Raw genomic sequence first — 288358 nt, forward strand, 5'->3', positions numbered from 1 at the left:
GTCTTTAAGGTGCTACTGGAAGAAAATTTTTTTATTTTAATTCTAGGAGAGTTGTGTCGTTTATATCCATTGTTCTTAATCAGTTATATAAACTGAAATATGCTGAATTTACTTAAACTTGTGCTTTGAAGGTAGCTTGTAAATATATATAGTTTGTTTGTTATTGTTAATTTTCTGTATTTTTACATTGTGATTTTATGTTGTGAACCACCCTGAAATCTAGTGGTATACAGCAGTATACAAATAATAAGAAACAACAACAACGTTTATTCCATAGACCTTACAGCCACTTACCAACATTCATTCATGTTTTTATTATTACTCATAACCCTGCAATCCTTTTTTTAAAAAAAAATATTTATTTCCAAAACTGAAAAAAGAAAAATTACAAACATCAAATTCAACATCCATATTCATTTTCTAACTTAAATCTATTACATAATTACCTAAATTAAAATATACCTGTCAGGGGTTCAGGAGCAGAGGCAAGAGCAAGGGAGGAAACAGAGAGCGAGGGGGAGGAGGCAGAAGAAAAGATGAGTGATGACGACGACCCGAGATCTCCGAGTCTTTCCAGTGAATCAGAAGATTCACAGAAAGGAGCACCAGTGGCCAGGGCAAGGGGGGAGTCTAGGGGGGCACCCCAGGAAGATAGAGCCAGAGGGGACTCAGAGGAGAGCAGTGGGAAATCGGGACCAGCGTCACCGCCAGAGAGCAGGGAAGAGGAAGGGAGCCAGGGATCAAGCACTGGCAGCTCACAACAGGGGGGAGGGCATGAGTCAGGAGTGGCCACACCTCCATCGGGGAGCGAAGAAACGGTCAGACGGAAAGTGGAAGGTTGGGCGCGCGCGCCAAGTTCAAATGCACAGGAAAGTGACGCAGTAGGCAGCCCTGAAAGAGAGCCAGGTCCTAAAGCCCGGCGCAAGGAGACAGGAGGGTCCGGGGGGTCGGCGTCAGAAGAATCCAGGAAGGAAGAGACCCCGGGGGGCAGAGGGACCCAGAGGAGAACAGTCAGGCGGAAAAGGTGGAGCAGGGCTAGGATATTAAGTTGGTGCACAAGGGGTGGAGACTCAGACGGAGCTTCGCCGATCTAGCCATTAGACGTAGAGTTGCACGCAGCAGCTTGAGAATGGAAACTGTAACTCAATAAAGACTTTTACTTAATGATCGCTGGCTAGCGTGATCCTCTGTGAGCTAGGATCTGGAAGCAGCTCTGACAATACCTAATTACTCTAAACTTCTCTTTGCTGTATACAAATACCACACAGCTAGAAAATTTATATTAAAGCTTTTATATTATAAATAATATTTCAAATTCCCCTATACCCCCTGTTCCCCTTCACCCATGTGTTATTTTATTTTATTTTTACTACTTCCATCTTGTTGTGTTGTTATAATTTAATCATTGTTCAGTTGATTCTTTTATTATTTCCTTGCTTATCCCTGCACGTTTTACACGTTATCTATTAATATTCCAGAACTGGAATAATCCTGCAATCCTGTGGTCCCTGGGAGGGCATCCCGTTAGCCAAAGGAATCTTCTGTTGCTCTGCCCAGTTGATCGTAGATAACAGAATCAGAGATTTGGCAGAGGTCGTGAGGTTCCAAGCCCCTGGATGAGCTGCAACATGGGTAGGGACCAAAAGTGGGTAAATTGGAGGTATGTTAGGGGCAACGGTGGCCAATGTGGAGCACAGCACTTATGACACTGGGGTCAGCATCCTAGCCATTATTCTACACTGGCGCTTGTCTTCCTTCACATCTGCCTGCGACACTGAGAAGTCCCTACAAGGACTGCATAGTAATATGGTCTGAACTTGGGAAGTGAAAAGTATGAATGGACCATGATGGATGAAGAAAGGGGAGAAACAGAAGGGAAGAAATTTTGCTGTCAGTGATATATGTTCCACAACATGGGCGTAGCTGTGGGCCAGCCCAGTAAGTAAAAATACTTAATTAACTGACCAACTGCATTGCAGACAACTCAGTTCTGCTCCCCCAACACAAAACCTGCTGCCCTAAAATAAATCCTGGCTACACCCATGTCCCACAACCCACTTTTTTCCATGGGGACGTGGTCCCTGACTCCAAAAAGGCTGCCCACCACTGAGTTATGCTATAAAGTTTTATTGGTTTCGAAGAAAAGGGCTGCAGCTTAAATTGGATGCAAGAGTGAAAGCAGCGCTAGATTTAGTTCGGTGGTGCGGGCGGTTGGGGGTGCATAACGACAGCAACCTATATTTGTTTGGGTGTCTACTGAGAAGAGCCTTAATAAAGCTACTGTACCGAAAGGAATTATTGTGAAAATAAGAAATATTTGTGGTGGGTGGCACCAAGTGCTGTCCTCACTCACGATGTTATATTTTGAAATTCTGCCCCTGGTGGAAGAGCAACCACAGGAGACGCAAGAAATCCCTCATTTTTTGCTGAGTGAAAATGTATTTATTTGAATGAGCCCTGACACGCAGAAAATAGCTTCCACTCCAGAGGCACTGTCTGCGAGCGATAATTTTTTAAACACGATCTGAGACTTTAGAAACACTTTGAGGCACTCATAAATTATGAATATATAAATATGCAGAAAGTGAGGAGGATGTATTTCTCAAATTAGATTGCCAGCTCAGTTTTATGGCATCCTATTTTTGCCTTGCTAGCAGCCAAATCTGAGACCCCAGCGGCATAAATAGTGCGAAGGAATCTGCAACCTACTTTTTCCTCTTGTCTCCCCGTGCCTCTGAGATTCCCAAACTGGTTCATGGGCCCACAAGTGGTCCATGAGCTTCATGCTGGTGGTCTGCGGTGTGTCTTTGAAGAAGATGCTTTGCACTGTCTGCTGCTTCTCCCACGGCTAGCAAAGCAACCAGCATTTCCCTTATCTCTTTCAAAGTCTTCTGCCAAGTCCTAGCCACAGAAGGGAGGGAGCTGGCATCCTCCTGGTGGCCCTTCCCACTCTTGTGCATATGTGGCAAGGCCCAGAGCAAGTCAGACAAGCGAGAGCTTGGCAAACAAAATTCAACAACACTATGATACCACCTCAAACAGTCATGGCTCCCTCCCAAAGAATTATGGTAGTTTGTAGAGGGTGCTGAGAGTTGTTAGGCAACCCCTATTCCCTTCACAGAGCTGCAATTCTCAGGGTGTTTTAACAAACAATCCCTCTACCCAGGGAACTGTAGCTCTGTGGAGGGAATAGGGGTCTCATAACAACTCTCAGCACCCTTCAGTGGCGTAGCGTGGGTTGTCAGCACCCGGGGCAAGGCAAGTAATTTGCGCCCCCTAACCCATGGATTTGCGCCCCCTAACCCATGGATTTGCGCCCCCTAACCCCCAGATGTTGCGCCCGGTGCGCCCGGCCCCCACTGCACCCCCCACGCTACGCCACTGGCAACCTTAACAAGTCCACTGTCCCTCAGACCTTGTAGGGGGCCCAACTATATTTTGGGGGGAAATATGAACGAATTCCCATGCCCCACAAATAACCCAGAGACGCATTTTAAATAAAAGGACACATTCTACTCATGTAAAAACACGCTGATTCCCAGACCATCCTCGGGCCGGATTTAGGTGGTGATTAGGTTGGATCCGGCCCCTGGGCCTTAGTTTGCCTATCCATGGTTTAAAGTGATATCATAGTGCAGGATTCCTCAAACTTGGCCAGATGTTTTGAGACTACAATTCCCATCATCCCTGACAGCTGGTCCTGCTAGCTAGGGATCATGGGAGTTGTAGGCCAAAAACATATGGAGGGCCAAGTCTGAGGAAGCCTGTCATAGTGCTTTAAATGTATGTTGTGAGTGTTGACATCCCCTGCTTACACCCTCCTTCCCCCAGTTTTTAATTCCCTTTGAAGCAGAAGTCTCCTTTCTTCTTCGACAGCCTTGGGCAGTGTCAATATTTGTGGTATTGCTGAGAGACACCAGGTTGTTGTTGTTGTTTAGTCGTTTAGTCGTGTCCGACTCTTTGTGACCCCATGGACCAGAGCACGCCAGGCACTTCTGTCCTCCACTGCCTCCCGCAGTTTGATCAAACTCATGCTGGTAGCTTCAAGAACACCATCCAACCATCTCATTCTCTGTCGTCCCCTTCTCCTTGTGCCCTCCATCTTTCCCAACATCAGGGTCTTTTCCAGGGAGTCTTCTCTTCTCATGAGGTGGCCAAAGTATTGGAGCCTCAGCTTCACGATCTGTCCTTCCAGTGAGCGCTCAGGGCTGATTTCCTTCAGAATGGAGAGGTTTGATCTTCTTGCAGTCCATGGGACTCTCAAGAGTCTCCTCCAGCACCATAATTCAAAAGCATCAATTCTTCGGCGATCAGCCTTCTTTATGGTCCAGCTCTCACTTCCATACATCACTACTGGGAAAACCATGGCTTTTACTATACGGACCTTTGTTGGCAAGGTGATGTCTCTGCTTTTTAAGATGTTGTCTAGGTTTGCCATCGCCTTTCTCCCAAGGAGCAGGCGTCTTTTAATTTCGTGACTGCTGTCACCATCTGCACTGATCATGGAGCCCAAGAAAGTAAAATCTCTCACTGCCTCCATTTCTTCCCCTTCTATTTGCCAGGAGGTGATGGGCCCAGTGGCCATGATCTTCGTTTTTTTGATGTTGAGCTTCAGACCATATTTTGCGCTCTCCTCTTTCACCCTCATTAAAAGGTTCTTTAATTCCTCTTCACTTTCTGCCATCAAGGTTGTGTCATCTGCATATCTGAGGTTGTTGATATTTCTTCCGGCAATCTTAATTCCGGCTTGGGATTCATCCAGCCCAGCCTTTCGCATGATGAATTCTGCATATAAGTTAAATAAGCAGGGAGACAATATACAGCCTTGCCGTACTCCTTTCCCAATTTGGAACCAATCAGTTGTTCCATATCCAGTTCTAACTGTAGCTTCTTGTCCCACATAGAGATTTCTCAGGAGACAGATGAGGTGATCAGGCACTCCCATTTCTTTAAGAACTTGCCATAGTTTGCTGTGGTCAACACAGTCAAAGGCTTTTGCATAGTCAATGAAGCAGAAGTAGATGTCTTTCTGGAACTCTCTAGCTTTCTCCATTATCCAGCGCATGTTTGCAATTTGGTCTCTGGTTCCTCTGCCTCTTCTAAATCCAGCTTGCACTTCTGGGAGTTCTCGGTCCACATACTGCTTGAGCCTTCCTTGTAGAATTTTAAGCATAACCTTGCTAGCGTGTGAAATGAGTGCAATTGTGCGGTAGTTGGAGCATTCTTTGGCACTGCCAAAGACACCAGGTAGCGAGGGATAAAACAGCATCTAGCCCAGCGCATTACAACTGCCACAACAGGCGGGGGGGGGGGGGAATCATTAAGTGGTCTGCCAAGACCCTCAGGGCTTTTCAAGTGGTTTTCCATGGTGGTGGGGCAGGGACAGAGTTTGGGAACCCCTGACCTAGAGATCCATGCACACAGATGCATTTTTGACAGGTGGCATTTCATTGAACAGAAGCAGCATATTCATAGCACGGCTGAACAGTCTGGGGTCGCTGCTGCTTTGGATTCCACTCCCTGGCTGTTTTCAGGCCCACAAGATGCCATGAATAGAAGGTCTTCAAGACTTTACACCAGGCAGAGTGGTCTTTCTTTGGAGCAGTTCAGAACTCGCCTTTTATCTCCCCTTTCAGACATTTTTGCTGGTGCTCATTTGCATTGTTGGCTGCTCCCAAAATTACTCTGAGAATGTGACCGGCGGCGGCCCTGGCCGCAGCAATTATTAAACACCAAGGTCAGACAGGAATACATGGGGCAGCTGTCTCAATGCTGCAGCAGCAGCATGCTGGTCTCGGGTTGCAGTCTGGGAATTCTGTTACACTGAATCTCTGGTTTCCTATGTGTTTATAGGAATGTGAGGCATCTTGTTTTGGGAAGAAGAATTCACCTTCCATTCTATAGCTAGGCTGGAGGACCTCAGGCTCAAGGGACAAATGCTGCTCCTCCAGGCCTTTCTATCCAGCCTTCATGAGTCTCCCTGGGGTCAGACTCCCTCCTTAGCCACACCTACCTCCCCAGGCCATGCCACTCACTTGCCTTGATTTGCATCCTTCCTGAGTGTTTATGCCCGACTGGAATGGGCCTTCAAACACTGATAAGGCTTCTTGCTTGGCTGGATGGAAGGAAGAGAGAAGAGAGTGTGTTAGTGTGCGCAGAACTAGTCTAATATTTACATTTGTTGCTCTACCCACCTCTGCCTCTGACCTTGTCTGTGGGGTCCCTGGAAGGCTGCCCAGAAGGAAATGCAACTCCCGGGTTTAGAAAAGGTCTGTGTTTTTGAGAGCTGCTGCTTTGCAGTGACTAAAGTGTTGGTTTTCGGATCCAGGAAATCCACGTGAACTCTCTGCTTTGTAAAAATACAAAGATCAATAAATTATATAATTTTTTATATATTTTATATATATTTAATATTACACACACACACACACATTTACACACCACTTTTCCTTGTAAAAGGGGGAAAAAACCCTCAAAGTGGTTTACAAAAGATAGACTGTAAAATCAAGAAAAATATCGCAACCGTACTTTAAGAATACAGTTACTAATCTTTGCATCTATATATCTGGCTAGCTGTAAATGTTTTGCACTACATCTATATATTGTATATTCAGTAAGCCTTGGGGAGTCTGTCTCTGTATTGGATTCATTGCTTTATATGCAGTTGTTTTACACACACACACACACACACACACACACCATTATTTATTATTTACACTCACACAATTGCTTCTTTTTTATTCTACTATGAAAACATGGTAAGCAGTTCATAAATGAAATACATTACTATTATATATAAATATAGATCTTGGTTTTAACAGTAAACTATAGTGGCATAACATTTCTGTCCTATAACTTGCACCATTAGCAAATGCATATTGCATGACTTGTGTTCAAAGCATAACATCACCATCTGATGCATTTTTTTCATCAAGGTGCTAATGGCTGAGCATTTCCGGGCATTGCTTCCAGCAGTCACAGTAATCGAAAATACAAAGTAAGAGGGAAAGTGTCTTCAGGAAGGAGGTACTAACTAGGGCTAGGATATGGAACTATTATTGGTGATTTCTGTCTCATTCATTGCTGATCATCTGGACCGCTAACCAACAGCATGAGGATCCACTGGTGGCGTCAGGTAGCAGGCCAAATGTATTGTTCTCCAATGCATGTAAATACAGACACAAATACTGCACAATACAGTCAGCCAGCCACTTTTATTGCACATAGCCAAAGGCTGCCGCAATGTACAACAGAATCATTCAACAGTTAAAAGAAAATATACTGGATTGATACAAAAAACTTAAAACGTTTATACAGTGGTGCCCCGCAAGACGAATGCCTCGCAAGACGGAAAACCCGCTAGACGAAAGGGTTTTCTGTTTTGGAGGCGCTTCGCAAAACGAATTTGCCTATGGGCTTCCTTCGCAAGACGAAAGCCCATAGGGAAATCTCCGGGGCAGCGGGGAAGCGCAGCGCTTCTTCCCCACTGTCCTCGGACCTCCTCCGAAGGCTGGCGGTGGGGCGGAAAGCCCTTCTCCCCGCGCCAGCCTTTGGAAGGCTCTTCCGAAGGCTGGCGGTGGGGCGGAAAGCCCTTCTCCCCGCGCCAGCCTTTGGAAGGCTCCTCCTGCGGTGGGGCGGAAAGCCCTTCTCCCTGCGCCAGTCTTCGGAAGGCTCCTCCGAAGGCTGGCGGTGGGGCGGAAAGCCCTTCTCCCCGCGCCAGCCTTTGGAAGGCTCCTCCGAAGGCTGGCGGTGGGGCGGAAAGCCCTTCTCCCCGCGCCAGCCTTTGGAAGGCTCCTCCGAAGGCTGGCGGTGGGGCGGAAAGCCCTTCTCCCCGCGCCAGCCTTTGGAAGGCTCCTCCTGCGGTGGGGCGGAAAGCCCTTCTCCCCGCGCCAGCCTTCGGATGGCTGTCCTGAAGACTTGCGGTGGGAGGAAGGTTTTCCTTCCCACCGCCAACATTCAGAATGCTGTTCTGAATGTTGGCGGTGGGGAGGAAAAACCCTCCTCCCACCGCAAGCCCCGGGAACAGAGGAGAAGCGCTGCGCCCCTTCCCCTCTGTTCCCGTACCTGTCCTGAAGGCTTGCGGTGGGGAGAAAAGCCCTTCTCCACACCGCCAGCCTGGCAAGCGTTTTCCATAGGAACGCATTAATTGATTTTCAATGCATTCCTATGGGAAACCGTGCTTCGCAAGACGAAAAACTCGCAAGAAGAAAAAACTTGCGGAACGAATTAATTTCGTCTTGCGAGGCACCACTGTATTATCAAGACATTACCTACTCTAAACAGAGCTATAAAAGTACCTTAATATACAAGTTAAGACATTAAACAATAAAATTTATAAGCTAAAATTATCACATGGCCACTAATATATTAAAAAAATAATGTTAATAATTACTGTACAATACATATGAATGTAAACAGCCCGGGACTGGAAAAGCTCCCTCCTGAATCCTGGGAGAGCAGCTGTCAATCACAGCAAATATGGGAACCCATAGTTTTAACATAAGGCTTCCTCTGTCGTCCCCCCCCCCCTTCCTCAAGTATAGCTAAGTGCTGGGCCTAAATATTGAATGAAATCTATTATACTGAGGGTCAAAGGGAGCCAACAAACAGCCTTTATAAGGACTGGTTTGCATAACAAGGAGTGATGGATTAAATTGTGCAGAGTTGCCTCTAATCTAAGCACCAGGGAAAGCTCCCTAATCACAAGACACATTAGCCTCCTAAATGGCTCCCCAAGATAATGAGGCAAAAATCCATCACTTCTGTTACTGGATGTTAATGGATCACAAGGCTCAGCAGACACTGAGCTGCAAGAGCATGCTTTTCACTGGCATCCTTGTGAGCAAGATAACCTAGAAGTGAAAGTCTTCATGGGCTCCCGCATACAGGCATGCAAAGTGCCACATAAATAGGCAGGGCCCCTCGTTGCCCAGGATGGAGAGACCGAGGGAGCAGAAGTGAAAAGAGCAGCTAAAGTGGCAAAGCGATCCAGTCGCTTGACCCAGAAATATATATATTTCTTCATTCATCCCGTTGCTCAGAGTGGTTGCCTGGCAACAGCAGCAGCACCGCTATCCATGTGTGCACAGCTTATTTTGAGCATCTGCAGGCTGGCCTGCCCTGTAGAGAGGGCAGAGAGATCCATCTCCTCAAAATCAAATACAAAGTATGTGATCGGCCTCACATATGACAATCCCCCTGCCCGTGCCCAAATGTGTTGGTGAGAGGAGATGGATGTAATTATACGAAAAGGCCAAGGTAAATAGACTGAGCTATTTATTCCCTAACTCTTTGATCTGAGGTTACCGTATTTTTCGCACTATAGGACGCACTTTTTCCCCTCCAAAAATGAAGGGGAAATGTGTGTGCGTCCTATGGGGCGAATGCAGGCTTTTGCTGAAGCCTGGAGAGCGAGAGGGGTCCGTGCGCACCGACCCCTCTCGCTCTCCAGGCTTCAGGAAGCTATCCCAAGTCTTGCAAGCCCGGCGGGATGTCCCGCGGGCTCGCAAGGCTTGCGGGCAGCAGCCTGCACCCAAAAGCTGGGGACAGCGGGGAGGTGCAGAGCCGCCACCCCGCTATTCCCCGACCTGATCTGGAGGCTGGCGGGGGGAGAAGCAAGCCTGCTTCTCCCCCCCCAGCCCCACAAGCTCGGGGGATAGGGGGATGGCGAAGCGCCGCCATCCCGCTATTCCCCGACCTGATCTGGAGGCTGGGGGTGGGAGAAGCAAGCCTGCTTCTCCCCCCCCCCACCATCCCCACAACCTCCAGATCAGGTCGGGGAATAGCGGGATGGCGAAGCGCCGCCATCCCGCTATTCCACGACCTGATCTGGAGGCTGGGGGTGGGAGAAGCAAGCCTGCTTCTCCCCCCCACCATCCCCACAACCTCCAGATCAGGTCGGGGAATCGCGGGATGGCAGCGCTCCGCCATCCCGCGATTCCGCGACCTGATCTGGAGGCTGGGGGTGGGAGAAGCAAGCCTGCTTCTCCCCCCCCACCATCCCCACAACCTCCAGATCAGGTCGGGGAATCGCGGGATGGCAGCGCTCCGCCATCCCGCTATTCCACGACCTGATCTGGAGGCTGGGGGTGGGAGAAGCAAGCCTGCTTCTCCCCCCCACCATCCCCACAACCTCCAGATCAGGTCGGGGAATCGCGGGATGGCAGCGCTCCGCCATCCCGCTATTCCACGACCTGATCTGGAGGCTGGGGGTGGGAGAAGCAAGCCTGCTTCTCCCCCCCACCATCCCCACAACCTCCAGATCAGGTCGGGGAATCACGGGATGGCAGCGCTCCGCCATCCCGCTATTCCACGACCTGATCTGGAGGCTGGGGGTGGGAGAAGCAAGCCTGCTTCTCCCCCCCACCATCCCCACAACCTCCAGATCAGGTCGGGGAATCGCGGGATGGCAGCGCTCTGCCATCCCGCTATTCCACGACCTGATCTGGAGGCTGGGGGTGGGAGAAGCAAGCCTGCCTCTCCCCCCCACCATCCCCACAACCTCCAGATCAGGTCGGGGAATCGCGGGATGGCAGCGCTCCGCCATCCCGCGACCTGATCTGGAGGCTGGGGGTGGGAGAAGCAAGCCTGCTTCTCCCCCCCACCAGCCCCACAACCTCCAGGCTTCAGGAGAGCCCCACCGCCAGCCCCACAAGCTCGGGGGACAGCGGGAGAGGCGCAGCGCGCCCTTCCCGCTGTCCCCCAACTTGGTTAGAAGGCTGGCGGGGGGAGAAGCCTGCTCCTCCCCGTCGCCAGCCCCGCAAACTCGGGGGACAGCGGGAGAGGCGCAGCGCGCCATTCCCGCTGTCCCCCGACTTGGTTTGGAGGCTGGCGGAAGGCTTCCTCCTCCCCCAGCCCCGCAAGCTCCCAGAGCGATGCCAAAGCTGCGCGCAGCTTCGGCATGGCTCTGAGTCCCGTTCTGGGGGAGGGGGAAGCTCGGGCTTCCCCGCCCCAGCCCCGCGCCTGGCGGGGGGGGGATAATTTTTTTCCCCTTTATTTCCCCCCCCCCAAATCTAGGTGCGTCCTATGGACCGGTGCGTCCAATAGTCCGAAAAATACGGTACATTTTGTTTTATTTATTAAATTTGTATAATGCCCTCTACCCATACATTTAATGGGAAGCAGGTGGCGCTGTGGTCTAAACCACAGAGCCTAGGGCTTGCCGATCGGAAGGTCGGCGGTTCAAATCCCCGCGACAGGGTGAGCTCCTGTTGTTCGGTCCCAGCTCCCGCCTAGCAGTTTGAAAGCACGTCAAAGTGCAAGTAGATAAATAGGTACCACTCTGGCGGAAAGGTAAACGGCATTTCCATGCACTGCTCTGGTTCGCCAGAAGAGGCTTAGTCATGCTGGCCGCATGATCTGGAAGCTGTCTGCGGACAAATGCCAGCTCCCTTGGCCAGTACAGCGAGATGAGCACTGCAACCACAGAGTTGTATGTGACTAGACCTAACGGTCAGGGGTACCTTTATATTTACCCATAGATTTCAGGGCGGTCCAGACACCTTTTTTTCAAGTTTATATTCTTTTGCACATCATGGGAAATCTTATACGATGCTTCATATATGATTTGTGCCCTGAGAATTTGACGCAACGTTTATTTTGTTAGATTTCTCACCATCCTCATTTCACCATAAGGTCTCAGAGTGGGTTGCCACAATAAAATATCCGATGATACAACAAATGCATGATTCCTGCACTGCAGGGGGTGGACTAGAAGATCCTTAGGGTCCCTTCCAACTCTAAAATGATTCTATAGAAAAGAGTAAAACCAAAAAAACAGTTCCTTATATAAAACAATTACATGCATACACAGCACAGACATTTAAAAATGATTACAATTAATAGAATAGGTCCAATACAGATGCAGACTGGGATAATGATCTCCATTTAAGAGACCTGTTGAAAGGAGGTGGTTTTCAATAGGTTCTGAAAAGACAAGAGAGACAATGTCCTGCCTCATGTGGAATGGAGGCAAATTCTTCTATCAACCTGCCCATAGGATGAGATCAAGTTAGACTCTCCTTCAGATAGCTCTGTCACCCTGGGAGGGTTGTAAGCTGAGGTGGGGGCAGAACCAATCCAGCTTAGGGTGCTGGGCATGTGTAGAATCACACTCGCCCACAGGAACATTCCTCCCTTGACCCAGAGCCATGGCGCATGTACTGCCCAGTTGCATTGCAGTGCAGGTTGCATTGAATAAAATATTGGGGGGCCTGCATGATTGAACACATTATGCAGTGCACACACGCCATTTGAAAGTTAATTCTCATCAACTTTTGGGGGGGACAGCATCCACAAACATTTTATTGGGGAGCTGGCTCCTATGTTGCAATGGTTCCAGTCGTATTTACTGGCTCACTAAAACAGTATTGGCAGGCTGCTGTTTGGACCTACCTGTTGGGTCCTACAAGGTTCCGTCTTGCTCCCCAAGGCATTCAACATCTATGTGAAACCACTGGGAGGCATCACCCTGGGATTAGGAGTGCAGTCCCACCAACAGGCAGGTGATACCCAGCTCTTGTTTCCCCATTCCATCTGAATCAGTGGAGGCTATACAAGTGCTGGAAAAGCATCTGGAATGAGCAATGGGCTGGATGAGAACCAATAAATGGACGCCGACTCCTTACAAAATGGAGGTGCTATGGCTCAGCAGTTCCCCAAGTCTAGAAACTGTGGAAATTCCCAATCCTTATGGGGTAGCACTCATCCTGAAAGAGAAGGTCCATATCTTGAAGGTGTTCCTTGATGCCGCTGGAGGGCCCATGTGGCTTCAGTGGTGAAGAATGCCTATGCACAGCTTTGGCTGGCTACAGCTGAAATAGTTTGGCCTCTGTTACCCATGCACAGTTAGCCTCTAGTACAGACTACTGCAATGCACTCTACATGGGGCTACCCTTGAGAATGGTTCAGAAACTGCTGCCGATACAGAATGCCATTGCTCTGTTGTTGTGCCAAAGCAGGGATCATGGCACCTCAATCCTCAAAACACTGTACTAGCCGTCAGTGAGCTACTGGGGCCACTTCTGGGAAACTCTGTTTAGTTTAAACCAGGAGTGGGAAACTTGTGGGCCACGAGACATTGCTGAATTACAAGTCCTATAATCCCTGTTGGCCTTCTTGAGAGATGCAGGCCAGTTAGTGTGGCCTGTGGTCAAGGATTATGGGAGTTGTAGTCCAACAATATTTGAAGGGCCACACGTTTCCCTCGCTTGATTTAAACCATGGTTTGTGATCCTAGCATATCAATAAACTCAAATTTACAGCAACCTAATCCACACAGCAGATTATTCATGGTCCAGCTTTCCTCCTCTTCACTCACAAACAGCTTTTAAAGCGTTCATAATTGTGTTCCTATCTTTTTCGTGTTTCAAAAAAACCCTCACCAGATTTCATTTATATTCCACATTTATACAACATTCCACATGAGGAGATGGAAGGGCGAAATTTGCATCCCATTACTGCCACAGCAGAAGACGTTACGATGAACAGGAGTGTGCATGAGTTTAAAAATAGATCGAAGCTTTAGTATGGTCTACCCATCGCTTAAGGAAGCAGATGATTAGCATCCTCTGCTGGATGGTGGAGGACAGTGCAGAATACTGAAGTGGAAATGTGCTTAACAAAGGGACATTGTGGTGTAAAATGTCAGAAACGCCAGTACTTCCATACCAACAAAATATGAACCTGGTGAATTTCTGCCTGTCACACAATGGTTAGATGTGATCAAGCACAATTCAGTTTCAAGATACAGGTTTTGCTGCCTTAAACTGAATTTAGCTTCACTTACTTAAGGCTTTCACACAAATGTCACAGAATTTAAAGGCATTTTAGACGTTTCGGCACAACAAGTACAAAGATAAATGTGCAGAACACAAATTACGGCAAGAAAACTCACCTTAGAAACATATTGCAATTGAACTTTTAATAATCCAATTTGCATTTAAGAAAAAAAAATAATAAAATCCCAGGCCATGTGGAACGAGTTCAGTAGTAGAGCCTGTGTTTTGCACGCAGCAGCTCCCAGGTTCAAGGCCTTGTAGCTCCAGGCAGGGCTGGGAGAGAGACCTGCCTTAAAAACTGAAGAGCTGCTGCCAGACCGTGTGGACACTACTGGGCTAGATGAACCAATGCGCCTGGCTCTGTATAAGCAGCTTCCTGTGTTGCTTTCTGTTGCAGAGCTTCAACATGCTAGTGATTAGTGAGGAATGGATGAGGGAGCTGGGTATGTTTAGCCTGGACAAAAGAGGAGACCGAGAGGAGATAGGATAGCCATCTTCAAATATCCCAAGGGTTGTCACACGGAAGATGGAGCAAGCATGTGTTTTCCTGCTCCAGAGGCTAGGACCCAAACCAATGGATTGAAATTCCAAAAAAGGAGATTCCAACTAAACATCAGGAAGTACTTTCTGATGGCAACAGCTCTTTTTGACAGTGGGATGGACTCCCTCAGAAGGTGCTGGACCCTCCTTCTCCGGAGGTTTTAAAGCTATCTGTCATGGATGCTTTAGCTGAGATTCCTGCATTGCAGGGGGTTGGATTAGATGACCCTCAGGGTCCCCTTCCAACTCAACAATTCTGTGATTCTATGATTACACTCTTCCTGGAAACTGGGATCATATGTGCGGTTGGGGGGGGGGGACAGGGAGAACAACACCATGTGTTTCTTCCATAAGCCCCCAGGTCTCCTGCCATTCTCTTTATAATGGAGGAAGACAGAGATTTGGGAAGCTGCCTTATATCATCAGACACATAGGGAAAGAATGCCACACCAAAAGAGAGATAAGCTGGGGGCGAGGGGACTTGGGGGGGCAGGGGGCAGGGAGAGGAAAAATAATGATCAAATATTGAAAAAGCAACGTTTTTAAGATTCAAAATGCCCACATGCTTTGGTGCAATGACATATTCAGGAGGACTAAAAGAGATAAACGATACGTTCAAGATATTCACTATTAAAATAAAAATACTCATTATACTGACTGATCTTAATAAACATGCAACATTAAGAACAGTCAAGTTTCTTTGCTTCCCCTGCAGAGGAGTCAGGATTGTAAAGGGCATATGACATTCTATTTCGCCCCCGGCCAAAGGAATATTGATTGTTGCCTGCTGCCTAATTGTTAATGTTCTTAATGAATTGGTTATAATGGCTGGCCGCTTTATTGCACTGGAACCGCTGACATTAAGAGGGCAAGACAGATTCTAGTCTATGTGGTTCCTGCTAGCCTGCTAAAGGAGTCGCCACACGTTCACCGGCTGATTATGTAGTACAGACATGGGAAACCTGCAGCCCCACAGATGAGGGATTTTAGTTTAGAGAAAAGGTGGCTAAGGGGGAGACATGGGAAGGGTTGTGTAAAACTATTCATGGCCTCTAGGAAGCAAGCAGAGAGAGAGAGAGAGAAAAATGGAAGCTGAATGTTGGAAGATTTGGGACAGACAAAAGAATATACTTCATACAGTACAGTAGCGAAGCTGTGAAATTCATTTCCATATGATGCAGCGATGGCCAACGACTTGGGCAGCTATAAAACAGCCACGGACCACTTCATGGAGAATAAGTCTCTCAATGGCTCCTAGCTAGGATGGCTATGTTCTGCCTCCACTGTCAAGAGTCAGTACGTATCTGAATCCTGTTTTTTGGAAACCACAAGTTGTGAGTGTGCTCTTGCACTCAGGTTACCCTTACAGGCTTCTCGTGGTCATCTGCCTGGGCTTTGTGAGAAGATGATGCTGGACTTGATAGGCTTTTGGTTTGATCTTATCTTCCCCAGGTAATATTGGCTACCACTTTACTGCCAGGGTCAAGCAAATGGAAGGTCAGTGAAAGGACTTTTTGCGTGTTTCAATTTGTTTTCCGATTGAAAGATGGGAAAAGCCTGAGCCTTATCACCCATGATCAGAGTTCAGAAGAGACAGCCTCCACCCACATATCCCTAATATTACTTGTATTAATTTTGGGTGCTTTGGGAGGTCAATTTTGACTATAAAAGGGAGAGGGGATAGAATAAACTAAATATTAAAATTGAGAATCTCAGTGGATAAAGACAGACAGAATACATAGAAATCATTTATCATTCCTAACCAATCAATCATAACTGACTAGGACACCGAACAAAATAGGAAATGAGAAAACAAGGTATCACATATCAATTACAACTTCTCTACGATCTCCAACATTTTCTGATTCTCAGAAAAGGCAGCCATTCTATTGGGCAGGACAGATATTAAAAATTGTACCTAACACAGGCTCAAGCTTCATCACATGCTGTTTCCAAGACTTTTAGAGGAAACTAAAAGCAAGCCTAAGGCTGCAATCCTGTTCTCACTTACCTGGCTGTTAGTCCCATTAAACTCAATAAAACTTACTCAGATACATATAGGATAGCGATCCCACCCATGCCAGTTAAAAGACTAGCAGACGATGCAGTGACTTAAAACAGTTTAATGTAATTCCAAGACAAAGTGTGATTACATTTCTACACATATACAATATGCATATGTGAGTTTACAAATTCTGATTAATAACTCGTTTCACCTCAGAGACCGAAAAAATGATCAAAAAGAAACTGTGAATAACAAGCTATAACATAGTTCACCACAACGGGGGGCCCTTTCTCACCCTACAGTTAGTAATATTACAATTAAAATAACTATATTCTTCTATAATGCTTTTTTCTGTTAAAATCATCTCATAAATTTACAATGCTATTATTAGTTTTCAAGTCTAATATAAATTCACTCCATTTTTCTACAACGAAAATGATTATTAATTAGAAGCACACAACGTCATGATGAGAAACACAAGCATTTTTTTTCTTTTTTTTAGTAGCAAGAACTTGATTGGTTAAGAATTAGTTTTCTTGTAAAACATTCTAAAGCCAAGTAAAATATCCATTCTTATAACATACCTATAATATGAGACTAAGGAATAGGTTACATATAGTTCTACAACACGTCAGTTTCTTTTCTGGTGTTTTTTTCCCCCAAAGACATTACCAGAAGAAAACAAAACAGAAAAATAACAAAAGTGGGAGGAAAGAAAGGAAACAAAGGGGACAATTCACAGAAAAGAAAAAGAAAAGAAACAATACACAAGAAAATACGGTTGCACACAATAATTTTCACAAAGTTTTAACATGGATCAACACTCAATACAGAACCGTACAGTGAAAGAATACAACCAACCAGGGCTTTCATGGGTTTTTTGAACTGAGATGATACTGTATCTAGAAAAAAAGCAAAGGCCTTACAAATATAAATCAGGTGAAAGGGTGGGGAGGTGTCTTTCTGCGTTGGAATATATTTCAATAATTTTGCCCCCCCCAATTTTTTTTTTCATGTAGTATGTGTTTTTCATTCAATTCAAAGCATACTTGGTTTATGGGAAATTAAGAGGCATAAAACATCCCTTCAACTATGGGTTAAAAGAGTCCATATATTCACAAATACCTTCCCCAATTTTTATTTTAACTACCACAAAAAGACTCTAACGGCCAATATATCCCCTTTCTTCCTCCCCTTTCTAATAAAGCTATTATTTCCCCCTCTTTTGAAAGAAAAAAAAAAATACTGATTTTGGTATAGAATTTTCAGATTATACATTCCAATTCTGTCTGTGTAAAAATTTGGCACTGGGAAATGCCTAGCTTTATATTTTTAACTTCGCTGGTAAAGCACAAGGGATAGGGAGGTGTTTTCTGCACCTCAGATAGCCGTGCTGTGGAATAGCCGAGGGAAATACCACCTCAGAAAGGGGGGGAAATTCCCAAAATGTATAGAGGAAAAGAGAGATGCGCTGCTTGCTACCAGATGGCTGCATTTCCCTTTCTGAGGAGACGGCTATGTTAAAAACTCCTTTGTGCTTTACAGACTCCAAGCCCAGGGTTTGGAAAGACAATCTATAGCCCTTTCAGTGGGGTTATGGTGATATTTCCACGACTAGTGTTGATATAAAAGGGGAAATGAGTGGTTGCTAAGGGCGGTAAAAGAGTTATTTTTTGTTAACCGTGCCCAAGGGCTAGGGAATCCCAACCTCTTCCAGTTTTCTTGAGGCCTAAAATCCTAACAGGCTTCCCATTAGGCTTTCAAAATGGTGGCACAGCCACATGCCAAGTTCACTTTGGTAATGTGAGCTATACTGTGGAAACCATGGCTTTAAATTGGCTGAAGGGGCCGGGGGGCTCCCCCCTGAATCCAGTGGGAGCAGAGATTTTAACAAGGACCTAAAAACAATCTGTTCCTCGCCTTTTCCTTGCAACTCCTTAATCTGCCAGTGCTGAACAAATGTTAGGAACTTTGCTGAGATTGTCAGCTCCACAATGAAGCCCAGCTGTTTGGATAAAGTCGTTTTTGTGCCAGTTCCTGTATATTTATTGTCTAAAAACACCTCTCTGCCCAGCAGAACGTTTCCATTCATTGGTTACTTGGACAGTAAGAAAAAGAAACCCTCACACGTCAAACAAACATAAGTAGGACTCGACGAGAAAAACGAAAGCAAAAGACCATTTGCGTCCAAACACATAATTTGCGACAGCTGGTAAACAGCATCCGATAAACTGTCATTGGCTAATAGGCAAATTAAATTTACAAGGTACTGGTCAAGTTCTTCATATTTAGCTTAGGGGGTTCCAAGTGACAAATGAGATAGACTGCATGATTACAGAATTATACAGCACTGCCTGTCATTGTTTCTCAAAACAATCCAACGATTTGTTGTCTCAGTACTTGAGGACTTAATCACAGGTTTCCCAGCCGTGAGACATCTGCATGGGTTGCTGGTAGCTAGTCCTGCATTATAAGATTTCCATGGATACAGCTGCCAATTGATCAACCCTGGGGGCGTTGGGAGAGGCATACCTAGTGCGGGGCTTCCAAAAATTTCCTGGGACAGGTAAATGCATAATGCACCTGTGATCCACGATTGCCATTTCTAAGCAGACAGTTCTGCTTCCCATGATTATAAAGCTGGCAAGCTCGCAGCATTACCCATCGGTGTATTCACGAGCTCCAAGCCACTCGCTATACAATACGCCGCTTGCTTTGAATACTTGGTTCTCACAATAGCTATGTCTGTTCAGGTTAAGATTTCAGCGGTTATAATCCCATGCTTTACTCAGAAGCAAGTCACAATGTGTTTGTTGGGGCTTACTCCTTGGTAAGTGTGTTTAGGATGGGAGCCTAAAGGAAAGAGCTAGCTGGGAATTATTGTGCTTCCTGATTCGTCCCCAAGAGCTTCAATTATTATTATTTTCTTCCTTCTTAATTAAAAAATAAATAGGTCATTTGTTGGGCTTTAGTTGTTAATATGTACGGAGTGATTTGCTCCTCTTAACTTTGGAATTATCTGGTCTGACCTTCTACCTACTATGTTATATCTCAGAACAGAATGTACACATTGAAGACACAGTTCTACTTAAAAGAGAGAGAGAGAGCGCAAAAAATTAAAATGTTAAAGGGACAGCAGTGTTGAGATTCTGAAGGTATAATTAAAACAGAACATTTAGTTAGAAAGTACCAGTTTCAATGTAAACTATAAAACATTGTAACTATAAAATGCAACCAGAAAATGTTTAGTAGCCACAGTCGGTTGTTCAGTTCATATTGGTTTAAAATGTGATTCATTACATATCTTCGAGAAGGTCGAAGCACTTTACAGTAGCAATGAACATATATAATTACATGTGCATTTCAATATCACAATTAATTAAAATACATAAAAGAGTAATTTAATCCTTGGTTTCATTGTTTTATTTTTAAAGAATCACTCAAAGCAACAATGACCAGGGTGGGCATTTTAATATATATCTATATTTAATCCCAAATTCAAGCTGGCTACATGTTTGTTGGTTTTTATTTTTAAAGGCTAAAACCAAGATGAATGCCCACGTTTGAGGTAATTATTGCCATTAGGTCACAGTTTTTTTTGTAAGAGAAATATTTTAATCCTTCTTTATTTATAAAACAAAGTGTTGATCAAAATTCTGGAATCCTTGTTGAACCAACTGGGATCCAGAATCCTGATCAGGTGGGTTTGCTTCCAATGGAGTCAGTGAGCTCTAGAAAGTTAGAAACATCTAGAACACAGAGAGTCTACTCTAGAACCATAGCAAAGAAGCAAAAAGGAAAAATACAAAAAGTAGTGTTAAAAAAAATAATAAAGATGGATGGCAAATGCATATATTTTCTAATAGAAATTCCAGACCAAAGTATTTCAAATTTCCTCAAAATGTACTGGCTTTTTAAAAAGTTCTGTTATTATTAGCTCCACCCCAGTACCTTTAGTTCTTAGCTTTGTCCTGAAAGTAAGACATTTCATTTGCTTTCAGCAGTGTTGCCCCACCTCTTTCATGACAGACAGAAGGAAGGAAGGAAGGAAGGAAGGAAGGAAGGAAGGAAGGAAGGAAGGAAGGAAGGAGAGAGAGAGGCCTATGGGTACCATTCACACACAGATATTTGTGCGAACTGGCATGGAACTTCCCCTACAGATGAAGAGTTAGACTAGAGATGCCACAATTTCTATCAGTGCAGTAAAAACATCACATTTGGGGGGGGGGGAATGCTTTTAGTATTGCCTTTCTTAGTTTAACTACATTAAGCAAAAGATTAATATACATCTTTTCTTTTCTTAATATGCACACAAAAGTCTGGTATAGCAGCACTGCTAAAACTGGAAGGACAATACTAACCCGTACATAAGAAACGAGTTTCACTCTTATTTGCTATAGTCAGAAAAAATAGGCTATCGGCGGCTCCTGACAACTTCTGCTAATTGCCCACTCAAAATGACACACTTGCTACATATATGTTTCCTTCTCCTATAAGAGCTTTCCCCCCGTTTTGTTTGTTTACATTCAGTGGTATTATTATTCTTCCGCTGGCCCAGCTTGTCAAATCCTGCAAAATTCACAGGCGCCTAACGCCCTGCAAACACATAAATATCCCTGTGTGGTTATTCCCCCACACCACCGAGTAAGAACGGGGGGGAAGTATCTGCAGACGCAAGCTAAATTCTTCAGCCGACTGATACGAATCCAACCCTTACGACGACAATGATTTAAAGAAAAGCTACAACACGATCCAGCCACCGAGTGTGATGGTAGAACAGAGCAGCATACCCAGAAGGGCCAATTCCCAATGATCTCTCACCATGGCCCGGTACTAGAGCAGCAGAAATCAGCTTTGCCTGACGGGAAATATTGCATAAGTGACCTGGAACTCAACAACGCATTATATAATGTCACTATTGTACAGAGTTGGAGGCGGGGTACCTTGCTCTATCTGATTGACACTTCTGGGTCCAGAAAGTCTTAGCTTATGAACCAGGTGTTTTATACAGTAAGATAAGACAACAGTAAGACAATGAGAACTGGAAGTGTGGCTCAAGAGTGCCTAGTCCTCCCTTTCTCCCACTGCAGGCGCAAAGACCAATAGTGTGTAGGAACCGAACAAAAACCAGACACAGGAAGGGGCAGAGAATGCCACCTGCCCCATACCAGCATTTATGAACCTGGTGCCTTGGTGATGACCCACAGCTCCTATCAGCCCCCAAATAGGGGGCATCTCTAGAGATGGATTATCTTTACCAGCACTGGCACAAAACTTCACCTAGTCACAGTAAGGTTTGCACAGCAGCAGCAAATAGGACCGAATTCTCCCAAGCAAACTTCTTCAGACGCAGTATGTTAAATAAAAATGTTAAAAGTGTGGCAAACATGGAAGAACAGAAAGAAAAAATGGTACTCTGTAGCGTGTCTTGTCCAAAAAGTCACAACATGTGCCTGGGGAACTTTGAATGGGCAGAGACATACTCTAAGGTACATATTTATTAATTTTTTTCTTTGGTTAAAGAAAGGCATGGGTTTAAATTTTCCTTCAAGTTTGGTAAACCATAATTTATTTCAAGCCAAATTCTGAGGTATAGTCCCTTAAGAATACAGAAAACAATGGATGGGAGACAGAAGCATTCCTTCATTGGCCTGTGAGCTCATATGAAGGGGAGGGTGGGAAGATGAAACTATTAGTCATCATGTTAAGTACAGGGCCAAATTCACTGAAACTGGAAGAAGTTCAAAACAATGGCGTTTAGGTTGCAGTCCTATACCCACTTACTTGGGAATACGTCCTATTGAACGTAAATGAATTTACCTCTTTTGAGTAGACATGTATAGGATTGTGCTGTCAGCTGATAAAAGATTTAGGGGAGAAATTACCCAGGTCTCCAATGACATTGCTTCCATTCATTAAGCAAGCAGTTCCTTCATTGCATACTGTCATTTGGAACAGTACAAACTGTTAAGTTTTGCAAAATAAAAATAATCTCTGCCTCCTTCCTACGTGAGGAAACTGCTACGGGTAAAGGCTTATTATATCACTGTGTTAACATGAAAATGTACACTTTTAGCGGGCAGCAACCTACTCCACTTTACAGGCTGCTTCCTTCCAAAGTTCACACTACATTAAACCATTTCTTCTTTGAGGCGCTGCAATTTTACTATGCACTCCTATATACCCCTACACGGAAGAAAGCCCCATGGAGTTCAATGGGACTTTCTTCCACAGAACTATACCTAGGATTTCAGCCATGATTTCACCTAGATGCCAGTACTGTTACACCATTGTTATTAAACAGTCACTTCCTCTCATGGGTTTTAACCAGACGTCTTCATGGATCCGCAAAAAGCCTCCAAAGGACATGCCCCAAACAGCAATATTTCCTTCTCACTCCCTTCTTTCCAGTTGACTCCAGCAAACTAAAAATAAAATAAAAATAAAAACACCAGCACCTTACTATGATTGTTGTTTTTTTAAAAAAAAGGTTCAGAAAAGCACTGTTTGCATCTCTGCCTGTAGAAGAAACTCACAGTTCTCCTTTAGTACTGCAAACGTCAATTTCATCTATGGATGCTTGATTTAGCTACTTCCTCATTCACTCTGGCCTCTAAACTAATCCACCCTCTGACCAGGCTGGGATTTACAGTCAGTCCTTTTTCCAACCTAGCTTGAGAAAAACACACAACTGCACAGTCTATGAATTTGTTGCCGCTACATCCGAAGCCCTTCAGTCTCCTGTTGTATAAAATCAGAACCATTTTATAGTGAAAAAGAGAGCTGCGTGCACAAATATCAAAAACAAAGCAAAATACACAACTAAAACATTTCAGTCTATGTAATTAAAACCAATCCTTTCTTGCCACAAACCAGTCAATCACTTGCATTCCTGATAAACCAATGGAGATGAATTAATCAAGTATGGCGTAATGGTGCTCTTGAAGAAGATGCTCTGCAAAAAAAAACCCCATGTTGTAGAAGGGAATCAACATTCTCAGTTGAGTGTTAAAAAAGAGAATAGGATGGAGGTTCTTAAAAATATAAATACCATCTTTGTGTACAACTAGCAAAACTTTAAAACATCACAAGTATCAATAAGAATTAATTACGATCAGAAAGCATTAGGTCCTTAGGGAAGGAGGATATGCAAACTATTTTTGCCACACAATCAAGCTTTTAATTTTGAGCAATGATCAAGGACAGAACAGACAACCATACCTTAGACTCAGTTTCTGAATTTTTCAGTTTCCAACAGCTCTGGTCACTGAACCATGCACTTTCTTTAACTGGCACCATAAATATCATCACACCTGGGTGAAACTGCAGAACCGCCTCACCGAATTTCTTAAAGTGGAAAACTTAACTACAAATACTCACACCTTCAGCTGATTACAGGACTGTAAAGCATTCTCTGAGTGGTGCAGCCAGAACAGGATTTTGGGGCAGAAGTCTAGGATCCCACTCACAGAATGAGCAGGAAGGCCCCCAAATGCAGCAAGCCGTATCACATTACAATCATACATTGGAAGTCGAACGTAATCTGTTCCGGAAGTCCGTTTGACTTCCAAAACGTTCGGAAACCAAAGGGTGGCTTCTGATTGGCTGCAGGAAGCTCCTACAGCCAATCGGAAGCCGCGCCGGATGTTCGGCTTCTGAAAATCGTTCAAAAAACGGAACACTCACTTCTGGGTTTCGATCATTCAGGAGCCGATTTGTTTGGGAGCCAAGGCGTTTGAGATCCAAGGTGCGACTGTATAAAATAAGTGACCTTAACACATGCTACCATCTCAAGACGAGGCCCCACAAGACCATTCAAAGCCAGCACGTCTCACCACTTGAGGCAAAACTGGAACCGCTTGTGCTGCAGCTGTGCTGCCTGCCCTGCCTCTGGCAGAAGTAGTGGGCAGGCAGAGTGCCCACAGGAATGCCGCCTCAGGGGATTTTGACGCCTGAGGCAGCTGCTTCACTCCACCTCATGGGTGGGTCGGGCCTGAGACCATGAAATCCAGAGTCTTAACATCCCCACCGCTTTCAACCTGGTAATAAAGCCTTGCTTATTAAGTTCTTTGATATCAGAGCAAAGCATCAGACATCAATTCCTATCATGCAAGGTCAGTCTACATGATTCCAGTATCCTTCTTAAATCCAGTTCTGAAGCCAGAAGTAGTTGTTTGGCTTGTGTCTAAAATAACACACTTCTGAAATGTGAGGATATAACATAAAGGTATCAGAAACTGCAATGGTATGCCATTGTTTAGCAGTTACAATATGGCATCGTTCAGACCTAACAGGGGAAAAAATTATTTCCTGCTATGTGAGTGAGGTGCAGCAAGCCTTGGGGTTACACTCTATCTCTCATTCTCTTCTCCTCTTTCATGCACCAGAAAAGGAGATTTAGATGCCCATGTTTCAGATTTTAACCTACCCACAGTTCCTTGCTGTGTTCAAACTCAGGGAATTAAGCTTGTTTAAACTACAGTTAGCGAGAACAGGCCAAAATCAAACCATGGTTTCAGATCCTGGCTTGTTCTCCCTAACCAGAGTTTCAACAAACCACAGCTTCCAGAGTTCAGACATGAGAGAGAATTGTAGTTAGTTTAAAACAGGAATGCTTCTAAGCAACACCTTGCTTGTGTGGAAAAAACAGTGAGAAGGGGGAAACTTGAGAGCCCAGCACTTGCCATAGCTAATTCACTTAGCAGGAAACCATGGTTTCCTGTTACAACTGAACTGGGTCTATAATCCTGGTTCTTCCTTCATGTGATCTAGACTAGTTTCTCAACCAGTTTCCCTGTTCCTCCCTTTCCCTGCGAATCCTACATGTGTAACAAGCATTCTGATGCCACTGACACAGGGGGGGAAACCCTACTTAAATAACAACCAATCCCCTATTAAGAGAGAATAATAATAATAATAATAATAATAATAATAATAATAATAATAATACGAAGATGCAGGAATGCATGTGCAAGAGTAAAACAAGAGTAAAACATAATTATAACACATTAAAATTAATAACAATCATACAACAACATAATATTCCTCTCAATGACACAAGCAGCATGAAGCTTCCACTCTAGATGTGATAGGCTAGGGAAGGAATGAAACATGTTACACTGAGAAATTGGGGGAAATTACGGTATTTAATGGGATAGGAACTGGAAAGAGTTTTCTCCAGAATGTGAAAATGTAAGGTGCATGAACCAATGAAAGATCAGACTAGGATTTACATTATTACATTTAGGGGGAGAAGGAAGAAAACAAGAAAACCAAATGGTGCTTAGTTTTAAATGAGAAAAAAAGAGGGTTTATTTGAGGGTTTTGCCGTAGGAAAACAACTGTGTCCAACCAAGTATTCATGGTGAGAGCTCTCCCTCACTCCCTCCAGGCAAAACACGAGTGCCCGCTTCAAGATATTACAACTGTGCTTGTCTTTCTTGCCAACTTACCTCTTGAGAAACTTTTTCGCCTTTACCACTCCTGGGATCCCTCCCTCTTCTCTCAGCTAACTGACCTGCCATATCCCAACATCTTACCATATTGCCTAAACACTCCTTTGTCTGAAGTCACAAATACAGCTGTAGCGGTACTGAGCGGCTATGCAGGCAGACAGGCCTCAGACCACCGATACAAGTACATCTCCACAGGGAACAAACGACAACGACAACAACAATAACAATACTAAGCACTGACACAGCAGAAGCACCCACTTGCATTGGTGTAGCGTTTTACGGTTTCCCTCTAACCTTCAAAACTCTGCTTCATGGTACGAAAGCTTCTCTTTGGAAATCTGTTTTGTTTGTTTGTTTTTAAAAAAAGAGCGTTCAGATTATTCGGAGCTGAGGATACAGAGCCCAGATAGCAAACCTGAACAGTGATTAAAACAAAATATCCACTATATGAATGAGATGGTGGTGGGGAATGAAGAAAGCACCATGTGAGCCACGACACGTTTCATCACTGTGTCTCCAAGTCAGGCTTAGCGCCAGCATTTTGTAAGCAAAGGACCTTCAGAACACACTGCCTAGAAGTGATCAACCCCCTACCGCCGGGCATTGGGCTCAGGCCTCCTGCTAAGGTTGCGTAACCCAGTTCAAAGTAGCGCCATTGGCTTTGCCCAGCTGCCCAAGTGCCAGTGCAAGCACTTCTCCAGAAAAAAAGCAACTTCTGGAGCAAACCTGAGTCTGATGCTCTAGAAACAAGTCCTCCCAATTCTCTTATTTCTTTTTTCCCCACTGAAAGCATTCAAGTGAAAATATATATACAGTCTGTCCCAGCTAATCATCTCCCCCCACCTCCCCAGTCCAGACATAGGGATTTAACATGAGGTACTATGTGTTTCTGATCCAAAGCAAGCCTGCCCTCACTCACCCACCCTCTTCTTCTTCTGTTTATGCTTTAGTAAGAATACTAAGCTGCAAAGAATTGGCCGGGTAGCAGAACTAAGCATCCTGACAGAAAGCTAAATCTGTAACTCCACCAACAAAACGGAACTACCTGGAAAGCTGCTTTCGGGCCTGAGAGCCCGTCTGGGTCCTTTCAAATTCCCATTTCCACCTCGCTCCAGTCAAATTCCACACCACCCCTCTCCTTCGACCTTTGCAACTTACCCAATAAAGATGAAAATAATAAGAAGAACCAAAAAAAGTCTAGAAGAAGGAAAGCAACAATAAAGAACAGTCAAAAGAAGAAAAAAGAATTGAGATTAATTTCCAACCAGCCTCAGTCAGTTTCTAGGCATACCAGTGGAAGTAAACCCTTAAAACTGCAACTGTAGTTTGGTAAGGCACTACAAGGGAATGATGTAAAACTAAGACTGTGACAGTTTGCAATGGCTGTGCTGAGGACCACACCACAAGAGAAGGCAGCATCAGTGCGCCCATGCGCACATTCACACACACACTCTCTCTCACACACATATATACCTGGACAATCACATTTGTTACATGCCTATGTTATATCACTTTTTTGTGCAATCACATTGAGGAATAGTCTATTGGTATCATTGGAATTTAACACAAAGTAGAAAAAAGGGTGTTATGTGTCATATAGTGCTACATTCTACCAAGGTCAAGCTAGAACTACTCCTACACTAACAGCCCAATCCTGAACATTTGGGTTTGTGTTATCTGCTCACAATACGGGACGGCAATGTCACGGCAACATTAGCGTAGCACCATGCTATGTGGCGCTGTGATGGGTTAGCTACCAAGCACAGTCCCAAGGTATGCATTTATGTGCTGGAGCAGGGAACGTTAGGATTGGACTGCAAACGGTGAAGGGTTACCCAAAAGGAAAGAAAGAAAGAAAATATTCCAAAGTAAAGAAGATGAGATTCTATTGTACATTATTAAATACGCTTTTCTTTTAAGAACAACAATTCTCAGGGATTTATCCAGGGTGCTTAGAGTAAGAACAAATATCTCTGTTGCCCCTGATTTCACCCAATAGTGTTTTCTGCTGTGTGTGTGTGTGTGTGTGTGTGTGTGTGTGTGTGTGTGTGTTTCTCTAACCTGCCCCTGCTGCCAAGCCTGAGAATGAGGGAGCTGGAACAGTCCAAGCACCTCTCATCCTATGCTCGCCCCCTCCCAACAGAAAACACATCACACTTTTCATTGTTCCTTTATTTTGGGTTACAGCAACCAGTGCAAATGACAAAAGCGATAACCCTTTTGAAATTCTGGATAAATCCCTAATTTGTATGCTTCTTGGTTTTAATTTAAAAAATATATATACCCAAACACCTATGAAACCTTGTATTAGGAGGTTTTGAACAGCAAATTCCTAAACGTAGTCAGATGAAAATAATCTGTAAAAGTTCTACTGGGGAAGTTATCCAAAAACAGGACCAGACAACAATGGCCCCTTCCACTTCTCCCACTACGTAGTTTGGTGCAGAATGTTTTATTATTTGTTTTTGTTTTTCATTTTATCTTTTTTCTGTTCTTTTTCCTTTTTTAAATAAAAAGCGCAGGACTGGCATCGACTCGACTCTCCTTCCGCCTCCTCAAAGTCTCCTCTGTTCAAGTTCCGTTTGAGCCTCCCGTTGCATTGTTTGCTCGCCTGTGGTGTCCTTCAGAACAAAAGCAGCCACGTTTCCCTCTCAGTGTGTGCCGCCGCTGTTTCCCCATCTGCCGCCCTCTCCTTCCAGCGTTTTAGATGTAAGGGTACTGGTTGACCTTGGTTGGGCTCAAGGGGTATCCAGTGTAGACAGAGGCTGGAGACGCACTGATATAGGTCTGGTGGGCAAACTGAGCCTGATACTGGCTTGGGTGGATGGTGGGCGATGGAAGGACGCGAGGGCCCATGCTGACGGGAACCTGGTGGACGATGCTGGCTGGGTATGTGGTGTGCTGGACAGTGTGGCGGGCTGACCCCTGGGAAGCCACCAAGTGGGCCACCGTCCCTGTCGAGCCCAGAGCCGCCGGCGCAGTGTATGTGTAGAGATGAGGCTGCGTGGGGAGGTGAGCAGCTGCAGCCGCGGCCAGGTGGGGGTGGACCGTACCGTGGCTGGGGCTGTTGTGTGGGAAGGAATAGGGTGCCTGAGCAATTGTCGGAGTGATGTAGGCTTGCTGCCGCCGGTGACTCCCTGTGCGATCCGTCGTGATGTGCTGCTGGGCCTGTTCAGAGAGGAGCGCCAACAAAACGAGGGTGAAGTTTTAATCGCCACAGTTCTCAAGCACAACAGCATGCTCTCGGGAGGCTTAAATCTCAACCTATTTTCTATCCCTTTCCATCATGCACAGTTTCTGGATTTCTGGCTTCCCTGGCAGTTGCAATCTCTCTCCTCTGCCTGGCAAACTGCATTTCCTGTAATGCTGCAACCATCCACTGGTTCCATTCCTGCAAGGAATATCTGAAAGACCTGTATGAGTGCTCAGTTCCTAGCTGGGATGAACAAGCACCCTGAAATTGTCAAAAGAGAGGCTCCAGCATTCAAGATGGCAAGATGCTCTTCTTGGGAGGTGGACTGGCCACTGTCACTCTTGTCATTCTACCTGTGCCCCATCCCAACCCCCTTGCCAGCAGCTGGTTAAGATTTCTGGGCCTCACCAATGGTTGCAGGAGCCTGAACTTGGCACTCACTTTCATGAACATCCTTTGAAAAGATATATTAGCTCTGTTCCCAACCTTACTTCCTAACTCTTGGGTAATCCAAAAAGCAGCAGCTTCAGGCTGAAGAACAAGAGAGGGGGAGAAGGAACACAAGGCTTCCCCACCTCGTCTGCTGAGAAACTCTCAAGTAGCAGCAGCAATTCTGTCAAGCTACCTGAACTGTTTCCCTCCCACCCAGTTGTTGTAATAATCACTTTAATTACTAGTGGCTGGTTTCTTTCTTCCTTCACCCTCACCACCCTTTTTCCCCTTGCATGCCATGCCATGCCATGCCTTTTCAGAATGTAAGCCTGAGAGCAAGAAATGTCTTCCTCCTGCTTTGTTGTGTTTTTTTTATGCCACTCTAGGAACACATTCTTAGCTAAAGAGCATGGTGAAGATGCTTCAAATTAATAAAGAATCCCTGCACTTGAAGCCAGATTAGCACAAAGAAATCTGCGAAAGCTGGCCTGAATGAAAATAGCCAGTCTCCTGTGGGTCGTGCCACTTCTTGGGCAGTCTTGGAAAGATTTTGCAGGAACCTCCTGCCTGCCTGTCCTCTCTCCACTCTCCCTTTGCTTACCTGGCTGAGATTAAGAGGCTGCTGCTGCTGGAAGTGTGGTCCTGGCCGCTGCTGCCTATAGGCAATGGCTCCAGACGAGCTCCCTGAAGAGTGACCGCTGGTGGAGGTCACGATGCTGGAGGACTTCGACTTGTAGGAGGACGAGTGGTGACTGGTGGTGACTGCAGAAGGGAAAAGAGCATGCATTTATGGTGTCATGCATGCCTAACAGTCATCAGAAGCCTTTAGCTTAAGGCCATTCAAGACCTGAGAGGCAACTCTGTCCCAAGGCCATGCGTGGCACCTGACACACTGAGCTGGTTCACACAACACACTAACCACGAGAGCACGCAAACTCCCGGAAAGGAGCCTGTAGTCCCTCTGCTCCTCTCCAGGACTTTTTGCTGCTGCATGGTGGCAAGCTAAACTAAGGTTTGACTTACCACGCCGTGCCATCAGGAACTCATGGCTGAGATCTCTCCTCACTAAACATGAGCTGTAGCCAAGAACAAACGTTGGGTACAGCTTGTGGATTATACGGAGAGAACTTAAAACACTATGCATTGCTAAGCCAAACCACAGTTTAGCCTCTCACATCTGCAAATAGGAGCAGGGAGAAGCAAAGCGTTTGCGAGCTCCCTTCTGGAATGTCTGCAGTGGAGTCTGCTAGGCATGAAATAACTGCTAGGGACTCACTCCCCCTCCACCCCACCCCCCAAAGTCCCTTGGTCTGTATAAAATGAAATATTTTTGTACCACAAAGATAGGAATGGCCCCCCAGATGTTGTTGGACTCAAAGCCCAATCACCAATGACCATGGACCATGCCTGGGGCTAATGAAAGATGGAGTCCGTGCAAGACTGTTGGACATTGTTCTTGTTGGTTTTACAGATGGATTTAATGTATTGTTATTGCATCTTATTTTTACTTGTTTAGTATACCTCTGCGATATGTCTGAACCGAGAGTGATATATAAATTCTTTAAATTCTAAATAGTATTAGGAACAACAACATCTGAAGGATCACAGGTTCCCCATCCCTGCTGTATGACATGAATGAAATGCAGCAAACCTGCTAATAAAGGCCAAGTAGGGATTTGAAAGCATGGAAGACAGATCCTGAAGCAGAAGGGATTCTTCTCTAGGGTAGTGGTTCACAACCGTTTTCCCCCCACTTGAAAACTGCTGAGGATCTTGGTGGAGCAATTAATGTTATTTCTGCCTGTTGCAACACTCGTAGTGTGCTGTGCTACATGCTGTATGATTTTAAATTGTATCATTCTTGCTTCTTTCATTGCAATGGAATTGAAATTGCAATGCAATAAAATATGACAGAAGGAATAAAAGCAGCAATAAAAGGACAATTAAAAAGCAGCATGAATATTTAATCCAGTGGATTTACCATCTCCCGTCTTCAACCGCAAATCCACAGACTCGCTGTGGAACTGCTGAATGAAGTGGGAACTCCTATTCTAAGGCCTTTGCTTAACACTGAGAGATGTCGCCAACCTACCTGGTACCAAGTTATCACATTCTACTAACACCTCGCTGGCCTGCGTTTTCAGTGGCGGCACGATGATCGTCCGAGGATTGCCGTTGCAATGTGTTTCCGGCGCTCCCTTTGTGTCGTAGCTGTTTCCGTTGTTGTTCCCTCCTCGGTGCTGCACTGCATAGGGGCTGTTGTTGCCGGAGGAATCAGAGTAGGGGGAGTCATGCACAGTTACACAGCTGATGACATTTTTCCTTTGCTTAGACAGGGGGCTGCAAAACAAAACCAGGCCCTTCCCGCGTTAGGCTTCCGCTTGCGCCAGTGCATAGATGCAAACTCAGGGTGTCCTTTCAATGGCGGCACTTAACATTTATTACATTCTCTTTATTTTGAAGGCTCGTGAGACACACACACAACCAGCTTTTAACCTAATGACTCTCAAAATGTGAATACATCTCAGAGCTGAGGTAATCAATGTGGTGCCCTCCAGATGCTGTTGGACTACAACTCCCATGATCCCACGCTGACTGGGGCTGATGGGAGTTGGAGGCCTCTGGAGGGCAGGACATTGGCTACCCCGAACTTAGACCAAATGTTGATTACAGGCAGGTAGCCGTGTTGGTCTGCCGTAGTCGAAACAAAATAAAAAAAATCCTTCCAGTAGCACCTTAGAGACCAACTAAGTTTGTTATTGGTATGAGCTTTCGTGTGCATGCACACTTCTTCAGATACACTGAAATGCACACGAAAGCTCATACCAATAGCAAACTTGGTTGGTCTCTAAGGTGCTACTGGACAAATGTTGATTGTTTAGTTGATTTAAATTCAGTGTGTCTGGATATGATGCATTATCCCTCATTTTCTGCTTCTACATTCACTGTGTTGCCCCTCTCCCTAGGTTAGTGTGAACTCAGAAAGGCTAAGCAATTTTTCAAGCTAATCTGCCTGCAACAATGTGAAAGAAATTATGAGAAACTAGCATCAACCTCCCTTGTGTCGTGCTAGAAGTTTGTGACACAAAATACCCCGGCCTTTTTGGATTCACACTACTCTTCGTGCCAAATGACACTGAGAATTTCCCACAGAACACCTTCCACATTTCTACCTACTTTAGAGAGTAGGTGACTGCAGGAATTTGCTCAAATGGCTCATCTTCTGAAAGACACACACACACACACACACAAGCCCGACTACGGAAAACAGCAGCGATGTTTTGCCAATTGCATTACGTTGTTATAGCAACTGCAATTTTTGTAAAATGACGACAAGAAACAGATCGTGTATATAAAGAACTTGGCAATTAGGTATGTTGGCGGAAGCCATCTCACTGGGAGGCAAACACTGTAAAGAATCCAAATGGGGGTTTCCCAAAGCTTTTCAGTGCTAAATTTTCATATTCCCTCCATGCCTTTTGCTGCTGCTACTAAAAGGCTTAGTGTGATTTAAAAAAAAAAGCTACTTCAAGGGAAGCGGCATTTTTTGTTGAACTTCTAGTTAGTTGCTTGTTGCATTTATATTCTGCCTCTTTTTTTGCCAAGGCAGTTCACAATTAAAAATGTTAATGAGTAGCGCTAAATAACTTCAGGCTGACTTCAGGAGCTGATGGCAGCAATTCCGTAGCCTGGGCTTCCTGGCTTCTGCGTTCCCTCAGGGAACACAGGCCTTAAGTAGCCTCGGGGAAGGAGGGGGAGGTTTCTGCCTCCCTCACAGCACATAGGGCTTTCTTTATTAGCCCTAGGTAGCCCCAATAATTACCTCAGACCTTTGATGGTCCCTTCATGGGCTCCCCGGCCTGGGTTCCCTGGCATCTGCGTTTCCTCAGGACGCAGGGCTTGAGGAACCCCAAGGAAGATGGGGCTCACAGGGCAAACTGTTATTTTAAGTTGTTTAAAACTGTTTTTAACCATTGTGTTTTTATTGTTGTAACCTTTAGTACTGGGACCTTAGGGTAGGGTAGGGTAGGGTAGGGTAGGGTAGTAGTAGCAGCAGCAGTAGTAGTAGTAGTAGTAGTAATAGTAACTGCAGTTCCCACATGGGTTGGGAGAACCGAGTACAGAACCACTGTAAATCTAGAAATGTCACTACATTAAAGATGGCACTCTCAGCGCTCCTGGGGTAACAAGAGAAAAAGGTTGCAATTGTCCACAGTAGAGGAACAGTAGTTAAAAATCAAAACATTGTCAACACACCGGACACGTCCATCATCCCTAGCTACCAGAACCAATGTTCAGAGATGATGGGAGTTGTAGTTCAAAAACAGTTCGAGACCCAAGTTGGGGAAAGCCTGTTCTAGAGGGAGCTGTTAGCTATTTGCAGCTGTCAGAAGTAACCCAAAGGCCCAAACCAACAGTCCACCCTGACAGAATAGATTTGCTTTCCCATGCCAGCCCCTTTCCTGAATTTGCAGAGATAAAACAACAGGACCTTTCTTGTGTTCCTTGTCTCTCATCCAACGTTGGGGAAGGAACCCTTGCAACCCTGCAAGGAAGCTATTGAAGCTCTGTATATAAACGCCAAATTTATTAAAAGAGGTTTGGGCTCTGCGTTAGCGAGGCTATAGTCTTGGGTGCTGTTGTTTTATAGGCTGTGTATATTGGTTAAAACTCTTAATTGAATTCCGTGGAATTCTAGATGGAATTCTATTTTTGCTTTCGTGTAATTTGATGCTTGTGTTCACTGCTTGGGGGGGGGGTCCTGGTTCGGGTTAATAAGCAGGGTAGAGATTTGTTACGTAAATAAACAAAAGTCAAGAATTGCCCTTCCACACATCTCCTGAAAGGGCAGGGAAGGCTCTATCCTTAACTGTGCTCACTCATCCATTCTAAGAGATCGTGAGAAAATTATCGTTGAAGACCTTGCTGTCCTTTTTATAAGACTGCTGTAATCCTCCTCTTAACTTTTATATTTCGCTTTCTAAATTAGGCTAAGCTAAGTTTTCAAGCACAGCATACTGGTGAAAACCTCTGAACTGAAAGCCTAGTCACACATTAGTGATGCGGCGCTATGATAATATCACTTGAACAGCCAGCGCCTGTTGATTCCCAGGTCATTTATTTGGGCAAGAAATTGAACTATGCACTTGGCTAATTTTTAAAATTCATCTAATATAAATTCCACAGTATATATGACCTTCAGTTTTACACACTTATCCATTGTCTCCACGAGGTGGCACTCTTTCATTACGTTACACTCAAAGGCCCCTGGGTTTCTTATTGCATTCCTTGCTGCTGCTCATAATCATGAGAATTGACAGCAAGTGTAAAACGCCTATTGATTTAAAAACCGTTATGCAAAATGCATGCATAAAAATAGCGGATCGAAATGCAACCTCTTCAGCACAATCCTATATGTTTAGTTTGGAGCAAGTTCCAATGTGTTCAATGGACCTATTCACAAGTAAGTGTACATATAATCTGGTGCACACTTAGCTGGGAATAAACTGTACTGACTATAATGGGATTTACTTCAAATAAATATGATTGGGTTGCACTGTTAGCAAAGAAGTCATTTTTCTTAACCTTATAAAAATGCTCCATGTATCTCATTCTTATGTCACAGTAAACCATGGTTTACCATGCACGTGCAGATAACTCTTGTTTTGCTCCTCCCTGAGTGCAGGTGGGAGCAACAAACCACCACCCCTCACTTAGCATTTCATGCAAACTGGGGGTCATGGGTTAATTCACTTCAACAAAACCAAGGCCCGAAGCCACGGTTTGTTCTTGGCTTAACAACCATGGTTTGCCTGAGTGAAACAAACAATGAACTCCACTTCAGACATAAGACTAAGCTAGGGATCACACTGGGGAGCAGCAAAGCAGGATCAATCTTCACGTTTACAGTAAAGCATTAATTATGCTTTACCATAACTTGTGAACTGGGCCATTTTCATTTACAGCTTGATTCTGTGCCTGCTTAGATGGAAGTGTGTCCCACTAAATTCAATGGGGCTTACTTCCTAATAAAACCCTACACTTTAGGGTTGCCATCCAAGAAAAGACTCTGCATTCAGAAAATCTTGGAAAAGGACTAGATATTGTGCATTCACGTTGTTATTTCAATGTGAGAAATTCTTCCCATATTGCGTGGCATTTGTCTGCATCCTTATTTATAATAGATTGTTTTTGATATGGAACAAACATAGCCATATGAGCATCGGCATTATGAAACCCAAAATTAAGATTTTCCTGTCCCTGTAGCGATGTTTGGCATGCTTGACATTGTTGCAAGCCAGGGCCTAAAGGCCTGATCTGGATCCCATCTGGAGACTGAATTAATTTTCCAGGCACTCAAAGTATGTCCAGGATATTAATACAGTGACTTTGGGTTATTTCTGGAGCAAATTGGGGAGGGGGGTGTGGGGAGAGAAAGAGCTAATCCCCAATTATCTCTGAATAGGTTTCACAGCCACCAAGCAGCACTGTGCATTGCCTCTATGCATACACAGCCTAACCTAAACTGTGGAGCCTTCAGAATGCTGACATAGCTAAATGTTTACTGAACATAAATAATTAGGGTTTCAGAGTGTTAGTTTTTTTCAGAATAATGGAACTTTCAGACTAATGGAACTTTCCATAACATGGCTGGTTGTTCATACATCATGATTCTGAGGCACCCCAAATGCATGAAACAGAGGACTATCTGTAACCAATTAGAGACACACACAGAAACCACTGCCTTATAAAATGCAATGCATCATTGCACTAATCCAGTGACTTGTGTTGTGTTGTTATGAATATGAATTGGACGCATGAGAATTTCATCGAATCCAATTCCGCATTTGTTGTTTATTAGTATTTCACATTTTATTTCATCCTTCCTCCATGAATCCCCCACCATGCTAACTCTCACAACGACCCTGTGAGGCAGGTTAGACTGAGAGACAGTCAGTTTTGAACTCAGGTCTTCTTGCTCCAAGTCCAAACTACTTTAGCCACTACCCAACATTGACCAGAACACATAGAAAGAATAGATACTCAAGGTTGGCATGTTCCATTGAAATGAATGGGGAGGCAGTGTTGGATAGGGGAGCACCTGTGTGTAGGGGAGCCCCAATGCATGGAACAAGATCAAGACATTTAATCTCAACTCATTCTTTACAGAATTAATCTTGGCCACCAATTTCTATTGCATTTAGTGCCTTTTCCCATTTTGCTATGAAAATGTGAATTTCTTCTCCCAGGAAGAACATCACGACAAGAGGGAAATTACCCTGGCCCCATCCAGCAGCCGGAGAAACTGCAGGGAGCTATCTTCCCACCTCATAGGGAAGTTATAAAGTCCTTGTAAACATGGGCACAGCCAAGGTGGGGCAGGGTGGGGCAGTTGACCCCCTCAAAATCAATAAAAATCCATAGCTAACTGAGGTTCTGCCCCCTAACAAAAATCCTGGCTAGGCCCATGCTTGTAAATGCCTGAGTTGGCTAAGAACTAGTGTCTGACTTTCATTCCCCCTGTCTTCCCTCCTAATCCCTTTTCCTTTTGTGTCATGTTTTTTAGATGGTTAATCTGAGCATAGAGCCCATTTTATTGCTAATAACTGTAAGCAGATCTGGGAGCCTTTTTGGCTGAACAGTGGAGTGAAAAACCCTACACATTAAATTTAAAAAGTAAAAAAAAATAGTTCTAGCATTTGACATGTTTCACTAGATGTATGGTTAACCTATGAAATGTGTTTTGTAAGGTATAGTAAAGAGCAGGAAAATCATGGGCCTTTCACACCTAGCACACACCAGTGAATTTGCTCTGGGTCCAGCAGGAGCCCTGTCTAACTGTGAAAATTTCCACCTTTAAAACAATATTAAGAGCTACAATTCTTAAAGAGTTCCCTGTGCAGAGTGACTGCTTGTTAAACAACTCTGGGAATTGTAGCTCTGGGGCTGCCTAAGAGCTCTCGGGATGCTCAAAGAACTACAGCTCCCAGAATTTTCTGGGAGAAGCCATGACTGTTGAAAGCACTTTAAAAGTAAAGGTAAAGGGACCCCTGACCATTAGGTCCAGTCGTGACCGACTCTGGGGTTGTGGCGCTCATCTCGCTTTATTGGCAAAGGGAGCCGGCGTACAGCTTCCGGGTCATGTGGCCAGCATGACTAAGCCGCTTCAGGTGAACCAGGGCAGCACACGGAAATGCCGTTTACTTTCCTGCTGGAGCGGTACCTATTTATCTACTTGCACTTTGAAGTGCTTTCAAACTGCTAGGTTGGCAGGAGCAGGGACCGAGCAACGGGAGCTCATCCCGTCGCCGGGATTCAAACCGCCAACATTCCGATCGGCAAGCCCTAGGCTCTGTGGTTTAACCCACAGCGCCACCCATGTCCCAAAAGCACTTTAAATGGCCGTTTAAATTGATTCCAGTGAGTGATGTTAATGTAGCCATGGTCTGACGGACCAGAGTTCTAAACCTCTCACTTCCTCTCTCTTGCACATGCCTGCACATTCAGGTGTCCCCATGTGTGAGGACAATGTACCCATGCTCCAGCAAACAGGCCCTACACCTCCTCACCTGGTGGGTGCATGTTTCTGCTCCTCCTCCTCGTCTGTGTCACTGCTGATCGTGATAACGCTGACGGCAGGGCTGGGTGTGTCGGGGATGACAATCGTCTGCCGTTGCCGCTCCCGTGTGGTACTGGAAGCCCCATCACCCCACCCACAGGTGACAGAGGTGCTGCAGGCAGGGCTGTTGTGAACCATGGCGCAGCGAGGGGGGGTGTTCTCCTTTACTCGCTTAGACCGCTGTGGGGAGCTGATCGTCTGAGACGAGGACACCTCGAAGTTGGATATATTTCTGAAGAGAGACAAAGAGACATTTACATGCACACAGTTCCACCGCTGCAACATCTTTTCTCCACTCCTAGGTTATGTACATTTCCTCACAGCACAGTTCCGTGCATAGGAAACACAGAAATCTCTATATACAGAGTTAGGCCACTGACCCACCCAGCTCATGTTGCATCTGCAGGCGAGGCAGTGGATGTGCTGGACTGTCATCTTGCCTGGGTAATGGACTGGATGAGAGACAGCAAACTGAAATTCAGTCCAGATAAGACATAGGCACTGTTTGTGGGTGGATCGGAAGGATGGCAGATTGCCTGCTCTTGGTGGTATTACACTCTCTCTGAAGGAGTGGGCATGTAGCTTTAGGGTTCTTCTGGATCCTTTGCTGTCACCTGAGGCTCAGGTGGCCTCAGTGGCATGGAGTGCTTTTCATCCACTTCAGCTGGTGGCCCAGCTGTGCGCTTATCTGGACAGGGATAACTTAACTCTGTTCTGGTAACCTCTAGGTTAGATTACTGCAATGCATTATATACATAGGGCTGCCTCTGAAGTTCGGAAGCTTCAGGTGGTGTAGAATTCAGCAGCCTGGCTGCTCACCAGGGCATGAGAGTTTGAGCATATTACGTCAACTCAAAGTGGTGGTTTTGACCTAAAAATCCTAAAAGGGCTAAGGGCTGCAATACCTCGAGGACCTCCTCTCTCCATATGAACCTACAGGGACCCCAAGATCATCCTCTGAGGCCCTTCTTCACGTGCCTCCTCCATAGGAGGTCTGGAGAATGGCAACAGGAGAACGGGCCTCTTCTGCAGTGAGTCCCCGCTTGTGGGATGCTCTCCCCAGGAAGTTTCGTCTGGCGCATTCCTTATACTTCTTTAGGCGCCAGGGGAAACAGTTCTCTTAAACCAAGCATTTGGCTGATTAACATTCTACGGCTTTTTAAATGTGTTTGTGGGAGGGAAGTTACAGTGGTACCTCGGGTTACATACGCTTCAGGTTGCAGACTCCGCTAACCCAGAAACAGTACCTCGGGTTAAGAACTCTGCTTCAGGATGAGAACAGAAATTGCGTGGCAGCGGCACAGCAGCAGCGGGAGGCCCCATTAGCTAAAGTGGTGCTTCAGGTTAAGAACAGTTTCAGGTTAAGAATGGACCTCCGGAACGAATTAAGTACGTAACCAGAGGTACCACTGTATTGTTTTGTGTTTGTTTTATTATTTATTTTGTGTTCTCTTCTTGTATTTCTATGTTGCGAACCACTCTGTGATTTTCGGATGAAGGGGGGGGGTATATAAATTTAAGAAATGATGATGATGATACTGGCAATTGCTCACAGTTGCATAGGGCAGAGATCCCAGGCATTACTGTTATTATTGTTGTTACTGGTCCCTCTAACAGCAAAACATTACAAGTGTTCAAAGCAAGTCAAGTTTTGGTTCTAGAGGAAACACTCTGCAGCCAGGCTTTGTTTGAATTTTCAGTTCGGTCTGAGAGTGAACAAAGGGAGTAGCTGGAATGTATCAAAGGGAGGGAATTATGGACATATCACACTGCACCGAGTCCTTTGCATAACAAATGACTGCACAGTAGCATTCATGGTGCTTGTTGAATACCAATGAGAAATATAGAGCATTCTTCTCTCAAAAGAAGCATATCACTCATTGGGTTACAATAATGCAAAGTGGAGGCCGCGGGAATCGCACAGTCTGCAGGGGCCTGGTCTCCTCTCCCACTTCCCTGTGTAAACACTACAGATATGTAGGAAGGGGGGTGTTTTGGTAGCCTGAAATGTGCTAGAGAGCATGTTCCCCTTTTCATTAACTAACCAGGCCTTTGCAGCCTCTGCTCTCCATTTCACGTGGGCACAGAAGGCTGGAATGCACCCAAAGTAAACGAAACAAGGGCAGCAGAGAAAGGAGAAGGATTTAAAGCAGCCGATTTGTACGGAGACAGGGACTGGCTGTAAATTCATTACAGGTCCTCTGGCCTTGGCCAGGGCAGAGCAGAAACGCACACTTCTGTGTTCTGCAAAGTGCAGATCCATTTCAACTCCTCTCTTTCCCATGCTATTAAGAGGGATTTTAGTGTTCATTAAAAGCAATGTTTTGACAGATACGTCGATTAAATTCCACCCACAAAAGAGGCACAGTGTAGTCATGCAAATGGCTCAAACATCTGCCATGACAATGTGCCTCAACACCCACTTGGGAGGAGTTTGATTCAGTCTTGGGAGTGGTTTTAATACGTGCCCAGACATTTCGCCCATGCAGTTATATCTGCTGTGTCACAGGGCAGAACCTGGCTTATGTTTTGCAGTGCAGAGAGCCAAACTAAGGGAACTGGCCAACTCTCTCATAATTTCTCCTTTTACAGATTTTGCATTGTGGGAAATAACAACAGCCACTCTTCCAGTCTAAGGTATTATCCTTGCACCCAGCAGTCACCTGTTGCAAGCACAACTTAATGCATTAATTTAATGTTAAGTGTTTATAATCCACATTCCAACAAGGAGTTCCCAAAGCAATAAAATCATAAGCACTGTAAACAAGTATGTTAAAAGCACACAATCTATATAATAATCCAATAAATGCAACAGCAGAAATAAGATACAGGCTGCATTTGCACATAGCATAGACTATTAATAGTAGAAAACAATCACATCTCTGATGGTAACGAAACCTGAAGCAAGGTTCATTACTGGACCTCAGGGAATGGGCAGACATATTTATTGATTGATTAAATATCCATTCCTACCCTTCCTCCCAAAGAAGCTATAGAAGCCATAGAACAGGGATGAGGAACCTGTGACTCTTCAACTGTCGTTGGACAGCAACTCCCACCTTTCCCCTGGTCATTGGCCACTCTTGCTAGGAATGATGGGAATTACAGTTACGCAACATCTGGAGGGCCAAAGGGTCCTCACACCTGGACTACAACCTCTATCATCCTTGGCCACTGGCTGTGCTGGCTGGGGATACTAGAGGTTCACTATCCCTGTTATAGACTGGGACCGAGGAAAAACTGAGACATTTCTCACTCATTCAGTCAAAAAACATAGGCCAAACATATAAAGACAGAGACAGAGTATTCACTGGCAATCGTGGTATTTCATCTATAATAGAAGGGGGCACAATTTTGAAATTGAGGCAAGCCAGTCTTGATGCAGTGAGACTGCAGTGTTTTCATATACTCACATTTTATTTTATCTTTCTTTTTTTAAAATTAGAGGAGAGGGGAAGTGCACAGCAAAATGGTGTCATGCCACAAAGCAATCAGAATAGGAATGGACGTGTTAACTGGGTGAATGATCTCCTTTCCCCACATATAAGACTGAAGGTATCCAGGGGGTATTTCATAGTGTGGGTAATGGCTTCTGTTTGTTGCAATGTCACTAAAATCCCATCTTCTCAGAAGCCTATTCATAGTAGCAAGGTAAGGTAAAGGTAAAGGACCCCTGGATGGTTAAGGCCAGTCAAAGACGACTACGGGGTGCAGCGCTCGTCTCGCTTTCAGGCCAAGGGAGCCGGCATTTGTCCACAGACAGCTTTCTGGGTCACGTGGCCAGCATGACTAAACCGCTTCTGGCACAAAGGGCCATTTACCTTCCTGCCGCAGCAGCACCTATTTATCTACTTGCACTGGCGTGCTTTCAAACTGCTAGGTTGGCAGAAGCTGGGACAGAGCAACAGGAGCTCATTCCATAGTGCGGATTCAAACTGCCAACCTTCCGACCAGCAAGCCCAAGAGGCTCAGTGGTTTAGACCACAGAGCCACCTGTGCCCCTAGTAGCTTTATATCCCCAGTTTAAACAAGGAGAGAAAGGAAAAGAAATAATTAGAGATCATTAGCAGAATACCCTTGAAATTGCAAGATACTGGTAACTTCCAAGAGTCATTAATCTGCGGTAGTTTGTATAATCCAGTGACTTGTCTGCTTCTTATGAATGATATGATCATCTCAAACATAAGGCATAAGGCATCCTCTGCCATCACACTGTCTATATTTATTTAACTTGATCTGCTCTCTGTGTGTCCATGTCTGTGCATATGTGTATACACACGCGCGTGCACACTCATTCGCTGAAGCAGAAATAACAGGCCTTTAAAAGTGGTTCAATATTCTCCTATTTTGCCAAGACATCACTTTAATGGGTTTAAACAGGTCCAATTGCATAGGCTTCTGTTGGAGTGGCTTTCAAACTTCCTCATGGGAAACAGAGCAGAACCTTCTGCAGTGCGTGTGGAGTATGCTAATACTTAATACTCAAGTCCCATCAGAGAAATTCTAAGCCAGAGGGAAGGAACTGCTGATGCACCATTTGCACTCTTGTCAGTCCCCTCTCCCTCTGCGGCCATTCCAAAAAAGGTGGCACATCAGAAAATGTAACTGAAGCAAGTGGGATCTGAAACAAAATACCTAGGGGCAGGCTGCTCCTCTTCAGTGTTCTTCCCAGACACCACACCATCTTCCTTTGCACTCCATTCTCTTCTGCCTTGCCCCCATGTCCCTCCCCCCAACAACAGAGTCTAAGCATTCTGGGGCTACTGACCATGCCTAGTCCATTGGGCTCCTTGGGTTTTGTTTTTTACACCCTGTTCACCCCCCCACCAATATTTTCCCTACATCTGCAAACCTTGAGGTCCTACTGAGCAAGCTGGTTTTTAAAATTAAAAATAAATAAATTATTTTTTGCAAATCCACGAATTTACTTTGCAGCCTTTGACAATTCCCTCTCAGACCTATTGCTTCGTCCATAAATAAGAATTACAGCAGCCTAAAGGGTCGTTCCAGGGCAGCGCCACCTCTTAATTTTATTTGTATACTGCCCTCCATCCATAGATTCCAGGTGCACAACACAAAAATGCAAGGTGAAAAACACACACACACACACACACACACAAACACATAATGAAAACAAGAGCAAATTAATAACGCCCACTCATCCACGTTCCCACATCACATTAATTTCCATGTTTTGGTAAAGGCAGCCTGATGTGCAGCAGGGTGGTATGCGGGGTGCCTTTACTGAGGTAAGAGGAAGCAGATGGATTTAGGAGGGTCAGAAGCCCCATTCCTGATCTAGTCCAGGGAAAGGGAATCTGTGTCCCTCCAGATGTTGCCGGACTACAACCTCAACCAATCCTGACCATTGATCATCCTGGCTGGAACTGATGGGAGTTAGGAGTCGCAGCAACATCTGGAGGACCCCAGGTCTCCCACCCTGACCTAGTCTCTCACCTTAACCACAAGGCAGTGCGGCGGACAGAAAATCTCCCTACTTTATATCATCCCCCCCCCTTTCCGGTGCCTACCTTGCTGATGACTGGTGTTGTTTATTCTTCCGAGAGGAGGTGGTGCTGGTTGGCTGTTGCCTCATGACGTGAGCGACACCCACGTTTAAGGGCTGGGCTGCTGGAAGGGTGACGTGACTTGCTAAAAGTGCTGGCTGTTGCATGATGGGATTGTAGTGGCTTCCGTGAGCGTGTGTGCTCCTGCGAGAAAAACGGAGAGAAAGGCGTTTTGTACATTTCGAGAAGAATGCTCATGAATGAATGGCAAACACAACAGCATCCCAGAAAGCTCAATGTAGGGTATTTCAGCGCTGGCATCAGGCTTTTTTAGAAATACAGTCGTACCTTGGAAGTCGAACGGAATCCGTTCTGGAAGTCCATTTGACTTCCAAAAAGTTAGGAATTGGTGATTGGCTGCAGGAAGCTCTTGTAGCCAATCAGAAGATGCGGAAGCCCCGTCAGACATTCGGCTTCCAAAAATAGTTTGCAAACCGGAAGAGTCACTTCCGGGTTTGCGGCGTTCATGAGCCAAAATGCTCGACTTGCAAGGTGTTCAGGATCCAAGGTACAACTGTACTGACTTGACCAATGGCTCACATGAGGTTTAGCCACAGGCTAGTATTCTTTTCAGTAAGACGCACTGCTCAGTGCTGCAGGTAGGTAAGTTTAGATTCTAATCAGCCTTATGGGGAGCGAATTACGGGCTCTTTAGGCAGCAACACGCTTTCTTTCACTTACTGCAACATGTGGCATGGCAGCCCTGCTGCATATGGGGCCCATCCTGCTCATTCTGCTGCGTGGGTCCCTGGACATCTCCCCCAAAGTTCTGCCCCGATGGCTCAACTGACACAGCCTCTTGCACTGCCATAGTTCCTTTGATGCGCACTCGCATTACAAGGGCAAGGACTATTTCTGACAATGGATAGAGCAGAGGGAAGACAGCAACGTGGGAGGGATACCAGGGGAGGGGCGGAACTCCACCAGAATTCCATCTGCCTGCTGCAAGTTGCAAGCTTCCATTATTCGCCTCGGCACAAAGGCTTCAAAGAGGGCAATAAATAAGTATCAACTTCCCTCCGCGATTCCATGGAAGCAGTTAGCGACCCAAGAACAAAACTGCAGAGAGCTTCTGCGGCGTGTGCCGACGTACAGAGGAGAGTCGTCCCTATACAGCTTTTAAGAAGCATTTAATGGGGGAAGCAAGCAAGAGGAAGCTCAAAGATCATAAAAGGGCTGCTGCCGGTTGCTCTTTCTGAGAAGTCATTTTGCTACAAGCACAGAGGCTCAGGAAGCACTCCTGGAGAAACGGTGGCTTTTATTAATGCCTTATTCTTAGCCGCTTGCAAAGATCAGTTGGGTGCCAGGTAGGAGAGGCAGTGCCAGGAATCTGAATGTTTTGTCTGCAAAACTATATTAAACGGTTTGTTTAATATAGTAATGCATCCCACAATGTGTGACTTGTGAGAAATAACCTTTTCATTTCATTTCTTCTTCTTTTTTTAAGAGTTTATGTGCATGTTGACCCTAGCCCATGAGAGCTGATCATTTGCATCTATTCCCATATTCAAGACTTGGCTTACAGCATGTTAAGGTAGCAGCAGGTTGAAGGTTGTTATGCACAAGCTTTCTAAGTAAGCACCACGTACATTAGGTTGCTTACCTTTAGTGCTGCTGAAGCACTGCTTTTCTGCAGTTAGCTGAAAGCGTAATTAAAATGGAAGTTCTGCTCAAGCTCTTAATATAGTACTATTATTATCCAGTAGCTTCCTTGCCCATTACAGTACTAATATTCTCCTATTATGACTATTCACAAGTTAAGTTCCACTCAGAAAAGACCCCCAGCAACATTAATTAAAAGCTTCCTCTTTGCAGGTCCTGCCTAACTTATGGCAACTTGCTGACTGCAGCTGGAGGATTTGTGATGAAGAACGTCTTGAATAGCCTATCTTAACTGCCCCAGTGTCAGTTTCTGTACCCACATGAAGGATTACCAATTTCTTCTAATTGCTTTTTCTTTTTCTTAAACAATAAAATACACTCATTCTCTTCACATTCCACCACGCCAATACTGTACTCTCCAATGAATTATGCCCAACATCTCAGCATTATTCCCAAAATATGGCAACACGCTGGACATATGACTCTAGTGGTGGCATAGTCAATGTTGAGCAGAGGTGGGCAAGCAAAGTACTACTAAAGCTTTTAAGGGCTCATGTGCCTTTAATTAAACATTTTCTGTTTGCAGGTCTTGCCCAGGCAGATTGGCGCCACACCTGTGTTATTGTTGCAAAAATATCTGCCAAAACTCTGGCCTGAAGAGATACAAGACACTCCTGAAAACATTGCAATAAAACAAAACCGACAAGTTTGTCACTCGGTCGCTACATAAAAAGAGAGCAAACAAATTTCGGGAGAAAGGGCTAGTGTAGAATTAACTTTCATTCGGTTCCCTGGGACAAAAAGTAGGGAAGTAATCAGAAGAGTTCAAGGTAGTCATTCTTTTTGACCAGGGATGACTTTTTCACACAAGATAAATAAACACGGCTACCTATCTACTACTTTTTCACACAAGGTTATAGTCTTTGGCCTAGAAGACCCTGGAGTGAATCTTGCAATTTTCAAAGCAGTTTTCTTTATGGGAAACAGCTTCTGCTGTTTGTATTAAAAATGTTATACATACACAGTAGCAAAAGGTGGGGTGGTGGCACTTAGCCGACCTTCCTGCAGTGGAGTCACTGTTGGTTAAGAGGAGGGAGAGTGGTAGGGAAAAGTGGCAGGGAGGTTGACACTGTGCAAACACGCCAGCAAGAACAACATACTAGCTCCTGCTGGTGTGTTTGCACAGTGCCAACGTCCTCACTGCATCCCTCTCCCTCTCTGTAAGCAGCAGCGACTCCACTGTCAGGAGGTTGGATAAACAGCACCACATCCTGCCATTCACTACCATGCATACGAAACAAGCACCCGCGAGTTATGTGCTTAGCTCATGCAGCCATTATGCAATAAAGATGGGATCACAGATACTGAGGCTCTCACGAAGTTGGTACCTTACAGACAGATACAAGTTTTCCTTCCTGTTTACCTCCAGTCTGCCAGGGGCTGGGTCCCTGCCATGGTCTCCGGAATTACAGTTGCATGCTGGACTGAGGTGTGGGCGGCTACCCCAGTCAGCTGTTGCCAAGCTGGGGGGAGCAGGATCTGCTGAGTACCGCTAGGCCAGGCTTGCTGTAGAACAGAACGATCACAAAATTCAGTGCCAACCCGTACTTTTTAAAGAAGCATGTTACAAACTATACCACACAGAACAGATTCAATATAAGTCGGCAGGGGAAAAAATCCCATGGAACTAATTCAAAGGCAACAAGCGTAGCTCAGCCAGTTTTGGACAAGGCAAAGAGCAGCATGCTATAAAGTCGAGAGGACGTCAACCCAACTTTAAACCAAGGTCTTTTCAAAGAAGCTGTGAAGACAAAATTGCTGGTATTAAAAGCTTAAGTACAAATGCACGTTTCTTATCTGTTGCAGTGGAAGGAGCGTAATCCTAGGCAACAGGACTTACTCTCTTGTAGGGGCTGCAACGCTAAGCAGACTTACTTTGGAGTAAGTAAGCTCTATTGAACTCAGTTAGCTTCTGAGTAAATATGCACAGAATCAGGCTGCAAGGGTGTTTAGGGCTGCACTCCGACCTCAAAAGTCTGTGTTCAATGGGGCTTACGTTTGGGAAAGTATATACGGCACTGGATTTCACATGCACACCTACTAGGGAATATGCTTCACTGAACCCAATAGGACTTACTCCCAGGTAAGTGTGCACAAAACTGCAGCTATTCACCCTAGCAGGCTTGCACAGGCAGCCATACACTTTTACTCAGAAGCCCAAATGAGTTCAAAGGGAGCTGGATCAGGCCAATGGCCCATCTAGCCCAACACCCTGTTCACACAGTGGCACCAAGATGCCCGTGAGAAGCCCTCAAGCACAATGGCACCTTCCCCTCCTGTGGTTTCCAGCAACTGGTATTCAGAAGTGTTTCTGCCTCTGACAGTGGATCACTCCTGAGTGGATCACTTCATAGGATCAGACTCCTCCCCCCCCCACATCCTTTATTATTTTATTCACATTATATACATTCTTTACAACAAACAACTCCAAAATAAACAGACAACTCCAAAATAAAATCATATGTAACAAAACCATAAGTCTCATGTTTTCATTTACACTCTCCGATACCTTTACTTGATATTTCTTGCTGCTTTCTGCTTTCCTTATAGAATCTTTATGAAAATTTAAATCTCTTAGATCCTATACCAATCTTTAACAGTTTCAATTAATCCCTTCACCTCCCTCCCCCACAGCCCAGTACGTCCCTCCACTATTCACTTTATTTGTTATTCCATCCTTAATATATTATTGCCCTATCTCCTTGCGCCTTTTAAACTTTTGCATATTAATTTTGAAGCTCCAGCACCAACTTTTTGCATGTATTCCTTAACGCATTCCCACTCTTTATTAATTTTTTGATTAGAGTAGCCTCTAATTGATGCTGTTAATTTTGCCATCTCCGCGAATTCAAGAAATTTGATTCTCCATTCTAATAATTCTGGTATTTTATCAGTTTTCTAATTTTTTGCCACAACGATTCTGGCTGCCGCGGTTGGGAAAAGGAATACATTCCTTTTACATAGGATCAGACTCTTGAGTGGGATATTTGAGATGTTACAGTTTGACTTCGCCCCCAGAAGGCACACACTTCCATTTTCTCCCAAGCCGGATGAATGCCAACCAAAACCCATGTGCCATTTGACATCAGTGACTTAAAAAATGTCATGGGGACTTTTGAAGTAACATATTATTATCAAGAAAGTGTTCGGATTGTGAAATGTTAGGTTCCATCAAACGGGCGCGAAGTCCTCTTTTCTTTTGGTATCTTCTAAAGTGGTGCTAGGAGGTGCCAAGGCCTGTTCCGTGTGAGCAGCCTCACTGCCATGTAAGCATAATTCTGCACAGACTGTCACCTAAGACATGCGCAAGTGTCATCTTGCTCAAATGACTCAATTTTGGAGTCATATTATATTTTACAAGTAGGTCACATTCAGATTCCCCCTGCATGACACGGCAGGGCAACTTAATCCCTTCTGAGAACAGATTTAAGAAATGCATGTGCTAAAAGATTTGCTTGCTCCTGGAAACCAAGGGTGGCAGCTTAATACCCACAGCTGCGAGCACTCAACACTCCGAAGGCCGAAATTCTCCACAAAAGCACTTTGGATTTTACGCTCAAAAATAATGAATAATTTGTTTCAGGCGTTCAAGAATTGGGAGCAGGCTTTTTCCCTAGCCGTTTGCATGGAAAAGGTTAACTGGGAGAATTCAGACCACTGGTTTGACTGGGGCACCATCCATTTCCATGGCTAAGCACTCATTTTGTCCTCAGATAGCCACATAAAGACTTGATCCTATGCATGCTTACTGAGGAATTAGCCCCACTGGGTTCGGCCTGATCCTACACACACTGACCTGGGAGTCAGCTTCCCTTAAAGTCAGCAGGACTTGCTTCTGAGTTAATATGTAGAGCAGAGATGGGGAACCTATGGCCCTTTGGATGTTATTAGACTACAACTCCCATCAGCCCTGGCCCTTGAGTTTGCTGGCTTAGGCTGATGGGAGTGGGAGTTCAACAACATTTAGAGGGCCACACGGTCCTCACCCCTGGCTGCCTATGGGTTTCTATCCAATGGTCAGCCCGAACATTAGGCAAAGTTTGGTGACCACCTCAGGTAGCTGACTCCGGGCATCATGAAAGGGTAGCACACTGTTATTCATTTGTTTTTATTATTATGCTTTTACTGCCAGTGACTTTCTCTCTCAGGTACCAAAATAACGTGGCTGGTCTTGGGTACTAAGCACCCTCACAGGGAGCGTTGCTTGCTTTGCCTCGGGCAGCACAATGCCATTGTGGGCAGCATGGTAGGGTGCAGGTGTTCACCTGACCTCCTGGCAGGTGAGCTGCTGCTGCTACTTACCAGGAGGAGTGAAGCAGCAGTGAGGTCCACAACATTCAAACACACTGCTGCTGGTGTGTTTGCATTACGCTGCCCTCCCTACTACCTCATTCCTCCCCTCTTGTTAAGTTGCCATGATTCACCTGTTGTGAGGTTATAGAAGTGTTTCTGCCTTACCATACCACCTGTGACTGGCAAAATGTATTGAGCTGGCATTAGTCTACATCCTCATGAAAAACCCTGATCTTGTGATCTGTGTGTGTGTGCGCGCACGCGCGCGCACACATACACATTTCTTTTCCAATTTTTAAGGAAGAAATTCAGGTTCTCTAATGCAAAATCTGATTCCCCTCCCCACCAAAAGGACAAGCCCCGACCAGGAATCATGGCGGTCCTACCTTAACAGGTCATATCTCTTTAAGAAGCTGCAGCTATGCTTACAAAGAGTGCAACCAGAGCTGTCTCTCACCTGTACAGTCAGGCAAACTGATATAGTTGCCTCGTGTGGGTAAAAACAAATCCTAAAAGGTTGGATGTGATGACTGATTTTTCACCACCTGCTCCAGGAGTTGCATGCAGCACACTTCATCTGACTTGCATATCACATTTCCTGCAATCAACATCTCTGAAGATAATATACCAGCTTCAGCCCATCAGTCTTACCCTTCCAGTGATGTTGGGCGTAAATATTTCACAGTATCAGGACGTTAAAGCAGGGTTGCTATTTCCCCCCTCCTGTCAGAGGGGGAAAGCCACATGCCAAAAACTCAACAGGCACAGCTTTCTACCTGGTGGCATTTTTACACTGGGGACAGCTGCACCTTTTGAATTATTGTTTGTCATGTAGCTCTTAAATGCACAGCATCTCAAGCTAGGAAAGAAGGTGGCAACTTAGAAATGTTCTTCAAAGAGGTCAGTTTCTAAATTGAGAGCTGTCAGGGCTTAAGCATCCATAGATGTCACAGCCTGTGGGCCAGAAGGCCTTTTCCCAACTTGGTGTCCCTTTAAATATTTTGGCCCAAAATTCCCATCATCCCTGAACATTGGCCCATGCTGGCCAGGGCTGATGGAAGTTGAAGTCCAAAACACCTGGAAGGCACCAGGTTGAGGCTGGCTGTTACCTGTTTCATGTGTTACGTGGAATTTATTCCTTTGACCCTCTATATTAATTGTTTATTGCGGTGATGTTTTGAAACTCTAGATCCTTGCTTGGGACTACCTGTTTCGTTCGAAAAGTTCAGGGAGGGGAACCTATGGCTCATTGGACGTTGCCGTACAACTACCCTTCTGTCACCTGTCACAATTAATCATGGGAGTGGCCCTTTATGAAAGTGCAGGAATAGTTTTTTATTTTTTTTGGGCTCCTGCAGAATGTAAAAATCCCAGGCTGTGCTCACACTTCAATCTTTAGCCACTGTTTAAGTGGTACAATGATTCTACGGACAGCCTCCACTTCTGCCTTAGCGTTCAGCTTAGCCCCATGTTTTGAGCCTGTCTACTGGGATTGCCGGGACGCGGGTGGCACTGTGGGTAAAACCTCAGCGCCTAGGACTTGCCGATCGTCAGGTTGGCGGTTCGAATCCCCACGGCGGGGTGCGCTCCCGTTGCTCGGTCCCAGCGCCTGCCAACCTAGCAGCTCGAAAGCATCCCCGGGTGCAAGTAAATAAATAGGGACTGCTTACTAGCGGGAAGGTAAACGGTGTTTCCGCGCGCTGCGCTGGCTCGCCAGATGCAGCTTGTCACGCTGGCCACGTGACCCGGAAGTGTCTCCGGACAGCGCTGGCTCCCGGCCTCTTAAGTGAGATGGGCGCACAACCCTAGAGTTGGACACGACTGGCCCGTATGGGCAGGGGTACCTTTACCTTTACTGGGATTGCCAGTTGTATTAAGGCCAACTGAGAAGTCTGGAATATGTTTGGGGGTCTGATTTTTGAAACTGTACACGCTCACAGCCAGATCATTTCACACGGTGCTTCTGTCCAAATATTTTACATATTTACGTTTGCAAAATTCACTTACTTTCTTTTAGCTTTGGAAGGAAACAGACCCTCCTCCTTTCTCGTTCGCCCTTTTGAATTGCTCCCATTTATTTTATTTTTAAATGAGACGGGTAGGTCTGTCTTTCCACCCTGCCGCTGCCGCCCCCCTTCCCCTTGAGTGTACCACTTGGAAAAGGATGGCGTGCTTTTCATGGAGGTGGACTTCATTCATGTCAAAGAGGCAGCTGCTTAACAAAGACTCTTCATGGGAACAGGAGGCACCACTTAGTTAATGAAAAGGAAATCAGGCAAGCTTCAAGTTCTTTTCCATACTGCCTTTCCCAGATAAGCTGGGCTGGCAGCAGGCAAAAGGAAAAGGACTGAACTAACACTCGCCGGAATGCTATCCAGGCAAGGCAACGCTTTGGCAGGATTTTGGAGTCTGCTGATGCCTGAGAACGCTGGAATGCTCTGGCATAGAGAACGACATTCGCTCTGACGCACTGATTCAAATTGAATTAGTCTGGGATACAAGGGGGCTCATATAATGGGATGGTCAGAGTCCCCAAGGCTGCATACGCACGACTACGTTTAAAGAACACGGCTTTCCCCAAAGAATCCTGGGAGCTAAAGTTTGCTATGGGTGCTGGGAACTGTAGCTCTGTGAAAGGTAAACTATAATCCCTGTGATTCTTTGGGATGCTTTAAATGTAAGGTGCGTATGCAGCCTAAGTGTCTGGCAGCTGTGGTCGAATGCCCCACACCCTGCCTTATAAAGAGGCAGACCTTTGCTGCACCTGACCTAAAATGACCTCTGCTATATTCCTAGTACCCCATGTTCAGTGATGTCATTATTAATATTTAGACTTTATTTCCCTAACACAATGAAGAGAAGATGTAGAACAGATCGTTCATCCTCAATGTCTTTTTTTTCTGTCTTTGGGACAAGTGGATTTAAAAAAATGGAGAGATAGCAAATTCTGTGAAACTGCATGGTGTTCTCAGGCGCCATTAGACTGAGTTCATAGACCACTTAAAGAATATACAAATTTGTCATTGACACCAGCGCAAATTCATAGGAATCTAAATGAAACAAGGTCAAGAAATATTAATATATAATTAACAATTTTAATTCGGCAATCACAATGAGTAGGAATCATTAAATGTGAAAAAAGGAATACCGTTGTGTTGAGGAATCATCTTATTAAATGCACATGTTCCTCACTGTATTTTCCTATGCCTTTTATTTTATGTCTCACACTCATAAGTTTTTAATTAAAGTATACACACTATACCTCGTAAACTTCTTCCCCACCCCTAGCCCTTTTTGACCCTTTTCTAACCCCTGGGTTTTTATTCACCCTGATCCCAGGGGGTCAATAGTGACAGCTTTGGGGGATCTGCATTAGTGAGAGTTTCTAGGGAATTAAAAGCTGGTGGGTAAAAAAACTGCAGCATCATGAACCCTTTAATAGTCAAAATCCAAATTAGCATCCACACACAAGTGGCACTCTCCTAATTAAGAAACTGAAAAAATAGTTGCTCTCTGCATCCAGTTCTTCGCATTACGACTGACAGCTTACAGTAAGAGCTGTTCAACAGTGGAACGGACTTCCTCGTAAAATGGTGGACTCTCCTTCCTCGGAGGTTTATAAGCAGAGGTTGGGTGGCCATCTATCATGTACGATCTAGTTGAGATTCCTGCATTGCAGGAGGTCGGACCAGATGACTCTCAGGGTCCCTTAACAACTCTACAATTCTACGGTTCTATTCAAATTTACCTGTGCTAAAAGTCCTGGCTGGATCTGAAGGGGCTGAGCCCCAGGAGCCTGAGTGACGATTGGAACAGCGTTCTCCATCCGGACTGAATACCCAGCATGCTTTGAAGGGGACGTCTGTAACCCTGTGAAAAGAAAAGATAAAAAGTGTTAGCCATCATCAGTTGCTTTTCTAGGAACAAGCACCTTAAATTCTCCTGGGCAACTCTTCTCTCTGGCCAGAAGGACTTTCTGGTTGTCAATCATGCCATTTTATCACATCGAAACCTGCCATTTGAACATGTCTCTTCTCACATTCCATGCGCTGGCCGAAGCGGATTATTCCTGGTTTTCTTAGGCGAATAAATTGTTATCACTCAGAACCATAGGCCAGAACGATTCAATACAAATAGAAATAAAAAGCACATACAGAAGCACAGGTCAACGTAACGTGTTTCACTAAACACGCATACAATAAAAGAATTGAACTGTAAGGCTTCCCCACCTGAACACAGGGCCCACAGACCCTCCACATAGATTAATATATGGGTGCTACAAATACAAGGGAGAAAAAGAATACCTCACTCACCCCACTAGGACTTTTTTTGAAGGCTGGCTCTGCTATTTCCAGCAGTACCTCAGGCAAATAATCATTAGAAAGGAAATTACTAGCTTTAGATTTCATAAAGCTCAAAACTGTAATTCTAGCATCATCACCACCACAGCTCAGATCTATCAATTTATTTCAGGAGAAATTTGATTTTCCACTAGCTAGCTTTTTCTTAGGCAGGAAGGAGTTTCTCCTTTGTATTATTCCACCTTATTGCTCTCCACAGAGTTCTCTGCAGTGTCTATACACGGTTATAATAATATGCCAACCTAGACTGGGCATTCAATTCCAGTTGTGGCCTAGCCAATGATAAGCAAAGCTAGACCCACTAAGCCAGTTTCTAGCATCTCTGAAAATCAGGCTCTACAATCCTGTGAATGTAGACTATACCTCAAGCCAATAAAGGAGGCTCTTCAACCCAGATCCTTTTTGGCTTCCCTCACCATTTGAGGCGGGACAGACGGTTCCTGCTTGGTGGTGGCACCCTTACTGTGGAATGCTCTCCCCAGGGAAACTTGCCTTGCGCCTGCCTTGACATCTTTTGGGAGCCAAGGAAACACGTTCTTCTTTTCCTGGACTGCTTAAAATCCACTGTGAATTAATTTTATGCAGACTCCTTTTATGCTACTTCTGCTGATTGTTTTAATGTTGCTGTTTTAATCTGCCTTGTTGTAATTTAATATACGCAATAACACATTTCATACACCATACGCTCATAAAAAAAAGAGTCATACCCAACCTTACAAAGGCTTAGTGGTTTTAACTTTTTGTAAGTCACCTCACCCTGGGAAGCTGTTGGAGAGTGAGGTATAAATCCCTGTGATAAATTAAATTAAATAAACAGAAATGAGGACCTGCCAACTCAGAGCAAATATGCTGCATTCGGAAGGCTGAAAAAAGAATAGTGATAAGAATATAAGTGAGTCAAATGATATTGAAACACTCTGTGAGCGTTCAAACTTTCTTAGTTGATCTTGCACTGTGATATAGGAACCACCGGCGGTCACTTTGCCCTTTCAAGTCAACCCTGAAACCGCAATGACAGCAACAGAGGAAAGCCAGATGGTTGTGACGGTAACAGAGGAAAAGCCAAGTGATTCACTGAGCTTTCCATCACATACTGAAGAGGCCAGCTAGCTTCAGTGTAAATGTTAACACACAACCAGGCAGAGCTACATGTTTTTTGGGTGGGGTGGAGAAGTGTGGTACCTAGTTGAACACCAGGGGCTGGGAACCTGTGGGCCAAGACTGACCCACAAAGGGGTCCAATTTGGCCTGCAAGGTCAGTTTACCCAAACCACGACCACCCGCAGACACCACCGTGTGCAGTTACTAAAAAGAGTGCTGCTGGAATCAGCAAGTCCACCTTTTTGTCTCCTCCCCAAAATCACCAAACACCCTTCTCCCTGCCCCAGTCTGGGACATATAACCCACACAGGGTTTTGCCTCTTTGGAATGGACCACTGGGAAGTGGGCATGGTGGCTTGCCTTCAACAGAAACAAATTTAAACAATTAAAACTTTAAAAAATCCAAAAACTGACAGGAAGAGAGTTTTAACGCCAAAAAGCAACACCGGGACATTCAAGACACAGGGCCTGGATAAGAAAAACAACAACAGCAAAACAAGGCAGAAGGAACAACAAAAAAGGAGGCGTGTTTCCATTCCCTTCTGAAAAAGAGAAGAAATTCTGTGCCTGCGGTTTTTTTAATCTGTTTATGTTTTGTGTTGCTTTGAATGGTTGCTACTGTCCTTGAGCCGTTGGGATGGGGTGGAGTAGAAATTAAGCGGAGTCAATGCATCTATTTTTGTGCCACTTCCCAATAGCTTCCCAATACAGGCTGGCTGAATGCCACAGCTGAAAAAGAGACATCTCCGTCTCCGGAGGAAGCGCCGCCTGTTGCTACACACAAGGGGAGAAATTAAGACTCCAGCAGCCTGTCATCCTTTCTGCCGTCCTGCCTTTTGAGCTGAAGAAATAATTGAGGATAAAAATTTGCCCAAAATAGTCAAAATGCCCTTTGTAGCTTTTGTAAATAAGACTCAGGGGACTTTTCAGGATTTCACCCTCGAGCTCTTTTATGTTATTTTAACCCCGCATAAAAAGGATAAAACGTCTGCTGCACAGCAGTGCGCCGAGACATCAATATCTGCAAAGAACTTTAATATCTTTGGATAAAAATGAGGCAGAGAGAGAGAGAGAGAGAGAGAAGGAGCCAGGTGGCAGCAGCGCAGGCTGCCAGACGGCAGCAGAATCCAGATGTGTGCGAAGGCAGGGACAGCTCCTGGTAGAAGAAATGGGTCTTTTCTTCAGTTTCCCTGTCCCAAATCCCACCAAGTAAACCCCCTCCCCAAAAACTGACCATGGCTGTAGTGCATTGCAACCCAGCCCATGCACATCAACCTGTACCCTTGTTCTGCCACAGGTTAGGATCACATCACACAGCTGTGCATTTGGTGCAGCTATACTGATGGGTCAGGGGAATTTTCCATCTTAGGCAAAGCTTTGATTTACTGAGCCATGCTTTTCTAACCTGATGGCTTAGTCCTGGAACTTGCAGGGTTTCAACCCTGCCCAGATCTCATTCCTCAGGTGAGGAGCAAGAGGAGCAGAGCCCTCCAGAAGATCTCCACCCTGCCCATGATCCGGAGGAGCCATCGAATCTGGACATCCCTTTTCCCAGACTAGAGGTCCCCACACCAACTACCTAGGTCCCTGGCCATTTCTCATCCGCATACCCACCCACCCTTTCTCCCAGGAACACAGGAGCAGAAGGTTCAGTGAGACAGGCACGGGCTTCAGAAGTGGCCAGTTAGCTGCCCGAGAGGCTACTCAACAGAGGAGGAAGCAAATGAAAATACCTATTGGAATCAGGGCCTGACTGAAAGCCAGGAACGGTAGGGCTTCCAGCTCTTATGTAGGCCTCCAGTCTAAGCTCTCACCCAAGCTCCATCCTTCCTGACCTGAGGAAACAGGCCGTTATTCTGCTCCTTTATGGGTCTGCCCAAAACGCATGTGGTTTCCCCTAATGGGGACAAAGAATAGCTTAGCAGCAGCAGCACTATAAGCTTTTCTGAACCAATGCCCAGGCTGAATCTATGAAATTATCTTCAGGAGGATTATTTCTCAGTCAGCCAGGAAAACGGAGTTAGTTAACATTCCAAGAGAGACTCATTTCAGACACCATGCCCGTAAGGGCACCGAGCGGACCAGGTTGGCAATCAACCAAGCATTACTTTAACCCAAGCCTCATAGCACTCCAGCTACTAAACTACTGCAACATGCTCTGCGTGACTTTCACCGACGACATTTCGGAAGCTGCAAAGGGCCAAGGAAGTCTTGTTTTCTCGTGCAGCTGCGTCACCAGGAGCATATTTGTGCTACCGCTTCAGGAGATACATTTTGTCTCCCACAGACTTCTTGAGTATTATGAAAATACAGTAGTACACTAGTCCTGAACGGCTTAGTTGTCGCAAACCCGGAAATGTTCTGGTTTGAGAACGTTTCTCGGAAGCCGAACGTCCGCCACAGCTTCCACTTGAGTGCAGGAAGGTCCTGCAGCCAATCGGAAGCCAAGCCTTGGTTTTCGAATGGTTTCGGGAGTCGAATGGACTCCCAGGATCGATCAAGTTCGAGAACCAAGGTACCACTGTACTCAAATACTCCGCCATGATGCTCCAGTTCAGACTACACCAGGTCAGACTGGCTAATCTGTCTAGCCCAAGATCAACTGCCTTGCTTGCCTGTGGCTCCTCAAGGTCTCAGGAAGAGGCCTTTCCATCTTTTTACTGAGGCTCCTAAGGACTCAGCCTGAGTGGCCCTGAATGCAACACAGGTCCTCTTCTTCTGACTGGTGGCCTCTCCCTGGTTGATGCTGCCTTCACAGTCAGAGGCAGGGATGCTTCTGAACGCCACAGAAGAGTGCTCTTGTCCTAGGGTCCTGCTTGTGGATTTCCCACGGGCATATGGGTGGCTGGACTAGATGGGTCTTTGGCCTTGGCTAGCAGGTTCTTCTTAAGTTCTACCTGGGTTTCGTTTCTCGTTTCTGCCTGCCAAGCATATCTCCTTTGTCAACGCGAGGAGCATCCCAGAGAAATGCACTGGCCCAATAAGCAGAAACGCTTCGAATGAGACAAGGGAATGGCAGGTTTGTAGCAGATAAGCAGCGTCTCTTACCTTGGAAGCCTGGAGGACACACGATGAGGGCTTGCTGGAAGGGGTCGGGGCGAGCACATATCTGCGCCGTCCCCGTCTGCAGGGGGACGCTTCTCTGGGCCACCGCGGCCATGGAGGCTGCCGAGGGCTGGTAGAGTGCAGATTGGTAGTTTAGTATGGAGACTTCAGGGTTGGCTAAGGAAATAGTGGCACTGGTGGTGGAGGTGGGAGCCAGGGTGGTGGCCTAAAGGAGTGGTGGGATTTAAAATGGAATAAAAACATAATATGAAGGAGATGGCAATGTTGGAAAAAAGCTAATAATAATAATAATAATAATAATAATAATAATAATAATGGAAGGTAATATAAATAAGGCAAGACAACAAGTTGCAAAAAGGAAAGGCAAGCGACATAAAGAAGGGCAGCAGAAAAAGGGGAGGAGGGTACAAGTAAAAAGGTGGAAGCTAAGGATGTGTAAGGATGTGTAAGGATGAAGACTTTTCTTTAGCCATTGCATGCACCACTGTTCTGCTCGTGATTGAGAAATGACCAGAATACAACAACAATGGCAACAACTGGGGAGCACTGAGCCCGCAGCCCCCCAAAAGCAGCTGGTATCATCAAGGTAAGGAACATGCCACAGCCAACATCCCCTGCAGAGTATGTGTTTGTTTTGTGGGGGAAAGGAAGCATCTACCAGTCCAATTCAATACAGGTGTACTCTGAAGAAAGTACCACTACGTTCATTAAGACTTCATCTCGCGTAATCGGGCCAAAGAATGCAGCCTGCATTTCTTGTGAGAAAGAAGGCAGGAAGGGTAAGTGCACTGTTGTCATGCAGGTACAGAATGGTGCATATATGTTTCTGCCTACGAAAAGGAAGACTGGAAAATTGCTAAATATTTTTATTCCTTAATCCTATAATGTGTGTGAATGACTTGATCCGCAGTTGGTGGCTTGGCTGACTTTGATGAGTTACCTGTTCGGCACACCGGCTGTTTTCCACTTTCTGAATGAGGCTTGTGGATTACATGACCCTGTAAGGGCCTTATATAAGGCGTGGGTGACAGCAGGATATTTGCAGGCATATGCAGTTACTAGATACTGGGAGAATTTTTGGTGTTTCTGCCCTCTGACACGTATGGCGCTGCCTGCATACCGGATTTTAAAAAAAGATTTTAAAAATTATTTTTTCAAGAAACACGTATTCTGTTCAAGAATTTGGATTCTTTAAAACCAAGAACATCTGCTGAGGCTGAGTGGGAAGAAAAATATATATGCAAACCTATCCTGTCCCTCGAAAGGAGATTTCCTTCTCCTCTACCTGTAGAGGTGGAATGACAAAGAAGGAAGTCTATCAGATTCTACTCATGAAATTATGGACTGTTGAGGGCAGCTATGGAAGCTATGAAAGACTGAAATGATGGCCTTATAGTGAGTCAATTGATTGGTCTGTTACTCTGACTGAGAGAAGCTCTCTTGGGCAGAAAGGGCTTTCTTTTAGGTAGAGCAGCCAGGAATTTATTGTGGGTCCCTTCGCTGACCTATAGCCCTTCCTGTAAACTGCAAGTGCCTTTATTCTGCACCAAATGCCAAAATCTTGTGATCACACAGAGTGGGGAATATACAGAATCCTTTCCACTAATAAGAGTTAATCAAGAATCTGGTGAAGTCTTTGTGTGTGGAAAAGTTTCAAAGAGAGTTGGCCAAGCCTGCATACACACACGCAAACACACACAGAGAGACTGCATTGTGATGGTTCCCCTCACCTGGTTATGAACTGTATTGAGCTGGTTGTTGAAGGTCATGGTGAGGTTGGTTGATGTGCTTGGGGCCACGTGGGTGATGAATGGGGTCTTGCTCTGATTCACTGTGTCGTACATGTTCACCCGCCGCTTGCAAATCTCCATGTTCTGGAAACAGGACTTGACACTGTTTATGAGAAAGAGGGCATGAAGAAGCAGGAAAGCCAAAGGGATACTGCCCATTTCACCAATGATGTACATACACCACAAACTTAAATTGTTTGGTAGACATGACTTCTTTCTAGGAAATAAAAGAACTGCCATTCTGGCACAGGAGTGGCAAGAGGCAGCTAGTATTCCCAGCCCTATCAAACTCGCCACGCTACAGTTCCCGGGATTGTTTGAGGGCAGCTATGGAAGCCACTGTTACAAAACAGAAACAAGGATGTAACGTTGGTGTGTTCCAAGGCTCAAAAGCATCACAATGATCTGTACTATCTATGAAGCAAACATCGCGATCAGTTGCAAATCATAGCCTATTTTCTGTGCAGTTTACATTGTTGCTTGTTGTCCTCAATCCTTAAAACCACTCCAGCTCTGAAACCAAACCTCAGCAAGTTTAAATATTCTAGGAATGCCAGGAACAGGAGAAGCCCCTGCTCTACAGAGAGCAGTTCCAAAGCTGAGTCCCTGCTACTGACGTGATCCCTGTAGCAAGCAGACCCAATGGACACTCCTTACCATTTTCTGCCCCTTCATTTGTAAGGATCAAATAAAATAAAAAGGAATGCAACTTTACGACAGTTTGGATGTCATGTATGAGCACATTCCCTTGGTCGTGCAAAGAAGCTCTACTGCAAGAAATGTATTCTCTGGGGTCAATAAGTCCAGCTTCCCACTTTGTGGTAAGATTCCAGAGAGATCAATAGCTCCTGACAAATGCTCGTTCAGACACCTCTTAGTGTGTAACTACAGGTTACTTGAAAACACCCAGCTGCTGCTGAAAGTAAGAGTCCCGTGTCCTGCCGCCCTCCTGACCTCTGTCATGTTTAATACAGCTTATCTTGTCTTGTGGTATAAAAATGGAACTCATAGCCAAATGATGTGGGGCAAGGGCAAGCAAATGCAAAACGCCATGACATCATAGCAGCAGGCAAGTTGCGCTTCACATTACGGAAGTGTGTTAATGAGGCTTGTGGCTGCCATTTTCAGAAGTGGTTTCCACCCTCAGGAAAGAAAGTGTTTCCATGACTTCTCTCAGCAACTTTGGCCACATTCACACCCTACATTTAGAGTGCTATAAAACTACTTCAAACAGTCACGGCTTCCCTGCAAAATATTCTGGGAACTGCAGTTTGGTAAGGGTGCTGAGAGTTGTTAGGAGATCCCTATATTTCCCTCACAGAGGGACAATTCCCAGAGTTCCCCGTGAAGAGGGACTAATTGTTCAATAACTCTGAGAGCTGTAGCTCTTGGCAGGGAATAGGTGCCTCCTAACAACTATAAGCAGTTATAATGAACTACAACATGGCGGAAGCCATGACTGTTAAAAAGGTTCGCCTGGCACATTAATTATACAACTTTAGGCACCAAGTGAAAATGTCCCTCTTCAACCAGGCCTTGGACTGATTAATATTGTACAGCCTTTTAAATGTGTCTGTAGGAAGGGGAGGGATTTTTGTGTGTGTGCTAACTATTAATTTGTGGTTTTATCCTGTATTTTCATCTTGTGAACCTTCCTGAGATCTTTGAATGAATTTATTAAGCTTATAAATTTAATATAAAATAATAATAAATAGATAAAATAGAAGTGTTTTTAAAATGTATGGAGTGAATGTGGCCTTTCCTTTAATTTTTTATTATTATTAAAGGTTTTCTTGAATTACAAAAGTACATAGTGTGTCTCTGTTTTCCGTTCATAGAATCTTTTCTCTCACCCTGCTAGGATGACAGACAGATCCTGGCAGTGAAACTTCTGATTCTGGAGTCCACTCACCTACCTTATCCTCCCACAGAGTTATTGCATGAAAATTAATCCTACCACCTGCAGAAGGTAGGGAACAGGTGAACAAGCCACCGTAACAAATTGCTCATTCCTGAATAATGTCTCACTGGCCCAGAGCTGTTAAAGCAACTCGGTTTAGGCCCTGTCAGGATCAGGAGATGGCAGCCACACTTATCAAAACATTCTTGCCATGATATTGGTTTTCCTGGCATCCAGGTTCTGTTGGTATTCACTCTGCTTGGCTGCGACTCAAATTCAAAGCACATTTGAGCAGACACTGCTCTGAGACCTGCAACCCAAAGCAGAGAGAAAGGAGCTTACTGGGTGCTATGGGGGAAGTCCAGCAAGTGCGTCATGGTGACAAATGGGTGGTTGAGGGTTTCGATCGGTGTTATCCTCTTATCCGCGTCTATCGTCAACATCTTCTTTAACAGATCTATGAACTCCCGCCGGTCTGCCTTTTCAACCAACATATCGCTGCCTTCCAAGTCTGTTGTCATATTCACCTGAAAGGAAAAACAGTAGCAAAACTACATTTCTGCAAGTCCTGGGCCTAGAGAAATCACACCCAGCCAGATGCCTACACGTGTTTGGCAGGATCAGGGGAACAGCCTACGAACGATCAAAGATTCACAGAGTCCTCAACCGTGCAGGCAAAGCTAGCATGAAGACAGTCTCCCTTTGTGCAAGTTGCTTCACAGCAGGCACAGGCAAACCTGGCCCTCCAGATGTTTTGGGACTACGACTCCCATCATCCCTGACCACTGGTCCTGTTAGCTAGGGATGGTGGGAGTTGTAGTCCCAAAACACCTGGAGGGTCGAGTTTGCCTAGGCCTGCTCCACAGGTTATGACAAATGCATGGAGGGCCCTTACGTGTACTGCGATGTATACACATAAGGCCCCTTCACATGGCACCAAAGGCATGGCTGAGGAATATGACCAGTGAGTGTAGCAGCAATAAATTGAGCAGTCCCACAGGGGTGTTTAAGCATATAACACCAAAATTCTCTAACGGAGTTTGCACAAGAATGGAGAATACATTGTTATCCTGCAGTGGGTTATTTGGCTGGATATTACCCTGAATATTTCACCAATGTTCTTACCTGTGCCATATCATCCAAACAATTGAAAATATACTTTCTTGCTTCTTTTGACTTGATCCCCGTCTCTGCCTCATGATCATCCGGTGTCTGTTCAGAATCAAGAAAAAGTCAGTTACCTGCATCTGCTCTGAACTCTATTTAACCTTCATTGCTACTCCAGGTAGGCACCACAAAACCTTCCACCCCTTTCGGCCAAGCTCCCAAGTAGCTTTATTGGTTGTTTTACATATTGTCCATCTCACATGAAATTGCACAGAAATTGAAGTAAATCCATAGTTTCGAGACCGCTGCTAAATTTTCATCAGATGTGAGCTGCAGACTCGGTAACGCACAGTTGTAGAGGGAAATGGTGGCATCTTTCCCCTATTCAATGCCTGTGTAAAGCTTTTTTTACATTTGTGGGGGGCAGGGAACAGGGTCATGCTACTAACAGAATGGATGCAAGGAATAGATGTTTGGTCACCCTAGACTTGGAGCCCCACATGGCTTTGGGTTTTTTGGGGGTGCTACCATACTCAACAGACATGGGTGGTGCTGTGGGTTAAACCACAGAGCCTAGGACTTGCCGATCAGAAGGTCAGCGGTTCGAATCCCTGTGACGGGGTGAGCTCCCATTGCTCAGTCCTGCTCCTGCCAACCTAGCAGTTCAAAAGCACGCCAGTGCAAGTAGATAAATAGGTACCGCTCCAGCAGGAAGGTAAACGCCGTTTCCGTGTGCTGCTCTGGTTCGCCAGAAGCGGCTTAGTCATGCTGGCCACATGACCCAGAAGCTGTACACCAGCTCCCTCGGCCAATAAAGCGAGAAGAGCACCACAAGCCCAGAGTCGGTCACAACTGGACCTAATGGTCAGGGGTCCCTTTACCTTTACCATACTCAACAAATGGCAACCACAGCCTTTCCCCCCACTATATTTATATTTATTGTAAAAGCAACGTGGTGGTGTATAGAATTAGTTTCTGGATGTTTGGCCTGTGTTTGAAACAGAATGATGTATTAAAGGGGCTTTTGGTATTATCCGACATGCCTCTTCTGATGTTCTTATGCAAAGAGACAACATCCTCTCCCAAAACAATCCCAGCAGGGAGGTGAGGAGGAGTCCAGCCTACTTCACTGAGCCCTCTCTATGAATCTGCAAACGTTTTGAAGACCCGAGGCATTAATTTGCCAAGCCACACAAAAGCCACATCACGTTGTTGCAGCAACTGCCTATCAGCCCGCCTTAAAGCCCACAGGCCTCAATCATGTTTCGGCATTATGAGATGCAGGCCCTAATGAAGGAAGCTGAGAAGCAACATCTTCACCTTTAGCCTCCACAGCGGATACGGCGAATCTGTATCTCTGTTGAAAAATCTCGTAGTCTTCGTCCCTGCACTCAGTAAATACTCAGCTGGCAGGCCCTGCGTCTGCGAAATATATCGGATCTGTAAGAGAAGGATAAGAAAGAAGCCCAGATTTATCTTGCCGGGATCTGTAGTAGGTTGGGGGCTGGAATAGAGGAGGGGGGTCTTTAGGTATCTAAAGCAGCAGAAGAAATAATGGGAGGAAATGGGAGAGAGGGCATGGAAAGTTTGGCTCAAACCAAGGACTGAAAAGGAAGGCAAGGGCCCACAAACTTTAACCATTAGTAATATTTATGATGTATTAAGAGGCTAAATAACTAGGTGCTATAAAATTATCTTTCCTTCTGCAGTTAAACTCCACCGCACTCCTCCTCTAGCCTTTGAAGCCTGCGGACATACGTTGCTTTATCCATAAACTGCAAAGATAAAGGGAGAGCAGTGAAGGTATAAGAGTGTATGTATGCCTTGCGGGCATGCTTTATTTGCCAAAGAGCCTTTTACAACTTTGGCTTTGATCCTCAAATGCTAATTTCGGGAGGACTTGTTTGAGCAAGATGCCATGAAGGCCAGGTTAAAGCCCTATACGGCCTAGGACCCTCGTACCTACGGGACCACCTCTCCTGGTATGTCCCACAGAGAAATTTACGGTCTGCAAATAAAAACACCCTAAAGATCCCAGGCCTCAGAGAGGTTAGGCTGGCCTCAACTAGAGCCAGGGCCTTCTCGGCCGCGGCTCCAATCTGGTGGAACGCTCTGTCACAAGAGACTAGGGCCCTGCAGGACTTGACATCCTTCCGCAGGGCCTGCAAGACAGAGCTGTTCCACCAGGCCTTTTGTCAGGGCGCAGCCTGACCCCCTCCTCTGGCAATCTGCACAAAACTTTGCTTGATGGTTGCCATTAATTTGATTTTAATTTGATTTAATTAATTTTATAATGAATGTTTTAGAATGTTGAACTATTCGATTGTTGTTAGCCGCCCTGAGCCCAGCTTCGGCTGGGGAGGGCGGGATATAAATAAAATTTATTATTATTATTATTATTATTATTATTATTATTATTATTATTATTATTAGGTTGCGTCCGCTCCGCCATCTTTTTCCGAATGAAAGAAGTTTAGGTCTGTATGTTCTGTCCCACCAAACAGCTCTCACCATGGACAACTGGTACCTCCCCCCCCCCCCGGGCACATCCTACATGAAGATGCACCCAACCACTTCAGTGGGGTTCAGATGAGCATCACAATGTGGATAGGAAGGCATAAGAATAATCGTCTATACCCCTAGACAAAGAAGCTGAGGTCAAGTGCATCCTTTGGGTGCAGCGGGTCCCAGGAATAAATCCCTGGAGTCCCTGGTTTTAAAAAGAAGCACACTGAGATTCTGGAGAGCTGCTGCCTGTCAAAATGGACAGTACTGTGCTGGACCGATAATCCAACCTGGTACAAAGCACCTTCCTAAGTACCTATTAGCTTTATGAGTAGTAATCTGTTTCCATGGAAGGCTCTTTTTTGCCAGATTGGAGCATATTTGCTGAATTTGTGGCATGGCCATTAAAACACTTCTGTCTGCTTGCCTCATAATGGTTTTAAAACATGAACCTATTTTATACTGTGAATGTGTTCTATTTTCTTTTGACTGTTATTTGATTGGTTCTAATATTTTTAGAGCTGGTGCCAATTATCATAATACGTACTGTCTACTGGTTTAAGCTGCCATTTTTATTTATTATATTATTATTTCATTATTGCCAAACGAACAAACAAACTAATTTCTTGAACAGAAGCAAGGTGGCGAACTGAGGCTTTGCACCAACCATCTTCCAAATGTCGCCTCTAGAGAAAGTCTCAAAGACTGCGGCAGTGAAACTGAGGAACTGGGAAAGGCAGCTCCAAATTTTGAAAAACTAGATTTTGGCTGCATAGACTTTTGTGCTGATTATAGTTGCAGGTATCTGGCATTCAATGGATGGTTGAGCAAAAGGTAGGGTTGCCACCATTTTTTCTGGCCTTGCTCCTGTTTCTTTAAGCAGCAGCCCGATAAACAGAAAATGAAGCAGGCAAAATGTTCTGCAGCATGGAGAGAAGCGATGGGCAAGGCTTTATCTGCTTAATTGCCTTTGTGTCGTACCACTGCTAAAGGCACTGGAACAAAACAGGCGATAATGCCAGTAACAGGCTCACCAACTTTTTTTTTCTGAGAAGCTCAACAGCTGCTTGACAATAAGCAAAGTTTTTGCAGGCAACGTTTTTCCCATCACTGTGCTACCTTCAGTGTTAAACCGAACGGTGGGCTCCTAGAAAACAGCCTAGCCCAAGGATCTCCGTGCCCTTTGACTTAATCCTCTGCTGCTGCCCCTCCTACGGCGATGATGAAAGAGGAGTGTTAACGTGAATGAGCGCTCACTTGCTTCTCAATCCTTAGAATGGGAATGGGGAACTTACAGCCCTTCTGAGGTTCTTGGACTACAATTCCCATCATCCCTGACCATACAGGCTAGGGCTGATGGAAGATGGAAGATGGAGTCTAGCCATGCCTGGAGGGCCACAGGTCCTCCACCTCTGCCTCAGAACATGTTCTCAGTGGCAACAAGAGGCAACTGATACTGCAATGTAGATAACAAATAAACCTGCATTGATACTTGCTGTTACAGTGGAGTAAGGATGCCTGCTTTGTTCACTGTTTGACCAGGCACCCATCTACAGAGCTTCCTAGCCACCTGGAAGTTAGACTCCTGCTTGACAGATCACCTAGGCGGTCAGCCCTTAAAGGCACAGTACTACCAAAACACTACAGACGAACAATTAAAAAGTGGTCTCAGGAGTTAAAAGTACAGGTAAGGTCATTTCAAGATAGTAAGGAAGAGCGAAGAGGAAGGGAGGGACATAAAGACACATGAAGATAGAAAAAGGACTAGAGTCATACACAATCTTTGTCTTTATGGGCACTCCTGGTTCAAAACCGAGCTGGCTTTCCACTCTTAACTCCCAATGCAATAGATACAGAGGTCTCACCACAGAGTTAAAAAGGTACAGAGTGGCACTACTTGTTAAATTGGGGCCACCTTGGTGTTGCAGTGGGAGATAAGAGAACATAGTCTGAAGTTACATGAAACCCCCACCTTGATGAAGGCAAGCTGGGCTGGGGCTGGTCAGTGACTGGGTGACCAGTAGGAAACCATATCTGGGCTGCCTTGGGTCCCATGATGGTGGAAAAGTGAGATAAAAATACCATAAAATACTGTAAACAGATCAAGCAATCCACCCACCTTGTTAAACACACTCTGGCCAATGAATAATCATGACCAATGGCAGCTCAGTTTCCCCCCTGAAACTCCAGATTGCATGTCACTCTTGCCTTCCCCCCCATTCCCTCCTCCCCTCAATCTCTATGGGAGGAAGGTACGCACCACTCTTGCCCAAGTAAATAAAAGAGGCAGCAATACCAACCTGGTCGTACTCTGAAGCTCCTGGATATAGCGGCCAGCCCAAGAAAAGCTCTGCAATTACACACCCCAGAGACCACATGTCAATTGCTTCACAGAAGGGTAAACCGAGGATGATTTCAGGGGCTCTGTGGAAGAACAACAGGAGAGAGAGCCTTAGCTATTGCAAAACAGAGCTGTTTCATTATGAGATGGACAGGGGTGAGGGACCTGTAACCTTCCAGACGTCGCTGGACTACAACTCCCATGATCCCTGACCATTGGCCATGCTGGTTGGGTCTGATGGGAGTTAAAGTCCAACCACATCGGACATCAAATAGACCGTTTGTGTTCTACAGGCATCCTGCAATAGAAAAATAAGGCTTATATTGCAATCTTACTAGTTACGCTTACTCAGAAGTAATCCCAACAGGTCTGACTGACAAGTGCATGCAAAATTAAAGCCTTAAAGCATTTATTGTGCAGATGACTATGGGTGTAACTAAAAGAAAAAAAGGACTAAGAGTTCTCCAAAGGCCACCCTCCTCCCAAAAAAGTTTATTAGAATTGTTAATGCCTAGCAAGTTTTGTTGCAACACTACACACAAAAAAGATACAACTGAGACTTCTTCATTGGCGAAAAGGCACAGAGAACCTGTCCATAAAAAGGTGTTAACTTCTGTTGCTAGAAACAGGACTATTATTATTATTATCTATTTCATTTCCATGCCGCTTTATACTTTTAAGGTAAAAAATCTCAATGTGGTTTACAACCTACATTAAAACATCCAATAATACAACAATCCTGAATAAAACATTACTGGAAAAAAGTTAAATATAAAGTATACATTCAAAGCAACATAATTAACGGGAAATAAAAATAGTATCTTAAAGGTTTCAAAAGGAAACATTACAAAGGAGGTCAAGTACAGAATGCACATTTAACGCAGCAAAGTTCTAAAAAAAAAACCACCTTAAAACATTTCAAAAGAAAACATTCCTAAAGGAAGTAAAAAATAAAATGTACATTTGAAGCAGCATAATAAGCAAGAGCCGAAGGAACAACCCCTTTTAGAAACTGATAAATTACTGCACTTTTTGCCTTTGTCTGGCCTTTAAGATTTTCTCATAGAGGTTTTTTTTTAAGTTTTGTTTTAGGGGCTGATATACAACTATTTATAATATTTGTTTCTGATTTGTATTATTGGAGATTAAATGTTTTTTTCTCTCTCTCTCTGCTGCCTTTATTATTATTATTTTTGGGGGAGGCTGTTCTTCCTTTCCACTATATATGCAGCACTCAGGTTCGTTATTGTAAGCTGCTTTGAATACATTTTGGAAAAGCAGTGTAACCTTAGATTAATGACTACAGGCCAGTTCAGATATTTTCTTCCATTGTAAGAGCAGTCCCATTTTGTTTAACAGTGTATGGTGAGATCTCCCAGATCTCAGCTGCAGCAGGATCCACAATCTGTAAATACTGGGGAGAGGTATGGTTTGCTCAATTTTCACTGCAGTATCCATAGTTAAATTCATTATCTTTCAAACCCAGGAAGTCAGATTTCTTAAAACACACACACACACACAACCCTGCAATCAGTAAGTTGACAAGAAGCTAGACCTTAGGAAAATCCCATGGGGGGAAAAGGTCAGCTCAGCCAGTCTCCAAGCCCATTCAAGCCTTTGACGGACAGCCAAGTGTTTCTATCTCCCCCCAACCCCATCCTGTCTAGAGTCCTTTTTACATTTCTTTGCAATGAATATTTAACGCATTTTCACCAAAAAGGGAAAGTCTTGCTTGAAATTATTGAGACCCAGGTTCACACACATGGCAGCTTAACTGCTCCTCAGATTGTAACCATGTGCATGCAAAAGATTTCAGAGATTCTGTATCTTCAATATTTGTGCAATAGACGGCATTTTGGCCGAAGCATGCAGGAGTGAGGAAAGCTGCACCTACCAAAATTATATTGCTAATATGTAAGCCCTGTCCTCCTTTATATCTGGTTACTCTTAGCAAAAGCAATATGAATGCTTGGGATAGCTCAGTTGGTGGAGCATAAGACCTTTAATCTCAGGGTTGTGAGTTTGAGCCCTATGTTGGGTAAAAGATTCCTGCATTGCAGAAGTCGGACTGGATGAGCCTCAGGGGTCCCTTCCAATGTTACAATTCTATGATTTCATGACCTGCCACAGAGACAGCTACTGAGCCTAGGAACTATGGCTGTACTCAGGTGATCCTCCAAATTACTCTTTGAAAGATCTTGAAAAAGCACTGCTCATATTCTCCTCTCCTCCTCCTCTTTGGCACAGGGCTTAATGCATTGCATTCAGTTTTAATCAAACCACAGTTTGCTATCATCATGCCCCCAACAGGAAACTGTGGTTTGCCTGATTTTTCCGTACCAGGATTGCAAACCACAATTTGATCTCGGTTTGCAATCTTGGTCTGGAGCAATCACTTGAACCACAGTTTGTTGGTTTGGTTGTAGAGCAAACTATGGTTTGAATTAAACAGGATGCAATGAATTCAACCCTAGGCATGAGAGAAGAAGGGAAGGAGAAATGTGCAAACTAATCCAAGTTTGGAGGATTTGCTGAAAGCAGTTCAATGGATTTTCTTTTTAGGCACTAGTTAAGAGGAATAAAAGAGAGCAGCTTTCCCTCACACCCGTGTAGGGAAACTTCATCATAGAAAGGGTTGCTGTCTGCAGCCATGGGGCTGAGGGTGAAAGCAAAAGCACAAGAGCAATTGGGTATATACAGGGTGAGTCTTTTAAAAGAGGCCCCGTGGAACATGTGTACAGTGGTACCTCAGGTTACATATGCTTCAGGTTACAGACGCTTCAGGTTACAGACTCCGCTAACCCAGAAATAGTACCTCAGGTTAAGAACTTTGCTTCAGGATGAGAACAGAAATCGTGCTCCGGCAGCACGGCAGCAGTGGGAGGCCCCATTAGCTAAAGTGGTACCTCAGGTTAAGAACAGTTTCAGGTTAAGAATGGACCTCTGGAACGAATTAAGTACTTAACCCGAGGTACCACTGTATATGATCCATAGGGCTCCTTCCAGATGGGTTAATAAGGGCTTGGGTTGAGTTCCTCTTCTCTCTCCTCATCGTCACCAAAAAAATCTGGTGTTGGACCTGCCTAAAGGCACCATTACTCTAGATCTTATACTGTATGTTTCCACCTGGAAGAACAGTTTTTCAGCTTTCCACTTTGGGTGGTTTGATGTATATACACAACCCCAACGGATAGGAGCGAGACCCTCTGTGAACTGCCTGGAAAACACATCCTTCTGATGTAAAATAATCAATACGAACATCCTGTAACTATCCACTTGATCACTGTTTGTATCTCAGAAGGGAATAGAGCAGCTTTCATGAACACAGCGCAGCGTTCGCTTCAAAAGGATTCGCTCGCAATTTTCCCCAGCCCCTTTTCTGTGTGTGTGTGAAATTGCAGCTTGACGCGCTTCTCAGCGCAAAGGAGGAGACTTTTCCCCACCCACTTACTGCTGAGTTATCAAGCTCATCTGACAGCTTATTTGACCGCACATGCTCAAGCGGTCTAAGCTAGTAACCATGTCTCTGCAACCAGCCTCTGGGAACACAGCCTGAGAGAAACTTGTTCTCCGGTCATATCAATGCAATTATGCAAAGCAAATTCCACAGTCTGGTATTCTACTGCATTTGGGAAAATACACAGGCTCCCTATAAGCCTGGTCCTCTGGGTTGGAGCACTCCAAATCTGCACCATTTTTTAATGTTAGGATCAGTGTATTAGGCTTACACCAAGGGAAATGAGGCTTTGCTGCGATACCTATCTATGCTGTGCATGCCTTCTTCCACCCTGTTCTAAACTTCTTGTCCTGAAAGGTGGGAGATTTTGTGCATTGTCAACTCCTCCTTCACTTTCTCCCCTACACACACACACTACAGCAGGCAATAATTTTAGATCAGAATGTGTGAAAGCCAAGCTGTACAATCAGCAAACTTGTATGATCATCCTTGATGTGCTAGTTTTATACATGCAGGGAAGCCGTTCCCAGCATGTATAAAATACAGTGGTACCTCAGCTTACATACGCTTCAGGTTACAGACTCCGCTAACCCAGAAATAGTGCTTCAGGTTAAGAACTTTGCTTCAGGATAAGAACAGAAATCGTGCTCCAGCAGCGCAGCGGCAGCAGGAGGCCCCATTAGCTAAAGTGGTGCTTCAGGTTAAGAACAGACCTCCAGAACGAATTAAGTACTTAACCCGAGGTACCACTGTATAGGGAGCCATTCAAACATTTGACCCACCAACTGAGGGCTGAAGTTCTGCAATCTGCCAACAGATACATCTTATGTCTCTGCTGATCATGCAACTCAGATCAAGCACGCAGATAGCGGGGATGCAAAAAGCTTCATTGCCAGAAGAAGGCTATTAGAAAAGAACAGCTGATTATTTCTGGAACTCTCCTGTAATGTTGACCATTACTTACCACATTCCATGGCAATAAGTTCCAAACAGCAGTGTTGTGGTGTATGGGAAATAAATGTTTCCTTTTGTTCATTATTGCCTCGCTGTATGCTGATTGCATTGCATGCTTTGTTCAGATCAAGTTATTATGTAACTCTTGACACTAAAAGTGCTTTTTTGTATTTTGCAGATCTGTAATGTGAATATTAAAACCTACACAGCTAGAATGTAGAATCAATTTCAAGTGGTCCTCTTCCTCTCTATATCCCACGTTATCAACATGCATATAAATAGCAGAGGAGAGGGTCAAAGGTGCTTTTAGTGTCATCTGTGAAAATGCTCTGCACAATATATGTGTAACATTTATGTATTTAAAAATGTTAAAGATATTACATACTTGCCCCCCACCAAAGTATGCTGACAGTTTAAAATGTCTTGTTTATCCATTTGCAAGTTAGTCTGCTTTCTTCGCACTTCCTAGCAGTGCAGGTCAGCTCTGCAATTTGCAGCAACCAGGAATGAGAAAGCAGGCTTTTATTTTCTTACCAAGGGACAAAATTATACCAAATTTTGGGTAGTGCAGGGACAGAGAGCACTGCTGAAGAGTAAAGTTTTCTGAGAGCACAAAAGAGTAAAAAGTTTGAACACCATGCTTTGCGCTGGAATTTTATTTAAACAGCTTCATCTAGGCCTGCAATAAATACACAGAATAGATACAGTCATACCTCAGGTTGAAGTAGCTTCAAGTTAAATATTTTCGGGTTGCGCTCTGCGGCGACCCAGAAGTAACGGAGTGCGTTACTTCCGAGTTTCGCTGCTCACGCATGCGCAGACGCTCAAAATGACGTCACGCGCATGCGCGGAAGCAGCAAAATGCGGCCCGCGCAGACGCGTGTTATGTTTACTTTAGGATGCGAACGGGGCTCCGGAACAGATCCCGTTCGTATCCAGAGGTACCACTGTACCTGCATATTCATTTTGGTCAAGTGCTCTGAAAACTATGTTCTGAAACTAGCTTTTACCCCCTTAAGTGTCATCTCATCGTCTCAATGTATTATTTTTTATTTATGGGACACAAAGGATGGCATGAGTAAAATGGGAGAGGGGGAGGAAGCTAAAGCTATCTTTAGATGCCTTAAAAGGTAAAGGGACCCCTGACCATTAGGTCCAGTCGTGACCGACTCTGGGGTTGCGGCGCTCATCTTGCTTTATTGGCCGAGGGAGCCGGCGTACAGCTTCCGGGTCATGTGGCCAGCATGACTAAGCCGCTTCTGGCGAACCAGAGCAGCGCACGGAAACGCCGTTTACCTTCCCGCTGGAGCAGTACCTATTTATCTACTTGCACTTTGACGTGCTTTTGAACTGCTAGGTTGGCAGGAGCAGGGACCGAGCAATGGGAGCTCACCCCATCGCGCGGATTCAAACTGCTGACCTTCTGGTCGACAAGCCCTAGGCTCTGTGGTTTAACCCACAGCGCAGTTATAACCTACGGGCAGCTAAAATCAGCTGCCCACTTCCTCAGTTCCCACCCCTTCTACCCTGTATTCAAATCTAATTCCTGCACCAAGCAATCGGGGAAGATTTGGATCAAAGTGCCTGTCACGCTGCTGGGGTTTGGCCCCCCGCTCCTTCCATCCCTGTCTTCCCCTTGGAACTGAATAACAGCAGGACTTGCATCTTTGCAACAGCTGTTTCGTTTTGGTTTGGGACCTGCCATCCTCAACCTCTCAAGCTGCGAAACCAGCACACCGGGGCTCCTGAGCTCTCCTCCTTGCTCTGCTCACAATTCCCTGGCGGAAGAAGCCTCGCCTCGCCATTGGTCGGCCCTCTCCATGTGATTCTCTGCCAACGTTCCACCTGCCTCCAGCAGAATATTTACTTTAGTGACCCTGCTCTGTGGCAGGGTAATTTCATTGTCTGGTGTTTCTGTCAGAGAAATTAATTACTGCTCCTACTCACCAGCTCCCTTGCCCGCACGTCACAGAAACATTAAAAGCAACTGCCAGGGACTTTCAGCTTCCACAGCTTGGGCTGTTTGGGAGCTAAATCCTCTCTGAATGCCAAACCTGCCTCAGAATACCATATAACACCTGCAGGAACCTAGCCAGCAAAGGAATGGATTTTATTGCCTGTTCCTAGCTGGACAAGCACACACATATTGAAAAATGGGGAGGGGAGGAATAAAGCCGCACACAACCCCCCACTATCTTGGCCATTCACTTAGAGAACACTTGGTTCTCAAACTTAATCCGTTCCAGAAGGCCATTCCAAAATCAAAGTGTTCCAAAACCAAGGTGCACTTTCCCATAGAAAGTAATGCAAAACGGATTAATCCATTCCGGACTTTTAAAAACAACCCCTAAAACAGCAATTGAACATGAATTTTACTATCTAACATTGATCCATAAAATGAAAGCAATAAACAATGTACTGCAGTCACACAATCAATCAATCAATCAGTAGTTGAACTGGGTTCCACACAGTCACAAAACAAAACAAAAAAAGCCGCAAAAACAAAAACGCAAAATAAATAGCAAAAACAGACAGACCTCAGCGTAACACTCAAAATGGAAGTGTGGCACTCAGATCGTCAGTGTTAACACTCAAATTGTCAGCATAACACTCAAATCGGAAGCGTAACACTCAAAATGGAGCACGTTCAGCTTTCGAAAAAAGTTCGCAAACGGGAACAATTGCTTCTGGGTTTGCAGTGTTTGGGTTCCAAGTTGTCTGAGGACCAAGGCATTTGAGAACCAAGGTACCACTGTATTACAAATAGATATCAAGCATCCAGGGCCTCTTTACAAGTGCAATAAATGCCTGACACAGAAAAGCATTTCTGTGTAAGGAATGGCGCACAACCTAAGTGCAGATCACCTGCAGTAAAAGACCAAACTGAAGGGGGACGAAGTTCAGATGTGATCATCAGGAGAATGAGTTCATCAGGAGAATGAGCCTGCATGAGACGCACACTCCCTCTGCCTCTCTGTTTTGTGCACGCGAGGCGACTTCCGCATTTTCTTTTGAACTAACCACGCAGTTCTACATTTCAACTGAACTTTGGGGTTTAACCTAAGCACAACTAGCAGCCACCCACTGAAGAAAGAGCTCTCAAGTCCGATGGTGGAGTTGCATCCTGTGTTGTTGATCTTGCGTTGGGACGACATGGCCTCCAACATCCCTTCCAACATGAGGATTCCATAATAGGCTGAAGTACAGTACAGATTCCAGTAATGTCTTTTGGTACATTGATGTCATTCCTGGGAAAGAACTTTGAGCCACTCTGTTGAGCAGACATGGCCCCTTGCAAGCTCCAGCACACTTGAATATGGCCCAAGACTTCTTATTGGAAACCCATAAACACCAACTTTTTCCTTGTACCCTTGCCCACCCCTAGGAAGCTCTTAGCTCAGCTTTCACCAACCTGATGCCCTCTAGATGTTTTGGACTACAACTCCCATTAGCCCCAGTTGGCACAAGCTCTCTGGGGCTGGTGGGAGATGTAGTCTAAAACCGTTGGAAGGTACCAAGTTGGTGAAGGCTCTTCTGGCTTATACTGTATGTATCTGAAAACATAACAGCTAAAAATGTTTAATAAAAATGATAAGCAAAGAAATAAATAAAAAGCTTAAATTTAGTATGCTTTGCAACACTCCATATTACTTGCAGAAGTCTGGATCAATTATTTTTTTCATGTCTGAGGGTAACCAGGTTCGAAATCTTGCACTGCAAATGCAACATGCTCATCAATTGAAAATTTAACATCTGGCATCTTTAGGAAAGTGATATACCAATCATGCTAATTGCATGCAATGAAAATATGCAAATTAGCTGAGGACCTCTGGTTCAAGACATGTTCCTGATGGGACCTTATGTGCTATGCAAGTTTCTCATCTCTGCCCTGTAATCCATTCACAGGCTGCATGCCGTGGCATCTTGGTTTTTTATCTCTCCTTTGAAAATGGTATTTGTTTTGACACCTTCCCAGCCTTCCAGCTCAGCTTTTTAACCTGTTTTCCAGAGACTTGGGATTTCATAGGTCACACAGAGTTGAATTGCAGCTGCTGAGCCTGAAGAGTGAAATATTTAAGAAGAAGAAACACTCTCCCGCTTCTGCTTTTGTACTCTCATACTGTCCATGAAACAGTGTGACTCCACTTTGCAGAGCTGGCGCAGTTGCTGTGAAAAGCAGTGTACTGTTGCGCCTAGAGCAGCCTTCCTGGCAAGCTAGTTTTCTCCAGACATTGTTGGACTACAACTCTCATCAGACTGGCCAATGGTCAGGGACGATGGGAGTTGCAGTTCAGCAACATCTGGAGGGCAAGTTGAGAAAGGATGGGCTAGAGGAGGGTTTCCCAAACTTGGGTCTCCAGCTGTTTTTTGACGACAACTCCCATCATCCCTAGTGGTCAGGGATGATGGGAATTGTATTCCAAATACAGCCAGGGACCCAAGTTTGGAAAATCCTGGGCTGGAGCATTGGATTTGGGGACAGGTAAACTCATGGGTGGCCAGCTTATGAAGCCTGACTGTGCCTTTGAGAGCACATTGATCAGTAGGAATGAGGACATGATCCTGATTCACTGAGCTGTGAAAAGCTTCACCTGCCTATTTCTGCATATCAAACTCCTGCTAACGGAACAGGGTCAGGCCAAGCTGTTAAGACTGGTTGGCTGCCTTCGGCTCAAGGCTATTCTCAACGGTAAAGGTCAAACAGCACCTCAGCTCTGAGCCCAATGTTTTTCAAAGTGCATTCTAGGGAACTCAAGGGTTCCTGCAAAACTTAACATGGGTGCTTCAAAAAAAGACCACTAATGGTGCACAAATACTCCTGGAATGCAGATAGACCACTGCTAGCTGCTGCAATCACACCTTGCAATGCACACTGTACCGGAATGGGTTTCCAGGGCACACAGGGTTCTCGATTCCCCTTCTATGCATATTCCAACACACTGAGGGGGAAGTGGGACTGTGTCCCCTCCCCAATCTGCACATTTGTAGCAATATCTGAAAAAGGCGCCACATCCATACAGATGTACACACATAGGTTTCACAGGTTCAGCAGCAATCAAAGGGTCTGATCACATGGAGAGCCTTACACATATGGATGTAGACTCCCCTATTCACAAGCGGATAGCTCAGTTGGTTAGAACATGGTGCTGATAACACCATGGTCACAGGTTTGATCCCCCGCATGGGACAGCGGCATATTCCTGCATTGCAGGGGCTTGGACTACGATTCCAAGTTGAACTGAACACTCAGACACTGGAGAGCACGTTCAGGAGCCACACAGACATCAGGGATAGAAGCAGCCCATATATCCAGTCCTCCCCACAGTAGATATATGGAGGGAGATGTAAACATCCCCTTTCAGAGTTCCAGTGAGGCCTGCCCCCTTTGAAGTGAGGCTATAACTCATACTCTTTAAGCAAAAAAAGGAGAAGTCTGTCTCAAAAATACTGGGAAGGATGAGTGTTGATCATATTAAATTAGCCCAATGCGTTTTGGTTCAAGTGTCTTATTCAGGGGTTTATTTGTTTCTTTTCAGACTACTAAAAAACCCCATCAACTTCAAAAGCCTTGCGGGGCAAAAGCTTGGGAGAATTTAGTAATAAATATTCATCCTTTCCAGCATCTTTTTTTAAAAAAATATTTCTATTGAAACTTTTCAGCATCAAATACAATAAAAACAGGTCAATCTAAATAAAAATGAAAACAGGAAATAACACAAAAGAAAAGAAAAAGGGAAAGAAGAAAAAGAAGAAAATACAAAGCCCTCTATCCGAGGTAGATCTTAAACTGTGTCTCACACAAAAGTGTGTAGACCCTCCCAGCTCTCACCTGGGAGCTTCCCTTTCTTCTGCCAGCATCTTTGAGATACATTTCTCCTTTCTGTTTATATCATTGGATGCTTCCCGGTTTTTGTGTATATACTCCTTTGTAAAGCAGACTCGCAGCAGTTCTTTAGCAGACAAGGGTCCTCAGGTGGCGAAATTCCTTGAATGTGTAAAAAGGGCTTGTATGACATAAAGCTTTTTAGGGGATAGGACCACTGGTCCATTTAGCTTGCTAATGTCAACAATGGCAGCATCTCTCCAGGACTTCAGCCAGGAGTCCTTTCAACCCTACCTGGAGATGCCAAAGAATGAATCTGGGACCTTTTGCACACAAAGCATACATTCTGCCGTTAAACTACAGACGTTATCCCATGATGGGCTTTTGAAAACTACTGCCTTAACCTCCTCGACAACAGAGCTGCTGTGGGTGATGGGATGCACATATAATAAATAAGTTATTCATCTCATATCCACCTCGAGAGCAGGAAGCCATAGACTTAACAGTTCCACACTAAGCACACTTATTTGGAGAGAAATTTTCCAAAATAGAACCACAGAGTTGGAAGGACTGTACACGTGATGAGTGGCAGCTGAATATGTGAACTGACTCCACTGGAAAAAGAAAACGGCGTGTGAGTTGATACATGTGGTTCCTTTGCAGCGTTATGCAGTTGTGTCGGACCATTTATTGACAGAAGCAAGACGCTGCATGCGTGTGTGAACCAGGCCTTGTTTTTAAGCAGACAAACCATATCCAGGATTGCAGGCCCAATGCATAATTACAGACACCCTGATAAGCATTCCAGGCTTCCTCAAACAGCAGTGCTGGGTCAGGAATTACAGCTAAAGCCTAACCACAGGTCAATTTACTGTTCTCTCCTTTTTCTTTCATTCAGAGGCTATGGGTTAAGACCTCAGAGGACTTCAATAAGCTGGAAGGAATGAAGTCAGACAATATTCAGGGCTAGGTTTGGGTTACATAGCCTAAGTATAATGTGCAGCAACTATATATTCATCACTGACATGGTAACTGCTAGCCCTTGGTTTCCATAACTAAATGTTAGGTAATTGAGGGTGTCATAGAGAGGTGAGGGGCAGATTCAACCATGCCTTCCCCCCACTCCTCAAGTATGTGGACTGTTATTTCTGTCTTCTTAAAACAGAGGGCAGGTTACAGAGCAGTTACTTTTGGCCTTGATAAGTATAATTTTACCAAGTGGTTTCTGGAGCCTGTAATTACCACCGAGTATTTAATAGCAAATAGGCTATAGAGCCTATGATTGAAAATTCCACCTTGGCCCATTTTGCTTCTGACACCTGCTATTAAGACTTTAGTAGTAGCCAGAGTCAAAAAAAGACTTCCCATCATACAGTGCTGCTTCTTAATATTTGTTTGTTTGTTTACAATGTTTTAACTGACCTTCATCAAAAAAAAGATCCCAGGGGAGTTTACACATCTCTCCAGTTAAAATAACAAAACACACAATAAAACAGTAAAATAGAAAATCAAGCGAGAAGTCCTGCTATTAAAGAATCCAAATCATGAAACAAAACTGAAGCAGGGATCCTAATAAAACAAACGAACAACATTGCTCTGCCTTAAAGAGGTGTGTTTTCAGACCATGCCTAAAACTCGGTAAGGAAGGAGCCAATTGCACCCCTAGGGGGCAACAGTTCCTTGGAAGGGGTAAGGTCTTATTCTGGGGAGCCGAATCTGGACTTCTCTCTGTCCAGGTCCTACATAACATCGACTCTCATTGACACCTGCCATTTGTCTGTGATATGGCCCAGAGGGTACCACAAGATGCAGCTTCTAACCTAACTGACCACATGTTTCCACTTGTGCGAAACCACCCTTATTAATTTTGGCACGCTCTCTGAGAGAAGTACAGCAGTATAAACTCCCATTTCATTCAGTGCGGCATGTCCAAATAAATAGGCATGTTTCCATTAGCAGGCTGTAAGCAGTATGATGGCATCAGCGTAGACACACAAACAGATATACCTTATAAAGTAGGCAAGAGTCTGGAAGGGAAACACCTGTTCAATTTAAGAGCAGCTAGAGGGAAGCACACAAACACAGCTCACAAAAGACTGAAGCCTTGAGCTGGAGGACACAGCACAGCTGTTCTCAGAAACAAGACAAAAGCTTTAGTTATGGTTGTTCCCGTCTGACACACCCTTTCCCCTCTTCATGTTGTTTACTGAAAGGAAGGGTTGAAATTTCACAGACGGAACTACTGATAGTAGCTTGTGCATCTCGGGGGATGCAATACACAGCAAAATACTTTTTAAAAAAACAACAACACCAACAACCCTAGGAAATATAGATCACAACTGCCCTGCTTAATCTATCAATAAACCTATCAGAAAAGTACGTGGTATGCAACCATTTGCAGCCATCATTCAGCAGCTGCTCCCCTTTCTTTCCAAACCCGACGGAGAAACAATTCAAATGGTCCCCGATTCAGCAATATTCTTAAATCAGATTTCCATTTCAAAGAGGAGCTAAGCTCAGCCAAACCAGCACCAGTAAGTGAGCCCAAAGGGTACAGTGGTTAGACTGTTGAACTAGAATGAGGGAAGCCCAGGTAGCAATTCCCACTCAGGGTACTGAGAATTGTTAAGAGACCCCTATTCCCCACACAGAACTACAATTCTGAGAGTGGATTAACAATCAATCCTCCATAGGAACCTCTGGGAAGGGGATGGGGGGGGGTCTCCTAAAAACTCTCAGCATCCTTAACAATCTACAGTACCCAGGATTATTTGGGGAAAGCCAGGATACTGCCTTAAATGTATGGTGCACATGGGGCCTCTGTTGCTCTCAGGATAAGCTACTGTACCTCCCAGAGTTGTTTTGAGGACAAGGATGAGTAAGGAGAACAATGTCCATCATCTGAAGATCCTTGGAGGAAGGGTGGAATCAAAATAAATAATGTGTCTCAGGATTTACAGCACACAGAGAGAAGTGTGATCATGTAAGAGAAAGGAAGAAAAGAACAGAGCTGTTGATTGGCTTGAATAGCATACCTACGAATTCTAACTAAATAACAGTGGGTTTATGTGCCTGTTGGGTGTTGATTCCCAGGATCTTTTGAGTTTAGAGATAAAGGCCTTAACCACTTGGCTAGCTTTCAAGGCCTTGCAAGTACCAAACTTGATACACTCTCTGTCGTTTTTCAAGTCACCCCGATTTCCCAAGGTCTGATTGGCTTCCAGTCCTGTCTTCTGATAGCAAGAAAACAGGGAAGTTCTGAAAACCCAAACAAGCTGAGATATTTGTTCATCTCTGAACCAATGCACATGCATAGAATTATACTGGTCTGACAATGGGCTAATATTCTTCCATCAATGTAGCATGATGTGGTGCTGCTGAGGCAATGGGAATAAGAGGGGAGGGTGATGTGGTGGACAAAAGAGGCTATTCAAAGAGCCTCTTCTTCCTGCCCCTGAAGTGTGGGGAACTGCATAATGTGGAAGAGAGGGAGGGGGGTGAAATAATGCTGTGCAAACAAAAGCCCTTCCTATGCAAAATCCTGAAAAGATGACTCACAATAGATTGGGTGCTGCATACTCCATCTTTCCGAGGAGGCATCTGACCACCAGGGGAAGAATGACTATTATGGGGTTCCATTCATGCCAATGCAATGAAAGCTAATTCTCCCCAGTTCATGCAAACTGATCTTCCTAGCCCCCAAGAAAAATATCCAACAGTGCTAAACTTTTGTCTCAAAACATTTTTGTTGTTGTATATGTTCCAGTTAATGTTCAAAATGTAAACAGTTGCAAGGGAGTGATCTAATGAACGAGCAAAGAGCGCGGTGAATGAGGGTGAATTCGTTATCAACGGAAAACACCATAATTTCAAGTGCAATTTGGGATTGGCAGTATACAGCTTTTGGCAGTATACATTCAGTGACTATATATATATATATATATATATATATATATATATATATATATCACAGTTACAATAATCAGTTCAAACACAGGACTCTGCTGTTCCCACATCTTCTCTTATCTGTCCTCCAGTGTCTGCCTGACACACTTTCACCTCTATCTTTGGCTTATGGGTAATATGCAGAACACAGCTGACAATTCAAGTACAGAAAGCTGGCTTAGGATGTTTTAACGGAAGCAGGCTTGTCTGGTGAAATATCTGGAGAACTGCAATTTCCTTAGTGTCCCTTTGTTTTTCTCCCTGAACTGAGGGAAAACAAAAACAGCTGCTGAAACAGTCAAGATTTCCAGGCCCAAGACAGGCAAAAAAGAAAACTGAACAGAATTCTGTGGGTGACAAACTTATTTTCTTATTCTGTGAACCATCCTGAGAACCTGTGATGAAGGGCAGTATAATAATAATAATAATAATAATAATAATAATAATAATAATAATAATAATAGGTACTCAAAAGGATTTATCAAGACCTACATTCAATAAGTGCAGGGGGGGGGACTACCATTCAGCTACCCTATCCTTGAGTATTAAGTCATAGTTAAAATACATTAAGATGACGAGTAACTAAGTTAAGTGAACTTGAGTATGTGTCCTTAGGCTATGTTTAAATATCTCTCTAAGCAGCGAAGGGTAGAATTTGGAAGGATTCCAGTTTGATTTGTTTCAAATTTGTCTTCTTTTTTCCCTGCAGTAAATGCCATTTCTTAATGTGACTGCTTAACAAATGGCTGTTGCATTCCACAAAAATGGTCAAGAAACTGCTTTTTAATAGGAATTCTTCTGGCTGAAGGGAATTCAATTGTCACTCCACAGAAATGCAAACGACCCAGTCCAAAGTCACAAGCACAAAGAGCTATGCTTTTCATTCAGCAGGCACCCGGTTTTGTATGCATTTTTACTAACATGCGCAGTGAACACAACTGCGTGTTATAAAAGGTTGTTGGCACCAGTTTCTAACACAGTGCCTCCCCGATCATTTTGTTTAGCAAAACTCCTCCATGGCAATAAACAGAATCAAACTCATCCTCCGCCTCTCCCTGTATGTGCGTTTTGTAAAAAGTGCCAGCTGGGGAGGAACAAGGAATGCATGTGACTGCTACAGAGTTCTTAAACCTCATCTGCAGGCATCACAAGAAATGTTGCTTGGGAGAAGCAATTCAAAACTGTTGAAGCACACACAGAGAATGTGACAATCCAAATTCAAAAGGTCAAGCCGAGTCAAGTTCAAACAGCAGGTGATTCGACTGGAGAGTTATTTCTCCATGGCGACCTTTTTGTATTTGGGGACCACATCATATATTCTGGAAAAAAACTCCTTTTGTTTCTTAATGTGTAGAATGCCTACTTTTCCCAAGCCCCTTTTGGCATTTAGTATTTCCACTGTCAAAAGAACTGACCAGTTTGATTCAGAATCCCCACCCACTTCTCTGATCAAAATACAGAATATTGTGTATTAATCAGACCAAGGGCTCATCTTCACTTCCCCTTGTCCTGTGCCTAGAAAGTACAGGTCCTAAAGGTTTTTCGCTTGTCTCAAGCTTCCTAGGCACAGGTCAGGTCAGATTTTTGGTCCCACTGCTTTCCCCAAGGAAACCCACAGCTTACTGCTGCATCAGAACGAATGTCCATCTGCAGAAAAACCAATTGACATCGTGGGTTTTCCCAGGGAAAAGTAGCAGGACAAAGCAAAAGTCTAATAGGTGCATCCGGGTTTCTCCTGTTTTTCAGCACAGAAGTTTCTGCATCCTGTCTACCCCATCCAATCCCGTAAGAAGCTGCTTTCAAGTTTGGGCGGGGGGGGGGAGGGATAGGACTGGAAGCGCTAATCACGAATGCCGCCCTAACCAAGATTTTTTTCTCCCAGAAGACGAAGGGACAGACAGCTTAAATTGCTACTGAAAGATAAATGCTATTGAAAGATAACTGCAGCAACAAATTAATTAACAAGAAAGTTAATACGAAAGTGCAATCTCGCAGAATCATAACACTGCACAATGTCTACTGGAAAACACAGTGTGGAAACACAATAATTATTGATAAACTTGAAAGGGGCCGCGTTCAGATATGAGGTTTATTGTGCAAGTTTTACTGGTGCTACTGCTTCTGACCTAGTTTTTAACATTCCTTTTACACTGCAGTACCTGTTGCCTTGTGGAATTGTGGCTTTTTGATTGATATATTGCCATGCTGTCCTATATTTTAAATGGTGGAAGAGAACCCTATTCTTTCCTGCATGTGTGGCAGTGGCATAATCATGAAAACCATGGGGAAATTAGTGAAAATCTCCCAAAATTTTCTGTGTAATGCTGGTTGCAAATAGGTTTTTCCTTAAAACAATTCACATGCAAATGAATGCTAAACTTTCCCCTGATTTTCCATAATTTACATCATGTGAAAGATCACATAAAACATGAAAATGAACAAGTAAGAAAGTATTAGGAAGATGGAATAGGCACCATCTGAACACAGTCTTATTTTTTCCTGTGCCATCATCTCTGGTCAAACAAACCAAAAATGTTTTCTTCTATATCACTTAATTGTTGGCGAGGTTGCAACAAACTTGGTACATGTTATCATTTATGTTGGGCTGTTGGTTCAAGATTGTTTTGGAATTAATTTTGACAGAAATGATAAATATTGCTAAGGAAACTTGTTTGTTGTCCAAAATTAATGTTACTGAATATTTGTTATGACACCAATGTAAATATATTGTCAAAAGAATTGGTATTGTATTTGATCTTGGTAACAGACATAGTAATAACAACTCAATGGAAAACAGCCCCGAATCTTACACTGGACTGGATGTTTGGTAACTCTGGAATATAGCTGTAATGGAGAAAAGCACACCTAGAGATTTCAGCAAGAACTAGAAACTCCAGACACTTCTTATATGTTTTGACATTCCTTTGAGACATTTGCAGCAGAACCACCATTTTGAAGATGACCCTCAGAGCAAGCCTAGCCAATCTGGAATTATACCTGATGATCTGATAAAGTTGATAGTCCTTACTCAGGCTTTGTTATAGTTTTGTTTTTCATCTTTTAATTTTTGTCAGTTGTTATCATTGTTCTCTCCGTTTTATATACATTATAAAATGAAAAAAATGAAAAAGCTTTGAGGAGTTCAGAAGCACAGAAGAAGAAACATGTTTGTAAGAATGGGGTGAATGTATTTGTGCCAACAATATTGCACCACCTCCAGCTCTCTCAAAAAGATATCCTCTGCCTCCGGTTTGATATTACTGTTATGAAGTTAACGGTCACTAACGGCAATGCATGGATGAATAAGCAATCTGGAACTGCTTCCATAACTCGGGAGTATGCAAGGAATGGGACTTTTCTTTAAAGAATGCCAAAAGAAACTCTATATCACTTGTACATAACAGACCAGTTTTCATATTCCACCAGGCCAGGCCAGCAAATGCAGAAATAAGAACATTCTCTGAAACACAAGAGTTTCTCCACCTTAGTCTGAGAAAAGGGGAAACTGAAAGGCCCATTTTGCACGGTTACTCTGGATTAAATGAGACAGTGATCCTTGGCCTCTCCAGGGTACAGCAGGATGAGATTCCCTCCCTGAAATCCTGGAGATCTACTGTCAGTTGGTGCAGAAAATACAGAGCTGATCTGATTCAATGTTAAGACAGCTTCTTATGCTTACTCCACAAACAAATGCCACACAATTTTTAACAAAATGTCATTCAGTGAGAAATGAATATAATCAGGATTTTCCAACTTTTTAAAAAGGCAGCTAAAATGTAAGAAGCTCCCACCTAAACCCATTACCGGAAACAACACGCTGGTAAGGAATAATTATATTTCCTTTATCGTTCTAAGGGGAGGCTTATGATAAGGTCAAAGTGAAAATGATGCAGGCTATTGATCACAAGTCATCTATCCCAGAAAGGTTACTATGCTCAGATGTCATTTTTAGAGCTGTAACGACCTCGCTGTCTCCACCCTGCATCAGAGCTGTATCTCTTTACTCACAGCTGAATATAAACTACCACAAACTTGCTAATTAAGCCGGGCTGGGATTTCTTAACCACTTGCAGCACCCCATACTGACAAAGCAGCGGGTAGATTTTGCACCGTAGCTCTTGTTAATCTGGAAGGGTGGAAAAAATAATGAAAATGGATCTGGTGGATGGGTTACTACTTTTGGCACACATTTCAGGCTGAAACCAAAACCAGGTGCTTCTTATGTCGCATAAGACTTATACACGCAGACATATTTCGACAGAAACTATCCAGTACTGGCGATTTCAATATTCGAACCTTTTTAGCCCTTGCTAAAGTATATCTGAAGGAGCGTCTCCACCCCCATCGTTCAACCCGGACACCGAAGTCCAGCTCCAAGGGCCTTCTGGCGGTTCCCCTCACTGTGAGAAGCGAAGTTACAGGGAACCAGGCAGAGGACCTTCTCGGTAGTGGCACCCGCCCTGTGGAACACCCTCCTATCAGATGTCAAGGAAATAAACAACTATCTGACGTTTAGAAGACATCTGTTTAGGGAAGTTTTTAATGACTGATGTTTTAATGTATTTTTAATCTCTGGTTGGAAGCCGCCCAGAGTGGCTGGGGAAACCCAGCCAGATGGGCGGGGTATAAATTTATTATTATTATTATTATTATTATTATTATTATTATTATTATTATTACTACTACTACTACTACTACTACTACATATATAGTTATTTATTCCTTCCCCTTTCTCCATTCGACAATCCTGCTGCTGCTGCTGCTACTACTACTACTACTACTACTACTACTACTACTACTACATATATACTTAGTTATTCCTTCCCCTTTCTCCATTCGACAATCCTGCAAGGAAGATTAGGCTGTGAGATAGACTAAGATCTAAGGCACCCTCTGCCAACCTGGAACCCTTTAGATATTTCAGATTTATAACTGCCTTAAACCTTAGCTAGCAAGTTGGCAAAAGCCGGTCAGTCACCCAGTGGACAAAATAAACTCCCATCCCCACTGACATTGCATGTCAGTCTTATCCTATTATGCATGTGTACAGCATTGTCAGGGCTTCCACAGACATGGATCAAAGGGAATGGGTGACTGACTACAAAAGCTCACAATGTTATAAAAGTGCTAAGTGTTGAAAGTGAAACAACACTCACTGTTTCTGACAGAGATGAACCACATCCAACTCTGTTACGATTACAGTGGGACCTCGGGTTAAGTACTTAATTCTTTCCGGAGGTCTGTTCTTAACCTGAAACTGTTCTTAACCTGAAGCACCACTTTAGCTAATGGGGCCTCCTGCTGCTGCCATGCCGCCAAAGCATGATTTCTGTTCTTTTCCTGAAGCAAAGTTCTCAACCTGAAGCACTATTTCTAGGTTAGCGGAGTGTTTAAACTGAAGCGTATGTAACCTGAAGCGTATGTAACCCGAGGTACCACTGTATTATTATTATCTTATGTATTTGTAGCAGTGCTTGGAATGAACCAGCTCAGCTCAATGAAGTTCACCGAACTGGTTCAAAAATCTTTGAACTACGCCTGAAAGTAGTTCTTGATATTAAGTTCATTATGAGGTAGAACCTTGAACAATTTCTAGTTTATCTTCATAATCATCCCCCCACCTTACTCCCCAAAGCAGAGGGCCCAGGATCCTAGCTTAAATAAATAAAAAGTCAATTACGGAAGTTAGAAGGCAAAGAGTGGAGGCAACCGTTCTAAGGTTTGTTAAACAAATATGGAGGCTCTGCTATTGCTAAAGTTGCTTAGTCACTTAATCACTTAATCACTTAATCAATCAGAAGGGAGGGATAGGAGGGATTTTCTGCACCTTCCCTGCTGAAGAGGTGTCCTCTCTTCCAACAGGAGTAACTTACAGTGAAAAGTATAGGTACAGGAACAAAGCAAACGATGCCTCTGTGGCAGGCAGAAATTAAACAGGGTAAGCCTGTTCTAGTATGGAAATGCAATTATGGGGAAAGCTTCATCTGTTAAAATTCTGTCTGTCAAACATCTTATTCATTGCATGTGACCCCTAATTTGCTTTTGGAAGCTATAACAGCCTATAACATTCTTAGCCTGCTGCCAAATATTTTGTAGTCAGTTCCAGACATGTCTTCTTGGGGAGGACATTCCAGAGTCAGGGAACTACAGTGTACCAGAGCTCAGCTGAGGAGTATGGCTTTAATGCAGGGCTGAACCCTGTATTGCAGGGGGTTGGACTAGATGACCCTCAGGGACCCTTCCAACTTTACAATTCCATGATTCTAACCCAGAGACCCAAGTCCTTTATTCTGAACCAAGAAGACATCAGTTAGAAGTATCCTCTGAACACAGGAACAATGGACATACAATAAGTTTCATGATGCAGCCGTATTTTTAATGTAGATAGGTAAAGGTAAAGTGACCCCTGACCATTAGGTCCAGTCGTGACCGACTCTGGGGTTGCGGCACTCATCTCGCTTTACAGGCCGAGGGAGCCGGCGTACAGCTTCCGGGTCATGTGGCCAGCATGACTAAGCCGCTTCTGGCAAACCAGAGCAGTGCACAGAAATACCGTTTATCTTCCCGCCGGAGCGGTACCTATTTATCTACTTGCACTTTGACGTGCTTTCGAACTGCTAGGTTGGCAGAAGCAGGGACCGAGCAACGGGAGCTCACCCTGTCACGGGGATTCGAACCGCCAACCTTCCGATTGGCAAGTCCTAGGCTCTGTGGTTTAACCCACAGCGCCACCTGCATCCCTTAATGTAGATACATCCGTGTAAAAAAGGACAAATTGTCAGGTTTGCTTCCACCTTCTTGCTTAGCTAGCCCTGATGTAAAGAAATCTGCAGCGCTAGTTACCACCTTTGCCCAAAGAAGCACACTAAAAGCAACGGCTTGAACAACCCTGAAGCTGACAAATCCATGGTAACAACATATTCTCAGAAGCCAGGAGAAATATGACAGGCAACATCAGAAACAAAAAGCAGCCTTTGGTTCTCTCTTCCCTTCTGTGTTTGCCTTGTGTTGATTTAAGCTGGGCAAGACGAGATATCAAGAGCAATGGCAAATGAAGGCCCCCTGAACTTCCTTGTCTTCCCAGATGGACAGTGAATGCAGCGGAAGTTTGGAGAAGTTTTGTTTCCCCCCTCAACTTCTCTGAACAAAATAGACAGAACTACAGTGAAAGAAGAATGAATCAAATTAATTTTTTACCATTTCTAATTTCCTCTCTTACGATTTATGTGTAGGTTGTTTTTTGTTTCGTTTTTTGTTTATACAAAAGAATAAAAGACCCAAACAAAAATGAGCAAAAGATACTGTCTGAATGCATGAAAAGAAAAATTGATTTTAAAACTATCTCTTTCCCCCCTGTTCTTTCTTGAAGCGGGGAACTGGATGAGAGGATTCATTATTAAATGCTTGGAAGTACTTCTGAGGATTAAAGAGCTGAGTTTTATCTTCATTTTCAAGCCCCTCCCCCCCTTTTTCCAAAGAAATGAAGACCCAAGTGCCTTCTAAACATAGCTGACAAAGTCTCTTCAATAGACATATAGCTTTATATTTATATGAAGGGGTTGCTTATTCTGCTGATAAAGTGCAGAACAGATGTTATTTCACCTGACAACTGCCATTTTATATTGACATTATCCAGCTTTTATTTACAGTGCCTCTTTTTGTCTCCTACGCGATGAAATGCTGAAGGTGTGTGACTCACTGACGGAGCGCACAGAACCATAGAATTGTTTGCATACAAAAGGTTCCAGATTCAAGCTCTGGCATCTCCAAGGCTCTCAGATAGCAAGACTGGGAAAGACCCCGCAGTGATGCTGGCGTTCAGAGTAGGCAATACTGGCCTAGAAGGACCAAGGTGTGTCCCAAAATAGCCAGATCTAGATAAGAATTCCATCACAAGACAACTGCCTGGTCCAGATCCCATGGCTAAGGTGTGGTTCGCCGCTTTAGGAATGTGCTAAAGGTGTCTGCCCTACCAGTTCCCTCCACTGGTTTACAATAACCAGGTTGCCATGGCATCTGAACTGGACCTATATCCTGCTCCCAGGAACAAGAGAATATATTCCACTAGCGTGCTCATATCTTAAGACCTTCTACAGAAGCTCTTTCCCAAGTACCTTGTTTAACAGAGGTACCCGGTATAATTAGAAGATCAAACCTATCCATTCTAAAGGAAATCAGCCCTGAGTGCTCACTGGAAGGACAGATTGTGAAGCTGAGGCTCCAATACTTTGGCCACCTCATGAGAAGAGAAGACTCCCTGGAAAAGACCCTGATGTTGGGAAAGATGGAGGGCACAAGGAGAAGGGAACAACAGAGGACGAGATGGTTGGACAGTGTTCTCGAAGCTACCAGCATGAGTTTGACCAAACTGCTGGAGGCAGTGGAAGACAGGAGTGCCTGGAGTGCTCTGGTCCATGGGGTCACGAAGAGTCGGGCACGACTAAACAACAACAACAACAACCCTGTATAATTGGACAGGAGAGGACCCTTTCAGTGATTTTTCCATGACTTTTAATGCCTTCCCCAATAAGACTTCTCTGGTACTGACTACAAAACACTTGGCACCAGGTTAAGACCTTCCTATTTGCTCAAGCATTTTAGGTATTTTACTTAGAATTGCCATCTCTGTTCCTTAGTTTCATGTTTTCGGCATTTATTATTTATTTAAATAAGGGGGGTGGGTGCTTGCAAGCTCTCCATTTCCTGTAAAGTGTGGTTCGACGCATCTATGCAAAGGTGTGCAATAACTGCAGGGAGCATTCATTTACACAGCTCTGAGGGGGGGGGGTGTTTTCAATTGGTGGTTTTATTATCTAGTCAGGTGGAAATGAAAACAAAGAAGTGAACCTATTAAAGCTGAGGGCCAGACTTGATGCCATGCCAGAAAATGCACGATCAATCTCCTAATGGCTTATTCTTTTCACTGACATGCAGCCGCAGGGGTCTGCATGTGAGAGAGAATCTCATCAATATATGTGGATCTCATCAAGTAATAGCAGAAAAAGTGAGTGGCTGCTTAACCCATTTCCCTTGTAACTTTTGTCCTGGAAAGGAAATCAACTGGGGAGAGTTTGATTTAATCCGTGGGGTATGGGAAAAAGACCTGAGGGGAAAGGGTGAAGCATCTCCTCTCTCAGAACTGCTCCAATCACATTCCTATCTTACTTCCCCATCTCAGTTTTTAAAGAAGGCATTAGAAGACAGACACGGGTGGCGCTGTGGGTTAAACCACAGAGCCTAGGGCTTGCCGATCAGAAGGTCGGCGGTTCGAATCCCCGTGACGGGGTGAGCTCCCGTCGTTCAATCCCTGCTCCTGCCAACCTAGCAGTTCAAAAGCACGTCAAAGTGCAAGTAGATAAATAGGTACCACTCCGGTGGGAAGGTAAATGGTGTTTTCGTGTGCTGCTCTGGTTCGCCAGCAGCGGCTTAGTCATGCTGGCCACATGACCCGGCAGCTGTCTGAGGATGAACGCTGGCTCCCTCGAGATGAGCGCGCAACCCCAGAGTCGGTCACGACTGGACCTAATGGTCAGGGGTCCCTTTACCTTTACCTTTAAAGACCTCTTTCAGCAAGCCTTTTAAGTACAGGTCTTTATCCCAGTCTGTAACTCCTTGGAACTGAAATCTGCTTTTACACGTGAAACGGCTTTTAATTGCTTTTACATATGGACTTGTTTTTATTGCTGATGTTTTTACTGTGAAATATTTGAGATAGATTATGGGAAACGATGCATAAATGGAATCAAATAATAATAAACAAAATTATGCACCCCTGACATCTTGTTATTTTGTCTCTGGGAGAAAGAGATGGCCTTCTTTGCAACTTGATTTATTAAATGTCCATTTTTGCACTCCTCAGTAAACAGAGTCATTATAAGCTGAATTTAATGAAGTAACCTGTTGTCCTTTCATCGGGTTTAATGGGATATCAAGCAGCCGTGGTAGCAAAGCGCTCGTGTCCGCCAGGTAGCCCACACTTGACAGCACTTTGCAACTGCACGTAGAGATCGACATTACATTTCTCGGGCCGAATGCAGGTTTTATCTTTAAGAGCAAAAGCAATCTTTTTTTCCAGAGGTCATGATAATAAGCTCCCTCTGCAGTAGCCATTTACCATTCCAGCTCCTGGGGTCTTGTAATCAGATTACTGTCACTAATGGCTAACTACATGCAAGATGGCGAGCCTCTCGCGGCAAGGTTCCCTGGCCTCTCCTCTCTCTCCCTCCAACACCATCATTTCTGCCTGCCTACTTCATGCTGTTCTGTTAATACATGTGTCCAGGGATCTATCTATCATCCCTCCCAATCTCAACCTGCCCTCGTGTCTGAAATATATTAGATAAGCCCCCAGATAGCTGACTACAAAGTAATATGAAAATAACATTAGCTTGATTAGCATATGCCACTACCCAGTTCTGCCTGTAACACCAAACAGATGTACAGGCTGGGACAATACAAGGATATGAGGAAGGATCTGAATTTTGATTGCTTCCCAGGCTGGCACACCTTAGGGAGGCGATTTCTCACTTGGCATTTTGGGTATGCAAGTCTTCTTCCAGGCAAAAGTAGTCCACGCTGACACGTTGCATGCGCATAAAGCTTCACTAGTTGTCATTGGGCTTCCTCCCTACACCCTTTTCCCCCGTATAGTAGTGGTTCCCACCCCACGATTCTTCTACTTCAATTAATTAAATTTATTCCTTTAAAAGAAATCAAACCTAATAATGATAATTGTTACAGATAATGGGGCTTCACCCAATGCCAGTCATACTCAAGAGTTTAGCAGAATTAAACACAATACAGTCATACCTCAGGTTACAGACACTTCAGGTTGCGTGTTTTTGGGTTGCGCACTGCGCCGAACCCGGAAGTACCGGAAAGGGTTACTTCCACGTTTTGGCGCTCACGCATGCGCTGAAGCATCAAATCGCGACCCATGCATGTGCAGGCGCGGCACTGTGGGTTGCGAACGTGCCTCCCTTACGGATCACATTCACAACCCGAGAGTCCACTGTGCACCATTTGCAACAATTTCTCTTTGGAAATGTTTGTTTCTTTTTTCTTTCTTTTTGTCACTGCACTTAAACCTAGAATTGGTTTTCTCTACTGTCTGTCTGACTGTATCTGCATTTACTTCTCTCCGATTCCTTCTTAGTTTCTCCATTTCCCCCTTTGTCCTCCTAAAGTCCTTTCTCTCTCAGTTTGTTTGTTTTCTTCCCAATGCTGTGACAGCGATCTGGGCCCTCTCTTCAAGGTGGCCACAGCCTGTCCATTATGTAGCTGTGGTGTGCATCCAGAGTAACCCCCCCCCACATGTCATTTCACTTCCGGTCTTCCCAGTTCCCTATCCAGTCAGACTGAGAGATGAGAAACACCGAGACCTGCATCTAACTAAAATGTTTGACTGGCTGGATCAATACAATAACAACAAAATTTAACAGCAAGAAGTCATTTTTATTTTTAGCTGCTGGAAATTACCTTAAAAATGACTTCCATCTTCCCTACCCCAACTCTCATCTCCTCTTAAAAGTAGTTGTACTTAAACGTTTTGTTTCTACATACCACTTGAAAAGTGATGGGCGTGTCAGCCGAGCACTTAATAAAATTTTCACCGTTGTACTCCAAAGCAAAACACATACATAACTTATATTTCAATATCCACGGTCCTGCCTTTCCAATGTGATGGGTATGCTTGTGTTTGTGAGCAGAGTCCTGCAAAGTCAGGTGTTATGTTTTTCAGCTTTAGCCGCAGGTCAGGTCCAGCAGAGTGGCAAGTGATGGAAATCGTGCCTTGCATATACGCATGTGGCCCTGGTCAAAATGGCATCCATCTCAATCGTCAGGAAAAATAAAAATAGAAGTGAAGTGCAGGGTGAGCTGCAAATATTCTCAGTTGTTACACAGTCTTTCTGAGAATCACCAGAAGGGAGCTTGTGGGCCACCAGTGGCCTACAGATCAGGTTGAGACCCTCCACTGGAGGGCAGTCCTACATGGGCACCTATTGTACTTTCAATGCTGCTCACGTATGCCAGTTTTGTGCAGTGTCCGTACAATGTCACCCTGTATGCTTCTGAATACCACTTGTTGGAAGCTACTGGAAGAGCGGCAGCTCTTGCTCTCAGGTCCTACATAAGGGTTTCCCATAGGCCACTGTAAGGATGCTGGACTAGACGGGCCGTTTGGCTGATCCAGCAGTGCCCTTTGTATGTTCTGTATGTGTAAGAAGGCAGGATATATCCCAGAATTAACAGCAGGGGAAATATAAGATGCTGTCCAGTATTATTTTTCCATTTAATCCAGATTCGGTTTCCAGCAAAGCGGAAATGGCACAATTGGGAAAATGAAATGGGTCAAAGTATGGGTTGGCATATTTTGATGAGAATGGCATCAAGAAAAAATTTCATGCATGAGGATGCTGTGAAAAACTTGCATGCATGAGCAGCACCAAGTCTACAATAAACTGTTGTGTGGAAGTGCCCCAGAGAGGAGACTGTTTGGCTCAATGAGCTCAGTTTTATATTCGGTTGAGTAGTTCCATGTACTGTATTATGAAATGCATTTGGATACTGCTTTTCTTACATTGCCGGTTAGCTTGCTGATTGACGGCATCTAATCTTTACATAGGCAGAGACTTTTTTATTTTTTTGGCATGTTCTTAATCCAATAATAGGCCCTTGTTTTCCCGGAACAATTACAAGCTAAACATGTACTATATCTCTTTCGTGTCTAGTTTCCAAACTCACACACACTCAATAGTTGGTCTGAGCTTCCCATGACAGGCTCTTAGCTTAACTTCCTCATTCCCTAAATACAATTGTATAATCCTACCAAACTGTAAATTAGTCCTGACATTTAGGCTTCAGTCCTAAACTCATTTACCGAGAAGAAAATCCCACTGAATAATTGGAATTTGCTTCCAAGTTAACACATTTATGACTACCTAGTTTCAAAAATACCATCAGTGGTGTCATCAGTCATCAAAACTTCCCGAGCAGAACATCTAGGACCACACTGAGCATAAATAAGGAGGAGGAGGGGATCCAAAGGCAGCAGACTTCCCACATTTTGAAGTGACTTGTGACATTCTGAAGTGAAGAACTACACATGATCATCTAAAGCGGTTATAGGTTGTAAGACCATTAAGCTCAGGGTCTAAAATTACCTAACTGTACCAATGAGTCCATTACAATTAGTCCATTAGTTCATAGAAAAGTAATGCAGTGATGTATTTTCTTCTTGCATCACAGCAATGATTTTTTTTTCTTTACTGTGGCAGCCATGCACATTCTTGGGGAGCCTCAGACCCAGAGGATGCATTTGGCCCTCCTGGCCTCTCTACCAGGCCCTCAAGACTCTCCCCAGCCACAGCCTTCATTAGCCCAGCTCTGCATCCTCCTAAAGTGTTTTTGCCTGGCTAGAATGTGCCTCATACTTTCCTGGCTTGGAGATACGGGGGGGGGGGGGCATGGGCTTATCCACACTTACCTTTTGCCATGTGCTTTCCAGACACTTTAACTCTCCATTTCTGAGCACTCTTTTTTTTTCCACCACAAAAACCCTCTCTTGAAAGCTAAAGTGCAACGAACAGCAAATTGGATTTCCCACAAATTTGTGTGCGCTGGGTTCTCCCAGGAATCCTCCCCCACCCTGCCTTCTCACAGCATCTAGATGCGTTTACTTTGGGGTTTCTTGATTGCAGGAAAGTGGCCCAGATAAGAACACAGGAAGCTGCCTCATTCTGAGGTCCATTTAACTCAGTACTGTCTGCACTGACAGCGGCTCTCCAGGGTTGAACCGGAGACCTTCTGCCTGCAAGACAGATGCTTCACCACTGAGCTACAGCCCTTTCCCGGAAGGTTTGCTAGAGCCAATAAATATGCCAGAGCACCTGCTAGAGCCAATAAATACGCTGCTGCAGGCGACTGTCTTTTGGACCAAAGAGCCAGATAGGAATGTGGGGGGGAAATAATGGCACATGTGGTGATCATACTGAACTTATTTCCCCAGCATTCAGGATTTGTTTCTCATAGCCATTCACTCTGCACGATATTAATCATGCAAGAGAGCTACCGGTGTTTCCGCTTTTCAAAACATTTTCTGATGCCTCTGCTCTGCCTCGCTCAACAGTCACAGATGAGACTGGCATAAAAAGGCCTCTTTTTAAGTAACGGCAGATCTCCTCAGGCTTTCAGTGGGAGGCAATTCCAGACTTTTCAACATTTGACGGAGAGGGGCGAAAAGCAAACAGGTTTATATACTACGAAGAAAGGAACTTAAGAGCAGGGTCAATGGACAGACCAGATGACCGAGCCCCAGGTCAGGTGGCCTGGCACGTTTTGAAACATAAACCTCAAATTTTACTGTTTCACATACTGTAACCAGGAGGTCACAAATGTCAAATTCTGTGTCACCAGCGCTTCGCTTCCAAAATGCAACCATTTCAGACTTTGTGAGAGAATGACCCAGTTCTCAGGTCACTGTAAACCACACCTGCAGTCTTCCCCAACCTCGTGCCCTCCAGACGTTTTAGGGTACAGCTTCAGACAGCAGAGCCATACTGGAGGGCACCATGTTGTGAGGAGGCTGGTTTACCTCAGAGAGGCCTGAGAGTCTCCTCCCTTCCTCCCTCATCCTGGAAGGAAACGTGTCTTAGCTTAGCATTATGTCCATGCCAGAGGTTGCACTTTGCTTTGCTTATTGTGATGTGTGAACAGAACCAGTGTGGGGGAGGATTTGTAGACCCGCCACGGAGAACATCCTTTGCTTCCACAAGGTCCCCAGGTTAAAGCCTTGGCCAGTGAAAGGATCTCAAGCAGGAGAGCAATGGAAGACATCTACCTAAGACAGGTGTAGGTAACTTTTCGCCCTCCAGATGTGGCTGAACTACACCTTTCCATCGTGACTGGCCATTGGCCACACTTTGCTGCCTGAAGTGCGGCAGAAAATGGCATTCCCTGCTTCCAAGGCTAAGGTGCATAGAACTCAAGGAAAGTCGTGCTATTTTGGAAATTGAGACAGAAGAACTTTCCATCTTCATCCTCCACACCACTAAAATTTGATAACAATATGCTGCCCTTTCACCATGACACTCAGTATCAGCTGCCTGAGGCAGCTGCCTCTTTCGTCCTAATGTTAGAACCGGCCTTGACAATAAACAAATGTACCCATCTGGCTTTTTACCAATGTTAACTACTCTTAGAAGGTTTTTATCTGTTTTCATAATAGCATTTCACTTGTTTTGATGTTGTTTCTATGTTTTTATGACACTGTTTTATATGTTGTGTTTTTGCTTACAGCTTAGATATTTTAGAATATTAGGCAGTTTAGAAAAGAAAAGGAAATTATCAGAAAACTTTGTTTTTTGATGAAACAAGCATTAATTTCATCTTGAACGCTAGATATTTGCACTACATGCAACAAGTGATATATATATATATATATATATATAGAGAGAGAGAGAGAGAGAGAGAGAGAGAGAGAGAATAGTGTAAGTGACATGGTGAGCAGGTAGATGACATTATGGAAAAAGGAAATGTAGAAATTATTAGCCTCACTGGGATCGTAAACATGGGAGGGAAGGACGCTAAAATAATTAAAAGCATATTTAGAGCTGAGGTCCTTTCCAGTTAGTGGTTTGCTGGGTAGGGGGGCTGTTACATGAAGAAATAATTAATAACTCAGGCTTGTCAAATCAATTTGCTTTTCTGCACAGAAGTATTTCTCAAAACCTATTTTGGAGCTAAAACTTCTTCTAATGTGACTAAATGATCAACATGGTTATCTTAACATCCCTGGGAAGAAAAGTAGCACCCAACATTAGCCCCAAACGTAATGTTTTCTTTAGCCAATACTCATTGGAACCACCGCCACTTTCTTACAGGAATGATTATTGTTATTTTTGCTACCAGATGCCACATGTTGTTATATTTATAGTATTGGAATGTGGCATTATATTTGCTTTTGTAGCGTTTGTTTGAAATGCAACTTTGTTTGTTGATTGTAAGCCACTTGGAGCATAATTTCATTTTTGGAAAAGTGGCATGCAAATAAAAAGAAAGAAAGAATGATTATAATGTGCGCGCGCACACATATAGGGTAAGAAATGACATTATCACTTTTAGAGTGTTGGAGGCAAGTTACACTGCTCGGTAAACAGACCTGCTCTGAGGTATTCTTTTATCAATAACTAGTAAAGCAGAGACATCACCTTGCCAACAAAGGTCCGTATAGTTAAAGCTATGGTTTTCCCAGTAGTATGGAAGTGAGAGCTGGACCATAAAGAAGGCTGACCGCTGAAGAATTGATGCTTTTGAATTATGCTGCTGGAGGAGACTCTTGAGAGTCCCATGGACTGCAAGAAGATCAAACCTATCCATTCTTAAGGAAATCAGCCCTGAGTGCTCACTGGAAGGACAGGTCCTGAAGCTGAGGCTCCAATACTTTGGCCACCTCATGAGAAGAGAAGACTCCCTGGAAAAGACCCTGATGTTGGGAAAGATGGAAGGCACAAGGAGAAGGGGACAACAGAGGACGAGATGGTTGGACAGTGTTCTCGAAGTTACCAGCATGAGTTTAACCAAACTGCTGGAGGCAGTGGAAGACAGGAGTGCCTGGTGTGCTCTGGTCCATGGGGTCACAAAGAGTCGGACATGACTAAACGACTAAACAACAACAACAGTGAAGCAGATTTTGTACACAGTGGTACTTGACTGGGATCAATCTGTTTGTAAGCTGTGCCAATTGGCTGGAGCTTGTGCATCAAAAACTCATATTACCACCCCAGCCATTAGAGCTGTTTTCAGTTTTTATGTAGGTCAATGTGTATCAATGAATCATTTTTTTATAAGAAGGGGAAAATTACAAAAAGGGTGGAACCCACCTTGAACATGAAAGGTGGGGCAGCTTTATTATCTGAAGCAAAACATAGGAATATTGTAATATTGTTGGTATTTACAACTGTCATTCAAGTTCTGAAGCCAGGAAGACACAATCCTCACACTACATGTGATGAGGATGCTAATTTCTTCCATGGAACTCCAAGTGGGAAATATGATCCTCTCTCTCTTGTTTTATTTTTACTTACTCACAGCTCCAATTTCAGCTATGATAGATTATCATCTTTCCTTCACAGCACCACCTCTGAAGGAACAGGCTTGACAGAAGCAAAGGGTGATGGATGTGGTGCTGATTATCAGGGGGTGCACATCCTTTCCCTACTTTCCCATCGCTCCCGTCTCCTACCTCAACCACTCTCCTGTCTTTCTCCCTCTTTCTGCCTTCCCCTCCCCAGTTCAAAGTCACTTGAGACCTTGGTTCTTATCATGAAGTGTTCTGCCAAATCAAATGTAAACAAATGACATGCACGGTTGACATGGCAACACAGCAGCACCGCACGCAAGGGTGGCAGCGGCAGAAGCTGTTAAGGCTCCAGAGCCGGGCAGGGCTTTCCTTCAAAAAGCCAGAAATAATCAGTGAACTGAGAGTGAATCAAACAGGAGCACTTTTACTTAAGGACTGGGTGATGGAAAGAAATAGGGCAATCCAGTGCCCTGCTATTTTGTTGGTTCCACAAAACGAGAGGGCACTGAATAATTTTTTTAACAGCCAGATGCTTTCTCCAACTATTTAATTGGTAGCAGTTTTCTAACAACGTGTTTATATACCAGGTACTGCTGGGGACAACAGTTCTGTGAAATGGTATATAAACGGCCCTGGACACATGCACCTTAAGGGAATACAGTGGTACCTCATGCTACATACGCTTCAGGTTACATACGCTTCAGGTTACAGACTCTGCTAACCCAGAAATATTACCCCGGGTTAAGAACTTTGCTTCAGGATGAGAACAGAAATTGTGCAGGGGTGGCACAGCGGCAGCAGGAGGCCCCATTAGCTAAAGTGGTGCTTCAGGTTAAGAACAGTTTCAGGTTAAGAACAGACCTGCGGAACGAATTAAGTACTTAACCCGAGGTACCACTGTAAATCAGTACAGGTAGCTACCATGATAAAATTTAGCTCTGATTCATTATTATAATTCTATGTTTTAGAATTCTGAGACACTGAAAAACACACAGCTTTGTAGTATCTGAAAATAGAAAAAAAATGCTTTCTGGGAGACTGGGAAAATGTACATTTCAAAGTTAGAATTTACTCTTTTCTTTCTAGTTAGCCCACTCTGCTTGTTTTCCCCCCCAGATACATGTGCGCATACCAGCAAAGCTGATCAACCTGTTGGAAATTCGAAACTCTTTTTGCTCCAATCAACATAACATACTTTCAGTTAAATCGAATTACTTTTATGGACCAACAGAACACCTTTAACCAATCTCTAAATTATTTCATAGATGGCAGAAGTAAAGCATTCAATATACTACGATCCCCTGCCATCCCCCAAACCAATAAACCACTGTAAAACAAACAATTTTATTGATGCCACGCTTGTGAACATCTCGTATGTTTAGAACAAAGCGTGTCACAGAGGCATTTTGCTGTTATTTTCCACAGTTTGAATCACCAACTTGGCAACTTGGCTGTTCAGCTATCATGAAGGGTTGTGAGTAAATGTGTCAGTTGGCCCTATCTGAAAGATTATTTTTCCATCAGGAAAAGTCACAGAAGCTGTACTGCACACACGCAAAATCTGGTCCTGTTCTTGTTTAAACATAAATTTGACATAGTAGACATCCATTCTGATGGTTCGTTTAAGTAACCTGTGGTTGCATTATGAAACAGCACTGTTTCTCTCCTACAGCAGCATGCACCTGAAAGTAATTTGTGAATAAAGTTGTCTGATGGATATCAGTTTATGAGGCATTGCTACGTGAATGTCTCCTGATTCATTACAAAGGGCAACCAAGAAAAATGAAGCAAAATGTAACAAAAAGCAATTCCTGTACAGCAGGCATCCCCAACCTTTGGCCCTCCAGGTGTTTTGGCCTACAACTCCCATGATCCCTAGCTAACAGGACCAGGGGTCAGGGATGATGGGAATTGTAGTCCAAAACATCTGGAGGGCCAAAGGTTGGGGATGCCTGCTGTACAGTACATGGATGCATATTATTTACTTTTATTATTTTATTTTTAAAATTTGGATAGTGCACTTGGTATCAGGGTGGTTCACAGAATAAAAATACAAGATAAAAACAAAAAATACATAATGAAAGCAAAAACAAAAGGAACCAATAACCTTCACTTTCTGACACTTCCTCCCCCAAACACATTTTAAAGGAGAGCAGAAGGTAAATTATGCTCTATACTAATTTGCTTAAAGCTGAGGACCTGTTACTAAACTGCACTAAACTTCTTAAAAAATTATTTTGTTATTTTTTGAAGTAACTGTATAACATAGCTGTAAACTAATCTACCCAGGATGGTAAACCATTTGATAGTTAACAATACTCACTGAAAGAATGAAAATCTGAGCAGTTTCTTGCCTGCTCTTGTGACCAATCAACACTTCTTATTGTTCCAGTCACCAATTATTAAAAGTTTAAAATGATTCAAAATACCCTATAGCAACATGGGTAATGAGTTTCATCTCCAAACAACAAATGCACAATAATTTTGAAGTGCAAATAGTTTTCAAAAAAACAACACAACTGAACTTATTTTTTTACATCTCTAAATGGCTGGGGCAAATGTCTTGCTTTCTTTCTAAAAATCATATCTCAGTCAATAGGCCAAAAACAAAACAGTTTCTGACCTACGGAGTCCATTAAAATATTATCTCGATAATTCACTTCTTTTTCTTTACCAGTGTGCTTGTTTTAAGAGGCGATCAATGAAATCAACAAAGCAGAAACCTGTGGCCTTCACTAGAAAAGACCATAACTCAGCAAAAAAGTTTATCTCTGCAACAGAGTTGACACATGCTGCAGTATTTATGAAAATATTGCACACAGCCTTTTCAACATAGAGTACACATGAAAAGTTTAAAGCACAAACACCCTGAGAATTCTTGGAACTGTGGATTGTCTAGGGTGCTGGGAATTCTAGCCCTGTGGAGGGTATACTACAGTTCCCAAGATTCTTTGAGGAAAGTCACAGGTGCTAAATGTAAGGTGTGTGAATACTATACAGCCTAGGTGCTTTTTTTGACCTAGCTACTACTGGCTTTTCCTGGAGCTTCTGGGTCAAACCTGCCCTCAGTCCAGCCACCCCATCAACACCTTCTGAGCTGGTCACCGGGGATACTGCCTCCTCTGTGATGGTGCCACGTGTGCTGAAACTCCCAAACCACATCTGTTCAAAGGCGCTTACTTGCATAGATTTCAGGGACGAGCTGCAGCCTCAGCAGCCTGAACCTTGCCATCCCACTATGAGGCAGCAATGCCAACGTTGGAAGCTTGTGATTGCATAGATAAAGGTAAAGGGACCCCTGACCATTAGGTCCAGTCGCAGACGACTCTGGGGTTGCGGCACTCATCTCGCTTTATTGGCGAAGGGAGCTGGCATACAGCTTCTGGGCCATGTGGCCAGCATGACTAAGCCACTTCTGGCAAACCAGAGCAGCGCACGGAAACACCGTTTACCTTCCTATTTATCTACTTGCACTTTGAGGTGCTTTCGAACTGCTAGGTTGGCAGGAGCAAGGACCGAGCAACGGGAGCTCACCCCGTCGGGGGGATTTGAACCGCCGACCTTCTGATCGGCAAGTCCTAGGCTCTGTGGTTTAACCCACAGCGCCACCCAAGTGATTGCATGGGTAACTGAAATTGCCAGGTGCACTTCCCCTCTTTGCCCCTTCCTCCGTTTCCCTGTATAAAAATCCCAAATGCAGTTTCCACAGGTTGAGGGTGTTTCCTTTATGCTCAGTAAAGGGATGTGCACCCAAACTATTACAAAACGTTGCCTACATTTCTGTATGGTAGGGATAGGGCTACAACCTGTGCCATTGCAGATCACAGAACACCCGCACGATCCCCCAGCAGCCAAGAGCAAGTGCAGTTTTGTAAGGCTGACTGACGTATAGAATAATGGAGAAGTTCATTAAGGAGGCAAATGAATGCAGCCTATATCCCTTATATACACAGATCTGAGGAAGCCTGTACCTACTGATTTGAGCAAAGAGAAGACTGAAGCTGGCATTGCAATTATAAAAGGTAATGGAGTCTGATTTACATTTCAGAATTTATTAGCTCCTTTTTAATTGGGAAGTCATTTGAATTGCAAGTGAAATGATTAGATTAGAAAGCCACTCAGCAGCTTAGTACAGTGGACTGCAAAAAAAAAAAAAAAAGGCTTCACTTAGTAGGTTGCATATTTTGCAAACTGATTTCTCCCGCTCGGGTGTTCCCCTCCCCTCCATTTCCCACTTTCCCCATGCCCTATTTCGCTAATGAGTTGTCGCTGGAGGTAAAGCTGCATCATTGTTAATGAATGCGTCTTGGCAAATTCTTTGGGGGGAGATCTTTCGCAAGGAGCTTTCTGACGATTCATAAGAAAGAAAGCCTGCCTGCATGTGAGTGCCTGTGAAAGCAGTAACTCTTCTCCCATGCAAAATTTCTGCCAAGCTGCAGCAATACTCAGAAAGCAGCATCCTATGTGAGGTTCTTTCACTCTGTGGAACAACTCCCCCCCCCCCAAATACTCAGCTTTCTTTATGTTCTGATCCTATTCACAATTAAATTTGCTTGCAAGTAAATCCTCTTGCTTTCACTGGAACTTAAAGTTATTATAAGTATGCTTAGAGTCACAGAGTACAGAAATGACAAAGAGTTTTGTCACCCCTTTACTAAGAAAATTAATTTTGCCGTAAGCCCATTTCATCAGATGCATTGAGTTGTTATCCTGTGTTGGAGTACAAAAGAAAAGAAAAAGAAGGTTATTTATACAAAGCACTGAATGCTTTAGATTCTGCTGAAGCAGCCACCCTGTTTGTGCCCCAACTGCCCTGCTCCAGTCCAGACACCAGCTCAGCTGATAAAACTGCTACAGCCATAGTGAAACAGATTCATCTTAGCACATCAAGTGTAATGCCTTAGATCAATTTGCGTCACGGCCGAAACATTACAGATTATTGACACTGTGCTGGAATAGTTATTGCACCCAGGCATCCTAAAAGTGGGTTTATTGGTGCATCAGGTTAACAGCTGCATGTCAGTTTTAAATGTTTATGTCCATGTATGCAGTTCTGGATTTGGAAGGGAGATTTCAAGAGTGAAAGTAAAGTAATTAAAATGGTTCCCATTGTCCTCAGATGAGCAGAACTTGCAACAAGAACCAACCCAGCATGACACTTCAAAAACTGCTTTGAACCTCTACCGAATTTCAAACACCATTCATGGAGCACCCAGTAGGGGGTGTCTAAAGAAGCCCAGAATCATGTTGGGGGTACAATCCAGTGTGCAGATCTCTGAACTGTGGTCATGGAGTATCCTCAAGAGTAGCTAGGGGTAGAACATACTGCTGGGGGAATGCAAAGACTACACCTAAGTCACCATCTGACTGTTCTTTGGAGGGGAGTATCAACACAAGGTATTCTTTACTATTCACCCGAAAAGGGATAAGTTGTCCATTGACACTGCCTCTAACCTTTTCCCTCCATGGAAGTGAATATGGACCACTGTTCATGTGCAGACATCAAGCTCAGGGCTCTGGACCAGCATCTTGTAAGGATCTGGACTTGCATACAGCCATTCATTTTTATCTCCTTAACCCACACAGTTTGCACAAATAAGGATATCCAAGTGTGCATGATCAGAGTCAATCTGTCAAATTAATTACAAGTCTACCTTTAATATTTATCATGTATATGATTTATATTCATTTCATGCATTTTAATTATGTACACATGCCTCAAGGTCTGTGAGTACTGTGCACATTTTTTAAAAAAACAAAACTCCTAATGATGATAATTTTGTCAGTCATGCCAGCATTGAATACAGCCTTCTTTGAAAAATAATTCCTTAAAGTCCTTCTGATTTATTAACCACTAAGGAAGGTTTTATGAATGTAGTTATAGCTAAGTATTTACTGGTTTCAGAAACTATATATGTATAACCCATTACATATTACAAAGATCTTATTAGGGAATTCATCTAGAAAGCAATCTGTTACTGATTTGATTACTTGCATCTTCCTTATTGAGCTAATTACTGTTGATTACTTACTTCAGCACTGACACAAAGGAACTGAACTGTAAGCCTGAGACCATTTTCAGCATCATAATCTCCTTGCCTTTGCTAAGTGGCAGAGATACCGAAAAGAGGAACTGAAGGTCAAACCTCCCAGCTAGAGCCCAGATGGCACTATGAAAAATAGTAATTTTGGTAATCCATTCAACCCATTCTTGCCTGTATCTCAGAAGACAACAGAGTAGACTTATATCAGGTGAACAAGTTCAGATAAAGCAATTGATTTATCTCCACTTGAACGAGTAGATGTACGAACTGACTCTACGAAAGCATTGCATATGGGATGGTATCTTCAAGGGCCTATTCACACATGGAAATGGCCACTTGGTGTTGCAGTTCTCGTGTGGTGAAAATCATGCACAAACTTGCAATCCTAAACACTACCTTGGCAACCTAGTTCTATCCCTATTTATTTTGAATTAAACCCCACAGATTTCAAGGCACACATACGACTGCGGCCTTGGTGTTACTTTAGAATGTGATTTACAATCTACCCAGTTCTCCATAGGTAAAAGGTAAAGGTAAAAGGATCCCTGACCATTAGGTCCAGTCGCGGATGACTCTGGGGTTGCGGCGCTCATCTCGCTTTACTGGCCGAGGGAGCCGGCGTACAGCTTCCGGGGCATGTGGCCAGCATGACTAAGCCACTTCTGGCGAAACCAGAGCAGCGCACGGAAACAGTGTTTACCTTCCCACCTATTTATCTACTTGCACTTTGATGTGCTTTTGAACTGCTAGGTTGGCAGGAGCAGGGACCAAGCAATGGAAGCTCACCCCGTCGCGGGGATTCGAACCACCGACCTTCTGATCGGCAAGTCCTAGGCTCTGTGGTTTAGACCACAGCGCCACCCGCGTCCCCATAGTTATCTGTCCACATTCCTGAGCAATGTTTTGATCCCATATATATGCTCACTTGCATCTATATGCTCACAAAGGTGAATCATGGGCATTGTTTGTTGGTGTGCTAGCTAATCAGCAAGTAGTCTTAACATTTGCAAGGCATGTGTTAGTGACACATTAATGTATTTGATGTCTGGGCATGGGGCACCTGCATAAAAACATTAAGAATTGTGAAGAGAAGCATATCCTGTGGGAGAAGCAGATGGAACCATAGACTGGTCCACAAATGAATTGCACACACACATGCACACAGCAGAATCTTGATTTTGCTGGATATGCAAAGGTATAGGTACCTTTTCTTCAATATAGAAGTTATGCAAAATATACGCAAGGTTGCTTAATGTGCGTAGTGCAAATAAAATGGAAATCATTTTTTCTCGGTGGAGAATCTTTAGTACAGAATATATATAGCTACATATATTAACTTCTGATTAACAGCAGCTGTACATTAGGGCCCAGAATCAAAGAACTGAAGAATTGGAAGAGACCCGAAGGCTCATCTAGTCCAATTCCTGGCAATGCAGGAATCTCAACTAAAGCATCCATGACAAATGAACATCCAATTTCTGCTTAAAAACCTCCTAGGAAGGAAAGTACACAACCTCTGAGGAAGTCAGTTCCACTGCTGAACAGCTCTTATGGTCATAAGGTTATTTCTGACGCTTAGTTGGAATTTCCTTTCTTGTAACGTGAATCCATTGGCTTCGGTTCTGCCCTCCTGAGCAGGAGAAAACAAGCTGGCTCCATCTTCCCTGTGACAGCCCTTTGGATATTTGAAGATGGCTATCACATCATCTATCTCTCAGTCAGCTCTTTCCCAGGGTAAAAATATACCTAACTCCCTCAACCATTCCTCATAAGGCTTGGCTTCCAGAACCTTTATCATATTGGTCACCTTTCTCTGTGCACGTCCCAGCTTGTCAATATCCTTCCTAAACTGTGGCACCCAGTATTCCAGGTATGGTCTGACCAAGGCAGATGCACTAAATCTGCTGACTTGCTGAAGGACACTTAAGTGGGCCATTACTGAACGGGTGCCCATAGGACATTATGGAGCCCAGTTTCCCCACCCGTTTTATTAGGTGTGCACATAGACATTGTGCTAAGCTGTTACAGTACAGTCCATCTTACTATGGAGTGGACACTCTAAACTCATGTTCCTTAACAGAGGGAAGGCTAGGCAGAAATACGGGAGTGCCCAGAAACCTCCCATTCCTCAGACAGGCATGATGAGTTGGGTGCCTATATTCATCAGCAGCAAGGAAGTACAGTGGTACCTCGGGTTAAGAACTTAATTCGTTCTGGAGGTCTGTTCTTAACCTGAAACTGTTCTTAACCTGAAGCACCACTTTAGCTAATGGGGCCTCCTGCTGCCGCTGCGCCACCGCTGCACGATTTCTGTTCTCATCCTGAAGCAAAGTTCTTAACCCGAGGTAATATTTCTGGGTTAGCGGAGTCTCTAACCTGAAGCGTATGTAACCTGAGGTACTACTGTAGTGGAAACTTTGCCCTATGGGTGCTGCACTTGGGGTGGACTGAATTCAGCCCTATAGGTATACACAAGCCACTCATCGCATCGCGCATCCAGCTTACAGAATGCAGGATGCGAACGTGCTGGGGAAATACTGAGCAGTGAGAGTTATTCTTCAAGTCTTTCCAGAGCGCAGATCACTCTACTCTGCTCCCCCCCTCCTTCCCCCCCCCCCGAAGCGCTCCTTCTGCTCGAGTGGCTGCTGGGTAGCTCAATTTCCTGGAAAGCGCCACGTTTTTTGCTTAATAGGAAATCTTCTTGGGGAAGTTTAGTTCGTGTTTGCCCTTCTCCTTCCCACAACCTGACCTCCACCTCAGTTCAGGAAATTCACCTTCCTGTGGCACGTCTCCTCGCACAGCTGCCGGTGTCTAGTCTCAGAATTAGGTTCCTGTTTTCCTTCTCTTGCTTAAAAAAACAAAAAAAACCAAAAATCACTCATTCTCTGAATCATTGTCATTTTACGGTGTGTTAAGGCAGGAACAGAAAAGTCCCCTCAGAATACCAGAAAGTTCACAAGCACATACAAAAAAACAACCAGCACCACATACATACGCACACACTTGGCAGGTTTGTGTACACATTCAACTGATGAATCTGTGTGCAGTGGTTGGAAGCACACGTCATTTATGCAAGCCTATTGAAGGAGAGTCTGATAAGGCTCTCTCTGCCTGCCTGCCTGTCTGTCAGCCTCCCTCTCTTCTCCACCGAGTTGCTGTCAGGCCATGTTTGTTTCATTCAATAAGCACTGCCTTCCCGGAGCCACTTGAAGGAAGTTATTAGGCCTGCTTTGGTAAGGGGGAAATCTCATTACCGTCATAAAAGGAGAATTCTGAGGTGCTCCTGCCTAATTTCCTTATAATTCTCTCTTTTACAGTAAACAATACACAGTGCTGCCTTTCAGGTTTCATGGCATCACCAGTTTTGTAAAAAGCCATTATCCCATTAGCCTGGCAAATTATGGACAGTCCAACCATTCTGGGTATCAAGGCACTTATTATCCCACCAGTGGAATCATGGATCTCTGCTCACTGCTTTTAAGGCAGTGTAATGATTAACCATGGAGCTGAAAAACAGATCAGTACGTCTGGTCATTGTAATCTCTTCCTAGTTTACTTGGCAACTTTGTTTTTCTGTCAATGTCAAAATAACATGATTCATTATAGCTCTACAAAAAAAGGCATGTTTTTAAATTTTCTGGCTATTTCTAGAAAACAAGTAGTGTTGTTTTCTTTTCTTCTTTTTTGAAAGATTATTTACTGTAACTTTGTGTTCGTTCTGGGAACTTGCCCTCTTTCCAAAATTATGCTTTTTTGAAACCGAAGACAGCTCATTTTAATGTTTGCATATTCTGCCTTCACACAAACAAAGCTCTTTTAATGGACAGAGTTCTTGAACTAGTCAGAGGCCTATAAAAATTATGAACGGACGGCAACCCTACCCTTGATGAACCCTAGCTCTTAGGAAACCCAGTCAGATTATGTGCTTCTCCCAAAACAAACAGATTTCAGCCATTTCTCATCATTGCCTTGCACCATGGGGAATCCCTGCTTACTTCAACCTTTTCTGTTTTATTTTGTTACTGCTCCTGTCACAGTAATAATGAGCTGGTATTTCCCACATCCTGCTCTTGCTATGCATTCTGCCTCTCTTACGGTAATCACAGCTTGCAATCTTTTTATTTAACAAGTCTGCTTTCCAGTACGTACTTTAGAAGCACGTCAGGCCCTGTGTTTCCATATAATGGTACATAGCACTTGATTTTGCCCTTTTCCTTTTTCTTTCAAAGGTTACAAGCTTGTCCGTTTTCCTTGCCCTGCACTGGCAAGTTGAGAAATCATCACGCTTGTATCCCAGGCATCTCCTGTGTCATGTTTAGATTATAAAAAGGGAGTGCTTAGAAGCAATTGGCTCTAGGGACTGCTAATGGAACACAGAACCATCCCCCCCACATCACTGGTCAGCAGCAAACAAAGCACCATTGTCATCTGATGCCTGCCTGCCTGCCTGCCAGCTACAGGGCTCCTAACTAGCCTGGTTTTGCTTAGTCTCATGATACGAGTTGGTGGTTTTGCCTCCCTCTTGAAGTTCCAGCTCCCAGAATCTTGTGACTATAATATGAATCTGAAGTTTAAAAATAAAGTTTCCACCCGCAAAAGTGGGGCCGGGGGGGGGGGGAGAGCTGTGTTTGTGTGTAAAGCTCGCAGGGGGGAAATAAAGAATGATGCCCCAAAACATCAGTTGTCACCACCCACAGCTGCCTTGTTGACATTCTGGCTTTCATCACACAAAACTCAGCACTTATGAATCTTCAAATGATGGAAATCTTATTGGTCAGCTGCAAAGAAGAAGGGCCTCATGAGGAGAAATCATTCAAGAGTAGTCTGGACCTAAACTCTTGTGCCACATGCCTCCAAAGCTTGCAGACGCCTGAACTAAGTAGGCTGTCCTCACACTAACAACATCTAAAAACATTCTAACAAGGCATCCCCAAAGAGCAAAAATAGGGGTTTTTCCAGGGACAGCTACATGCCAGGAAATGGGATCTGTCTCTTATAGAGACTGCATGCATGTGGGGGCACACACACAATCTGAATCCTAAACTTGCTCAAGTCAGAGGTTCAGAATCAGCTTGGACTTGACTCCTGACAAGTGCTGAAAAAGTGAGAGCATCCTTTTGTGTTGCTCTCCATACTTCTTCTACTCCGTCAAACCATTTCGTTGTTCTAGAACACCTTCCTCCACATGCCATCAAGCCATTTTGTTCTCCTCCTTGGAATTCTCAAATTGGCAACTTCATTTCTGGATGATAACAAAAGTTACCTGCTGCTACTAATTAACTCCCCCCCCCCAAACCCACCTTTAGCTTTGCTGCTGGGTAGAAAGCATGTCCATTTGGTGTTCAGAACAGCTAACAGACTGCTTTCCTGCACCAAACTGAAATGCATTGCTGTTTTTTTCTGGGACTTTATCCAATGTCCTCAATATTATAGTGGTCATCTGGGGCTGCCCATGAAGCCTAGGGACATAGTGGAGAATTGACCCACATCTCTGATGTACGCGTAATTTGCAAATGCTACTCATCCAGCACAAAAACCTGCTCCCCTCTCTTGAGTGTGTATCCTAAGTGAATGACCATTTCATTGCACATGAAATAAAATCTGCTCCCTCCCCTTCCTACCAACATATACACACAGCTGATTGCTAGAGCACGCTCAAAGAACGATTCTTGCAATATAAGTTCCCATGACGGCTCTGCAGCGGTAAGCTTCCTCCTCTGCATAAGAACAGCACAGGTAGGTAAGTTCATCAGCTTGATGGTTTGCATACAACCTTCAAGTTTTAGGAGTGCCAAAACCCCTTGCTACTGCTTTGCACCACTATAGATCTTGACAAGAGAGTATCCAGCAATGGCTTCTAAAGCTTGGGGAAGAGCCTTTGTCATGCACAGAATGCAGTCATATGGCAATGCATTCGTAAGTTGAACCCTGATTCTTCAAGGTTGCTGATTGCACAAACAAATCCTTACGTGAGCAAAACTGGGCAAACATAAATTCTGTCCTGACCTTCAGTTGAACACATAGATGTCATGAATGTGGGTCAAGACATGCAATCTGTGACTCCCATCGTCCTATATGTTCACTCAATGCTGCATTTCATCTGAAAAAGGCTACTGTGAAGCACACTTATGATCCACAAACTGCTCCACCCCTGTGCATTTGGACTGGAATAGCAAGCATACTTAAGGTATACACAACTCATCATAGCTACTGAACATAATAACTGCCTTGCTGAACCCTAACTTTAAAGGTCAATCAAGTTTCTCCAACAATGGCTACCCAAATGCAAAGGAAGGGGATAACTGTTCTCTGTTGTTTGCCCCAAGAATCTACTGCATATTGTTCTTGAACATGGACTGTCTTTTTAGCTCTGGGGGCTAATAGCCATCAAAAGCTCCCATGAATTCAACCAACTCTTGATTTTGGATTTCCCTGCATTAGCTCCCTGCACCTAATCACTTGAAGGTGCTGTAGACATCAGTTCCCAGACTGTGGCCTGCTGGTTGTGTAAAACTCATGCCACACCTAGGATTAATCCTTCTGCACATCACTGTAAACTTTCAATCGTTCGGGAGCAAAGGTGTTCGAGATTCAAGGTACAACGGTACTGTACAAGTTTGCAGTGGTGTGTAGAAGGATTAATCCTAGTGGGTGTTTCGGTTTTCAAACGTTCTTTTGGAAGCTGAACGTCCAACAGGGCTTCTGTTGTTTCCAATTGGCTGCAGGAGCTTCCTGCAGCCAGTCACAAATGACGCTTTGGTTTCCAAATGTTTTGGAAGCCGAACAGACTTCCGGAGCGGATTCTGTTTGACTTCCAAAGTACGACTGTATACAGAATTTTTTTATAACCTATCTAGTGAAGCTCTGTAGACCTTATATAAAAAAGCAAAATGTTTGTGCGTCAGACAATGAAATCAAGCAACACATGCAATCGTACTAATAAGATTTATGACCCTTCCTCTTCTCCCAAGACAACAAACCCTGCTGGCTTTGTACAGTTCTTATAGCTGTATGGATTCCTGATAAAACTATTCTGCTTGCAGAGACAAAGAATAGCAGAGCAAAATAACAGAGCGAAGAATAACAGAGCAAAATAATTTGTTTATTGCAATAGTACTTGAACTTCACACACACACACACACACACGGGGGGTATCATAAACTGAAAGCATCATATGGTTGTACACTGCCTTGATATTTGTTATTGCAAAATATTAAAACATAGCCTATTTTCCCAAATAACTATCTGGCTGATTAACCTGTATTCTCTTATAGTACATTAATTTAATCATTACCAGTAGGGACCATGTTTTTTCAATCCACTAAATAGAAGATGGTACAGTTCTTTTTCCCCAATTTACAGCTACAGTTATTTTTGAAGCTGTTAATAAAGAAATTGCTACCTTCAAATTTCTGAAAGTATGTCTTTAAATGTCTAAGCAAAGCAATCTTAGGTCCTTGAGATATATAATAACATAACATTTCTGTAAGGGCATTACACACCGTATTCCAAAAAGAGACAGTACCAAATTATATGAATAAAAGCTACTCTGCTTTCCCCCCCCCCATCAACACTTATCTTGTCCTATTTTATATTTCAGATTCAGCTTATATGGTGTAAGATACAACTGACATTAAAAAGTAAAAATTTCCTTTAGGTCAGCTGAAGTCAGCCAGGATGCAATGTGGTTCCCTAGCCAAATCCAATAATCATTATTAGTTTCTTGCCCAATGCCTCTCCCAATTTCTTACAAAAGAACTAGCCCTTTGTTCTGTCTTTGAAATTATATGTTCTAATTTGCATATAATTCCTTTATCTTTATTAAATGTAAATACCATTTGCATTCATTTTATTTTTAAAAATATTTTATTCTTCCTTATCAGAGAAGCAATTGTGTCCCTAATTTGACAAAGAAAGCACTGAAACAAAAGAGGCCTTGTTCCCCCATAAACCCTCTAGCTTTCAAAGGTATAATTGATTTTTTATATTGTCTAATCATGCATTTTTCCATTCTATGAATGCCCAACCCATTATTTAAACATTCAGTAGAAAACAGTGAAGTTAAAGGTGACAAATCTGGACATACTTTATTAATAGAAACTCATTTTGATAACTAGCATTCCCCCTATCTATGATATATAAACAACCATCTTTCCAAATCCAATTTCCTTATATAGTTTCTCATTATTAATTGTTACTATTTCAGTTAAATTATTCATTATCCAGACCCCTAAGTATCTCACAGTGTTTTTGTTTTGTTTGTGGAATCTTTGTTATGTATACAAGTTATTTCATTACATCATCATCATCATCATCATCATTATTATTATTATTATTATTATTATTATTATTATTATTATTAGAATTTATATACCACTCTATACCTGGGGGTCTCAGGGAGGTTCACAGAACATCAAGGCAGTTCACAGAATATATCACTTGTGAAGTTGTTCCCTATCCATTCAGATTTATTTATATCCCGAAATATGCCCATATTCAGTCATTTTATTTATATATATATTTATAATTTATTTATTTATTTATTTATTTATTTATTTATTTATACCCCACCCATCTGGCTGGGCTTCCCCAGCCACTCTGGGCGGCTTCCAAAAAAATATTAAAATACTGTAATACATCAAACATTAAAAGCTTCCCTAAACAGGAATATATAGGAACTTCATGGATGAGAGATCAATACTATATCATTATTATACAATAGCATTTTCGTATGCAATATCCATACCGTGTTCTTTGAATATTAACCTTTCCTTTCCTCTGATAGGTCTAGCTAAAGATTCTATCGTATGGCCAACAAAAGAAGTGCTAAGAGGGCCATCCCTGTCTAGTCCTGCTAGTGAAACAGAACCTATCTTCTAACTGTCTGCTTGCCAAAATGTGCACTGTAGGCAATGAATATAGAAGCTTGATCCAGCTTTTAAATTTGCCCTCCACATTAAAATATTCTGTTTTAAATAGATGGACCTATTCAACCCAGTCAAATGCTTTTGGGATATGTCAGTCAATAAGAGCACAAGACTCTTATTCCCAGGGTTGTGGGTTTGAGCCCCACATTGGGCAAAAAAGATTCCTAAATTTCAGGGGGTTGAACTAGTGGTCCTTTCCAACTCTACAATTCTATGATGCTACGATCCAGAAATAATAATGCACGTGGTTGCTTACTTTCACTGATTCCATGTTTTATATCAATTAATCTCTTTGTATTTTCAGACATTTTTCTCTCCTTTATAAATCTCATTTAATCTATATCCACATATTCCCCAGTGATGCTGTTTATAGTCTTTTAGCGATTATCTAAGTCATTGGGATAATTTCTTTAAAGAGATAGCATCATGAACAGTACAAAATAGCAGTTGTTCTTTTTCATTAAGAAATACCTTATAAAATTATCCAAGAAGTCAATCTGTTCCTGGTGGTTTCCCATCTTTTGAATTCCTAATTGTTATTCTTAACTCATCAAGCATTATTGGTACTTTTAATTTCCCCAAATCTGATTTACTAAATTTGGGAATATTCAAGTTATTTAGAAATCCATTTATCAGAGTCAGAGCAATTTTTAAAAAGTCAAAACGATTTCTTAAATATAAATCTGTTATACTGGATGTTTTGAAAGAGTGCATGATCCTGTATTTTCCAGACTTCTAAAGAAAGAAAAAGTGACTGACATGCAGCTGATTTGCTTGAAAATGTGTCGTTAGCTTCTTTTCTAAATGCAACATTAAAATTGTTAAGTCAATGCCAGATGTTTCCGATTTATTTATTTCAATTTTGCTTCCCTGGGACTGTATTTTGTACTAAGGGCATGGGATATAAATAATATAATGAAAGAAATAATCATCCATTGTCATATGGAAATCAGAGCTTTGTTGCCCAGATACCCCACAGCTTTCTCCAGTGCTTTCAGTTACCCTTTACCTACTGTTGAAAGAATGATTTGTCTAAATTCAGCCAGAGTCAGGGGGTGACATAATTTGAGTAGCAATGTCACTGCAATTCTAGGCACTTCCATGGAATCCAAACTTTGCCCCAGATCCGCAGTGATTTGTATTTCCCAGAAATGTTTGTCTCTCAATCCTAGCCAAGGTATGTAGATCAGAGATGCAGAACTGAATATACCCACCCTACTCAAGCATTTAACTCTCATTCAATGTAAACACGCATACAAATGTGTGCGCACACAGAAACACAGTGTGACACGGACATAATACAGGAAGAAAAAGAGGCTTGTGAACAGAAGCCCTATCTGTTTTGCCATTCTGCAAACTAAACAAATATATAGACAATATATAAGCGGTCAGGGACTTTCCTTCTGCTATTGCGAAGGCAGCTGCATAACAAATGATATAAAAGTAAGAGTACTATTACTCTTTGGTGACTTCTCTTTTGGACATATTGTATTGATCTATAGGCAGAAGGTTTTGAAAAGTGATGTGGAGGGGAGCTACCTGAATTTCTGGTTTGACACAAGGCTGCTAACAAATAAGAAGCATGCAGTGTGTACCCTGAAGCAGGAAGTGAGGGGAAGCCAAGTGATTTTTGGTGGGCAAAGTCTTGCAGCACAGCTTATGCCAGTTCCATAATCGTTGCCACCCATTATGTGTAAAGCAAAGAAGCCCAAGCAAATATTCACAACAACAAATATTTATAACAAGCAAATATTTATTGTTCCGTGAATCGCCCTGAGACCTCTGGGTATAGGGTGGTATATAAATTCAGTTCAGTTCAATTCAGTTCAATAAATAATAACCCAGCCAGTGAAACTTTGCAATATATATCTCAAAATGTCTGTTAGAAAAGTGAAATCAGAAAACAAAATGCAGTCATACTAGTAAGATTTATGACCCTTCCCTTTCTCCTGAGATAACAAACCCTGCTGATATGTGTGGACTGCGGGAGTAGCGATATGCATCCTCCTAGGCTGAGAATGTCATGTTAGACGTAATGTGTGAATGGTGATGCAAGTATCTATTTTGGGGCACAGCACAAACCTCATAAAGCCAATGTGTGCAGTCTTCTCTATCAGTGCATTAGAGGAAAACACAACAAACAACAGCAACAGTTCCATACCCTTAATAAGCACCAGGCGAGGCCATGATGTGTTAACACATGAATGTTCATCGATTTGATGTTTGCAGCGTCAAGTGATGATTTGTATATGTGAATAGATCAAATACTACAGACCGAGCTTTCGTACCACCGTGTCACCTCAAGCACCGTGAGATGGACCGGATGACACTGCTCTTCAATCAGATTCATACACATGGAAGGGAGTGAGTACAGGCTTTTTCTCTCTGCCCACCTGCTGCTGCTTCTGCCCCATTCCTGATGTCTTTGCAGAGCTGCGATGCTTGTAAAACCCAAGGTATGTAGGCTGGGATCATGGAGTTAATTACTGGATGTTATCTGGGAAATCAACTGTGTAAAATTGGCCTGTGCACATTCAATTCTTTGTAAAAAGGTAAAGGGACCCCTGACCATGAGGTCCAGTCGCCGCCGACTCTGGGGTCGCTTTATTGGCTGAGGGAGCCAGCGTACAGCTTCCAGGTCATGTCGCCAGCATTCTGGCGAACCAGAGCAGTACACGGAAACGCCGTTTACCTTCCCGCCAGAGTGGTACCTATTTATCTACTTGCACTTTGACGTGCTTTTGAACTGCTAGGTTGGCAGGAGCAGGGACCGAGCAACGGGAGCTCACCCCGTCGTGGGGATTCGAGCCGCCAACCTTCTGATTGGCAAGTCCTAGGCTCTGTGGTTTAACCCACAGCGCCACCCGTGTCCCTCCATTTTATGTACGTAGGCCTTATTTGAAGATTACAGTCCATGAGGACATCTGGGGAAATGGGAAAGAGGTTAGGTTGTAACGAGTTTATTCATCTTCCACTTTTCCAACATGGATCGTGCCCAAATGGTTCCCAATATGCATCAAGTAAATATCAAAATACAGGTAAAGGTAAAGGGCCCCTGGATGGTTAAGTCCAGTCAAAGGTGACTATGGGGTGCGGTGCTCACCTCGTTTCGGACCGAGGGTACCAGCTTTTGTCCACAGACAGCTTTCCGGGTCAGGTGGCCAGCATGACTAAACCGCTTCTGGCACAATGGGACACCATGATGGAAGCCAGAGCGCACGGAAACGCCATTTACCTTCCTGCCGCAGTGGTACCTATTTATCTGCTTGCACTGGTGTGCTTTTGAATTGCTAGATTGGCAGAAGCTGGGACAGAGCAACAGGAGTGGACCCCGTCGCGCGGATTTTAAGCACCGAACTTCCGATTGGCAAGCCCAAGAGGCTCAGTGGTTTAGACCACAGCGCCACCCTGTTCCCTTCGCATCAAAATACAACAATATATTTGAGCATAGTTACAAAAATGTCAACAAATTAAAACGAAACAAAATCAGCAATTCAAGAAGTACATTGTAACACAAATCCAATATTACAATGAAATCTAATCCACTAACCAAATCACACTTAATTAATATCTAACAATCTAATACAAAAAGATTTATCGTTAGTAAAAATGCTAATTCTGATAATGAATCAGGGGAAGTTCTGAGGAGAAAAAGAAAAAGAAAAGGTGGGGGAAAGGTCAGGAAAAGAAAATTAAGATTAGAAAAAGGGCAAAGAAACTGAAAACACATGCTAGGTGGCTAGTGAGTGGAGGCATACTTTTATTCTGGCTCAGCACTTTTAATCTGAAGCCATCAGGAAGTGAGCAATCTAGTGATAAAATATACTTTTGGGATTGCTGAGAAATCATCATGCACCTATACCCTTTTAAAATGTTTCTACCTCTTTTTATTTCCATAGTGCTTTCCTATGACCAAAAAACAAATCAATTCTGCGCAGGTTAACACAACAGATCCAGCTGGGAGCCAGATGTCATGACTTTTAAAAAAAAAAGTCTGTTCTGTGCAAAGTGCTATGAGTATGGATACACTACATAAATAGCCAATGATGATAATTCTAAATAATGCCACATTAATGTTACTAATGAAAGAGAAAAATTCTGGCCTCATTTGTATAAGAGTAAAATCTAGGACTAGCAGTAAATTTCTCCCCTGCCCACCCCAATTGGACATTATTTATTCCTAAGCGAGATGGTTAAATAAATATTCAGGAACACTTTGCTAGGTGGTAACATCATTCTGAATAGTGTACATTTAGCCTGACAGAAAAGATAACCAGTGTTCTGTTGGAAATAATAAACTGTACATTTTAGTGACTAGGAGAAAGCATCTCTTAGGATTAAAAGTAAATAAATATAGAGGCTCAGTGTCATCAACATGTTCCTTTGTTGAAATAATGCTGTGCTTCATCACTCACTTCTGAGTTTTGTATAATGTGGGACTGTGTCAGTTTACCTTTCCATTTTTATTTGTCTCTGTTAATTTCACAGGGAAACACAGTGGAACAAGACATTTTCTTCTTGGCTCAATCTTCTTAATCCCCCAGAAGCAATGAGCTAACAGAACGGGGCGATCAAGAGGAATGGTGGGAGAGAGGGCTGTGTTGTGTTTGTGTGTGTGTTTGCTTAAAGACCCATTTTCCCTCAAAAAACAAACAAAAAAACCAAACAAGATACAAATGCATAGGTGAGCAGTGAGACTTAAAAGTCTGGGGTATTGATGACTACTGACTACTGTATATCTGAACATATTTACCCACTGTATATATGTTTTATTATCTACTATTTACACTATTCTCACATCTGCACCTCCAACCGTGTCAGGTCCTCCCCACCCAGCTGGGCACCCTAATTAGCTTCACCCCCAAATTCACAGTTGATCTGCAATTTCCTGTCATCTTACAATTTTCGGCTTTTCTTGGTTTCTCACTTTTCCAATCTTAAGTACATTTTGTACCAATTTGCTTTTTTAAAAAAGCCCTCATGAAAATTCATCAGCATTTTGTGCGAATTTCTCCTAACATATGTATGTTTGTATGCATTTTTGCCTAATATACACATTTCTGCAAAGCACTGTTCCCTAACAGAGTGTTAGAAACCGAGATATGAAAGCTAGAAACTATATTGCATCTTAAGCCTAGGTTATGGGCGCACTTTTTTATAACAAGAATACAAAGCTGAAAATGAATGAACTGCAGTCAAAATATTATGTTCGTTTTTCACTTGGTCTAGTCCTTCCCCTGCATACACCCTCTTCTCCAGTCTTCAGAGAGTAGATGGAAGTGGGGAGGCAGAAAAAGGTCCGCCTTTCCTTCCATTCTGCAGTCTTAATCTGAAATCTTAGGCACAGTACTGTGCAGAGCTCAGAAACTGCTCGTGCTAATGAAATTCCCTGTTGCAAAATGCGCCTAGAACAATGGGAGTTTTGAACGCTGATAACAGAATGCATCTTTATATGTTGTTTTCAATAACATATGCATTTTCTGAACATTTTACGCTAGCATTTGCATTTTGGTACATATGACTTGGACCAGGTGAGCTCCCATTGCTCAATCCCTGCTCCTGCCAACCTAGCAGTTCAAAAGCACGTCAAAGTGCAAGTAGATAAATAGGTACCGCTCCAGTGGAAAGGTAAACAGCATTTCCGTACGCTGCTCTGGTTCGCCAGAAGTGGCTTAGTCATGCTGGACACATGACCCGGAAGCTGTCTGCGGACAAACGCGGGCTCCCTCGGCCTACAGAGCGAGATGAGCACCGCAACCCCAGAATTGTCCATGACTGGACCTAATGGTCAGGGGTTCCTTCACCTTTACCTTTACATATGACTTGACTGGAAACCTGCATTGCAAAATTTAGAGAAGTGCAGGTTTCAAAGAACTGCTGTGGTTTGGTTCGTTTATTGTTTCAGAAAGTGTGAATTAGGTAGGCTTGCCTTTAACCGTGAACTGAGTGGATTTTCTCCCCCCCCCCCCAGTTCCTAGGTGCACTGAAATGTTTATGGCTCACAGCACATTTCTATATATGTCTGCTCAGACACAAATCCCACTTAGCTAAGTGGGTATACAACTGCTGCCTTAATTAATGTCATCACCTCAGTATAGGCCTACAATAGCAACATGCAATTCAGTACATACTATATAGTTTCAGAGATTAGTTATCCTTAAACTCTGTGGTGGAGACGTTCTTTTTGAGTATTTTACTTGCTGAAGATTTAGCCGCCGATCTCTTTCCTGACGGGGAAAGAAAAGATAAAAAGCGCAGGGGCACCTTAGAAACTAATTGGTTCACAGAGCCAGGCACTCTAAGAGGCACAGCCTGCTTCTCCTGAAGCTCTTGTAACGTTTCATTTCATACAGCAGGTCATACACAATCATGTGTTTCTTTTCCCTTCACACTCTCAGCTTGTCATGTCAAGGCTCTTATTGATAGCTCCAGGAGAAGGCAGGCTGAGAGCGATTGGAAAGATTCTCCACATATCTGTATGTTATCTGGCTTTGTGAAAAAGGGCAGGTCAAGTGAGTAAGCTAAAAATGTAATAAAGCAAGGGAAGAACGCAAAGAAAAACTACTGGGTTGCCTTCAATAATTTATGTTCCGCTTGCTTCTCTACAAACTGTTCAAACCACACGCCTCACCACCAAAGAAAACAGGTTTCTAAGTGGCTGGCACGCCTAGCTAGATTAGAATTATCACAAGAGTTAAAGGGAAATGTGTTCTAAGCCACACTGCTCTGGTACGTTAAAATTGGAAACCCAAAAGAAAATGTGTGTAAAGAAAAAGATGGTTAAAATGTTTGATTGAGCCTTTTGACATTTACAGTCGCACCTTGGTTTTCAAACAGCTTAGTTCTCGAATGTTTTGGCTCCTGAACGCTTCAAACTTGGAAGTGACTGTTCTGGTTTGCGAACTATTTTTGGAAGCCGAACGTCCATCGGGGCTTCCACAGCTTCCGATTGGCTGCAGGAGCTCCCTGCAGCCAATCAAAAGCCACGGTTTAGTTTCTGAACGTTTTGAAAGTCGAATGGACTGTTACGACTATATTAGGGTGTGTGTTTTTTGTTTGGGCTATGTTTTTTTTTCAGTTGAAGACTGAGACCTGTTCTCACAGCCCCTAACACTGCCATGCCCTGAGGTTGACTCTTCCAATGGATTTGCATCTTAAAGAGTAAACAGAAACAGTGGGTCCAAATCCCTACACATCAACTAATTTCTTATTTGCTGCACCAACATCACAGGTGGCTGGTGAAAGGAACTGCAAATCCTATAATACAGCCAAAAGCCACATCTAGCAACTGAGCTCTGCTCTAAAAATCCCTCAGCCCCTTGGCGTTTGACAAAACTGCTAATTTCTCCTCCTAGACAAGTGGGGAGCATGTAAAGGCGAGCATGTAAAGACAAGTGGATAGAGTCTGGATTCATCAAACACCACTGCAGAGCTGACACAGGAGGCAATGTAATCTGCATTTTTAAAAGCATCTAGAACTGAAGCAGTGGAAAGGGATGGTACTCGAGTGTACTTCCTTGCTAAAAACTAATTATGAGCTGACACACTTTTCAAAAAGTCCTCAAGCATTCTTGCAGTAAGCTTCCTAAATTAAGAATTAAACCTTTCCCAGTGAAAGGTTGCTTATCTTCTGTAATACAATTCATGCAGAGTCCAGAATTTGGACTGCTAAAAATAGCCTCTTTGAAAACAAGTTTCCAGGTATCATTGGTGTGAACATATGTTTAAACACATGCAGACAAAAGGCATTTATTTGCCTGAACACGTAAATGTATATCCATTTGGAGGGGGGGGAGCACGTGCGCGCACAGACAAGGTCTGCTCCCACCATCCCAGTGCATATCACCCTGCCCACTATACAGACGAGTCTGAGGTCTCCAATTTTTGTGGCTATGTAGGGTTTTAAAGCTGAGTATCCACGCTCTAAGTCCAACGCCCTAACCACGACACCACGCTGCCCCCTGGGCAATCTCCTATCATGGCAGCACTTAAGCTGAGCACCCTCCATTCATTTCTAGCGGACTTTGAGCTGCGCCCCACTGCAGTGAATGGCGATGGTTGAGTCTGAAACCCCAGGGTCTTCTGGGTGGCACTCGGTACCTGTCAGCTTCTCCTTGCCAGCTGGCTGCCATTAAGCCTCTGCCAGTCCGTCTGTGGTTAATTTGGAACATCGCAGGTGCAGTGAGAGCAGGAAATGTGGCAGAAACTTACAGGTGCTGAATCATGGGCTGAATAGTTCCCGAAACCTGAACCTTTCTATTTTTTTAAGTATTAATGAAGCTCTTGTTCAGGCCATTTACCTGCACTTGTTCAGACTCCTCCATTTACAACCCAGCTCCACTCATTTGGCAAGGTGCAGTGCCATGGAGTTCCAAGCCCACAAATTCACTACAGGTATTCTACCACAGCAGAATACTCTGTAGCCTCTTGGCCTCCAAATATAGAGAAAATGCCTATTTACATACAGCAAAGGGTGTTGTTAGGGAGTGGCCCAGAGGCTCCAAGCCCCTAGTATCCCACCCCACCCCCCTTTAAAATACAGTGGTACCTCGGGTTAAGAACTTAATTCATTCTGGAGGTCTGTTCTTAACCTGAAACTGTTCTTAACCTGAGGTACCACTTGAGCTAATGGGGCCTCCCGCTGCCGCTGCCGTGCAATTTCTGTTCTGATCCTGAAGCAAAGTTCTTAACCCGAGGTACTATTTCTGGGTTAGCGGAGTCTGTAGCCTGAAGCATCTGTAAACTGAAGCATCTGTAACCCGAAGCGTCTGTAATCCGAGGTACCACTGTAATAATGTGTTTTTACTTTACTTATTGGGTGACCTAGAACACTACACAGTTTGAGACTCCACCTTCGAGCTCTAGTCCCCCCTAAGAATTAAACACAGGTCTTAAAAGAGAATTGAAAGTACAGATTGGCAGTATACTAGCTATGTAGGCTATGCACTACAGTGGAAAGGAGAAAGGAAGCATCACCTCCTTCCCACAATCAGAGATGGCTTTCCTCTGTAGCATCTTGAAATAGTCACTGCAGGAAGCTGATTGCAGAACACATACATTTTTGTTTTTCTCTTTTTTGGCTCCAGACCCCCTTTTTTAAAACAGCAACAAGTGAACTTTTTAATGCTTTAAGTGAGAGGAGGAAAAATGTCTAAGGCCAGCTCTGCTCCCATTTTACATACTGAGGCTAAAATAAATTAAGGTGTGTGCTTTGAGGATCACATGGCAAGAGAGATGAATGGATTGAAGTGGGAAAGGAAGGAGCCAGAGTCCCAGTTTCAGCAGGAACATTCTTGAATATGCATTTGCTCTGAAGCTTGAAAGGTACCGCACCTGCTTCACTGGAAAATCACCAAGAAACATAAAGAGCTGATGATGCTTTCAGGAAGACAGTGATGCCTAGAGAAAAAAAGTGCATGCATCCTGCTTGCTTTCTTCCATTTTCATTTGTTAAGGCATAAGAAAGAAAGAAAGAAAGAAAGAAAGAAAGAAAGAAAGAAAGAAAGAAAGAAAGAAAGACTCTTTTGTCTAGAAGTTCATTATCTCCTGCTGCTTATTTTCTCACCTGAACTCACAATTCTTTAATTCTATGGGTTTTAATATATAGTATATTTGTTAACCGCCTAAAGGACATTGCTGTTGGCACGGAACAGAGATCGTGCAAATAAATAAATAATCACAGTTCGGCCACATCGGAAATTCTAATGTATTCCACATGAACCGATGGCATGCCACTAAGTGGAATGGCCATGACTTCAGGTGTGGAAGATAAGCAGCTGGAAATTATGAACTGTAAGAAACGAGCAGTCCTTTAAAAAATGCAAATAACTTGAGCACCAAAGAACAAAGGGGAAAATGTAGAGTTACTGGTAGCAGCTGGGCTAAAAAATGGCAACGACGAGGCCCTAGGATGTGTCTGGAGCTTTGGGAGCCAGAAATCCATTTCTCCCCATCTCTGCCTGGCAGAATGTTGACAATCGTTTCCCTACCATGACACGACTAGGAGATGGGGAGAGAGTTGAGTTCAGTTCATCTTTTGATACAAGCCTACCTAATTTGTAAAGTGAAATGCAGTTATCCTTCAAAATTCTCCAAATGCTGTGATGCACTTCTCCAAGCAAACGAAAGAAGTGTTCGGAAATGTGTCTAATAGGAGAAGGTGTGAATAAAAATCTATGCTCTTGAGAAGCATTGCTTGCGACGACTTCCGGGGGCGGCGCGAAACTGTAATGGCGGTCCTCTTCGAGCTCTGAAGAGGGGCTCCGCGGAAAAGGGTCGTTCGCTGCGGCATAGCGACGACCCATCAAGATAAACCACGGGTAGAGGGAGCCCGTGGCCGTGGGACTCGGCGGGCACCAGAAGCTGCTCCGAAAACACAGAAGGGACCCCGTAAGGAGACCCGGAGTGAAGGAGGGGTAGCGGTGCTGTGAGTTCATCGCTCTTTCCGCGGAAGCGAAGCCGCGCGGCTGTTACAGATGAGCGCTGATCCTTCTTCCTAAAATCAACGCTAAACTGCAAGCAACATACCCGTGAGTAAAGGGGTTTTAAATTTGGCAGAAGAAATTCGGTAAATTTGGCTGAAAGCGGGAGACGAGAAAAGGGAAGTCCGTCTTCCGACATTGCTGACAAGATCAAAGCAAAGCTTTTAAAAACGGAAGCGTTTGAAACGGGACTGTGGGAAGCTTAAACTTTTTCGTGCTATAAGATCTGCTTATTTTACTGAGCTGAAGGTGGAAATGGACATTGACCAAAAGAAGTAGTAAATGGTGACTTTCCTCCTATCTTTTTTCTCCTTTGGGCTGTCTTTTTTAAAGAGCCAGATTGTCGGGCTGCCAGAGAGAGAGACTGTGTCAAACTGCGGAAACAGTTGCAAAACTTTGCTGAAACGTAACTGTTATATTTGAGCAGAAAAGACTGAATGGGATACTGTTACAAGCACCTTTCATGAAACTTTGTTGATCTATAAAAGGTGCTTTGGGAATCTTTGAGTTTATGAAGGGACTTTTGGACTAATGAATCTACTGTTTTGAAACAATTTGGAACTTTAATGGCGGATTACTTCCTTCTTTGTCTTTGAAACCTGGTGGTACTCCCCCTACAGGGCTTTCGGATTATAAAATCCTGGGAACTGATTTTTGTTTTGAATTCCATCTCACTGGTTGTTTACTCCTGAATTTGCCTTTCCCATGGAACAACAGACAATTTGACCTTGAACATTGACAGATGTGTAATGAGTGGTGCAGGGAGAACAAGAGCATCTAAAGCAAAGGAAACTAAAGAGGCTAAGGAAAAAGAAAAGGAAAGAAGACAATTTGTACAAACAACGTTGACCCAAGGACGCCGTTCGTCGGTTCCAGCTGTACTGGTGACCCATAGAGAACAAGGGGAAACAACTGAGAAGTCCACTGAGGAAGATATGGCAGCAGGTGGGTCAGATACACTACTAAAACAAATATTGGAGCAATTATCAAGTCTAAACCAGAAGGTGGACGACCAGTCTGTGAAGATAGATAAAGCAACTTCCTCGATTCAAAAATTGACTGACCAAGTTTCCCAGCACACGCAAGCCATAGAGAAATTGCAAGGAGCAACAGCGGAAAATCGGGAATTAGCTGGAGAAGCAATCCAGAAAGTGGGAGTTCTACAAAAAGAGGTTGAAGAAATAAAAGGAGAAGTTAGGCCCCTGCACAAACAGGTGGGTGAACAACAAGTCTATCTGTCAATGGTGGAACTGAAAAACCGCGAGAGCAACATCAAATTGAGAGGCATCCCGGAACTCGAGCAAGGAGACTTGATTGGATACTTAACACAGGAATTCTCGAAGTTCTGGGGTTTAAAGGAAGATACAGATTTTAGGATAGTCTCGGCATATAGACTGGGAAGACTGGTAAGGAAAGACAGATCCAGAGACTGTTTGATAATTTTAAGAACAAAGGAAGAGAGAGACAAGATCCTAGGCCTTCATTTCAAAAAAGCAATTGAAATACAAGACAAAAGGGTGGAAATTTACAGAGATATCCCGAGGCAACTGCTGGACCTTAGAGCCACCTATACAGAATTAGCAAAATTGCTGAGACACAACGCAATTCCCTATAGGTGGGAGTTTCCACAGGGATTATCCTTCACCTACAAAGAAAGGAAGGTTAAAATAAGAACACCTGAAGATAACCAAAAGTTCCTTCACGACCACGGAGAAGATCTCCAAAAAGGAGCGGATTGGCTTCCAGGTTTACCAGCACCAATACTGCCCGGAAGTGGGCCAACGCCTACACCCTCGGGATCTGAGAAAAAGGAAGACACCCCATCTTAAGAACATTTTAAATAAAACAGGATGTCTCTGCAGCTACTTAGTTGGAACATAAATGGCGGGAATTCTCCGGAAAAAAGGAGAAGGATATTTCATATCCTAAAAAAAGAACAATTGGATGTAATATGTTTGCAAGAAACACATGTGACTAGGCTCCACAGGAAAGTATTAATCAATAAAAGACTTGGTCAAGAATTTATCTCATCAGATAAAGTTAAAAAAAGAGGTGTTGTAATTTATGCAAAGGAGAACCTGTCGCCAAAATTTTTATTCAAAGATGATCATGGAAGAATTCTCGCAATTGAAATTCAAACACAAGGAGAGAAGATTTTGATATTAGGAATTTATGCGCCAAATGATGGAAAGTCAGAATTCTACAAGAAGCTGCATGAGACAATGATGGACTATTTGGACTATGCTAATATCATTGTGATGGGAGATATGAATGGGGTGGTGTCTACAAATATGGACAAATCCCAAAATCAAAACTTGACAACAGACGGCAGACTCCCTAAAACCTTTTTTGAAATGACAGACAATATGGACTTGATTGACATCTGGAGGACAAGGAACCCCTTGGGTAAAGAAGGAACCTTCTATTCTGAGGCCCACTTGTCATGGACACGAATCGACCAAATTTGGATATCTAGAGGGCTGGCTCCGAAAACGAGAAAAGTGGAAATCTGCCCAAAAACCTGCTCCGACCATAATGCCTTAAAAATGGAACTGAGACTTTTTCCAACTGGATCCTTCAGATGGAGAATGAATGACACCTTGTTAAGAGATCAAGAGATTGTGAAGAAGGCCCAAAAAACATTAAAGGACTACTTTGAAATAAATTTGAATACTACGGTGGAGAAAAGAACAATCTGGGACGCAAGTAAAGCTGTAATGAGAGGGTTTCTGATTCAACAGAATTCGATAAAAAGAAAATATTGGAATGGAAAAAAAGAAAAAATTTTAGAGAAAATAAGTGAAGGAGAGAAAAAGCTGAGAATTAAACCAAAGTCAAAAGAGGTGCTAAGAGAGATCAAATTTCATCAAGCACAATATTCGAAACTGATCAATCAAGAGATTGAGTGGAAAATCAAACAAATGAAGCAGAGATCGTTTGAATCAGCAAATAAATGTGGAAAGTTGCTGGCTTGGCAATTGAAAAAAAGACAAAAGTTAAATACGGTTACAAATTTGGAGATTCAAGGAAAAATAGTTCAGAAACCAGAAGAAATAAGAAAGTGTTTCCACAGATATTTCAAAGAGCTCTACGCACAGGGGCCTCAGAAAGAATCGGAAATGGACCAATTTCTGGAAACAAATGGACTACCTAAAATAAGCCAAGATAAAAGATCAATCCTTAACAGCAAAATAACTCAACAGGAAATTGAAGGTGCCATCCAAAACATGCAGCTGGGCAAATCCCCAGGCCCGGACGGACTCACCTCCAAATATTATAAAACTTTGAAGGATTTCTTGATACAACCGTTGTTGGAGGTTTGTAACCAGATCATGGAGGGGAGAAAGGCACCGGAAACGTGGAAAGAAGCATTCATCACATTGATTCCCAAGTCAGAAAGGGAAAAGACTCAGCTTAAGAACTACCGTCCCATCTCACTCCTGAATGTGGATTACAAAATATTTGCAGACATTTTGGCAAGTAGACTTAAAAATGTATTAAATGAAGTAATTCACAAGGACCAAGCAGGCTTTCTCCCTGGTAGACACATGTCGGACAATACCAGGAACATTATTGATATATTGGAGCTGTTGCGAATTAGAAACACAAGGGCTGCTTTAATCTTTATTGATGCGGAGAAAGCATTTGACAACATTTCTTGGATGTTTATGAAGAAGAACTTGAAAGGGATGGGAGTGGGACGGGGGTTTGAAAATGGATTAGAAGCAATCTATGCAGAACAAAAAGCCAAACTGATAGTGAACAATGTGGTATCGGAGGAACTTCGAATTGAAAAAGGGACACGACAGGGGTGCCCTTTATCCCCTCTGCTATTTATTTCTGTTCTGGAGGTATTGCTGAACATGATTAGGGAGGACCAGTTGGTGCAAGGTATAGTGGTCGGAGCGAAACAATACAAACTGAAAGCTTTCGCAGATGACTTAGTCTTGACATTACAGGAGCCAGAATCTAGCACAAAAAGAGTTTTGGAACTTATCCTGGAGTTTGGTCGGGTGGCGGGATTTAAGTTAAACAAACAAAAAACTAAGGTTTTGGTTAAAAATCTGACACCTACAGAGATAGAGGGGTATCAGAAAGAGACAGAGTTAAGTGTGGTTAAAAAAGTGAAATACCTGGGAGTATCCTTGTCCACTAAAAATTTAAATCTTTTCAAAGATAACTATGAAAAATGTTGGTTGGAAATCAAAAAAGACTTGGATATATGGTCAAGATTGAAACTTACCTTGTCAGGCCGAATCGCAGCTATAAAGATGTGTGTTTTGCCAAAAATGTTATTCTTATTTCAAACCCTTCAGGTCGTGGACAGAATGGAATGCTTTGGAAAATGGCAGAAGGATATCTCTAAGTTTGTCTGGCAGGGCAAAAAGCCCCGAATAAAATTTAAAATACTAACCGACTCAAAAGATAGAGGGGGATTTGCCCTGCCGGACTTAAGGTTGTACTACGAAGCTGCAGCCTTCTGCTGGTTGAAGGATTGGTTTCTGTTGGAAAACACCGATGTCCTAGATCTGGAAGGGTTTGACAATGTGTATGGTTGGCATGCATATTTGTGGTATGACAAGGCGAAGATTCACAAACTGTTTAAAAACCATATTGTCAGAAAATCAATTTTTGCCGTCTGGATGAAGTATAAGGATCTATTAGAAAGTAAGACCCCGAGGTGGTTATCACCTGTGGAAGCTAAGATTTCTAAAAAAAGGCCCAATATGGAGGCCTATTGGCCAAAATATTGGGAATTGATTGAAAGAGTTGGAGATAATTGGAAGCTCCAAAGCCAGGATAAACTAAAAGGTAAGGTGCGAGATTGGTTACATTATGCTCAAATTCAAGAGGTATTCAAAATGGATAAAAAAGTGGGTTTCCAGTTGGAGAAATCGAAACTGGAGACGGAGTTACTAGAACCTAGGACTAAGGTACTTTCAAGAATGTATGACTTGCTGCTTAAATGGAACACACAGGATGAGACAGTTAAATCTGCTATGATTAAATGGGCACAGGATGTAGGACACAACATTATGTCTGAGGACTGGGAAAGGTTATGGAACACCGGTATGAAATTCACGGCATGTAGTGCCTTGAAAGAGAACATTATGAAAATGGTATACCGGTGGTACATGACCCCAGTCAAGTTGGCTAAAATATATCATCTTTCTGATAATAAGTGTTGGAAATGCAAGGAGGCAGAAGGGACATTCTTTCACCTCTGGTGGACCTGCCCGAAAGTAAAGGCCTTTTGGGAAATGATACATAATGAGCTGAAAAAGGTATTTAAATATACCTTTTCTAAGAAACCAGAGGCCTTTCTCCTGGGCATGGTGGACCGGAAGGTGCCAAAGAAGGACAGAACCTTGTTTATGTATGCAACCACAGCAGCTAGGATTCTCATCGCTAAGTTCTGGAAAACACCAGATTTACCCACACTGGAGGACTGGCAGACGCAGTTGATGGACTACATGGAGTTGGCAGAAATGACTGGCAGAATCCGAGATCTGAGCGAAGAAACAATGGAGGAGGACTGGAAAAAATTTAAGGACTATTTGCAAAAACATTATAAGTTGTTTGAATGTTAAGATAGCGCACGATTAAGAAACATTATGCTTCTGCATTTTATTTTAAGCAAATGATAAAGTAAGTATTGATGGAAAAAACGAGACATATTTGAAACAAAATATTATGTTTATTAAGAGTCTTAAAATTAAATTACAAATTTTTGAAATTGGTAACATAATATATTTAAAGGTATAATAAGATGAGAAACAAGATAACAAATTGCTGAACTGGCTAGAACAATGAATGCAATGCTGAGAGGATGTGAGGAGGTCCAAAAGTTGAAAGACTGTTGAAGGACGTTAAGGAAAGTTTCTTAATATTTTTTCTTTGTTTATTTTCCTTCATATACATATATATAAAAAATGTTTCTTGTATGTTGCCATGTAAACAAATTTGTTAACCTGTGAAAAGAAACGCAATAAAAAATCTATATAAAAAAATAAAAAAAAAAAGAGAAGCATTGCTTGCAAAAATGTTTCTATTGTATTGGGACAAATGGGTTCTGAAACATTAATTTTCATGAGGACTTGACAACAAAAACAAACAAAGCTGATGGAGAAGCAGGGCAAACTGAATTTAAGACTAGAAAAGCAAGAAACGGAGAGAGTGACAGGTTCGTCCATCCATACAGGTGAAACAATCTTTGTGTTTCACTGAATTAATACAATATGCTCATTAGGAAGTGGCTTCTCTGCCTGTCCCCAAGGGCTTTTGGCTGAAAATAACAATATGCTGTGGTCAAACTGTTTGGACTGAGACACACAAAAGAACCCAGGCCATTTGAGGCATGCTTACATTCTGCAACCAAGAACACATCTGCAAAGTCAGTATACCCATCTGGTTGCAATAAGATGCTGGTTTTATAAAAGGGATTATGGAAATGCTTTCCATGGAAGAACTCTACATGACCTTGACTTCATATTCGTAAGTTCAATAACAAAATCAGGGAAGCAGACAGGCTTTTTCTAAAATAAACCGCTTGAGCAAACTAAGCAGCACAAGGTCACAAGAGGAACACACGTAGTTGCCTTATACCAGGTCAGACTATTTGTCTGTCCATCTAGCCCTGGGATGCTAGACTGGCAACAGAGCCTCAGGATGTAGGTCTTTCCTATCTCACCTCCTAATGATCCTTTTTAAAGGATGCCAGGGATGGAACCCAATGTCTTCTGCATGCAAATGTTGCACTCAGTCTCTAAGGCATGATTCTTCCACAGCATTATGCTTCAATCCCAGTCACTGTTGTGTAAATGGCTCTACTACCCCATGTACCGTAACTGAGGATTGCAGAAAATACCATCCATCCATCTGAGGCTTTAGGGAGAAGTATTTCTGTCAGAAGGTACCATGGCTTGGGAAACCACAAATGTATATCCTGCTACCCTACAGGGTAAGTCACTGGAACTGCAAGCTGAGGATGTTCCCTGGGTTGTGAAGTGTTCCTACTGTTTGGCTCCGAAGCGCCCTCTCCGATTGCATGGAGCCCGGACAGCCCCGTGGTTTTCCACGGATCTGAGGGCAATGAAACAATCGTTGAGACGGCTAGAGCGCCGGTGGCGGATAACTCATTCAGAATCTGACCGGACACAGGTTAGAGCTCAACGTCGAGCCTACCAAGTGGCGATAGCGACGGCGAAGAAGAATTTCTTCACCGCCTCTATTGCATCTGCGGAAAACAGCAGCAGGAGACTTTTTCAGGTGGTTCACAATTTAGCGGAACCACCTGCAACATCGGGGCCCAGTACGGGCCACATGTTCTCCTGCAATGATTTTGCAAAGTTTTTTGCAGATAAAATCGCTCAGATTCGGGAAGAAGTAGACTCCACCGTGGGAGCAGGACCGGGGCGGGAGAGTACCAGAGTTCTGTCTAGTCAAGTTGAGTGGGATCAATTCCAATCTGTTTCCTCCGAGGATGTGGACAGGCTGCTTGGACAAGTGAAACCAACCACCTGTCTCCTGGATCCTTGCCCATCCTGGCTTATAAAAGCTAGCCGGGAAGGGCTGGGCGATGGGCTTCGTTGGGTGGTGAATGCTTCCCTCCGTGAGGGAGCCTTCCCAGACCCGCTGAAAGAGGCGGTTATTAAACCGCTTCTTAAAAAAACATCTTTAGATGCGGCCACGATGGCCAACTATCGCCCAGTCTCAAATCTTCCATTCCTGGGCAAGGTGATTGAGCGAGCGGTTGCCGAACAACTCCAGGCACGCCTGGAAGAAGCGGACCATTTGGATCCCTTCCAGTCGGGATTCAGGCCTCATCATGGGACTGAAACTGCCTTGGTCGCACTGGTTGATGATCTCCGGCGGGCTAGGGACAAAGGTGAGAGCTGTTTCCTAGTTCTGCTGGATCTCTCAGCAGCCTTTGACACCATCGACCATAACATCCTTCTGGACCGTCTAGAGGGGCTGGGAGCTGGGGGCACTGTCATACAGTGGTTCCGCTCCTTCCTCCTGGGCCGTGTCCAGAAAGTGGTGGTGGGGGATGAGTGTTCAGACCCCTGGGCTCTCACTTGTGGGGTGCCTCAGGGTTCTGTCCTCTCCCCCATGCTTTTCAACATTTACATGCAGCCACTGGGAGAGATCATCAGGAGGTTTGGGCTGGGTGTTCATCAGTATGCGGATGATACCCAGCTCTACCTCTCTTTTAAATCAGAACCAGTGAAGGCGGTGAAGGTCCTGCGTGAGTGTCTGGAGGCGGTTGGAAGATGGATGGCGGCTAACAGATTGAGGTTGAATCCTGACAAGACAGAAGTACTGTTTTGGGGGGACAGGAGGCGGGCAGGTGTGGAGGATTCCCTGGTCCTGAATGGGGTAACTGTGCCCCTGAAGGACCAGGTGCGCAGCCTGGGAGTCATTTTGGACTCACAGCTGTCCATGGAGGCACAGGTCAAATCTATGTCCAGGGCAGCTGTTTACCAACTCCATCTGGTACGTAGGCTGAGACCCTATCTGCCTGCGGACTGTCTCGCCAGAGTGGTACATGCTCTGGTTATCTCCCGCTTGGACTACTGCAATGCGCTCTATGTGGGGCTACCTTTGAAGGTGACTCGGAAACTACAACTAATCCAGAATGCGGCAGCTAGACTGGTGACTGGGGGCGGCCGCCGGGACCATATAACACCGGTCTTGAAAGACCTACATTGGCTCCCAGTACGTTTCCGAGCACAATTCAAAGTGTTGGTGCTGACCTTTAAAGCCCTAAACGGCCTCGGTCCAGTATACCTGAAGGAGCGTCTCCACCCCCATCATTCTGCCCGGACGCTGAGGTCCAGCGCCGAGGGCCTTCTGGCGATTCCCTCATTGCGAGAAGCAAAGCTACAGGGAACCAGGCAGAGGGCCTTCTCGGTAGTGGCGCCCGCCCTATGGAACGCCCTTCCAGCAGATGTCAAAGCGATAAACAACTACCTGACATTCAGAAGACATCTTAAGGCAGCCCTGTTCAGGGAAGTTTTTAACATGTGATATTTTACTGTATTTTTGGTTTTTATGGAAGCCGCCCAGAGTGGCTGGGGAGGCCCAGCCAGATGGGCGGGGTATAAATAAATTATTATTATTATTATTATTATTATTATTATTATTATTATTACTACTACTACTACTACTACAGTCAGTGGCAGACCTTGCAGTGTCAGATTTCAGTGGTGCCTTGTGCTACACCAAATTTTGGCACCGCTGCCTCTTGCCTTCCATTGTACGTAACAGTTGCAGCGCGCCCAAGTGCAACTGAATTGGTCATGCTCCCCTACATCTGTGTCTGCTACAGTCCAGAATAACCTGCCCCACCCTGCCTAGTCACTGGTTCCCCCTGTCCTGCGAGTATTGTAAAGGTTTCTAGATCAAGCATACCCACTGTGGCTCCTGAGCACAGACTCTTGGTTCCAAGCTTTCAATCCACAACTGCCTAGCTTATCACTGACATTTTCCCAATCCCTGCTACCAAAGATCATTTAACTCAAGGGTAGGGAACCCAAGAGAGTTCCTTAGGCTGTGTACACACTCCCTTTTATTTTGCATTCGGTACACTTGCACTGCTGGTTTGGGAAGTATACATAAGATGTTGATCACAATCCATATCCTGTATCTATCCTGTTGTTTCTTGAGAAACACTGCATTTTGATGCATTCTCCCCCCAAAAAGCTTCGATCCAAACTCAGAAAAAGAACCACTTCGCTGCACATTAAGCTGGCAATGAGTAGACATCCTTAGTCTGTCACAAACTCAGCCCAAAAATGTGAATGGCTAATTTTAAGCAAGTCCTGGTGCAGTTCCTTACAGGCAAGCTACATTTGAGTACAGTAACTTGAGAGGGCAAAAAGTTCACGTTCATAACATGCCACGTAGTACAGGGACATTTGAGTCGTGACCCTTTCCCTTGGCAGTGGCCAAACAGTGACAGAGGAGGTGGCGGGGAAAGCTTGTTCCTACACCACCAGATGATTGCCCTGCCTTGTCCTCCCTGCTCTAATTACACCATCTTGACGGCCAGAATGGGCTAGCAATGAGGCATCAAGCATTCATGCCACAGTGGAGCGCCTGTTAATTAAAATACTTAGGGTGAATGCTAAGGCTCATTGAATGCCAGCCAGCCTCTCTATTGGTGGGAACAAACTTCAAGTGATGCAAAGAGTCTGTCTGCGATGGTTAATATTCAATGGTCCTTCCTCACCGCCAAGGAAACTACATGCGGTATTGATGTTGAAGCTGCAAAGACAAATCCATCCTTGCAAGTTCATGCCTTTTGCCACTTCAGAATCAAGATTATCATTTTCTCCAAGACTCTGTCAAGCAGGGATTTAAGTATCTCAAGCTACATCATATATATATATATATATATGCTTTCGTAGATTTTCACGGGTACAGGAATGCAGGTTTTGGTGTCTTCGGGTGTCTTCCCGTGTAAGAGTTGGGGTGTCTAGGCGACGTTTCGACGAGGTCTCACTCGTCATCTTCAGGCTGGTGCTTTCGGCTTCTTGTTACTAGAACAGAGCAGGATCTCAGTGTTTGAGTTCCTATAAATACTGTTGAGGGGGTGTGGTGTATAGCCTCCAACGTTCTGGGCAGATAGGAAGTTCCTAGGTTAATGTGCCTTTTCTTCTTTTGTTCATTAATTACTTGAGGGATATCTTGAGTGATTACTTGAGTGATATTCTGAGTACCACTTAGGAGGGTCATTAGGTGTGGATTAGTTGCTAAAGCTTTCGTGTCTTGACCTCTTGACCTTGTGAAGAGTTTTTCTGAGAAGATGGCTGTACTGCACTTAGTTGTGCTCTGGCTTGGCTTCGTGTATAGGGGCGAGCTGTGGTTTTGTGCCCTGTGCCAGCCAGATCTGTGTAGGGATTGCAGGGGGGTGCAGCATCCGGAGGTGCCACTATGGTTTGGCTACTGGATGGTGTCTGTAATTTAACTGTGGAGAGGGTCTGGGTTTGGGTCTGGTGTGGTTGATTGGAGATGGCGTTCTGTGTGCCTCTGGTTCTGGTGTCGGTTTTTGTGGGGAGGGCTAATTTCCAGATGTCTGGCAGGCGGGACGTGTCGTCACGCTTGTTCATGTTGTGAACATGTCCAAATTGCTCTTTAACATGGAACATCACCACAAGAGAATAATCATGGAAGCCATCGAGATAGAGAAACACCCTCACAACATGAACAAGCGTGACGACACGTCCCGCCTGCCAGACATCTGGAAATTAGCCCTCCCCACAAAAACCGACACCAGAACCAGAGGCACACAGAACGCCATCTCCAATCAACCACACCAGACCCAAACCCAGACCCTCTCCACAGTTAAATTACAGACACCATCCAGTAGCCAAACCATAGTGGCACCTCCGGATGCTGCACCCCCCTGCAATCCCTACACAGATCTGGCTGGCACAGGGCACAAAACCACAGCTCGCCCCTATACACGAAGCCAAGCCAGAGCACAACTAAGTGCAGTACAGCCATCTTCTCAGAAAAACTCTTCACAAGGTCAAGAGGTCAAGACACGAAAGCTTTAGCAACTAATCCACACCTAATGACCCTCCTAAGTGGTACTCAGAATATCACTCAAGTAATCACTCAAGATATCCCTCAAGTAATTAATGAACAAAAGAAGAAAAGGCACATTAACCTAGGAACTTCCTATCTGCCCAGAACGTTGGAGGCTATACACCACACCCCCTCAACAGTATTTATAGGAACTCAAACACTGAGATCCTGCTCTGTTCTAGTAACAAGAAGCCGAAAGCACCAGCCTGAAGATGACGAGTGAGACCTCGTCGAAACGTCGCCTAGACACCCCAACTCTTACACGGGAAGACACCCGAAGACACCAAAACCTGCATATATATATATATATATATATATATATATATGCTTTCGTAGATTTTCACGGGTACAGGAATGTAGGTTATATATATGAATGAATATATGAATGACCATTCTCTCATCTAACAGGATTGGTTGTTGGGAAGTTTCATTTTTTTAATCACAGTCATTTGCAGTTTATGTTTTCCTAATACTACCCCATCCATCTTCCTAATGGCCTGGCAACAAAAACCAGTGTAAAACAAATTATTTTGTTTTCAATTTTTTTCAGCGTTGCAAATTGCCTCTCGCCTAAAGGTATCTATCTCTGGCAGAGAATGGAGCGTTGTTTCACCAGAACCCCCTTACGCTCCCCTCCACTGCCACCCTCAGAGGCAGCAATATTAATTTTCCTCATGACTTTGTCAGAAACCCCCTACTGTGGCAACTCACCCCAGCTCCTTTTCTTCTTCCCCATAAAGGGAGAAGGATTAGTTAAACTGAGTCTGATGATCTGAAAACTGGCTGCCTTCACACATCATTTCAAAATCCAAAACACAGTAACCATTATGCATTTCCCAGACATATTACAAAACACTCCCTTCCTCTCAGAAAACCAAACACTTCCACCCTTTTCATTTCTGTTGCCTATGGATGCCCATCCCAGGTCTATATGGATACCTGGGCTGGCTCTGGAGCATCACAGGTAATGCAGTAGCAAAATGCTCCAATTATCGTGGATTCCCTCTCTCCCCCCATCCCATCCCAGCCAGCCAGCAAATTAAAAGCCTTAAAGCTTTTGTGTATTTGCAGCAAAAACATGTCTGCCCTAAAGGATAGGACTGTTGAATGTTTTATTTAATAAACCTTTTCTAAGAAAAGAAAGCAGCGTTGTTGTTTTCTCCTTCTCAGAACAAAAGGACATACAGATAAAAATCAGCTGCTGCAATGCTACACTGTCAAACTTCCACATTCTGGAAATTAACTCTTCTCCAGCCCTGATTAGGTTCCTCCCTCTAGTGTCTGAAATCTGCATTTTAAGAGACAAGGAGAAGCAGCGCTGCTGATCCTCTGTGCATCCTCTAAAAGAGTCTTTCATAAGTGCCAAATGTTACCTGCATTTTTATAGGCAAAACATCTGTTGCATTTAACATAGGAGCCACACTGGTAACTCGCACAGCGTATTTTGATCAAATCCATCAGCATAAGGAATCACGTCAATAAAGAATTATGTCGCTGATTACCTCCAATAGCATAACCATGTAAAGTCTACTGCAGCAAAAATAACAGAAAGCCCTTGACATGCAAAATATTATCGCGGTAGGAGCCTGCGAAATATCACATGACAAGAAACATCTTGGCATAAGGCAACAGGAAGGGGACTTGCAGTGGGATCCAACCTTCTTATTATCTGCATTATCATAGGAGAGCATGCTAGACAATAGAGCTAATGGCCAGCTCTGACATGCTATAGTGGCACCATGGCAGGTGGCAAGAAAGTGGTATTGCATCTATCAAGTCAGTGGTATCAGGTGACTCAAAGGGCCAATAGGTTCCCTCCTGATCTCGGGTTGATTTCAGTGCTTTCTATAGTATCACAGCAAATGCCTTTATGGAACAGAATCACAGCCATACAATTGCAGAGTTCGAAGGGATCCCAAGGGCCATCTAGTCCAAACCCCTGCAATGCAGGAATCCTGCACACAGCCATCCCTGGCTGGACTCAAACCACCAACCTTCTGGTTAACAGCCAGACGCACTGACCCATTGCGCCACAGGCTCCACTTATCCTGATGTTTCTATTTGACTCAGGTCACTTACCTGTAGTATCTGGACTGAAGGTAAGTTGAGCACACAGCCTTTGACACATGACTCGCAGAACCAAAGTCGATGACCTTGACCCTGTATGGCTGCCGAGATGGATCCACCAGCATGATGTTCTCTGGCTTGAGGTCTGCATGAATCAAGCCCAGGCTTTTCAATTTCATTAGGGCCGTGGCTACCTGCTGCAGAATTGGTCGGATGTATTTAAGGGGCAATGGGCTGAACTTGTTTTGCTTTAAGAAATCATAAAGGTTCTGTTCCAACATTTCAAAGACCAGGCAGGTGTGGTTCTTGTGCTGGAAACATTCATAGGCTCGGACAAAGTTGTAATCATCTGCGCTTTCCGTGCTTAACCGGGCCAGGATGCTCACTTCAATTTGACCTTGCCGGGCATAAGATGGGTGGTTTTTAAGGATCTTGATGGCCACAATTTCATTGGTGCCACGTTTCCAGCATTTGACCACTTGCCCAAAGGTTCCGCGGCCCAGAAATTCCAACACTTCGTACGTGTTGGTCATGGAACAAAGCACTTCATGTTGCACCAGCTGGTAATCCCCTTCACTGTTGGAGCCACTGTTTTTGGATGTGGCCGTGGATGTGGTTGTGGTGGCTACCGTAGCCCCACTGGCATTGTTCTGAATCATTGGTGGGTGCTCTTCGATAATCTGCACGCTGCTTGTGTTCTCAATTTCCTCACTCTTGCGCTTAAGTCCACATTTTTGGTAGGTGTCCAAAAGGCTCACAGTGCTTCGACGCATCAGGTTGTGTGGTCCACCTAACGCTTGCCCAGATACTGCAACCACACCGGAGGTGCTGTTGGCGGATGTCACCACAATGTGCCCCGTGCTGGCTGGGAAGATGATGGTCTGCTCGTAAGGGATGCTGGGGTTGGGGATCTGGAGAGAGGCGTTGATGGCGGCGGCGGCTTGAGAGGACTGCACGTTCTTGCTCTGACTGTAGACTTTGCTATGTGTGCCGTACCCAGTCATATCCCAGTTAGAACTTGGTTCCACTTTCAGTTTCTTCACGCTACAGAAGGCACTTGATTGAAGGGTGTGAGGGGAGAAAACTTGCACATGTGAGGCCATACCTGCACCGCAACACAAGAAGAAAACAAAAGCGTTAAAACAGTTAGCCGTAACAATACTTATAGGTCACTCTTACACTCATGGCATTCAAGAAAACATACCAGAGTTTTAAAACATCAAAAATTCAGTTTAAAAAACCTTTTTAAAAAGACCAGTCTTTTGAATGCAAAAAACAAACAAACACAATGTTTAGCAAAAGTCCACAAATATATAAGCTTTTTAATGGTGAGAGTCATTTAAGATTATTTATTTATTTATTTAATAAAAATTTATACCCTGCTTGATTGCAAAAAATAAATAAATCTCAAAGCAGTTTACAAAAGTTTTTTAAGAAAGTGGGTGCCACAACTGAGAAGACCCCATGGCATGTTATATTTGTTTTCAACTGAGAACAGGGTGAAAGTAAAGCTTTTCTACTACCTAGTAGTGTGAGCCAATGCTTCTCATAAGGCAGCCTGAATTGAAAGCTACAAAATGTAAATCTGTGCAGAAGAAGGACAACAACTGTTAAATTAAGGATTCCTGTAAAGATGTCTCTGTACACAAACAGGAAGAATGAACAAGAATAATGTTTTGATTAAGTGCAAGGACCAAGCTAGATGAGACATCAGAGAATCATGACTGTATCATTTCTCTATTATTTGTTTGTTTGTTTGTTTGTTTGTTTGTTTGATTGATTGATTCCATACCCACCCTTCACTATAAGGCACCAGGATGGGTTACAGCCATTCAAAAATACAATATTAAATTTAAAACATTAAAGTCCAGAGAAAAAGGTGGGTCCTAAAATATATACTGTATTTTTCCGTGTCTATATTTCCCCCCAATTTTTTTAAATTTAAAATTGGGGGTCGTCTTATACATGGGATGTTTAAAATATTTATTTCTTAATTTGGGGCTCAAAAAATAGGGGATGTCTTATACATGGGGGTGTCTTATAAACGGAAAAATACGGTATATATCAAATCTGCAGTTTAACTCTTTCTTCTTTGGGGCATTTCCTAGACGTAAATCCCTCCCTTCCCCCCAAAACAGCCACTTGCCCCATTAGGGAAAACATGGATTAAAAGCCAGAGGTCATGCAGCTAGTCTCATCATCCCAGTTACATGAGAATTCAGGAGTCATACAACTGATGTAACTTTGTTTTGGTTGACTTCACTCAAAGCTGTCTGAGCAGAATTGTCAATACTAGCAGTCAGTAATTTGAAAAGATGGGTAAAGAGGAATATTAGTTACAGAAAAATGTACTAGGTAAATTGCTAGGCCTGGGTACTGCTGGGACAATTCAACAGAAATTTCTGACAGAAAGCATGTTCCATATCAGATATGAAGCTAGCAGATGCTTCTACTGGCGAGTCTGTACATTCTTACTGTTCAAGAAAAACGGGGAGAGGGGCAGTCTCACTCCTATATATTATTATTTTTTCAGAGTGCTGCTCTATTTGTGGCCAGCTTCCTGAGTAATAAATTGGCGCTGTATTTGAAAGTTCAACAGCACTACATACTGTGCATGTATGCCAGCCTCCACCACACAGAGCCCAACAGACATTTTGGACTACAGTTCCCATCAGCCCCAGCTAGCACACTCATGCTCGCTGGGGCTTATGGGAATTGTAGTCCAAAATGTCTGGAGGACAGCAGGTTGTGGAAGGCTGCCCTGTGCTTTTAAATAAAAAGGTGGATGACCTCTTTTGAGAATTCACTTGTGAGGCATAATAATATAACTATGACAATTGTTCTTAAAACACACTGCTTTGCTACAAGTTATCTATAAACATACTAAAAATTGGATCATTTTGACCTTTATGAATGCACGTACAAACACACACAAAATGTCCTGCCATTCTCTAAATGAAAAGTGAAATCACCCCTGATGGTTGGCTCAACATAGAAAATGTGTTGAACAAAGAAAGTCACACTGAAAATACATAATAAGCTAGACTTCCTCCGAATTTGCATAGTTCACTGGCATGTAACTAATGTAATCTGCATATCATTGTTATTTATCTGACAGATGCCACACAACATTCATTCTACACTCTTATTCTGAGGACTGTCACCCTTAAACAGGAAAATATTCTTTCAGCTATTGAAAAATCTTGATTGAGTGCATGAGGTGGTGAGCTCACATACACAAGTATCCCTACGCAAAACACCACAGAAAAATCTTTGTGATCATCTGACATCACCCCAAACAAAATACGTTTAAGTTTAGGTAGTCCCTACATTCAAAGTGGGTCATCAGGTTGTAATTTTTTAATTGCTAGAGTGCCTCCATTTATGCCCAACCCTTATAACTGATAAGACACATATCAGTGTACATGCATGTAAGAAAAACCATGGAAAAATTAAATACTGTGGTTTTCTTTATTTTGCTCCTCCCCACTGCACCCTGGATCCTTTAGGTCATGGGTAGGCAAACTAAGGCCCGGGGGCCGGATCCGGCCCAATCGCCTTCTAAATCCGGCCCACGGGAATCAGCGTGTTTTTACATGAGTAGAATGTGTTCTTTTGTTTAAAATGCATCTCTGGGTTATTTGTGGGGCCTGCCTGGTGTTTTTACATGAGCAGAATGTGTGCTTTTATTTAAAATGCACCTCTGGGTTATTTGTGAGGCATAGGAATTTGTTTGTCCCCCCCATATAGTCCGGCCCCCCCACAAGGTCTGAGGGACAATGGACAATGGACCAATGCTGAAAACGTTTGCTGACCCCTGCTTTAGGTGTTGTTTCCTACTGATTTCTACCACGTTAAAGCTAGAGCTTAATTCAAACTGGTCTGGTCCATGCATAAACAATGCGGAAAGCAGTTTACAAGATTGAACACAGAGCTGTGGAACACGTATAAGAATGGGCCACGGTTCAGTGGAAGAGAAGATACTTTGCATGCAGAAGTTTCCGTCTCTGGCACCTCCAGTTAAAAAAGGCTGGCACAGCAGGTTATGAGGAGAACTCCTCTCTACCTGAGGAGCTGGAGAGCTGCTGCCCGTCCAAGAAGACAGCAGTGAGTTAGGCGGACAACTGGTCTGACCTGGTACAGTGAGGCAACTTCCTTTGTGAAGCAATGAGCATGTTTGTAAGAGTTTATTCTGCTAGAAGGCAGAGTAGATGAAATCTGAAAGGGAAGGGGAAAGCAATAGGTGGTATTTGGGGAATTGTGTCACCTGAACAGAGCTGGGGGGGATCAAATACCCTGCCTCCCTAGGAACTACATTAAAGACTTTATCAATACAGAACTAACAGTCGTTTACTAGGGGTCCCCGACCTTTTATGGGCCTGAAAGCATATTTGAAAATCTAGGGAACTTTTATGGGAACCACAAAATGCACATTTCACAGATGAAAAATGTGATTGCAAACTTCCTTCCCAAAAACAACAGGCAGAAAACCTACACCCTAAAAAAAGTCAACCCCCACAAACAACAATAACTCAATGTAGCATTCCAAAACCTTGCAAACCTCTCCCAAACAACTGAAAAAAGAAATTTATAAAAACCAACCAAAAATCCCTTCTAATTAAACAAAAAACAAAAAACTGGAAGGGGCAGGGGCAGGGAGTTGTGGGTGTACTAAGGGTATTGTGATGCCATTGGAGGTCCCAGCGATAGCCCAATCCTTTCTGTTTTTGCTTTTCCCTATTTGCATGTTTAAAATTGCCAAGCTTGGTATAGTGAAAATCAGGAGCATGGAGGCTGATAAAATTCAAACTGAAATTGAGAGGAAACCCAATTTAAATTCTTTATAGATGGTAGATGATACCACAGGAATTGAATAATCTTTAAAAACGAAATCCTGCTGTGATTGATGCTAATATTTTACAATGATGAGTGGGGTTGCCGAATAATTTTTATAAATACTGGGATCCGTTTACTGAAAGCAATTCATGAAATAACAGATCATAGGTTTGGAAAATGGTGGAAAGTGATTCAAAATGTCAACAGGATTTAAGGTGTCAACACCAATAAATATTTTCTGTTACGCAACTAAAAGCTAAAAACGTGTGAATGTCAGACATCGGAAGTTTAACCAGAGTGCCACTGCAGAGAGAGCATCTGTAGCTAAAAATCTGGCAAATAGGAGAAAAACAAATCATAGTCACTCAGAAAAGAGACAATATATGATTTGACAGTGCTTACAGAAATGTGCTGCAAGACTACAACTTAACTAGAATAATAATTAAGGAACAATTAAATTCATTCATTTAAGTACAGACAAGCACATGGAGAGGGTTACATTCCAGAGGTGGAGTGTAAAGCCAAATTTGTGTATAGTCAAAACACAGTGGGTGTAATAGCAAGTGGGATTGCCAAAGGCCCCTGCCCCAAGGCCTGCCTCCTTTCGCGCCCCCTTTTAATTATTATTTTTAATTGCCAAGCACATAAAGCTGAATGTTAAATGTGCGCAAGTTGTAAGTTACCTGTACATACTGTATTATGTGAAAAACTGCTTTTTCAGTCCTGAAGCTCCTATCAATCAACTTCACTGGGATCCCATATTTCCAGAGCACAAAAGAGAGAGAGAGAAATCTCCCTTCTCTTCACCCAGCCCCATCACTTCTTCTACCACATTGCAGACCATGCCTGCCGTACAACGTGATGCCTTCAAACATCCACAGATCATACAAAGGTACAGCTTTGGAGAACGTATGAAGCAAATGACACAAGTTAAATTAATGTTAAAGTGCACTCAGAATAGCCTTGTCAGGCAGATTTGTTGCAATGCAGAAATGCCTTCTGGCAACTGAGAAGTAGTAACGATACTGCGCTCATATTTTATCTCCGATGTCTCGACTTCAAAACCCTAGCAGAGGTCACATGCAATTCCCATTTTCTCTCCATAAGAGTCCCTGGATGAGGTCAGCTAGGGGTGTCAGATCCAAATTAAGGTGCATTTGCAAAGCAAGGTAGTCAACTCAAGACAAAAATAGCTGGTGATGCCATACGTGCTGGAAATGAAAACCTTTGCCCACTCTTCATGTGGCTATCTTACACAAAGCTTGACACTAACTCTGCATTCCCCTTGACTAGTTCTTTTGCTTTGCAAATGACTTCAGGTCCATTTTTAGGTACTTAAGAGGATTCTGAGCCCAGGCCCACAACACAAATTTGCATAAATGTTTAGAGTGCCTCTGGGCAATTTAAGATGGCAGTGCCTGGGGAGATTCACTGGCAGTGTACTTGGCAAGTCACCCATATACCCTAGAAGCAAAATGCCACCCCCCAAGTCTTTTACTAAAAGCAGGGAGAAAGGGTAGGAAATATTGTGGGACAATGCAAAAGACTCAGGTTTTGGGTCTCCTGGGCCACCAGCAGGTCAGGCTCTCATTACCTAAACTGCTTTCTAGTCAATACCAGGTTTTCAGTTTTTAAAAGAGGACAAGGAAAGAAATAACACACCACTCTTTCAGTATAGTGAAATCTGGTCCTATTACTGTAAAATCTGCAATAGCAAAGGGAGGAATTCAACATCTCACTAAGGGGGCTGTCCAGACAGGGCAAATATTTTGGCTTGGCAGATGAAATCCCCCCTCCCCAATTTCTCCCCTTGTTCTGCTCCAAGGATTCTCCAGCCCCCCCCCCCAAGCCAAATGGAGAGGAAGGGCATGCAGAGGAAGGAGATGGGCGAAAGCTCTGCTGCACAAGCAGTAATCGTTGCACTGGCATGCCTCCTTAGTTGAACCCCACCCACAGTCTTTTACTACCACTTTAGATTTTAAAAATCAAATCAGCTTAAGAATAACTTCTTGAACCATGGTAACTAGACATCAGGCTTGTGGGATATACATTTTCTTTCTTTTATTTTGCTAGAACCCGGAAGTCCACCAGCAGGCACCAAGTGCAGAATACTGTCGCAGTTGGGCGACAGTTTTCAGCACTCTTGACCAACTTCAATTCCCAGGGGAATCATTTTCTGGTTTGCCTCAGGCAGCAAAATGTCTTGAGCTGACCCTGCCCCAAGCTTTCCTTTTATAGTAGGGGAAATCTTTTCAGCAGTTGTTATTATTAGACAATTGTGAGCCAGAAACTTCCGCTCATCTACTTCATATTTTCCAGAGATCTGGCAGTGATCCTGATTGACCTTCTACACAACTCTGTTCTAGAACACTATGGCCTGAGGAACCCTGCTCCTCTTCTTCTAAGGAGCTCTCAATGAAAAGATCAATAATGGCAGAACAACTTCCCTGAAAGACAGTTTGCCCATCACCGCCAAACACTCACAGTTTATCTTGGTCAGCACTGACGGAAGCTGCCCTGAGTGAATTTACAATGCATCTTCGGCCACATTCACACAATACATTTAAAGGGCAATGATACCACTTTAAAACAACACTGACTCCCCGCAAAGAATTCTGGGAGTTGTAGTTGGGTTACTGGTGCTGAGAGTTGTTAGGAGGTCCCATCCCCCTTACAGAGCTACAATTTCCAGAGTTCCCTGTGAAATGGGATTGGTTGTTAAACCACTCTGGAAACTGTCGCTCTGTGAGGGGGATGGGGTCTCCTAACAACTCTCAGCACCCAATTCCAATTCCCAGATTTTTTGGGTGGGGGGAGTCATGACTGTTTCAAGTTGTTTCATAGCGTGTTCAATGTATGGTATGAATGTAGCTTTAGAATGCACCCGCCAGGGATCTGCTGCAAATCTGTTGGGTTTTCTCAGCAGATAAATCTGTGTGGAAAGGGTTTCCTGAGGGACCAAGGTTTAATCTGTAATGCCATGGTTAACCCCTTAGTCAATGAAACAGAATCCCAGGACTCATTAATTCATGAGGCGAGAGAAGCTAGCCAAATTGCCTCCATGTCTAATTGCCCCTTATGCCTTTAGTCACTAGGGGGAAAGAGGTTAAATCACCCTAAGTCTTGCTCCCTTCTCTGCAGGTTTTCTCCTCTGCTATTTCCCCCTGGCCCACTGCCTGGCTAGCTTATGAACGGACTTGACTGTTGTCCTACCCGTAATGGCATCCTTTTACACATCCAAGTTTCCTAGCAGCGGAGGAAGGGTACTCATCACCATGACAACAGAGCCTTTCCTCCTGGTCCTCTTGCTGTCTCTCCTGGTTACCCCTGTCTGCGGCTCGACTGATGGGGGAACCAGGACACTATCAGGCTGTTGTGGGTGAGGACGCAACCTCCATGCCTCAGCTGGCATGAAGAGACCATAGCAGAAAGATCTCCAGTCCTGTCCAAATATAGCCCTGTATATGAGAGAAAAGGTATCTCTAGGCGGGAATTTCCTCATACACTCAACAGACAATGGTGAAGAGAAGTTCCTGGACTAGGCCGGAGACCATACAGGAAATAAACAGAAGGCCTCCAGTGATAAGATCCTATTCCTCCCCACAACTCTATACTTACCTTTTAACAACTCTCTTTGCCAACTTCATAATGCTTTTTGAACTCAGGGTTGTTGCTGTTTTTAAAAAAGTAGTTTGGTAGCTTAGAGATAGAAGAAACGCCTGGAATGCTAAATGCGGGGTGAGAAACTGGAACATGCATGGGAAAAGGGAACTACATGAAGCAACTCACGATGTATGAAGGAGAAAATATTGTTAAATAAAGATAAGAATGTCACCATGCATGTTAGATTTCTGTCAATTAAATATTTTATAGCAATTAACCTGGTTTATAAATAAGTAACATCTCTTCCTTCTCTCACCACCCCGGGGATAAAAAGGACAATGTGCTGAGCTGGCAGCCTCTTGGAAATTTTAAAAGCAAGCATAACCTTGACTTGTTTCCAACATTCAAAAGAAAGGGGGAAACAATGACCAAGGCTAGATAAATACTTCAGGAGCGAAACACAGAAACAACAACAAGGCATTCACAGAACAGCTGAAGTAGCCTCCAAGCTAGAGTGTGCTTGTGTCCCATATGCCCACTTCCATTCCTCCACAACAATACACGATCCTGGTACCAAGGAAGCCCATCGAGAGAATGCATGCCACCTTCTAACAAGCCTTTAGATCCCCATGTCCTGCACCGTTTCAAAACTGTAACAGAAATAAAAGACTCAATTAAGCAAATACACACCTTTCAGTTAATTCATAACTGCTGGGACCAAGGAAAGGCATTCTGGGTTGCTGATGTGTAAACTGCCAACCCACTAAGTGTGCTGATTTATCCCAGAGTTCCCAAATTCAAACTCACCTAGATTATGCAGCTAGGGCCAATCCCTTCTTAGGGAGAATGGGAGGAAAAAGAACCCTCTGTATGCTTTTAACCTGCTATGCAAAAGCCTTTGTGTATTCCAGTACAAAGGACAGTGTGAGTAAACCCTGCTTAGTGTAATTTCCTAGCAAGCTGATGGGATCCAGTATATATATATATATATATATATATATATATATATATATATATATACACATATATATATGATGGGACAGACCTCTGAAGTTCCAGTGACACAGATACCAGTTTCCCCTCGCTTTCCCCCTGACTTTCCACAGGGTGATGATGTTGCAGTAATGGATTTTAGCATGAGGCATATGGTGAGCTCAGAGAACTGCAGCAATATTACTCAACTTGTCATCCAGGACACAAACATCATATCTGGCTAAGGCTGCAATCATGATTTCTCTTCCCACTGGAAGAGAGTCATAGTTCCCTTTCTGGCATTAACCTTTCTGAGCTTGATGTACATTCCCAACCACCCCCGTTCCGACAACCCCTCAGTATTTCTCCAATAATAAATAATAAAGGACTCCTGGTGCTACGCAGACACAACAGAGGAACAATTTTGCCCATCAGGCAGCCACTTTGGTTCCAGGCTTTCTCAGACATCATCAATACAATTTTATTTTATTTTTAAGCACACCTACGGTCATGATCCAGATTGCACACACAGTGGGGGAAGAGTGCAAATGATGGTATGCTATCTGCTGAACCTTGACTCTTGGATTTAGATCCACAGAACAGGTAACGGGACAGGTTTATTATGCAGGGTCAGACAGAGCTCCTTGGCAGAGCTACAAACACAGGCCTGCAGCAGAGTTTATGCTGGGCATGGGGAAGGGTCTCGCTTTGGAGCTTCTTGTAGGCATCTGGTTGGCCACTGTGAGAACCCAGGATGCTGGACTAAGATGGACCACTTGCCTGATCAAGCAGAGTTCTTCTTATGAAGAAAGGGGAGGGGAAATCTGAGGCTGTGTTGCACTTAGGGAACAGGGCAGTTAATTGCTGTGCCTGAATACTGTACAACATATGACAGAAGTCAGGAGAGTGGGTGGGGAACAAGGATGGAAAGGAAAGGCAATTCAAGAAAATCCTCCTCCATGAGCTTTGCTGTGTGGATCAGTAGCAAAGGGGACTTGAATTCTGAGGCTAAATGAATCAGAGAGATGAGGATTTCCTATGCTGGAAATACTTTTCCTTTCCAGATAGGCGTGGAGTGGAGTTCTGGATTGTGTTACCAATTCTTTTAATATTCACTTATTTTATTTAAAGTAAAAAAAGGGTTAGGTGAAAAAGAGAGGATTTAAGAACCCCCAAAGCATTTAAGATCCCATGGTCTCCTCTTGATAACATAGACCATGTTTAAGATATATCAGTCTTGTATTTGTGTCAGCCTTAAAGTGGCCCTAAGCAAACCACAGCGTCTTATCCTCCGTCTCTGCAACATGAGCAATAATAATATTGCAGAGGAAGTAGGGCGATTTCATTTCAAATCATGCAATGCTCAACTCCCTGTGGTCCATTCACCATCTTTATAATCACACAAGCTATTTACATCTGTAGGGCTAGTTGTATCTTCTAGGCTTAACCAGACCAGAGCTGATTATGAAGCTGGGAGAAGACAGCAAGCAGGTGGACAGTTTTCTCTCCCTTCAAGGCTTAAGTCCATCGTGATTTTTCCCCTAGCTCCACAAACAGCTCTGTTCTGATACAAGTAGCTTTTCCCAATACTGGCATAACTTTCCTCCATACAGTACCCTGGGATGAGGTAGGATGGTTTTAACTCTACTTGAAAAGATGTGGGATTCCACCCCATTCCACCCACTTTGAGCACGACTCACCAGTGTATGTAAATCAGATATAGCGTATGCAGTGTATCAGTAGTGGGGAACCCGTAGCCCTCCAGTTGTTGCTAGACTCCAGCTCTCATCATCCCTGACAATTGGTCATGATGGCTGGAGGCTGCTGGGAGTTGGGAACTCCTGAAACATCTGTCATGAGCCTGGGGTAGGAGATCAGGGAGCAGGAGCAGGGAGGCAAAATTAGGACCTCAGTAAATGTTGGAGCTGGCAGAGGGAAGCAGTGATCAGAAAAGCCAGGGAGTGGATTGTGGGGAAGGTGGAAGCAGGTTGTCAAGATAAATGTCCTTCCCCTGTGATATCAGACACCTACAGCCAGCCACCATCTAATGGGCTGCTGCTAGCTCCTCCTGTCACTTCCGTCAGTAAGGGTCCTGCTCTGAGGGGCGCCTGATAGTAATTCTGATACTAAGCCAGCACCTCCATTGCCAAAGACATGGAAACACAAATGTTGACCAACATAAGCAAACCTCACAGGCCCAGCCCAGTCGCAAAAGTGCCCGTTGGCTTGCCCAGAGAGGAAAGGGCTGCCATGCACCATTCTAAAGCTTGTGGGGCAAAGAGATAGGAATCTTGCACCAACGGCACCTGACCTTTTCCTTAATGTAGTTTGCAATATTATACTATCCTTCAATTTGATTTAGCAGGTTGTGTTTTAGCTAAGGCCCTTGTCTAGAGTTAGCGAAAGAAGGGCTCGTTTTGATTAAAGTTCATACATTGACAAATGTCACTAAATAAGAGAGAAAATTGGATCTCTGAGTCGGAAACATTTGAAAGAGACTGACACAAAGCAGATAGTGTTTTCCAAAGGGAATGAAAAAGTGTGTGTAGATGATAAGGTCAATAACAAAGGCCCTGAGTGCACCGGGTTATATTTTTCCAACGCATAAATAATATGAGGAATGATTCAAGACTTCACTAAATGCCCCTTCCAGGTTTACTCATGTGGATGGTAAGCTGAAAGTATCATGAAATGAAGGTACAATGTCAGGGGCAATAGCACAAAACTCTGCACAGATAGTAGGTGCCTGATGTGTCTCAAAAGGAATGCTATTCCACACCAAGTTACTGTGGAGCAGGCTTTTGATATTTATGGAGCTTATAGAAGAAACTGTCCTATGAACCGCAGTGATCTACTGGGCATATAAGAGATAACATTTCTAGCGAAGTTTTCATTTTTTTAAACAGCTCCATGATAGGCTGCATGATTCAAGTGGTAAAGCTTGCGAGGAAACGTCGTCCCCGTTGAATTTCTGCATGTCAAGTAGCTGTTACAGACACAGCAGCTCTGCCAGAGAAAAGGAGGGGACATTGTCTGCCCTTTCAGTGAGTTAGCTTCAAAGGGTTTTTTATTTTATTTTGTAGCTTCTTTTGCAGGCTTCTCTCATCCCAACCCTGACCAAATATTAATTGTGCAGACACTAATTCCTGTATGAGGACTGCTTTTCATCATGCAAACACGCTTTGCATTTACACACCTGCATTGACGTCGTCCACATAAAATTCAGAAGAGCACAGAAAGGGCTTTATAGTCACTGCCTCACAGAATGGAAAAGAAAAAGGATTTGCAGCTGGTGGCTAAATACGGAACCTGAAAGTCACTGCAGTGCTTCCTCTTCATTTGTACCACTGACTTGTGATTTATAAACTGGGCCTAACGGGTGGCAGGAGAGCGAGGCTACGCTCCACATTAACCAGGCAATGAAACCTCACACAGTAACTCACAGAAACCCCTGACTAGGAGGATGACACTGGCTGCTTGAAAAATATTGTGGACAGCATGAGGCTAGTTGTTCAGCATCCCAATGATGCACAGAAGCCACTTGAAATAAATGCCTTCAAGTTTACCTTGAGGGAGGAATCTGTTGTTGTTGTTTTAAAACCTGTCTGCTCCTGAAAGTTAAAGAGATAGAGAGAGAGACACAGAAAAATTCCAATTGCCTCTCTCCCCACCAGATAAATATATCTGCAAACGAAACCCAGTCCTCTTCTACATATTCCCTGTTATACAGCACACACACATACACAGTAGCATTAGCGATTAGGAATGCTCTAGAAAAACAATTCCTGCTGAGGTTGCCTGAGGATCTCGTCACGGCACTGAACATTTAAGTTGAATTCATGGAGGGCTTCATAATTCCAAACTGCTTCAGCACCATTTTTTGTCTAATTAGTGCCCATGTCACAAACCGCTGGGATTGCCTTTTTTTTTTTAAAGCAAGATTCAAAAAGTTTCCCTCTCCCTCTCTGCCTGCTTTTTAGTAGCGGTAATTTTCTGCTAAATATTTTTTTGGTAGCTTGGACAGATATAGGAATGCTGCAGGATAAAAGTTAGGAACCATTCCTCAATCACTTTGCGATTAAGGAGTAATGAGGATGGGCACAGAAGTGAAGCAAACCTTAAAAGACCACAGCAAGGTCAGAAGGGACAGCTTTTGCAATAAAGTGGCTCAGTGTGGCTCAGAGCTGTGAGAGTCAGGTCTCAAAATCTTACTTCACCCCAAAACGCACTAGAAAAGTAGTCACTGCCCTTCATCCTTCCACCTGCAGCTGGAATAGCCAAAGTGGTGCCGTTAAGAAATTACTGGACTACAGGTGCCATCATCCCATGCTGGCAGAGTTTAACAGGAGTTGCAGTCCAAGATCTGGAAAGCACCACATGGGTAAGCCCTCACCTACAGCAGGGAGAATAGTAATGTACCTTTCAGAGCTGATGGGACTACTGAAATACAGTGGTACCTCAGGTTACATACGCTTCAGGTTACATACGCTTCAGGTTACAGACTCCGCTAACCCAGAAATAGTGCTTTAGGTAGCCGTGTTGGTCTGCCATAGTCAAAATAAAAAAAATCCTTCCTATAGCACCTTAAAGACCTAACTTAGTTGGTCTTTAAGGTGCTACAGGAAGAAATTTTTTATTTAGGCAACAAAATGTTCAGGAAGTTCTGAGGTTCAGCTTTATCTGAAAAGTTTATTATCTGGCTCCCAGGGCGATCAGGGTGGGGGCTGAGGCTGAGCGGGTAGGACAGCCTGTAAAACGATAGGAAAATGTGTGCCGAGTACTGTACTTGCTATGTGTTTCAAACTAGCTAACTGGCGGAGATCCCTGGTTCTGATTCTGGTTCCATGAAAGCAAACACCCAACAGCTTCTGCAGGAGTTGTTTCCTAAGCGAGTGTAAGATGTTCGTGTACTTTTCACAAATCTAGTCAGTAGCAGAAGAAAACTGGGAGGGAGGGAAAGGAGAAATGAGGGGGAGGTTTGGAGTGCTGAGGAATGGAAAAGATCAATAGACAGATTAAATAAAAGTAGAAGAAAGGAGAACAGTTTGCAATACTGTGTAAATAAACTATATAAGCAGAGGTGTTTTAAAGCGAGGGCAGGTAGACAGAGTAGTGAGATGAGGGACAGGAAATGCAATTATCTCACAGTCCCTGTTATTACACTTCTCCATAAAATCCTAAATGCAGCCCTTCACTCTTCCCACATAGTGAGGTGGCTGCATATGCTGTCACCACATAACAAACACTTGTGTCTCCTTTGAGATTTGGATATGGAAGGGATATGACAGACCCCCTTTGGCCATTAGGGAGAGAAAGAAAGGTAACTTGAAGCATGTCAGTTGCACTTCCTGTTTCTCCATAACCATCATCAAATACACGATTCAACGAAATTGCACAATTAAAATGAAATTGTTTGGGCCATACGTGGTTCTCTAAGGAGCACTGCAAAACTGAAGTTCAATTATGAATGAGTTTGTGGCTTTCCCTCCACACACACTTATTTGAGTATGGGTTTTGACACCGTTGTGATTCGTTTATTTCTGCACTGAAGCAAAGTTATTATTTTCTTTGATTCTGCTGGCCACCAGATCTTACGTGTCTGTGATGTATTTCATGAACATCTTCCCACTCTGCTTCCCTGTTTTCAAAGCCAGCCATAGATTGAGAATAAACTTGCTGTGTGAATCACCTCCCTTTTGATACTAACCATCAGACAAGTACAGAAACACCTCAATGCCTCTTTCTTGGGACTGTGGTTATAAAACAGGGATGTAGCACTTTCTGGAAATCATGTTAAGTTCAAATGGAGTTACTTATTTACCACAATTATATCACTTTCACCACTTCTCTGTTAACCACAAGCAAGGAGCCGCTTTTGCATTTAATGAAAATGCTGCTACTCAAACAAGAGGGGTGCATTCTTTACTTTCAAGGATCCCCACCGCCATATTAAATAGAAAGGCGAATATATTGAATTGTACGCTTTCTTTTGAATTCTTATCTTTCAAAAAAGAGTGAGGCAGGTCCCAAGTAACTTAGTCACAATTTGCTGATCGTGCCTGAAGACAGCAGGCTATCCAGAACATTGGTCTCTAGCCTGGGCCTTAGTTTGCAGTGACTTCATCCCATTGCTCAACTTTTATGAGTACGTTTTCCAGCTTCAGAAGAAGAAGAAAAATGGATTCTTATAATAGCTCTTTGTCACACAAGGGTGTTTGGAGAATTAATTAGTACATGGGACAGATTTGTACGAACTGCACCAGCTGATGCCCATACGCCCCACTGGGAATTCATCCCGAGGGAAAGTAAGTTCTATTTTCCATAAGAGATGTGTCAGCAGAGGCTTTGAGGAGCAGATACACTGTACTAGTACTGCTAGCTCCCCCTGTGTCTTCTCACATTGCAAATTCTTGCCACAGAACCCCAAACCTTTCTTACAATTGCTTTAATCGTCAACCCCACCACACCAGCGGGCTTGGGGCAATCCCAACAGGTTGTACCACACAGAAGACTTCAGGCTGTAAACACAGCAGCAGATGTTGGGGCCAAAGGAGCAGGGGTGCTAAAGGACGTGTGCCACTGCTGCTCTCGGGTGCAGTGGAAAATGGGTGTTAGTGCTGAAGTGAAATTCAGCTGTTAGTTGAACAGGGGAAATGAAACATTTTGTCCTTTGCTTCAGGCAGCAAAATATATTGGACCGGCCTTGAAGAGGAACAGACAAAGATACCCTGTTTCCATAATCTTGGACTGCAAAGGCCCTTTCCATGATGAAGTGGGAAATCTTCATTATCTCTAAATAGCTTAGTTTAAACCCTTGGCCTTGATCTCGTATATACTCTTCATACATTTTACCATGAGCTTCCAGGTCAAAGGGGGAGTGTCCTAGTGTCCAATTGATTACAGCAGAAGTGAGCACAAAGCAGACTGGGCTCTGCCAGCAGAATGAAGTAAATTCTCAGCGGATTCTGTAGCAATAGCAATAACACAAAAGCTTTCTCCTCTCCTAAATGAGGCTGTTAGGATTTCTGATCTGAGGTAACTGAGATGTAGGTGTATACTTGCGTATGAAGTGTTTCCTAGCGCACCGTTCACAGGTGAAAACAGGTCCTTGTCTCCGCCCCCTGCACTACCATTTTGTACCAGACTCTGCCCCATAGCCATTATTTTACATCTGGCTCTGCTTTGTGGTCCTCAAGGATTAAGTAAAAATAATCTTGCAAGACTGAAAGCTGTTCATGAAAGGTTTACAAAGGAGGTTTACTTGGTGACTGCCCTATAACAAGCATTTCATCTTCTTGAGGGTGCACTAAAGGTGGAACACAATCATATTATGGATAAAGTATAAGTTCTTAATTGGGCTAGCTTTTAAGTTATAGTTGGTGTTGTCTTAATTCAGAAACAGAGATTTTTTTAGTGACAGTACTCACCAGTAAGGAGTACCAGCACGCCCCATGGCAGTCATTTTGTGCTGTCACCCACAGCATTTTTATCAACATATGAGTGCCGGTGCCTCACCCCTTCCACCACAAAAAGGCACAGGTTAGAAGCGTCTTCAGAATGGGTCAGGCAGGAAATCAAAACAAATGTATAAGTAACTGTCTGCTCCTCACACATTTATTCTCAACCACTTTTACCAGGACAAGGTGTAGGAACAAATTTATATAATTCCATGACTGAGTCTCTGAGTCAGTTAACATTCATAGCGTTTTTATAAGTGTTTTGTTTATAGCAAGGCTGTTGCGTGACATTCAGCACTTTATTTTGTAGGTGTCACTGGAAACTCGTATCAGCAGCAGGCTGGGCTGAAAAGGTCAGCTTTCCTGTCAGTGAGCTCTTTCCTTCATTTTGCTGGGACCAAGTTAGCATGGCTTCCTAGCTAGAGTGTTGAACTAGCACTGAGAAGCCCCTAGGTCCCAACCCTACCATTAGGCACAGTGAAGCAGATGCCTGAGGCAAGCTGCCTTTTAGTGTCATGAAAAGGTAGCAAATCAATTGCTATTTTTTTTATTACTGCATTTTAGCTACATTTCAGGAAGATGCCGGGGGGGGGGGGACTTAGGCATTAACCCCTCTCCCCACAAAAAAGAGAGAGAAAAGAAGACACCAGATTTGCACAAAATTTTCAAATGCCAATTTCTATGTATAGGTGCCTATTTAGAAACAGTTAAAATAATAGAAGTTATATAAGCATTGTGGGAAAGACAGTGGCATGTGTGCCTGCCCAGTGTTTCAATGTCCCTCCTACCCTCCCTAGGGTTATTTACCTCTAAACCAGACTTGGACCACACAGCCCTTCAAACAGAAGCCCATTTCAAATAATCAACTGGATTGCCTCTGACTGCCCTTCAGATAGATTGTCTGTAAAGTAGGAAACACAGCCACCCTTGGTGAGACAATTGTGATGTTTTCTGCATTGGGTGCCCTAATAATTTGGATACTATGCACCTTTGATTTGGAGAGGGAGTCTCCTTATTATGACTTCTCTTTTGGCGGGGAAAATTATTGGGCTGGCCCTAGAAGTCTCATATTCAAATCCTCGCTCAGCCATGAAGCTGGGCGACCCTGAGTAAAGTTTCTCTCTCTCTCTCAGCCTAACCAACTTCATAAGTGTTGTTGTGAGGATGCAATGAGCTGGGAGATAACAACATACACCCCGCTCTAAGCTCCCTGGAGGAAGGGCTGGATAAAAACATAACCAGTAAATAAGCAGGTGGGCCTTCAAGCTTCTGGTAAACAGAAGATCGTAAACAAGATGCTGGTCATACAAATATACAGGTTTCCCTCAGAGCAAAAATACAGTGAACCCAACAAGAGAAGGACAGAACTCTCGCCGGTTCCATTATGGGTGCAAAAGATGCTTCACGTTGTCTATACAAACAGATAAATAAATCTGTATGTCATGAAGGGGGGGGGGGAAATGTCACACCCTATGCTTCAAAAATCCAACCACAATTGCTTGGATCCAGACTAAGTGAGTTGAACTTGCTTCCCATTGAAACCAATGGAGCTAAGTCTTGATAATAATAATAATAATAATAATAATAATAATATAATAATAATTTATTATTTATACCCCGCCCATCTGGCTGGGCTTCCCCAGCCACTCTGGGCGGCTTCCAAAAGAATATTAAAATACTGTGATACATCAAACATTAAAAGCTTCCCGAAACAGGGCTGCCTTCAGATGTCTTCTAAAAGCCTGGTAGTTGTTGTTCTCTTTGACATCTGGTGGGAGGGTGTTCCACAGGGAAGGCGCCACTACCGAGAAGGCCCTCTGCCTGGTTCCCTGTAACTTGGCTTCTCGCAGTGAGGGAACTGCCAGAAGGCCCTCAGTGCTGGACCTCAGTGTCCGGGTAGAACGATGGGGGTGGAGACGCTCCTTCAGATATACTGGACCAAGGCCGTTTAGGGCTTTAAAGGTCAGCACCAACACTTTGAATTGTGCTCGGAAACGTACTGGGAGCCAATGTAGGTCTTTCAAGACCGGTGTTATGTGGTCTCTGCGGCCGCTCCCAGTCACCAGTCTAGCTGCCACGTTCTGGATTAGTTGTAGTTTCCGGGTCACCTTCAAAGGTATCCCCACGTAGAGCGCATTGCAGTAATCCAAGCGGGAGATAACCAGAGCATGCACCACTCTGGCGAGGCAGTCCGCAGGCAGGTATGGTCTCAGCCTGCGTACCAGATGGAGTTGGTAAACAGCTGCCCTGGATACAGATTTGACCTGTGCCTCCATGGACAGCTGTGAGTCCAAAATGACTCCCAGGCTGCGCACCTGGTCCTTCAGGGGCACAGTTACCCCATTCAGGACCAGGGAATCCTCCACACCTGCCCGCCTCCTGTCCCCCAAAAACAGTACTTCTGTCTTGTCAGGATTCAATCTCAATCTGTTAGCCGCCATCCAACCTCCAACCGCCTCCAGGCACTCACACTGGACCTTGATTAATTTGTTGCAAGTGGGATGCAATAATATCAGTCCCAGCATGAGGAAGGTGGCAAAATCAGGACTTGAAAACACGCTGGAGCTGGCAGGGGACACCAGTGACCAAGAGTGCCAGAGGCTGGATCCTGGGGAACGTTCAAGTGGGTTTGTACCACCTCTGAGAATTACAACATCTCTAGACAGCCCCGCTCCTGCCATGCCTTTCAGTAAGGCGGCTCCCCTGAGGGAAGCTTCTAAGTCAGATGCTGAGCAGGTACCTCCATCACAGAGGACCCAGAGATGCCAGCACTGACACGAAAAATCCTCACAGGCCCCACCCACTCACAAAAGGACCGATTGGCTTGCCTAGAGCAGGAACACCTCCCATTTGCTATGTTAAGAGTTGTGCCCATGCCACAAGGCAGGGGCCATGTAGCTTGTTGGATTAATGTCTCAGCTTGCCCTTCAGCATGCAACTACAAGTTGCTCAGATCTATGCATTAAAGTGTTAGGAAGAAACAGAAACCTGAAGTTGAGTTCCTTAACCAAGCAGCAAAGCCCAGGACACAGGCTTTCCATGTCCCTTGGTGGGGTGTAGAGGGCGATCAATGCTCTGTCATGCCCTCTGGTCATTCTTACATACGTAGACCCTGCACCCGACACTGGAAAGGATGGTGCCCCAATAATGTAGCCTGGTTGTTCTTACCAACATGGCTGTACATATGCCAGCATAGTTACAGAGTCATGAAACTTGCCTAGATGAAAGTCTCTATTTATCTAGTTATTAGAGTGAAATTAAAGGATCATGCACCATGTTATGCATTTCATTCTAATTATTCCACTGACACACCTCTTGCTGTTTCTGTTTTAAGCACACCCAGTCTTTAACATTAGTGCCACGGCTGAATATCAAAATCTGAGTTTTGATTTCCTGGGGTGCACAGCCTCTTCTAATCAAAACAGTAAGTGCTCTTCAATGGGAAATCCTCTGTACTGTGACGATGCATAGAGGGGAGTTGGACAGCAGTGGCAAGTCCTCCATATCCACAAGTTCACTAGGCCCATTTATATGATTCCTACATGTACAATTTGTACATGTATATGGACCAAACAGATGGTATATGCTAGGGTTTCCAACTGCAATCTCACCCCTCCATGCACACCCCATCTGCATTCATTGTACACACTATGTTCTTCTTAAGAACCGGGACGTGAAATCAGGAACGTGCAAAATAGTTCCACATGAATTCAACAATGCCAACAACTGTGACCTCATCCAAGAAACCCATACATTCAAACACTGATTTCTGCATTGTCTTTGAAAATGCCCTTACAATCTACATTGCACTCTTCCTTAAAAATTGACCCTGTAACAAATAGCACAAGCAGGCAATTGGCGTCACAGCTCACTATCTGTTCCAAGGTTTTTATCTTGGCCACGTTTGGGTGGCACAAACTTTAAGAGCTAACAAAAACTCCCACCCAGTCTGTATCTAACAGAAGGCAATGTCCACCCCCTCTGCCCATTGAGAACTGGCCTTCCTTTCCAAATGCTAGTTCCTTGGAACCTCCTGGTATATCAAACAAAACACCGATTAACTCAGCTGCTTTGAAGAAGCATTCTAATCTGTACGAAACACAGCACTGCGTCTCTGCGTACAGAGCAGGTGACTTTTGCATGAATGTGGGCCTGTGCTGTGTATTTGAGGCCTATTGTTTTCAGAACAAAGGGAACAGGAATGTTTCATATTTGTGCCCAGGAGATGAATATGTCTACCAACCTCTTAAATACTAGAAAGGATGTTTTGGACATGGATTCAGCACTGATGACTTTAGCAATAGGTTATTTGTGCAAGATCTTCCGTCTCCCACCTACAACTTTCTCAGGAGTGTATTCCTGTCTGTCCTGTGCGAACCAAAGGAATCTAATCTACTATTACGTCCCTCGTGAAGAGAGCAAATTGTACGACACTTCTGTGATCTAGGGAGCAGTGCCTGGACTGACTCAGTGGCCTTGGACCATTTGCCTAGTTTTCACAAACAGCAGATGTTGGATAAATCTGTTTATGGACTGTACCACTTGAGAATGTAAGTGGAAGAGGCTCACCTGATAGAAGCTTCCTACATTTAAGGAAAGCCCATGCACACACAAAAATGGCATGTCAACTCGAGTCCACGGCTTAATGAATCCACGTAATCAGAGCATTTCAAAATCCATTCAAATATTCCTATTTCCATGGAAGTCTCCATCAGTATTCCACACACAACAAAGAGAAGCAGCTTAAACTCAATGCCACTGCTCTTGCATTAGACATTTGTAAGAATTACAGCTTTTTACACAGTGAAGCTCTAAAAGTCACAAGCTCTCCTTTTCTGCATTTTGGCAAGCTTGTTCTTCTGGGTGAAACAAAGGTGGTTTGGAAAGACACAGCAAGCATAGTAAGAGATGTAGAAAGTGTGTTGGAGGATTCAGGGTAGACAAAAGAAAGACAAAGAGCAAAGGATGGAATTCGCTCCCAGGGGCCTTGGTGACCAACACCTTGGAGGGCTTTAAAAGAAGGTTAGACAAATTCATGGAGGATAGGGCTATCAGTGGAGGCACTCTTGAATACCTGTTGCTGGAAAGCACAAGAGAAAAGAATGCTCTTGCACTCTGGTCTTGCTTGCAGGCTTCTCATAGGCATGGGTTCAGCTATCATCAGGAATAGGATGATGGACGAGATGGGCCATCTTCTTCTGCTGGTGTGTGTGTGTGTGTGTGTGTGTGTGTGTGTGTGTGTGTGTGTATTAATGGATTGGAACTATTCATTTCAAAGAGAAGGAAACAGAAGGAGCCTTTAATAAAATGCACTAAAATAAATAGTAAGGGAAAGGGGTGAGATGATTGCTCCTTCTTCACCATTCAAATCAACTTGAACAGATAGATGTGAAAATAAATGTTATGATCATTCCAGTTAATAACAATGAAGGAACACTTTGCATCCTATTTAAGCTTATTGCTCCTAACACAGCATTTTCCTACTGTTTACAGACTTCTAAAATAAGTACAACTAAATGGGTGGTAAGAAATATAACTTCCTTCTGTTTTTCAGTTTGCTTAATTTCAGTTTGAAAACATTTTACAGTCTTAACCTAGGAGATGGCCTAAGTCCACGATTTGCATGTGTATAAGACTCCAGGTTTGGTAATTCTCCATTAAAAGATTGGAAGTAGCTGAAGCCCAGAGACCCTGGGTATTCACTGCCAGTAAAAAACCAAACAAAGCTTGGCAAGAAATTGGAGTAAGCCAGTATCGTTTATTTTTTCCAAAGTATAAAGCCAGTAAGAATATATAAACACCTGTATTAGATCATCCCTATGTAACAGCTGGCGAGAGGCTGAAAATGTGTGTTGTTCACAACTGATTTGGTGCTGCTTTGGAAGTTCTCCAGAAGCAGCAAGAAATGAGGTGTGAGAGACTTGCATGTCATAGCTGAATGGGGATATCACGATGGGGAGATATGTATTCTGTTGTCCCCATCGTCTGTGGAACAAGCATATCTACATTTTAAAAGTGAGACGGATAGGTTAACGTTTTAGAGCAGTGGTTTTCAGAATGTTCTAGAAAGCCCTGGGGTTCTCTGGAAAGTTTCCAGAGAAGGGTTCTCCAACAAGAAGGTCAGTAACGTCAGGCAAGCATGCTTGGCTGCTGCTCCCAATCTCCCTCTGCAATGTGCAGCACCAGATCGGAGAGGGCCATTGACAAAGTGTGCAGTAGGGAGGGGCTCCCCCTACTTTAATGGGCCCCACTAGGGTTACAGGAAGGCATAGCAGTGCTGCAACCAGGGCCTGACAGCTTGCGTTGCCATTTTAATTACCCACAGTGCTCCATAGCAAGGCTTTCTTAGGGACACTGAAATAGTGAAATGGTACCTTCCAGATGCCAAACATTAGCACAGTGTTTTGGGGTACCAGGCCCCAGTAGGTACCCAATGGGTCTACCAGCTACAGAGCGATGGCACGACCTAATAGGCTAGATTTGTGCTTCAGCTTGGTGACATTTATCAGTGTAAAAGTCAGTGCTGAAGACAGAAAGTTCTGTAAACGACTAGTTGCAGAAACAAAGACACTATTTCAAAACTGGCAGCCCTCTTGGTAAGAACATTTGTTGTTTTTAAAGGAAGTGACATGCAGAGTTGCAGAAACTGTGGACTAAAACAGCATTTGCTCTGATAAGAATGGTTTGTGAATTCCTATATTATTTTTATCCTCCTTAGAGGAGGAATGCCAAACTGTCTCTGTCAGGCTAGAGAATCCACCTCTGATTCCTTTTCAAAAGCGGTATTAAGAGACTTCGGTATTTTGTCAGCTTCCTAGAATGAGAAAAGCATTGTTGCTGAGCAAAAGACACAGCCTTTCTGAAAATCACATACAGTACATTTCCAAGGGCTTCATAAATCCAAAGGCAAGTCTGCCTGAATACCTACAACACATTTTTCACTTATCGATGAACGGATAAAATAAATAATAAACCACACACTCCCAAATCCCATATGTATGCTGAAAGTTTCAATTAAAATAAACATTGGTTAGGAGAGACAGGCTTTCAAATAAGACAGGACAGGATGAAAAGCAGATCCACTTCTATATGTACAATGGATAAAACTCTTGACCAAACCCCAAGTTTGGCTGCGGCAACTGGGATACGAGTGCAGCATTCATAAAAATGTTCCAGAGAGGCAGTCATGGAATAGTATCTCCCACACATGGTCATATTCTGCAACTAGGGTTTCATAAAACTGTTTCAGGGGGAAAAGATCATGAAATAGAATCTTCCACACCGACTCGTATTCCACATATTAAGCCATTTTACACATAGCACTAGGTAAGTTTCTTCCTCAGTCCCATGATAAGGCTCGCCAGTTGGCTGGTTTTGGAGCAAACCCAAATGGTTTTCTTTCACTTTGAATTCAGCCTATATGCTAGTGCCAGTCAGTGGCTAATGTCAAATTTGTGTACGCTTAAAATACCCATAAGAGCAAAGTCTGTTCTCTGCGTGAGCGGTAGCAACTGTAGGTGCATCAGATACCTTTTTCGAAAGCACAAATTAAAAATAAATCACAGAAAACAGATGCAGAGAGCAAGTTATTAACGGAACAGGTACACTGTATATTGATCGCAACCATGCATTCTCTGTAAGGGGAGAGCAAAGTGATTGTCTGAAATCCTGGAGAGCCCTGTGGACAATACCACATAAGACCCCTTCCAATGAGATGACAGAGGCTCCTCATGTACTACATGATTGTCACAAGTCTCTGGAATAACCTCTCTTTCCCCCACTACACTACTACCTTCTCAGCCCAACACTTTTGGACAAGCAACCACAGGATGAGGAAGAGAGGTTACACTAAGAAGCTACAGCAGCCTTTTTACCCCCTGCTCAAGGGCCCATAGGAAGGTGCTTTATACCAGTGGTCTTCAACCAGTCCAGACATGAGACCTTCCTCTGACTCCGAACTGCAACCTGGGAGACCCACCTTCACTTTTGATTAACACTTAATAGTGCTAAAAAGGCACATTTTAATTCTAAAATGGCAATTCACAGAGCTATATATAGCATTACCTCAGTGTTACTGCTAGATGAAAACAAGTCCTGCAACATGGCAGGAGAAAGACAAGAGCATGTAGCTGACCAGAAATATGTATCTTTATTTTTTTTAAAAAATAGCCTGTGCCTTTGTCCTACTACTAGGGCCGGCCCACCCATGAGGCAAGGTAGGGTGTCTGCTTCAGGCAGCCGGATCCAAACACAATTATTATCAGGTGGGAGAGATGGTTTGTCACTAGTGGTGTGTGAGAAAGAAAACTGCTTTTAACATGTACGACTAACATGGCTTGGTTACACTTGCAAGCAAACCAAGAGGGAATTAAATGACTAAAGATGAAGCAACGGACTTAAGAAAGACATTAGGAAATGTGAACTGACAGGGGAGCAAGAGAGACAGAAAATAATGGCCAATGAGGAATGGAGCAGAACCTGAATAAATTCAAAGAATAGGGGAATTATGGATGGGAAGGAAGGAAGGAAAAGAAAATAGGCAGGCAAATAGCCCAGAGCCTTCCAAAGCCTGACTATAATATTAAAATTAATATCTTGGATGGCCAAGAGTGATAGCACTCTCTCTGTGCAACTGTGGTGAAAGCTATATGCCTTGCACTAGCAATTAAGAGTGGTAATCAATTCAGTTCAATACCCAAAAATACCAAAAAAGACTGTGGGGAGGGGGGCTGTAATCCGCACACCCCTTGGTGAACAGATCCTAGTGTTAACAGGAAGCAGAACTCAAAACCTTGCAGCCCCAAAGCACAGTTGCCAAGTAAGTAAGTCAACACAATGCAACTACAGTTGTACCTTGGTTCTCAAACAGAGTCTGTTCGGGAAATCCGTTTGACTTCCGAAAACGTTAGAAAACCAAGGCACAGCTTCCCTTTCTATTATTATTATTATTATTATTATTATTATTTAAAGTTTTTATTTATACAACAAGAAAAACAAACAAACAAAAAACACAAATACCAAATTATACACAGATTACAAAAATAACCATAGACACATAATATTCTTAGCAAACAATAAAACATCTATTGGTCTTAACACTAAAGACCCAACCACCCGTCTATTCAATAGACGAAAACCAAGGCGCAGCTTCCGATTGGCTGCAGGAGCTTCCTGCACTCAATCAGAAGCTGTGGAAGCCGCGTCAGACGTTTGGCTTCCAAAAAATGTTTGCAAACCGGAACACTTATTTCCGGGTTTGCGGCATTCGGGAGCCAAAACGTTCAAGTCACAAGGCATTTGAGAACCAAGATACGACTGTACAGGTGATGTGATTAACTCCTGGATTAGCAGCCACACCAGAAAGAAGACATCTTAATATGACCACTTGTCTCACTGTCAGAGACAGCCCTACTATTAGGCAGGGCTACATGACCGCCTCAGGTGGCAGATGCTGGGATGTAGCTGTTCCTTCTGAGTCTGGTGGCTGTTGGAGGACAGAGCTGTGTGTGCCATGTGGCTTGTCCCACACCCCTACAAAAAGGCTGCCGCCCTCAGGGAGAGAGCACTATGCCATTGCCAGTACAATAATAAAATGCAGCCCCCAGTCTAGTTGGCTTCTGCATGTGGGAATAGGCCAAGGATGTGCCTTGTCCTTCGCCTCTGGCAGCAAAATGTCTTGGACTCACTGTAGACAACTAAATTTTAACCCAGCAAGAGCTGATCTGATTATTTTGTCATATCGCCTCTTTTTTCACTCTCATAAATTTTATGTGCTGCCAATGGACATGTTATTTCCCCCAGCGCTTATATCTTTTTCCCTGGAAGCTTTTTTCGTTTTGTTTTTAAAGGTGTATATTTTAAGTGGCAAGGTTCAATAATTTCTTAAACGAGTTAGAAGCAAAGGAAGACACAGAATCCAATCAGAACCAGTCCAAGGTCTGAATCTGTCAGGATGAGACAGGGTGTCTGGTCTTCAGGCTAAGTCCCCTTATGGGAAAACATTCGAGGGTACAAAATAAAATGCAATCTTCATAAAGGGGAAAGGGGCAGCATTATCCACTTCAGGTTCTAGTGCGGCCAAACCTCAGATAGTCCATTGGTTCTGTCTGGCCTGGCTTGGCTATAAATACTTCTGAATCAGGTGGTCTCTAGGTGGTCTCATTTTACATCCAAGCTGATAGGTAATCAGTCACCTGAGATTGAGCACGCGCGTGTGTGCACACACACACGCACACACACACGCACACACACACGCACACACACACACACACACACACACACAAATTCATAAATACATTGACCATAAGAACTGGCTGCTTGTAAAAGAGAATAGCCAATGTCGAAATAGGAAATTTGTTTTGTCCAGATATTCTGGGGTTATTCAAAGTCCAGTGTCTGTGGGCAGGGGCAGTATTCTAAACTTCCTGAATAAAAAGTAAACACAAACTTCAATTCTTTAATACAGCCACAATTCTAATATCCCTGCCGAACAAAATGGTAAAATATAGTGATTTGGAATAGTACATTCTAATGCTGGATTATGATTGTTATTTTTAGTAAACCAGGACAACTAAGATAGGGTCTCATAAGAAATACATTAGCAATAGTCATCCTTCATTTTTCCTATGTCTTGAGAAGCAGCTATTTTCTGGTATATTTATATTCTTAATCTCTCCATAGAGAGCTTTGCCAAGAAAATGTTGCTAAACTGACAGAAGGATCAAGGCCCCCAGACAGTCTTCTGCTCCATAAACAGCACTTGTATATATTTTTGTGCTATCATTATTGTGGTGGTTGCTGTTACTGTTGTTGTTATTCCATTTCTACCATGGACTATGTGTTATCTAGCTATAAGAAGAAATCTCTATTGCCAGATGCTACCCAGACACAATGAAATGCAGCTTAGATGCAAAGAGCAGATAAAGCTCTCTTTTTATTTCCTGGATCCATTCAGGTAATCGGGATTCATTTATTCCTTAATCTTAATGCACAATAACAGCATCTTGTTACTCAATTCTGAACAGCAGCTCCTGCTTTGCCGAATTAACTCTGTCCAGCCTCGTGTTTTCAGAGACAAAGGAACTCAAAACAAATGGACAGTAGACAGCATGCTGGTGAGCTAGAAAGGGAGAGAAAAGCTCTGCCCTTGAAAAGGGACCAAAGGAACTACAGAAGTAGCACAGGCATGAATAGCAGATTTCATTAGGGTGTAACCCCCCCCCCCCAATTTATTTATTTTTTTACTTCAACCAAGGAGGCAGGGAGGAGGGAAACAACAAGACAAACAAACAAGGACAAGGAAGAGGCAAAAAGCTAACAAAACAACTGCAAGAATAGTCAAGAAGCCAAAACAGGAATTTTTTCTTGCATAGAAAAAGACCCATCACAGGGTGGATCTGTAGGGCCAGGGGTGGGATGGCTCCTCACGCCCCCGCGCCACAGATCTCTCTCTGCAAAAGGTAGTGAGCTGAGCAGAGCTCAGATAGATTAAGAACCACGAGACGGATGCAGGCAGAAGAAAAAGGCTGGAATGGATGTGCCGCTTCTGGCCGCATCTGTCTCTGGAAGCAACGGCAGCAAAGCTTGTGAAGTTGGGTTTCCCTTGTGTACATACACAAGCCCTTCCATATGTCCATGAGGTCAATGAACGATGACCCTCGTCTTTATTAGTTTCAGGGTGCTTTTAGTTTTCACGTGTTGTCCTGATTACGGAGTGCAGTAACAATTACACACAAACTTAGGAATACATGGTTGCTTCCAACCTAAAGTAGCGTAATGCATTTACAGTGAAACGGTGGCAACAACTGAACTATATTGGACATTGTCCGGGGCAAAACAACACATTTTTTTTAGTGCACTGCAAGGATGACTCCAAATCACAAATGACTCACTGATGTGGCAGCTCCTTTTGTAAGTTTATCATATGGGACTTGCAACTATCGCTGTAACATAGTGAGGTGCTCATTACAGTGACCCGTGATATCACATTTCCAGGTGGAAATTTCTGTATGGGGCACAGCACTGGTCATCTGGTCAAACACTGCAGCAGACTGACTCCTGACTCATTGCTGATAGTTGCAAATGCCCTGGGACTTGTTTACTTAATGGCAGCATGGCGCTTCTGCTAGAGTGGAACTAGACAAACAGAACTGAATGGCTACACATAAAAGTTGGGCAAAGTTCATGGATCACCTTTGTCCTGACCTGTCCTGTGATCTAGGGGTGAAAGTGCTGGGGCCCAGTTTAACCATACCATCTCTGCAACAAGCTACTATAGCTGTGTCCATTTCCCACAGGACTGCTGAAAATCCGCTTCTCAAGTAGGACAAGTGAAATACTTTGCAACAATGTGAAATAAGAGATTACAATGGTACCTCGGGTTAAGTACTTAATTTGTTTCGGATGTCCATTCTTAACCTGAAACTGTTCTTAACCTGAAGCACCACTTTAGCCGCCAGAGCACAATTTCTGTTCTCATCCTGAAGCAAAGTTCTTGACCTGAAGCACTATTTCTGGGTTAGCGGAGTCTGTAACCTGAAGCATATGTAACCTGAAGCGTATGTAACCCGAGGTACCACTGTAGTAATAGTGGTCAGGGCCAAAGAAAGTGATAAAGCCAGAAGCAGTGATGGATCGCATAAAACTTTCCACAAGACACAACATTTTCCCTCCCCCCCCAATAATTTTTTTATTTTCAAAATTATCTGGGAAACCCACAACAGCGTTCAGAAGAAAGAGAGCCACCCCTGCAGCCAGAAACACCAAGGGCTGTTTTCTCTCTCTCTGCAGCTGTTATCCTTGCTGTCAAAGAGACAAGCCCATTTTTAATTTCTACAGTGGCTTGTCTTATTGGCAAAAGATGCTCTTTCAATGAAACCACTACTCTGGATCTTGTGTAAGATGGGAGATGCATCAGGGTTGTTTCATCTGTGGACGGTTAAAAGGTGTTGTGGTTTGATCCTGTTCCTAGTGATAAAACTCAGCAATGCGGCGTTCAGACCCCAGGAGTGATTAACAGCACTGCAGATCCATTTTTGTAGAGACCACAGGCACCAAGAGTGACTGTGAAATTAAACAAAGAGGAGTGGATTTATCCTGGTAAAAACATCAAACATGGCCCTGACAGGCTTGTTAAGAAGAATGCTCATTGTTTGACATGAAGGGGGAATCCAGCTAAGATCAACTACCAGAAGAAAAAAAGGGTGGATGGGAAGAAAGAATGTCTTTCTTGCCAGCCTTGCTCAGAACACATTGCCATCAGCTTTTATTTACTTTTCAATTAATATGTTTATATCCTACCTTTTTATTTATAGCCACAAAGGAAATCCAAGGGAGCTAACAATAACTGATTATATTTTAAAAAGTAAAAATAAAAAATGAAAACGACAAAATTATGTCTCCAACATTTTACTCTGCTATGAAGCCAACCACCTTGGAGTAAACACAGTTATCAGCGCAACATTGCCATCTGCCTCTCTGAGAAAAGCATCTTTCTTGGCTCCATTCGCATTAATATACATATCATTTTGGAATTATGTGGCTTTTCAGGCCACGGCATAAGCACACCCCTTTATCTCCACATTCTGGTTACCCATTACGCGCATGCATAAAGTTAGATGCTGGCATTACTCATCCAGAAAAATGTTGCTCTAGAAATAGTAGCAGACCTCACAGCTAGAGTATGAGCTGAATGTGTCATTAGTCAACGAACAGGAAGATATTTACCCTCCTCCCTATTTCCCTATTTCAGAAAACATATTTTAGTAGGATATGAAGAGTTCCCTACTGCCTCTGCACCAACGTTCTGCTTAACTCATCACGACCCATTTAGTGGGCGCCACTAAGACATCCAGCACACCAACGCAGCTGACCTTGGAGAAGGTTGCAGGAGGGCTGGGATGTACTCTCTGTACTTGATGAAAGGAATGGTTGTCCTGGAAGGAGCTTGCTCCAAGGGAAGGGGCCACAATTTGGGCAGGGTTCCCCAAACTTGGATCTCCAGCTGGTTTATTTGACCACAGATCCCATCATCCCTGACCACTGGTCCTGCTAGCTAGGGATGACAGGAGTTGTAGTCCAAAAACAGCTGGAGGTCCACGTTTGGGAAACCCTCCTCTAGCCCAGCCTTTCTCAACCTGTTGCCCTCCAACTTTGGGAAACATAAACTTAAAAAGAGCCCTGCTATACCACAAAAAGGGCAATCTAGTGCAACGTTCTGTTCTTACAGTGGCTAGCCTGGTGCCCACCAAGGAGTATGAAAGCACCCTCTTGCTCACGTTGCCAGGAGAGAATTGTGTTTCCCCCCCACTGTGGGCCAGAAGCTGTTAAAACATAAAATGCTGCCATATATCAAGACAGGCCATTGGTCCATTTTTCCCTGAATTGTCTGCTCTGACTGGCAAGGGTGCCCAGGATTTCGGGCAGAGTTGTTCCTCACCACCTCTTACCTGATACTTTTATGGGGAGATCTGAAATCTAATGTGGGCAAACCACGTGCTCCTTAACACGGAACTATGCCATGCACTGGGACTGTGCAATCCCACTGACATTAAGAGAAGTCTCAACATCTTTCAGGAGCAACGACGTTAATCCTCTTTTTTGATTGGCTTTTGCAAACGAGGGAGAGCTTGCACGAGAACCTACTTTTTATATGTGCAAAAAAGAAAGAAAGCAGTTTTATGTGTTTTAACATTGCAATTGCCCACCCTAAGCCTCTGGAACTGGGGAGTGAGCGGGCTGAAAATTGGATGAATAAATATAAATGCACAGGAAAACACAGCTTCAGCTTCTGGTGGCACTGGCCCTTATAGGAGAGCCTTTCACGACATTATTGGGAAGGGAATGAAATGAAGCCACCCATTACCCAGCCACACTCCCTCCTGGCATATTCAGTTCTCTTCCCTTAATTGTCTGTGAGTGCTTGGTTCTTTTATAATCCCCCATTGAGCATTTCATTAACTCTTTACTTTGCTAAACCCTTCCTCCCTCCTGCTTGCAAATGAAAAGGGCACAGATAGAAGCAAACAAAGAGAAGGGGGGGGGGGGAGAATAGAGAAAGAACCCTGCATCTCAAATGAGCAACAGGGATTAATTGAAAGTGCTGCATTATTTTATTTTATTTTTTTAATGTACAAATAATTTGCTTGTTGCTCCCACCCGCTCCTAGCTTCCTCCTAATCTGTCCTTTGGTAAATTATTCTGTGGCCATTTGCATACAGTAGCAGCTTACTTCTCTGCCCAGCTAATCTTTCCTCGCTTATTCATGCCATGAGGTCATTTGCCTTTGCTGGCAACGTGGAACTGAATCACCCTTTGAGGTCTGAATTAAAGCCTCGGTTTTTTAGATCCATAAGTGGAAAAGAACTGGATGGATCCTGCCCTTCGCCGTGGGGTACTCTGCGCTCAAAAGGTGTCCACAAACTAAAACCTCTTGGCAAGATGAACAAGCAAGGCTTCATTTCAGTAATTCACATTGCTTCATCCTATATATACACATTGACCTGTTACAAACGTTATGCTAAGCTAGGGGTGGGGGCGTTTTTCAGCCTGTCGGCCAGAAGTAGAACCCGCCCCTCCACAGGTCATTTTTACAGGTGAGTGGTTCACCCACCCGCCAATGACCTGGTAATACTATGATATCAGGTGACAGCACACAAACGGACCACTTTAGTTGATATTTTCCTGCATTGCAGGGGGCTGGGACTGGATGACTCTCAACGTCCCTTCCAATTCTACAATTCTATGGTTCCATGATTCTATGAACTTCAAAGGGGTTCACTGACAGCAAGCCCTGCCTGCCCGTTTAAGCTCCTGATTTTTCCTCCACAGCTTCATCTTTATAGGCCAACATCATATGCAAAATCTGAAGTGAGACAGGTGGGCATGGTTTGAGGAAACATCCTTACAGGCCACAGTAAGACACCTGAATTTGGGGGTGCCTGCCTTAGTGCAAGTCTATGGGATGCCAGAGAGGAGTTAGCAGCCACTTTGCTCCTCGTCCGCACTCGTTACCACTGTCCTTCTGTGAGCTAAGCCATGGTTTGGCTTAGTGCGCCATGCAAACTCGTGTTCATGGTTTGTCTCACTTGAGAAAAACTGCAAGCAGCAGCCAAGTTTTATTCCATGGCTCATGGTTTGTCGGGAGAAGGCAAACCACAACACACTAAGCCGAACTAAGACAAACCATGGCTTAGTTTAGTGGTTTCAACTACACTCTCCTGTCCATCTCAACCAAAATGCTTTGTTCTGAGGAAGGGCCGCCTTGATGCTTTCTCAAAAGAGGCAAGGAGAAGGAAGCCTCTCAGGTATTAGGGTAACAGCAGCAGCACGACCAGCGGGAGGTGAGGCAAGTGAACAGGGAGTCCAGGGGGCACCAATTCGCCACTCCTCTGTGCCTGCCACCCGAGACAATTGTCTCGTAATAGCTCTGCCTGATAACAGTGTACAGCATTTCACGTATCGTTCAATAAAAAATGACAATCCAAGGGTGCCTTTCCTTCCTACTTAGCAGAGCTTTGATTTAAACGACCCCCTTCTAAATTTCACGAGCCAAATCATGGTTCCATGGAGAATAGGGGTAACAGAGAACCTCCAAAGGGGTTCTCTCTGACAGTAAATTATGTGGGCAGATGAGCAGAGAATTGCTTGTCTATCAAATGTCAGGTCAGGGCCGGCCAAAGACATTTTGCCACCTGAGGTGAATCTCTGGCCAGGGAAGAAGGGGTGAGTGAAGATCTACATCGGGAATGAGCGGGGAATAAAGATCTAGATCGGGAACAAGTGTGGGAAGAGTCCAGCAGCACCTCCTATTCGCCAAGAGGCCACTGCAGAAGCAGCATGGAGAGAGCTGCCAAAGAGGCAGCGGATCCAGCCTCCAAGGAACATGGGGCATCTGCCACTGCAGCCGTGGCAGCAACAGCAGGCAATGCATTCCTTGGAGGCTGGATCTGCTGCTTCTGTGGGTCCTGCTGCCTGAGGCCATTGCCTCACCGTCCCTCATGGGTGGGCCGGGCCTGAATCAGGTGTTCTATGTTAAAATTCAGAACGTCTGCCCACCTACAATGGATGATTGCCTGCATATGTGTGTCAGAATCTATAAGAGCCAAAGAGAGCGTACTTGGTGTTCAAAGAATGATTACAAGGTCACACCACATGCAGATGATGCGAATTTCTTTTTAAGGAAACCTTAGTTCATCTCTGATAAGATTAATGGACATACTAGGAGAATTTGGAAGTGTGTCAGGGCATAAGCTCAATCAAACTAAATCAGAGCATTTAGGAATTAACATGGAGTTGTATAACAAAGATGAAATACGGCAAGTGAACAAATTAAGTGGAAGGTTAAAAACATCAAATACATCAGAGGAAAATTATCCAGGGATGTTCAAAGATCTGTTCAAAGTTAACACTGACCCCTTAATGATTGCAGCAAATCAAAAGATGCACCCAAGTTGTAGTGGTTAAAATCACACGTTTTGCCAATATATCTACTTTGCTTCTTGAGCAAACACAGTGTCATAAATCACCACAGAAAGAGCTCAACTTGGTTAAATGTAGTATAAACCAATATATTTAGTATTACAAAGCTCTGGGAATAAAAGTGGGAACGTTGGAAGAGAAGGCCAAGGAAAGCTGTGGAGGGCAGGGGTGTGGAAATTCAATATACCGCCATTCAAACTATTAGAGTTGCAAAATCTTGAGTGCTTTGTGCCACTGACTGGAGCCAAGTGAAGTTAATAAACGCAAGAGCATTGGGAATGAGCCATGCTAGGAAATAAAGACAGTTTGAAGGTGAATGTAAGTAAAGCTTGATGTGAAACACAGTTATACATGTCTTGGGCAAAGTTTAAGAGTGATCTGACCCAATCCTCATCTCTCATAGTCTTGGTGATTTAACACAAATACTTCACAGAAGCTAGGAGAATTAGCAGCTTCTGTAATTACATAGTAGGTAGCATACCTGTCTAAATTCTATGATGAGCCTACAGGTAACAGATTCACTGCATGTAAACCTTTGACTTTTCATCTGCTGTGACCCATCTCTTATCTGCATTCTTATCTTTCCCATGTTTTTATGAGTGCTACTACAGGTATATTTAGATTTTGCTGGTTGTGAAAAAGTTGCCAATCACCTTGGACAGATTTTTTAAATGGAAAGGAAGGCAATGGATATTTTAAATAAATAATGCAATGGAATTAAAAACGAAATGCACCACCACCCACCCACCCTCACACACATGTATTTTCAAGTCTTTCAAGTTTTTTCAAGTCTTGAGGACTGAGAGAGAAAACGTGAATAATAGGAAAAACCTAACTTCATTTTTGACATAATTTGCTTACACTGAACAACACAGCAAGGGGCAGATCACCCACAAAATTACAATACTTTGATAAATTTGTTGCCATAAGAGGACAAATTCTGTTGAGAGACCAGCTGCCTTGACTTTCCTTCTCCCTCATCCATCACCTAGAAGAATTGCTCCATCCTAGCTGGTTGTTAAAAGGACTGTAACTTTAAGAAATTGTGCTGGAGTTTGTTTGCTCCCCCCCCCTTTCTTTCTTTTTTCTTTTCTTGTTGTGTCTTTTAGACTTTGAATCAAAGGAGAAGAACAATAGAAGATGAAATGGGAAAAGACGAGCAACAGCACAGTAGAGATATATCTGCAAGATGATGACCATTTTAAGCAGCAATGGATTCCCCCCCTTCCAAAGAATCCTGGGAACTGTAGTTTGTTAAGGGTGCTGAGAGTTGTTAGGAGACACCCTCATCTGTACTCTTCCCAGAGTTCCCTGGGAACAGGGACAGAATGTTAAAACTCCTTTTGTGACCAGCTCTTATGGAAGATTCGTAACCAGCTGAGAAAGCTGAGATTCCCACCCCCCCTTGCACAAAATCCCTGTCTTTGTGAGTAACTCTCTCAGTGTTTCTATTTTCCATTATTTTCTGTTTCATTGTAGTGTGTCATATATGTATATATGTTGGTGTTCTTTACCACATTTTGTTGAGCTGCATCACGTTGAGTTGTCAAAATGGCATGGGGGAAATAAGAAACTGGATGCTAAGGAAACTAAACAGATGTAGACTTTAATATATTGTGCTCCACGCATACACACACACACACACAGAGAGAGAGAGAGAGAGAGAACACTCTACTCTAAAGGCCCTGTCAGTCTACTATAAATGCCAAGAGTAGCCTGTAATTAACTCAGAACCTTCTTGAAAACTGGCTTGGATGGCACATTCACAAACGCAACCTGCCCTATAGCAGCAGCTTGGTAATATTAAAAGGGAAGGCCACTGTTCCCTGCATGCTGACACCTGGAATTCTCACCCTGGCAGAACATCCTTCTTTACCCTGTAGTCTGCTGGCAGGTGGCCCTTATTGAGACTGGTCCATTGAGAATGATACTGTGCCATCACGTGGGCTACTCTCAATGTTGCTGTACTGCTGCGGCTTAAGTGGCTCGGTGACTCTTCATCTCAGGGTCATGGCTTTGAGCCCCCCATTGGGCAAAGGAGTCTTGCACAGCAGGGGGTTGGGAGAAGATGCCCCCCGCAGTCCCTTCAAACTCTGCAAATTCTACAATTCTGAACTTCTCCAGTCACCTGGAGCAATGGCAAAGCTCCTCCCTGTCTCCCAGCACCGACAGGATTATAACCCTCTGCTTCCATGTGAAGTATTGATCACGGTAAGCCAGTCTCCTGAAAAACGCAGGGCTAAATGCATTTCCCTCCCCACCTTCACCCTCTCCTTTCCAGCAAAATCTCTGAAAATGCCCCCCCCCACGTTCATCAGACAAATGGAGGGGGCCGTTTTCACACCCAACACTAGTGCTCAACGCGTCCATGTGCGAGCAGCCCAGTAGAGGTAATTTGAGATCTTTTGCTCATCACTCAGTCATTTATAACAAATGTTCCCATCAGTGCCATGTACTGCTACAGCCCTGCTAAGAAGTAATTTACTTGGTATGTGCAGAGATGACATAGGTATCCTAGGAATTTGACTATTAGCATTGTCAGGCATTAACGAGATGATATGAAAACAAATGGCAAGCTACTGAGGCTTTTTTTATGATTAACTCCAGGCACTTCATTTGTCTTTTACCTCCTCGCAAAGCCAGAGGAGGAAACGCTTACATTTGTATCCATTCTCCCTCTCCTTCCTTCGTTCCCTCTCACATCCTACAGCTTTGTTAATCAATTCCTTTATGCAACTGAAGGCCCGTCAACATGAAGAATTAAAGGATATCCACATTTTGTCAGACAAGCAGAGAACGTGGAAATAACTTGATTCATGCTTCGGTTGCACTGTGGAGGTTGCATCCCACTGCCTCCCAGGAAGAACATCACAGCAGAAGGGAAACCAACCTACTCCATCCATCGGCCAGGCATGGAGCAGTTTCTCCCTCCCTGCCAACTGCCAGTTGTCCTAGGACTGCGTAGCTAAACGGAAGCACACTCCGCCCCCATCCATCAGCCAATGGCTGCTGGGCTGTATGTGTGCAGTAATGGTGGGTCCCCAATGGGACTGGCAGGCAGTAGGTGGAGCCAGAGCCATTGACAGGCAGAGCAACTCATTCAAGTCTTGTTCCCACCCCTCTCGTTGCTGAGTTCTACAAGGATGTGTGTGTGTGTGTGTGTGTGTGTGTGTGTGTGCGCGCACACACACACATGTTTGCAAGAAACTGGAAGCTGGTTTCAGGATTCTTAAATACAAAGACAGGGTATAAATCTTCTGCAGGTAAATATTCTAATTCCAAATAAGTAAAGTAAAACAGCCAGTGCAGAAACTAAATTTTGGGAGGGGGAAACAAACTGATCAATACAAGACACATATATGGTCATTGTGATCTCAGAATCTTCAGCTTTCAGTGTTGTTAAAAAGAACAAAAAATCGGCACCAGATCAGCCCCAACCAATCTACTACAAACAGAAATCAGGATAAGATGTTTGTCACTGGCTATGAATTGGGTTTTGCTCGGGCCAGTTGCCTTCATTCAAAGGTAGGGTTGCCATACGTCCGGGAAATCCCAGACATGTTCATCTGGGTGGATTTTTACATTTCAAAGGAAATGTCCTGATTTCTCAGCCTCAGGCTGCTCTGCACACTACGGCTGCTGCCAGCCCAAGCCTCTTTCCCCAGCTCAGGTTGGCAGTGGCTCAGGCTGTCCTCTTTTTTGCTCTTCAAGGTATGGCAACCCTATTCAAAGGCTAATTGTCTCTTAGGAAAACAGCAGCAATTTTATAAGACAAGACCATTTATTTTATTATTATTGTGAGTAGAATGTTCCTTCAAGAGATATTGTCTTTACAAATCCATTTATGTATTTTAAGACATTTCTAAAACACCATTCACCAAAAAAGGTCACAGGGTGGCTTACCAAAACAAAAACAAAAAAGGCAATACATAATAAACAAAAAATAATTTCTCATAAATAGCATAATTAACAACCCCATAAAACGACTTAAGCCATCAGCCACTAAAAGCCTGGCAAAAAGGTGAGTTTTTACCTGGTGTCTGAAAGAATACAGAGCTGGGGAGAAACACACTTCAGTGAAAAAACCATTCCACAGACACGACTTTCACAGGCCCTTGCACTGCATACAGTGATACCTCTGGTTAAGAACTTAATTCGTTCCGGAAGTCCGTTCTTAACCTGAAACTGTTCTTAACCTGAGGTACCACTTTAGCTAATGGGCCTTCCCGCTGCCGTCGCGCCGCCATCGTGCAATTTCTGTTCTCATCCTGAGAGAGTTCTTAACCCGAACTACTACTTCCGGGTTAGCGGAGTCTGTAACCTGAAGTGTTTGTAACCCGAAGCGTTTGTAACCCGAGGTACCACTGTACTTCCATTTATTCATAGTCAACTCCCTCCCTCTTTCGCCAAACTAAACATGACACTAAACATATTTTACATTTAAGGTGCACTTTATAAAAATGGAAAAGGCTGTGGCAGAGGAACCCAAGCAATATAAATGCTGTGACAAAATGCTAAGGAGAAGCTTAAACTTTGGTCTCCGCCACGGTCTCTACTATAATTGTTCCCTCCCCTCCATCACTACACAAATGGGAGGGGAAACTTCCATTACCACCAGTGTCTCTAAAAGCAAAGTAGTAAGTAAACCTGTTCAAAACCGCTTCCAAATGTTGGCTGGCTAAAACAGACAATTACTTCTTGCTCCTCCTTTGCTTCTATACATTGAGAAATCTCTAACTGCTTAGGACTTCTAAGGAGTCACTCAACACTAGGCCAGTTCACACCTGCACTTGGAAAAACTCAGTGGGCACAATGCAAAGAAAGTCAAGTGTGCCAAAGAAACAATTTATGGCAACCAGCTAGCATTAGGGTAGCATGAAGGTTCTGGTTCAAGTCCTATAGACCCTTGTGCTGTGATATCTGGGCCAGGTGGTACTGCCAGCCTTGGGTTCAATGGTCTCCTTTTCACCAGCATTAGGCTCAGAGTCAGGAACCTGGTTTGGTTCCTTAGCCGGCAACGCTATAGACCCCAACTCAAGTCACTGCTGGGCTCTGGTGTCATGACACTCCAGCATTTCAGACGAAGGTCTTTTCCAGCCAAAGCTGTAGATGGCAAGGGTTTTTCATGCAAAACACATCCTCAACCACTAAGCTACAGCCCTTACCTGCCTTTCTTCCAACTGTGACACAGAGCAAGTTCTATGTGCATGTTCTCACCCTCCCTCTTCAGTAAAATCATTTCTATTCCGCAATGTTTGTACTGCCAACAAGAGAAATTAATCTACTGCAGTTTCTCTTTGTTATCCTTCCACCCCAATGCTTAAGTAAGGTTTAAAAGGTAAAGGACCTCTGACAGGTAAGTCCAGTCGCGAATGCCTCTGGGGTTGCGGCGCTCATCTCGCTTTACTGGCTGAGGGAGCTGACGTTTGTCCGCAGACAGTTTTTCTGGGTCATGTGGCCAGCATGACTAAGCCGCTTCTGGCGAAACCAGAGCAGCGCACGGAAGCACACTCACCGTAAGGTTAGTGACTGTCTATTATTTTACTAGCCCAATCAGATTAATATTATCAGGGGCTCAGCTGACCTGATAAAGGGTTTCCTAATTTGTTTTTTAGTATTGACCCCTATCAGAAGGCACTATGACTCATTCCCTGAACTATTCCTAAAGGAAACAGCATCGTATCGCTGCTGCACCTGCTAAAGGTAAAGGTAAAGGGACCCCTGACCTTTAGGTCCAGTCGTGGCCGACTCTGGGGTTGTGGCGCTCATCTCGCTTTATTGGCTGAGGGAGCCAGCGTACAGCTTCCGGGTCATGTGGCCAGTATGACTAAGCCGCTTCTGGTGAACCAGAGCAGCGCAGGGAAACGCTGTACCTGCTAGCAATGACTTTATGGGCCATTTTGCACGTTTTGCGAAGGTAAATCCAGATTTGCCACAGAACATGGACTGTATGTGCTTTAAGGAGCTGCAGCCAATCACAGCTCCCCATCTTCCTGTCCTTATGTTTGCAAACCACATGTTCACTGCATCCACACTTTATATTTTCGAGTGTAAATCTGAAATGTTTTCCGTGTAGGTAAAAAAAAAAAAAAAAAAAAAGACCATGTGAAACAACCCCAAAATCAAACAACTGCCAGGCAAGTTTATACCTCAGACAGCCTGGCAATAAATTAAGTAAATGTTATTGCAGCTCTTGGGTTATTTCGTGAATAACAAAGTCCTGAGACTTAATTTGAGGTTCCTATGAATTACTAACTATCCAGAGAAGTAGTACATAATAACTTTGGAGTTGCAATTGAGTTAAATTTCATATGGCAAGAGAAGATATCAACAGTAAACGTATGGTCTTGTTGCTGCTTCTTTTCTAACAGAAAAGTGAAATAGAAAGGGAATCTGTCTGACCGTCCCAGGAATAAATTAGGATATCCCAGGAATAAATTAGGATACAGGGTTATTATCATGCACTGTCACACACAAATACTGTAACCTATTCCCTCCTCCCATTTGACATTATCCTTTGTTCCAGTATCATAATCTGTTGCTACGGAAACAACTGTGATGTCAGGCAGCGAGGATTACGGATGCCTGGAACAGATAGGAAAGGTAAATTGGGGAGGTGGGGGACTATACCTACAAACAGCTGTCAGAGTGTAGCACTTTCAGAAACCCCAAGTGTTAAGAGGGAAACAAAGCAAAGGCTTTGCATAACCAAGAGTAGAACTCTGTACAGAAAAGCACTTTTGTGCCATGAACTTTAATTGTGTTTCAAACATTCGCCTCGGTCAGAAGTGCCTTGCAATTTCCCAGAAACCGGTTATTTCCTTAGCTTTATTACTCCCGTGTGCGCAAATGCTTTGTGCACCTTTCTGTTCCATGACTAAGTACTGCGCCACATTTGTATGGGAACTCTTTTCACCCACCAGCACTTAGGAGAGACAAAGCACATATGGAAAATTCAGACCCGGTACAGTATCTGTTTCTGCCAATGAGAGGTTTGGGAGCTTCTGCAGCAAAGTAACACTACTGGAGCAGATTCAGAATCATGAAAACTTTTCTTCCTTCCTTCCCTATGTGATTCATGGCTCTGCTGACAGGTGTGTTTTCGGACCTCATGTAACGGGAGAAAAATCCATATAGGACTTATCCACACTTACCTTTCACCTCGCTCTTTCCAGGAAGGGGTCTACATTTTAACGCTCCATGTCTGAGTGTGGTTGTTATTATAATATTGCCCTGAACTTTGCGTCTGCAAAAATACACGCTTTAAAGCTGAATTGAAGCAAATAAAATTTTGGGTTTTCCACTGATTGACGTTTGCTCTGATTGAGATTTAAAGAGTAGGTTTTCACGGGAAAAGCTCCAAAGCAAAAAATAAATAAAGTATGGAAATTCAGACACAGAACTTTATATTGTGGGCTGTGCCTGGAAAGAGCGGAAAAAGGGAAGTTTGGATAAGCCCTCAATCTCAGACTAGTCTTGCCAGCATGGAAGTTTGTATGGATGCAATGAAATCCACGACAGGAATTCAATTTTTGGTTTTATTTAAAATATTTCTATCCATCATACAAGATGGTCCCAAAGTGGGTTACAATTGCAACCCAAAATTCATAACCAGCAATAAAACACAGCACATAAACAAACCATATATAGCAAAAAAGGAAGCTGCTCTGGTGCAAAACAACTGAAGCACCACACAAATATTCCTCCTTGTGCTCATCTTAGCCTTTAGTAAAATATATTTTTCTATATTTTCTATATTTTTCAGGAGGGTGGAAAGAGGTTGTTATATTCTTTAATGTGTGTTTAAGCTGACTGCAATCTTACACACAAACCATCCCCATTTAACTAAATGGGGCTTACTTCTGAGGAGCCATGCATAGAGGTGCACTTACATTATAAACAGATACCACTATTCTAAAAAATCTATCCTTTAGCTGCCTTTTCACCTGCTAGGAGAGCTTCCCATACCAGATTTCCAAATACCACAATTTAATTATCAGTGCTTCTACCTAGCAGTTGGTCCCTTACCTTTCCCGCCCCGACCTAGCCACAGTGATCCATGCAACGGTCATCTCCAAGCTTGACTACTGTAATTCGCTCTATGCGGGGCTGCCCTTGAAGCTGTCCCAGAAACTCCAGCGGGTGAAGAATGCTGCAGCGAGGCTCCTCACGGGGTCTCTGCCATGGGAACATATTCACCCAGTGCTTTTCCAGCTGCACTGGCTCCCGGTGGAGTACAGGGTCAGATTTAAGGTGCTGGTTTTCACCTTCACGGCCTAGGACCCTCGTACCTACGGGACCGCCTCTCCCGGTATGCCCCACGGAGAGCTTCAAGGTCCATAAACAGCAACACCCTAGAGCAGTGTTTCCCAACCTTCTTTGGGCAAAGGCACACTTGTTTGATGAAAAAAATCTCGAGGCACACCACCATTACAGCCCCGTGACGTCAGCGCGCAGCGTCACGCCGGGACGGACGCACGAAAGTGTAAGTTTCAATTTTTTTTCCTCCCCCTTGCCGGGGAACCTCCAAGCTTTGGGGGTGGGGGGGGGAGGAGGCAGCAAAGCGAGGCAGGAAGGAGAGCGCGGCTTGGCTGGGTGAGCTTTGGCAGGGGCAGGGAATGAGAGCCGTGAGGCGGGCGCTGCGGGCGGAGGCGCTGCCCGCCGAGCTCGCAGGCAGCCAGGCAGGCAGATGGCGAGAGCCCCGCGCTGGGCGGCCTCTCCTCGCCGCCGCCGCCCCGCCTCTCGCCGCCCGACTCGCCCGCCTCCCTCCAGGCAACATCTCGCGGCACACCAGGCAACATCTCGCGGCACACTAGTGTGCCGCGGAACAGTGGTTGGGAAACACTGCCCTAGAGGTCCCGGGCCCTAAGGAAGTTAGATTAGCCTCAACCAGAGCCAGGGCCTTCTCAACACTGGCTCCAGCCTGGTGGAACGCTCTGCCTCATGAGACCAGGGCCCTGCAGGATCTGATTTCTTTCCGCAGGGCCTGTAAGACAGAGTTGTTCCGCCTGGCCTTTGGCGTGGAGCCAATTTGATTCCCTCCCTCTCTTCCTTTTTTCTTTTCCTTCTCCTCCTGCGATGAGGCTACATTTTAATATTTTAATGTTTCAATATTTTAATGTATTTTAATTTTGTTTTTAAGTTGTAATCATTCAACTTGTTTTTATTATTGTTTGTAAGCCGCCCTGAGCCCGGCCTTGGCTGGGGAGGGCGGGGTATAAATAAAAATTATTATTATTATTATTATTATTATTATTATTATTATTATTATTATTATTACCTGATTTCATTTTAACCAGCGATTGAGAGGAATTGCAAGTTGTTGTGTGAGAAGAGACGGGGTAAAACTGGATGCAAACTTTTTTAAAAATAGAAAGAAATACATGCCTTTGCGTCAGATACTTACTTACGTGGCTATGGAGAAAGACAGCCTAGACAGGCTGACACTCAAAGTAGGAACCATAAACTTCAGAAAAGTGGCTGCGGGAAATTTCCACAGCCAATTACTCTTTTCAGAGTATCTCTCCCATAGGGCTAATAAGAATTGATTCCCAGTTGCATGTCTTAATATGGAGACATAACGTATGGAGCAATCCATAGGACAAAGGTTTCATAGTACAGATTCAGTTCAAGGAAACATCTTCCTTATATTCTGAAGCCTGCCCTATGCTTATTTACTCAGAAGTAATTCCCTGTGAGTTAAGTGGGGATTATTCCCAAATAAATGTGTATCGTACTAAGGCCTTTACTGTCACGCAGAGTGACTGCCTGCCTGTTTACTCAGAATAAGTCACACTGTGTTCGGTGGAGCTCAGGTAAGTATGGACAGCTTTGTTGAGTTTTACAGTGCAGAATCAGAAAGAGCTTTGTCTCTGCATTCTGCCTCCTTTCCTCATTAAGTGTTCTTTAAATGTGTTCAGTTTCTTAACCTTTCCATGTGTTCTTTCCTCTCGCTAAATTACAGCATCAGGCTCCTAATTATAGTTCTAAATCTTTTAAATGAGAATCTTCTGTATGTAAATTTCATGAGTAATACCTAGAAGGGATTCACCTGTTGTCTGGGTAGCAACTACAGTACATGTTTTGGTGTTAGAGTTGAGTGAACTGAAGGGATGGTTACTATTATTATATTTCTAGAAACATGGGAAACTGACTTATACTATTGGTCCATCTAGCTCAGTAGTGTCTCTATGGATGGAGATCTCTCACAGCCCTATCTGCACATTCTGGGGATTGGACTTGGGGAGTTGTGCGTGCAAAGCAGATGCTCTACCCCTAAGCTACAGCCCTTCCTTTGGAGCCGAAAGTGGCTTCCTATTGTCGTCTATCATGTTTTGCAATGCAGGGACTTCCCGGCAGACAACAGAAACATTTCCTCGTGTTTTCTCTATCTGAGGTTTATGAATGTGGCAAGCCAGAAGGTCAATGCAACAGCAGCAGAAGCACCATCACCTGAGTTTTTGGTACAGTGCTTATTTAAACTACGACACTGCAAATCTAGTTAAAAATCAGTTAAATCTCTTTGCTATTGCACATTCTAGTATCCAGCTGGCTCTCTGTCCCACACCCCATGTCTAGGTAAGGCAGGAATAAAGGCAGAAGCAGGAATAAGGTTGCATCTGTACAATATAATGGCTAGCTGTAAACCTGGCCTCTTACTATGTTGCTCTTGTTTGCTGGGTCTGGTCTTCATCTTTTCTAGCCTCTATTAATGTTGACCTTGCTTAACTTTGTTAAGTGCACATCTTCAACTGTCCACATTTGGATGATCCTATCTTGGCTTAATAGCCTGTTGGCCACACACGGAGTCCCTTTGATTCCCTGTTTGTATGCCTGTGAAGTCAATAAACTGGGGAGCCTTTCATAAACTATAGTTATCCATTTTGTCCAAACCAGGTAACTATAGCTTCAGATGAAGCCAGGATTTTAAGCCACGGTTTTAAGTTGGCTTCATATCCTGGTTTGTTTCAAAGCCATTAACCATAGTTTCCCAGTTCAGAAAAATATGGGAAACTATAATAAGTGGAAGACTTATTGGTTTGCTTGCTGGTTTGTGTGAAGGGGTTGTGTGCGTGCCTAAAAGGTTCTTTTTTGTCTTGGTTTATTATGTCCAAAATACATCTGAATGCAGACAGTGATTTAACTAGGCCCTCATATTAGTGTACAGCCAAAGGTAGGAACTTGAATCTACTTTCCAGATCTAAGTCTGGCTTCTTACACACTGGCTATCTTTCCTGAAAGTGACCTTCATTTTGACCTTATGCAAATATGTGACTAGGGACCCCATACTTCCAACCCGGGCCTTGGCAGGTTCAGAGACTGTGCCTCACACAACCCTACAATACGCAGTAGTCAAACCATGTATTGAAAGTGGGGCATTCCTATCTCTCATCTCGCCAATGTCAGGCACTTTGCACAATTTACAGAAATTACAGGTATTAATTCCAGAAGCCGCCCACATACAAGCCTACTGACTACTGTTGCTAAAAATATGCTGCAAATCGCAATAAAAGTTGTCAAGGAGAAGCAGTAAGCAAAGGAGAGAGAGAGAGAGATGCCAAAACTAAAATGTAATATAATAATCTGTCTCTAATACAAAGATTAAAGCACACAGACATCCCCTGACACACCCACAGGGCCCGGAAGGCTGCTGAATCCAAGCTGTGGTTGGTTGAATGGATTACCAAAGAACAGCTGAAACTCACCCCAAGACAAAAGGCAACCAGAAACTTGTAAGGCAACTCAAGTCCTTCTGAAACCTCTTTATGCAATGAATGAGACTTAAGCAGAACACAACTCTTTGCTCTTAGGTGGCCATATAGTTGTATTCATAGATTTTCTTCACCAAACTTCCGTCTGGATTCAAAAGAGTTTACCTGTCTGGAATACCTCCAGACTCACAGTAATGTTAGTGGAACAGGTTTTATGTGCCAGAATCCCAAAATAAGCACAAAAGCTGCAACGTCTGCTGAATACACCTGCATACTGTAGCAAGGAAAGTGTTTCTCATCACAATATGGGTGTGTGAGAAAGAAAACAGGTAAGCATAATGCATTGTGACTGACAAGCAATCTTGACTTAAAATACATTTTGGAAGCTATTAGGTTGATGCAAACATACCACTTACCCAAGGTTAGTACTACTCCTGGTTTGTTGCCCTAACCCTGGTTCAGCGAAACCATCATTTAGATTGCTGAAACAGGCCCTTACCCTCCTTCCCAGTTGTGTGTGTGTGTGTGTGTGTGTGTGTGTGTGTGTCAGAAGACCCCAGTAGAGAACAAATTGTTGTAAGTTATTATGGCCACAGGGGGCCTATGTAAATACGGAAAAACAAAGCAAGCAAACCTATATTGAAATGTGCAAAACTAGAGTGCTTCCTTCCTGTTCTTGAGAGCAAAATTCCTCACTTCCATAAAACAAGTCCCTCTTCCCGTTCCTTGTAGCAACATTTTCCTATACTAATGGAAACTTCCTCTATCTATGGACGCAAGGTACAGAGCTAGTAAGTGGAGCATATTGCAAGAGGCCCTCCCTTCTCAGGTTATGTGCAAAGGGTCACTTTGTCCTACTTGATGTAAATCAAAATGGTTTTACTGAAAACTGGCCTATTGATTTTGAAAGGGCCATTGTGATCATCTAGTATAAGCCTATTGGATTTTGCCCCACACTTGCTGCATTATGCCAATATATTTTCGGCTCTTGATTAAGAATAAGGCAGCTAAAAATCCAAAGCATGCACCATTAGCTTGGGTTTGCCTTTCCGGTTTATTTTTTGCTGCATCTGTTTTATACCCTTCCATTTATCTTCTTTGGAAAAAAGAGCATTTATCAGAAATTCCCGATTATCTGAATCCATTGCATATCCACCATGCAGCCCTGAAATAACATCCTGCTCTGTAAAGAGAGCTCCTGTTTACCTAAACATCCGGCTCATGGCTGCTTTATATGGACTCCAGGCAACCAGAACACCATTTGGTAGGCAGGCAGATTAGAAATTTAACAAACAGACAAATATACAGAGCATATTTCAAATGTGGAAAGGGCTTCACATACATATGCAATGTTGCTCCTATTCTGAGTATAACCAATGAAGAGACCTGATTAACCAGGTCCATTGATTTCAATGGCCCTATGAACCATACACTCCTGCCAACCTAGCAGTTTGAAAGCACGTCAAAGTGCAAGTAGATAAATAGGTACCACTTCGGCGGGAAGGTAAACGGTGTTTCCGTGCGCTGCTCTGGTTCACCAGAAGCGGCTTAGTCATGCTGGCCACATGACCCGGAAGCTGTACGCCGGCTCCCTCGGCCAATAAAGCAAGATGAGCGCCGCAACCCCAGAGTCGGCCACGACTGGACCTAATGGTCAGGGGTCCCTTAACCTTTACCTATGAACCATACAACGTGGTTGGACACAGCTTACAGCTTTTACAGCAGCCCTTTAATGAAAGGCAGGATTATTATCTCCACACACTGTTGAAGATGATGGGGATTTATTATTTATTTATTTATTCTGTTATCATTTATTCTGTTATCACCAGGTTGGGCATCACTTTCCTTTTGGGTGAAGACAGAGGCAAAGTAGGTGTTGAGTAGTTTCGCTTTTCCTCTGTCACCCAATAGTATTTCTCTGTTTTTCCCCCACAGAGGACCTACCATTTGCTTGTTCTTCCTCTTACTTCGGACATAGCTGAAGAAACATTTTTTTTATTAATTTTAACCTCTCTTGCAAACCTGAACCTTTTCTGAGCTTTAGCCAGCCTGATTTTCCCTCTGCAACTGCTGGCTACTGCAAGGTGTGAAAGCAAAGAAATTCAGCACGGGGATCAATAACAAATCCCATTACAATAACAATTGATTTAAGCTTTCGTTATTGCAAACGCAGTAACAACTGCAACATACAATTTCCATAAACTAAGAAAAAAAATCTAAACTATAAAATTGTAACTGTATAATCTAATAATACTGAATTATTCGATTATAAAATCAGGCCATACATCAGCTGAACACATTTTGGCGGCAAGTCTTCCTTAGCAGCTGAAATGTACAAAGTTCAAATATGGAGCAAACTTAGGAATCCTCCTTTGTTTCCAAGAGCTGCAGTACAGATCTTCCTCTCTTAAAACAGCCTCATTTCCCTCATTCATTCGTATTTCCACAGTTCAAATGTATAGCCACCTATATCCAAAGACAGTTGCCAATTCCTGTCCAAAACTGGAGAAAAAATAAATTGCGTTCAATTGCACCAAAGTGACTGCATCTCACCCAGAAGGCTGCAAGGCTAAGCTTTTATCAAGACTGGTTCTCCACCTAAAACAGAGTTTTCTTGCTTTGCACAGGAGACTTTAGTGGTACAGCACTTCCTTTGCATGATAAAGGACGCAAGTTCAACCACAGGAATCTCCAGCAAGGGTTGGCTTGGGCAAACACTGACTCTGAGGAGTTGCTACCAGCTCCTGAAGATGGGACAGGACTGAGCTGGAGGGACCAACTGTGTGACTCAGTATATTGTATTAGTTTCCTCTGTTTAGGTGCTGTGCAAGAGCTCTGTCCGAGACCTTGGAGAGCTGCAGAGTCAAGTCTGCATTCTCCAACCTGCTTGCTCTCCAGATGTTCCCATCAGCACCAGCCAGCATAGCCAAAGGACAGAGATGATGGGAAGCAATTATCTGGGATTTCAAGGCCTTTCTCGCACAGTCAGTTTAGAAAATTTAGAACAAGAGAACCTTAACAAATTAAAGAGGGAAATTAAGGAAAAGCTGGAGGGGAATAAGAAAATTAAGCTTTTGTGGTTTGGAAGAATACAGTGGTATCTCAGGTTAATTTGTTCTAGAGGTCCGTACTTAACCTGAAACTGTTCTTAACCTGAAGCACCACTTTAGCTAATGGGGCCTCCTGCTGCCGCCGCACTGCCAGAGCACAATTTTTGTTCTCATCCTGAAGCAAAGTTCTTAACCCGAGGTACTATTTCTGGGTTAGCGGAGTCTGTAACCTGAAGCGTTTGTAACCTGAAGCATATGTAAACCAAGGTACCACTGTAGCGATAATTAAAATGAAAATTTTGTCTAGAATAATTTTCTTATTTAGAATGTTACCAATTAAGATATAGGAGACATAAGATAAAGGGTTGGCAAGGTATGATTTGTAAAGGGAATAAGAAATCTAGAATTAATAAAAGAAGATGGTATAAACCCCAGAAAACAGGTGGACTGGGTCTCCCCAACATAAAGTTATATTATATAGCAAATCAGTTAAGATATATCATAGACAGGATAACAGAAGAAGAGTTAGAATGGTTAGAGAGTGATACACAGGAAATGAAGGAGAAGTTAGTGAATATGTTTTTTTATCAAACCAAATAGGCAATGGTGGCAGAATATTGAAAATCCCTTATTAAGAAATATCACTGAGATATGGGCGAAATATAAAGGAAAATTGATAGCAGTAAATTCCCCACTAACTCCGGTGGTGATGATAGAAGACTTCCCAGTAAATTTAGAAAAGGAAATTTAAAAAGAAGCAAAAGAGAAGAAAATAAATGAATGGGTGGAGAAAATGAGAAGCAAAGAACAAATTAGAAAAGCTCCAACAGGAAGTAAAATAACTTGGTTTAACTTTATACAACTGGAACAATGGACAAAGAAGTGGTTAAGGGGAAACAAGAACTGCAAAGAATATACAAAATTTGAAAAAAGAAGATTATTAAAAGGGGAGATAAAGAAGAAAAGATAGTTATAAAAGGGGAAACCAGTGAAATTTATAAAACAGTAGAAATAGAGGATCAACAAGATCAATTAAAAGAGCTGTGGGAAAAGAAGACAACAGGGCAAATAATCAAAGCTGGGGGGAAATATGGGAGAAACTCACTTTGAAAATGTTGTCTATAAGGATAAAAGAAAATTACTATAAGTTAGTATGGAGATGGTCTTTAACACCAGTAAGATTAAATCAAATAAACAAGGAATATTCAGTGTAATGTTGGAGGGGAGGCCAGGAAACAGGTACTTATGTTCACATGTGGTGGGGGTGTAAATATGTACAATATTTTTTTTTTTTTGCAAAGGGTGTTTAAGGAGATAACAGAAATCACTGGGTTAAAGCTGACCAAAAGTCCAGAGGTAGCATTGTTATTGATTTACGATGGGGTGGAAGGTTCTGAGGCTATGAAGGACTTGCTCACAAACTTATTGATAGCTAAGAAGTAGAAGGGGCAAGGTAAATATAAAATGGAAGAATGGTATAAAGAGGTGTGGGATATAGCCATTAATGATAAATCAACATGTGCTAATAAGGTAAGATGGGGACTATTCAGGAAAAATGATTTTGAGGAGACACCTTTTTATTTTTATTTGTTTATTATTATTACTTTGTTTTTTAAAAAGTTTTTTAAAAAAGATTTGCATAATGGGCCCATAAAACAACAGCGACTCAGCCCCTTTTGTGTATAAACGGAAGATTGTTGGGAAAAGGTGGCTTTTCCCAGATTTCATCCACCTTTTATCGATAGCAGTGTCATTAACATGTCCAATTAACAGCATTGGCATCCTGCAGTGACGATACCAGCCTTCTAGGAGTTCTGCTATGTACAGAAGCTGAGAATAGCATTGATCCAACACATCAGTAACCTAGCAGCATCTGATTCTTGGAGGAGCTAGAACTGAAAAACTTTTGTTATTGAAAGTAAGCTGAGAAGCAATGAGTCTCACTGTAATTAGAACATCGTCTGTAATGAGAAAATACAGCTCTTCCTGCTCCAGTTCCAAAGGATGTGATGATCTGCAATACAGGGAGGGAGGGAGGAGGAGGAGGAGATGGTGGAAATAAATCCTTCACTGCGATCGAAGTCCAGTTGACCAGCCTCTTTAATGCAAGGCGGATTAAGATCCTTAATATTTTGCATTGATTTTAGCACTCTGGACAAATATGCTCCCCCAAGAGGTAGTAATGGCCAAACAACATCCATGGCTTTAAAAGAGGTTTAGAGAAATTCATGCTAGATAAAGCTATCAATGGCAACTAGCCATCTATGTTCTGCCTCCTCTGTTTGAGGCCAGTTCCTGGGAATCACAACTTGGACTCAGGTCCTGCTCTCAGGCTTACCATAGGCATCCAGTTGGCCAATTTGAGAACAGGATGAGGGGCTGGGGGCCCTTTGGCCTGAACCTTCAGGGCCATTATGATTCCTAAAGGTGTGTATGTGTACAGGTAGAATCTGGGCAATATTTATACTGCTTCGTTCTCAGTGTAGGGAACAATGGGAACATGAACCTGGGAAACTGGCATGTGTCATCCTACGAGTCCTGCCTTTTCAAGTAAGCATGTTTCTTCACTGGTAGGCTATGGAAGTATCTGATCAGGCTTAAGCAAAGAGGGTTGTTTGGCAGAGCCTCAAGCACAGTGGTAACAGGAGTGAGCTGAAAATGCCCCGTTCGAAGCTCAGTTCAACCATGAACACATTGGGCACCCTTAGGTCACAATCTGTCAGCCTCAGTCCTCACATCTCAAACATATGGATTATAATTCCAGCCTACCTTACAATGCTGCGGTAAGAATGGCCAAAGCACATAGTACATGCATTTTTAGCTAATCTGCAAAGTGAGAAGAAATGGTTCATTTACCAGCAGGTGATCACCGTTAAAAATATTGGAATGCTTCATAAGTATCCAAAGACTCCTATGTGCTTCTATGCTCAGGGAAACTAGGCACTGCAGTGCTGAGGGTTTTGTACTTCTTATACTAATTGTTGGGTACAATCTACCTGTAGGGTTTCTCTTCCAAGCCCTTTTCCTAATGTTAAGACTGTTTATATTGTGGCCCCAAAGAGAAGGTTTTGTTTTGTTCTCAATGATCCGTATGATTTGGAGCAGTTCAGATGAAGACCTACTACTGCAAGCTCTAAAGGCAATAAGTGCCTATGCCAGGGATAGGGAACCTCTACATTTTGTTGACTCCAAGCAGTCTCAGCCTCAGCCTGCAACAGCATTAGCCAAGGACGATGGGAACTGTATTTCAACAACATCCGGAGGGCCACAGGTTGCCTGTCCCAGGTTTACACTGTGACTCCCAAGGGCCTCTTCACACATAACCTTTTTTAGTATAAACTGAAAGGCATATACCAAGAAAATGTAATGTGTGAATGTGCCAAATGTACTTTTTGGAAACAAATGTATTAAAAGAGGAAAACCATCAAGAATGTGGTTAGCTGTAGGTATATATTTCGTAGCACACCCACGTTTGCTGCTACGTTAAGTTAAAGTGGAATATTCACAAATTAAGGCTAAAAACCAAAGAGCAAACCTGGGTCTAGTATTTCCCATTAGTCATGTGATTTCCTGAAAAGAATATTCAGATGAGAGGCATATTCCTGAGCAGCATTTAAGAATCACACTGAAGGTTAAACTCTTGTTCATGGTGCAGAAAGCGGCCTTAATTTACATGCCTAATTTCTGGAGATTTTCCGCTCCTAAATTTAAATTGCAGCCCACTTTTGCTGAGGACATGGCCCTGGCTGATTCATCCCAGCGGACTTGTTTCTGTATGCTTTCTGTAGAAGAAGTGAACTGATCCAGCATCAACTGTCAGTCTCTCTTTTTAGCAGTCCTAGCACAAGCACACCATCAGCATTGTGGAAGGAACGCAAGCAGTTCCAGAATAGAACAGCAAGGAAATGGCAGAGCAGTACTTGGATAAAAGGGCCCACATCCCGTGACAAATATGTACAGGGGCCTTGGCTCAGTGGTAAGCACATGATTTGCATATGCAAAGTGACAGCTTCCATGGGATTAGTTAGCAGGTGATGGGAAGACCTCTGCCCACAGCCCTGGAGAACCTGCTGTTTACTAGAGTTCTAAGGCTTCCAATGTCTCATGAATGAAACTCATTGAAATCAATGAAACAAGCTTGGCTAATCTTCATTAACTTGCCTTCCCTTCGATTTCATCGTGACTCAAAAGTGACCAAGGGCTGGTTCATATATACATGGGCATCCGGGTTTTTCTCTCTGCACTTGTTGGGCCCAATTCACACATTCATGTACATCATCAAGTGATGGCTTGCATGTCAGAATGGACCATGGGAGAGACTGCTTCTGTATCTCCTTGCATCATCTAAAACACAGGCGCTTTTTTGTGGCATCACCTATGCACTTGTCCAGGGTAGGAAACTCAAGTGATCTGCGTGCGTCAAGGAACCAGACCTGAATGAGCGGTGGCAGGAGGTATCAAGCGAGGAGGAGATAAGGAATATTCTGTCTGTGGTGATGCCCAATTCACACATGCAAGCACCCACTGTCACGGCACATGTGATCCGGGCTCAACTTTCTCTGGATTGGGGTCAAAGTCAGGGCCCACCCAAGACATTTTGCAACCTAAGGAGAGGGATAACATGAAGTCCTCCTCAATTCCACCTACAGAAGCCACCTGGACTGGGCACTGACTCTTGCTTTCACATGGGTGATGAGGAGATACCTTCACGATACCTTATGACACTATGACACCGTAATATAGCTTAGAGGCCCCAGGGAAGGGGCACAACACTTGCAGCTCACCAGCATCTGCTTTATAAGGCAGCTGCCTCATGCTGTTCAATGGTAGGGCCGGCCGTGCCACATCCATTGAATAATGCTGGAATTCTTGGTGTGAGAAGGGTAGGGAGAGACAGAAGGTTCTCTCTCTCTCTCTCTCTCTCTCTCTCTCTCTCTCACACACACACACACACACACACACACACACACACTCCCAAATTCAGCCAAATCATGTCCTTCTCTATAGCTTTCTCAAAATGATGGCTATGAAGCTGACAGAATGGGGAAGGCGCTGTAATTCAAACCGGGAGCCACCACCAAGGGTATCCAAAAGCCAGTGTGGCATAAAAGTTAAGAGAGTCAGACTAGGACAGGGGAGACCTGGGTTCAAATACCCTCTCAGCCATGAAGCTCACTGAGTGACCTTGGGCCACTTTCGGTCTCTCTCTCTCTCTTGTTCTATCACAGCCTAACCTTACTTTGCAAAATGGGAGGAAATGGGGAGAGGGATTTTTAAGTGTTTCAGTGTGAGCTGTTGGGAGAAAGGGAGGAGTGAAAGCGAAATACGCAGTAATTTTAAAAACGCCGATCTAAAATAACCTGCTCCCATCCCTGCCCATTCAAAACAGCCTTGCAGTCTTTTCCATTCACGTGCAACTTTCTTTCCTAGAGTAGACCGCTGCCACCCGATGGTCCAGCAGAGGGCGCTTTAGGGAGGTATTTAAAGAGAAACCTTTCTCTTTTCTTTTTTTTTAATACGCCAGGCTGTTCTAGTTGCTGCAGACTATGCCCCCCCGCGCCGCCCCCCCAATACAGTTTTTAATCATATAAATGCCACTCTCGACTGGCGGACTTTTCCAGCAACAGCAGCTCCCCCTCCCCAGCCTCCCCTTTTATGGAGACAAGCGAGCTGAATACTTTATTATTAATTTTTCTCTGCTTTCTTTTTCTTTCCCCCCAGTGGTTACCTTTTGACCTGAAAGGTTCGCCATCTGGAATTTGGGTGTGTGTGTGCGCAATCCTACAGTTTTTTTGCTTTCCGCAGAAATCTATCCATGTGCGCATAAATATATATATATCCCGCGAACGCAACAATAAATACATTAATTCATTAGCAGCAACCCAAAACGCACGGAGACGTCGCACTATTCCAGACTCCCACCTATTATTTTTTTACCACCTCGGATGCCATCAAGCCTTCAAGATCGGCAACTTTACAAGATCGAGGAAACCGGCTGTTAGGGGTGCGGAGGAAACCCGGCTCTCCCAACTTACGCTGGTTTCCCGTAAGTTTTCTCGCCCTTTTTCCGCGTACGAATAAATAAAAATAAAAAGTACTGCTTCACGCACAAAACAGAGAGTGACAGGGGAGACTCGCCGGGGTTTTGCAGCGAAAACCAGCTCTTTGCTAATGAACAGGATCGGGCGAGGCCATTATTGAATATAGATAATAGTAATAATAATATAAGCAAACTGGATCCCTTTTGGCCCCCCATGTATTTTTTAATCAATGCCAACCCCCAAGGCGAAGGGAAAGGGCTGAATTATAAAAGCGCAAGGTGATTCAGATTAAGCCGGACTGATTTATTTATTACACTTGGGGGGGAGTGTAAAATAAAAACCCAAACAGGAAAAAAAACCCACCCACCCCTCCTCTGTTTCGATTCCAATGAAAGCGCCTGGCAAGCCAACTTCATGCACTTCTCCGTAACCTCAGTCCCACCCATTCACCCCGGCTTGTTTTAGCTTGAAACTGAAAGAACTACCCAGCCGTCTTTGGGGAAGAAAATAGGTTGTGGTGGTGGTTGTTGTTTTTAAAAAAGCCTCTCTCGACACACGGGCAAATCCACCGATACGTAATTTCGATAATATACCTGTCTGGATGCTTTTCCCGTTTCGTTCTGCTTTTGCAAAAACTATGCAAGCACGGTGCGTCCCTGGCAAAGCCTTGCACAACAGCAGAAAAGCACACACAGAAACCCATACACACCGCGGCACCTTTAGGGTATTATAATATATATATATATATATTTATAAAAAGACTTCAAGATGAAGAGTTGGGAAATCAAAGTACCTTTCTGTTTGAGGGTGGGCACGCATTATAATATATATTATACTATATATATATAAATTCTACACACCACCGGCGACTCCACGGCAAAGCCTTGTCAGTTGCATTGTTCCAAGCCGGCACTGAAATAAGACTTTTTTTGCAAAGCACGACCGGCTGGGGAAAGGGGGCATTTTGCATTTGCAGTCCCCTCGGCCATCGGAGGAAGAGAAATACCGAAGAGACCATCGCAAAAGGGGGCGGGGAGAAGGGACAGCAAGCAGCGCTTTAAAAACCCCAGGCAATTCGGTCTTAATAGCGTACATACAGATAGAGATATATACAGTATATACTTCACGTGCACCACACAAAGGGGAGCTATGTGACATCTCTTTCCAGGCAATTGCACTCCTATATAATAATTATTGGTGCCAAATCGGTGGTCATCATTTTTCCCCCCTCTCCCCTCTTCTTTTAGCTTGATTTCCCCTTTTCCTTTTTTCTTTCAACAACCCCCACCCCCCACATAGGAGCCTGGGTCTGAGAGAGAGATGTCTAAGCAGGAAGAGGAATAAAAAGACCCCAGAAGTCTGCCCTTACCTTCGTACATCGGGGCCATCGGTGCAAGGATGTCTGTTATTCATGGCAACGAAAGATAAATGAAGCAGGATTTCAGCCCCCACCCCCCTTTAAACTCAATAGAAATCTGCCATCTTGAGCCTGTGTCTCTCCGAGCAGCCGAAGCGGCCAGCAGCCTCCCGCATATCTGCCGCTTCCAATCCGTCGAGGGGGGCGGAAGACCCACCGAGCCCCCCCATAAAAAAACAACAACCAGGAAAACAGAAACGCCGCACCGGCAGCAAGCCGAAAACAGAAGATGGGGGGTTAGGTGGGGGGTTGGAAGGGGAAGGGAAAGGAGAAATGGGGTGGGTGGGGGGCTCGACGCACAGTGAACAGGTCAAGGGGGGAGGGGAGGGGGCGGCTGGAGGTTCCCCCCCTGGACTTGGGGATTTTTTTTTCAGGGGGGTGGGGAGGGGGGACTCGAGGGATCCCCCTAAGCTCTCAGCTCAACATGTCTGTCCGCCTGCCGGTGGTGGGGCGTGTGTGGGGAAGGGGGGGTTTCTGCAAAAGTTGCATTAGAGAGGAGAGGGAGAGGGAGACTGAGAGAGCCGGAGACAGAGAGGGAGGGAGGGAGGGAGGGGAGGGGGAGGAGAGGCGAGCGAGCAACAGCACAGGGAGTTTGCACAATAATCAAGTGCCGATGGCACGGATCGCAGTTTCCCAGAAGGAGGGAGAGAGACGGGGAGAGAGAGGCATGGGGGGGGGAAGAGAAGGGGGAAAAAAACACCCTCTGCTGAGATTATGTGGGATCTTGTTTAACAACACATTTCAATCAGGAGGAGGAGTGGCGAGGGGGGAGCGGGAGGGAGAGAGGAAAAGAGAATACAGTGCAAGTTGGAGAAGCGGGCTCTCGCCTCTCCTTAAGTTCAGGATGCCTGGCAGAGATGCAAAGGCAGGTGTGGCGTTTCCAGTCGGAAGGCAAGCTGCCCAGGGCAGAGACCCCTTTGTGCGCATTTTGCAAAGCGCCAGGCACACCGTAGAATGTCAACGTGGTTCTCGTGGGCTGTGGATCTGGCAGCAGCAGCAGCATTTATTTCTTCATTTGAAATATTTATATGGCGCCTGGCCGCCTCTTGTGTTTCAGGGCGGTTTACAAGGCGTGGAGACAATACTGTGGGTTGCTGTGTTGTTGTTGTTGTTTTGCAACACAGGGTGATTGTGTTCGCCCATGCCTCTTTCGTTTTCAAATAAGTGTCTTTTTGCATTTTACAGCCTTGTTTTACTGACAGAACGAGTTAGGTTGTTGTTTCTTGGCTATTTCAAAAATGTGGTTTGCTGTAAACAATATCTTTATGGGATGCATTTTTGAGATAAACATACACTGTTGCTTCCGTGGCTCTTTTTCCTTCCCCCTTTGAAAGGAGCCGCATCAAAAGAGTGTTTATGTATTGAGAATGACAGGCAGGGAGCCCCCTCCTGTGTTCGTTTTAAGTGATCCATCCTTTTCGCTCCGTTTCTGCCCTGGCAGTGCCAACTCTCTTCTTGTAAGTTGTCTTCAGGACATTCTCCTGGGGCTGTTGGCAAAAGGCCTTCTGTTCCTCTTGCTCTCTAAAGAACTTTGATATTATAGAGGTCTCCCAAGTACAGTGCAACTACTTTTTTCACACAAACTGTCCCCACATTGACCTCAGGCAAGGCTTTGTTGGGTGATCCTACAAGCATAAAATCACTCTATCAAATCAGACCCTATTTGCATAGCAATATGCCACTGACTGATTATATATATATATATATATATATTTGCTTTCGTAGATTTTCACGGGTACAGGAATGCAGGTTTTGGTGTCTTCGGGTGTCTTCCCGTGTAAGAGTTGGGGTGTCTAGGCGACGTTTCGACGAGGTCTCACTCGTCATCTTCAGGCTGGTGCTTTCGGCTTCTTGTTACTAGAACAGAGCAGGATCTCAGTGTTTGAGTTCCTATAAATACTGTTGAGGGGGTGTGGTGTATAGCCTCCAACGTTCTGGGCAGAGAGGGAGTTCCCAGGTTAGTGTGCCTTTTCTTCTTTTGTTTCTTAATTACTTGAGGGATATCTTGAGTGATTTCTTGAGTGATATTCTGAGTACCACTTAGGAGGGTCATTAGGTGTGGATTAGTTGCTAAAGCTTTCGTGTCTTGACCTCTTGAGCTTGTGAAGAGTTTTTCTGAGAAGATGGCTGTACTGCACTTAGTTGTGCTCTGGCTTGGCTTCGTGTATAGGGGCGAGCTGTGGTTTTGTGCCCTGTGCCAGCCAGATCTGTGTAGGGATTGCAGGGGGGTGCAGCATCCGGAGGTGCCACTATGGTTTGGCTACTGGATGGTGTGACACCATCCAGTAGCCAAACCATAGTGGCACCTCCGGATGCTGCACCCCCCTGCAATCCCTACACAGATCTGGCTGGCACAGGGCACAAAACCACAGCTCGCCCCTATACACGAAGCCAAGCCAGAGCACAACTAAGTGCAGTACAGCCATCTTCTCAGAAAAACTCTTCACAAGCTCAAGAGGTCAAGACACGAAAGCTTTAGCAACTAATCCACACCTAATGACCCTCCTAAGTGGTACTCAGAATATCACTCAAGAAATCACTCAAGATATCCCTCAAGTAATTAAGAAACAAAAGAAGAAAAGGCACACTAACCTGGGAACTCCCTCTCTGCCCAGAACGTTGGAGGCTATACACCACACCCCCTCAACAGTATTTATAGGAACTCAAACACTGAGATCCTGCTCTGTTCTAGTAACAAGAAGCCGAAAGCACCAGCCTGAAGATGACGAGTGAGACCTCGTCGAAACGTCGCCTAGACACCCCAACTCTTACACGGGAAGACACCCGAAGACACCAAAACCTGCATATATATATATATATATATATATATATATATATATATATATATATATATATAGTGTACCCTTTTAAGTGAGTAAATCAAAGAAGCTAGCTATTAACTCCACCTGACACATACTGCTCCTGCTGTTGTTATAAAATACAATTAAATAAGATTTAATCAGTTAATCATATTAATTTTGGTCAATTTATCCGTCAATTAAATTTGGGTAAAAACAATATTTCAGAAGCAAGAAGCATGCTTTCTTAGTGTTTAGAAGATTCATGCTTTTCCTATTGTGGGAGAACAGAGTATTCATCTAAGATGGTAACTGCCGCCTGAGAGGGGTTTTTTATAAGCATGTGCATTAAAAATAAAATAAAAAATCTACTGCCTGATTAATTGGAGGCAACATTTTGAGGGAAAGGTGTTTTAAAATTTATTTTGCCCATTCCATGTGAACCCAGCACTGCTCCAGGACCATGCAGTAGTGGGTTTTACCCAGCCAGGTGGGGAGGGGCATATAAATTTTATTTTTTTATTTACTTACTTACTTGTTTATTTATTTATTTGCCACCCATCTGACTGAGTTGCCCCAGCCACTCTGGGAGGCTTCCAACAAATTAAAACATCAAACACAGTACAACATCCAACATTAAAAACTTCCCTATACAGGGCTACTTTCAGATGTGTTGTTATGTTGTAAAGCTCCTTGAGATCTTTGGATGAAGGTAGGGATGCTGTATTTCAAAAAAGTGAAAATCGGGACACAAAAGTGTTTTGGGGGCCAAAGTTGTTGAGCTTTTGCCAAATCTAAAGAAAAAGAAGTTTCTGAGCTGTTTTTAAAGGAATTTGCCAAAATCTACACTTCCAACATGGTTTACCATACGTCCGGACTATGGGAAATTCTGGACATATGGCAGCCCTAGATGATGGGTGCTATATAAATTTAATTAATAATAATAATAAAATTATCTTCATCATTGATATCACAAGAGCCACTCAGAAGATGTCCATGATACCAAAGCAACTTGGGGGTTGGACTCGATGGCCCTTGTGGTCTCTTCCAACTCTATGATTCTAACTACATCTGGGATAACTATCCAAACTGCATTGGACCTAACCTGCTGTGGAAATAAATCGCATTTCCCCCCAAAACAGTATTGCCGTAGGAGAGTTGAGGAAATCCAGCATCCCTGAATAGGGAAGCACTTTCTGGAGGAAACATGTTCTGCAGTGCAGATATGTTGCTGATCATCATCTGAAGCAGGGGCCCATTAACACTGCATTTTCTCAGGCCTCTGGAACATGGTATCTGCCGTGCCCCTTCTCTTCAAAGGAACTGCAGAAGGTCTGGCTGCTGCTCTGTTCAGCTGGCTGAATTCAACCCGCCTAATACAAGACGATAAAAGGGGAGCTGGAACCCTGAGGCCTTTATAGCCTTTTCCTTAACAATTTATTAATTGACAACCTACCTGCTCCGTCCCTCAAGAGGCACTTGGAGTGATGTGCAACAATATTTTTGAAGCAGCCAAAATGCAATATAAAAAACACACAAAGAAAGCAATTATAAAACATATTGAAATATTGGCCAAGGGCAGTGGGGGAGAGGAATTATTGTTTCATGCACGAGTCCTAAATGGAAGCTGCATGTCTCTCTGATCACCGTGACCTGCACTATGACTACATACTGAGATCATGATGATTTCCTGACTTCCACTTCCAAGCATTTTATTAATCCCATAACTCTCTGCTTCGCTAATAACGGGCAGTCAATTGTTCACCCAGGTAGCCAATATTTTATATTTAGCTCTTACTTCAGACACCTTCTGGTTCTTACAACCTGTCTAGAGCAACATCAATTTATTTTTTTTATGTAAAAAATTATATACCGTCCTTCGTCAAAAGACCACAGGGCGGTTTACAACATTGAACATAATACACCTATGTGTCAATGATCTGTATAACATGAAAAATTAAAAGCAGTTGTATAAAAACAATTTATAATAAAAAGCAATACAGGGTGATAGATAATACATAGCAGTGCATAATACATGAACATAATCAATGCTAAGCAGCAGTGATACAGCATCTGAAATCATGGAGAGGTGCTACCAGTCAGTGTAGACAACACTGAGTGAGATGGACCAGTAGTCTTAAGGCAGCTTCCTGTGTTCCTGAATAATATATATTTAATGTCTGGATATTTCTTTTTTTCTTTTTTTTTTGCCGGAAGAAATATCAACAACCTCAGATATGCAGATGACACAACCTTGATGGCAGAAAGTGAGGAGGAATTAAAGAACCTTTTAATGAGGGTGAAAGAGGAGAGTGCAAAATACGGTCTGAAGCTCAACATCAAAAAAACGAAGATCATGGCCACTGGGCCCATCACCTCCTGGCAAATAGAAGGGGAAGAAATGGAGGCAGTGAGAGATTTTACTTTCTTGGGCTCCATGATCACTGCAGATGGTGACAGCAGTCACGAAATTAAAAGACGCCTGCTCCTTGGGAGAAAGGCAATGGGAAACCTAGACAGTGTCTTAAAAAGCAGAGACATCACCTTGCCAACAAAGGTCCGTATAGTTAAAGCTATGGTTTATCCAGTAGTGATGTATGGAAGTGAGAGCTGGACCATAAAGAAGGCTGATCGCCGAAGAATTGATGCTTTTGAATTATGGTGCTGGAGGAGAGTCTTGAGAGTCCCATGGACTGCAAGAAGATCAAACGCATCCATTCTTAAGGAAATCAGCCCTGAGTGCTCACTGGAAGGACAGATCCTGAAGCTGAGGCTCCAATACTTTGGCCACATGAGAAGAGAAGACTCCCTGGAAAAGACCCTGATGTTGGGAAAGATGGAGGGCACAAGGAGAAGGGGACGACAGAGGACAAGATGGTTGGACAGTGTTCTCAAAGCTACAAACATGAGTCTGACCAAACTGCAGGAGGCAGTGGAAGACAGGAGTGCCTGGCATGCTCTGGTCCATGGGGTCACAAAGAGTCGGACACGACTAAACGACTAAACAACAAAACGTTTGGAAAAATAAGGGAGAAGCTATCCATGCTATCACAATGAGAATTAATGTGTCCTGGAATGTCGTTGGGAACAGTAAGAACCAAACGGAAGCACTCTTCGGTTTGCTATTTCTGTGATATCAGCGAGTGTCTCCTATTGTAGTACTAGTCCTGGTACAGCCCATAAGGGTTTCAAGTCAATGAAAAGGTGACACTAAAAATAATCACTCCACCAAGTGGTATAGTAGAAGGGGGATAGAACTGGGAGAACAGCTTTGTAAGGTTTTTTTTCCAGATCGGGATGGTATCATCTGCCAAAATGCCAGGATAATTGACCAACTCTCCTTTTTCTGACCAATGAATAAAGTTATAACAAGGCTTTCAAGTTTCACCATTGTCTGTGGCACATAAGCCATAGTATATGGAAGGTTATTGAGCAGAGTCTGGATACCGCTCTCCTTTTCTTTGATGGGGTCTCAGCGTCATGCTAGCAGCTTAAATTGTAACATTTCATTGCAAGATCGTTTGCATTTCCAAAAGGGATCCAGGTCTCACTAGCCAAAGTTCAGTACAGCCGTACCTTGGATCCCAAATGCCCTGGAAATTGGACGTTTTGGCTCCCTAACGCCACAAACCCAGAAGTGATTGTTCCAGTTTGCAAATGTTATTTTGGAACTCGAACATCTGACGGGGCTTCCGATTGGCTGCAGGAGCTTCCTGCAGCCAATCAGTAGCTGCAATTTGGTTTTTGAACGTTTTGGAAGTCTAACAGACTTCCGGAATGGATTCTGTTCGACTTCCAAGGTACCACTGTATACATTACTAACAACTTCACCACCCCTTGCCAGTGAATCGTAATAAATGCTGTACTATATTGTGCACTGCAGCTCTTTGTGGGAGTATGCATGTGTGTGCTGTGTGTGTATACAGTGAGGGGGGAACATATTTGATCCCCTGCTAAATTTGCCCGTTTGCCCTCTGACGAAGAAATGACCAGTCCATAATGTTAATGGTAGCTTTATTGTAGCTGTGAGAGACAGAATAACAACAGGAAAACCCCCAGAAACCCAGAAGACAAAAGTCAGAGATTGATGTGGATATATAGTGTATATTGCTGTTATTATTTCTGGGAAACCTGCTTGGGCCAGGATTCCTCATCCTGTGTAGATAGCTGGTTAAAGATTCATCTGCACGTGGGACCAGGATGCTGCCTTATAATGAGTCAGGCCATTGGCCCATCTAGCTCAGTATTGCGTACACTGACTGGCAGCATTCCTCCAGAGTTTCAGGCAGGACCTTCTGCATGCAAAGCAGGTGTTCTAACACTGAGCTGCAGTCCTTCCTCCATGTGTGACGTGTGCACTTCACACGCTCGACTGAAAAATAGAGGAGACAGGTGTGCCTCTAGTTCCGTACTTGATGTGCTTGCTGGAAACGCCAGTGCTTAATGCCAGTCTTTTCCAGCAGCAACTGCAGCTTGTGGAGATGCCCTCAGGTAGGCACAGGAAAGAAAGAGAACAAAGGAAATGCAGCAAGGAAATAATGAAAAAGGAACACATTATTAAGGAATTAACTGGGGCAGGAGGGTGTCAGTGTGGACGCAGCGTAAGATGGAACAATTTGTCCACTGCTTCATTAAGATGAGCATAAAGTGGCCATTGTGTAAACACACACACACACACACACACACACACACACACACACACACTTTAAATCCCAAACAATAAAAACCTCTAAAACCTGTTTGCAAACACATGAGATCTTTCCTATTAAATATACACAATCTTTTTATTTAAATAATCCCTGCAGTTAGAGTCTGGATCATTTAATGAAATTGGAGTTATTACACAAGTGTCAAGGGAGCCTATTTTATTTGCATCAGAGAGTCTCATATTTTTAAACAATGATTCATCTGCCATTTCAGTTTCTGTCTTCATAACGCAATCGGCACACAAAATAGTTACTGTTGTACTGAATGCATTGATTGTGATTTTTCCAGGCAGAGAGGGACGACTGCTGTGCATTTGGCTTGCAAGTGCCAGCATAGCCAGCTGTTGTGGACTGATAGCCAGCACAAACCCTCTACAAATGGGATAAATAAATAGCAAGGAACAAGGGGACTGGTTACTGCAGCCTAAATGCCTTCCATGGAGTACAGAAACAGCCCAGGGTATCCACCCGAGTTCAGATATGGATTTGGGAGGAATGAAGGAGAGGAACTGGTTGGCAGAACTGTGGAATCATATGTAGAACAATATTCTAATGGCCCTTCAGTTGGGTTTATCCATCCCAACCAGATCAGTTCGGCTGTGTTGGAAACGCAATAGCAAGGACCATTCAGTTACTATCCTAATGGTTAATGTTGTTAACGGTTAGTCAGCCAACCAAGGATGGCGTTGCCTGGTCAGACTGGCATGAACCTTGCTGGGGTAACACAAGTTCTGGCTGGCTTTGTGTTTCTGAGGGAGTCTTTCCCCGTGAGCAGTTGTTGAATATCTAACTCTGCTCTGAACAAGGTCTATTAAGTAAGACAAAACCTCTCTTTTTATTTCTCCTCATATAATGTACTGTTTCTGTTCAGTTTATCAAGTTAAGTATTATCAGTTTCTTTTCTCTCTGGACTGCATTATTCAAGTCACTCTGCTAACAAGCTGATCCCTCTCACCAGGAGAAAAAAAATGGGATCGCCATTGCTTAGGCATCCACAGGGCAAGGAAAGGGGAAAATGAAGTATAATTCCCAGATTCCTAGCTCCATTTTAAAATACAGAGAGAAAGTTTTTCTCTAGTATTTGTAGAAGAACCCAATATACGAGGCAAAAAAAGAAAAAAGTGTAGGCACTATTATCCTTTGCTTTGTAAGAAGCTAGCCTTCTCCCACCCTTCAGTGTTTTTAGCCAATGAGTGAAGCCATGGCAGTGATTGGCGTTTAAGAAAGCAGATCTAGTAGTCAATAAGGTACAGAAAGCTAGGGTGAAACACTCATGATCTAGCTTAAGGGTTTGTTTTTAAGCTTTTTCTGCCAGACTTTTCTGGTGGAGAAGTGACCGCTGCCTCATAGGAAACAATTCAGATATCAAGGTGTTCTCTGATGCAAGTTAAGAATGCTTGTTTATTTTTTGGAAGTATTTACATAGCTCTGGGAAAATTTCTGCTGCTGCCCACACACCATAGGTCTTCCTGCACCTTTGAAGGTGATTTTCTGTAATACTCAAATATTCTCTTTTTTTTTCTTTTAAAGAAAAACACTTAGCTTAGTGGAAAAGCTTTAACAGATGTGTCTGATGAGTAGTATGGAAATTGTTATGTATTGAAGAAATTGTGATAGTGGTCTACTAGAATACACAATGCTCATAGACAGCCACAACCTGAATATTGTATCATCCATCCCTCCTCTTTCCTGATATCACTACAGCCTTGCTTGGTCCTGCTCTCTGTCCATTTTATTTATTTTTCTATTTAACCCTGCTTATCTGACTGGGTTGCCCCAGCCACTCTGGGCAGCTTCCAGCATAATATAAAAACACAACTGAACTTCAAGCATTAAAAACTTTTGTGTGCTTATATAAATCCTATAAGCTCTCCAGGTAAACACGCATGGAAACTGCAAAGCTGTATATATCTGAAGACACAAGAATATTGACCATTTTCTCCCACGAGCTTCAACATCTGCAGCTGACAATATGCATTAAAAATGAAAGAACTGTGACATAACATATTATAATCCAGATGACATAAGTGGTTATAGGTACCAGGTATGGGCGATTCTTCTTGAGTGTATTGTATTGAGTGTGACATATTATATTTCTATTTAAATTACAGTAATTATTTATAAATTTGCATCTATACATAGCAACTTGCATATGAACATTTTATGCAAATGTGTATTCTCTGTTGTCTTCTCGGTGATGCATTTCCGATTTTTAGGTGATGCAAGTAAGTGCATCTACTTGCATCTAATCTACTTTCCCCCTTCGTGGTAATGCTTCACAGCTGTAGATTTAACACTACCACTAGTGTCCCATGGGCCCAAGAATATTCCTGCGGGTTTATTTTTTCTGCTTGATTTAATGCTGTACTTTGCCAGCAAATGGGAACTCAGAAGTGATCTTATCCTGCTAAATTGGCATAATTTGTGGATAGGATTGTTCTATTAGGACAAACTCTTATATACACTTACTAGAGAATAAGCCCTATAGAACTCAGTGGGACAAAATAAACAAGCACAGTATTATGGACTGTTGTTCCTTAACAACAACAGCAACTACTACTACTAATTATAATAATAATAAGGAGGAGGTCTTTCAGAGAAGGCTAAAGTAATTTGCCTGTTCCTTAATTTAGCAGTTACTTCATTTAACATTATTGAGGTTTTGAGTTCTTCACACACATGCACTTTCTAGTACAAGCAAACTTTGAAATGTGAAAAAAAGAAAGCTTATCATATTATGGAATTCAAACTGTGGTCAAATCATTCAAACATTAAGGGCCAAAATTTAATTGAAAGTAATTATAGACTTGTCTGAAGTATAATTATAGAGTATTTTTTCCCTTGACATTTCCACTGAGGAAATGAAAAAATAAAATGATGTCAGAACTGTGCAATTTTAATCGTGTGATTCCAATCTGCCTTCAAACAATAACAGGGGCCAAGTGTCAGAGGAGGAAGAAAGTATGGGGAATTCTTTGAAGATAATTTCATAAGAGAAGATGGTATAAAGGAGTTTGTTCTATATCCAAGAACAAAGGGAATGATTTACATTTTTCAGAGCTTAGCAAAAAGGTCCTCGTAAATAAAACAGGACGAAAGGGTGGGCTAACTCTTACAGCCTTTCTGATCAGTCAGTTTTTGCACAAGGATGTACATTTGTTACTGATTTGCACTCACATGGTCCAATGCATTTGCTTGTTCATTTAAAGCCATAGCCATTCCACTTGTGAGCAAATGCATACCCTCCAATATTTCTCCAGTGAAAATAGGGACATCCTATTCAGTAATAATAATAATAATAATAATAATAATAATAATAATAATAATAATAATAATAATAGCCCACTCATCTGACTGGGTTGCCCCAGCCACTTTGGGCAGTTTCCAACATATATAAAAACATAATAAAACATTAAACACTAAAAAAACTTCCCTATGCAGGGCTACCTTCAGATGTCTTCTAAAGTTTGTATAGTTACTTATCTCATTGACTTGGAGGACGCATAACTCCATAACCCTCCAACATTTCACCAATGAAAATAGGGACAAGCTACCATACCCTCCAACATTTCTTACATGAAAATAGGGACGTCCTAAGGGAAAACAGGACATTCCGGGATCAAATCAGAAATGCGGATAGCTTCTGTAAATCTGGGACTGTCCATGGAAAATAGGGATACTTGGAGCGTCTGCAAATGACTCCAGAATCTACTTCTTCAGTATCTTAAAGGTGTCCAGCAGAGAGATGGAGCTTACTTTTCACAGACTGTTCTTTAAAGTCGTTCTCAATAAAAACACAACAAAAGGCATCAGCATTAACGATCATTGGCATGGCTGCTTAAAACAGGACTGACAAACACACCGTTCAAAGGCTTTGCCAATAAGAGAGAAATGACCTCGGCATATGGCAGAAGTTCATCATAAAGGGGTCAAGGTGGGGCTGTCTCAAGAAAGAGACCCAGCACATCACTGGGGCTACGAAAAAGGCCCTCACTCTAGTCCCAGCTGAACAGACCGTTGGGATCAATATAAAAGGGACACCAACAATATTTTTTAACAAATAGGCAGGTTCATATGGTGGAAGGTCATATTTCAGTTATATCACTTTTCCACACCATGGAGGCCTTTAATGGTCATTATCAGCTCTTTGAATTAAGAACCTAAGAAGACCTTTGTTGGATGGGACCAAAGGCCCTCCTAGTCAGCATTCTGTTCTCGCAGTGGCCAAGGCCTTGTCATGAACTGGCAGGACGACAGGGAGGAGGAGGAGTAAGAAGAGAAACCGGGTTAGGGGTGTAGCCGGGACTGGGACACACTGGGGCAAGCAGGGGATGGGGAAGGGAGTACTCTTAGGGTGGCAGAGGATGGCGAGGGGATGGAGGTCAGTGCACAGGAATCAGAGCAGCAGGGCCAAAGCCAGAGGAGCCCCTGTCACCACAAACATGGCGGACTATGAGGCATAGGGAGCAGCGTGAGGGACACTCTAGGAGGCTGAGGCAGGCAAGGGCCCACAGCCCAGCTCCCTAGCTGGCCAGGTGAGGCTCCCAACTCTAGGAGGAGGCGTGTGATTCCTCAGCTGGAGTAGGCTCAGAACAGGTGAGGGTCACATGTGTCATCAAGCCCAGATGCTTCAAGCAGCATGCAAAGTACAAAAGGGAAGCAGAGCGGAGGTGCTATGTCTGCTCAACTGCCCATATTGAAGGACCTTAACTTGGATGCTTCTGGGCCTCTACAGGACTGTGCTTTGGGTTTGACCCTGGACTGCATTTCCTGACCTTTGGACTTTGCTTGTTTGGTTTGACCCCTGGACTTTGGACCTGTCAAACTGACTTGCTGCCAGGTAGGCCAGGGGTTCAAGACAGGCATCTAGGAAGCAGGACTTGAGTGCAATAGCCTTCTCCTCACCTGAGATTGCAAGCGACTGGTATTCAGAGGCATGCCACCTGTGGTACTGGAGGTAAAATATAGCAGTCTTGGCTAGCCATAGATAGTCTTACCCTCCATGATTTTTTTTCTAATCCTCTTTTGTGGCCACCACTATAGCCTGTGGTGGCAAATTCAGTGTCTGCCATGGAACTATGGCTGCAAGCAGTGGTAAACGAAAGAGTTTTGCCCTGTGTGAATATTGCCTGAAAGAAAACGACCTCGATGTTTCAGAGCTGTACCTGGCTAGAATTTACCCTCAAGAGTCTGAAAGCTGCTGCTGTTCTTTGCATGGAGGGGAGGCGCCGAGGTGGGTAGCGCTACCTGCCCATACTGTCTGTCGGCTTCCCACCTGCTCAATCTGTGCAGTATATTACAAAACCTCCCAGTACTTTCTCCTCCTGATCGAATTTTTCCTTGTCAAGCTGCCTCTGGAACGTCCTATGGCTGGAGAAGTGGGGAGTATGAAACACAACCATCCCTGACGGAGGCTGATTAAGATTCCATGATGAGAGTATCACATCGTGCTCCACTTTTCCTTCGTAGAAGCCACCGGAGTGATTTCTTGGAGGCTGTTATTGAAGGCAAAGAAAGAAGAAAGAAAGGGAGCTTCACTAGCTCAAGGTAATTTGCCTCATTTTGGCAGCAGATCTGCATGGCCGCCTATCAGAATTCATCCCACATTTAACTGCCTTTTCCAATAAGGAGCAGCATTATTTACAGTAATGAGACTACCGGGAGGGGCACAGAGAGAGGAAAAGGTTATATGGTTGTGTCCATTTGTTTTATGTCTCTCTGCTCGGCAACAGGCCCTTACTTCAAACAGTGCTTTGTTGTCAAAGGTGGGCATGCAAATTCTGCTCTCCCTTGTCCTATGGAAAGGCCTTATGTATGTTTGTGTCAAAGCAAAGCAAGCTGTAATGACTCAAGTTCATGCATTGTGGCCTAATTAAGTCAGCTCAGATCTATAAAGCTTTTAGCTGACCAGAAACTAGCTGTACTATGCGTTTTGAGTCCAGACACACAACATACATTAAAGCTTCACAATCTGCCGGGTCTAACTTTTAATCATTGGCCAAATGACGGTAAATGCAGCTTTAGGGAACACACTGCCAAGTGCGCCAACAGGATGGAGAAGGGAGTGTCAGCAGGGTGTGAAGAAGAAACTTTCCTGTGTGATAAGCAGGGTGGTCAGCATGAGTCCTACATTACAGTGGGGTTGTCCAGTCCAAATCTGGACGCTCTTGAAGGATTGTGCAGTCCAAGACCCATGTAAAGGTAAAAAAAAACCCACAAGAAGGGACAGCAGGGCCATTGAAGGTGTGACCATCAGCAGCAGAGAAGACTGAGCAGGCAGGTACACAAGTCACCCGGTAACAGTCTTTCCTCCCATATGGTAAGATGCATTCCTATTAAATAGTAGTAATTATTATGCCAATCTGTGCTGTCTTTTGCCCTCTTTTTTTAGAGATGCGCAAGTGACTAGTTTGTTGAGTTGCCAATTTGTTGAGTTGCCACCAAACTCTGCCTGCTTTCCTACTGATCGCCAGCATTGTTCTTGCATAACTTAGCAGTGCTCATTGTTGAATCTGGCTCCAACTACTGATGGCCTCTTTACCTTCTACCCTACCAGCCACTGCAGAGTAGGAAGCGGCCTGCATGCTGATAGCACTGTGTAAGTAAACACTACACCACCACCACTACTACTACTACTTCTTCTTCTTCTTCTTCTTCTTCTTCTTCTTCTTCTTCTTCTTCTTCTTCTTCTTCTTCTTCTTTGGCAATCACTCATATTGGAACAAGATTGTCTTCCACAAACATGGTCTTAATGGTGTGTCCATAAGTGACTGTGGAGGTCAATTCTGGATCCGCACATTGTTCCACAGTGGGGACATAGGTTTCCGGGCAGGAGTTGATCAAGATGTGGGTTTGCCAAACGTGCCTTCCTCTTGGCTCATTTTTCCCTTTCTGAGTTCATTTCTTCAAAGTCCATGACGCCTTTGGTAAAAGCTATTCTCCAATTAAAGTGCGCGCAGGCCAGTGTTTCCCAGTTTTCCATACTTATACTGCATTTTTTAATATTTGCCTTGAGACCGTCTTTAAACCTCTTTTGTTGTCTACCAGTATTTCGCTTTCCATTCTTAAGTTAGGAATAGAGTAGTTGTTTTGGAAGATGATAATCAGGCATCCGAACCACATGACCAATCCAACAAAATTGATGTTGAAGAATCATTTTGACACTGTCTTGCCTGGTGCCAGGCTTTTTTGCGCCCTAGACAAGCCTAACTACTTGCACTCCCGAACACCCTCCCCTGAAATTGCTAACTTTGATTTTCAAAAAAAGATGTAGGGGAAAAAAATGAAAAGCACAAAACTTGAAACTGCTAAAGTTACTTTAAATTGCAAGAATAAGCAATACAACATTTTTGATACCTTTCTCAAATACAAAATAAAATGTTCTAGCGCACAAATCATTTGGAATAATATTGTGAATTGTGATGTTAATATTTAAGTCTCTTAAAAGTTTCAATTTCAGGCGCACCAAATTGCAATTTTTGTGCCTTTTCCTTTGCAGATTTTGTCACCGATTCCTTCAGGTCAAGTGCTGATGTTTGGACATGTTCAGTTGAAATACTTGCCAAGCCAACTAGTGTCTTTTCTAACATTGTTGAGCGTATGTAAGTTTTACAAGTTTGAGCTATGAGAAACTGCATTCACCACTTGTCACTGACAAAGTGTAAGAAGGTTCCAGAGCAACAGAAACATTAGGCACATTATCCAGGAGTTTTTGTTGTAGTATGAAGAGAAGTACTCCTTGTGGCAGCGTAGACATTGGAAGTCTTCGAGCTACTGCTATAAGTTTACAGCACATATCTTCAGCATCAATGGCTGTGTTTAACATTGTGCATCAGTGATTCCCCCCCCCCCAAAAAAAAAATTCTGCAGGCCTTAAGTACATTTTCAGTAGACTTTTTGTTGATGCTGTATATATCATAGAAGAAGCCAGAAGGGAATTATATCGTTGTAGCTGTTGGAATCTTTCTCCAATAGATTGCATGGCCATGTGTAAGACAGCATAGAAGAAACCTCATTTGAATTTCTGCTTTGGATCTTGTGGTGCAAAGTAATTCTTGGTGACTTGTGATTGGTTTGTAGCTGAATTTAAATCAGCTTCCTTATTTTGTAGTAGCTTGCTGGCGAATTTGACTCCAAAAAGGATATTGTACCATGATGTAACAAGGGATACTACAAATTTGAACCAAGAAATTGTATCAGCAAACACCTTAGTTTCATTTCTGAAAGCATTTCCAGATAAACCTTTTAGGCTTACGTCTTCAAAGATCTATTAAAGCATTATATATACTACCACGATAGTATATCGGTTCTTTCAAAGCATCAGTCTGACAATGCCGTCTTGTTTCACTCAATGGCTTAACAGTTTTGCCTAAGTCTGATATATGGCTTGTTAGAATTTCCAACGCTGAGTCACTGCAGATAAATAATTATAGATCTGTTGAACCAAACTGAAGAAACTAGTGGCTTCCAGACAAGGCTTAGCAGCATCATTGACTTCAAAGTTCAGAGTGCATTGCAGGGCACAAAAAGTGTGTGGGTTTATATGCCTGAGACACTCTCATGTCTCATTTTCTTTGCCTTTGATGCTACTTTCATTATCATAACTTTGACCATTTCGTCAAGCTGTCCAATAAGAGATTCTGTCATAAAGATACCTGTAGACATCCTTTAGTGGAACAAATCCCAAGAAATGTTCTCTTATGATGGCTCATTATCTGATTATTTGATTACATCAACATTTGTCATTTGTTCAATATGATTAGCATCAGGTGTGCATTACAGAATAACTGAGTCGTATTTGGCTGAGTTTGAATGTGCTAAAATTTTCTGCTTTGTAGCACATGCTAGAAGCTGTATAAGTTCATTTTGGATATCTTTCCCTAGGTAGTAAAACATTGTTTCTTGAGCTCTAACTCAAATGTTCATTCATGATAGGATCAAAAAGGATGAGATACTCTATAAACTTTTTTAAAAAATTAAAAAATTCAATTGCTAGCACTGTGCAACTTTTCAGTTGTACCACAGAATGTCAAGTTTTGCATGCCAAGAACTTTGACGAAAGCAATCAAGCGTTCCAAGATTTGTTGCCAGTGTTGTCATCCTTGCCTAATTTTCTGCTGGTTATTATCAATTCTCTTCAGGTCTGATAGTTTTCTAAATGGTCAGTATTCCTCTCATGTGAAGACAGAATCGCTCCAACGTTTTCCCAGTCTTTTGAACCTGTTTCTTGTAGGGTTGATGCGCCAACAGACACTCCCCCCCCCCCACATCTTTTCAGGTTGAATATACCAACCATTGACGGCACAATTTTTCACCATTTTCTAGTCTTTTCTTGTAGTGCATAGGAGGAAATCTTCTGTGTTTTGAGTCTTTTGGAAAATAATGTGATACAACCCGTTGTGGTCTATGTTGTATGATAAGCTGTCACAAATTATCATGGCAATAGTTGAGCCAGTTAGCAAGGTCACAGTAATTCAAGGCAGGCACAATACCATCATCTTTGGCAGAGTTTTCAGTACTCTCTTTTCTTGACATCCTTTTCCTCTCCGCTATATGTTTTCCATAAATATCTCCAATTTGTGAAATTTCTGTCTTTGAGTTTATATAATATTTAGTAGGACCACCACTATGGTTTTCCCAGTAGTGATGTATGGAAGTGAAAGCTGGACCATAAAGGAGGCTGATCGCAGAAGAATTGATGCTTTTGAATTATGGTGCTGGAGGAGACTCTTGAGAGTCCCATGGACTGCAAGAAGATCAAACCTATCCATTCTTAAGGAAATAAGTCCTGAGTGCTCACTGGAAGGACAGATTGTGAAGCTGAGGCTCCAATACTTTGGCCACCTCATGAGAAGAGAAGACTCCCTGGAAAAGACCCTGATGTTGGGAAAGATGGAGGGCACAAGGAGAAGGGGATGACAGAGGACAAGATGGTTGGATAGTGTTCTCGAAGCTACCAGCATGAGTTTGACCAAACTGCGGGAGGCAGTGGAAGACAGAAGTGCCTGGCGTGCTCTGGTCCATGGGGTCACAAAGAGTCGGACACGACTAAACAACTAAACAACAACAAGGACCACCACATTCATAGTTTTGGAAGAGACTCCATGAATCATCTAATCTAACCTCCAGCAATGCAGGAATATGCACTCATACAGGGGATCAAACCTGTGACCTTGGCATTATCAGCACCACGCACAAGCTGAGCTAACTGGCAAGGCTCCCTCAGTGCTAGTTTCAACAATAGTATAGTCATTGTTGTGTATTGAGTCAAAGGATTTTATATCTGTATTATTATTGTCTGTATTTGCATTAGGGTAAAGTAACTGCCTTTTGGTTTCAAAGGGTACAGCTACTATTGGTTCATTTAAGCTGCTGTATTTGGATCCTCTGTCTTATTGGTTTCCTCCAAAAGGCAGGACTGTGATTGCCTGATATTGTTCCCTCCAAAATGTATCCTTTCTAGCTAGCCCCCTGTCCCTATAAATGTAGCTTTCCCCTCCTCAGTCTTGAGTCTTGTTTGCTTTAATAAAGAAGTGTTACTAGAGAACTGTCTCCAGCATATTATGTCAAGAGAGCTGAAATCACAAACCCCACGTCACAACAGTCATATTCTTATTCTTTAGTTGCTTTCTGTGTACAAAGGTATTGCAGGAAGAAGCCCTCTTGCTTTGCTTTCTCCTTAGTTTTTTATGCATTGCTGGAGTGTGCATAAGTGTGCCCTGCCCCATTCTGCCCCACTCCATCCTGCCCCCCATTCCACCCTCTTCTGGGTCCAAAAGGACCCACGCATTGGTGATCAATGGGACACGCTTAAAATGGTCGCTGCGTGGTCATTTCTTATCAGCCACAGCTCACTAGAAAATGGATTCATTTTCCTACTTAATATTAACATGTGACTGTAAGATTTAGAATTAAGTGCATTTTCACTTTGTGTGTGTATGTGTGTGTGTAGGCAGAAAGAGGAACTTTGATAAATGAGACTTGTTTCCGAGTAAACCTATTGTAGGATTCTGAGGGGTGTCTGGATGTTGCTGAATTTTTGCGGAGAATATACTGCTTTGTGGAACCACAGTATTAATCCCACTACTAGGGGATTGCAGAAGTACATGTCAGCAGAAAATAAGCCCTATAGTGCGGAAGCAACATTTGAAATAGAAACATATCTAACTGCACTCACTCTTTGGGGGGCGGGGGGAAGCCTTCTGGTCCAAAAACAAAACCAGAGCTCCTTGAACTTGCTAGGGTTTTAAAAGTTAAGCATTTTGATGTAATGTTTTAAATACGAAACATTTAAGCACACGTGGGCAAAACCAACTTTTAATTGTTTGAAACGTTTTAGATTTACAGAGTTTGCATGTGCAAAAAGAGACGGGAAGAGGCAAGTATCACAATCTGTTTTTAGCTCAGTTATGGTGAGAGGAACAATTCCTTTCTTTCTCTGGCAGCTCATAATCTCTTGATTTGCAGTTATGGATAGAAACTGATTATAGGCCTGCAAAGAAAATATAAATACAATCACATTAGGCAGGAACTAAAAATGCAAGTGAGAAAGTGCCCTGTAAACTCTGGGTGAGCTCCTTGCTTATCTTCTAAAGCTATTCCATCAGCCAGAAACTGTCAAACAAAGAGACGTCAAAACATTTCACTAAAAACTAATACTTGATGGTTATGTAAGGCCATTCAATTAAGCACATTATCAGAGCAATCCCATACTCAAATTACACCAGCTGAGGAACTATTGCAGAGACAGGAAACCCTTTTTGGCCAGAGGGCAGCATTCCCTGTTGCATAACCTTGCCCCCGCCCATGTAAATGGTGGGTGGGGTCAGAGGCAAAAGTGGGTGCAGCAATGGGTGCGACTCTTAGCTTTGAGCAGTGGGCTGCATTTCAGCCATGCAAAAGCTGGGCATCTATACCCTGTACACGCAGACACACACCAATCTCCATTAAGGCAAGCTACAAGATAATGCTTGCATTGTCTAACACCTTTTCACAGTAACAACTAGGCAAAAGCACCCAAGGAGGGGGCGAAACAGAGGGAGTGTGGTCTAGTCAGAGGGGTGTGTGACTACAGTATTTGGTGGACGTCCCACCATGTCACCAGTATGTGACACATGGTGCTCCCTTGATAGATGCTTCAGCCAAACAGCTAAAAGAGGTGAGTCATGGAAGGAAAGGATAATAAAAAAAAATGATGCTACGTCAAGTCTGAGTGTTATTCCACAGGACTTCATTGGTGTGCCTTAACAAAATAAGCCCACAGAGTCCAATAACGTCTTTGCTAATAGGAGTATTCTATATGCAAACAACCAGTGCTAGCATTAAGCCTTTCCAGAACAAAGTTACTCACCAAGGATACCATTGGCTTCTGTAATTTCCAGTGTCTGTCTTCTCAATGTTGAAGTGGAAAATGGTTTGTAGCTATTTGGATAAACAGCAAGAAAAACTATATCATTCCCTTAACACCTGTGTTATTTGACCATGCATGAGCCATCAAAGCATGAATCAAGATAGCCGTCCCCTTCTAGAAATGGACACATGAAAGAATTACTGAAATTAATAGATAATGGGTTGAAACACGCATAGCATATCTGCTAGGTGCTGCTGTTTGCTGTTGTTCGGTATTTATGTGCTGTAAACCACTTCAGGTATTTTGTTGTTGCTGCTGCTGCTGTGGAAAAGTGGTATATAAATTAAACAATAGTGATGATGCAGGTGCTCTTTGATCTTGTGAAATAGTCAGTCTGATCCAATTAGGGCTTTGACTGCAGTAGTAGAAGCCCTTTCTTGTACCACAACAACTGAAGAGGTTTTGGGTGCAGGACAGAGGTCATCAGCTGCTTCCATAATAACTCGGGCGTAATAACTCGGGCGTACTATGGACAGGAACAACTATTAAGAAAGCAGTGTAGCCTGGAAGCAATCGAAACGAAATAATACCACCAAGACAACTATCTGTAAACAAACAATAAGCGCCCATAAAAATGGCAAAAGTAGTTTCTTTCCCAAATAGGTTTTATCTTAAACAATTGCAAACGCAGTAAATAAAGAGTCCACTTGTGATAGGTATGTCGTCCTAGAGAGTCAGATACACAGGTGCAGGCTTCCTCATGAAGTACAGAGGTATATAAAGATTTAACATCCAGAGGCACGAGGAAAGAATCGGAAGGAATTACCACCGATTCAATTTGTGGAACAAAATCCATGGAGTCCCTAGTGTATTATGGAATCTTGGGTATGACAAAAACAAATCTAAAAATTTAGCCAAAGGTTCCAGAATGGAATTGCTACCGGAGACAAAAGGTCTTCCATGTGGGGAAAATTCTGCCTTATGAATCTTAGGTAAAATGTAGAAACAAGGTATTCTAGGAGATTGGTTAATCAAATAACCATCCTCTGTGGATGTAATGTAATTCAAAGCCAAACCTTCCTACACAACCTGTTTAATAAGTCTGGTGATCCTGTTAGTAGGGTCTCATGTAATGGGGGTAATATGTGTAATATGTGGTATCAGAAAGTTGTCCTTGTATTTCAAAATCGTAGTCTGTGATAATTAAAATTACAACAGCTCCTCCTTTATTGGCTGGTTTGATAACAATTGACTCATCCTGTGACAGATTCCTTAAGGCTGTTCTCTGTGCCCCATACATATTGTTGAAAATTCTGGCTGATTGGTCCTCTACTCAAGAAATCTCCCACAACACTGTGTTTCGGAAAGTCTGAATGGCAGGATCCAGTTAAGGTGGTATAAAATGTGGCTTGGGTCAAAAATGACTCACAATATGGGGAGACTTGTTGCCAAATTAAGCTTTAAGTTTTATTAAGTGTATAAGTTTATGCAGATCAATCAGTGTCTGAAAGCAGTCTAGTCTGAAAGCAGAGACAGCCTATGACTCCTCTCAGCTGCAGGTTACGCAGTCTGAGGGATATAAAGCAAACTGTTGTAGCCTATAGGTTATCCTGTATCATGTTCTGCATCAGGAAAGTTCTGACTGGTGACATATAGTATGAAATTCTGGCCTGAAATCCCTGCTGTTCCCTTCTCTGGCTGTACCCTACTAATGTGTATTATTTAACTACAATCTAAAGGTGGGACTCTCCTGACTATACTGCAATCTACTGAAGTTAAGTTGCTTGCTGTTCAAAGGTAAAGGGACCCCTGGCCATTAGGTCCAGTCGTGACCGACTCTGGGGTTGTGGTGCTCATCTCGCTTTATTGGCCGAGGGAGCTGGCCGAGGGAGCTTCCGGGTCATGTGGCTAGCATGACTCTGGCGAACCAGAGCAGCGCACGGAAACACCGTTTACCTTTCCACCGGAGCGGTACCTATTTATCTACATGCACTTTGACGTGATTTTGAACTGCTAGGTTGGCAGGAGCAGGGACCGAGCAATGGGAGCTCACCCCGTTGCGGGGATTTGAACTGCCGACCTTCTGATCAGCAAGTCCTAGGCTCTGTGGTTTAACCCACAGCGCCACCCACATCCCTCATTGCTGTTCAAAGGAGTAACCTTTTTGGCACCTGTTTTGTGGAGTTGGCTCGTTGTGGAGATCCGGCAAGCACAGGCCATGAGATGCTCTCTTAGACAATTATAAATACCTTTCCGTCCCAAAGCCAGGCGAGCTTACCTGACTTTGAGAAGATGCCCTCTTCGGCTGCGTGCCCCTGCCTCAGGCTGAAAAAGGTTCCCACCCCTGGAGTCATCACTTGACCTCTACTGTTCTCAATCTGATTCCTCCATCACCTGACGTCTGCACCTGAACCCATTATGCAGCCATTATCCTGCACTGACTGCGAGGTTTCCTAAAGAAGGCAGGGGGAAATGAAAACAGGGGCTCTTTAAAAAGAAAGCAGTACCATGGCATTCTTTCAGTGAAGGTCCTTTTGGAAAATTACAGAAGACAAGGGCAAACTTGGTGTCAAGGGTTGGCAAGTCGTCCCCCTTGTTGAGATTCCACTCCTCTTGTGGTCTGGTGACGCCAAACACACTTGTTCTTTTCACTGCAGGGCCCCATTCCATTCCTGTCTTCCCAGTGCCAGCCTGGGCTCTCAGGCTCAAAAGCGTTATTTATTGGGAAAGCGGGGAGGGGGGGCAACTCACAGACCCCCCAAGCCCCCTCCTCCCATCTAAAACCCCAGGCACCGTTGGAGGATCGTAAACACATGCTAAAGTTAGCTCAATCTGATAGCCACAAAGAGGAAAAGCATTTTCCTACTCCACCCACTGCTGCAGTTAACTACTTGTGCCCTTCACCCCGCTCCTTCCCATCAGGGGAGAGCCTGGGAAAAGTGACAAGGCAGTGCTGGAATTCTGCTGAAGCAGCTAACAAATGCTGCCACTGGGAGAGGAGGGGAGGTTTCGTAGGCTCCTCAGTGTAGTGGCTTTAAAAAACAAAAACACTCTTCTTGAAGCAGCTAAGCCCTTGATGTCTTTATTGGGGTTGCAAACTCTCTGGAGAAATTATTTCCAGAGGGATAAAAAGAACAATGAGTCCTTTAGCACCTCGAAAAGCAACACATCTACCGTGGTTTTGTGGGCTGGAGTCCATTTCATCAAATGTATGGGTAACACTAATCTATTAAAAGCTTACATCATACAAAATTTGCTAGTCTTTTAGGAGGCCACAAGACTCCCCCCCCCCCATGAGCAATTCATTGCTCTTCTTATTGTCCTGATCCTAAGTCAGGGATGTGGAACTTCAGGCCCAGCTGCTGAATGCGGCCCTCCAGGTCTTTCTCTCTGGCCCCCAGGCCTCTACCTAGGATATACCCATTTTCAGGACATGTCCTTCACTGACTCTGCTGAACAGCCTTCCAGCTTTCGCATGGCTGTAACATGTACTCTAACCATTATAATGCCTCTTGCTTGCCTGGAGATGACTGTGTAGAAACCTCTGTGGCTGGAATGTAGCCAACTGTACCAAGGTCATAGTCCTGTCCATTCTCTGCTCACCTTTGCCTCTGGCTCCACCAGCACCACTAGCAGGTGGGCCCTAGAAGGATGCTCATAAGGGAATGCAAACCTTAAGCCCAAAGACATTCCTCAGTCCTGCCTTAAGCAATAAATTTCTGCTCCTTATTTCCATCCCAATTCATAGATATTTATGTATTTCCTGCATTTATATCCCACTCTACTGCTAAGAAGTTCAAGGTGGCATACATGGTCCACACAGCAACCTTGTCAGGTAGTTTCCAGAGCAGTAGCTGTGTTAGTCTGTTGCAGCAAAACCAACAAAACAAATTGCTGCCTTAAAGACTGACAGAGTTTACTATAGCATAAGCTGTCAGATAGATAAGGCTGATGGACAGTGAATGTTCCAGGTCACTTACAGTGCAGCCCTATACAGTGGTACCTCGGGTTAAGTACTTAATTCGTTCCGGAGGTCCGTTCTTAACCTGAAACTGTTCTTAACCTGAAGCACCACTTTAGCTAATGGGGCCTCCTGCTGCTGCCGTGCCGCCGGAGCATGATTTCTGTTCTCATCCTGAAGCAAAGTTCTTAACCCAAGGTACTATTTCTGGGTAAGCGGAATCTGTAACCTGAAGCATATTTAACCTGAAGCATATGTAACCCGAGGTACCACTGTATATGGCTTCTTATACAGAAGACCCAGTAAATGGGGCTTACTCCTAGGAGATTTAAATAAGGGTCTCCCCATTCCTGTATCAAAGGGCATAGTATCTCAGTGGTTTCCACAGGTCACTGTATATCTCAAACCAATAAAGAACCTACTGTTTTGCTACCCTGGGGTTTCAATGTGTGGGATAACCAGCCCCATATAACCAACACACATAAGTCTAATTAATGCATGAAGGAGTTAATACCATAGAGTAAGCTGCCCTGCCAGGCTTAGCTATGTCTACTTCCCCTCACCTTGGGAGGCAATCAAGTCTTTGTTCTCCTCCAGTCTACCTGAGAAGCTCAGCATGTGAAGAGGCTTGAGCTGGTTGGGCCAGCTCAACTGCAGGACACTCTTGAGTTCCTACACCAATAATTTAGGAACTTTCATCACTTTGTAAGTAAGCTACGTTTTACTGCCTGTGTAAACTTTTCTGAATCACATGAATCTGACATTTGAAGAGTTTGTAACTAATCCATTTTTAACTTACCAAATGTGTGGTCTTTTCCTATGCAGGGTGAAGAGGGAAACTTTGGAAAGAAACCTTTTTAAGGGGACATTTTGAAATTCACTTTAAAAGGCACATTTTAAGGTTTTACAGCCTATATTTCCACACTTTACTTTGGTGCATATTTTCTGGTTAAAAATCTCTGCTGGGGTTCTTTCACACCAAAGTCTACTTGCCCCAGATTTGGATCTTGGCATCCAAGAATTCTTCTGTTAATATATTTGTTTGCACCAACATTATGCATCTTCCAAAAATGTAGCTATAGTCCTGTTAAAGATATTCCTTTCTAACCTTCTCCAGATCAATTTCTGATGGCTTCCTGCACATGAAGTTCAGAGATGGAAAATCCAATAACCAATTTATTAGCATCAGATTAAATGTGTTTCATTTATTCTGGCGTAGAAATTAACTTGCTCACACAGATAGGGACACATTTCAGCTCACAATAACAAGCAGTGACAAACTGTCAAGAGATCTTTGCAGGGCTTTGTGGATATCCTGAGAGCGAAAGACAGTGAGCAGACCCCATAGCAGCATCTGGGTCAGTGTAGGCAAGGTGGGGCCCCATAGGGCAGGTGCTGGTTGTTGCAACATACTTTCTCCCTACTTTTCCTTTTAAAATTTTTAGTTAGGTCATGGCTTGCCAGCCACATACATGGTTACAGATGCTTGTTTTATTATTTTTACTTTTTAGAATATATTATCTTTTTTCTGCTATGAAATGCTGCCTATTCTAAATATAAGGTGGGTTCTGCTGCCTGATGCTAAACACATCATCTTTTAGCAACACAGTCCCAATGGCACTATGATAGAATCAGATAATTATATAGTTGGAAGGGACCCTGAGGATCATCCTGTCCCTTTTGGAGTCTATGGTGTGTTAGGGGACGGCAGTTCGAAAGCACATCAAAGTGCAAGTAGATAAATAGGTACTGCTCTGGCGGGAAGGTAAATGGTGTTTCCGTGCACTGCTCTGGTTCGCCAGAAGCGGCTTAGTCATACTGGCCACATGACCCGGAAGCTGTACATTGGCTCCCTCAGGCAATAAAGCGAGATGCGCGCTGCAACCCTAGAGTCGGTCAGGGGTCCCTTTACTCTCTGGTGAGGGGACATGTCATACTCCTTCTGTGGGAGTTTGTCCATCTATGGTCCCCCCCTCTGCTCTCAGTTCTCACCCGTGGCTTCTAGAAACTCTCAGTGTGTGACAGCAGCCACACCCCAGGGAAACGGCTTTCACTGGCTGGCTAAACGAGGTGAGGGTGGTCAATGGGTTTCAAACCCTCAGTGAGTTAGGGACTTCCGCTGCATGCGAAGACAGACTCCGGCAGATTGAGCGGACAAGACCAAAAGGTTTCTCATCTTAAAAAGTTGTTGTCATTTTAGTGCTCATTTCTCTGCATCTTTGTTTATGCGATTTTGCTTAATAGACATTTAGTTGCAAGTAATTTCCCCTAATACAATGCTTTTTTCCCATGTTATTTTCACTGGTATTTGCATTTTTGTGTATACTGCCCCCTAATATATGCCTAATTTGTGTACATTCTTTGGTTGGAGAAGTTCATTTCAAAATGTGGAAGTGTGAATTTTGAAGGCGTTCACATTCTAATGCCAATCAAACAATTTCTCTCCCACACATCCTACCAAACCGCCTTCTTATTTGGTCAACCTTGCAAAAGCTTTTCCTCCTGCAATATGGGCACACATAAAGGTAAGGGGTAAAGGGACCCCTGACCATTAGGTCCAGTCGTGGCCGACTCTGGGGTTGCGGCACTCATCTCGCTTTATTGGCCGAGGGAGCCAGTGTACAGCTTCCGGGTCATGTGGCCAGTATGACTAAGCCCCTATGTGTGCCCCACATATGGGGACACATAGCTGTCCCCAAAAATGTAGATGAGGGTAGTCATTCTTAATTTGCTGGAAACATTCACAAAAGCGCCTTATTTGAGGAGCTCTCCTATTAATATTTCCCCTCTACAGCCCTGTTCTTTCGTTAGGGTTAAATAACATCTGCTGTCTGCACATAATCAAGATGAAAAGCTTTCATCACAATGTAAAAATATAAACCAATTCCAGTGTGTTATTTTAACGAGTCACTTGGAATTTGCGCACTCTCCCAACTCTCAGCCTTTGCATTTAAAGGCATCAACCCCTTATTAGTATTACTGCAAAACCTATTAACATTCTTCATTGGAAAATAAAGATCAGCGAGATCTTATGAACCACACACACACACACACACACACACACACACACACACACTTCTTGTTGCTAATCTTTGCTAGCGTTTCAGTTTCTCCATAAATCTGTGCAGGCAGACATTCAGTCCAGGCATGTCAAAGAAATTGTTCAACAAATAGTCGCAAGGATAGTTTAATATATACAGTGCTTTATTTCTGGGGGGACGCAGGGGGCACATACCCCTAAACATTTTGTGAATCTTTGTCCTTTTGTCCTTTTACTGTATTTATTTTCCCTGATTTGAACCATAAAGTAGTGGTTTTCTTGAGTCAAAATGAGAGTACCCCTAAACATTTTTTTAGGGGGAAAAAGCACTGAATATATATAATCACTCCCTGCACTGAGTTGTTTATAAAACGGTATCCTTTTCCTTTCACCAGAAGGGCACGCGTAAGCTGCAGTTCAAGAGGTATCGAGTGGGTGGTTCTCTTTCCTCCCCCCCCCATCCTCCATCCCGCTAGAGTACAACATAATTTACATTTGAGAAATAAATATTTAAATAGGAATACAACAGAAATTGAAACAAAGAATCTCTCTTTCACACGCTCATGAATCAATTAGTCTTCTGTGGTCCTATGCGTGCAGATGTCGCCTCAGTTCAAACCCTTTAATATTTTACTCCATTCCATGAGAAAACCTGCCGACGCTAGTTTTTTAATACCCCATAAAAAAAACAACCTATAAACAATGCCATCACTTATTGTCTACTCAGCAGCTGGGGTTGGGGGTAATGTCAGGATTTGCAGAGTATGGGGTGAGTTACAGGCTTTTTCTTAGCTGTTATTCCAGTAATCTGCTAAAACTCTACGTGCATTCATTTTGCAGGCACTTCCTGTTGGTTGTTTCATAGATCTTATGTTTAAGGTTCCCTGCCTTGCCACCCGCATGAACCAATATGATATCCGATTTTTCAAATAAAAATGAATAAAAGGACACCCGAGAAACAGCTAAATCAATATGCAAGGATGGTTAGCTGTGTTTTGTCCACAGACGCATGGACTATTGTGAAGCAAATGAGAGACACTAGTGCAATTTTCCATTTCCATTTCAAAAGCCCTCATTCACCTTAACCAGGCCATAACATAGGGCAAGACCTTAACTTGAAAATGGTTGCAATCAGAATGGGTAAAACACAAAACAGCTGCTTTTATTTATTCATTTAATTTTAAAGCAGGGAGAGGGGAGGGAAGAGAAAGAACTATAATTCCCACCATTAGTGAGTTCATCATAGTACTAAGATTTGTGGTAACAATACACATTTATGGGACAGGAAACAAGCTGCAGCGGATCCAGTTGTTTGTATAAAGGGGTTCCCACCCAAAAGTCATGGGGACAAAGTATGAATATCAAAATAACCATTAATGTGTGCTCCTATATGATGAGCAGCAGGGGGCCAGGTTGGGGAGACATGTTAATTTCACTCTGGGACTGTGTGGAAATTAAAATGGTGTAGAATCTTAAAAGGCGAACAAACTGATTATGCCGTAAGCTTTTTTTGGGACTCGAAGTCACTTCCTCAGACGCACAAAGTGAGATCTTAGTTAGCAGCTGTATAAAAGAGAAAATGGTGAGGTAGGAGTTGAATGGCAATGAGATGTAAGCATTAGTCAGTGATAACTGGAGGTTAAATATATGTGTAATAATGCACTCTGTGTGAGGCTGTCTTTGAAGGTAACTCGGAAACTACAACTAATACAGAATGCGGCAGCTATACCAGTCCTTAAAGACCTACGTTGGCTCCCAGTATGTTTCTGAGCACAATTCAAAGTGCTGGTGCTGACCTTAAAAGCCCTAAACGGCCTCAACGCAGTATACTTGAAGGAGCGTCTTCACCCCCATCGTTCACTGAGGTCCAGCGCCGAGGGTCTTCTGGTGGTCCCCTCACTGCGAGAAGTGAGATTACAGGCAACCAGGCAGAGGGCCTTCTTGGTATTGGCACCCTCTCTGTGGAACACCCTCCCATCAGATGTCAAGGAGATGAGTATAACCTTTAGGAGGCATCTGAAGGCAGCCCTGTATAGGGAAGCTTTTAAAGGTTTAACTTTAATGTTTTACTATGTTTTTATATTGTGCTGGAAGCTGGGACAACCCAGTCAGATGGGTGGGATACAAATAATAAATAACAAGCACCCCTTTCATCTTTTACAGTAGTAAATCAGTGATCATTGCTGAGATGACTGTAATAACACCACTGTTGGGGGCAGGGGACCTTTAAATACAATCACAGGTAGCACTGACATCCTTGCATCGATAAGCTGGTTAGCACAAACATAAAGGCCCTGCCTTCGGGCTTACAATCTCTAAAGACAGGACACACACACACAAAGAAAATGGATGGGGAGGGAGGAGAAAACGAGCAAACTTAGGCATATATTAACATAAAACATTTTTTAAACTTATGCCAACCAACGTTTATGGGAAGCCTGACATCCAAGACAATATTAGTAAAAACACTGGAACAATTTATTTGTGAAGAGGCTCAAATCCCGCTTAATCAATACATTGTGTACCATGCAGCAGCAACCTTTTTCACGGGACTTGTAATTCTGGAGGTCCATTTAGAGTGTTATTCTTATTGATGCTACTTCGGGAGAAATTTAACATTGTGGCTGCAGATCCAGCTTTCCGGCACATTCTGGGAACTGCCTGAGGTTGCCATGTGCTGCTGCTGGACCTGGCTTTGGTAAATATCTGGTAGGCCTTGAGAACAGCTTTGTGTAGTAACTCATTATTCTCCTGAGTACATATAAAGGAGCAATATATTAATCACAAAATTCAGATTAAAGAGAGAGGGAGGGGCATTAACCACCAGTATTAAATAACTGGAAGACGAAATATCTAATTATGCAGTTATGTCTAAATTGACTGATTATACTAGCACAGAAGACGGGAAACAAAACCAAACTACATTCCTATTTGGATGGAAACCTTACCTTGAGTATTGGCAGAATAAGGTGTCAGGCTCTAATGAAAAGCAGAGCAACCCTATGTTGGATGGGGGGGGAGAGTTTGGGGCACTGCCTTGCGTTGGCCAGGCAGGAGATGAGGGGCCAACATCTGGCATGAGGGAGGAAGGCACAGTATACAGAGTTGGACCATTGATCCACCAAGCGGTGGATGGCGGTGAAGGCTGCTAAGAAGTCATACTTCTCGGCCTCCATTGCATCCGCTAGCTCTCGCCCAGCGCAATTATTTAGTATAATCAGGTCTTTAACGTCCCTTGAGGGACAGCCAAATTTAAATAACAAATTGACACACGGCTGTGAGGCATTTGCGAGCTTTTTTGCGGAGAAGGTCTTGTCGCTCCGCCATGACCTCCCTGCCAATTTGGATACAATAAAGGAACTGGAGGCCCCTCGACTGTCCTCGGGTCCAGTATTGGACCACTTCGACCAGATATCCCCAGCCAATGTGGACAGACTCCTCCGAGCTGGAAAGCCCACCACCTGTCCTCTCGACCCGTGCCCGTCTTGGCTGATTAGAGCGTGTCCAGACGAGGTGCGGGCCCTCCTGGGGGATATCATCAATTTGTCCCTTGGCACGGGGACATTCCCAGGGGAACTGAAGGAGGCAGTGGTGTGCCCGCTCTTAAAGAAAACATCATTAGATCCTTTAGATCTATCCAATTACCGCCCGGTTTCGAATCTTCCGTTCCTGGGTAAGGTGATTGAGAGAGCGGTTGCTGAACAGCTTGGTGGGTTTCTGGATGAAACATCGGCTCTGGATCCATTCCAGTCCGGCTTCCGCGCTGGTCATGGGACCGAGACAGCTCTGGTCGCCCTAACAGATGACCTTCGTAGACAGCTGGATCGAGGCGGGTCGGGGCTGCTGATTCTTCTAGATCTATCAGCAGCTTTCGACATGGTCGATCACGAACTTCTGGACCACCGCCTTGCCGACGTGGGGATCCAGGGCACAGTCCTTCAATGGCTGCGCTCGTTTCTCTCTGGTCGGGGACAGAGGGTGGCGCTTGGGGGGGAATTGTCATCGCGCCACGCCTTGGTGTGTGGAGTACCTCAGGGTGCGATACTCTCCCCGATGCTTTTCAACATCTTTATGCGCCCCCTCGCCCAGCTTGTTCGGAGTTTTGGGCTGGGTTGTCATCAGTATGCCGATGACACCCAACTCTATCTGCTGATGGATGGCCATCCTGACTCGGCCCCAGACACACTGACCAGATGTTTGGAAGCTGTGGCTGGATGGTTACGTGGGAGCCGGTTGAAGCTAAATCCTTCGAAGACAGAGGTCCTGTGGCTGGGACGGGGCGATATGGGATTGGGGGGGCAACTCCCATCTCTTGCGGGGGCGCAATTAGTGCCAGCACCGTCCGTTAAGAGTTTGGGTGTAATCTTCGACACCTCTCTTTCCATGGAGGCGCAGATTGCAGCTATAACAAAGGCGGCATTTTTCCATCTCCGCCAAGCTAAGCAGTTGGCTCCTTACCTCTCTCGCCCTGACCTAGCCACTGTGATCCACGCGACGGTCACCTCCAGACTGGATTATTGTAACTCGCTCTACGTGGGGCTGCCCTTGAGACTGACCCAGAAACTCCAGCGGGTGCAGAACGCTGCAGCGAGACTCCTTACGAGGTCTTCGCTGCGAGATCACATTCACCCGGTGCTATACCAGCTGCACTGGCTCCCGGTGGAGTACAGGATCAGGTTTAAGGTGCTGGTTTTAACCTTTAAAGCCCTATATGGCCTAGGACCCTCGTACCTACGGGACCGCCTCTCCTGGTATGCCCCACAGAGAAACCTACGGTCTTCAAATAAAAACATCTTGAAGGTCCCAGGCCTCAGAGAGGTTAGGCTGGCCTCAACTAGAGCCAGGGCTTTTTCGGCTGTGGCTCCGATCTGGTGGAACGCTCTGTCACAAGAGACCAGGGCCTTGCGGGACTTGACATCTTTCCGCAGGGCCTGCAAGACAGAGCTGTTCCACCAGGCCTTTGGCCAGGGCACAGCCTGACTCCCTCCCTCGGCAATCTTCGCAGAGCTCTGGCCCAATGGTTGCCAGTGGCTTGAATTAATTAATTTTTATAATGAATGATTTTAGAATGTTGTTTATGTTGTACTTTTGTACTGTTTTATTGCTGTTAGCCGCCCTGAGCCCGGCTTCGGCTGGGGAGGGCGGGATATAAATAAAATTTATTATTATTATTATCATAAGCTCTGTATTGCTTACACTGACTGGCAGCATCACTCATTTATTTTTTTGGACAGGGTCTTTCAGGGTCTCTCATCTACCTGGAGATGCTGGGGATGGACTCGGGACCTTTTGCAGGAAAAGCGTGGGCTCTGCCGCTGAGCTACAGTTCTTGTCTTTCTCTGTTTTTTAAAAAGCCTGCCAACACTGGGAATTAAACAGCTAGGTCCAACGTGGTGGAGTTGAGAGGTCTGGTCCTGGGGCATCCTGGAAGAGCAGAGGGGCTTGGGATACAAGGGATCCTAGGGCACCTTTAAGGGACACGGGTGGCATTGTGGGTTAAACCACAGAGTCTCGGCGGTTCGAATCCCCGCAACGGGGTGAGCTCCCATTGCTCGGTCCCTGCTCCTGCCAACCTAGCAGTTCGAAAGCACGTCAAAGTGCAAGGAGATACCTCCGGCGGGAAGGTAAACGGCGATTCCGTGCGCTGCTCTGGTTCGCCAGAAGCGGCTTAGTCATGCTGGCCACATGACCCGGAAGCTGTATGCCGGCTCCCTCTGCCAATAAAGTGAGATGAGTGCCGCAACCCGAGAGTCGGTCACGACTGGACCTAATGGTCAGGGTGTCCCTTTACCTTTTAGGGCACCTTTGCCCCATTTCAGCATCCCCCCTTCTTTGCCCCATTTCAGGATCCAGTACAAGCTACTGCTGGTGCAGATGCTGCCCATGGTAGATCCATCCATGCCTGTAAATTCTTCAATAGGCACGGTCAGGGATTTTGTGGTGTACATATCCCCCTACTCCAAATCAAGTTCCTTTCCACTAGTGGAGGGGAACCTGTGCCCCATCCTAACCCCTTCCAGCTAGCAGATCTGGGGGTGAGGATGCACTCACAACTTGTTTTCATTCTTATATTAGAAAAGCATTTCTTTCTTTTCTGATTTAAGACCTCCGGGAGACCAAGGTTCAAATCCCCACTCAGCTACAAAGCTCACTGGGTGACTGTGGGCCAGCCACTGTTTCTCAACCTAGCCTACACCACAGGGTTGTTGTGCGGGTTAAATAAGGGAAGAAGAGAACCATCTCAGCCGCCTTGAGCTCCTTGGAGGAAATGATATAAATGGGTAAACTAAAATAGTTAAAATTAGTTTCACAACAATAAAACACAAATTAAAAATAAATATTTTTTTTTTTTAAAATGTAGAAAGGTCCTGAAAGTGAATTGCGCCATCGCCAAAGCAGAGTATCGCAAAGATAAGCCAGTCTTTATAAAACGCCAAAACTATGGAGATATCTTTTCTTACTGTAAAAGAACACGTGAAACAGACCGACAATCTCCCTTATTCATGCAAGGATGGATTTTTGCATTTACATTTCTCCCCACCCACCCGCCTAGCAAAAGTCCTCTAGGCACAGCGGCGTAGAAAATAGAACTACAGCTCCCACAATCCATTGTGCCCTGTGGTGGCGGAAGAACAGAATGCTGGGAATAGTAGTTCTAGCGTTTCCTTGCTCCTGGCTTCTTCAAGTTAGGATTTCGAAACACCTGTACCTCATCTGAGGAAGTCCACCCCCCCAAAATAAATACCAGCCCATAGCCTTCGCCCCGCCTTCAAAGCATGCAACTAATGCATTTCCTACTTGAGAGTCAGCCAGCCAGAAGAAACTTGTGGGCAAAGCATGTTCCAACTGTAAAGGTAAGGAGCTTTTAGTGTTTCTGTTGAATGAATCATGCATTGGAGAGAGAGAGGCTGTTGCCTTAGAACCTGAGCTCATTCAATTGGTAATAAAGTTAATGATATTTTAAGGGAGCGGGGTGGTTGAATGCCTGTTTTCTTATATAAACACGTGGAAGAGGTTCTCCAGAGATTCAGCATTCCTAGGAACTGGGGAAGTATCTGTGTTCTCCCCGCAATTTCTAAATGAATCAAGAAACCTCATTTGCGATTGCAGCCTTTTGACCTCGAGAATGAATGAAGCTGACTTCTGGCTGCAGCTGCACGGTATAGTTTTTGTTATGCCTCTAAAATTGCTTTTGCTCCCCTTGCGGTTCATTTGCTGGGCTTCCAAATGAGGAAACTGACGGCACGTGTGTGGTACCTGTGTTCCTTCCTAGCTTGCTGATGTATTAGTGTCGTTTTAAGAGCAGCATAATGGGAGGTATTTGGAAAAGGGGCTGAGAAAGGTGCTGTGCCATTTTCTGTTCCACGGGGTTTAATGTGACCCTGTGCACACACACCCTGGTTTTTTTTGGGGGGGGAGGGGGGCTTCTCAAGTTAATTATGGGAGCAGTGCGAAATCTTTTCCAGTCCACCTTCTGAGGGTGGGGTGGGGGTACATGCCAGTGGTGAGCAGGGTTAAAGGCAAAAGTAGCTAGGGTAATAAATTTTAATTTTTGTCTTTGTACTGTAGGCTAGTTTCTACATGTTTGCACATCCTGTCCTGCATCCTGGTAAGCAAAAAGCGCTATTAGTTTGTGGCAACATTCCAACCAGGCAAAAATACTTGAGCTGGGCTTGTGAGGGGTGTGGTCTGGGGGGAGGCTGTGGGCCTGAAAGAGCAGCCTTTGAGGGTTGAACTAGGACCTCAATACCTGGGTCCAAGTCTTCACTCATCCATGCATTATAGGAAGGGCAACCTTGGGAGAAGGGCAATCTCAGGTCTCAGACAAGATGACAACGCAATTTCTATGGAATTGCGTCAGGCAAAAATATTAATGCTCTTGTTTTCTGGAGGAGTGGTGTTGGCACAAGGATGAGCTCGTGCCAAGCAGCGCTCAGCTTTTCTCAGGCCATCTTTGGCGCTGTGGTGGCTTCCATGCCGGGGTGATAACAAGAGAAGAGCAGCTCACAGGGGTGAGCTGGTGGTCATGAGGTTAAAGCTCTGCTTGCAGGGAAGCTGAAACCGGAAGTTCAGAAGGTCTGCTTCTGGCCTTCAGTTCCTCCTCTGCTTGCATCTCAAGTTACCTTTCAGCAGAAAGCGGTCCCCTCTCCCCCCGGAAGACTGCAAATGTGGCCAGGCCAGCCTCTGCTTGCTGAAATGGAAGAGTCTTTGCTCACTTGTAGAGGTTGTGCTTTGCATCTCCAGGCAGAGTTAGGAAAGATCCCTATCTGAAACCTTGGAGACCCATGGCCAATCAGTGTAAACAATACTGAGCTTAGATGAACCACCAAGGCAGCTCTCTGTTACCTGCATGGGCTGATGGAGGATCAGATAGGCTATGACGTGTCATGGATCTCAACTCTTTTGCACTTCCTCCAGGATCAAAAAAATTAGCTGCCCGCACAGGCCTGTCTGAGACCAGCTGATCATTTGGGTTTGTGTCACAGGTATGTTTCCAAACCAAACACACAAATGGAAGGAAGCCAAGAAGCTGCCTTAGTCCAAACGGAGCCATTTGTCAGTTCAGTATTGCCTCAGTTTGACTGGCAGCCTCTTTTCAGGATTTCTGGCAGGAGCATTTGTTAGCAAATTCACTTGAGTGATGCACTGAATTCACATTGCTTTAGAGCAGGGTTCCCCAGGCTTAGAGGGTCTGCGGCTGGTTTTGGACCACAACTGCCATCCTCCCTAGCTAGCATGACCAGTGGTCAGGGATGATGAGAACTGTAGTCCAAAACCAGATGGAGATCCAAGTTTGGGAAACCCTGCTTTAGAGCATCTTTCCTAGCAGAATGGCCTCCACATGTTTTGGACTAGGACTCCCATCAGTCTCAAGCAACAAGGCTGTGCCGCCTGGGGCTCATGGGAGTTCTAAACACTAGGTTGGGGAAGGTTGTTTTGCAGTAAGGCTGACTCTGGCCAGTTGACCTACAAGACACAAGTGCTGAGTTTAATACATAAATGAGGAAAAGTACCAGCTGCAGCAACATAGCAAGCATTGTCTTGAGGTCAGAGAGCGAGACACGTTTTTAACCGATGACAGAGAATAATGTGGGATCACTTTTGCTTGTTTGGCAGAAAGCAATCTATGAGATCTGAAACCAAAGCAGCAATGCTTAAAAGAATTGGTGTGGTTCTTATGTTAAAAAATGTGTCTACTAGATTTGACTGCTCTGATAACTTAATTGTTATTGGTATTAACATGCCAGAGGGCCATAAAATAATATTTGTGTGAGAAGTTGGCAAAACCGGCCTAAAGTGCCTCAGATATCCTAAAGTATTGGTGCTTAAGGTGGCAGCAGCAGTAGCATAATAAAAATAGAAATACAGTGGTGCCCCGCAAGACGAATGCCTTGCAAGACGGAAAACCCGCTAGACGAAAGGGTTTTCCGTTTTGGAGGTGCTTCGCAAAACGAGTTCCTGCGGGTTTTTTTCCTTCCCCCCTTTTTCCCAAGCCGCTAATCCGTTTATCAGCTGATCCTAAGCCGCTAAGCCGCTTAACAGCTGATCCGCTAAGCCACTTATCAGCTGATCCGCTAAGCCGCTAAACCGCTAAGCCGCTAATGGGCTTGCTTCGCAAGACGAAAAAACCGCAAAACGAAGAGACTCGCGGAACGGATTCTTTTCGTCTTGCGAGGCACCACTGTAGTAGAATCACAGAACTGTAGAGTTGGGAGGGAAAACCAAGGGTCATCTAGTCGAACCCCACCCCCCACCCTGCAATGCAGGAATTACAGTCATACCTTGGGTTACAGCTGCTTCAGGTTGCATTTTTTTCAGGTTGCGGACTGCCGAAACCCGGAAGTACCGGAATGGGTTACTTCCGGGTTTCGGCGGTCGCACATGTGCACAAGCGCCAAATCTCAACCTGCGCGTGCGCAGACACGGGTTGTGAACGTGCATCCCACACAGATCACATTTGCAACATGAGCGTCCACTGGACAGCTAAATAATATGTGAAACATTAGCATTTTCAAACATATAGATATGCTAGTTTGATCCATGTGCGAAAGAAAGAACGAACAGAAAAGAAAAAGGCATACATTGGATGCTAGGCCATTTCTTTGCTGAAAGGAGTCCTGTTAAATACCCCCATTTATACACACAACCTACCTGTGCACCCAGCGTGTTTTCCTTGCTTAGCAGGATCTGACAAGGAAGCATGAGGGCTCTGGCATGCTCAGGGGGTTCCTGACTTTGCGTGATTTTGCCTTTGCATGCAGACCCCCGGAATTGAACTTTCACATAAGTGGCGGACCCAGCTGTGAAAAAGAGGACCAACTGCAGTGAATTCCAAGTGCACTTTGGTGCTTGAAGAGAACTCTGGCATGCTGCATAATGATCAAGGTGCCATTCCATAGTGTTCCCCTGCAGTGTGGTTCCATCTGGAAATCTGCTTGTTAAAAGTTATTCTACATATACCAGAACAGGGTTTCACCAGGCTTTTTGGAGTGGTGTGCACATTTGCGTCATAACTCTCTTTCTAGGAGGGCTAGAGACTGACTGCTTTTTTTACGAAAGCTTAGAGGCTGGTACACCAATGAAGGCCTTCATGGGTCACCGGTACCAGCAGTTAGAATTCTGGACACTCAGGTGCAGGCGAAGAGGGTGTGATATTTTCTGAATGCATTTCCTACATGTGATAAAACTAGCCCTTCAGGCAGACTGGCACGATAAACCTCTCTTCTAGAGTACCAAGACAGAAATATATATGAGAAAATTAAAGAAAAGGACCCAAACTATGGTGGTTAGAATTGGAGGGAAGGAAAGCCCAAATTCAGATCCCCACATGGCCGTGATGATTTCTGGGTGCCCTTGGGCTGATCACTTGCTCTTAGCCTAAACTACCTCAAAGCGTTGTTGTAAGGATAAAGTGGGATGGGGTGGGATGTATCCTGCATGATGCCTTGAGAAAGAGGGGATAGAAACGCAATAATTACATTCTAGACACCGTGTGTCAAGTGTAGCTTTCTGAGTCTACAGAGGTCACCATTTCCATGATACCTCGATGTGTTCAGACTTGGTGCTCCGAGTTTTATGGAGGCAGTAAAGCTGCTGATTCACTTTGTCCTCGCTGCCACACCTTTAAATGGACAAAGGCGAACCTACCCTAAATTCTGTGCGTCAGATGCTCAACCCAGTGGCATTTATTTCCAAGTGGAGTTTGCAGGGTTTTTGGATGCAACTGGGGACAGTGACATTTACCGTATACCTGTGAAATAAATGCAGGGTTTCTTCTTTTAAGTCAGTACCCTGGATAATATCTCCTGCACCTGGTGACCGGGTAATGTATTTGTCATTTCTCCCTGCAGCTTCATTCATGTATGGAACACCCTCCCTGCACCTTGAAAGGGAATATATGGGGGACAAAACCATATTACCAGCCAGAGTTTCTCCACACTTGCTCTTTTGTTGACCGCAGGGGATTCTCATTGTATACACTTGCGGCAGCTCCGTGGCCCTGATCATACCCCTCGAGGTGTGATGGAAACAGTAAATGTTTTATTTGCGAAGAACTCCATTGCAGTTTAATATTTGAAACATAAAGAGTGCAGCAGCTAGAGTGATGGGGCCTAACTACTTGTTACATTAATTGTGTGGCCTGCGGGAGTTAAATGTTTTAATCTGAGGTATATAGGGGTGGATTTTCGCCGTGAAGCGAGGTTTAACTCCTCCTTTTCTAGGGAGGGAATGTTGAGAGGGGAAGGTCTGGGTACCCTCTCTTTTGTCTTTCTCCTGCCCGTTCCCCAAATTGTGCCTGGAGCCAGGGGGCTGAAGCCTCTCCCCCCCCCCAACCCTCACACAGAACTCAAACAACCCAGCTTCAGTCTGATTTATTTATTCGAGGCACCCCCAAAATGGCATCTTGAATTCCCCCCTGCAGCTGCCATTTGCAGTAGCTGATGCTGGGAGGGGAGGCCCCAGCTTGTCTCCATGTCACATGTATGATGTCATGTGTGTAACGCCCCCCTCCCCCAGCAGTCTGGCACAAGCTGGTGTCTCAGCTCCCAGCTCAGTTAACGTCCTGTATTGGAGCCTGGCTGAAGAGAAACTTCTTCCTATTTTGTGTCATTCATTGCTGGTGTACAATTAACTGGGGCGGTCTATATTTTGTTGAATGAAAAAGAAAACGTTTTCAAGCAGCAATTTTGAATAACAAAAAGTTGGTGGGTGCTCTCTCTGCAAACATGTTTTTTAATTTTGTCTTGTTGAAGCCTTTGTTGTCAAGATCCGCTTTGACTGACAGTTTGGGGTGTATACCGGAGAGCTGGCTTTTGCAACCCTGCCTTGAACTTTAGGGCATTTTATTGTAAAATGAATAGTTTAAAGTAAACATTTGTCCATGGCTCCATGCTGGTAGCATGGGAAGAAGACAACACAGAACTTCTGGCTTTCGGTTGATTGTATAGAAATAGATCATTATAATGCAAACTGTTTTGACATTTACTAGCGCACTGCTGTCTATTTGCCAAGATTGTTATTTCCAGCAACACAAAAACAAGATCTTACTTCTCCCTCTGCCCCCTCTTTCTCTTTTGAGCCCTTTCCTTCCGCCTTTGAAAAAGGCTGATAAGACTACATTCCTCTGGTGGAAAGGAAAATGTAAGACCTCTGTATGTTGGAAGTGTAGAAGCTGATATATGTCGTTCATGTATTGTAAATGCATATGCTGGGAAAGTGAAGCGGAGTTTATGGCAACATCTTTTCTCCCAGGGCTGCTATAGTTAAAGGTGCGTTGGTGTTTTAGCTCCATTATAAACCTGTGTTCTCCAAGGTTTACAATCCTCTTTAAGTGTCGGCGTGCTAGTCTTGATGTGTAATATGTTACGGGGGTTGGGTGGGCAATTCACATGCAGGCTTATTCCAAATGATGTTGAGGCAAAGGAGGTGAGTTGGTGCCAGTGTTGCTTTAACAGTGCGGCAGCCAGCGCTGTAATCTCAGCGCACACCTATTTTTCCAACAGATTTAATTGGAGTTATGGAGCTTATCTAGGGGAGCACATTGATGCAGCCATTCCTTTTTACCTTCAGTCCCCTTGTTCAAACTCTTTTGAGCCCAGCACATGAAGGTGGGTGTTGAATGGCTGTGTTCAGTGGGAAGCTTGTTTGCTTGAAATAAGTAAACAACTTTATTATTTTCTTGCATGAAAACAGATCCCCTTGTGGATATGGGGGGTACAGTCTCAGTATGAGGATTTTGCATCCTCAGAAATATGTTGACCAACAATGGCGTGTGGTGACATTTTTCATAGGGGAACAGTTAAGGCCAGAGGTGCCAGTTTGTGAAGCCGATGAGGGAGGAAGGCACGATGCTCATGCACAGGACATCGTGCGCATGAGCATCACATCACCCTCCCTAAGCTGGGCAGAAGCTTCCCAAGCTTTGGGAAGGAGGCACCAGGGGAACATTTAAGGTATACTAGTCTAGTCCCCCTAGTCCACTGACTGCTTACTACTGTCTGCCAACCAGGCTTTAGTCATGGCCACCCATGAATGAATGATTATTTCTTAATAACAATAAGTTTATTATTTATACCTCTCCCATCCGGCTGGGTTTCCCCAGCCACACATCCATATCTTACTGCCTTTCCTCCAAGGCATGCATTGAGCTGCCTTAGGGCCAAACTAGAAAACCCCTGGCTCTTTTGGCACTGGAAGAAAATCCCACATTGGCTCCACTGAGCTCACCTCCACACCATACATTTAAAGCACTATTATACCACTTTTAACAGTTATGGCTTCCCCCAAAGAATCCTGGGATCTGTAGTTACAAAGCTACAAGTTCCCAGGATTCTTTGCAGGAAGCCATGCACTTTAAAGATGCTTTAAGTGATTCCCCACACCCTGCACCCCAACAAGTACTGGCTTGAGAACTCACATTCACATGTCTGTTCTGTCCTGCTTATGCATTTATCCACAAGGATAAAAGCATGGTTTTTGAAGGCCACCCCCACAAAATACACATTGTACCCTGAGCTATTTGAATGCCTTCTGTTACATTTTTAAATGATGATGATGATGATGATTTTGTATACAGCTTAATGCTGAAATAGGTTTCTAAGTGGCTTACAAAATATAAAAACCTCTTACGCAAAATAAAATGATCCCATGGACACATAAAAATATAAGCTTTTGTAATTTTAAACAGCCAGAGGTAGTGCTAACATGAATGGCTCTGGATCATAAAACGACTACTTCTGCATACTAAAAAAAAAGAGGGTTTACAGATTTGCATACACTTTTCACATGCTAATTTAAATGTATAGAATATGTATATGTAATTTATATGTATAGAAGCAAATTTAGAAATACTTCATAGAGTTGGAAGGGACCCTGAGGTCATCTAGTCCAAACCCTGCAGTGCAGGAATATGAGGCTGCTCCATACAGGGATCAAACCCTCAACCTTGGCATTATCAGCACCACACTCTAACCAACTGAGCTATCCATCTTATTCTTACTAAAACACTCCATCTCGCCATAGTGAAGAAGACTGTGACCTGGTGGCCGATGTGCTTGCTCAGTCTGGGGCCCAGATGCTGACTCTTGAGGGCTCAAGGCTCCTGCTCACCTTTCTTGGCAACCGTACATTGCTATGCAAGATCATAGGATGCTGTCATTGGTCCATCTGGCTCAGTGAATGTGAAGACTGAAGGAAAACTCCCTCCTTGCTGAGAGGGGTAGTCTGCTGTAATTTCCCTGTCTTCGAGTTTAATGCAGTTTCTTTCTGGACAGCGGTAAAGTGGCAGAGCATGTATTGATCCGGAGTGACTAGCATCTGGAAGCCGGTGCCATTATTAATACAATAAAGTAAGGGTGTCTCTGTGAACTACTATGCAGAGCTGGGGAACTGGATAACCCTTTTAGTAGTCTCTTCTCTAGAGAACGCTGGGGTGGCATTCATTTGGTTACACAGCTCTGGGAGCATAACATGATTTGGTAATAGCAGGGCCAAGTCACCTTAGAATTAAACTTTGTTAGCAATTTTATTTTTACAATAAGAGTAGAAAATGCCAGATATTAGAGAAGCCACAAATGTTAAATCAAAGCTGTTCCCTTGGGAGAAACTATATATTCTGTTCTTTTATAGTTCTGGGAATTTAGGCTGTTGAGGGCCCATTTCTCAGAGCTGCTCGAGGAAAACACAGACATCTAATTCTCAAGAAATATGGCCAAACTGCAAAAAAAAAACTTTGTGTTTGTGTGTTTAATTTTTTTTAAAAAGCCATCGTCACTAGACTTGGGCTTGTTCCAGAGGCTGGATATCTAGTTTTACATTCTAGCTTTCAAGCAACCAGTGACAACTAGTAGGATTTTGCTGAAACAATGTGCTATGTTGGAAGAAGGTTATTGGCGAATTCGTACGGTGACTAGATGTCTCGCCTCAGATCTGGAATGAGTTGCAGGTATTACTGCAACTAATTTGTCTTGGTGCATGGCTGCTGAAGTCTACATGAATGAGCAGTGCCCTGTCAGAGGAGGGAGAAACTGGAAAAGTCATCTGCTATGGGCTCCCTCTATGGATAAAATGCCTTAGGGTGCTTCTAGAGACTTTGTTTTTTTGGGTGCGATTCAGTCACAAGCAGGCAAAATAGAAGTGGCACACGGAAAGCTGATTTGGTGCTCTTGCACAACAAACCCACTTCTCCCCTTGTCTCATCAGATTTCTTGCAGAAGCAAAGTGATGGGGAAATGCAGTGGAAAGTGGGATAATATATACTTGAATGCCACTGTGGATGTGGGGTAAGCAGAATGGAGGCTGTAGAATGTGGTGGTGGTGGGGTTGCTTGGCCCTGGGGGAAAATCATATTCCCACTCCCCATAGCTGCTGCTTTTCCCTAAGAGAGAATCTTCTGTTGGCACTTAGGGAAGCTTTCCTGTCAAGACAGGTAGCAGTTTGGAGAAGGTGGGAGTGAATTTTATCATGACTGTAGCAGTGGAGGGGAAAGGGTTAAGCCTCCTTCCCATGTGCCACAGTCCTGATTCTGCTCACCTATGCAGCTGCTATTTACATTTCAAAATGGAAATTAAGTTGCTTTCCGACAATGAACAACACTTATAGATTGGCCCTTGTATTGATTTTAAATAGTGTTTAAATAATGTTTTCTGCAGCCCTTCATTTTTTAGATAGATAGATAGATAGATAGGGTAGATATCTATTTATATCTATCTGTCTGTCTGTCTGTCTGTCTGTCTTAGGGTGAAGTGCTGGAAAACATCAGAACAAAAATCTATCCAAACCCCCAAATTTACAGTACATTAAAAAAATAAGGACTCCTCAAACTCAAACAACCATCCACAGTACAGCACCATAAACAAGTCAGTAAAAACCATCACTCAAAATAGCCGAGTAATAAAAGATAAGAAAATGGTTTGGGTGAAGAGGTAGGTCTTTCAAAGGAATCAGGAAGGTGTTGCAATGAAGAGGGAATTTCAGCTGGCTGTTACTTTCACCCTGGTTGTAAGATAACTTGGTTCCCCTCCTGCCTGAGGGGGGATAGAGATCAAAGGTGGCCACAGTTGCAGACCTAACTAGAACATTTGGGAAAGCTTTATGGAGTTGGGAGTCAGGTGTGGCTCACTCCCAGTCCTGATCTGTCTCTCTCACACCCACACATTCCTTCATTCATTCAGGCTGGGTTTGATGGGAGTTATAGTCCAAAACATCCCAAGGGTATCAGGTTGGGGAAAGTCTGGTCTTCACCATCTGTGATTGAAAAATCAATGATTGGAGGGAGTGTCGCTTGGTGATAGAGCACAAACTTTGCAGGCCAAAAGTCCTAGGTCTGGTCTCCAGTGAAAAAAATCTTGGGGAAGGCATTGGGGGGGGGGGCAGGACTTGGGTAGGGGAGCAGGACTTTTGTTGCGGGGGGGGCAAAACCGACGTGATTGGTCAGTTAGTTAAGTATTTATATTGTTTTACTTGATCTGTGGGGGGCAGCTGCCCCCCCTTGGCTACACCCATGGGGGAGGGCCTTGTTGGCAGAGACCTTCTGCCAGTCAAAGTGGGCAGCACTGACTTTGATGGATCAAGTTTTATATTTATAAGAAGAGCTTGCTGGATGAGGCCTAGTCCAGTCCAGCATCCTGTTCTCACAGTGGCCAACCAAACGCCTATGGGACTTAATGTAAGGCCCCCTCATATCTTCACTGGGCTCCCGATTGAATGCTAAGGATTGCATTGCCATGGAGACTGATTCTTCCTTTCCTTCCAGAGATGAACCTTACTAACACATATTAGCAGTTCTGAGAAGAAGGAAACTTGCCCTCCCACTGCCTGACGGAGTCTTAATCTTTGAGTAGCACATTTCCAGAGCTGTCTGTCGAACATCATTCCTATTAATCAGCAGAGCCATCCCCAAATCTTCATATTGTCTAGGATATTTTCTATTAAAAAGTGATAAGGAAGTTCCATCGATTTCTCACCTACTGCCCTCCGGGCTTTTAAATCTATAGGTCACGAGAGGCGAGCTGGTTCTTATCTTTTATTCATCCCTTGCTGCAAAACCTGTGGGCCAGCTCTGATATCTCAGGCAGCAACTATGTAAATATTTATTGATGCTGCAGTCATTAAAGGGGGTGGGGGAGAAGGAGTTGCTTGGGCCTATTGATGCTGGAAACTCTCAATTCTGCATCTGTTAGGCAGCAAGAGCAGGAAAAGTTGGCGTTTTTGGTTTGGAGTTAGACTGCGTCAAACTGACGTTCTTGGTTCCTCTTTCGTTGCAGATTACCATCTGTATAAGAGTTGGACGGCTCTTACAACCTAAACTGAGACTTCCCTTTTTCCTGTTCTACCAGTCTAAAGCTGCTGTCGATGAAAATGGGACTAATGGCTGTCTCTAGTCTCGGCTTTGTGGAAATGAATGGCACAGCACTGTCGGTGACCTTACTGGCAATTCTCTTGATCCTCTTGGGCTGGTAAGTGGTTACATTAAATGTTCAGTGGAAGTCTGATATGAATACATTTTTAGGCAGCACGAGTTCAGTATTCAATGGGTTCTGGGTTAAAGTTGCAGCCCTGAAGACCAGTTTGAACGGTCTTCGGTGGGACTTTATGCACATGCATAAGTGAGCCAGACCGTAGCCAGAATTTTCCTTTCTTTGAAGATGGCAATACCTGCAGTAACTTTATGGTTGCAAGAATTAATTGACAAAATTGATTGATTCCTTGTTTTAAAAATTTACTGTTGCATTTTAACTGGGCTCCCCTTCTGTAATCTCCTGATGTCATACACCATCTGTATATCAGTTGAGTAAAGTTTCACTAAGAGCATTTCCATAAGGTGTTATGTGTTACTCACTGAGAGAAACTGTTAGTGTAATTAAATACCTTGATGTGCTGTAATATTGACATCAATTAATAGATGGATAACAAGAAGGCTGATCGATTTAAATGTTCAGCTGGCTGACAACTCTAAAAAATGTATTGGAAACACACACTGTAGCTAACAGAGAACAAAGCTCCAAGTATTTCTTTAAATTGGGTAATTAAAACACCTTTTAATTAAAGGCTATAGATCGTTTCTTCTTCCCCTAAATAATTTCCATAGAAGTTTATTATATTTTGTTTTGTTCCTGGATAACATTGTAATGAGGCTCTTATAGGCAACCAGCTCTTAAGTATGGATGTGTTTCAGGACTAGATTCCCCTTGGCAGTAAAAAGTTACCCAGGACAAACTTTCCATAAGGTTGTATGGAAATAATATGCTGAAACAAAGGCAGACTCTTTGTAGATATAGCCATGGGGGAGAAATTTGATTTGAGTTTGCATTTAAAGGTGAACTTGCCTAATTCATACTTTCTGAAATAATACCAGAACTGAAACACAGCAGTCCTTTGAAATTTGCCCTTCTCCAAATATAGCAGTTCAGTTTTCCGGCCAAGTAACACGTATAAAAACACATATGCTGGAGTAAAGTGTTCATAAAAATGCACACATTGGTGAATATAGCTTACAGAAATGCTTTACTTTAGGGGAAATTGCTTTGCAAAAATGTGTGTGTTTGTGTGTGTGTATAGTCAAAATTGTATACATTTGGAGAAACACACCTTAAAATGCTGGTGAATTTTCTGAAGGGCTTTAAAAATAAAATCTCAAACTGATGTGGAAATGTGCAGAACTGAATTTAAGATTAAGAAAAACAAGAAACTGAAATTGACTGTTTTGCCCGTTCCTATATATGGGTGTGATCATGGTGCTGCTATGTGCAGACGCACATAGTAATCAGACGCAGTAATCCATGGTTTATCCTACACAATGTAGTTTCCTTTAATGAGTATATTCTAGTATGAGATGGTTCACCCTATGGAAGTGTTTATCCAAGGCCCGGTTGCAAATTCAGGATCTGTGATCTGAATCGTCCCATGGACGAAATTGGATTGTGCCCATAGTAGTAAATTAAAAAATCACACACCCCAGCTATTATTTATCCTGTAGGCGAAAGCATGCAGGTACCATAAGAATGTAAGGAGGAGAACCCTGCTTGGTCAGAGCAGCAGGCCTATTTTTTCCACCATTTTGTTTTCCACCACGGCCAACCAGAAGACCACAAGCAAGACATGAACATAGATTCTATATGGCCAGAATTGACTTCGCCAATGGCTGCTTTGATTATGTACTACTTCCAGTATCAAAGGAAGTATGCTTCTGTATACTGTTTGCTAGGGTTCATGAATGGAAGAGTGCTATTGTATTCATATCTTGCTTCTCGGCATCTGATTGGCTGCTGTGAGAATGGAATGCTGGACTAGATGGGCTTTTGGTCTGATTCATCAGGGCTCTTCTTATGTCTAGTAACCATTGATAGCCTTATTCTCTGTGAATTTCTCCAATACCCTGTCTAGGTTGGTGGCTAACTCAAATCGGTACTGTGGAGCAAGTATCTTTGGTGGAGGGTATATGTAGCAAGGTTAATCTGGGCAGAGGAGAAATAGTATGAAGGAAAGGATTAACCATGTTACTCCATCATCATGGCTGTAAACATGGATTTTGAGGACTTCTTACATATTATTTGTGGTTCCAAAATCAAAGCGGAATGCAGGAAGCTTCCTTATACTAAGTCAGATCCCTCTAGTTTTGCATTGTCTACCCTGATTGGCAATGGCTCTCTGTGGTTTTCAGGTGTTTTCTTAGCCCTACCTGGAAATGGCAGAAATTGAACCTGAGACATTCTGCATACAGAAGAGATCTTCTTCCACTGGGCTGCAGCCCTTCACCTATTGCTGTTTGTAGAGTGTTGCAAAGAAAGAGATGTATACACCTGCATAAAGGAAAGATTGAACAAAATAGGTCTGCACATCACTACCATATGTCAAAAAGAAGGAGGGGGGAAATAATCCAATGGAATAAAGGACTATGCTTATTGCTAGTGCACAAAGTAAATGCAAAAGTACTGGAATGGCTGCTTCAGGTGGCTCTATCAGGAGAAAACCTGAGGCATTCTAAAATTATTATTCCGGCAATTAAACAATGAACATCATGTTTTGACATCATAATGGTCATTGGTTACAAACAATAAAAATTTGACTGAGTATCAATATTGCCACATTTAAGCAAATGTTCCAGAGGACATTTGTATGCTGGGTTTTAAGAAAGGACAATAAAATTGGTCCTTTGCATTCCTGGGTGATCTCCTCACCTTTATTTTGCATTTAGTTTGTTTTGTAACAGATTGGTGTCAGCTGAAGTTACAACCCAGTCATGGCTCTTCTTGGTTTGTAGATATACATCTGCAAAAACTCTGTCCAAGCTCTGGTTATCTCTTGTTTAGACCGCCTCAGTGTTCTCTTGGCTGACTGATTGGTTCAAATTATAAGCCCATCCTTCACGTGTAGACCTAGTAAAATCAAATTAAAACAATAATAATATAAAAAACTCTAAATAACCCATCATTAAAACAAGAGTTCTAGCGATAATACATAAAACAACTCCTCATAAGTTGGACTTCAGTAAGGAGGTTGGACCAGATAACTCTGTGGGTTGCTTCCAACTCTAGAATTCTATGATTCTATAACTAAAACTAAAGCAGGGTAACTAACCTGTTATGTAACTAGCATATCCTTAACAGAGGTCTTCTGGTCTCAGTCTTGGTTCTTTCATGGCTGTCTACCAGTCTGCTGCCAAAGTCATTCACCTCACTACTCCTTAAGTCCCTCTTTCCTGTTCACTCCTGGGTCCATCACAAGCTCCCAGGACTGGGATTCAGGGCAAATCTCTACTTGGCCGTCAAAGTCAGTGACTGACCTTTGGCCAGTCAGTCACCTTGTCTCTCGGCTTAATTTACAGGGTTCTTATTAGGCTAGAACTGGTTCTTGGGTGATAACAATATGTGCCACTGTGAGCTCATTGGAGATAGGGTGAGATAATTAATAATAATTTATAATTCAATAAATAATTATAGTGCTCCAGAGGTACATTTTTAGAACTTGTCGTAATGTTGCAAAGGGTTCTGGAGCATCTTCTCAGCTAAAGTGCACCAGCCTCCAGCAACACAGCATGGAAGGAAACTGGTCCATCACTCTCTCTGATGTTGCAGAGGATTCTGGGATGCATCTCCAGGCTTGCACTTAATTTTGCCACTAGAGAAATATGACGCCCTGCAGATGGGGGTTCACTTCAGGATTAAGGTCACCCAGATGTTGATGTTGCTCAGCAAGGTTTTAATATCTGTTCTTGGATATTATTCAAGGTTAAAACTGCAAAAGAAAACTCCAATATCTTTAAAAGTGCTTGTTGCTTACTTTTTATTCCTCATAATGATTTATAGTCATGAAATCCCACATGGTTTCAGCTATGGAGTCAGAGGTGGGGGTGCAAGACCCTTCTTAAATGGTACTTTTGCCCACAGAACTGCTTGGGAGGTTTTGCCTCTGATCTGGGAGTTGCGTAAGAATTTTATTTTATGAGGTATGAGTAGGGATCCTACAACAGGGCTTGAAGATGCATACCTCGCCTTCTGAACCCAAGCAGTGATAGATCAGACAAAGTGATTTTAAAGATTTATTAAGTTATAGCTATAACACGATAGACCAGATCCTTCTTGCTGCTTTCCTGCACTTAGTTAGACCTTGAATGGAGGGACTAACTTACCCATCTTTCTCTGCTTGTCTGTTTGACCATAGCCTTTAATCCCCTTTCCCCCTCTCCATCCAACTTGGGGTGTCTTTTCTGATTGGCTCCAAAGATCTTTGTCTGCTCCTCGGCGATAACATCTCGCCCACTTCCTTATCTTGCAGTTCCAGCCGATCAGCAAATTTTGTCTTCTTGCACCATCTCCCGTCCTTCGATTCCTTATTTAGATATTTGTCACACTGCCCTTACCAAAAAACCTTGTGTTCATCAACTTTATCTCTTGCTCAAGCATACTCCATGCGCCTTGCTTTGCTTCTAAGTTCCCTTCTGCTTTTAGCTATGATAAGCTGCTAGTCTCATGATTCCATGTCCTCATAATGCTGAAGCTTCATACCTGTATGAAATATGTGCATGTTACTTTAGTCCTACTATTACACCCAGCACTAGCACACGTGCCTACTGCAGTGCGCTTGGACAGATGCTTTTCGTCGTTGGTTCCCTTTTGCTAAATTCAGATCATGTTGAGTCTTTTTCGAGAAAACTGCCTGCTTGGTGAATTATGGAGAGGGACAAATTGTCTGACCTTGTTGTGGTTTTAGAGACCTGTGGAGCACCAACTAATACATCTCTACCCATCAAGGAGCAAATGCTTCCAAGTTTCTCAAATTTAGACCAGAGCTGATTTCACTTTTACCCACCCCCCCAAAGGGTAAGCTAATTGGAGGTGGTTTGGTGACCCATCTTCCAACTGGAATACAGGGATAATGGTTGCATCCAGTGAGACGGTTTGCGGCTTTAATGAGGCTTTAAAGAGAGAGTAAGTGTGGGGTTTGCAAAACTTAGTATCTTTGGATGGCAGATGCTGTGGTTCATCATGCAAAGTATTATTATAATAAATATTTTTTTTATCTCTAGTTGCATATTGAGTCGAGTCTTCCATGCCTGGCTATGGATGTGCATATTCCTTTTGTGGCTTTCCTTTTTGCTGTCTGTGAAAGTGTTGATAAAATGAATGTAGGAACTTAACCATCTTTTAGAAGTTTAATGTACCAGAAGCCTGGCATTATGAAGAAGCTGTCAAGCTTTCAGACATCTTTGTTCAAAGTGGATCTTCACTGCCTTGTCTAAACAAACCTGAGTGTTGGAAATGTGGAAATGGAGGGGTAGGTGTCTGTATATAAATGTGGGGGACACACTTCAAACAGTGTCGTTTCAGAATTCTGAAACAGGCACTTAGATGCTTGGATGGAGTTGTTGTTATCTCACAGTCATCTTTGGGGTGTAGCTACCCTCGTCATTTTCGACCCTTCTTTTAAGTCCACATACTGACCCTGGCCTCATAATTCATGGCAAAGGTAGGATCAGACTCCATTCTCTTATCTGATCCTTTCTCTCCCCCCCCCCCATTATTTGGAGATAATAAGTCCGGAATGTAGACATCACGCAGGGCACTTGACCTAAACTCGCTGCTGCTTCTTCCTAGTTGAAAAAATAAACAATGGGCAATGGTGAGATGTCTCTCCAGACTTGTCTTTTTTGGGGGATTAGCACAAATGGAGGGGGGCTTTCAGTGGTTCCTTTGTTGAGGAAGGACGCCGCTCCCTTGATGTGCCAAGGACTCGCAAAAACTAAACAAAGTTTACTAGCTTGGGCTAATGCAGGTAACAAAACATTTTGCATCACTGCATGGATAACATTCCTCTCTGCACTATGAGCAGCATGCTGTGCCATCATGTCTGAGCTGTTTGCGTACAGAATTGAGGGATCACTCCCCCCCCCCCAACCTCTCCTTTTTATAAAAAGGAAGTTTATAGTTCTCCTTCATAGGATGATAGAATATGTGTGGTCAATTGCCAGTTTTCATAGAGCACAGGGCTGGAAGAGAGGGTTGGAACAAACCAAAAGGGGCTTTTCTCTGTTTTTGCAAAAGGCAATAAACAACACCCGCCTTATCAGGCTTCTCACAACATTGAATGACTGGAGGGAAGGAACATAGATCAGGGCTTTGCAAACAGAATGGCCCAGGTGCAGTCCCTGGAGTCTGCAGTAAAAAGGACCAAAAATCAGAATGTGGGAAACACCTTTGCCTAAGACTCTGGGTTAGATTAGACAACGGCTGCCCAACCAGAAGTACATTTAGAAATCTGAAATCAGTTGATCAGCAGTGGCAGAGTAAGCTGCATGGGCACCTGGAGCGGTGGCCATGCAGTGCACTGGGGGGGGGGCAATCTGCTGTGCAGGGGCGGGACGATCCTTGACGCACTGTGGTGTGATCCTGTGCTTGCGACTGCGGCAGCGCGATGGTGGCGGCTTGCGTCGCTGTGCCTGGGGGTGGCGGGGTGAGCCCCCCGCGGGGTGCTTTTTTGTCACCCCCCTCAGAGATGGCATCCAGGGCAGACCACCCCTGCCCCCTTCCTCCTCCAGTGATCACCAGGCCTTTCAAAGCCCCACGCTCAGTGCTTCACAAGACTCAACTACCAGCGGATTTTTGATGCTTTTCAGATTGTGCCGTTCCCCACATGTGGCTTCAAACCGTGCCAGCAAATAAAAAAGTTGCCTGGTGCTAGTTGACTGACAGCTGGGCAGCCCTGCCCACCTGCCAAGCTTGGCTCATGATGGATATGGAAGTTAATGATCTTCCCTACTGGCCCGATCCACTTCACCACCTCTGGCTCTGTTGTATTGTGAGCCCTGGTCAAAACAATGGCTAACCTAGTCCGAGGCTTTACAGATTCTGTGGTTTGGATTCCAATCAACAGTTAGTGCTTGCTATGTAGGGGGACAAGCAGTCACTTCAAGCTAGGAATAACCTGTTTTATTATACTCCTCTCTTTTGCTTGCAACAAAGATGGATCGGAAGCTGTTACAGAACTATTGTCACTGAAAGAAACTGGACTCCTCCTTTTCAATGCTTGTTAATAGGTTGCTTTCTTTATAACAGGGGTAGGCAACCTGTTTGCCCTTGACATGGCATTGGGTGGGCATTCAGGGGCTGCCTAGCTGGTGCTGGGCGCAGTGAGGAACACACATTCAGTACAAAGATATATTTGTTCAAACAAACACACACACATTTGGGCTGCATCTGGATTGCGCTCTCTCTCTCTCTCTCTCTCTCTCTCTCTCTCTCTCTCTCTGTGCCTTAGCCTTCCTTCCCAGCATATCCCAAGCTGCCAAAGATCGCTGCCCCTTTGCTGCTATCAGCGGAGACAGTGATCTGGGTTGTATCATTACTGCAGGATGGGGGATGCTTTAATAGCAGTGGCAGGAAGAGTTATCTTCTGCCCGCTGCCCAGCTGGTGACTGAACTGATCAGTTGGGGAAGTGGGCAGAGCTCCCTAGGGCATGGTGGGCTCCACAGGGAGTGGATGGGGACCACATGCAGCCTAGACCATGCCTTGCTCTCCTGCAATTTATAAAGACCCCTGTTTTCCTAAATCCCACTTGGCCTTTCTTTTCACTTTGTGTGTGTCCATGTGCACAAAATAATCTTCCCTTCCCTTTACACCTTGCTCCTATCTACCGACTGCTCCTCAGCCTCAGTATCCGTAAGCAGAGAGCCCTGTGCCATGGCAACATTTTAATACTTTGAGTAGCGGTATCTTTTTTGTGATTTTTTTTTAAAAAAATCTTATTTCATCTACAAAACCAATCAACAAGCGAGACCCTTGAGAGCTATTTCTCTGTAGCCATATTCTTCCAGCTGCTTTCTCTTCTATGCAGCTTGAACCACAAGTGTGTTTATATAGAAAAAATATAGGCCAGTCTACCTGCTTGGGTGCGTGGAGCATTTATTTCCCCGAGACAGCATCGCTGTCATAAACACTGTGGTTTTTACAATGTGGGTAATAATAAGATTACTAATAGCACTGAGATGTTTGCTTATTTAATAGACTATCATTTAGCAAGCAGAAAACGTCTTGCTGTTGCAGTTGCTGACACTTTACTGGGAATAGTCTCTGTTGTTATATTTTTTTTTGGGGGGGGGGAGTGGGAGGAACACAGGGGGCATGTATTTTAAGGAATAATTATCATGATGCAAAGGCTGGGAGGGAAAGTAAAAAGGACCTCTTTGCCCAAAGCTGGGGGGGGGGGGATGGCTGGAACCAAGCTCAGCTCGGTTAATGGCGCAATGATGTCAGATGTCTAACCTTGTGGGCCAAAAAGTGTGCCAAGCCTCAACAACCAGCCTTGGACTCAGCCCAGTATACCTGAAGGAGCGTCTCCACCCCCATCATTCTGCCCGGACCCTGAGGTCCAGCTCCAAGGGCCTTCTGGCGGTTCCCTCACTGTCAAAGAGATAAACAACTACTTGACATTTAGAAAACATCTGAAGGCAGCCCTGTTCAGGGAAGTTGTTAATGTATGACATTTTGATGTATTTTTAATCTTTGTTGGAAGCCGCCCAGAGTGGCTGGGGAAACCCAGCCAGATGGGCGGGGTACAAATAATAATAATACTAATAATACTAATACTAATAATTAATAATAATAATAATAATAATAATAATAATAAAATACTTGAAGGCAAAAGCAAACCAAATTCATTTCTTGCAACTTTCTCTTGTCCGTACACAAGAGAGAGAATTATTTTAATGTAGATTTTGTCTTTATTTGTTGATTTATTTATTTTTTAAAGTAATCTGTCGTGCTTTGTTGGCTCTGATGAGTGAAATGTTTTCCATGAAAGAGTTTGAAGCACTTTCTGTGTTAAAGGAAGAGAACAAAGGATGGGCGAAACATATTGCCTAGTTGTTGTTAAAGATATGTCTAATAAAAATAATAGTAAAAAAAAATATTTATACCCCCCCTCCCTGGCCGAGACTTCTAATTGTGAAGCGGCCTGAGCACATGGCAACAAGAAGGGAGAGAAAGAGGAAGTAAGCTCAGCCAAGGCGGATTTAGGGGGAGCAGAACCAGTTTGGTCGTACTGCGCGCGGAGCCTCCCTCCTCAGTGCGCCCCCATGACAGGGAAGGCTGCACCTGTTGGATCTCTGCCCAGGACACGATATAAATAAATGCAATAGAAATAAAGGTTACCTTTATTTCCTGTTATTTAAAATAAACAAAGAACATGATTAATTATCCATTAAACACCAGAGTTTTAAATCCATTCTCCTTCCAATATTTAAAATACAGGCCGTTAGATGTCTGAAATAATAAAAATGTCTTCACCATGATGTCAGTGGGTGCCAGTAGGGTCTCTGTTTGAGAGAACATTCCATAATTCCTAGTTGAGAAAATGCCCTTGTGTGTTTTGATTTTTAAAAAGTTACTTTATATTCCATCCCAGGGTAGTTTACTGATAATCTCAAGTGGGAAAGAGGCGTGCAACCTCAGGATCTGCTTGCTGGCTATTGTGGATGCTGGACCAGATGAGTTTCTCGTCTGACCCACAAGACTCTTCATATATTTGTAAGCCAGCAAATGTGCAAGTCTTTGTTTCCCTTTGCTGGATCCGGTTGTTTCTCTAGTATCACTTGGGATGCTGTGGGCAACTAGTGTCTGGAATGGCCTCTTCCAGCCAGCAGCCTTGGTAATGCAGGGATTAGTGACACAGCTCCACCTTGCCTGGCTCTATAATTCTCCAGTTCTCTCCTGGAGGAACATCATTTCAGAATAAAGCAGCTTGTGTTTCTATTATAAAAAGGCAACCCTGGTAGGATCTGGATTTGGGTTTCTTTTAAATGGCAGCCTAGTGATAGGAAGAATTAGCAGGCCGGAATAAAGCAAAGCAAGATAAAATGTTTCTTATTTATAAAAGGGCTCTGTGTGTATTTTGGGTGTTTGAGGCCTTTCCATATCTGGCCTCAGGCATGCAAAATATTTTAAAACCTGACATTCAGAGAGATTTGTCATTGAGGCTTTGCTGGTGTCGGGTGACATATCCACAGGATGGAATAAAACAAGTCCGGCTCTGGTTTAGCTCTCTAAAAGTCATCAGTGGCCAGGTGTTATTTTGGATCAGTGTGTTTAGATGAGAAGTAAGACAAGGGCTGCTTTATGTCTGGGGAGTTTTGAATTTTGTACTGACCCTAATTTTTTTTTTTTAATGTCAAACAATCCCTCCCCCGCATCCCCCCCTTAAAAATGTTGCTAACAAGATTTCCTTTTGGGGGGAAAAAGGAAAGAAAACAGTTCCTTGGAAGCTATTTGCAACAGTTCTATAAAAATCAGGGTATTCTAACATCCTTGAACAGATGCGGATAGTTGCAGTATCAACATTCCCCCACATACAATGGCTGAGATTTGGCTTGTATCCTGCTTTCCAAAGACTGGTTAAAATGAAATAAAAAGGATCTAGAACTTACTGATGTAGTTCATCTTTTGATTCTGTATACATGGGATTTTTAAGGTCTTCTTTTTCCAACAGGGAAAGGAATTTCTGACGTGAGTTGATGAAGAAGAGTTCTATTTTTTTTTTTTTTACTGAATTCAGCTGTCCTTGTTTCTTATTCCCACATTTCAAGTCAAATAGTACTGATTGTGAAATAAATTATGTAGCACAGCAGGGTATATGTAGTCCTTTACGGAGTAACTCAAGGGGGAAATGTGGATCCCTGTCCCGAACAGCTTACAGTCTAAATGTTTACCGCAGGTTTGGTTGCCAGGTCAGAACCATCCTAGGCTCTGAGATTTCAGGGCCCAGACTTGAGACCCACAGGTAGACCCTGGTGAAGTCACAGGGGTGGGGGCCTGGTAAAGTCATTTTGCATTAACCACAGTTGCTGAGAACATGACATTTTTTAAAAGTATACTAAACGAGCAAATATGTTATTGGTAGGAAATTAAGACAGAAGCTGTCACTAAAGGGGGTGTTCTCAGGTCCAGCAGAGGTGAGGGGATTGTTCCTTTTTCACCTGGATGGAACATTTGGAGAGAAATCTTTGGGGACTGGAAGATGGCAGGAAGCCTTGTTGGCTCTCATTGATCCATTTCTTAACCCTCAAGTCTTGAAGCTAGATAATGTCTGGTAGCTGCCAATGGAAGTCACCAAGGGGTTTGGAAATACCTGTAACGTGCCCATTAAAATACAGGTGTTGTGTCCTTCTGTCCATATTATGGGGTAAATGGATGCATTTATGTTGCATAGCTTTCTAAATTATGATGGCATCCATCTGGAGGGGAAGGAACTATCTATAAATGCAATACTGCGCTAAATTAAACACTGGCCGACTTGTGAAGAACAGGCTGAGTTATTTGTGTCATTTCTCTGAGAATGACCAAAAAACGACAAGAACTTCTACTAAAAGGGTAATGGGTTGGAATTTTATCTTTCTCCCATGTTGTGTGTGTTTAACAGCACACATATTTTTAAAATGCTATTCTTAAGACAATTGCGAGCAAAAAATAAAATTATAAGACTTCCTTCCTTGGCAGCAAAAAGCTGTTTCTTGTGTGAAAAGTATAAACAGTGAAAAAGACTATATCTAGTTGCAGAGGCGATCCAAAGGCAACAAAGAACTGAAGGTCAAACAATAATAAAACGAAGGAGGTGAAATTATAGCCTTTCTTCTTTTTTTCTGTTTTGTGATGTGCTCCTTGGCAGCTGTGAAGGTTCTGCGCTTAAAAGAATTTGACACATGACTATTTGTGATTTGTACTTTAAGGAAAGCGAGGAAGCACGAAACACATGTATGGTGGTGGCAGCTGACAGAGGCATCTTTGCAGTGGTCTTGGGCTCCTGTGCCTTTAAGACATAGCCAAATATTGATAATAATTTATTAGTTTAATAAATTATTACCTTAAGGTATTATTAAGGTATAATACCTGGAGGAGCATCTCCACCCCCATCGTTCAGCCCGGACAATGAGGTCCAGCTCTGAGGGCCTTCTGGTGGTTCCCTCACTGCGAAGTTCCAGGGAACCAGGCAGAGGGCCTTTTCGGTAGTGGCAGCCTCCCTGTGGAACGCCCTCCCACCAGATGTCAAGGAAATAAGCAACTATCGTACTTTTAGAAGACATCAGAAGGCAGCCCTCTTTAGGGAAGTTTTTAATGTTTGATCTTTTATTGTGTTCTAAATATTCTGTTGGGAGCTGCCCAGAGTGGCTGGGGAAGCCCAACCAGATGGGCGAGGTATAAATAAATCGTTGTTGTTGTTGTTGTTGTTGTTGTTGTTAATAATAATAATAATATTAAATGTGTGTATGCATGGAGAATACCAGCTGTATTTTTATCACTCCTTCTATTGCTGATGTTCAGGTTGTACACACAGCTAAAACAGTACCACCCATGCACAAGAGGGACATACAGTGTTTGGAGTTGAAGCAGACCCACAACAGCTTAACTAAGCGTGCTAAGGGGCCAGTGAATGCTGGCGGATTGTTGGGGGTGTGCGTGGGAATGGAATGGAGGGGTTGGAATCTTGACTATAAGAAGAGCCCTGCTGGATGGTGTCAACGCCCCATCTAGTCCAGCATTATGTTCTCACAGTGGTCAGCCAGCGGGAGGAGCTACCTTGGTGCTTTCCTGCACTGGAGGTTTTTAAACAGAGGTTGGACAGCCATCTGTCGGAGATTTTCTAGCTATGAATCCTGCATTGTAGGGGGTTCGACTAGGTGGCACCTAGGCTCCTGACGTCGGTTCCAGTCCCTGCACGCAGTGGGGGAGGGGGGAGGAGAGGGGAAAGGATGGAAATGTGTGTAGACCCATTAGACAGCAGCGGGTTCTGCAATTGCCGGGCGGGATCTGGCCCGTGGGCCATAGTTTGAGGACCCCTTATTGAAACCTTCTCTACACCATACATAATGTTATGCATTTCTATTATGTTCTCATGTGCTCACCTTTTCTCCCAACTAAAAAGCTCCAAATTTTGTAAACTTTCCTCAAAGGGGAGTTGCTCCATCCCCTGGATTGTTTTGATTGCTCTTTTTTTTCTAAACTCCCAGCTCTACAAAGAGCAGTCAGCGCTGCAGCATTTTGTTGCAGGCCCACCTTACTGCTCCAGGGCCTTGTCTGCAGTGGCTCCCCACCTATGGAATGCTCTCCCCAGGGAAGTTCACCTGGCACCTTAATTATACACCTTTAGGCGCCAGGCGAAAACGTTCCTTTTAAACCAGGCCTTTGGTTGATCTTATTGATCTGATTTTAGAATGTGGGGAAGGGGGTTTATTGGGTTACTGCTTTTGGTTTGATTTTATATGTTGTGGTCTTGTTGTGAACTGCCCTGAGATCTCTGGGTATAGGGTGGTGTATGAGTTGAAACTACAACAACAACAACCACCAGTGCCTGGCTCAGTGGCGTAGCGTGGGGGGTGCAGGGGGGGCGGCCACACCGGGCGCAACATCTGGGGGTTAGGGTTAGGGGGCGCAAATCCACAGGTTGGGGGGCGCAAATCCATGGGTTAGGGGGCGCAAATTACTTGCCTTGCCCCGGGTGCTGACAACCCACGCTACGCCACTGGCCTGGCTCAAGTGACGCTCGTTTGTTGCTAGAAACAAGAAGCAAGTTTGCATGTCTGGAATGTCACCTTTCAGCTGGATGATACTGTTGTTGATTGGCAGATGCTGCTAATAACGCCCAGGCTGTCGTTCCAAGCAGAATTTCACCATGTAATAATTGGTAAAAGTAAAAATTAGACAGTGTTCTCTTTCCCAGCAAAATAAAAACAGCCTCTCTTCCCCACTACCACCACCCTGCAACAAAACACCATTTCACTTAATGTCCTATTTCTTTCTGCCCAAAATTGCACATGCACAGTTAAATTATAGACCTGCCTTCAAAGGGTGTTGCCAGTTTATGGCTGTGCAAATGTTAAAAACATGAGCATTGCTGTGTTCAATTCAGGGACAGCCTGTGTCCATCTAGGCACCTTATCTATCTATCTGTCCATTCATCTATCTATCCATCTATCCATCTATCTATCTATCTATCTATCTATCTATCTATCTATCTATCTATCCTTTAACTTAAACCAGCTTGACATTTGTTTTGCAAACAAAGTCGTATTGTTTGAAAATCTGGTTAACCACAGATTACTTCTGCATTGTACTACAGCTAAAGCCTAGAAGCGTAAGTCACGCAACCGGATGAAATGACAGGGTACATTCCCTCAACTGGGTGGTTGTTTTCTTCTCTCTCTTCCAGCTATCACTGTATTTATTGAAATATTTCTGTCCCAGAAATCTCATAGAAATGGAACAAGGCAGTGTACGACATAAGGCAGTCCCACACACCAGAATCACCCATCCACAAAGTTCCCCTCTTTCCAGGAGTCAAGCTCACTTGACAATACCCCCCAAGGAACCATAAGCAAAGGTCTGATAATATGCTTTCAAACGGAGGACTAATCTGAATGCAAGCAAGTTGCTTTTTAAGGCTTGTTGAAGTTGCTGGTTTCCTTTTAATTTGCTTTTAATGAACTTTTATTATGGAGATTGGGGAGAACTGTTTCAGGATTCTGTAGTGCCTAAAAGAACCCAAAGGGGAATCATACTTCTCTTGTACAGTGCAGTGACACTGTCATGAGAAATGACTGGATTCAAAACATCCTGTTTTCTCCCCCTACAAATGTGTTCAATGATAATAAGGGTGGGGGCAGGGGAGTTGGAAGGAACATTCCATACCAATTATGGCATGTCAGTCAAAGTGGCTTATTTTACACAGTCTTCCTGTAAATGCTGATATATGCACGTGCATGCATGTTTACTCGGAAGAAAGCCCCTCTAAATTCAGGGGTGCTTATTCGCCAGTAAAACGTTCATAGGATTGTAGCCAGAAGGAAATGGTAGTAGGATGAGAGATTCATCTCCACAATTTCCCCTTGCAATTAATGGGAACATAAAAACTGGAGGCCGTTTTATGGGTTCCCTTTTATTGCAGAAATTTAAAAATGAAGCAAAAAACTACACACACATTCCCGCCAATATTGAGATACTGCTGCAGAGGGAAGAAGAGAGTACAAAGGTTTTTAAAGAGTGGCAGCCTCCCCCCCTTTTAGTCTTGTTTTTGTGGCGGTGGTAGTGGTATAAAATTGGTGGGGGTGTGATTTGTTCAAAATTAATAAAGATTTTTTTAAAAAAAGAAAAAAGAGCAACAGTGAAACCACCAAGCTTGCCCTGGGAATTCTCTACCTGAGATTTTAATTTGAGATGGAGAATAATTTGGAGCCTTATATAGCTCATGTCTTCTTAGTGCTTGGAAACTTTTACTGGCGTGTCTACTTGCAAATGCCAGGTGTGTTGCAGATGCCATGGGCTTCTATGTAGGGTGGCCTAACAGCCTTCTTTACAGAGGACAGTGCTTTATTTGAAGGTGCCCTCTATTTGAATGAAGGACTGTCTGGTCCAAATTCAGTCTAAAGGGAAAGAAACATCAAGAAAGGTGAGCAGAGGCCTTGAAGTTGCCCCTCAAACCTTTGTACTTGGGCAGCGGACTGAACAGCCCCCTAATAGCAGTCCTCCTCACTGTGGTAAGATAAGAGATGCTCTGAGATGGCACAACTTTCCTGAAGTCGCTGTCCCAAGTAAATTTCAGAGAATGCCTTCCCCCTTCAACAACTGATAGCCGCCTGTGAGCCCCGGCTGAGAATTCCATCTGGAGGTTAGATTAGCTTCCCCAAGAAGCAGGGCCTTTTTGGTTGTAGCCCTATAACTCAATGATGTTCTGTCCCAGAACACCCATGATGCCTTTTATTTATTAACCTATTGCTGGCAGGCCAGGACATTCAGTTTTCTGTTGTGCATTCATCATATGATGCTGAGTTGCTTTTTTCATTGCTCTTGCTTAGATTCCATTAATTGTCACTTTTATATATTGTTATAATTTGTAAATCATTTGAGGATTTACAAAAGGAGGAAAAGAGAGGCTGTATAAAATTATTTTAATTCAATCTTTGGGCTCCAAGATTGGCTTTTTACTAATTTTTTTTTTTAAAGGAGTGAAAAATCTTGTATGTTCACTCACAGGAAATCTGCCCCAAATTTGCCACTTGTTACATCCCCCCCCCCCTCCAAGTCTACTATCTGAAATGAGGACTTAATTGTAAGCCCAGCTTGATACTTTTTTCATTTGGTTTCTTTGCTGGCTATAGAATTCCCCACTGTTCCGTTATTCTACTGAAGCTGGATCAAGGCTGGCTGGGGATAGATTGTGCTGGGAATGAACTTCATTTGTTCAAATGTAATGTGGAACAGGCCTACACCCTTGACACAAATCGAGGGTGAGCAGAAAGCAGAATGGGATCTATTGGTAGATCTTCAGCTGATTTGCAGTAAGTGGACAAGGGTTTCTGAATATCATTGGTTTTAGGAATGGCAACAACAAACCCACTTTCCTCAACTAAATTTGATTTCTGTAGTGAAGGAGGAGAAGAAAAAAAGCTAACTAAGAGTGAAATTCTGAGTTCAAACTCAGTTTAGTTTTGGTACTGGAAACAAATTCCCAGGCTCAGAATGTGCTCAGAGGTGCCATGGCCTTTAATTATACATATTTTATGTACAGTGGTAACTTGGTTGTCAAGCGTAATCGGTTCCAGGAGTCCATTCGACTCATGGAACGGTTCAAAAACCAAGGCGTGGATTCCAATTGGCTGCAGGAGCTTTCTGCATTCAATTGGAAGCCACATCGGAGGTTTGGCTTCCAAAAAAGTTCACAAACAGGAACACTCACTTCCAGGTTTGCGGCGGTCGGGAGCAAAAACATCTGAGTACCAAGGCATTTCATAGAATAGAATCATAGAATCATAGAGTTGGAAGAGACCACAAGGGCCATCGAGTCCAACCCCCTGCCAAGCAGGAAACACCATCAGAGCACTCCTGACATATGGTTGTCAAGCCTCTGCTTAAAGACCTCCAAAGAAGGAGACTCCACCACACTCCTTGGCAGCAAATTCCACTGTCGAACAGCTCTTACTGTCAGGAAGTTCTTCCTAATGTTTAGGTGGAATCTTCTTTCTTGTAGTTTGGATCCATTGCTCCGTGTCCGCTTCTCTGGAGCAGCAGAAAACAACCTTTCTCCCTCCTCTATGTGACATCCTTTTATATATTTGAACATGGCTATCCCTCCTCTTCTCCAGGCTAAACATGCCCAGTTCCCTTAGCCGTTCCTCATAAGGCATCATTTCCAGGCCTTTGACCATTTTGGTTGCCCTCCTCTGGACACGTGTCCTTCTTGAACTGTGGTGCCCAGAACTGGACACAGTACTCCAGGTGAGGTCTGACCAGAGCAGAATACAGTGGCACTATTACTTCCCTTGATCTAGATGCTATACTCCTATTGATGCAGCCCAGAATTGCATTGGCTTTTTTAGCTGCCGCGTCACACTGTTGGCTCATGTCAAGTTTGTGGTCAACCAAGACTCCTAGATCCTTTTCACATGTACTGCTCTCAAGCCAGGTGTCACCCATCTTGTATTTGTGCCTCTCATTTTTTTTGATGATCTTGGGAGTTTTAATTAAAAAGAAAAGAAAAGATAAAGCAGAACTGAAGTCTGCCCACCTCTGGGATAAATAAAAGAAAATCTTAGAAGGACCATAGTTTGAATTTTTGTCCTGGAGCGCAATATCCTCCTCATCAAAATAAGTGCACTGGTGTATTCCACTGATTCTATCACCTTTTGTGAAACATGTTTACATGCCCCAAACAATAGAGCAATCAATGTTTTGTTACTTGGCCATGTTGCAATGTGGAGCTTCCTTTGCCAGGCAGGAATAAGCAATGGCTTACCTAGTGGATTAAAGAATATTACACATGCTTCTCTCTGTCCCCTCCTGCTCTGAGTTCTCCTTTGCAAACAACTTTATTTTGGCAAAGTAGCATTGGTAAAACTACCCTTACTTGGCCATGGGTAGCCTCTACTGGATCACCAAAAAGGAGGCCATTGGCATCTCATATGTATCATGGAAGATTGTCACCAGGTGACCTATGGGTATCTTCAGTCTGCTGTCCAGGTGCAAATTGCTTTCTTGTCTTAGGGTCCTGTGGATAAAAAAGGGATACATCGCCATCCTAATTTGCCATGGCCTGTAGGATGAGTGGGTGTGTAAGGAACATGCATTTTCAAATAGTAGTTTGTCATATTCATACTTTAAATTTTAGGAGATTACGCATTTTAGGTGCGCACACTTTTGAATCTGTGTTGCGTTTTATGTTTATGGTCCTCTATATCTTACACTTCCTTTACTTTAAATGCCGTGTTTTTTCTGATTCCTCTATCTGATTTTAATCTTCATATTTTTTATGGTCATGCATTCATATTGAGATGAGATGTTCTATAAATGGCACATCAGTATGGATAAATCTTAAAAGAACAATTTAAATTACCAAAGACTTGCATTCTTCTGCTTCCCCACCTAATTATTATTTCCTAAACTTTTTTTCAATTTCCCTTTTGCTTTTTTGGGGAAATAGTTAAAACTTGTCATATAAACCAGAATAGCTATTTGGAACCTGCCCTGAATGTGTGCTGTTTGCAGCAGTAGCTGGATGTGAAGACATGCTACAGACCACTGGAAGATGTCTTTCAATGATGGCTGTTAAGTTGTGGGTGAATATAACAGACGACACAGCGATTCTTCAAACAGCTCTTGTTTATTCACAGGCCAGAGCAGAACTGAACTGACAGGTTCAGCCAGCCTGCTTATATAGAGCTCCACTAGAACGCAACAGTAACCATTTTCCATAACTATCCAATCACTGAACGTCACTTTCAATCCCTTATTTGCATATGTGGACCTGAGTGAAAACTATCTACAGTATCCCGCTGCTGGCCCAGGGTGAGAACTTCAGTACATAACAATGGTCAATTCTGTTGATCCCTGCAAATCCTCTGCCCCGCCGCCCCTCACCTCTGCACCCTCTGCAGATGGTAGTATTGAGGCCACTTTTTCCTTCTTAACTGCTTATTTACAGGATCAGATTCCAAGAAGCAAAATACTGGCCAAATGTCCTGTTATTCTTCATTTTTTTTCCTTAAAAAGTTTTCATTTGCACATTCCTTTACAGCCTAGGAATTGTTGGGCAAATGCCGTACATTGCAGCATAGCCCAGACTGCTGGATATGAGACCTGGTCTTTTCACTCAACAAACTATTTGTCTCTGAGCATCCGGAGGTAGACCCAAATACTGGCATAAGCTGATAGAGTTGAATGTTGGGAAAAGTCAGAAAAGAAAATGAAATGTTCCAGAGATTTACAAATACATGTTGGAAGGGTGGAGAATGAGAACCAGATGAGCGCTTTCTGAAATTTTCCTTTAAAAGAATTGCATCAAAGGGTGCATCTTCTTCCCTTCCATGGCACAGTGAGAGAAGGAACTGCACCTGGTGGAAATTCTCACTTTGACACAACAAATAAGCTTAGCTTTGGCTTTAAAGCCTCCTGTTCTGGAAATTAGCCAGACCCAGGATTATGGAATTTTGGTTGTGTTGGCAACCTTACCAGCTTCTTATAACCACCTGGAAAAACTGAGGTTTGGCTTATTGCCTTGGTAGAGCATGCAATCCCCATCTGCCACTATGCCAGATGCTTTTAAGCAGCCACTAAGCCGTATGTTGACAGCACTTTCTATCCTTTATCTCAAGTACCTGTTTGCGAGAATATGCCGCAAACTGGTAATTCCCAAGCTGCGTGCCGTATATGACCTGAGCATAAGAAAAGCCCAGCTGGTTCAGAGCATTGGTTCATCTGGTCTAACATCATGTTTACCTCCATTGCCAAACAAACACTTTCAGTAAGCCCATAAGCAGGCTTGGAAAAGCAATAGCCTGCTCCTGCTGTGGCTCCTCAGCGCTAGGTATTGTGTGATACAGCTGCTTCTGGACACTGATATTTCATGTTGCCATCACAACTAGTTAGCCATTAGCGAGATCCATCATTATGTCCACGTGGAGCTTCCCATTCAGAGGCAGCGTGCCCTTGAATGCTAGTTCCTGGTGGGGCAGACAAGGCAGCTTGCTTAGCCATAGAAGAAAACAGCATGCTGGACTTGTTGAGATCTCCTGTGGCACGCAGTTTGTGGATTACAGTCTTCAAGCCACTGGCTATTGCATACAGTGGTACCTCGGGTTACAGACGCTTCAGGTTACATACGCTTCAGGTTACAGACTCCGCTAACCCAGAAATAGTACCTCGGGTTAAGAACTTTGCTTCAGAATGAGAACAGAAATTGTGTTCTGGCAGCGCGGCGGCAGCGGGAAGCCCCATTAGCTAAAGTGGTGCTTCAGGTTAAGAACAGTTTCAGGTTAAGAACAGACCCCCGGAACGAATTAAGTACTTAACCTGAGGTACCACTGTACTGTGACAATGACTGAATTGCATGCTGCTATTTGGGTCTGTCCTAAATTGGCTGCCAAACAGTTTTACTGGGTGTGCCATGGGGGGGACGGGACAAATGTACAGAAAGGCCCTATGAGCCCAGAGTGTCATCTATGAAGGGGGCTGCTTGCTGCCTCTTTGTATGATTAACTGTACTGGAAATGACTCCCTTCCACAAGAGGTGAGCAGTTCTCTTGTGTTTCTGTATTGGGGAGGGCTAAATGCTCAAATCCATCCCATCAGAAGAAAGTTGCTGTTTGGCCAAAAACTAAAAGCATGGCCTCTTCCTGTGTCTTGGTAGGGAGGAGGAATCCTCTCGTGAAGCATTTCACAGCATTCTGAGCTGCTAAGCTAAGCTGCTGTTAAAGCTACAGGGAATGAATTGATAATAAAGCAAACCTATCTCCAGCAGAAACTGCTTGTCGCATTTTCGAATAAGTTTGTGTTCTTGGCTTGCCTCATTTCAGTCAGGAGCCGTATCCAGAACACCGACTCCTTCAGAAAAGTAGGGTGTGTGCATATTGCTCTGAGGGTCAGCAATTCTTGCTCTTGCACAAGCTACAAGGAAACCTTTTGGGATAAAAGGCTGGAGTTTGACTCAAATATTATTAATATGGGGCAGGATTGGGAACACTGTCTAACTGCCCATAGTGAAAAGTTCCAGAAGGATAGCGAGTTTGCCTGGTACATCAAACAAAGAATTGTGTAGCATCCTTAAAGTCTAATAATTGCCCTGCTTTTTTGGCATAAGCTTTCCTGGGCTGGAGTCTAGCACCTTGGCCAGAATCCTGTTTTCACAGTGGCCAACAAGATGCCCATGCGAAGGTCACAAAGAGAACCTGAGCACAGCAGCACTCTCCCTGAGCACAACATCACAAACACTTATACCATAATAATTTTTTTTAAGGTACTACAAGATTATTTGTTGTTTAAACTGTCACAAGTCCATGGAATTAAAGATAAATCAATGGGCTTCATAGCAAGTGTGTAGGGAAGCCCTAGGTTTGATACAGCAGGGAGCTCTTCCTATCTTCTTCCCAACTGCTCTTTTGAACAGGCTTCAAAATGTGTTTTGAACTACAAATGTTTGGCCTCCCCTCCTCTTTTCTCTCCATCCCTGTTTTGTCACTTGTAGTAGCTTGTAAAATGTCTGTTTGTGCAACAGGTCTTGCCTCTCCAGTCAAAGTTTAGCTCAGCAAACTTTGTGCTGAAAACATCCAGAAATGTTTTGAGATAACACTATCTGCTTTTGTTCTCTGCGTGTTGTGTGCTGTATTTTGAATTGTTCGTTTTAATGCTGCGATTTTACTTTTTTATCTTTGGCAAATATGTTTATTTTTTATTTCCAGCTAAAACTCATTAGTTATGTTAGCGTTCATGGTTTTAAAAATAGCCTCTTTGGACTTTTCCTGGTGGTCACTTTTCAAGACGTATTGGCTGTGCCTGGAGCGCTGGATCTGTGCCATATTTATTACACATGTACTGTTATACACAGCGGCACCTGTGAGTTACATAAAAGGCCTCATTCATATGGAAGTCTTGTGTTTGTGCTCCTCGTGGAGGCCAAGAACAAGTTCAATCTGTGTAAAGGAGAAAAATATTGAACCAGCAGTAAGGAAGAGAGTGATTTCTGAACACCAGCAAGTTTCTGTCTCCCTCAAGTACAAAGTTGTTGCTTTCCTTCTGATACTTGGTGCATGAAAAGTTTGGTTGTGTGTTCATTCTTCCTTTTGATTCCTTACTGAGAACCATCAGCACCATACTTTAAAGCACTATTATACCACTTTGAATAGTCATGGCTTCCCCCAAAGAATCCTGGGCACTTAAGGGTGCCGAATTCTTAGGAGACCCCTATTTCCCTCACAGAGCTAAATTTCCCAAAGTTCCCTGGAAGAAAAAAACAATTGATAGCACTCTAGAGGATAACTTCATTTCGTTTATTGCTTGCATCTTGTTTTTCCTTCCCGAAGAAAGCCCAAAGATGGTAACTGAAAGCTGAAAGCAATTAATTGAGCACAAAATATCCAAATACTATAGCAAAAGTGTAGCATATATCAGAATTATAGTGACTGGAGCTGCCTCCCTGTGGAAAGAGCTCATAGCACTGGGGAGTGCATTTGAACATTCCCCTAAAGTCTATACCCTCCTGCATTACCCTCCTGCATAACCCTTGCAGAAAAGAGAGGGGGAATGTATCATCAAAAAGGGCGAAAAGAGGACAGTCATCTGCAAATTTATGTTTTGATGCAAACTGAGAAATACAGTACAGCTCACCATAGCATTGAAAGACAGTAATCAATGACTTGCTTGCCTGTTTTGTGGTTTCACGGCCCGTTCTTTATCTTTAAACCAGGCTTGGACTGGACAGCCCTTCAGACAGAGGACTCGTTCAAAAGATGACTGTCTATAAAATAGGATACACAGCCACCCTATATTTAGTTGTTATAGTTGTTTGTACAATTGCCTTCTAAGCTATGATCTCATTATGATTTGCACATGAGCTCATTAAAAAAAATTGGAAAACACAAAAAGTACATTTAAAGCAAGACTAAAACTAGTCTTGCTTAAATGGGAACACTCCTGGTAAAGACCCATTTTGCCCTTTGTTATGCAGACCTTGAATCCTGACCCCTGTTTATAGACCCCCAAAATGTTATGAGCTCTGGGGAGTTTTTAAGGAAGCCTGAAAGTTGGCTCTCTGCATACCTACTTTCCAGAAAAAGGAGCATTTGATTAATTACATAACAGTGAAGGACCCCAACTGACCACAGCATCCAGCTCTATTAATCTGACCACAGAACTGAACACTGAGGAATTTCTGTGTATTATTCAAGATTGCAAGGATTGTTATAAAAAGAAAACTGCACAAAGGGCGCTGGGACAGCTTTGAAGTAATTTAAATGTACGTGGTATTTAAACTTGAAGAATGGACATTGTTCTAGGGGCACAAGAATGTAAAAGGGGAATGAAGAAAGAAGTAACACTGGTTACCTGCTGAGATTCTCCCCCATGCACCTGTAATTCTCACCTGAAAAACCTGGAGCTTCTCAAATGTCGGGAGGGGCTACTTTTAATCCGAGCATGAAAGCATCAAATCAGCACTACATAACCAGGTGCTTGTTTAAGCTGTCCTGTGGATCTGAAAGATTTAAGGGGTAGTAGCTGTACTGCTGACTTGTTAGCCTGAAGGGTTTTGTTCTTAACCCTGGATAAATATAGACCGTGCAAATCTTCTCTGAAGATTAGCTGCAACTGCTTCATCTACAGGGTGAAGCTTCTGCACTGTTTTATGTTAAGCAGCCTGTTGCGTTATATGTTGTGACTGTTCTTCAGATTCACAGAGCTTGAGCATAGCCTGCAAAGTTACTACTCCACAACCCACATGCATAAGTTGGCTCTAAAGAATATGGATTTCAGGTCATCTATGGTGTCATTACCTCCTTCCCTGGTTTTATAAATTAACCAGTGGTCTTTTGCTGGGTGGCACTCATGCCGCCCTGAGCAGTGGTTGCTTATTCATATTTTGGCTGGTCAGAGCAGATTTATTTATATGGTCATAAACCCACTGTAAGATGTAACTGGAGTAACAGACCTCAGACAACAGGGAATGTTTACATATCGCATGAAATGTAATGCAGCATGATTGTGTCTTACGCACATTTAACTAGCACAATTTCAACCATAAACAATTGAAGACAGGCTGATTCAAATGCACGAGATAAATCTAGGCAAGGTGGAGAGCTTAAAAGCTCTTTTTGCAGCAGGTCCGCTTGGGATATAAAGTATGTAAATATAACTACCGTATTTTTCGCACCATAGGACGCACTTTTTCCCTCCTAAAAAGCAAGGGAAAATGTGTGTGCGTCCTATGGAGCGAATGCAGGGGGGGGAGGCAGGTGGGAAAAGCCCCCAAGAGCCGCACACAAGCTCCGTGCGCTCTTGCGGGCTTTTCCACAGGAGGGAGAAGGGACTGACTGGCCGCATCAGTCCCTTCTCCCACCTCCCAGGAAAGCCAGGAGAAGCCGTGCAGCCCTTTTAAAGTGCGCGCGGCTTCTGCTGGTTTTGCGGGAGGTGGGGGAATCCCCCCACCTCCCAGAGAAGCCAGGAAAGCCCTGCGCAGCGTCTCCCGGCAAGGAGACGCTGCGCGGGGCTAAAGGGGAAGGCAAAACAGCGAGCGGGATCCACCCCGCTCGCTGCCTTGCCTTCTTCCCTAGCCAGGAAAGCCCTGCGCAGCGTCTCCCGGCAAGGAGATGCTGCGCGGGGCTAAAGGGGAAGGCAAAACAGCGAGCGGGATCCACCCCGCTCGCTGCCTTGCCTTCTTCCCTAGCCAGGAAAGCCCTGCGCAGCGTCTCCCGGCAAGGAGACGCTGCGCGGGGCTAAAGGGGAAGGCAAAACAGCGAGCGGGATCCACCCCGCTCGCTGCCTTGCCTTCTTCCCTAGCCAGGAAAGCCCTGCGCAGCGTCTCCCGGCAAGGAGATGCTGCGCGGGGCTAAAGGGGAAGGCAAAACAGCGAGCGGGATCCATCCCGCTCGCTGCCTTGCCTTCTTCCATAGCTGCGCGCAACCCCTCCGCAAGGAGAGGCTGCACGGGGCTATGGCTTCTTTAGCCCTGCGCAGCGTCTCCCGGCAAGGAGAGGCTGCATGGGGCTAAAGGGGAAGCCAAAACTTGGCTTGCTCCATAGCTGCGAGCAACCCCTCCGCTGCTCTCTGGGCCTGGGGGGGGGAAAGATTTTTTTCTTGATTTCCCCCCCTAAAAACTGGGTGCGCCCTATGGTCCGGTGCGCCCTATGGTGCGAAAAATACGGTAAATTAAATAATATCCTGGCTGCAGCTAGGGGGTACCACTTTGGATATTCCTGGTGGGCTAGTTTTGTGTCTGCAGGGAGTCTTATATAGGGTCATCTGATGCATACCTGGGCAGGACACCCCCTCAAGCCTGCTCTTCGTCCTCTGAGGGAGGGACAAGTTATAAATATAATCAACAGTGGCTGTTAAGAGTAGGAAATCTTGACATTGCAACTGCCCATTATCCTTTGCCAGTTCAGTGGCCTGGCAGAAGCTATTTTATCTCCCAACATTGGTAATCTAACAGAGCTATAGCCAATTACCCTTTTGTCCTGGTTTATCATCGCCAGCTGCAGCCTGCTAAGAAAACAATGGGAACAACAGCAACTTCAGATGACGAATGTGTGTGTTTCATAAGTGCTACTGAGTCATCTCTCCTGTTTGTTGTTCTCTTTCATAAACCAGGTGTGCATAAGTGAGAGATGGCTCAGCCTTGCACTTGCCAATATGCCAGCAGCCACAACTGAAAACGAAAAACCTCTTTTTATCAGCCCTTTAGGAGGAAAGCACTTCCGTGAACACTATCTTGGATGTTTCCCTCCTCAGTGAAAATTCCTGATTTCCATTATGAGGAAAGGTTTGTGGGGAAAGGGTAACATTCTGATGTGTGTCTTCATTTTTCCTGCTTGGTATCATTAAAAATAAAAATAAACGTCTCTCTCCCCATACATGAGGCTATAGTGAAGTCATTCACTCTGATAGGGCTTCAGATGCTGTTTCAAATCCTTTACTTAAATTAAATAGACCCTGTGATAAATTCGTATGAATAGCAAAGAACAGAATTGGTTTACAACTGGTCAAAACAACTTCTCAAATCATGTTTCAATAAACACCATTTTATTTACAGCCTCCAGTGTACAACCCCCCCACCCAAATAATTATAACCGCAAAAACCATTAACAATTTCCTGTTTAGCTATTTATGAAGTGCATCCTGTCCTATATTATCCAAAATTGCTCTTCCCTCTGGCATGCGGACCCAGATAATGGTACTATTATGAAACATAGTAAGTCAAAAGTGGAATCTTATACTGTGAAACAGGAGTTTAAAATCTAAGATCTCTACACTTTCTCAATATAGCAGAAGAATATTGAACAAGATTTTAATCTAGTGGTTTGACCCTGTTCACATATACACAGAATTAAGTTCTGTGGTGTTCTGTGCATAGAAAAGTGTGCATAGGATTGTAACTAATAAATTTTTCTTACAGTTATGCCACTGTCAAAAGCTCTTTGGATAATATATTTCAGCCTTTTATCATAACTTTTATCTAGGAGGCATAGCTAATGTCTCAGAAGACAGAATCGGGATTCAAAATGACCGTAACAGATTGGAGGACTGGGCCCAAGCTAACAAAAAGAATTTCAACAGGGACAAAAACTGCACAAATATAAGACAGGGGACAACTGGCTTGCCGGTAGCATATGTGAAAAGGATCTAGGGGTCTTAGTAAACCATAAGCTTAATGCGAGTCAAGAGTGTGATGCAGCAGCAAAAAAAAAGCTAATGCTATTCTAGGCTGCATCAACAGAAGTATAGTGTCCAGATCAAGGGAAGTCAGAGAAGAAGAAGAAGAAGAAGAGGAGGAGGAGGAGGAGGAGGAGGAGGAGGAAGAGTTTGGATTTGATATCCCGCCTTTCACTCCCTTTAAGGAGTCTCAAAGCGGCTAACATTCTCCTTTCCCTTCCTCCCCCACAACAAACACTGTGAGGTGAGTGGGGCTGAGAGACTTCAGAGAAGTGTGACTGGCCCAAGGTCACCCAGCAGCTGCATGTGGAGGAGCGGAGATGCGAACCCGGTTCCCCAGATTACGAGACTACCGCTCTTAACCACTACACCACACTGGCTCTCAGTGTGCCGTTATATTCTCTCTTGGCCAGACCATGCCTGGAGTACAATTCTGGGCACCACAATTCAAGAAGAGAATGGCTACTGTTTTGTTTAAAGGCATTTTAGAAATAAGCGCTTTCCCCCTCAACCCTGCCACTCCCCCAACATTGTGCCCCTGTTGGCATTGAGTGTGGCTGCCTGGAAAGGGCCAGCAATATCTAATGTGACAGATGTTGGGGACAGGACTGCACCATGCTGTGGAGTCAGGAGGCACAGCTTCGCTCCATCCTCCTTGCATTACCACCACACCTGGAGGAGGCGTGTCGTGCATTTTTGTTTGTGCACATGCACGCCTGTACACTAGAGTCAAGAAGCAGCTGCCCATTGCTTAGATGTTGAACTTCTAGAGACTCGGGGGGCAGTCATGGCGAGAATGGCAGTGCCAGTGTGCACTGCACACACTACCAACGGTTTTTTAAAAACCCCAAATATAGGGACAGTTGAAGCATGTGGAGGGGTCAGATTGGATGGTTTTTAAACCCCAGCAGATTCTCTGATCTTCAGGCCCTGGTGTCCTTCCTGGAAATGCACCACGTCTTTCAAAAGCAGCGTGGAAAACAGATTAATGGGCGAGAGTGATGGAGGACTAGGCTATCAGCATTCTTTCACTGTCAGGTTGATGTAAAGCATACTGAGCTCTGTGCTCCAAAAATGAGGAAACCGAAAGCAATAGACATTCTCCATCATGTTTTAGATAAGGGGTTCACATGCCTTGTTCTATCAGTTGTTTAGTATGAGAGGGAACAGGGCTGGAGCCGTTTCATTCAAAGTAATGCTTTTCCAAGAAGAGGAGAATCTTGCTTGGGGGTACTATGGGTCATACAGTGATATTGTTATGTGAGAGGATACGGAGTAAGGCTAATCCAGTAACTTTTGGGGAAATGGAGGTCCGCTGCTGCGATGTTGCAAACATAGAGAAAACTGGTTTTTCGAAAAGCTGTAAGATATTTTAAATGAGTAGTTCCTGTGCAAGAGGGGAATAGCGTGAACAGATGTGTAGGAAAGTTTAGGCTGATGTTATATGTATCAATAGAGTCTGGTTCATCAGAGTGAAGGAGGCATTGCTCTATCAACCATAGCCTGCTCTCAGCCAGTCCTTGCCAGCTTGCCTTTCTGCTTACCTTCAGTTCAATGGGCGGCAATACCTGTCAGCTCCCTTTTCCTCAATTTCAGTGTTGCCCTTGTAGGACTCAGTGGGCAGGAGGGTGGGGAAGAACCTAGAATTAGGCTTGATTTTTTGCAAAGGCCTTTGGCTGTGAGCAGTGAGAGGAGCCTTCAGTGCAGGAAAGGAGGCTGATAAAGTTTTTAAAGGAGTTAAAGAAGCATAGTATACATGTGTATATATAAAAGCACGGTGGCGTGCGCATGCTGGCTTGCAAATGCATGAGTGAGTCTGCATGTGTCCCTGAGCGTATGTGTGCGAGCAAGAGAAGAATGTACAAATAATATCTTAATATGGCTCCTTGAGCAGTTTAAGATTTGCTGTTGGGACTGCACTGAGATCACAACCTGTTCCTTATCCAGGTGTGTTGAAGTGGGATTTGCCTTTGCCAAGTGATGCCACTGCCGTGTGTAAGGGATGGAAGAGTGCAGCCCGCTCTAATCATTATGATGTAAATAATACTAATACTACTATGGGACAGGTGCTTCCTTCCATTTATATGTGCATCTTTATATATTCAGTTCAGAATGTATTCATCCTATTGACATCTAGGAAAATGGCTGAAGATCTGTCTATCTGCATTTGCAAAGGGGATTGCAATGTGCGCATATGAACTTGCATAATAATTAGGATGTCTAATTAAGCTGAAACATCATGTCCTTTTAATTATGCAATTAAGATGTCAAATTACATAATTAAGGCATGTAATTACATGATGAAAAAATGTTATGAAATTTTATACTGCTTGGTGAAATTGCATTTTAAGCTTAAAAAAAGAAGAAGAATTGCACCACCTCTCTCAATACATAACAACTTTCATCTGTTCCTTACTAAAGCAAAGGAATGCGTAGCAAAACAAATAACACACCCAAAAATTATAAGGGTGGAAAATGAACATTTAAACGTTTTAGCTATTAAACTGGGATTCTGGGAGGTAGAGGCTATCTGGCTGGTTTTGCCATAGATTCCCAGTCAGTCACATAAACTTTATATTTGCATAGCCTACAATAGCTGTGCAAGAGCTGTACTGTGGCCTTAACTCATTGGTGTTACTTCATCTCTGTTTCCCTACTTCTTCCTCATTAATGTGACAAAAAGCAAAGGCAACATCACCCTGCACGCGCTTCATCTCACTGGGTGTCAGCCACAGGGCAAGACAATATATGGCACAATGGCGTCGTGTCATCAGTGGAGCAAAGTGACCTATGGTAAATGTTATGCGGAAGAAGGGGCTGAGAGACACATTACAGCAGCGTCTGTGTATCTCTCATAACATCTGCTTAAGCTCTTTCTGTTGTTTTTTTTTAATGATATTTATTGAAAAAAGAATTATTATTTTTTAAACTACAAAGAAAAAAGACAAAAACAGAAAAAGAAAAAGAAAAAATAAAACCATCATTTTCAAATTCTCCACTTTCATTACCTTCTTTCCATGACCTCCTCCTCCTCCCATCTCTTGTATCTTGATTAATAATTGTCGCAGCAAAACCTTTCCATAATTCATAATATTCTGTCATTACATTACCTTACTCTATTTTCATCTTATCTTATAAAATACCTTAAAGCTTAAGACTTAAATCTTAATTTTTACCAACTTCTCATAACCATTACCTTTTTGCCTAATTCTTAAAACATTTTTACAAGAGCCAAGTAATTTCATTTCAACATTTTCCCAACGTTCATCAATTTTATAAAAGATTTCTAATGATAAAAAAGAAAATAAAAACAATCCAATCTTCTTCCAGCATCCCCTCCCCCCGGTCCCGGGATTGTCAGTCCTTTTTATCCCATTAGTCTGGCACATTAACCTGGTGATCTTATATCCGAGGCCTTCAAATCTCTTCCATGTCCCTTCCGCAGCTCTTCTTCATATTTTCCTTTCACTCGTGGGAACTCCAGCTTTGTAGTGTTTTTGACCCTTTTCAACAAATCAGCCCCTTTCCCATAGTCCAGACTAGACTCCATGTGGTATTTTAAGACATGTTTCAAATTCCCTCCAAATTTGGAAGTCCCAACAGCTCCAAACCTCTGACGGCCCATTGCCAGACTCGGAAAGTCCAAACATCCCTGCATAGGGGGGTCAATCCAACCCCCCATTTCCAAATCAGTCCAAACTTTGTCTTTCCAAATCTGGTTTTTTCCCAAGTTCATTTGTCAAATCCAAAGGCTCATTTTCCTGCTGGGCCAAAAGTCCCTCCATCTCTGGCGCCCCAGATTCTGCAACATCCTCTTCTCTCATCTGCTCTGTCAGGACACACTCCTGTTTAAGTTCCTGGGTGGGCTCCATATAGTTTCCCATTACCTGTTCAAATGTTCTGGCCGCATTAGTCATCAAATCTGTCTTCTGACTTAACTGATCCAATAGGGCATTTATTTTACAGAAAGCACCCAACAGTGCTTCTGAAAACATTGTCCTGCAAGGTCACAAGTCCTTTCCCACGGTTGTAATCTGTAGCAGCTGCAAGCTCCCTAGAATTGGTTACAGTTTCACGGTCCCCCTCTAGGGGGGAAACTTCTGGTTGTTCTTTCTTTTAAAGACATTAGCAACAAAGTTTCTTTTTTAAAGATATTTTGTCAATATTTGTTCCTTTAAAATGCGAAAGGAAACAGTGGAATCACAGTTACTCTTCTTTTAACTATCTGTCAAAAACCTTTGTCTCTGGTCAATGAGCTTCAAAACGTCAATTCTGGCACCCCGCTCCAGGGTCAGGACGGTGGAAAGTTACTTTACTTTAAACTCACTCCTGCAGGTTTAAACAGTCCAAGAAAGATCCCCCTTCTTCTCCTGCTACTGAAGGGGGGTTCAACGATTTTAAATGGTGAAAACCGATCCTTTAAAAGTGATTTTCTAAGCTCTAGTGTACGTTAACTTTGCTTTCTTCTGACTACAAGGAAACGGAAGGCTGACTTCCTGTTTAGACCTTCCCGTTTCAGTACCAAATTAAGGTGAATTTTAAGTCCAATTCCTTTCTAATCGCCAGTTCTTATTTGAAGTCCAATTGTTCAATGTTTGAGTACTCACGGGTGATTATTTTAGATGCCAAATTGTCCCAGGAAAAAGGCAGCGCTCTCCGGCAATGGCTATGCGGCTTCGCTCCACGGAAAAAGCAATTGATTCACAGCACTGCGCCACTTCCCCCTCTTCGCTTCGGAGCCCATTAGTGGGTTCCTTTGCGGGTTGGGGGGGCGCTAAGGGTGCCCGCCGAGTCCCACGGTCACAGGCTTCATCCACCTGTGATTTCTGAAAGGGTCCCCGCTTCGCCACTGCGGAAAGGACCCGTTTCACGTAGAGCTGGTCCCTCCGTTTCAGAGGGAGTCCACCATTGCCGATGGCGCCACCCCAGAAGTCCTGCTTAAGCTCTTTCTGTACTGGTTATGAGCGGGTATCAGATTTGGCCATATTCACACCGTACCTTTAAAGTACTATGATGCCCACTTTGAACATTCTTGGCTTCCCCCAAAGAATCCTGGGAGCTGTAGTTTATTAAGGGTGATGAAAGTTGTTAGGAGAGCCCTATTTCTATCAGCTACAGTTCTCAGTATGTAGGGACGCGGGTGGCGCTGTGGGTTAAACCACAGAGCCTAGGACTTGCCAATCAGAAGGTTGGCGGTTCAAATCCCCATGGCGGGGTGAGCTCCCGTTGCTCAGTCCCTGCTCCTGCCAACCTAACAGTTCGAAAGCACGTCAAAGTGCAAGTAGATAAATAGGTACCGCTCCGGCGGGAAGGTAAACGGCGTTTTCTGTGCACTGCTCTGGTTCGCCAGAAGCGGCTTAGTCATGCTGGCCACATGACCCGGAAGCTGTCGGCGGACAAACGCTGGCTCCCTCGGCCTATAGAGCGAGATGAGTGTGCAACCCCAGAGTCGGTCACGAATGGACCTAATGGTCAGTGGTCCCTTTACCTTTACAGTTCTCAGAGTGGTTTAACAGTCAATACTTCTTCCCAGGTACGTAAGTACAGGAATTGTATCTCTACAAATGGAATAAGGGCTCTCCTAACAGCACCCTTAATAAACTGCAGCTCCCAGAATTATTTGGGGGAAGCCACCATTATTGTTTAAAGTGGGATCATGGTGCTTTAAATGTATGACATGAATGTGGCCCTTGTTTCTAATATGGAAGATTTCCTCTGTAAAGTACAGCCAGCACCAGCTTCCATTGTGTTTCGGCATCTGTTAAATACTTACGCGTTCAACCAAACATTTGCTGATCTTAATAACAAGCTTTTAGTGAAATGATAACTTCTTCTACTGTGGCTTTGCTTGCATTTGTTGTTTTATTATGTTCTGTAAACTGCTCTGGAATACAATAATGAAAGGGCAGTTTTAAAATAAATAAGAAATCGTACTGATTTGCCTGGCACAAGACTGTATAATACTTGAGAACAGAAGCCTCCGACTTTTCTAGTGCATACAACATTTTTAACATTCCCGAAGTTCCTTTAAATATTTGAAGAATAAGATCTGTTTCAGTAAAAATAAGCAGAAGTTTAGAAGTCTTAACTTCAGATGTGGTTTCTACATTGTGCAAGTAAGGTGTAGTTAGATGTTAACAGTCTGCAAATTCCTGGGTGGGGGGTTGTCACCAGCTCCTTTTACTTTGCTCACCCACCACACTGCTTATTGCTTCACTGTTTCACTTAATATATACAGCAAGTGTACTGTACCTGTTTTCCTCTGTCAAAGACTGGAAGATGTGCGAAAATCTATTTTTGGACTTTATTATTTAGCACCTAGTACATTTCTGGCGCAATATAAAATGAATAAATAATACCTACATTTTTAACATCCCCTGTCACAAGGGCTCCAGTAGTTGACAATACATTAATTAAAACACACACAAAATAGGTTAGTTTAGAAGAAGGAAGACTTCATGAATGTTGACCTCCTTATCTCTGACCTCCTGAAAAGAAGTAATGGTATCTGTAGTGTGTACGTGTGTCAGAAACTGTATATCCTTATTTCTGAAGGTTTTGGCATGAATTGCCAATTCATCATTGCTGTCTGGTGGCTATTGGTTTTCTTGAGACAAAAAAATATGGTTTCAGTTTAGGTGTCCACTAGGCCTATAAATCTGAAATAATTGTGACTAATGCAAAGGTAAACTTTCTGCTAATTGGAAACTATGAGGGAGGAAAGGGGATATTCTTGTTGTAAAATAGGAGAATATTTTCTAACTATTTTGATTTTCTGAACTCATGATGTCTGAGTATAATCAGTAAAATGATGGTTCTGGATTCCGTGCCTATAGGGGACAGGACAGGAGCCCATCATTGCCTCCTGATATCTCCCTGCTAGCAATAGGCTGACCCTTTGCAGAGCAGTTCTCTTAATAGTTACCAGATCCTGCAGTTAAGTTGCAGATGGCTCATGAACACAATCAAAGGCAATGGAATGATATAATAGAATCAATAATCCTATCCTCCCCTCCCAATTGATCACTGTGTGTAAATCATTAATCAAAGCCACAAACAGGGTCTGAGTGGTCTCTAAGATTGCTGGAGGTGTGGGAATCTGATTTTATCAGGTGTATCTGCAACCTGAGTGCCTTGCCTCTATTTGGTCACCAGCCGCCTTTTCTTGATATTCCATGACTGGGAATCAGAATCCAGTAATGTCTCCGAGGGGAGAATGTCCAGTCTCATACTGCAAACATCCAAGGGGAGGAAATTTCACACTCCGGTTATGCTCCTTAGGTTCCAGGGCTCTCTTCCTTTTAGTCATGAGACTTTTCATCCATTAAATCTGAAAGCGAGGCTTGTTGCAAACCTCATTACCTTCCTTGTTTTGCAGGTATTCCACCTCTGGCTTCTCCAGGCTGGAGAAAGTGGGCATCCGCCACCCTCCACCTTTGCCTTTCATCGGGAACCTTTTGTACTTTCGAGAGGTAAGACACACTCTCTAGATCCAGTGCCTCTTTCTGGATTTCTGTTTCTACCGGCTTCCTGCCATTTTCCTTTTTGCATTTCACAGTTGAATGCAACATAAATCCATGAGCGGGAGGGGTTCCATGTTTTTAAGTTCACAGTAACCTTGCTTGTTGAAGCAGAATCTGGTGAAAACCATAAAAATCCCAGAAATTAGTTTCTTTTGGAGATTCTAACCATTCTCTACTACAGTTGCACAAAGATGGGAGAGTCTGCAAGATGTATGTTCCCAGTGTTGCGAACCAAATTGGTTCCCTCTGGACAGGGCTTTCAGAGGTAAGAAGCCCAATTTCTACAATCCCACACAGGTCATCATTACTACTTGTGGATCTTAGCCTCAAGTAATGTGTAAAAGGTAAAGGACCCCTGACATTTAAGTCCAGTCGCAGACGACTCTGGGGTTGCGGTGCTCATCTCACTTTACAGGCCGAGGGAGCCAGCGTTTGTCCGCAGACAGTTTTTCCAGGTTGTGGCCAGCATGGCTAAGCTGCTTCTGGCGCAATGGAACAGCAAAACCAGAGCAGCGCACCGAAACGCCATTTACCTTCACGCTGGGGCAGTACCTATTTACCTACTTGCACTTTTTTTGGCGTGCTTTCGAATTGCTGGGTTGGCAGGAGCTGTGACCGAGCAACGGGAACTCAGTCTGTTGCTGGGATTTGAACTGCTGACGTTCTGATCTGCAAGCCCAAGAGGCTTAGTGGTTTAGACCTAAGTAATGTGTACACATTACTAATTATTCCACCTCCAGTGCACTTCTATCACTGGTGCTTGAAGGTGAGCGTACATGGCATTAGCAGCAATCTGTATGCATCCATTGTATACCTATGTTCTCTGTAGCTGAGTGGATGAGGTGTTGGATTTAAACTGGGGAGGCTTAGGTTCGGTCTTCCATCTGTCTTGAAGCTCACGGGGTAAGCAGTTCAACCTACCTCACAGGGCTGTTGCGTTCTTTGGAGCAGGAAGGGCATGTGTATCGTCCTTAGTAGTAGTAGTAGTAATAATAATAATCACAACAATAACAATAATAAATAAATAAATAAAATTAAATATTATTATTTATACCCTGCCCATCTGTCTGGGTTTTCCCAGCCACTCTGGGTGGCTTACAGCAGATCTAAAAACATAATTAAAAACATCAAACACAGAAAACCTCCCAATACAGGGCTGCCTTCAGATGTCTTCTAAAAGTTGTGTAATTCTTTCTCTCCTTGACATCTGAAGGGAGGGCTTTCCATTAGGGAGGGTGCCACTACCAAGAAGGCCCTCCTGAGCTCCTTAGAGGAGGAGGGGGGAAATACAAACCTTAATGAGAATTGTTTGGATTTGCCCTTTGTTCCTTTTCACTTAAGGAGGAAAACCTTAAAAGTGTGAAGTGCCTGGCTTTTGTGGCCCTGTCTGCACCTGCACCTTACCCTATGTTTTCCTTCATTCTCCACTGCAAACTTTCCCCCTCCCCCTCGCCTTTTTATTTCATTTTATTAGCTAGGATGCTGACAGGCTGCGTGCTGCTTCCCTGCCTTGAATTTTAATGGAGACATCACTCTTTCTTCAGCCTCTCTCGGAGTGGACAGGATATTCTTTGTTTGCGCTGTTTATTCTCGTCTGGCCTACTTGTAGCTCCTGGGCTGCTGCCTCCGAGTGGCCCACTTCTGCTGAATGGAAAATGGGGGCTGCGTTGGAGGGAGGGGTGGAAGAGCGGGGAGCTTTGTCTCAATTTAGATTTTGGTCTGGCTGGGTTGAGCTGTTTTATAGCCATTGGGAGGGTGGAGGCGGCAAAGTGGCAGTGGGTGGGTGAGACACAGAAAAGGCGACTCATTCCTCACCCCGCAACTGCCAACCCCCCACCCACCCACCCTTTGATAAGCAAGTAAAGGAAAACAAACTGCTAAGTGCATGGAGTGGCTTGAAATCAACCCTGGTGTAATTTTGGAACCAGAACTCTGATTCTCCCAGGTTTGAGAGACAGGAGCTGTAGAAACTGGAAACCATAAACTGAATAGGTCTGTGAAGAGACAAACGATGAGCTGAAGGTATATTGTCTGCGGCCCTCGTTTTAATTACGGCTTGCAGAGATAGTAAAAGGCTTGTGTTGTGGTGTTGTGTTGCTTTGGGAGAGACAAACGGAATGGAAATTGAGGGGAGAGCACTTAACATGGCCCTTGTCTGGTATTTACACAGACTGAAAAAAAAGGAAGCAGTGGCTCGGTTAAAAGCAACAAATCCATTGGTTCCCCCATTTGGACAAGGGCCTGTACAAAAGGCTCATACTGAAACCTTTGCAAAATTGTGTGAACCGTCAGCTGCACTAGGCAAGCCATTCTCGCTACATTGTCATATATATTCACAATATAAAAAATACTGCTTCTAATTGATACATAAGGTAGGAGAGTGTATTTCAGTTCTAACAATATTCTTGGCTGGCTTGGCTGGAAAACGAGTGTGGAAACTGTGTTTCAAGAGTTAATCTGCTATATAGCTACATTTTAGCAATATGTAGAGAAATCTGAATGCCCCACCATTGGTTTGACAGTGGAGATCCATTTGTGAAAACAAATTCAACCAGGGGATGCAACTCTGCAAAAGACCATTTCTAATTGTCTTGAAAATGAGGGTGCTTCACACTTTCAAACCCCGAATTCTTCGCAAGGCCGGGGGGGGGGGGACTGTGAGAATGGGAAAACAGGCAACAGTATTTCAGGCAGTATAATTTCATAAAGCAAAGTGCAATTACCCATACTTATTATGTTTATTCCCAACTGACTTGTGAGGCTGATACTTTCACATGCAAATCCATTTTCTTATAGAGACACAGATTTCAAAATCTCTCTCTCTCTCTCTCTCTCTCTCTCTCTCTCTCTCTCTCTCTCTCTCTCTCTGTGTGTGTGTATATATGTATATGTGTGTATGTATGTATGTATAGAGAGAGAGAGAGTCATATATAGTTATATATAACTAACATTTGTTGACAAGGTCCTTTCGGCAATTCACACAGAGTATACGGTGGTACCTTGGGTTAAGTACTTAATTAGTTCCGGAATTAACCTGAAACTGTTCTTAACCTGAAGCACCACTTTAGCTAATGGGGCCTCCTGCTGTTGCTGCCGCCCGCCATGCAATTTCTGTTCTCATCCTGAAACAAAGTTCTTAACCTGAAGCACTATTTCTGGGTTAGCAGAGTCTGTAACCTGAAGCGTATGTAACCTGAAGCCTATGTAACCTGAGGTACCACTGTATATGCAGTTACAGCATTAGCATATTGATTTAATAATTGAAACATCAACATTATGCATTCTCAAGCTAAGATTATGAAATTGTGTCAGAACCATAGCATCATAGAATTGGAAGGGACCACGAGGATCATCTAGTCCGTCCAACCATCTGCAATGCAGGAATCTTTCTGCCCGATGTGGGGCTCTAACCCACAACCCTAAGAGTAAGAGTCTCATGCTCTACCAACTGAGCATACTTGTTCTCAGCCCTCTTCATGCGTTACTCAGTCAAAGAGGGAAGTTGAGGCAGGTTGGGGGGCAGTGGCAGCAGTCCCCATGGCTTCCCCCCAGCCCTACCATATGCTGGTGGGGCTGCCTGAGAGGGGGAAGCCTCCATGCATTTACACATTTACCTCTGTGCAGAGGCTTCCCCAGTTCTGAAGCCCTGGTTGTGCAAGGTTCCAGAATCAAAGAAGCCTCTTGGATGTACAAAGCGTTTCTCCAGCATTTCCGATGGCTGGAGAATGGCTCCAGATGTACAAAAGTTTCTCCAGCATCTCCGATGGCCATGCTGACACACTAATGCATGAACAGTGGGAACAGGGTTGGGGGCGGAAAGCTGTGTGCCAGGTGGGTGGTGCCCAAAGCGTGGCTCCTGAGCCCCTCTACTCACTTCCTCTCCTTTTGTGCATAATGCACAGAGAGGGCTCTGTACTGTCAGTTTTCATTCATTTTTTTGTGATGGCCAAACCTCAAACAACAGCAGCGCTCGTCATCAGGAGGTTAATGAAGCGTGCACCGTAAATGCATTTCCAAAGGATGACTAAACACCTGCACCAAATTGCCCTGACTGTACTTGTGAAACTTGCTAGGTAGGTCGGGAACACATTTTTTAAAAATTGGATACTTAAAAAAAGAAAGAAAGAAAGCTGCTGTGGAGTTAAAATTACTGTCAGCTCTGGTTTGCTGTAGAGAACAGTCTTTATCCGGAAGCCAACAAATTTAGCTGTGACTTAACTTTGTTAGTGATGTCTAAACGCATTAACCATATGCTCCTCGGCATATGGGTAAATACGTATCAATTTATTTTCATTAGGATTTTATTGCAAGAAGTGCTGCTAAGCTGGGTGCTCCCAGTTTTACTGAAGTTGCTGCCACTAGCTTTGAGGGACAGGAGACTGAACACCACTTCCCACTAGAATTAGAAGACTGCTATGTGGAAACATGTTGGAACTGCCTCTGTGTGCTGCGGCAAGACATTTTGTGCATACCGGCTAACTGTATGTGCACCATTGTCTATTGTGGCTGGCAGTGGCTTTCTGGGGTCTCTCTCTTTCCCATCAGCTGCAACCTACTCCCTTAAAACATGTGCTCAATTTGCAAAACGTAAGCAGAATAGTAAAAGCTACAATAATGCAATACATGCAACTCCCCATTTACTCAGGGGTTACATTCTGAGGCGCTGCGCGTTTAAGTGAAATTGCGTCAGGGATGCCAACTTGAATAAAGTGGGGGTTCAAATATTTTATTCTGTGGGCTGAAGGGACCTGGGCCCCTAGGAGTCTGCTCCTATGAATCACATATATCGGGAACATGATTGAAAAAGCCTGCAAACATCCTCTAAACCTCTGGAAACCCTTGGAAACCCCTTAAAAAGACCCAGCATCACTTACCAGATCTGCCAAACTCCACCACAATTGCTCCCTCCAAAGCTCCTTGCTCAAGCTCCCAACTCTCCACAGGACTCAATGGTCGGTGCAAAGGCTCCTGGGATTGCACTTGCAAAGGCTTGTGGGATTGCTAGTTTTCATGCCATTTTGCTGCATTTGTGCCACTTGCAGGTTTGCGGTGATATGCGCGCGTGTGTGGTTGCGTATGGCTTGAATGTGCACAAATGGAGAGTTGCCTGCAGGGTCAAGTCTGATCTTCCATAGTTGTGGTGGAATATCTGCAACCCTCCACATGTTGCTGGAGACCAGGTCCCAGCATCCATGACTCTGGCCACACTGGCTTTGGTTGCTGGGAGATGGAGTCCAGCCAACATATGGGATGCCACCGTTTCCCCATCCTGTTTTATTTAACGGGTAAGAAATTCCAAGTCTTAGAAGACCTGTAGACCACAAATGCATACACTTTTTTGACGTATAAATACCAGAATTGCTTTCCTTGCTGTTATACCAATACCAGTCTATTACCCTATTTTTCCGTTTATAAGACGCCCCTATGTATAAGGTGACCCCTATTTTTTTAAACCCAAAATTAAGAAATTAAGTTGTTTAGCTTCTTGGGGCATGGGGGAGGTCACTTCCGCCTATCGCTTGTCCGCCTGCTTGCCACTGCTGATCGTTTACCACAGCCACTGCTGATCGCACACCTTGCCGCAGCCACTAATTGTTTGCCCGCTCGCCACCACCAACAGCCCACCCTCCGACTTGCTGCATCCGCCAGTCGCCTGCCTGCCTAAACACAGCCACCAATCGCCTGCCTATTGCCGCAGCCACAGCCAATTGCCAGCAGGCCTTGCCGTAGCCACCAATCACCTGCCCAATCGCTGCTGTCAATCTTTTGCTTGCTGCTGCCATTAATCGCATGTTCCCCCTCTGCATTCACTATCCACGTACTGTATAAGACAACACCCAATTTTTGCCTAATTTTCTTTTAGCAAAAAGCATTGTTTTATACACGGAAAAATACGGTAATTGTTTCTCAAATATAGCTAGTGTGGCAGCAGGCAAGGGGAGAGCTGTGTAGGAAGAATATCTTTGTAGCAAAGGAGACAGGAGGGTACTTCATAATGGAGGAACTACAGGTGGAGTGACCTTTCTGCCGGAGGCCACCCCTTTAATAAAGAGCTCATGGTCAGAGTAAATTAAGGCATAGCTAGATTCTCATATTTGGATTTATTTACATTTTTCATCACTCCTCCTTATGCTCCTTGTTTGCACCTTCCTGACCTCCATAAATATGGAGCCTTGCTTTTATGACACTTCATTTCTGGAAGAAGGTATAAAAACAGGGAGAGACCAGAATGCCCAATTACACTGACCCTGTGAATGGCGGTGGGAAAATTGGCTTTGCCACTGAGCCACAATCTAGGAAGTACATGCGGTGCTGCAGAGTTAGTGCCTGCTAGCCTAATTAAGAATGCAGTGCACTTTGGTCCAAATTATTCGATTAGTGCATGTTTTCTATTTCCACTTCATTTCTCTTCATGCCCCATTTGAATGCATATCCCTGTCAACCAAGTCCCTAATGTGTCTTCTTGCTGAAGTCTCTAAATGCAGGTCTAATATGTGTGGAGCCACGTTGCCTGTCAAAGGCTGCCCAGAGCTTGTCATGTAGATGCTTGCTTAGGGGGAAGGACCATAGCTCAGTGGTAGAGCAAACGCTTTGCATGCCGGAGGTTCCAAGTTCAATCCTCGGCGTTTCCAGATAGGACTAAAAAAGTCTGAAACCCCGAAGAGCCACTGTCAGTCTGAGCTAAACGAACCAATGTTTTCCGACTCAGCATAAAGCATCTTCCTGTGTTCCTTTCAGGCATCACAAAATCAGCTGAGATCATCTTGAGTAGTTCATGTGGCTGAATTTGTGGTATTTTTTTTTTTTTAATGTGGGGTGGGGAAATGAGGTAACTGTTCTAAATACTGGCGAGCCTAGCAGGTCTGTAACAGTGTTCAAAATGCCTCATTAACATCTGCGCAGGATCTGTGCCAGGTGAAGAAGAGGGAGGAGAGATGTTGGGAGCAGCTCCATGTTGGCAAGTGTGCAGCTTCCATGACAGAGGGAGTGGAAAGAGGGTTCTGCGTTCAGCCGGCTCAACAGCGCAGGCTTTAGGCTGAGCTGATTGCGTGGAGCAGAACAGGTCAAGGGGCACTCGCCATTTCAGAAGACAGTTTGTTGATCCAGGCTCTGCTGCTGATTCTGGCATGAACCGCGGTGCTACTCATGTGAATGGAGTGTGCTCCCAAAATCCTCTGTGGGCAAGGGGGATCATGGGGCAGTTGTTTAATTAACCTGATGCACCTGGAGGCGAAACATTTTTGATGCTACAAAAAGGGAATCTGGGATTTCCATTTTTTGTAATTTTAATATGCCCACTCTGTTTATAGCTCAAATAGAGCCCTCTTGAAGGCCTGGGGTGAAGGGAAATATTACCACAATGTTTAGAACACACATAGAATCATAGAATCATAGAATCATAGAGTTGGAAGAGACCACAAGGGCCATCGAGTCCAACCCCCTGCCAAGCAGGAAACACCATCAGAGCACTCCTGACATATGGTTGTCAAGCCTCTGCTAACATGTGAGAACATAATTCTCACATGTTAATAATAATAATAAAACCTTGGTTTTTTTAATTAAAAAATCATTTATTTGCTTGGTTTTAATTACATTCTCACAACTGGCGTTCTCAAACCATGAGTTCCTGAACGTTTTGCTAGGAAAGGTATAAGCTCCTCTTGAACTCATCATGCGCAGGCCAGCTGTTGTGTATCACCACTGTTTCACAAGAAAATACGGCAAGCCTCCTCTTCTCTGAACCATCTCTGGGCCAAATGCTAAACACACAGCCTTTTGGCACGATAGCAATGAATTGACCCTCCCAATAGAGCTCTGTCAGAGAGAAGGCTGGAACCTTCACTTGACATGAGTATTGATAAGAAGAGCAGCTGATCTCTCCCATTAATGAGAACAGTATGAAATTAGGCTCATTAGAGGAGGCAACTAACCATTTCTTTGGACAGCAGGTTGAAAAAGCTGACTCTCGCAAGTCTGTAATCAAAATGGATGTGGGAGGTGCAGCAACAGCAGCGATGACAGCTCCATGAAATCCTTCATGGTGAAGCTGCCACATGTAGCTGTCTGAAAGATAATGATAAATCCACTTCAGTGTTTGAAATGCCAGCTCCTTGGAGTCGCCCCTTCCCCTCACCGAAGCAGGCCTGTTCCTATTTTTTCGAAGAAAGACAGTCCCTATTTTCTGGCAAAATTACAGACCCTGGTTCGTCTCCATTTTTGCATTGTTAAAATTGTTAATGGCAGCTGCTAGACTTCCCATTCTTTCGGGCTCTGTTTCCCTCCTACCACCACCCGGCTCAAGTCTCTGGAAAGTGGAAGTAAAAGCATCCTTTGTGCTTGGTAATGTAGTGGATGTCTTGAGTCAAAGAACAAGATGGCCTTGCCCAGAAGCTGACCCAATAGGCAGTTCAATCTTAACTTTCCACACTGGTGGTGAGGGCAGCAGGCAAACTTAAGGGCAGGGCAGGGCAGGACACATGCAACACACAGCCCGGTCCTCACTGCCGCCCCTCAGCATCTTCTGCCTGAGGGAGCTATCTGACCCTGCCAAATGGTAGGACTGGCTCTGGCCACCACATTGCACCTTTGATTCTTTTCCTGTGATATACACAAGGTAGCATTTGATGTCATGTCTGGACTATTTGTTATTTTGGGGACAGTCCTCCTCTCCCAACTTCTCCTCCTGTACAATGTGGGTGGCGCTGTGGGTTAAACCACAGAGCCTAGGGCTTGCTGATCAGAAGGTCGGTGGTTCGAATCCCCGTGACAGGGTGAGCTCCCGTTGCTCTGTCCCTGCTCCTGCCAACCTAGCAGTTCGAAAGCACATCAAAGTGCAAGTTGATAAATAGGGACTGCTCTGGCGGGAAGGTAAACGGTGTTTCCGTGTGCTACTCTGGTTTGCCAAAAGCGGCTTAGTCATGCTGGCAACATGACCCGGAAGCTGTACGCTGGCTCCCTCGGCCAATAAAGCGAGATGAGCGCTGCAACCCCAGAGTTGGTCACGACTGGATCTAATGGTCAGGGGTCCCTTTACCTTTACCTTTACAACTGAATTTGAGGTCATTACGTCACATCGAACTTGCAGGTTTTAATGACTTTTCAGTTCCGGCAACCAAAAGCCACAAGAAAGGTAGGCCTTCGGGTGGATTGTTAACCCTGGTGGCTCCCCATATAAAAAGTAAACACATCCTGTCGACAAATGCTAGCTGTAAATTACTAGTAACATAGATAGAGCTAGTGTGCCAGGAAATGTTATTGATCAATTTGAGGTGTTGTTGCATGATGAAAGAGTCTAGGTATGTTAATTTTTTGTTTCCTTTTTTAAAAAACAGCAATACTATTTAAATTTTAAAGATTTCAAATTACAAGAAAGGAGTTTCTGACTAAACATTGGGAAGAACTTTCTGACAGTAAGAGCTGTTTGGCAGCGGAATAGAGACCCATGAGAAGGTGGCAGACTCTCCTTGGAGTATTTTAAGCAGAGGTTGGATAACCACCTGTCATATATGACCTAGTTGAGATTTCTGCATTGCAGGGGGCTGGACTAGATGACCATTGGGATTCCTCCCAAATCAACAATTCTATGAAAAGAGATGAAAAATAAAGCAAAGTATTTGACATGATCCCGAAATAACCTGCTAAATTGCCAAAAGACCATTGGCCCTTTAAAGTTATCCTAAAATAGCCTGCTAAATTGTTTTATTGAGAGTGCAATTATCCATAAAGACATGTGCACACAGTGTTTTTTTGATAATTAAAGTCAAGGAAGCAACATTATTGCATTACATGTTGTGGAAAGACCACAGTGTTGAAATTATTCCAAAAGGTTTCCCACAAAGCATAGCTATTTATGCAAACATTATTCCAGTATTGATTGTTACCCTGGAAATGATCGTATCAGTGCATAGTTGCCAAATTGATGCTGTGGGGGGGGGGGGACACCCATATCTCTAACAGTATCCAATATAGAGCAAGATTAATCAAAGGCATTAAGAGGTTTTTAGTTGATGTATGGCAAAATCTTGAGGCATTAGATTACAACCCATTCTGTCTCTTTTCATTTCACCGTGATCCGGCACATTAAAATATTTGCTGCGAAATCAACTTTTAATTGAAGCAAATAATTTAAAATGCCCCGTATGGGGGGGGGGATTCTTTTACATAATTGTTTGAGCTTGTATGCACTTCCTTAACTTTGGATGTAAGAGAGATGGTGTGTAGTCAGACAGAAATCCATTGTCAGTAGATGAACTAATCTCACTCTAGTTCCTTTTGTGTGTGAATCACGGGAAGGGGAACAGCACCTGGAATGTGGCTGGTTTTGCCCCTGATACCTATGCGTTAGTTATGGATGTCTATAAGGAAGAAGCCTACATGCATAGAAGGTGGGGCCATAAGAGCAGCACTCTGTATGAATGATTCCTCTTCATGTATGGAGGCATCGGAGAAAGGGTTGTTCAGGCTTCTATCCTGGGACCTGTTTTCATTGTAGGAAATTGGACTTTTCCATGTGGCAGAACCTACACTTTGACTCTCCCTGCCTATTGACATCAGGCAGATACCTTCACTGTACCCAGCTTAAAACATTTTGGTTTATGCAAGCCTATCCAGACACTTGGTGTGTTATTTCTTTTTAGCTGATGTTGATTTTAATAGTCTTCGGAATATTTTAAAAAACCTACATGTCTTTAAATCGATAATTCTAATGTTTCGTTTTGTATTTTTGCCTTGAGGTTTTCTTGCAAAGAAGTGGCATTTTATTTATTTTCTTAAATAAATAAAATGACGTAACGCCCCAGACTAAGCTATGGACAAGAGTGGGCCAAACAATTAGCCTGACATTAGGCGGTGCCTTCTGTTCTTTGTGCATCATTTTATTCCATGGCTGTTCTTTTTATGAAATTAACTACTGTAGGCAACAGCTTCTCTTGCCAGATGTAATCAGACCGCATGTGTGATCTTGCAGTAAGAGGATGCATTAATAACTCTCTATTTAACTACATTTTGCCTCGTAAAATATCACACACATTGATGGTTGAATTCCCATCAAAGGGAAGCCCTCAGGATTTGTTTCTGTGAGTAATATTTTTGACCAGTGTTCTCAAACCAAAGCTTAAAGCTAGCGGTTCCCCACTCTCCCCCGGTGCAGCAACAAAGCAGAAGGCGGCAGATATCTATTGAGTTACTGATAGATCTCTGAAAAAGAGGAAATTCCATAATTCCAGGGGAGGCACTGAAAATGTTTCATGCTCTTTTCCTTGGCTACAATCCTGTGCCGCTTAATTGGGGAAAGGCTCATTGCAATCAGTGGGACTTAGTTCTGAGTAGACATGGGTCTATGATGTTTATTTATGTAATTGATACACAGTTGTATCCATGGCTAATTAACTGGGCAATATCTCCCATCACATTTCAGTTAGAAGCAGTTGTGGGCGTAAGAACCATGGTGTTGGTGAAGTGAATCTGACCTCTTCCTTGCAATGTTTCTACAACGCAGAGTCTCCCTCATCTCCCTGCTTTTTTAACCTGTGGGGAATACAGGTTTGTAACTAATGGGACAAATAGCAGCTGGAGGGGGGCTGGTTTGCTGTGGGAGCATGGCAAAGAAGATTGAGTTAAACCCAAGCCAATTTCTCTCCATGCCCAGCTGCTTTTAAAAGAAATGTGAAGGGGGCAAGACTCCAATAAATGGGTGGATATTGTAGAGAAGTGGATCTTGACTAAGCTTGAGAAGAAACTTCTTAAGAAGAACTGTTTTAGAGTGAAGCAGATGGCCTTGGGAGATAGTAGGGATGGGAGAGAGATTTGTTTCAGTTTGCATTTAAAGGCAAAGTTATGTAATTTGCTATTCCCAAAACAATATGCATAAAATTCAACCTTCCCCTCAAAAATGACTGTTCTCCGAATTTTGCAATGCAGTTCTTCAGGGATGTGTATAGCAGTATATTAATGAAAACAACCTACAAAAAGTTCTTATATTAGGAAAAATGACTTGCAAAATGGCTTGCAAATGTACATATATTGGGAGAATTTTGCATTAAGATGCTGATGATTTTTTGTGAAGTTTTTTTTTTTTTAAAAAAAGTGGAAATCTGGTGGATTCACGTATCACTAGATGGCTTTCCTTCTCTGGAGTCATTTAAGCAGAGGCTGCAAAGGCCACCTCTCAGGGATGGCTGCTGTTGCATTCTGCATTGCAAATCCTTCATTGGGAAGGGCATGGCCTCCCAGCTCCCTTCCACATTCTGTAGGATAGACATCTAATCACAGGTCTTCAGGGTCTCTTCAGGGCAGGGTATATAACATTACGAAAATATTCCTGGATTTTGGCAATAGGGCTGCAGAAATGTTCAGTGATACGGATGCGTACAGTACTCCTGGAGAGTAGTGAGGTGCAACAGCCAGAGATATAAAGCAACTGTTAGTAGCAGGAGATGGATACAGGTGGATACCTGTATTTAAATACCGGGTATTTAAAAGGCTACTCAATTTTGATGTGATCTACTAGGCTACTTTGCTTGATTTTTGGAAGAAATAATAAGCAACCAACCTTAAGATCTTCCAGCCCTTGGGAGTTCCACAGGAGGGAAGATAAAAAATGTGAAGAGCCTCTTTTCAGCAACGTAATTTGCATTCACCCTCCGAACTGTTGAGACAGCACTTCTGCCAGGCTCCTCATATATCAACCTGCTCATAGCAGCTCCTTCTCAAACTGCTGCTGAACTGCTCTGGCTGATTTTCATTCGCTGCCTATGAATCCTCCATTGTTAGGATAGCGGACTGTATTCATTTCTTCAGGAATCTCTCTCAACAGTGTGGAACCAATCTGTGCCATATGATGTTGCTGGAGAATTTGTTATTTCTTCATTTAGTAATTGTGTTCCCTTCTTTCTCTTTCCATTCCTATTCCTTTCTCCTTTTTCCCGAAGTTATAAGCATTCCGTTCCACTTCTTACAAGGGGACGCTCGCCAAGGGAATTAACGAAACCTAGATACTCAGATCCCCTAATTTGTTTGCAGAGCATTTAGTCCTAGTTTATAAACATGTGCAAAGGATCATCAAAAGAGCACTGCGGGATCAGACTAAGAGCCCATCTTGTTGAGGACCCTGTTTTTAATATTGGCAAGGCAGACATCCTTGTACTTATCTGGGTGCTTCCCAGAAACAACAGCCCTCCTCTGTGGTTTGCTGCAGCCTTCCTCAACAATTCTCAACAATTGGTATTCTGGTGGCTACTACCTGTTCTTCAGAAATTTGTTGCAATTCTGTTTTTATGTATAGCAGGGAGAGGAACCTGAGGCCCAGGGATCAAATGCAGTCCTCCAGGCCTCTCAGACAGACCCTCTTCCCAGGCCACACTCTTCACTGACCATGTTCGATACCCTCGTCCATTTACTTTGCCTGCTTGTAAATTGTCATTGAGCTGTTAATAATGCCTCTTGCTTTGCCCAGCTTGGGGGAAAAAAAATTATGCACAGAAATCTCTCACATTTGTGTGACTGGACAACAGTCTATTGTATAACAGTTGCCCCACCCACCACTGGCATGCGGCCCCCGGAAGGTTCTCTCATGGGGGAATGTGGCCCTCGGGCTGTGAAAGGTTCCTCACTTGTAGATTTATAGCGCTTATATGCCAGGTTTCAGGGCCAAAGCCCCTCCAGGGCGACTCAAAAGATAATTGACGGAATTGATGTGAAAGTTTGTTCTAATGGTGGTATTTTAAGAATGTAAGAAGAAGTTGAAGGTCCAGCATCTGGCTCCCACAGTGGCCAATCAGATGCAAGAGCACTGGCAGTCAGTGGGTGAAGGTGTGGTGTTGTGTAAAAGCTGTGAGAATATACAGCATGGTTTGTTCAGCTGAGGATGATGAAGTATCTAGGTAAGCCTTCCCCAGCTTGATGTCTTGCAGGTGTTTTAGATTACAAAACTTGCTGGCCGGGGCTGGTAGGAACTGGACTCTAAAACATCTGGAGGATTCTAGATTTGTGAATGCTGGTCCTAGACCAGGCAGTGTAGCCCAGATGTTGTTGGACTACAACTTCCATCATCCATGTCCATTGGACATGCTGGCTGCAGCTGACGGGAGTTGCTGGAGTCATTTGGAGGGTCACAGGTTCCCCATCTCTGTCCTAGACTGTTGATTATTGAGGAATGACTGAAATTTGAAACGTGACCAAGATGCTAAAAAAATTATTTGGATGTTACTGCATCTGTCCTGGGATCACCACCTGTACAATTTGAAGAAATTCTGACTGGTTTTGGTGGTGATTGTTGTTTAGTGTTAGCCTAAAACTTGCATACATTTACAATGCAATTCTATATGCGCCTGCTCAAAGGTAAGTCCCATTGAATTTAATGGAGCTTACTCCCTGGTAAGTGGGTATATGTTTTGTAGCCTTGGAGGAATTAATATAGGCAAAAGCCATTTATTTGCAGTGTTGGTTCATGAGATGAGACAAATGGCTAATCAAGTGTATAAACACAACATTGCATCAAAATATTCCCCCTTTCCTTTTCTCCCAAAAAGTCTTTAAAAGGTACAAAATAATTTACAGTTTGCTGAATTTTAGTCAGGGTAATTTTTTTAAATTGTCTAATGAGGACACATTGTGCTAATTGTCATATGCAGATTCAATTAGCATTTAGTTAATTA

At 43.7% G+C, this 288358-nt stretch overlaps 2 protein-coding genes and 2 long non-coding RNA genes across 10 annotated transcripts in view; 3 read left to right on the forward strand and 1 right to left on the reverse strand.

Moving 5' to 3' along the window:
• Window positions 1–16425: 16425 nt before the first annotated feature.
• Window positions 16426–194914, reverse strand: HIPK2 (homeodomain interacting protein kinase 2). 4 transcript variants are annotated; one of them, XM_081212221.1, is made up of 15 exons: window positions 194608–194914; window positions 138103–139195; window positions 67676–67799; window positions 64191–64310; window positions 62889–62975; window positions 62106–62290; window positions 59804–59966; window positions 58056–58278; window positions 53294–53415; window positions 46616–46758; window positions 43555–43734; window positions 37974–38255; window positions 31496–31743; window positions 30005–30165; window positions 16426–28946 (listed from the first exon to the last, which is right to left on the reverse strand). In XM_081212221.1, exons 1-15 carry the CDS (start codon window positions 194624–194626, stop codon window positions 28482–28484), a joined length of 3615 nt encoding a protein of 1204 aa, XP_081068347.1. In that variant the 5' UTR covers window positions 194627–194914; the 3' UTR covers window positions 16426–28481. The 4 variants fall into 4 exon arrangements, with proteins under 4 accessions (XP_081068347.1, XP_081068348.1, XP_081068349.1 ...); XM_081212222.1 differs by lacking the exon at window positions 194608–194914 and adding an exon at window positions 194099–194223 and having other exon boundaries at window positions 31496–31659; XM_081212223.1 differs by lacking the exon at window positions 194608–194914 and adding an exon at window positions 194099–194222 and having other exon boundaries at window positions 58056–58182.
• LOC308596948 lies at window positions 64317–67592 on the forward strand. The gene is made up of 2 exons (XR_014012749.1): window positions 64317–64799; window positions 65304–67592. It is a non-coding gene; the product is annotated as an uncharacterized lncRNA (long non-coding RNA).
• A 12597-nt stretch (window positions 194915–207511) lies between the features above and the next one.
• LOC308596210 lies at window positions 207512–209690 on the forward strand. Its single transcript, XR_014012405.1, has 3 exons — window positions 207512–207706; window positions 208551–208757; window positions 209658–209690. It is a non-coding gene; the product is annotated as an uncharacterized lncRNA (long non-coding RNA).
• An 18513-nt stretch (window positions 209691–228203) lies between these two features.
• Window positions 228204–288358, forward strand: part of TBXAS1 (thromboxane A synthase 1) — a 219743-nt gene continuing 159588 nt past the window's right edge. Inside the window, exons 1-3 of one of the 4 annotated variants that reach the window (XM_081212257.1) lie at window positions 228204–228363; window positions 239347–239466; window positions 273560–273653. In XM_081212257.1, coding sequence (XP_081068383.1) covers window positions 239363–239466; window positions 273560–273653 — 198 coding nt within the window. In that variant the 5' untranslated portion in view covers window positions 228204–228363; window positions 239347–239362. Of the gene's footprint in view, window positions 228364–234197; window positions 234280–238312; window positions 238333–239274; window positions 239467–273559; window positions 273654–288358 lie in introns of those variants that run through there. The other 3 variants (XM_081212254.1, XM_081212255.1, XM_081212256.1) reach the window with 3 other exon arrangements.

Source organism: Podarcis bocagei (genome assembly GCF_964188305.1).
Source record: "Podarcis bocagei genome assembly, chromosome: 10".
NCBI lineage: Eukaryota > Metazoa > Chordata > Lepidosauria > Squamata > Lacertidae > Podarcis > Podarcis bocagei.

Excerpts from the sequence above, each read along its gene's own strand:
- HIPK2 (XM_081212220.1), bottom strand. The coding sequence starts at position 194,201 with ATGCCCCCTTTCCCCAGCCGGTCGTGCTTTGCAAAAAAAGTCTTATTT. Across the intron at positions 62,291-62,888 it reads GTTTGGATGATATGGCACAG|GTGAATATGACAACAGACTT; the intron begins GTAAGAACATTG and ends TTTTCCTTTCAG. Across the intron at positions 28,947-30,004 it reads AGCCTCTTAATCTCAGCCAG|GCCCAGCAGCACATCACGAC; the intron begins GTAAGCAAAGGG and ends CTCTCTGAACAG.